The following is a 287372-nucleotide window of genomic DNA, read 5'->3' on the forward strand; positions in this document are numbered from 1 at the left end:
TGCTGGAAAGCAGCACTGTGAAGGATGTCACTGTGATTTTGAGAGGTACAGTGCATGCATAACATCAAGATTAATTAATGGTAACAAACAGCATTCGTGTGAGAATTTTATCAACCTAACTGCCTTTGTTTTCAAAACAGAAAATATGTAAACAATTACAGTATTCTGTCCTTCAACCCCCAAGTCCACTCTTCTTCCTTTCTCCCTCCCCTTGTTAGTCAAAATCAAGCAGATGGTGTGTGGTGAAAGGCTGTAAATCAGGAAGGATATAGTCTAAGGTCTGCGGCATATGTAGTATTTATAGGTATTTCCTGTACTCTATTAGTACTTCATACCTCTAAAGCATCCTGTATACAGAAGCATTAAAATGACCAAAATAGGAATAGTAGAGTAATAAGAACAATTTTAGAAAAAAAAACCCTCCAGGGTATTTTTCTGAGATTAATGAACTGGTCATAGATACTGACTGTAAACTACTTCCATCGTGTAAGTCTAGGCTGCAAGACTCTTCACCCACTTTTCTATACTGGTAAGGTTACGTATGTATGAATCTGTGCACGTGTACATACACAAAAATGCAGATGCACACAGGCACACAAGAGCTTTCACTGACCCAGCTCCCCAAATCTCTCAGCTAACTGGCAAATACATATCAAGGCTCCAGTAAAGTAGCTAAACCAATACAATATCTTATACTTATCCACAGTTTCTACTCTCCCGATTCTGCCTCACACAAGTCACAGTGTTTGGCAATGCTCTCGCATGGTTTGAACCTCTATAAATCCTGGAGGAGTTCTGTAGTGAAGCCACAGAGTGAGTGCTGTGTGTTACACACTGAATCACAGAGGTTTACCACAGATGCTGCAATAGCAGCTGCTTCCCTGAATTGCTTGTGTTTATGGGGAGTGTTCATCAGTGATAAATAAGATCAATTTGTGCTGCTGTCATCATCGCCCAGAGACCAAGAATGCAATGATTTTTCAGAAATTCATTCTATTTCTTTCCTGTCCCATGTCACCTGGAAAATGAACTCTGGTAAGAACAATCAGCAGAGCGGCACAGCCAGTGCAGACTCTGGGCACATTTGAGAGACACTTCTGATCTCAAAATTGCATGATTGTCTGGTTTACTCTATTACTCATCAATAAAACTGTTGTTGAGTTGCTGTTTGCCTGGGCACTCAGGTGCCGTAGCCATGACCACCATCCACACTTAGGTAGTTAAGATGAGCATGGTGAGTTAAGATTGTAGCATTAAACTCTGTGACTGAATCAGTATGAGTTTCTATAATGTAGATGTTCAGAAAAAGCTTGGAATGTAAAGTCCCCATGCAAAGGCAGAAGGAGGTATCAGTGTTCCAGCAATAGCACAGCTGGGTATCTGAGAAATGGCTTGAAGGCAACATCTTCCCCAAAGAGCTGGTATTTTCACAAGACTAAGGGATCTTTAAATAAGCAAGAAAAACTCTAAAAACCTTCCTGAGCTAGGAAGTGTGATGTCCATCTCCTGATCAGGTAGCTGGGTGGGGAGATTTGTCTTTACTTATATGGATGACAGGAGGTCTGTGAAACTAAAATGTTGTAAAAAAAATCATGAGTATAACCTTTGCTCCCAGTTTGCCCACATGCAGTCTTTAATTCCGAGGCTAAAACAAAATCCTGTGTATGAGAATAAAAACTGGTGGAGATGTGCAATAATGGAGGTCCATGAAACAGACAATCATTGCCCTGATTGTGTTTTCTTCTTTTTAATGTGTTTTTAAAGTCACCTCAGTATTCTAAGGATCTCTGTGTTGCATAATACGGGATTCCTGTCTCAAGGAACTTGAAATATCATTTCAAACACAGAATAATAGGTCAGGTCGCAAAAAAATAGGTCTCTGGCAAAGCACTTCAGTCAGTGCATGCAAATTTCTTGCACCTGTAAGGAGATGTGAGGTGAAAGTAAGAAAAGAAAGTGAGGTGGGAGTCAGTCTCTTTTCCCAAGTAACAAGTGATAGGAAGAGAGGAAATGGTCTCAAGTTGCGCCAGGGGAGGTTTAGATTAGACATTAGAGAAAATTCCTTCACCAAAAGGGTTGTCAAGCATTGGAACAAGCTGCTCAGGGAAGTGGTGGAGGCATTTAAAAGACACGTGGATGGGGCACTCAGGGACATGGGTTAGTGATGAGCACAGCAGTGCTGGGTTAATGGTTGGACTCGATGATTGTAGAGATCCCTTCCAACCCAAATGGTTCTATGAGTCTAAATGCAAATAAGTTTGGTTTTTTAAACCCAGAGAGCATATTATGGATTTAAAGGGACTTTTCCAAATGTCTATTATATAAAAATAGAAACCACAGAATAGTGGTGTCTCTGTAGAAGACAGATTTTGTTTTCATTGTAGTTTTATATTTAGAGAAAGCAGCTAGTATATTCTGTCCCAGGTGGCCTTTCCTCAAAATTTGCTGCAAGTATCCTACCACATAACAAATTTTACTTGGGATGTCAGGATTTTTTTTTTATTCATACCTTGAGGCAAAAGAGATTGTAACAGCTGTCTTTCATATTTCACCATGGTACATCTGTGTTTCAATTACGGTTTTGTCTCAATTTCCCTTTAGCAGGATTTAGATTACCAAACACGACTTAAGGCTTCACTATGCAAAAAAATCAACACACAGAAGTCACTGTATTTATACTGATGCTCAGCCTGATGTGTATCTACCAAACAGCACAACTAAATTCAGTCTGGGACATCAGACTTACAATTCAGGTGGGCAGGAAGGAACATCTATGTTAAGGGGGAAAACAGCTGAGAGAGAGAGAAGAAAGCAATACATGAAACAGAGTATCCTAAACTAATAAATCCTAAGCTCTGCACATTTTTGTCTCCTCCTTTCTGGTTCTTCCTATTGCTCTTTTGGGCAATCATTTCATGGCATGTCTTTGGTCCAAGTGTCCCTTTGGCCCTGGTATATGTCAGGAACGTGGCTATCCCCACAATATAGCCAGCAAGGATCAATACAGTGACAAACTGTTTTACTGTGAAGGGAGTTGATAAAACATAACCAATAAACTTCACTGAAAGGCTGACAGGGCTGACAATCACTAAATTCAGAGGGGCCTTGGACTTTGTGAGAATCTTTTTGCTTGACAAGTGCTCTAATTAATGATTAAAGGAAATGAGGAGGCTCAGCACATGAAGCAGAGTGGGAGGAAACTGCTGGCATGATTAACAGCTGGTAAAAATATGGATTTGAAATAGTTGCACTGTTCCCCATGTTCATGGCCTTTTTTTTTAATCATTCTGTACAGTTCTTTTGATGACAGAAAGGGAACAGGCTAACTAACTCGCTGGCTGGCCTGAGATCTGTAGGAATCCATTTTGTGGCATCTGATCAAGAGAAAGCTCAATTCTCTAATGATTGTAGCAGGGAAGGAGCAAACAAGAATCACTCACTACCATGTCAGGCCAGGTATTTATAATCCATGGTTATAGGACAGTTTAAATTCTCTGTAGGATACAAGCTCAAAAATGGTAAATCTGGGCCTCATCTTAGTAAGTTCAAGAGTGAAACACAAAATAAACTTGCATTTCTGACTACCAAACCAGTCCCTGCAGGCATGTAGAGGATTTTGTATGACTTATATTTGACTGCAGATGGAAAGTTACAGGCTTTCATTTTTCTGATGTAAATTTTTTTGTCCAAAACATAGTTTCCTTTTTATACACTCCTCCTGAAATGCCCTTTTTGGTGAATCTTGGTACATACCTCTGTGTTCAAATGGGTTTCTCAGCCTGCTGGATGCTACTGGCAGGGCAGTGATTTGTCTATGGACTTTATTCATTCTCCTGTGATTATTAATCAGCTAATACCTCAAAACTTCCTATAAGCCTCGGCAAACCATGACATTTACTTCACCTCTGAAGTGAAACTTGTGAATAAACATGTGTCCTCACAGCTTGTCCAGGAATTTAGGACAGTATTGGAGAATGACATGCAGGAAGAGGAGACAGTGCAGAGAATAGTCAAACTGAAACAAAACCCTCAAAATCTCATCCTATGTTCAGATATTAAGGCTAACACTAAAGATTATCCACTCTATAGGTGGAAGCCATTTTAAAGGTGGAAGGCTTTTCATACAAAGCATGGCAAGAGAAAAATCCTGCAGGACGGAGGCATTTGTGCTCCACAAAGAGAGAAGGTGGAGAGAAAATTAAAGGTTAGAGGAGCAGAAAGTAATGAAAAGTAGGAGGAGAAACAGAGGTGTGGAGAACTAGAACAAATAAAAAGGGCAGTACGTATCCTTAAGAAAAAGATGGAAGGGGTATTAAAAAGGAAAACAGCCAATAGAACTTTCCATTAAGAAAACTGAGTTATTTCCTGGTTCTTTCAAAAAATGGAACCTCAATAAGCAAAGTTACTCAGAATCTCAATTTTTTTGTATCTCAGCCAAAACAAAGAGAAATATTAGAAGCTGTGACAAAAATCAGGTACAGGAAGCCAAAAATCTGAAAGAAGCTTAGTTTTGGAGAAACTGAAGTAAACTGAAATGTGCAAATATGCTTTCTATTAAATCAGCTTGAAGGAAATCACACACACCAATAGTGCAAAAATGACAGCCAGGGACTTGGGAACAGGGCTAAAAGTAGAGAAATGGTGGTCATAATCAGCTAGTGCAAACAATTATTTACTGTTATTTCCCTTCAAAGTGTTGTTTTTCTTGAACATTAAATGTCCAAAGCATATCACATTTATTTGAAACTACAGTTAATTAATTTAGCACCCCTGCCAGAGAAACCAGTCCATTTTCCTCTGTGTCAGGTGGCCTCTCCAGTAGCATACTCAACCTTGGCATGCTGCCTGGCCATTCCCTAGCCTCTTGGAAATGTAAGACAGGTGCTGCTTTAGGTTGAATTTGTTGATCTTATCTGTGTGTAAATAAGTAAAACATCAGAGGCAACAAATGAGCCAAGAATGAAGCTGTGCTTGATAAAGTCCTACCTGGGCATCTTTAGAATCTCTTGCAAAATGTATTCAACTAAGAATGGAAATGTGGATACTGAGCTGCTGCAGTTGCAGTGTTTGGCAATTTGCAGATCTCAGCTTTGTTCTTCCCATACACATAAATACTATTGGATAAGAGATGGGAGAGAGATTCTATAGTAGAATCTCCCTTATTAAAGGTGATGTGTAAACCTGTGAGATGAGAAGGCTACACATGTGCTACTGGGTGCAGCTGAGACCACAATAAAATGAACACGATGTCCAGTGCGGGGCTGAATTCAGCTGAGCCTGGTGCCTGGCTGTATCAGAGCTCCTGCTGTCACACCAGCATTCCCCAGTCTTCCAGAGAGGCTTCACTAAGGCAGCACAGCCCTAGTCCAAATCTGGGTCTGCAGCTGCACCGTGGCTTGAACAAAGGAGCCCTGGAACCAGGAGCACAGAGCTGCAGTGCACAGGCAGTGGTTCTGCGCAGCATTAACTCAGATACAGCTTGCACAGGGCTGCCATGCACAGCTTACTCAGTCTCACTGCTTGTGGCTCTGGAACTTGTTCCTGCACTCTGTTCCTGGCAGCCCACCTGGTCCTGCCAGCGTGGCACAGGCACTGAGTGACTTTGAACCTAAGGTTGACAGTGGGGGCTTCATGCAACCCAGATCAGCTCTGTGATTTCCAAGCCTCTCAGTTGTGTGTCATTGTTCTCCCTCTAAGCAATAATACAAACTGTATCAGGGCCAATTCTCCCTGCAGCCATACCAGAGATAAACCACCATCTGAATATTCCAGTCCCAGAAAACAGAGAGGTGACTGCACAGCCATGTGCATGATATTAGTTTCTCCAAATCACAGCTCTGCAAGGCTAGGATAGTGTGGAGGTGTAGGAGAAGACTGCAAATGTGTCTTGAACTGAACATGGAAAAGTGCTTGTCTTCTACACTGTCATGATAAATCAGATACTTGACTATGAATATTCTCAGGGGAAAAGTAGGATGAGCTTCTTAAATCAGCTGAAATGTATATGCAGGAGAGGCAGCTAAATGAAAAACGCCTTGAAGGGAATCCTGGGTACTCAAATATTTAGAGAGAACCAAAGCAGGTTTCATTTGCCTCCTGGATATAGTCACCTCCCTGGGAGAACATGGAAAACTACGGGGGATAGCAGTAATCTGAAACATTCCCCTTCTTGGCTAACAAGGGAAAAAGGAAAATTCCATTAAAATGAATACGTAACCAACCATTAAAATCAGCTCTCTGTGTGATTCTAAAGCATTTGAAGGAGAGCTGTATTTTCATTGTGACAGCATTAATAGATAATCCTGATTCTCTAATAGATCCTTGGGTAAAGGATACCCAAACACCAGCGTCCCTACCCCCAGAATTACTTATCTCTTTTTTTATCCCTTTGATATCCTGAAGAAAGGACACAAAGGTTTTAGTGCAATTAAGCAAGAGGGAGACAGTGTTTTTAATAGAAGTGACTAATGCATGCCCTGGGAACGATGTGAATTTTGTGCCAGAGGAATTTTATACCTTCCTCTGACTTATCTGGTGGTGGAACTGCCCACGTGTGACCAAGACCATTATGCTCAGTAGGCACACTGTTCTGGAGCTCTGTGAGAATGGGTCACAAGCCTTCATTAACCAGTCTGCCTTAAGGCAGCAGTGCCACATTTCTAAGATGTCTTCCTGAAGCAATACTCCATGAGCCATAACCTCTCACTCTCTGTTTACTCATATTTGAAAATGAAAATACTGGCTCCAGCCCATCTCACCGGGGTTTCTGAGCCTGAATTAGCAATTATGAACTGTGATAAGATCTCTGGAGAGCTGACAGAGCATAGTATTATTATCAGTTTTCTGCTGTCTGAAATACTGGGTTTGTGTAAGTTGGTTGTATGCATATTCTGTTTTGGGGAGACAAAAGGGAGAAGAACAAGTCAGACACAGATTCAGAAATTCTTCTTCATTACTATATAATGAAGGGTAAAGGCACGTTGATTCTTTTGACACATTCTTCTGGTTCCCATGTGCTAACTGCTGAGGCTCAGAGACTAGAATTTTGATTGATACCTCTGTGCCAGTACTTCCTTTCCATGGAGAATCAATTGTTCTACTTAACATGAAGCAATAACCAATATAAGCCAAACATTTCATGTTTGTGGATAAGGATTCAGAATGAATGTTAATAGAAAATTTCTGGTTAAAAGTCCCCGGCTTCAGTGAATTTCCTTTGTTATGTTCATGGCAACAAAAAAGATGGCTCAGGAACTGATAGGAAAGTATGACTATTCCTTGAAGGGTACAAAAGTCAAGTATGTTCTGAGGGCTGGCAGGATTGGACCAGAGATACTATTTGCAAGATTCCTACCAATCAGTATCTATTTCATCTTGCTGCCAAGACTTTTTAGAAGCTTCAGATTTTCTGGGGAGGTCAGATAAATGTTATTTTCCTAGTCTGTGTGATGGTGGTGAGGGGAGTCACTAATCATCCCTCCTGGGTAGCCAAGTGCCTTCACAGCAAGCTTCTGTCCACTGGGATCGCAGCCAGCCATAGTCAGCATGAAACAGGTTTCAAATCACCAAGGTTAAGAGGTGCAGTAAGCAATAGGCTAATCACATTTCTTTAACAGGAAAAGCATAATGTTGTACCCAGCCCCATAGCAGTTCTCTCTCCAGCCTGCCTGGGACCTTCAGCTCCTTATAAAAGCTCTGGAAAAATAAATCTTGGCTGCCATCTAATGTGATAGTGACACTGATTTAAATGTAGACTAGGTTGTCCATCTGCAGCTTCCCTGATTTATACATATTGCCCTTTTCCCCATATCCCACTCAAGCCCCTTTCTCAGAGTGAAACCAGATCATATTCCAGACTCCCCCACGGACAGCCCTCACTGTTGACCCCCTTAGGCCACCAGCAAGGAGGGCATTCTTACATGTCAGTCCCTGATACCGACATGACTCAGTCGCATAGAAAATACTTCACCTTCAGAAGTTGCTCTGGGGTTTAATGAGCCACATTTACGCAATTCATCAGCATCAAAATCCCTGTTATTATTTCGGCTGTGACTCTGAGATAAGGCAGGTGGTAAACAGATCCAGTTGGACAGCGGATTTGACTGCAAAAAGTGTACTTGTTCTTTGGAAATTTTATAGAGCACTTGCTTGACTTGCCCTTTAGAAAAGCTTTGTTCTATTAGAGCTTCCTCTTTCCTGCCCACAGCTTCATGTTGTCTACTGGAAGCAGCTGACAAAAGCATCATGTTCAGTTTTTCCATAAAGAAAATGCTTGATGTTCTGCTTGTGCTTTATGTTGATCTGCAGGATGCACCCTTACAAATGTTTTTTTTTGTGGGTACAGAGGACAGTGACAGAGCACCCAGACTGCCACTGTGGATCTACCTGAGTAATCTGCAACAAATTATTTGCCCACTGAGTCTGAATTTTGTTTCTGAACAGAGAACAGTTTCTCACTTGGAGCTACTCACTGAGTATTTTGTGTAAAGAAATTTTAACAGAGGGACTGTACTGATAGCCATCACTGTTTGGCATTGTAGTGTTTGCAATCTAAAATGAGATTGATATGGGCTTGTTCCATGAGGTCATATAGCTGTTGGAAAATATCTCACATCTAATACATTCATCTCTCACCAACTAATCATTAGCCAATAATATGAGGGTGATTTAACTATTCATTCTAAATGCAGAATACTCTTTGCTCCTCAGAGGTGTAAGTTACGTCAAAACAGCCACATTCACTGTGAGCTGCCATCTGTCAGGTGGTTTGCTAATGTGGAGTTTTGAAAACAATTATTTTTCTGCACTTAAAAGGCTGTTCTGTAGTGAGAGATGAGAGACATTAATCTAAACCCTGATCAGTAGATCTTGCATGGTAGAAAGACCTTTGGGAGTGGCTACACCCCAATACCGCTCAGCAGAGATTGAGACACTCTTTCTCTGCCAGCTTCTTCAGTAATGCTGTTCCCAACATGGTAGGAGGCTCAAGGTGGTGACATTTCCAAAGCTGTTTTCCTAGCATGACAGCAGTGCCTTAAAAAAATACACTTTATTGTTATGCATTTAATGCTCTTTCTTGTGGGGAAAGATACTGAAAGCAGCTAGAGGTTTTGTTATCTGATCTCTAATTAGAGTGAATTCTTGGAAAAGAAAGGCTTCCAACATTGATACTCAGATGGAGATTTCTGAAAGATGGGACTGCTTGTCAGTAGACACTCCCATTTTTCTGCTGTTGCAAAGTATTTTGAATGTTTTTGGTGCATTTGAAACATTTTGCATTCTTATTCTCTGTTTAGCACAGTTGCATTCATAACCCTCTGCATAGTATTAATTATAATTATCAAATTAAACAATACTGCACTATGTAGCCAGAAAAGGTTTGGGAGATGTTCCTCTCCCTTACACACAGATTAATCCCAACAAGAAGCAGGATGACTAAAGCAGAACAAAGCTTGCTCTTCACCTATAATAACTACAGCGGGAAAGTGCTCCCAGAAATTCTTACAGATGGGAGTCCAGGAATAATATCAATTTGAGATGCTTTGAGACTAGATTCATAAAGACATCACAGTAAAGATTTAGCTGCTTTAAAGGGAAATTTTATTGAGTTTCACTTGTGCATTTACCTACAGAAGTCTTGACAAATGGGACCTTTCTTTTTCCTCACCCTGCTGTTCACTTGCTCCTGCTGTGGTGGGATGAGTTGGCATTAGGGGCTGGCTTGTCACCTGGAGTTTCCACCGAGCCAGTAAAACCACACCCACTATGAACTTGTTCAGGAGCCAGCAGTAGTCTGCTCTTCAGAAATATCTGTATTTGAAAAATGAATGAGTTAGAGATAAAAGAGAGTGTGTTAACTCTTCTAAGTAAATTATTTAAACTTGCAACCTGTTTCTATCTTTTCCATATGAAAAATTAATGTACCACGGGCCGTTTTGCATCTTCATGGTAAAAAAAAAATCATCTTTTTATAGGTTTATTCCTCTTATGGGCTTCCCACAGCCAGTATCAGTATTTCAGCTATCAATCCCCAGGCCTCTCTTCCCCATCCTTCTCCCCAGAGGGGACAATTCCCTTAATGAGCATCTAAGTATGAACAGAACAGAGCAGACCCAGTAATCTCCAGAACACTGTGTGCTACTGAGAAAGAAAAGCTGAGTCAAAAATGCTGTTCTTCACATTTGCAAAGAATGAAATGTGGATTTTTTTCCCATGTGCCACATGGATCTTGCATTGATGCTTGCTAAAAATCATGGCCAAAATCTTCACCCTGGGTGCACAAAATGGGCTTTAATTTTCAAATTGATGCAATACCTGAATAAAACCACCCTAATTTTCAGCAGTGCTTAGCAAATGTCCCTCCAATTCATTTCACTGGTAGTTAAGAAATATCAGCACCTCTGAAAATCAAACAGTGCTTAAATTTACTGTTCCTCTATTTGAAAATATCTCCCTGAGTCTCCATCTATTTAAATGGAAAACTGTGAAGCCAAGGGCACACGGTGATCTGGGCAGTTAATAATGTTCCTTGCTATATAACAAATCAATGAAACTCTTGGGAATAATGGCATCAACTTGGCTTTAACAGTTTCATGACAGCATCACTTTTCCAACAAATGTTGGACACATGGCATTAGGGAAAGGTGAGTATTGCCCCTCTCATCTTGGAGGAATAGAAAGAAAGAAGAGGAGACAATTCCTGATTTCCCTGAATTGACTTCAGTCATTCCTGCACAGATTTTTAGTGACCTGAAATGGCAGACTTCCTGATCTTTCTAGGACAGTTGCACAGAGCTCATCACTGCAGGTAGGAGCTGATTCTCCTTTCCCTTGTGGCCTGCAATTAGCATCTGGCTCCTGTGTGAAGCATTAACTTTTCTAGCCCTGGAAGTGCCTGTGCCTGCACTTGGAGTCTTACTGCATCTGCCCTCGTCAGTGGTAGCTTTCTCTTCCACATGCCCTGTGCTGGGTGGCTGGAAGCAAAGCTGTACTGTTTGCTCTCTTACAAGACTGCTCTCCTGGGCATTCCCACAGCTTTATGGCTCCATGTTTCAGGGCCTTCTGCTTCCCCTCATTACTTATTTATTGCATTTAGCTGCTTATTTGGCTGACAGTGCACTTTCTGTCCTTGTATACCTTGTCCCTTCCAATGTTCCACATACATTTTAAAGACAATTTTATTAAAAAATAAAAGCAGGTGAGTTAAGTAACATGGAGACAAGACCTCAAAGGTAGATTTATCTGAGCTGCAATATGAGCTTCACACTGTAATAAAAGCTGAAGCAATATTTAGTTTTGTTTCTTTTACATCATTTCTTGCAGAGCATCCCAAGCAAATGCTGCCTAACTGCTGGGCAAGGAAAGATTGAAGGGAAAGCGACCTACACACTACTTAATGCTTTTTGATATCCACATAATGCTGGCTGATATCCACCAGCCAGAGGGGCAACAGTGACATATTAAGGTTGACATTGTGAGATTAATGCAATCATGTAATTTAGGGTTTACTGTTTTGTTCTAGGACCTTGGCGAAATACAGCTGAAAGAACCGATTTGGGCGTTTTGGGTGCCAGGTGTAATTTTGCATTAAAAACTGCTGGGGAAAGTTATTTTCTCTATTGAGATGGATAATCTACAATGGCCATCTATTTCTTTCCTTAGTATCAATAATGTGAAGCATGTATTGAGCATTGCTTTGTGAGAAACCCTTTGATATCTTTGTTAAACCTTGTCCTTCACTATAGCTTGATCTCTTACAACAGATCTGGTGTGTTTTGTACAGACAGAACAAACGCTAAAAACAACTCATTTTATTGAAAGGGACCACTCAAATTGGAAAGGAGAATGCTTGTTACAGGAGAGGTGGTTTGTCTGTGGCGGGGAGAGGCACCTAGCTCCGGTCGGATACCCGGGGAAAGGCCCAGGGCTGCGGCTCGGCCCGGGCTGCTCGGGCACACGGGCGGCACCGCCCGCCCCTCACGGCGGAGGCGCCGGGAGAGCAGCGGCGGAGAGCAGCGCTCCCGCCCTGGGCTCCACACCGGGGCTCCGAGCCGCCCTCGCTGCCATTCCAGCATCGCGTCCCGCTTTTCTCGTCTCCTCCAGGGCCCGCTCCTCTTCCAGCGGCCGCACCCGAGCATTTCCCGAGCCCGGCCGCGGCCTCTCAGAGGGGCTCCCCGCGGCCGTGCCCGGCCCTTCCCTCAGGCAGCCGGGGCACTGCGGGCTCCGCCGGGACACTGAGGGCTCTCCCGGGGCACTGCGGGCTCCGCCGGGACACTGAGGGCTCTCCCGGGGCACTGCGGGCTCCGCCGGGACACTGAGGGCTCCGCCGGGACACTGAGGGCTCTCCCGGGACACTGAGGGCTCTGCGGGGACACTGAGGGCTCTCCCGGGACACTGCGGGCTCCGCCGGGACACTGCGGGCTCCGCCGGGACACTGAGGGCTCTCCCGGGACACTGAGGGCTCTCCCGGGACACTGAGGGCTCCGCCGGGGCTGCCCCCGCCCAGGGGCCGCGCTGGCAGCGCCGGTGCGGCCCCGGCAGAGGGAGCCGGAGACCTTCGAGCCGAGGAGGCGGCGCCCGGGCCCCTCGGGCCGGGTGTTCTCTCCCTGGGCAGGACGGGCGGCTCGGCTCTCCCTCGTCCCGCCAGGGCCCTCAGGCCCCGGGGGTGTTAAAGGTGTCAGTGCGGCTGCCTCGGGGCCCGGGGAGGGTAAGGGGCTGCTCGGAATGCCGGCGGTGCCCGCCCGCTGCGCTTGCAGCCATCAGCCGGGCTCCTCTGCAGCTGCACCTTGCCATCTGCCATTCGTGTAACTTGATTTGACAGTGATTCCATCGCGGTTGTGTTTATTTACAAGAGGTGCCCTGTTCGGTTTCTGCCTGTTGTTTTCCTGCCCTTTCCAACCGTGGTTCCATGATTTCCCGTGCAGATCTCGGGGCCCGCCGTGCGTCGCGGCCCCCGGGGTGTCAGTCGCTCCTCCGTGCCGTGCCCCTGCAGGGGTTGGGTCTGTACAGGACCTGCTCGGCCTTGTCTAGGTGAGACCACCATAGTCTTACCTGAAATCTCTTGTTTCATTGTAATATTACAATGAAATGTGCTTTCGCCTTGCCATCAATTTACTTTTGTACCTTTTCCCCCACAAGTTTTTCCTTTTAAAAACAACTTGCTGTGTTTACCTTCAGATACTCGCTCAGTTCAAGAAAAGCAGGGAACTACAGCTTCATTATATCAGTTTCTAGGAGCTAGTTACCAGGGGCAATTCAGCACAATGAAGTACAGCACTTTAAATGCCAACATGTTTTATTTTTTAATCACTTCTCCTTGGAGCTGAATCTGAAACCTGTATCAAATCCCACTTGTGCTTCTTGAATTGGCTGTAGGAGAAGCTGGGTGTATCAACATGACTTGCAGAACAGTATTTCAAAGATGCTTTGAAATTACTTCCAGAACAATGTTTCCAGAACAGTGATCCACCAGATAGATCTAACCAGTAGTAAACTGTGAGTGGAAGGGTTCACCATCCATCATGTCTCTTTTTAGAGCTCAAGTGTTTAATTAGGAAACATTTGGGACACTGTCTGGAGTCCTTTACTGAGCAGAGATACCTACAAAGAGAAGAGAGCTTTTATTTCTTCTTTAATGCATTCTCATTGTAGGAGATGAAGGTATCATCTTGGTATACAACACCTTGTAGAGAAACTGCAGCAAGTGAGAGATTGTTCTCTCTGGAACCTCACAACTTTCAAAGTCACATCTCTCTCTACTCCCAGGAATACTCTAAGCCTGCAGTTTGCTGGGAGAGAGGCACAGTACTTGTTACCTGTGTCATCATCTAGAAAATAATACATGAGAAAAGAAAATATGGCTCGCACATGAAATACCTCAGTTACCTGGGTGTCCAGAGTTCTGATCCTTGTCTCAGAGCACACATAGTTATTTTACCAGTTAATAGTGGTCCCTGGAGTAATGCTCAAAGCTGAATGCTGCCTTCTCTCAGGTGCATATTTTACCTCCTCAGGTGCTCTGTAAAAGCAGACCATTGCCAGCAATAGGCAACAGCTGAGTGAAAGCTGTGGGTTAGTGATTTGGGATCACGATACTGGATGCCTAGAACGCAGCTTGGTGGGTTTGTTCTACTCTTGAAAAAGTAATCAAAGAAATAATGATCTGATCCTCTTTTTCAAGATTTCCTGTAAATATGGATATTTCTGCACACATCTGAATGGTAAGATTTTTTTTTTCTTTTTAGTGATAAAAATGGCTGCTTTGGAAATAATAAGATCATTTTAAGAACTGTGTTTTAATGTCTGAATCGTGCCAGTGTGTGTGCACAGTGAAAATTTCAGGATGGAGATTTTAAAACTAATGAAAAAATTATGTAAGTATACACATGTGCCAGATATGGAGATAAAAGTTACAGAAAGAACTTCTAAAGTTGGATTTGCATATATTAACTTTGTAATTGTATGCACAACAGGCAATTACACAAGAGTTAATAAAATAATAGTAATAATGATTTGTACTAGGTAATTGAAATTTATGAGGCAGTTTTGGTGTCTCTAATAAAGCTGTGATGTCTTCAAGTAGAGCTAATGAGTATGATGGAAGTGACTAGCATGAATAAACTTAATTAATGTTGCATTTGTCAAGCAAAGATAGTAAAATATTTTTAAAGGTGTCTGAATATTAGTATCCTGATTATATAAATGGAAATCTGAGGTAGGAATGCCAGTCATACTTGGATTTGCTTTGCAGCTTAAGTCAGAAAAGGGATACTACAGTCTTTCAGCCAAACACCCTTTTCTCCTACTCAATAAAATCTTGGCTGCTCTTTACAAAAGCCATGTAAGGTGCTGGTGTGCTTCAGCATTACCCTCATGGCTGGGGTATGTTCCCAAACCCAGTGTTGTGTTTAGCTACTTGGTTTCTTTCCTCATGTCTGCACCATTTTAACTGTACCTGTTTGTTACTCTTGAGTTCAAGTGCATATCTATTATTCTGAAGGAGAAGCCTGATTGCTTTGGGATCAGGGTGTCTCTGTCTATGCCTTTGAAGAACAAAAGAAAGAAAATCTCTGAATGTGAAAATGTTTTTGTTTGGGCACGGCTCACTTTTAAAAATACTGGCTTTGTGCTTCAGGTTTGCATTAAGGCTACTTTCTTCATCTTCCATACCCTAGGATGTATTTAGCACTTGATAGCTATTGCTTTTTCACACCAAAGAATTCTGTGTGATTTGCAAGTCAGGTAAATACCATCCAAATAGAATGGTCCTTACTTTATGTGTTTTGTGGGGGTTTCACCTGGGCAGAAGATCTTTATGTTGGGAAGGGTTTGCTTTTCTTTATGTTCTTGCTTCGTTGCAAATGTCCACCTCCTAAGAAAGTACGTTTACTGCAGGATAGGACGAGACAGTAGAGAAGGGATTCCTTCAGCTCTCTCACTGGTTGCATTACATTTCTTGCTGCATCAAGTTACTGGATTGCAATGGCATGGATTATGGGTGGTTTGGGGGGGATGCAATGAGGAGGAAGAGGGGCAAACTCCAGAAATAAGGCAGTGGAAGAAGTGCCAAGTGAGTCAAATTGTTGTTGAGATGTGGCGTTAGTAGTTGGGAGCTCTGCTGTCAGCAGTGAGTAAGGACTGCTGGGGGCACAAAGGTCGTGAGTCAAGGCAACGTGTATGGGGAGAATTATGTATCTGTATTTTGAGAACGAGATAGATGGAATTAGGTTCTCTATTTCCCTCCTCTCCCATTCCTTCCTTGCCTCCAGCTGAGCTCCTAATGGAAATACTGGGGGGAGGGGAAATGGGAAGCAGCAGAAGGATGTTTATTGCTACTTGGTAGGAATGTAAATTAAGTAACTAATGATGTGCATTGAATAAATGCATTTTGGGTTTTTTTGTCTTACTTCTTAGCACAGATTGCTACTCACAGCCTGTCTCTGCCCTTCATTCACACAAGCATGTGTAAATTTGACCTTTTCCTAGGAAAATATCACCAAACTGAGTTTTGTTTTTGAGCATCTTCCCCTTCTAAACCAGAAGTTTCTCCAGTCAGGAACAGTATGGCAGATCTCCACCAACACTTGTCATGTGTATGACTACAATGAAATGTGGGAATGATGGGTCTGGTTGCCAAAGCTCTAGGAACCATTTTTCTTTTTGAAAGTAAGAAGGTGGGATTTTGGAAAACCTGTGAGAGCAAATGGAATGGTGGTGCTCCTCCACACCCTTTCTGAGGGGAGGACTGTGCAATTCTGAACTGTCTCTGGGTGTGGGGCTGACTGATGTTCATCACTTCCAAATGGGCTCCTCACACCGGGAGAAGCAGTCTGCAGTAAAGGTGCCAGAAAGCTTCACAGATGCAGCTTTTTCTTAAACTGCATTTCTGGACGGAGTTTGAGCTGATATGCAGTGGGAATGTGCCACATTCTACTCTAGCAAGAGGAAGTAAGAGGAGGGGTTCAATGTTATTTATTACTGAGCGTGCTGCATTTGGCAAATGACAGAAAAAGGAAGCAAAGGGGCGATGGCCTTAGGTGAGATCAGCTCAGGTCCCTGGTGCTGATGAGCTAAGAGAATAATTGGACTGACACAGTCAGTCCAGGCAGTAAAAATGAGTGATGCTACATGTCATGCCAATTGACCTTGGAATTTAACCTAGGACATTGCCAATTTAACCTAAGAATGAGGAAGAGTGGGTCAGCTCTTTCTGAAAACCAAGGGAACCATCAAAGAACTTTCCATAAATACAGATCAGCAGCCTGCATTGTACATGGACGTAATGCCTGCTTCAGCTGCTTGAGGTACAGAAGGTGTTGTGACCCAGTCCCAGAGTGCAGTCTCGTGTCTGAGTTCTGTCACAGCCCTTTACAGCTCAGCTTTCTGATGGTTGCAGGTTCATTCTTATGGTGTAGGATTCTGTTCTTCTCTTGCTAAATAATCCAGTTTGTTTCCACCCTAACTTCACTGGCTATGCTTGAGCCGTCGTTGCTGATGTGTACAGGAAACTGGGGCAGGATCTTAAGACTGGGAGCTGTCTGCTGAAAGCTGCTTTGCTCCATTTGGTACAAAAACTGCAAAATACAGTACAAAGCCTTGTCTGTAGCCTGCAACGTCTATCTTCAAGAAATAATAAAGAAGATGGATGACTGCTTTAAGGCAAAGCTGCAAAAACATTTGGCTTGATTTTTGGTTGGTTGGAGTTGGTGGTTGTTGTTTTTAAATTCTTTCCCTCCACCTCCTTGTTTTATCTTTCCACTCTTGTTTTGCCCTTATGCACAGGCTGACCCTGAGAACTAGGGCTTATCTGCTAGGGTGGTAAATCCAGCTCCTTCCCCAGCCACTCATAATTCTCACTGTCTCTCTGAGGATCACTCAAGCAGGAAGGTGTGAAGAGAAGTACTGGTGAGAAGGTGTGAACAGAGGAAAGACTTGGAGAAGCAAAGATGCTTTGGCACAAATAGTTATGGTCTTTTCCTGCTTGGTTCATTTCTTCCTAAACACCCGGATCCCTGAACTGTGTATTCTCTGGACAGCATGTCACTTAATTATTTTTCACTGGATGGAAAAATCTGTAATTCCAGTAAATTAAAAATAGAGCTGCAAATGGGCTTGGTTTGATCTCTGTGGTGTCTGAGGCAGAGGAACAAGATTAATTCCCGCAATTAGATGTTAATTGATGTCTGAGCATGTCTATTCCTAGAAACAGCAAGACCACATATAGCATAACCAGCGCCATTAAAACAGCATCGCCTTCCCTCTGTGCTCAGCAAGTGCAGCACGGGAGGAGGGCGGAACTCACATCTAAATAGAGCAGTGGGGGATGCTGCGAAATGAGCAGAAACTTGTGATGAGGGAGAGGCAGTGCAGCCACCTCAGATGGCTGTGAACTGGTGGTTAAATGCACAGGGTATTGCAGGAGAACTGTGGCTTTGTTTGCTAAACCTACATGTGCTTTATTTTCATTTCTTTGCTGGTCAAGTCTGCTTGAGATTCACATCATAAGCAACTACAAAGGTTTATTACAAAGTGATGAAATATGTAACAAAGAAAAGAAGGAAAAAAAAACCCCAGAAATTTTCTTTGGCCTTTGGAAAACCATATACTAACAATTTTGATTAAATTGAATAAGAGGTCATTGAATCTGGTCTTTTACCTACTGTGTGTAACAGCTTCAGCTACATCCATTTCAATAATGAAATTCTGTTCCTGTGCTGCCTGTGCCTTATATATAAAGCATCATGCACTGTATATATTTCATTTCGTTTCCATTTTACAATACAGTAAAAATCTTTTTCAACTAGAATAGATGCTAGCCTTGGATACTGAAGTGCTGAATAGAATAATAAATCCTGTGCATCACTAGCTTGACTTTCATCTAAGAGTCTGAAAAAGCTTTATAAACATCAAGTAATCTTTCCAGCATGCCCATTACAACTGGAGAATATTACCACTGCTCTGCAGCTATTATTATTATTTTGTATCATTGCACCTAAGGGCCCCAATCAGACTCAAGACTGTACTCTGTATGTAATGAAAAGTTAAACCCTGTCCCAAAGACCTTTGAACAATTATTAAAAAGTAGAGGGATGGAGGCCAGAGTAATGCAGGATAGCAGTAGAAGGGGGTGAAAAAAATTGCAACTTGGGGAGTGACCAGTGTTGGAACAGCATGATCCATCCAACCATTGTCATGTATCTTGTAGACAATGCACTGAAGATGAGAGCTGAAGAATTTTCTCAGTGACATTGTAGATTTTACTGTGTGACTACTTTTGTGTTTAAAGGACAGGACAGGAAGAGCCTGAGGCACACTTGACTTGATGAGCAATTAAGTTTGCCTCAACATTAGGACAGAAATCTGCACAGTGGAGCTAACTGAACTGTGAAGGAGTAAAGGCTCTTGCATGATGTGAGGCAGTAATGTAAATGGAACCAGCAGGCAGAGTGGTTCCCTCTGGCCAGCCCCTTGCCCTAGCAGAGGTGACAAATGGAACGTGGATAGACCTCACTGTCCCAACACCTTGTCATAATCTCAGCCTTTGTATTTCTGTTTCCAGGCATGCTTAATGAGGAGTTTGCAGCAGCAAAAGGAAAGCACAAAGAGTGTACCAGCACATGTAGAATATTGTATTGTACAGCCTGGTCACCTGTGGCCAAACCAATCACACCACAGCAGGTGTGGAGCGAGTAAATTCTGTTAATTTTAGAGCTACAAAAGCAGTTTTAGGAAGCAGTGTCTGGCATGTTGAGGCTGTGATTCTGTGTCACTCAGGATTACCCTTGCATTCTTTGTGTAGTTTATCAAGTGGGGCTTTCACCAGCGTTTTGGGGGAAGGAAGAGCTTCCTTCTGGGATTTCCTCCTAGCCCAGTGCAGTTAACACCTGGGCTGCAGGGACAGCGTTTAGCTCAGAGCACCCCCTACATGGGCAGTTAAGGGGTGGTGAAGTGCATCTAAACCATCCATGGCATGATTTCTTTATTGCCAAGCTGATAAAAATATGCTGAATGTCTCTCAATTTACAGCTCCTCTACTGCAGCAAAATTGCAGAGCTAACCGGGGTTTTATGCTTTCGATGTTGGGTCTCTCAAGATGCAGATTCTGACGAGCATCTACAGAAGAGTTATTCATTTTACCCTGAGATGTGTTCTCCCACTTCAGAGGTGCTCATGCCCAGTTCTTACCAAAGGCAGAGATCCTACCTCTGGCTGCTCCCAGCTGTTGAGTACAGAAAACACCTGGGAGAGGAGAATGTTTTTGATTGCTGTGTGCAGCTGCTGTTGGATTGGACCTCTCCTTGTTCAGTTTCACCCTGTGACCCCATCTCTGTTTTTCTCATTTGTTTTCTGATCACCTGGCTGTTCATGGGAAAGCTGAAGCAGAATTTGCTTCACAGTCCAAATCTGGACAGCAGTCTGCTTTTTTTTGAGGAGATTGTCTTTACTGCCTGTCTCCTTTCAGCAGTTCAGACAGGTCCGGGTCATCCCTGATGTAAGAGTACAGACATGCAGAAAGCTGTAGCACTGAAAGGACAGCTGTCTGTAGAATATAAGAACCTGTGTCAACAACAAAGAGAACCCTCAGAGCCCTCACACTGCTTCTACCAACCAGACTGTGGGACCCCAGGTGCTTCTTAGGTACACACTGCTGCTCCCAGGACTCCCACAGGCTTCCTTCATGCCACAACTGCAGCTCCCACTTCCAAAGTGCTGGGCACAGATCATTAGCCCAGGTTTGTTAGCCTGGGCCCCTTTGCTGTTCCACCCCATTCCTGCTGCCAAACCTTGCTGCTGAGATCTGCCTCAGTGCCTGCAGCCAGTGAGGTGGGCACAACATGAACCTGCTGACATCTTTTTACAGGTGTTTGTACTGTTCCTCTGCATCATCCGTGGGCTAGGGTGGCTGCTGTGTCAGAGGGTTGGGTTCCTCAATCCTGGGCAGTGAATCTCTGCCCCTATTGTATAAAATGTGTGTGCTTGAGAAACTCCTCTTGTGAAGTCTGTGCTCCTTCCATTCTGCCATGTTCTCCCTGGCTTTAATCTAGAATCCCAAAGACTTTGTGGTCTAGGGAGATGTCTTCTAACCCAAGGATAATGGACCATGATATAAACATGAGGCTGTGCCTTGAATGTTTCGGGTCAGGTTGACTTTGAAATAGGGGCTGTTGAATCCTTCTCTTCCTTACTAGTGACCTTCCAGAAAGCTATTTGATCTGTCTGGGGCTTGCACAGGTGAAGGAAAAGAGGGATGATAATTTGGGCGACTGCTCTTTTACATGAGTAAATGTCGTATTCCCTTTGTGTGTCTTGTTTTCCCATTCTAGTACACATCTCCTTGTTGGGCTACAGTATCTGTATCCCATGCTGGTGCAGTGGGGTTTCACAGCCATTTTAGGGCCAGACTGTTGTCACGAGCAGTGCGATATCTTGCAGGTGGTCTCTTTGAAGATGTCACTGGAGTTGAGGATCCAGCTCAAAGGCAATCAGTCAAGCTAGAAAAAAGACACTGACTGCACAGATCAGAGTAGCATTTTGATTGGCATGCTGGCCATCTGCCACAGGCTGTGATTCTGCTAACTTTTGTGAGATAATGCAGGTTCAGATCTGGTCAGTTCTTAGGTGGGAGAATGCTGAGGGAATAGCTTGTGCTGCAAAGAGTGAAGTTCTTTGATGGAGGAGCTGGCATTTCTCTCTCTTCAAGGGCAGACAGCACTTTGCTGTGATAAGAGGGGATGTTGTCCTTCTGGAAGTGCCATCATTCACCCACTACATGAAAATTGCATCTGGTTTATGCTGCACTTAAAAACTTCTCAAGGCAGTGAGAATCTTATTCTGCATGGCCTGTTCAAATTTCCATGTAAACAACTTCAGTGCTGCCTCCGTAAATCTACATTCCTATGATAACAAATGTTTGAGGTACTGTGTGTGAAGGCCTGTGTTTGCAGGAGGAGAATGCATGTGAAGAATCACTGAAGTGTTGGTGATAGATGGTGACTTAGTACAAGATTTTAAGCTAGGCCACGTGGAAGTGGTTTTACTTTGCATTTGCAATGGATTAAGGGTACACCATGGCCTTGGCTGCTGCTGCTCAATGGACAAGCTCTGATCCAGTAATTCAATCACTTGCAGCTCCATTCAGGATAGAGACAGCAATCTCATTTGAAAATGATTGGGTTTTTTCATGCCAAAGAAATGTGCAGTGTTGCCAGCATGCTCAGAGGGATAGTGATGAATCTCTCATTAATCCACACATTTGATGATTTTCCTGTGTGAAAAGGATTGGGATTTGTTTACCTCTGTGTAGGCAACTCAGCAGGAGAGGAGTGCTCTTCATATTAGAGATTTTCTTTTTTGAAAGAACAAATTGTTTGTGATTTGGGCTCTTTGCAATTGAGGCCACATCTAGCAGTAAAATTTCAGTAGTAGAGTGAATGTTTGGATTTTTCTAGTGTACAGGATAATGAGGTGTTCCAATGCCTTACATCATCTCCAAAGGGCAGATCTCTGATGCTTGTGGCATTCTAAATGCCACGTGAAGCATTTCACTGCTCTGATCAGGAATTGTTTGGCACCAAGGCTTTGCGTGGGATTTCTAATACTTCTTTGTTGCATTTAGACTTTGGCTTGACTGCAGAAACTCCTAGTAAATACTTCTGATGATATATTAGCATTTTTGCTGCCTTTTAAAATCTAAGATGAAAAAGAATGTAATGAGCCACCTAATCTGTGCAGTACTTGCTCTCCCTTTCTTACATATAAGAGGAACTGCTCTTTTTTTCCTTTTGCCACTAATTGACTTCATCTTCCCTTTATGCTGCTGAAGTTAAGATGCTGCTGTGCTCTTGCATCAAGGAGGAAAAATGGCATGTACAAGGTAGGTCAGCTCGGCTACTGCTGAGAAATAGGTACTAATTACACTGATTTTTCACCTGCATTTTAAATGACAGAATTGCTTGAGAGACAGAGGACGGGGCCCAAGATTAACCATTGTAACCAAACTTGTGATTGAATGGAAAACCTTCTGGCTAATTTTTTTGCCTGCTGGGTGCCTGTTTTACAAAGCCATTAAATGATTTCAAATGAGAGAAAAGAGCCTAGCCAACATATGCCTTCTCAGCTGTCTTTGGATGGTGAGGAGATCAGAAAGATTAAGGGGTGCTGCATTCCTGTAATTAATGAAAGAAGATAAATTTCTTTTTCTATTCAAAAAGCACTTCAGTTCAGCATCTGACATTGACTGACTTGCACAGTTTGACTCTAGACTTCTGGAATTCTGATGTCAGTGGAAAGGTGTTGGAGAAGACAGAAATGGAACAAATTAGGAACCAAAGACTTCTCCGTGTTAACTAATTGAACACATCTATAAACACTGAACAACCCCACAATTGCTGCTGAAGCTATTGCATGTAACAGCTATGGAAATTCTTAAAGCATGTAGATATAAAACATGTCAGCAGCTGAGAAAGAAAACTGTAAAAAGGGAGAGCATTTAAAAAACTTTTGGATTACAGGTTCCCACACCTCATTTAAAAACAAACAAGCATAACAATAAAGCTGTTATGCAAACCACGTCCCTCTGATTGTTGTCAACACGTGCTCTTTCTATTCCACAGTAAAGAGCAGCCATTCAGAACGATCTGAGCCACTGCACAGGTTTTCAGGCCATCTGTCAAACGGTGCTCACCCACCCATCACTGGAGACCTGGAGTCACCTCTGTGCTATGCAGACCTGCTGTTATCTCAGTTTCTCTATTACTGTCATTTGTTGACATCAAGGCATGCAGGTTATGGGAGATATTATTTACATGACTAAAACAAACGCTGCTTTATTGGCAGTTGCCTTCTGTCTAGATTTTTATTTGTAAAAGGAAGAATATCATCTTCATAGCTCTTCATGGTGTATTTTTAAGTTGCCCACAAAATCCAGGTTTAATACTCTGAATTAAATTTAGCAAGCTCATTTTTTCCCAGCTTTCCTGTTTATTCTAAGTGATTTTTTAGTTATTCTTGGCTGCAGGAAATTCATTATCTAGGGTGTACAGTAATGCAGGTCAGGCACATCAGCTGAGCTGTCCTAGTTCTTGTACACAGTTCTTGTTTTTTGATTTGTTCAGCAGATGCAGGCCTGTGCAGCAAAGGGTGCAGCTGCTTAATTTGTTCCCTTTATTTCTTGTGGTGTCTTGCAGTGGAGTAGCAGTGAGGAAGAGCTGCCTGTATGTCCTGCAGCTGCTACACGAGGGTGAAATACTGTTGGAATTACTTGTACTTTCTCTTGGGGGTGGCGGGGGGGAAAAGCCGTTCTTCTCAGTTAGAAAATCCTCAGCAGTAAAGATCAGCTACTTGGGTAGGGAAACTCTATCAGAGAGACAGAGTCTCTCTCTTTTTCCATAAGAATAGGGTGATGGGAAAGGGAGAATTGACTGCCTTACCAAGCAAATCTCAGTTTTTTATCTATTTGAAGAAAGGACTTATTTTAGAGCCTAATAAACTAGAACATCTCCTGGTTTAGAGATGAGAGCTTTTGATGTGCTTATCTGAAAGAAAAGGTAGGGAGTTGTTCCACATGAATACTCAAGCTGTTTCAGGGTTCTGCCACAGCCTATTTTTCTTCTCTCCTTTTACTTTAATTGGACAAATGGAAAATAATGAAGAAGGTACATAGAACAGGCTACCTAGATCAATAAAAATGTCAGTTTGGCTGCATCAATGTAATAGGCAGGGCTAATGTCATTTGGCTAAATAAATGGGTATGTTTTGTGCAGCATTGTGGTTGTCTAGAGTGCTTTAAAAGCAAAGATAACAACAGAGCTCAGCAGCTGGCAATCAGTGTGGCCTGGTGATCTTAGAGCAGAAGAGACTTTGTCTAGTTTTCAGCAGGAAAGGGTCTTTATGCCAAAGCACTGGCTCTGCTGGGGCCAGAGGAGGACTATGAGGCTCAGCAGGGCAAAGCTGGGCATGGTTTACCTGATAAATGGCAATTATAAGAAACAACCCAAGGTTTTGCTGAAACAAAACAGCAGCTCCGTGTTGCTGCTGTCTTTGTGGCGGTAGTGTTGATACTGAGGTGCTGAGCACTGTATGGATATTAAATCTGCAGTCAAAATCAAATTGGTGGCAAGAATTCAACCAGACTCGATGTACAAGTACAGCCTAACTCTGGTGGCCAGGTTTGCAAGCCAGCTTGAGCAATGCCTTTGCAAGGCAGGCACTGCACACTGAGCAATGCCCCAGTGGAGTTCAGATCTGCTTTTGCATCTGTGTGGAGTGGAGGGATGGTCAGTGCCGCCGCAGCTACCCAGCTGTTTGCTGTGCCCTCAGGGTGGCCGCCTCTCTCCTGGCATGAGACCCCCTTGTTGCTATAAAGAAGTGTTTCTTCTTTTGCTCACTTTATTTCCCACAGCACTTGAGCAGAATTCCATCTACTGTGGCATTGGAACACAGCTGCATAATGCTGTGCATTTGATTTCAGTCCACAGGACTGCTATTAGCACTGCCAAACTAAAACTCCTTATGAAAGGTCACAATGTGTCACTTAGTCTTTGCTGCCTAAAGAGATGGCAGCAAATGCATTTTCATGGCATTAATACTTGTTGTTGTTTTAAAAGTTTTGTTAGCCCAGAAATTTACAGAAGTCTTGTGCAATTTCTGTGATGCTGCAGTATTCCCAGAGAGGTTTTCTTTAAATACCAGTGGAATTAAGAGGAATCTTAATGGTCAGGATAATAATCAGGAACTTCTGGTTTATCTAGGATCTAGTTTCATCCCAGCCAGATACCAGAAGTTTTCATAGTTGTTTGGTCTCTTAATTCTCAGCTTTAGTTCTCAGCAAAATGTGGCAGTTCAATAAATTTTGTCCACTTTATTAATAAATACAGATGTGAAATTGGAGTGTTACCAAAGACCTGATCTGTGGAAGAGGTAGCCAGGTGAAATGGGGAGATTTTCTACTTTCAAGGCTGCTAAAACAAAAATGAAAGGAAAGTCCTTTAAACCCTACCCTTCAGGTTCTGGGTCAACAATGTTCATGTCCTTCTTCAGAAACCACATACTGACTTTATTTATATTTAGGGTCACAGACTTATTTTACTTTCTGCTACACACAGGTTATTCTGAAATGAATACTGACAGACAGCCTCTTAATAGCCTGTATGCAGCACTTTTTTTGCAACTATTTCTGTGCTTTACAAATTGGATTGCACACTGTGATCCCTTTCCCAAAGGGCAAATACCTCTGGGAGGAATCCGACACATTTACAACATCGCAAGCTATATCAAACACCCTCTTAGTGTGGGAAAGAGGAGAATAGTACTCCAGCTAACCTCAGGAAACTTGAATGGCTTGTAAGAAGTCAGTGTAATGTGGAGCCCAGTCACCCTGGCTAGTGACCTGTCCTTTCAGTAATCTTCCATGTCTATTTGTTTTTCATTTCTTGTGAAAATGAAATACAGAGTCAAAGCATTAGTTCAGCATGGAGCCAGATATTTTATGTTGCACCTTGACATTGTGCAGTCACTGATGCAGGGCTCAGCTTGAGCAGAGAATGAAACTGTGGCAGAGAGATTTACTATTCCTGTTCCCGAGGAGCAGTCTTGTACCCAGAGGTCGGGTCACTGACTAAAATTTGCTTCTGCAAGAAGCTCTGTGTCCAAAATGATAAAATGGGCACTGCCAGCTGACTAAACAGAGGCTGGTTCTTGCCAATTTTTAAAAAGAGCAAAGCAACTTCCCTTGTTGTGTGTCAAGAGGACATTCCACCCAAATTTTGCATCCCATGCCATCTGCACCAAACTTTCCAGTACTGTCAGATACTGAGCCACCACTGCAGCTTTGGACAGGAGTTAGTGGGATGTCGGAAGGAGCCTTGTGTGGAGCGTGTGTCCCTTCACCGACCTTTGCTTGACAGATGTTCAGTACCTGAAACAAGATTTGGAGAATGGGGAGAGGGAAGGTTTCAAAATGGCCTTCAGCAGTCCAAAGCAGCACAGGGAGTTCTACTCTTTTCCCTTCCTCTTTGAGGGCTTTTGGTCAAGCATTTGCCAGTGTTGATCTGTCACTTTTCTGAGGAGAGAACGTGGGTGGATGTTATTGCAGAGGAGCTCTAAAGCCCTTTCTACTGCAGGAGGAGAGGATCTGCAGATACAGGCAAGTCACAGCCAAGGGATGTAGGGGCCGAGCATGGAGCTCACACAGGAGGTGCCTCAGGAGCACCAGCACTGCACAATTGCTGTGCTGACAGTGTCTTACACATAGCTGCCCTTCTGTCTTGCCTACCAAAGTCAGTGTAGGAGTGTCACAGTGACTTCCCTCCACAGTAGCAGAGGGTTGTACCCTTTCCTTTGGACAGAGGCTGGTGCACAGGTCTCAGCCGGAACTCCTTGATGCTGCCTGTAACTTAGGAGTGACAAGGGACTTGTACAACAATCACACCACGGATGGCATTTCTTTTACTGGTTTGACATAGTCAGTATGGGCAAGCACAGAAACGGAACTTGATTCTTTTACGTGGGTTAGTGTGGACTGGAACTCAGAGCTGGCTACCACATTCACTTAAATTTGGGGTACGTGGATACTTTAGAGCCAGTATTACTTCTCTCTCCTTGCCGAATTACATGAACTGGTTGCTGAACTGCCTGCAGGAGAAGGTTGCAGAGTCTGTCATCTCTGAAGAAATGCTGTGTGAGACTCCCCTGTGAGTGTTGTAGGTCCATTGCAACTTGAGGAATGTGACTGGGTTTCATAATCTCAAGAAGGAAAGATCCTTATATTTTGGGGATGGTTATGTGCAGTGTTTAAGTCTTACTTGGCTTGGCACCTCACAAAACAAAGCCATTTATTACGCTTCTCCTTAAGACCTATGTGCCAGCAGAGAAGTAAAACAAAAGATGGTTAGAGCAGCATTGTGTAAACCCATCATCTGTTGCAAACCTTTGAAGGTCTGACGCCTTCACAGACTGTGAGAGTTGGCATGCAAAGCCTGTACTTGTATTTGTGTGGCTGTGCTGGCACAGGCAGGGCCCTGGCAGTCACGGATAACTCATATGGAACATAAGCATGGCATGAAGGATGTGCCTCTGGCTGGAGTGAGAGAGTCACTTTATCACTGAGGCTTTTTTAAACTGAAGACTGTTTACCTGGCAGCTCTCAATTAACATGCAAATAAAATCTGTGCAGGAAGTTTACACAGGCTCCTTGAGAAAATGTGCTACTTCAAATGCCTGTTTTTTCTATATTTAGGGGATGAACCCCTTAGCCATGTGCCCGAAAATAAAGGATAAAAACTAAGAGTTAATGCTTTCATTCTTCTCACACACTCTGGAGTAGCAGTTATCTAGCAATGGAATGACACAGTATCCACAAACTGTGGTTCACTGTTAAGCTCTCTCAAACAGAAAATTACACCAAGAAATCCATAAACAGTAAGAACAGCAAGGGTCAGACTGTTTTACCGTGAAGAATTATATGGTGTGGGAAGCCTATTGCCTTTTGGTTTTTTTCCGCTGTTAATGCACCAAGCTCGGCTCCCATGGAGCTTTCTGAGAAATCAGGAATGTAGTGTTGTATTTGAAATGCATTGCAGTATTAGAATTCTATTTTGGTAGGCTTTACACAAAACTGTGTAATCCTTATAGCAGATATTTAACTCTGATATGTTTTATCTGCAGACTGTTCTCAAAATGATTGATGCTCCTTGCCTTTACTCTAGAAAGATGCTGAATGTTGGCTGAGGAAAACTGGTCTGTGTTGATGTTAAATGACTGAATCAGGGCTGGTGTGAAATAAAAGCATGAATCTTTCTGCCTTGCTGGACGTATGCAGACTGCATAAGGCCTAACATTTGTTTCAGTTCCTGTGGAGTGACTTAAGTTCCACATGCTTGTTGAAGTTCTTACCCACCTTACTGCTACCAGCCAAAGGCTGCTAAGAGAAAGCCACCCCAGAATGCACAATTCAATCACAGGTCAGCACTGTCTTGTTTAATGCATCACATCTCTTCATGAACAATTTTACTGTTTTGCAGAACGAACAAGTTTAGAAAGAGGAGGTACAATGCACAGCTCGATTGCCTTCAGGGACTCCTGGCTGAGGGTTCTGTGACTCCTGAGATCTTTCAGGGCCTGGGGCACAGCACAGAGCTCCCCTCCAGCTGCTGAGCCAGGGCATGACTGGCACAGGCAATGCAGCTGAGGCAGCAGAGTTGGCTTTATCTTTATTCTCCACACAGAGAACAGCAAAGGCAAGGAACTGCTTCTGATTCGTGTTAAGAAGTCTTGACTTGGGTCTGCCTGACCCATGGTTTCTGTGTCAGTCAGATCTGCCTGTTTCAGTGGTTAACACTTGAGCACTGTCTTCAGGAAGCTTGGTGTAAAGAAACCAAACAAACCTACAGTATCAACCACATGCTAAAAATCTTAAATCAATCACTCTGATAAACATATCTGGCAAATGAGTGATAGCTTTGTATTTTATCCACAGAATAACAATATTAACAAGAGAAAGAACTAAAGCAGAACAGAGACAATTTTTTATTGTTGGTCTGGATGGGTATTTGGTACTTGCAGAGGTGCTATTAAACACTGCGTGCGCATCTCCAGTGGCTGCAGTATCAGGCTAGCCTAAGGTTCCTCAGATGGAGAAAGTCCAGAGTTAAGAGCAAGGACGAAGGGCGGGTTGAGCTGGAAGTAGAACACAGCCTTAATGTTACTCGCTACAGTGTATTAAAACAGCTCTAGGAGTTTCATATACTAAACAGCGGCAGTCATTTAACATTTAAAAATTAATGTTTTCATTACAGATGGCAATACAAGCCCCAGCACCTTTAGATATTTGATCAGCTCTCCTGTTGTCTTCACTGACTCTATCTCTGAACATGACAATTTGATGTAGGAGTGGGCATTGTAGTTGATGAGGGAGAATTTGCAAAAGGGATGGAGAAAAGCTTATAGAAATCACAGCAAATACAGGGGTGCTGAAACAGGCTGACAAATAGGTATTTATTGGTTAGTAAGTTTCAAACCTGCTCCCACTAATTCAGCAGGTGTTGCTGCTTCAGAGGCAAAGTATTTCTGTGAAGATGGCAGCTGGAATACAATCAGCATCACCTTGCTGATCCTGCACATGTACACACTGCTGTCATCCCTCAGAGCTCTGTGCCCGGGACAGCAGGACACACACTATGGAGAAAGAGCAGCACTGCTGGCACTCTCTCAAAACCTCTCACCTGTTTCTAGCGTTTCTAGTGGAATTGCAAATGAACATGATGGTGGTTCCAGGACCAAGTCTATAGCAGTTGACAATAATTTAACTACAGCCACTATTAAACAGGCAAACTGAGGTAATCTCACCAGAAGACAAGCCAGACAAGGATTGGTAATACACCTGTGGGTGTGCTGGAAGTGAAAGCTGGCTTATTCCAGCAGCATCATTCTGCTACAGCCATTTGATGTCCCAGATTTGAGTGTATATAGGTCCATGCACAGGAAATACATGTTGAACTATTATTTTTGACAAGACCTGAGATCAAACAGACAAAAGGAGAAAATAAGGACTATACAGAGCGACTGAAAAATAGATGTGTAGCTGCAGAATTTGTAACTAACTGCTGCTTACCTGGTGAGCATTTCTATCTATAGAAACAGTGGGGTGGGTGGGTGTAATGAAGGGCAAAGTCTACTTGCAGACAGGACAAAGGTCACAGCTCTGGCTGCTAAGCACATGACAGACTACCCAAATGAGGAGGATTCATGCAAAGCTATTACAGGAGAATGAGCTAAAACATTTCCAGGTTGCCATATTCTAATACTGTAGTGTGGACAAGAGTTGTGCTGGCCAACAGTGATTAATTTTCATTTTAACCTACTGGAGCTCATCATCTTCCTCATCCGCTGCTGCTAAACGCAGTGTGTTGAAAGACTTCTGCAGAAACTGGTGTAGCTGAAACTTTCAGGAGTCTAAAGCAAATCTAGTATAAACACTGCAGAAGGAGGAGGTGGGGGGAAAAAGACAAAATATTGCTAGGATGAAGAATGAATTCAGCTTAGCTTTAGCTCACACTCTTTCCTCCCTCCTCCAAGAGTCTTGCAATTTATGTGCTCCCCTGAAAAGAGGAGGGATGAGACTGAGCATTTCAGGAGTCAACAATTAACCTTTCACTGAGCTGGCTTAAAGCAGCAGTGCTGATCATGCAAGCCTCTTTCAAAGGAAGATACAATGCTGTGCTTTTCTTTATTTTTTTTATTTTTTAAGGATTAGCTCTTTGCTTCAAAGAGATTGAAAACAATCTACAAAAATAAAGACACCCCAAAATTTTCAAGTGTTCCTTCCAAGAACCCAGAGGAGAGCTCCTTCTGGAGTTGCATCTCTGATATGGAGGATGACTTCAATACTTTGACTTAAAGATGTCAATTTTTTATTTTTTTAAAAAACCTTTAGTTAGAATTTGGTTTTCTACCCACCTCAAGCAGAAGTAGAAGTAAGGACAGTGTCTTCTGCAACTCAGAAAAAAATAAGGGGACTAAGCGACAAGGGAACAGTGTTACCTGTCCTTTCCTGTGAAGGGAGAGCCACAGACAGGAGTAGGTCTCTATAATTTTATTCTCATTACTTACATAGTCACTGCACCGTGCTACAAGTTATTAACTCATAGCATGCTACTGCATGTTATTAGCTTTGCACAAGCCTAGCAGAAAGGAACATTCTGCTTATGGTTAAACCATTGCCATCAATACTTGCTACTATGTGAAGAACAAATCCCTTTTGTTAGAGGATCCTGTCATCATCATAATCTTTAAAAATGATATATAATTTCAGTAATCTCTTCCTAATGCTTCAGATGCATGTATTGAATTTGAAATAGTTTACAGTTAGTCTTATAAAGTTCTGCTTGTTTTTCTTCCAAAGAAAATAGCTTATTGCAAAATAGGAAGGTCCAGTAGCAAAATATGTAGTTATTACTAAATAATCCATCAAAAATGTTTTCTTATTATGACGGTCCCATTTCATTTCTTTGCATATAAGATCTATTGCAGAACTATCTCAGACAAACACTACACAGGTATAGTCACAAAGATAAAGCAAAATGATTTTCTGTACTACTAAGTCAAAAAAGTTGGTGCTGTTTGGCAAGTAATTACCTGCCTCTTTCCTATTCTCTGATCCAATCTGACTTGAAGAGAAAGGTGGATGTGATCACTAAGCATTTGTCACTTTGCCTCCTCTGCCTTCTGTTTTCATGCTTTCTTCTGTCCCTACTGAACTTCAGAGTGGAAGATGAAGCGTGCAGAGTTTATGGGAAGGTGTGTGTGAACAGAATCACTGAACTGAAGTTCAAAAACGCCACAGCCCAACATCCGGAACAGGTAAATTGTGTCTGCATTATGTTTCAGTTAACTGAAGAAATAGCCTGTCACTGCAGTAAAACACAAGGAGGTCCTCACTTCTGTAGACCAACACCTGTATTTGAATCTGCTTGAACTAACATGCAGGGACTTGCAAGAATAAAAAAGTTTCTGCTTTTTTTTTCAGTGGGAAATACAAAAAAGCCAAAAAGAGGAACATTCAAGCAGAACTACTTATAAATGCCCAGCTGCACATGCTGATTGCCTCAAGAAAAAGAAAAGAATGAAATGAGGAAGAGTCCTTCCCACTGATATATTTCAGGACCATTATTTAAGAGTGGCACCTTCCAGCAGCAGTGAAGTTTGTTCTCCAAATACAGCTGCTGATAGTGAGAAATAAAGCCCATTATTGCACCAGTTCACCATGTAAAATGTGCAAATACTTCTGAGCAGTTTAATCTTATGCACTCTCCTTTCACCCTGGTCCTCTGTGTAGTAAAGTATGTACAGACGCAGCCTTAACTAAGCATAATCTTATGAACCGATTATACTTAAACTATATATCCTTACACAGCAGCTCCTGCCACCACAGCCTTTGTGTTGAACCACACGTATTATTTTTGTTCTTTATGCAGAATTCTAATCAGGTATTTAAATAACAAGATAAACATCTGGTGCCAATAAATATTTTCATTTTAAGCAGTGCAGTCTTGAATGTTTCCACTGGTTTTCTAGGCATAAAAGTTTCGAGGAGATTATGAATTTATTTCCAGTATGAACTGGCTACAAGCTCATTGTTACATTAAGAGATTACTTTGCTTAGATCTTCTCTTGGCTGTTCCTCTGATGACTGACAATATCAGTAACTACAATACAAGAAAGAGAATGTTACTACAATTTGTCAGGGCACTTAATTGTCTACACATCAACTGTAAGGACAGCTGCTGTCAGATATTACACTGGCATACTTTTTGGAGTCTATTATAAAATCTGTATTTTTATGACACAGTTAATATCAGTTTTCCTCCCTGGTGAGCCTTTGTACTGAAATAATCATTGTAAGATAAAAAAAAGCGCTTTTATCCCCTAGAGATTTATACCTAAGATGTAGCATAATCACAGAAGGAACTGCTGATTACAGAAAGAACTGAACACCACAGTGAGTACAAAGCCAAATATAAAGAGGACATTGTATTCACTAGGCCAGGGGATTACAATTTGTCCAAATGAAAAGTCATGCAGAATTCAAGTTTTGAATGTATTTATCACCTGCCATTGAGTTGATAAAAGCAGCTTTGGATTGCTGGAATTGCACCAGGACTCTTCAGGGTGTTGCCTGTGCACTACTGAAGAGCACTTCATGTTCTCAGGTACTCCATGTTACAGATCTGCTGCCACTCAGCCAAGACATGGAGCTACTTTGAAACAGAACAGGTACACAGCAACATTTCCAGGTAATTCTTGTTTTCCCTAGAAGCCCTGGCTCACACCTAGTCACAGGTTTAAAACCAGATGAGAAGGCAGAGCTGTTTTATGTAACTTACCTTGACTACAACACAGCCATCTTGTTAGAGAATCATGCAGCTTTATAATTGAAAGTACCGTAAGAATTTGAGAAAAAAAAATGGGTGTATGTGTCCCGTGAACCAGGCACAATTTCAATTCCAAACAATTTTCAAAAATTATTTAAAATCATTAGTTTTACATTCTCTCTCCCTCTAATACAGTAAATTGTAGGATTTTTAATTAGTCTTGTGTTTTTAGCATCTAAACAATTAAGAAACAATAGTTATGCCTCTGTTTATCCATTATGATATAGCCCATTCTCATTTTGAATGCAGCTACTCGAGGCAAAGCTGTCAAAGTGCATGAAAGAACATTTAAGACATTTTAATGCCAGTGATACAGTGTACAGGATGCATTTGACTTGAAGAGTATGTACAACTTATTCATTTGATTACTGTATCTAACCTCAAAGTTAAATGGACCAAACTGGCCACAGCAGATTTGCTTACAAAACAAATCCCTCAATTCAAACCCAGCAGAAATACTATCCTTCTCTTCCAAACATGCAGAAAACCAAGTCCACCCTTCACCAACTGTAAACTCAGCTCGAAGTTACTGACCTAACCTTGGTCTTTTTCCTGTTCATATTTCTTACAGGAATTTACAGTAGAAATGGTGCAAAATAGCAAGATCTGTTGGAATAGGCAGAAAGGAATTCAAACTTTAATCTGATTGGTTTAATTTTTTTTTTAGCATGAGGAAAAAGAATAAAGTTACAAGATTCTTTTAATATTTTCACAATGTTAAACTAAAACTGAGCTCTAGGCTACATGTGTAAGTAAATCTAGAACACAAAAGGGTTAAATAAGATCTTCTTTTAAGATACAAGAACTTAAGCTTTCTTTACGTTTAACAAACTTCACAGAACAGATACTGCAAAGGAACAACCCCCTCCCCAACTTTTTATTTAAAGTGAACATTGTCCATAATTCACATGAACTTGAAGTAGTGTCCTCTCAAGAGCCACCTTGAAACCGTCTGTGCACTTGTAATGAGATTAAAGAGAATATTAAGGAGGAACAAAATAGCATCTTCAGTATTAATGCAGAAAAGTCTTGTTTATCAATCAGAATGCCCATCAAATGCTAGGATAGGATTTTGTAGGAAAAGAAAGTGCGTATCACAGCAGCCGCCAAAATCCATGTTTTTTTAAAACTCCTCATAGCAAATGTAAATAATATCCTTGGACAGTCCTTCTCACCAGGACCACTTCCTGAAAATGCAGCCCCCTACAGAAGCCTTTGCTGCTGGTTCATATTCTTGAATAAGAACAAGGAAAAAAAACAAACCAGCTTGCCTTCCAGCCAGCCTGCATTTACAATGATGGGACACTTCTGATTTGCTTCATGGTTAATGCTAATACAGTCAGATGCTGAGTGTGTGTGTGGAGAGACATATATATATATATATATATATATGTATTCTTTTTTAAATTAGTTGTCTCATGTTAAATGATCATAACTGGCTACCAAAGTAACAGTATAATTTGGCCTATAAGGAGTTAATTACCTGTAACAAGTAGAACTGAGGATGACTCTTACAAGCTGGGGTTTTCCAAGTGACAGGTTACTTCACCCCCCATGTTTCAGATCTGCCCAGTATTTGAAGATGAGACAAAGTCAATCCCTCCCTCAGGTTTTCTTACAGATTCACCCACTTGTTAACACCTTACTAATCGACTGGGAAGTTAAACTCATTCAGGATTAAGCTGGGCGACATCGGCACGAATCATTTTTACCTGCACAAGCCCCGTGTGCAGCAGCAGACAGCGCGGTCGCGGTGTTTACTTTTGTGTTTCCAAAGTGCCAAAGCTGGTGCGGTTCGGCTCAGCTCAGCGTGACCCGCCGTGACAGAACCACAGCTCTGACCAGGTCCAGCACGTTCTATCCAGGTAATGCTTTTCACATCCACTTGCTATACTCACTTTGCGGGCAGGGATTTTCGTGGGCGCGTTCAGCTGCATAGAAGGAGGGCTGATGGGGCCCCTTTGATTATCTCATTGACACTCTGAACGTGAGGAACACAAACTCACTCTGACAAAGGGTGTTTGTTTTATAGGTTGTTCCCCAATACTGTTACTGAATTCCGTTTGCTACAAAATGTCCTTTTTTCCCCAATATGTAAGTCTAGCTACAGAAAGTCAGTCTGTAGAATCCAGCCATGGCTACTGTGCTGTGAATTAGCCTTATTTGATCAATCATCAGATACCTGCACTTAGCAAAAGGCAAACAAGAGCCAATCAGGTTTCAGCCAGTGGGAACGGCTGCACTGTTCAAGGTATGTGGAATCTGTTCACACAACGCGTAGAATCTCTGTGGATGCCATGTAAGAAATTATGCACCATTTACTGCTCCAGGATGGAGTTGGCTTTAAAGAGAGATCATAATTTAACAGAGAAGAAAGAAAGAAAAAAAAAAAAAAGAAGAAAAAAAACCAACCCTGATAGGTTCTTTATAGTAAGATACATATAAAAATTTTTCATAAGAATCTCTGTCCCCCTTTCTTTTTGGCTTCCTGGGAAGAACCAGAAAGGTGTTCCTGCCCCAACAGAATCCCTGATGCTGGTGACACTGCCTAACTCAAAAGCCACACGCGATGAAGGCACGAGTGACCAGTCAGGTCTTCTGGGCTTATGCAGCTGCAGTTGCTGCTCCAAGTAGTATTTCACCTCCTCAGGATTCAGTAGCAGTGAAGAGGTGAAAGGCTGCACATTAAACAGTTTGTCCGAAAGCCATGTGCATAGCAAACTTTTACACCAGCTTCTATACAACTATTTGTTTTAACTCTGCAGCTGGAATGTTTCCAGCATAAGGCTTTTAGAGTGACTCCAGCAATAACAGAAGCCTTTGGATTTTTCTTGCTTTGTTTAAATCCACTAGCCATACTCAAAAATAATATTTCTTCATGTTTTATTTTTATACGGTGGCTAGCAGGCACCTTAGTAACCAGCCAGAGATCAATTTCAACCACCATCAATCCCTAAACTACAGTACCAGGACGGTTGGCTAAAGAAAGGAAACTGATTGGCTGTAGTCTGAAACTTGCCTAGTACAAGGTGTCTGGCTGACTTTGTCCTAAATAAGGCTAACATTAGTGAACTAAGAGAACAGCATTTGGTTGCAGTCTTGCACTCAGGAACATCCTTCGCCAATGCGTTGGCAAGATCTCCCGACTTTCCGATCCAGTTTCACCATTTTCATGATGGCCTCCTCGCGCCCGCGGCCCATGTGGTCGAACGTGCAGTCGTGCTGTTCCGGCAGGCGGTGCAACATGCAGAACACATAACCTGCCACGGGGAGACAAGAGACACGGTTAGGGGCTGCCTTCACCTGAACCACAAGCCAAGGAACCCTGTCTACTAGGGGATTACTCAGTGCTCAAAAATTAGTGCCAGTTTAAAGCTTTTATTTGTTTTCTTACAGGGTAACAAATATTTGATCATTTACTGCATTTTGTTGAGAATTTATCACCACAAAACCAAAGCTCAAGTCATACGTGATTTGTGGGTTTTTTTGCCATCCTCTTATCTTACACAGGAAACCTCCAAAATCATCTAGGCTATGTATGTCCACATAGTAACAAAGCTAATGCTTTTGGGTTTTAATGATCTTTGCTGAAACCTTTCCTACTTTTAAGCGGACTTTGTTGTTATTTCTGAAATTCATGCCTATGGTACTCTAGGCTGAGCTCCCAGGCAGATTTTCAAGTCAGAACTGTTTAATTTAAGCACCTTTCTTCCTCCTCACTGACAGCATTGGCAGTGATGGTTGGAGAGTTCACTGCTCCTTTGCTATCTCGTCTTCAGAAGCTTCTCCCCATGAGCCATTCTGACACTGACCACAAGGGGGAACAGGAATTTGACACAGGGACGTGTCATGCCACATCACTTTGCTCTGTAGCTGAGAAGATGAGCTTATTGTCTCATCTAAAGCTCCTCGACGTTACTCAGCTTTCCAGGGAGCATGTGACTTAGAAACATGCCAATACTTTTCCCTGCAGGTGAGAAGGGCATCTGCCACAGCCACCACTTTCTAGTCTTCAAAAGAAATCAATTTTTTTCTTCTTTGTCCCTAACATTTTGTAACATAGAAAAACTGCCTCAAATTTCCCACCTCGGAAATGAATGTTAAATAGCAGTAAGTAGCATTACGATGCCATAGGAGAGGGAAGTCACAGTTAGAGCACTCACCAGCCCACTGTATATGAAACCAAGTATGGTTCGTACAGTATTGCCTGTGCTGGGATATTTTTGATGCCTGATGGTGCAAAGAGTAACTCTCTGCCTCTTACTTGAATGCTTTACATTACTGCTGTTCCTCAAAAGATATTAAACTCACAAAATTAGGATATTTGAGATGGAAAAGGATAAAAATGAGTGAGTGAATGATTGAGAGAGTTTTTTGTGCATATATACACATATATATGAGAATATGTGTGTGTGAAGCTATTTAAATTCCTGGACTGTAAAACATCAATTGCAGGAGAGAACAACATGCTACCTTTATATTAGAGTGATTGTTAAGAAAATAAAGAGGGGAGAAGTGTCATACATAGAATTATTTTTAAAAAGTGAAGACAAATTGATTTATCTTTGCTCTTTGTTTCAGTACCACCAGGCTATGAAAAGACATGCCTATTATCTGTGGCTGGCTTTGAAACCCAGTTCTAGGAACAAAGCCAAGAAAAACAAGATTTCTGTATTGGTATGTACAATTCCGAAATATGGATGGAAACTCCCAGATTGAATTGCTGTGTATCTCACCCCTTGTGATCACTGCCTCCACTTCAATCTCAATCTGGGTCATACCACACTCAAATGTGACAAATATCCTTCCCGAGGTGCCAAAAATTCAAGGTCTGATTGTTAAAATGAAAATATCCCTGGACTATAATGCCAATACTGAACAGGCATTTCACTCTGTTCTCACAGAAAGCAGGATCTGAACGTTTCCCTTATTTCTTGAAATAAGATTTCAAATTGCTGAACCACTGTCCACTGCAGGTACCAGACTCATAAATACTTGACTGGATGAGAATCAAAATTCAAGTACATCATCTTATCTGTACTGAATGTCTAAGAAGCAGATGCAAGACACCACGAAGATACAGACTGGGCAGGAGGTGTCTCAGTCCCTTCTAAATAGAAACTGGTTTTAAATCCTGGCAGTTTTACAGATCCTTTCCAAATGTTTAACAAGTATATGTAAAAATGCCATCTAATCTTACTGAAAAGAGATCTTGAAAATTTATACAATCTTCTGCACTGCTTCACCAAGACTCTTTGGCAATTCTGTAAATCTAGGAAGGAAGTACATATGCCACATGATTTATCACTTTTGAACGTGACCTTTCAACTGCCCCATCTCTTCCCCTTCTACAAAGCCTTGTACAGACCAGCACAGCTTCATGATGCTCCTTTCTACCCTGCCACCCGCAACATAATCTATCCTGTGCATTACCAGTCTTGATTTCATTTTTGAACACTTTTATTTCTTTATAGAACACCTGTTTTCATGCACGAAAACCTGTACTGTATGCTATATTTATTTCACACGACACATTGTTTCTTTTTTGCGTTAGTGGAGAGTTTTTTATGTGTTCTTGAACAAAGTTTCAGTAACTGTACACAAAAAAATGGCAGGTGATTTTCATTTTTCCCAGAGTATTGGAATAGTATGTCTAATTTCAGTAACTAAATGATCTAAACCTGTTATTTATATATATATATATATATATATATATATATAAAAATATGTACTGCTAATTAGAACAGATAGTATCTAATGAAAGAATACCCAAGCTCATTTTAAATATAATGAAAGTAGTTCTGCATATATTGACTGATTTATGGAAGGGGGCTTATTCTGGTTGAATTAGCAATGCAGATCTCCTGGAAACTCCATTTCCAAAAAGAGAATTCAGATCTTTAATTTCGTTGCTACAAATGCTTAAATCACTTTAAAGATTGGAACTTGTATTTTTGTAGGTTTTATTTAAAATTTAAAGGCCTTTAAAACACTGTTATTCAACAATTAATTGAGTGACAGTAGTTCTGAACATTTTTGCATTAGTTCAGAGTGGGTATATTCAATTAAGTTATTACTGCTGTATTCACTCCTCGCTTCTTCAGTGGTTTGAAAAATCACAATGGACATTCTGTGGTCTGCATGTGCACAAGTGCCCGATGTCGTATCAAGGCCATCAGATTTTACAGCAGTTCCATTATTAACTTTGTGTGTGCTGGGGCAGAAGGCCAATAGATGTATCTGTATTTTGATCCTTAATGCCAATCCATGTTTAGTAGAGGTGAAACCTTTTCTCTTGAGAATTCTGCTTTTATGGTTATAAAGTAAGTTAGATAAATGAACTCCTGCAGTGTTAAGTTTGCAGTTAAGTTCATTATGGGATGGTATTAAATACAGGTTGTCTACCCCAAGGAATTTCCTGCAGAAATGCTTCTTTTAGGGCACAATAACTAAAAGACAAATAAATAACTTTCTACAAGCGGAAAGAACATTGCAAAAGGGAATCCATTTGCCAACTACAGGTAGTTTACCCAAGTCATCAACCTAAAACATGCCAGACTTCCACTGCTAGCACAGAAGATTTCAATCTAGTAAATGTAATAATACATCTCACAGCACTGCAATTGTTGTTTTCTGACGTTAGAAGTAAACTATGCATCGCCCACTCCTCAGGTCTCTAATGCAAGCATCTTGGAAAAACATTATGTAGTGCCTCAAAACATTTGAGCTCCTCTGAGCATCACACAGAAACTTCTTCTCAATACATCATAAAAAAATTCACTTCCACTACATTGCCAGAGCAAAAATGGCTAAAGACAAAGCTGAGCACCATCCCTGCCTTACAGAGGAGTCACTCAAAGGAAGCCCAAGACTGCACATCACCAACTATGAAGCTGCTTTCATCATCCCTGAGGAACCTGATGGGAAAGAGATATTGGAGAGAACAGAAAACAAAACAGGCTTCCATAATCCAGACCAGAGAGTATCACAGACCTACAGCTGTGTGTGGCTAATGAGAAACAATTGCCTTTTCTTCACTGCTACAGTCAAGAACCCACTGAAAGCTGAGCCATTCGAGTATCACTGCTGACATGGAAAGGCAAAGCCCTTCATTACCAAGTACCATCAATCATCTTAACTGTTCACTCTAAATATTTATGCTTTTATTGCAAGCACCAACTGTTTTGAAGGTTTAGCCTTCTATACTACAGTGACCCCTTTTGATACATCCAAAGAAACTCCCAGTGGTAGGTAAAAGAAAGTGAAGTCAACATTACCATAAAACCCTGAGCTTCTGATACTTAAAAATCATCTCACCTGCCCACTAGGATCGGTATTTATCATTTTCATTCCCAAGCCAACAGGCAGAAGTTCAGAACTGTCAGAACTTGCAGCTTACACCATTTCCAAATTTTATTTAATAAACAACCTGTTTGTATAGAGCCCTAGACAAAGCCTATTCAGAAGTAGTCCTAGTAAAGACACAGACATAATCCTGTGCTGTGCTTTGACTTCTTCACATTCTGCACAAGATATTTTAATTCTCTTGCAGATTTGAAATTCTAATCAACATATGATCAAACAGAATTTAAAAATACCTTGTGACTTAAGAGTTGAAGATGCTGCAAAAATTCTCAACCAAAGGTAAGAAGTAAACTGTGTAAGGTTAGAGGTAAACTAACTACATCAAAGCTGTATTATCTAACAAGACATTGTGTGAGTCTACAGGCAGATTTCTGTGAAAGAACAGATTTTAACATCTCTTTAAACAATGAACAGATCTGCAGGCTATCACACATCACAGCCAAACCAGGCAGATGAGCAAGCAGAGATCAGCTCATGCTGCTGCAGCACTGTTCAGAACTGCAAGTATCTAATAATCCCCAAAACAACATTTATCCATCTCCTCCAGCCCTTCCACCTGGAAAGATAATATAATGTGTTGCAAATTATACTAACAATAAAACTGTAAGTTAGTGTGAAAAAGAAACTTTTTTTAAAGACATGAAATAGGTAAGAAATGAATGCAAGAGTAGGACAAATAGCTATGAAGAAGCAAAGCAGGATCCTAAAGGCTTGAGTATCTGAGAACAGCAATATGAGCCAGCTTCCTTCCCTATGCTTTGGAGGTTGTTTAGCAAGAACACATGATAATGGAAGAACGGGAATGTGCACTACAGGACAGCCAGGAAAAGCTTCCAGTGCAGCCTGTATGCACTGTTTGGCAATATAAATATCTTCTTCTCTGCTGGTATCTTCTATTATTCTCTTTTGCACAGCTCCATACTTGCATATACTGTAATTACCTCTCCTCTCTCTTCTGTGGGAATGATCTGCACTAGCATTGTCAGCTTTCATTACACAGCTCAAGGAAATTTCAATTTTACTGACATTTTCTATAAAACCAAACCAAGCTAAACAATGAGGTTTTGGAAATAAGTGAACTAGACTCTTCTGTTTCTCTTTCCCAGCTTTGCAAGTTGTCATGGGCTTTGATTAAGTGATAAGCACCTCAGAATAACTTGGTTGGGAACCTTGTCATTCATTTCCAAGGAGAATGGGGAGCAAGCCACAGTATGATGAAGCTTTTTAACCAGATAGATGTATTTATTAAAACTCCTCAAAATCGAGGCAGTCCTTTCTGTCACTTACATTCCAAATTGAGTGGATGGGGAATGTTAACCTCTAGGTGCTCAGAGTCAGAAGTCTCTAAATATCAATTCACATTGTCTAATGCATTGTCCTCTTGAAGCATTTCAGTTCCATGAATCTTCACAAACAGCACAAAGCTGCAACATATTCACAAAGCTTATTTTTCTAACCGTTTGCTATGATCACTGCAACTTAGTTTTCCGTATTTTCTTCTTCATATAGATCTTTGATACTTACAACTTCCATCCTGCTCTCAGTCAGCCATAATCCCAGGTTTCATGCTGGAAGCATATAGCTCTGTGATATCCCTGGTGCAATGTAAGAGTGCTCATGAGATCCTACAGATTCATTTTGTATTTCTACTACTGGTTTTATGCTTAGGAGGAAAGAAAGGAACAAATTTTTTTTCTTTTTCTATTTTGCTCTCTGCCATAAAGAAGGTAAAGCAATGTGTACGTATGTATCTGCATTAGAGACAAAAAAACATTTGTGGAAAGGACAAAAAGTGAATGGAAGAAGTTGTATACAAAAGAGAGAGGACATAATCTTAATACTGTAAAAGCCACTGGACAGGTATGGTTAAAGATTCTACAAGAATTCTTTTGACTGCAAGGAAAATACTGTATTTCCAAGTTTGGTCACGTATAACCTGTGTTTCAAAGTTATTTTCTGTCTATTTTCTTTAAGATCATAAGCCTGGGAAGCTGCCTTAGGGAGCACACAGGAGATGCAGTTTGGCACTGCAGAGACCCTGCAAACAAACTACATTTTATCCCAATTCATGCTAATTTCAAATACACTTTCCTATTTATCTGACTACTTGCACAGAAGGATGTCAAACTGTTTTTTCCTACATTAAATGTGCCACAAATTTTGAATAGAGAATTTATTTCACTTGAGGACAGCGCACATGCTGATTTTTAGGGGAATTTTTTGGATTAACAATTCTTAAGGAGGTTCTACACAAGAATTCTATTCCTTGTCTTTGGAACTAAGAAGAACAACTCAAAGTTTCCTCCTTTTTCTTTGAAGACATTCTATGTGGAGTGAGAAAAATTAAGATATGGCACTCCTCTAGACTCAATTCTTATTTTTGCTGTAGTGAACACTAAACCCAGAGAAGTAGGGAAAATGTTTAGGAACAGAACTGAGGTTTTCAGGAATTATTTCTGAATTTCAAAGAATCCCTAATGAATCAAAGTCACAAATACAGCACATCTACTTTGTAATAGTAAGCTGCCAGTAAAAAATGTTTGCTATGGGTCAGGTCAGGCTGAGTACTGCAGGTCTCAGTCAGGATTGTGTCCCAGTTCCATCACGTACCAGAAGATGATGATTTGATTTGGACCAGAGATTTTTCTTGCTGTACAGAACTCAGGCATTTGAGAATAAACACTTTCACCTCACAACTTCACCCACTATAGATTTGTAAATTAAGGCCATTATCGACTGGGGACAGACTATCAGAGCAATTCAGGTCCAGGATTACTCCCCCAGACACACCAGGCAATCAATAGTTCTAAACTGCTTCATACCTCCGAGGTCACTGACTTACACAGTGGTGACAATGACATCTGTAGGCTCCCCTTCTGACCTGATGCACCGTCTCTGGATTTCAGGCTCACCTTTCACCCACGGCACTCGGGCACAAGCAGCAGCTGTGACACCACAAGCTCACTCTCCAACCACCACGGCTGCTGGGTTACTGCTCGTGTGAAATCTCTGCAGAACTGAGTTCTGGTCCCAGTTCATGTGTGATAAAGGATGTAACTTCCCAGAAATTAGCATTTTCATTTGTCATGTCATCTGTTGATATAACTGGAAGAAACAATTTTCACCAAAGGCCTGTGTGATTGTTGAATCACAAAGGCAGGGGAAAAACCCCAAGCATCCAAAACTGGTTAATCTTTAATTTAACAAGAGAATTTTTGGAGAAACCATTTTGCTCCCAACAACTTACAGCATCAAGTGTGGTATCAGATAGTGAACATCAACGATCAACTTATTTTAAGGAGAAGAAAACCAAGGTTCAAAATTAAAAGTTTAGACTGTAGGTAGGTGAAGTGTTTCGGTATTTGAATAATTGTGTGATTTTGCAATGATGTATTCAAGAGGAATTAGTATCACTGCTACTCTTGTAAAAGGAATATTCATTGCCACGTTTGCACCACCAAGAACACACTGAAATAATACTGCACCTCCCAAATCATTCCTAGTTTCACAAGGTTATATCCTGTAATATGTGGGAAAATGAATCCAAAGAACAGAATGTACAGTAAAAAAGCAGAATTATGCCCAAAAGGCCTCCTAGTGTCCAAGGCAGCTAAAGAAGTTGAGGTAACTCATACAAACAGGTTACACTATTGCAAATGTTAGTACTGCTATAAAATTAGATCTTCCATGGGTCATACCACCTTATCAAGAGGCATTTGTTTCCTACTCAACATATTTAGATTTGAGCAGTGTAGACTCTCTAGATTTGAGTGGTGTGAAACCTTAATTAAAGTGTCCTGAGAAATGGCAGGTGGATGACAGAGCTCTCCTAAGGTCAGAGCAGGGACTTGTGCAGTATTTAACACTTTAAAAGAGCTGCACGAGCATTAATACTTCTAGAATTCTCTTCACTAAGCCCACCTGAGCTAATACACTTCTCCCAGAAGCTGAGAATTTAATTAAAAGCTGAAGTGTACCCAGAAAGTTAATTAAAATAGCAAGCAATGCCTAGTGATTCAATAATGTATGTGTGTAATTTTGTTTAGCCCAATGAAAATGCAGGAAAGATAAGGCTACTAATAAAGAACTGGAATGAATAATGAAAGGGTCTGTACTAACAACAGTATGTGTTGCATTTACTCTAACAGTTCTCCTGGATCCTGCATGTATTTTGACTTCATCACTTGCTGAATACAATTCCAGGTTTGACTTTCAGTGTATTTCCTGAGCTGTATGATTTATGTCTTGGGTTTCAGTAGCTTCCTAGAGGCTGCACCACAGTGATCTACAGTCTGATAGCAGCTAGGCTTGCTGGCCAAACAAGAAAGAAGCAGCTCTACTTCTTTTAAACCTAAATAAAATGTGTTTTATGTCTTCATTCCTGCTTTACACCTAATGTCCAGGGTTTATTAGATTACACCTTCTGCTCCATGAAACTCTTCTGTTACTGTAGGCTCTTGCAATCTATGTCAAGAGTAATTCTTCTTCTAATCACAGGAAAACAGAGCTCCATTCAGAAGCCCCATTTATACCACAAAGGAAAACAAATGCTTAGAGCAATATATACTTCCACTTTTTTTTTTGCTTTTAGTGTAGACTTACAAAACGTTCCTGGCTCCTGCTTGTTCAGAATATGGCAAGTTAACTTACAACTTGTGCCTGTAACTTGCAAAACTTTCAGCAACTCAGGAATTTTTAAGAGCTCTGAACATCTCTGTAAGCGTTGGCATTTCAACACATATAAAGATACAGTAAATAAATATATTACTTAAAAAAATACTGAATACTTGTAAGTGATTATAATATCCATTGAGACAGTTTTTCAGCTCTTGAAACTTTCCTCCAAGGCCAGTAACACTCAATACTAAAAGGCCCTGACACAGACTAATAATATTCTTTTTACTTTGGTGAACACTGATGCACACTGATCTTAATGCCATTTCCTTAGGACATCAATTTCCTTAGAACATCCACATCAAGTAGTCTCAAGTCTCAGTACCTACCTTTAACACCTTCTTATAACTGAATTATGTAATTTAGGGCCACAGGTGGTATTTTCCTCTAAGACAAGGGTTTTTTTAATTTAGTTTGGAGGGGAAAAATACTCTAGCTCCTGGAAAGAATCCTGATTTTTCAAGCAAATTTAGACAATTCCTTTCAATATCCTTTTTCTCCTCCCAGTTCTGATGCAGCAGTTGTGGCTGTGTTCTTTCCCCACTTCTTCCTGTGAGTAATTTAGACTTTCATCAACAGAATTCACGCTCCTCCCTACCTAAGCCTTACCTTGTGGTCAGGTAACTAGCTGGTAATGTTCCTTCAGGATTCATCAGATTTTTGTGTCATATTTTTGGGCCTTCTGTGTCTACTTCAAATATTAAACACTAGTAGAATCAGTACTTCTATGTACAGCTGTTTGTTAACATATGGACAAACATGTTTGAATCACTTTAGGGGGAGTTATCCGTCTTTTGTCATAAGAAAAAAATGACTCAGAGCCTGAGCAAATACTTCCCTCAAGGTGCTGGAAGAAATGTATGGTAGTCTCAGATAGATTTCTATGTTCAAGTTCACTAAGCCATGTGTCTCTTGTGCGCACAAGACAATTAAAAAGTGCATCATCTTCCACTTTATGGATGCACTTCACTCCTCTGTAACCACAAGACAGGCATGTAGGGAAGAGAGACAATGTGGCACACCTACGAAATGCTGATTTTTCAGGCAGTACTGCAGTTTCCATTTGAGAACTCCCAGAAGGTTATACAGTGAAGGACTTACCACATCAGTAATGTCAAAATAAACCACTTTTTGTTTTTAGAAGGAACACCCTAACTTGTTTTACTTAAGGAGAACTTGGGGGCTTAAGAGATGAGCAGCCCATTTAAGTTACATTGGGACTACAGCAAGGTAAGGAACAGGCTCAGCACACATTACAAAATCAATATTGCCAAACTTTGGTAGCACAATGGAAGAAATCAAAATCAGCACGTCTTGTAAGAAACCCATGTTAATTGAACAAGCTGGAGAAATATACTGGAGCCTCTTCAAACAATATTTCATAATTTCTAATTATAAGGAGCATGAACTCCATTAACACTTTTAAAGCTGCGGACAGCTTTTCTGAAACCTAGACACAAAAGCATTTTTCTGGGTCCTACACTTGGAATCTATGATCCACCAATTAATCAACTACTTCTTCATTTCCAGTACTTTCAGAATACATATCAGTCAGAAAGACCAACATCAGATAACAGCTCCTATTCCCTATCAATTAAATTGGAGTCTTGGAATAACACCTTCATAAAATACAACAACACAAACCCCCTCCCTCTGAGTTCAAACTTCAATAGACTGTGGGGTTTGGGGTATTTTTGTAATACTAGCAGCAATACAAGGTAAGATGCTGGACATTCCTGAAATGGCTGAAGCAAAAGAACTATTCTGGGAGTAACTCCCTTAGGAGAACAGCCAGCACAAGACAGCTGAATGTGGTACATCTTACAGGCTGACAGGAAGACTTGCCAGAACTGTAGTACAGAACCAGTCACTAATAAGATTTATTTTAATACTTCTTACTGAACTGGCTGACTCATACTCTCCAGAAGCACTGTGCATATTTCATCTTAATCAATGGAAGTACATCTGTTACACCAAGACATAATCATGCCCTGAAGCCACTTTGGTTTGTACCAGATAAACCTTATCCATCTAGAAAGTGAATTTACCAGCACCATTCCCAATTCTCCTCCACAGATAAAGGTTCCATGGAAATGGAACTATGATTTACTATTTTACCAAGTTTTAAGAGAAACATTAGTTTCAATACATGTTTGACAACTTTTTATAAAGATGGAGCAGCTTATCTATTCAAATTTGTTTCTTTCCTTCTGAAGATTATTTCTAAATTAACCGAGTAAATCAAATCACTCCAAATTTTTTCTGGCACAATCCAAACAAGTGCTTCATCTCCTGTGTTTATGGACCAGCAGCTCTGTTATCAAAGTTAAGAATCTGCAGCTGCTTTTCTTCCACTTTTTTGATTACTCAATGACACTGAGACTTGCTGCCATTTTATCTGTAAAAGAGGTACAGTCTCTGCCGTGTGGATGTATTTTGTTTCTGCTGGTGCTTGATAGGAGTCTGTTTTTCTCTCCCTCTTATCCCTGTGCTTAGAGCAAAACAAACCAACAGTAACACCCAAGAAAAGAATTTCAGCAGATCTATACAGAACTAAACTAAAAACAGGGATGTGGAAAAATAAGCACTAGGAATGAAATTTATGCCCTTCTAAAGGAGCAGTCTGTGGTGGGCCACATGCTCCACCCTCAATCCCAGGTGCTCAGCACCCCGCGGTGGCTCTCTGGCTGAGTGGCCGAGTTTGATTCTTGTTTCCTGGCTCAGTCTCACTGCAGTAGAGGCCACTTGTGAACTGAACTCCTTCCAACCAAAAAACAGACAAACATCAGTGCTTGCCAGCGTCTCACAAATTAAAATTGCAAACCACCACATTCTGCCTTCACCTCAGCTTGAGGTTAGTGCTCACAGCAGACTCCCCCAAGAGCAGCAGCGAGTGCACAGCTGTTAGGCCAGATGCATTCCAGGAAATTGGAGCTTCTTACAACATAACCTAGGCCAGTAAAATTCCAAGAAAAGCTTTCTTGTCCGCACAGGCAAGAAATATGGCTAGCAAGTGCTTGATCAGAATGCAACATGACTGCGCAATTATTTTTAAAGTGTGATCAAGCTGGAAGGTTTCAACATCTTAAGTATCTCCTCTGGCCCACGAACATGAAAAACATTACTCTTCCTGTCTGAGAAGCACACAAACAAATGGCACTGCTACTGGAAGCTAAAGCCTGGCTTGCTTTGCAGGGCCCATGATCTCAGCCACCCCAGTGACTGCTGAGACAGGAGGAGTCTGAGGTACACACGCCCCTAAGGATGGGGCCTACAAGCACCAAACCTTCTACACAAAAGCTGCTGCAGAGCTGGCACACTACACTCAGTTGTCTTCAACTGCTGACCAGAAGTGGATCTAACATGACAAACATAAAATTCCTCTACTGATTATCTAGAATATCCTCATATTTCTCATGCAATTCCAGCAACAAGGTCACTGCAGACCTTTTGTGTGTTTGCTTTACAGAAATAGCGTACCAGAACTACTTTCTACTGTAAAACTGTAAGCCTCTTCTATAAAATTAAGTTTTGCTTTCTGTGCAAATAATTTCTATAGATTAAAAGTTTACAGCTCAGTGTCTTTTAAAACTATACACAACTTTATTTAGTAGCAATATCCATCTAGTCAAGCAATTAAAAGCAGGTTTAGAAATTTATAGTGTAATTTGCAACTAATCAACCTGCCTTTTTTACAATACATTTCCAGAACTCAGTGTTTTACAGCTGCTTCCACTCACACCTTCACTGCCCCTAGTTTTCAAGCAACTCTGGTAACCCCCAGTTATCACACCACTGAAACAACAACTTCTTTTCAGATCAAGGATCACAGGCAGTTGATTTCAGACTGCCTGCAGAAATGCTGTAACAGAGTGTACCTTGAAGAACGTGATTCCTGAAATTCTTTGATGATAAAACTGACTCCTAAATTTAATATTAAGTAAAAATTATTTCAATACAATCATTACCCATTGTAAGACACTGAACTATTGGAAGGTCCATCCAGCTGATGGATGAGAACACTGCTTGCCTGCAGGACTTGCCTACTCTTACTGTCACCCACAAACTGTGCACAGGAAGCTGATTTTGTTTTTAGTGGTGTTGATATAAAGGTTATCCTGTCAGAAGCTCAAAATGAGAATTCATTTTAAATTTTCTCTTTCTCACTAGAGCTTGCAAAGTGCATCAGCAATTAACAATTCCTATCACTTCTCCCAGTTTGCTGTGTGAAAAGGCTCAGAACTCGTCTTACAAATTGCTCTTTTGAAGATCAAAGGGAAGCTGAATTTGTCTTGTGTGTGCTCTGGATGAGTTTGTAATTTACTGGAACTTTCAGAGGAGGCTTGGCAGCACACTCGTTTGACAGCCCCAGGGCACAGGATTCAGGGGAGCTCTGTGACTCTTCCCTTCTGAGTTCCTTCCTTAGCTTTAATTGGCACCTCATTAGAAATTAATGAAAATGACATCCTCTGTTCTTCCTGCTCTGGGCGTAGAACGCTACAAAAAGGCCCATCACAATTCATAACACATTCAATTTATATAGCAATGGCTCTTAAGCATTATTTATGAGATGTGAATTTCTTGTCAGCAGTTAATAACTTGAACAGAGCGGAAAAAAAATGAAAAAAGATCTTGAGAGTATGTGTGTATGAAAACAAACAAATCTTTCTACATCTGAAAAATGTTGTGTTTGAATTGCTAGAACTCCCTTCTCAGTAGTGAATTGTTGTTCTTCACAGCAAAGCCCTGCAGCACTGTCAAATCTGTCTAAAACTCCATGTAGTGTCAAGGGAACGAGCTGAGCAGCGTCACCTCTCTCTGGACAGGGCTGACAGGAGAGGAGAGCCAATACAGCAGCCTCCCAAAGATCTCCAAGCTGGTGTAAAGCACCAGTCACTCTCTCTGTCTCCTTGCCATTAAAGATGTGCCTTGTTGGACAAATCCAGTTAACTGGATCAGTATTTGCAGATATGTTTACATTAAAAAAAATCGTTCAGTATGTACATATTTTCCTTTCTACTATGTCTCACTAAAAATCTCACTGGAAGACTCACCAGGACAAATCATCAGAAAGTAAGAGGATTTCCAGAACTTTTAACATTGGGACAAGAAGATATGCAACAGCAAACAATTAAATTGTTGGTCTGTGCAGTTAATTTGGATTTTAGCAAGACTGCTTCAGACACAGCTTTGGATCAACATTTTTACGCTTTAAATCCTCTTCCCTACATCCAAGCAAACCCACACATTTGTCACTCTGACGATGGTGTCTGCCTTCTTATTGATCCTGATATCAAATTTTCTATTAATGTTTAGAACTGGGAGGAGTTTCCCCCTTTTTCTCACTGCTTCAGCTCAGGATTAAGACACCAAGAATTTAACAGCAGAGGTTCAAAGCTCAGTTCAAGCAATGTTCTATGTTGACCATGACTTTTGAAGAGTGGATGTGCTTATTTTACACCAGTTGATTCTATCCCATCTCCTCCACCTGACCACACATCATTACCTGTGCTTCACATTAGGACAGAAAAGGAGAACTCAGTCATGTGTGGATTTAGGAAATACTTTAAACAAATGAGAATTTGACAGATTTGTTCCACTCCATTTCCATCACCTCTGGCCGGGGTTTTTGAATAGGCTTGACATTCATGACCTAAGGCAACCTGATTTTACAGACAGCAGGACAAGCTAGCAAGAACAGTTTCTCAGGCAGCATCTTTAAAACTCACCAGAGCCACACGCTACTGACTGGTAAAGCAGTTTGGGTGATGTGAAGTTGAGGTGCCCTGTGTTGCTCAGTGGAAGCATTTTGCCTTCTTCTTACTAATCTGACTATTAAATGTAAGTGGCACAGGGTATGCCCACATTCACATCACATCAGAGCACAGGTAACACACCCTTACTGCACAAAGTATTAATGGAACATTGTAACTGCACAGAAACCAAAGATCTCCAGTTTTTTCAGCCCTGCCGTACACATAGAAATAGACTCCTGCCTTCTATTTTCTCATTAAAAGTTTGGAATAGAAATGTTTATAATAGAAACTATAAACTGTATAGGATGTAATACAGGAATGCAAATTTTCACCTCCTCACTTATTGCTGAGGAATTCAGAGGTTTTTTCACATTCATGTTTTATTAACACATTTTATGAACTTTAACAGAAATACTTCCATAAAGCTATATATATCCAGTAGAAGAAAATTAAAGAATGATTCCTACAACATTTATATTGCAACAGTATTAAATTATGGAACCACTTCATGAAAACTTGAGAGGAACTAACCAAATATATCTTTAATCCAGTTTATAGAAAAAAAAAAGGTAGGTCTTATTTTATAATTTTAAAAGCGTTACTGATCAATAAAAGGGCTTTTTAAAAGTTGCTTTCAACTTAATTGCTCTTACATAGCTCCAATATTGCAGAATGTAGGAAGGGAACATTATTGATGTTACATAATGGTTAAGCAATCATTTATCCAATCCACCCCAAAATTCAAACTCTCTTGCTCTCAATATTAAGGACATTCTGCTATTTCAGTCAGGTTGTATACATTTCAGTTGTTGTATACATGACAACAGCAGACCAAGAGCAGAAATTCCTGCCTCTGCCATGCTGAGCAGAAAGAGCCATACCAAAATGTGTCATCAACAGCCCTGAATTTCTTCAGTTTGATAAAAATGTTACCAGACACTTCAAAGTGCCCTGACACACGATTTCCATAACAAGAATTTCAACATTACAGCTTTTGATTTCGTGTTTGGTGGCTTCACAGATAATCTATGTTAGTTCTGTGCCAGTGCTCCAATAGTGAAACAAAGCCTATCTCATGTCCAAAAGAGCCCAACCCAACAGTAATCTCTACAGCCTGAAGACAGACAGATGCTGAAGAACAAAGCATAACACAGAATCTTTGCAGCTTCCTATTGCTTCTCTTCACTTGGCATTTGGTATTCAGTAGAGGATTAACTGTCTTTGTAACTACCTTAGCTACCCTTCCTCTCCACACTGCTGCTCAGGCGGCCACGCCTTCTCTCCAGAGAATGGTTTTAACACAGGATTTTGTATTTCACAGGTGCAAGGTGAATTGCACCCATCATCTGTGCAGATCCTTTGGAAATCATCCCCTGCCTGAGACACAATGGAGTGACTGAAACAAACTTCTCCAAATGCACCAATACAAGCATTGTCAGAGGGTTCAATGCAACCTTCAATACACGATTATGTGAAAAAATAATTAGCAGGTAAAACTACCACAAGCATTATCACTGGGTCTAACAAGCACATTTACTCCAATTAAGAATGCAATTGTTCCATGAAGGAGAGAGCATCTCCTCTGGAATCTCATCACATTAATTATTGTTTCAGAAAGATTATTTGCATTTAATATGAAACCTGAAATTAATGTCTGCTTGGGATTATCATCCTCAATTCAACCATCTGAACAGTGTCATCAACTCAGGAAAAGCCAAGTTAGATGATTTTAAGTGTATGATGAACAGTAAATCTTCCCCCCACAAACCAAGTGTGAGAATGAAAATATTTTCAGTTAGAGGGGGCTTCTGGATTTAAGTTTCTAATATTAATGTAATTATAACATGCAGAAGCAGATACTGACCTATGTTCCTTTACACCCTATAGAAACCTTCTTATCTTTGCATATTTATTGATGTGCTTTGTGCTTCTTCTCCTGTCAAGTAGGTACGATGCCCTTCCTGCCTTACAGGGACTTCTGAAGTTAAATTCATTAATATTTGGCATCTCTTGAGACAAAGCAGTACATCAAGGCCAAAGTTTTAAAGGGGAAATTAGACAGGAACTAATTAGAACTTTGTGCTACCAGTGGAAGCTATAGCTTCTGTTTAGAGCATGTTTCCAAGGTGAGAAAGGCGAGTGTTGTCAGTATTTCCAGAGTGACACAGAGCTGAGCACGGCTGCGTTCGGAAGGCGGATGCCACTGGCAAACAGTACTCACCACAGCGACACGATCCCAGCTCCTGCTGTACTAGCTCCAGTTTTGTTTGGCACTGGAAGCACCGGCGTCTGCTCTTCTGTTTGGATCGACTGGTTTCCTCAGGCCTGTCATTACTGTCATCCAGTAGCCGTGGCCGTTTCACAGGAGAAGCCTCACTCTCCGACTGTGAATCTGTTGTATTCACAACAAATATTTTAGGAGAAATATTAGAATTACCTTGCTGAGGCATTCCTTTAGGCAGACTGAAGGTATATTGCTTTCAGCTGGGGTCACCACCAAGCAGTGTGAGACCTCCCATTCTATTGCATATGCATATTTTCTTACCAACCAAAATGAGCATCAAGTAAAGGACAAATTATCTTTGTTCCCTACAAGAACCCCTCCTGCTGTCAATACTGAAAGTAAAATGAACTGATTAGCTTCCTTCCAGCCTTGGCTGGGTCATACAGAGATACATGGAGAGCATGCACCATCCTAAACAATTGCAGGCTTCATCTGTCATCTCATTTATTTTCTCCTGTGCGCCGCCTTTGGTGTCTCCACACAAACTGACTGAAGTGATGAAAAACAACTGAGCACAGATTTGACCTATTTCCTCCCTGGGGCAGGAGAGGGATTTTTCAAGCACAGCATGTAAATTGTATCTCTTATGACTGAAGGCAGTACATGAAAGCACCATACCATGCTTACCTCTCTTTCCACATGGATAACAATTTAAATGTAAATTAGTATACGCCAACAATACAACCCCAAACAAAATAAGCATGATCTGTACATACATCCTATAAATTCCAAATGCTCAGCCATTTCTAAAGTATTAGTCAGAATACTATTTGCATTAATAACTTCATAAATTTCAGCTTGCAAGAAAATGGTGTATGGAAAGCCTTTTGAATTTAAAGTTTACAACAGTCTTGCTTCAGGTAGCATAGTGCCTTTTTTTCAGACTTTCTGGGGTTTTTTTTACAATGGAGAGGATACTGCCAAGGGTTCTAGAGTAGCACATGCAATGCACATTACTGACTGAACTGTGAGATGCCCAAGCCTTGTGTCTGTGGCATGTCAGAGACATGACATTTCAGTGGATCTGCGGCTCTGCAATCCAAGTCAGGTCAGAAAAGACATTTTCCCTTCTCAGATCTGTGCACAGCAGAATCAGTGCTGTATTTCCCTGTAATAAGAACTGCAAATAAATCTAATCCCAACTGTACTAAAAATTAAATTATTTGTTGTAATGCTACAAGGAGCTGCTGAAAGACATTACTGTAATCAGTCAGTATTTTACTGCATGATGGTGAACAAGGAAAAAAAAGTCCATTAGATGGGTTAAATCCCTTTTGAACCAACATAAATCCAACAAATAACAGGCTAAATCTATTTTTTTGGCAGCATGGTAACCTATTGAACATGTCTGTCCCATTATTCTAAGATTCCATTGCTTATGTCTGCTTTGTGCTGTCCTGGATTAGGCAGGAAAAGGTTAAGTGCCATGGATAAAATGTTGGTTTATCCAGTTTACATAACTGGTTATGTAGCTATCTTACCTGAGCCACTGCTTATCAACATCATGACTTTCCTTGAGTGAACACCTAAAGGAGTCAGAGTTGGAATACTTGGCAGCTTCTCCCTTTGGGGATGCTCTGTTAACTTCTCCTGGCTCCTCACATGCAGTACAGACTAATTCACATTTCTTAGCTGTGTTTCAGCCCCTGTGTCACAGCGTTCTTCCAGTTGCTGTACCCTGCTGTTACAGCCATCACAAATACACACCTTGCCTCACTGGGCCCGCTTCATTTCTGTCATATCGCTATCAAGATACGCTGAAAATGTGCCTGGCTTTACAACAAGTATAAAGCCTCTGTATCTCACGTTCCATAGAAGAGCGAATTGCTTTCTGCACTGCATACAGGTGATAAGTTTTTATTAAGCTGCAATGATTTTATCTGATGTGTGCCTCAAGACAGCCACCTTTTTGATCAGTGTCACAGATTACAATTGACACCTTACAAAATACATATATTAGGCCTAAACTAATATTCAGTACATAACGTACTTCACCTCTGCATGCTTGGCTGTGCAGGAGCCTTTGGCACGGAAAAGAAAGTAGTGCATAATGCATTACTACAGCTGTGGAACAACTAGTCCTGTCTTAAATCTCTGGAGAAAACAGTTCAAGGGAAAGATCCTCTGAACAGACTGCCTGGCTCCCTGAACAGAGATCCCAACTCACACTCCAAGGCAAACAATCCCGTCCCATGGACACTTGTTTTCAGAGTGCCTGGAACACCAGGCTCACCTCGAGGGTATAAGGACACCCCCTCCAACAGGCAGATTCTGTCCTGTGACCCGGCTGACTCAGCATTCAGTAAAACCTGCTCCAGCCCACCTTGCTGCCCCAGATGGAGATCTGCATCCTTTGCAGTTTATTCACTACTCAAAGAAACAAGTGCACTGCCATTATGGAACAGCTGCCTCCCCCACATCTTTGCTTCTGGAAATGTAAACTGTTCTGGTAGTTCTCAGAAGCCAATTTGGTATTCTGAATTACGCTGATGGAAACCATAGTCTGCTGATCCTGAAACCCAAATAAGGGATTCATGGTGTGAGTCAACCAGTGTCTAATAAGTTAATGAAACCATATGCCTTAATGAGAAAAATAGCTACTTCAAGTCAGTCCTACAAATGAAAATACTTAATAACACACTTTCTGTTAATTGGTAATGACTAACTGAATATTAACATGAGTTGGTCATTATCACAGAAATTATCGAAATCTCATTTTTTACAATGTGTATCTTTCTGCCATAAGCTAAAACACTTAGCACTGAGGTAAACTCAACCTTGCTCTCAGGGACAGCACCATTTCTCTGATCACTGCCCAGGGCCTTGAACAGGAGTCCAAGCTAATGCTCACCACAAACCAGACCCACACACACTTCCAGATTCCCAAAGGGAAGCACAATGAGCAAGGAGAAAGCACAGAGTAGACATTAGACCTTTTAGAGTCAGTCCTATGTGCATTTCTTCCAGATCTCGTTACTTTTCATGATACTGATACATGTAACACAGGACACAAAACACATCTTCCAGCACCTGGAATCTTGCAACCATAAAGTTCAAAGATATGATAGCAAAATGAAATTGTCATACATAGCTTTACTACCTGGAGTGCAACTGAAACAAAACCCCCTAGGAATACAGGCTGAAGTGCTGCAACTGGAACCAAGAGGAAATTCACAGTATGAACCTTTAAACAATCAAAAAAAGCTAAGAGGATTCTCTCAGCCAGTGACTGACAGTGGCTTTTCTCATAAGGTTGGTTCATTCAACAACAGTTACTTCTCATTTGCTTCTAAAACATTTTCCATGCTCAACTTGCATTTTAGTGTTGCACCTAAACCAACAAATACTCAGTCTGAGAGAAAACCAAAAATGCTCTTTTTTTACCCACAAATGTCAAAAATCAAAAAACTTCTCTGTAAAAATGAATAATAAGGATGAGAAATCCCCAAAATTTCAGGAAGAAACCGCTCAGCAGAGTAACTTGTGCACTGACCTTGACACACTCCCACTGCAGGTTTAATTCTGAGTTAAGAAACAAGCATTCTTCAAACTGGTATCTGATGGTGGAGATTCTTCTAATTGTGCACCAAACTCCCATTTGAAATGAGAGAACAAAGAAGTTCAGTTAGGCAAGGCTGAAACTGGAGGCTTGTCTGGAACCAACAAGCAGACCAGTGTTCTTAAAACTATTATATCATGGACAGAGACTCACATTTGTTTCTCACTGTCACTGTTCTCATCTTCATTACTCATGTTCTACCCTCAAAATTTTTCAAAAAAATAAAAAAGGCACCTGAGCTGAATTCCTCTCCCTTGCTCTCCAGCCTTGGAGGAGTTTGCAGGCTGCATGCAGATGGCTGCAGTTACAATTATGATGGCTCCTCCATGGCATTTGGGGGAGGGTGGGATGCTCTAGGCCAACAGAGACGTGGGCTAACAAAACTTAACGGGAGGAGGAGGGATGGAAGAGATGTGAAAATAGTAAGAAAAAGAGGATCCCTCCTCTGCTGCTGCTTTCTTCAAGAAGATGAACCTGTTTTATCTCCAGTTTCATGACAGCTTTTGAGGCACTCAGGTTTTTTTCTTATCATAAAGAAGCCATCACACAGACTGGCATTTATGATCTCAGCTGTCTGTGCAAACACCAGAACCAGCAGCCTTTAATGAACCCTCAAAAATTAATGCCATGTCCCCTGAAACTGTCTTAGAAGCAGCTTAAGCTCTTAAAACCTCTGTCCATAAAGAAACTTGCATGGTCACAGACAATAACTATGTAAGATGGATTAACTAAAACTTGAGCAACAGCTTGTTGCCAATTTCTAGTTGTTGTGGGTTTTTTATTCATTATTCTGTTATTAGATGAGGGATTACTTAACTGCCTGGCATGTTGATCATGCATTAAAAAATTCATCTAGAGAAAACTGCCTCTATACAAATCTTCCCTATCACATCTACCAGAATCATCATTTAAAATAATCTCTCTAGTTCAAATGAATCTAAAATTAACACAGTTGTTCCAAAACCCTTTTGTTTGTTGCCTGTCAATGAAAAAAACCAGAAATTCAAGATTAACACCTCATAAGCCAAGTCTGACAACTGTGACCACCTCAGTCCCACCCTGTTGCTGTACAGTGATGTGGAAAACGTTATCCTGAAACTAGTATTTCATTGAAATGAACATCCTATTTTGTCTTCTCACACAATTGTGACTGCATCTCAAGGCTGTGCACCTCTCTGGAAGCACTTACACTCATAAGAAATGTATTTATTTTGTGAATTCAACTCAGTGTTTTTTTAAAACACTACAGACAGATGTCTCAAAAATATATTACATAAGCCCCTTGGTAATATTTAACCACACAATCTCTTTTCTAGTATCATTGCAGGGCCCTTAGCATCATTACTTCAGCGATTTATTTTTTTCCCCTCCATAGAGTTTAAAAGCAACTGCACTAAAACCCAATGTCCCTAAACCGTGTGGAATCGAGAGACCACATGGGAACAGTCTCCACAGAACTCACATCCCGTCCGTCGCTTCTCTGCCTCACGAGGCTCTCCATGAGATCACACTGGAGACTATAAATAACACCCATAAGTTGCATTACATAAGTTATTATTTCTCATCCATCACCACAACCATGCAATAGTAGTTGTTTCCAGCTCTAATGAGTAAAAACAACCAATAAAAAAACCCCACAACTTTCAGCCTAGCTGTTTGAGACACGTAAGTGGAAGACTTGCTTTAAGATGTTCCAAATGTGAAATATTACTCATGTGCTTCAAACTCTTGACAGAAAAATTCTCTTTTCCCTTTGCAACAGAGCTAAGGATGCCATTACAGACTTGAAGTGTTTGAGTAGCTTAAAAAACCCCAAAAAACGAACAAAAAATCCCCTCAAAATTCAAAAATGGGAAAACAAAAAAGGAACTTAGCATGTACACTGCTTTAGGTTTAAGTGCTATTTTTGTGTTCAACAACAGCATGGTTTCATTTCTCCAAAATGAGAGCTGGCACACTTGACATGTGTTGCTAGAAAAGAGGATATACAAATACATGTATGTATATATGTGACTGAATGAGTATTAATTATTATGATTTCAGGAAATCAGACAAGTGTGGAGGTAGAACCATACACACAGTTTGGGTACCACTCCACTTGCACATAAGAAAATGCTTTCTTACTGTAGGGGAGACCTGACAAGTTGTCCAGGTGTGTTTGTGGAAGCTCCATCCTTGAAGGTACTCAAAACCTGACTGGCCACAGGCCTTAGCCTGCTCTGGGTGACTGCTCTGAGTAGGGAGATTGGATCAGTCTCCTGAGCTTTCTCCCACCCTCAGCATTTCTTACTTCTAAGATTCATGGATAGGAAAATAAAATTTAAAATTATATACGAATTCCTTCCTCCATTCACATTTTTTTCTCCTCTAAACCCGTATTGTCGGTATTATCACCTGGAAAAACTGTCCGTACTATACTGCAGTGTAACTTAATGAAGGTGTTTAACAACCATCTCTAATGAAACAGAAGAGACTAATCTAATGCATGTTGAAAATGCATGACAAATAGTGAACTACATAGGCTCCTGCATGCATTTTAGCTGAGCTAAACTGGAAAAAGTGTGAAAATGGCTATTATCCTTTCCTGTCAATGAAATTCAAAATTGTTAAATTATGTGAAAAGCTAATTAGTTTTCATCTCGTATTTAGGCTCCTATACTACATCTGTTCTATATTTAAGCTTTTGCATTACTTCCCTCATACTCTCTGATGTCAGCATGTCTTTAGTTAATAGAAACGTTAATTTATTTCTCAAACATTTTTACTTAAATGCACCAGATTTCTTCAAACAAGCACATATTGAAATGTATTCAGGCACCTGTACCGTACAGTTCCTTTGATGGATTAACTTTGGGCATTTCAATTAGTTAGAACATTTCCTAAGGCAATGGCCACCTCTACTGCTGCTGGCTGACAGAAGGATTTTGTTTGTTTAGAAAACTACGTGAGCGGGGTTCCCCTCCTGAATTACATCCATGGGAGAAGTCTGCAAACCTCCAGAGCCACAACAGGTGAGCTTGTGAAGGGAGAACACATTGGACAGTCCTGGCCTGCTGCTCATCTCATGCTCCAAGGGTAAACACCTGAAGGAAGTGTTTAAAACCAGCTGCAGACAGCAACATCACACACACAGTGAGTGCTGGTGTGCACTGGCATGAGGCTGAATTGCCACTGCCTTCATTACTGGGGGCAATTGATGCAGGGTAGAACCCTGACACTATTCCATGGATGCTAAGGGAAGCTGGTTTGGTTTGTTGGTGGCTTTTTTGTAATGGCTCACAAGCAGAATCTCATCTTCATATATTCAGACTATTATAAAGAATGAACCTTGAAAGGCCAGAAGGGAAAAAGGGCCACAATGCTAAACTCAAAAATTACAAAAATAATATTTTATGGAGTCAATTTTAACTTCTTTTCTCATTAGTAAATTATGTACTTTAATAGTACAGGGTTAGGGCTGGGAGAGGGACAAAGGCCAATTCTGGTGACACTTGAAGCTGGAGAACAAATGACATCCTAAGTGGCCTGAATAATCAGAACAGGATTAAGTGAAGGGATAATGCACATGTACAAATAGCTAAATGAAGAACAAGACACAAGTAGCAAGGAAAAAGTTGTAACAGTAATACACATGATGAAGAACCTATGAAGACAAATCATGAACATCCTGGCCATTCCACAGCCCCTGAAGACTGCTTAGTAGTACTCAAATATGCAGATTTGCATATCTGAATATGTATGTAGAAATACACACAAATAAGCTCACATTGGTTCTTACAAAATAGGAAATTTAAAAGCATTCAGCAATATCATAGTTTTGGTTTTGCTGACTTTAACGAGAACCTTCTTACACTTTGTGAAATTCTCTAAAATATGATTAGCAAGAATAGATAATGCTATAAATATTTCATATTTGCTAGTCAGCTCCAGCGTGCATAAATAAGCGGTGCTGCTCTGCTTCCAAATCCTAGTGGTATACTCCAGCTATGTCCTCATCAATCAGATGGTATACACTATTCAGAAAGGTAATTCTTCAAACTAATAGCCTAAAACCAGTTCTATATAGAAAATATTTGCTCTGTTATTTTTCACTCATACACAGAGTTTTCCTTAGTAGACCCTTCCCCCACTGGTATAATGAGGGTTTTCCAAGGCTAAGAGAGAGATTCAGAAGAGGAATTGCAAAGAACTCTTGCCTGCTAGCAGTGGAAAAAATACTTACCAATATTTATCTTTCAAAAAACTGATTTGTCTTTTAACTGCAGAACTTCAGTGATGTCATTAGTAACAGAAATCTTGCCATGAGAGATTATAATTCCAAGGATAGTACCTGATTAATGTCAAGGGAAAAAACCCCAGGAGCTCTTGTATTTTGATAAAATTTTTCCAGAATGGATTGTGAAAAGGGACTGAAACGCACAGCAAATCCATCTTCAAAGTACACTTAGTTTTAATTCTGTTACTTTAAAGCTCAACAATCAGTTTATATTTTGACTGTGTTACTTTTTCTAGCAATTTTTTTGGTGGGCAGAAACAAGCAGCCCTGGCATAGGACACAACTCCTGCATACCCGATTGGTGTCTATAGTCCACCAGAAGTCAGGCTGGTTTAGCAGGCAGCTCTTACTGTTTGGAAAGGAGGTATTTGGGAAGCTTCTACACTAACCTGAACCAAAGACCAGGGAGAGGAAGAACATATCAGTGAAACTCGGAGGATACAACAGTACATGCACTGTCTTGTATCTTACATCCAGCTTTTTCAATCCTCTTCTCCTCCAAGATGTTGCTCTCATTAGTCATTAGTTATTCCTCAAAGTTCATGTTCCAGAAATAATTTGGAACAGAAGCAGGGAAAAGACATCACTTGTATGTTCATGAACTGTCACACAAACAACTTTCTCACTTTCTAGGAAGATACACTTCCCCTGTGTATGTTCAGCAGACTAAAGAACACTTCCCAAAGGCTTTAAAATTACCTTCATGTATTTCTGAAGTCCTTATGAAATCTATCATCTAAATGAAAATACTGAAAACTTGTTCTTATAAGTTGTCTGATGCTCACTGAAATAATTAAGTCAGAATAGAGAACTTCACCAACAGTCAGATGAAACCTTTGGGGCACTCACATCAAAAAATCCAGCAGGAATTTGATCATGGATTTGCTCCCTGCAGGTTACATGTGTTTTAAAATAGTAAAAAAAAAATTGAATTAAAAAGTAAATGTAAGTAGCTATTTGTTTCAAATCTATTTCAGGCCACTTATTTAGTGCTTAATTTCATTTAAAACATCTCCAGTGTGTAAAGTAGCCATTTTAAAACTATAAAGTACAAGTTTATAATTAGAAATTTAAAATTATGTGTCTCATTTTCTAAAGCATACCTGTAAGGAAGTTGTCTGATCTGAAGAGATCAGGGTGCTGACTGCTGAGGTAAAATCAATTCAATTCTTCAGCCTGACAGGAGCCAGGTCTTTAAAGTTAATGATCTCAGCTATTCTTTGTGATATTCCCCATATTGTCAAAATTAAACAAACCCTAGGCTTACCAAATCCTCTTCCAGTAGAGTGTAGGTGAGAAATGCAAGATGTACAACCCTGATTTCTTTACCCTTGAAATTAATGGAGATGTGCTTTGTTTAAAGTTATGAGATGTGATTTTTTCAGCAGTCTCTGGTTATAAAACAAGGAGTTCAGAGCTGTTGGGAAAACAATGTTAAGGGAAATAGATGTACGCCTTTTCCTAGTATATACCGACTGCCAGAGATCACTTAATTGACCACAGAGATCTTGAGAGTTCTGAAAACTAAACAGTGGCACTAAACCACTAAAAATAATCAAGGTAAAGCTGTTTCATTTGAACCAAAATATACATAAAGGCCAAAATATTTGCTCTTCAGTTTCAACAAAAGAAGAGAAATCCTTCGTCATAATTCCCTAAGACTTTGGTAAAAAGAGGTGGCAATATCTGAGTTTTAAAAGACAATGACCTTTTAATTGTATAGTTTTGTATTTGGCAACAATTTCACTAACCAGACTGAAAAACATCAGCCCATAAAGAAAATGTGAGAAAATGTTGAGGGCAGCAGCACATGTTTTTTCAGGACAGGAGAGTCTGATTTATGAAAGCACAGGTCATTTATCCTGCTCATGGCCCAAGAGAACACTGCTGCATGGATGCTTTTCCCAGCTCTTTGCTTTGCATTGACCATTCCAGCTGTCTCACCTTTCCAAGAGTCTCTCTCCTGGCTTTTCTCCACAGTTTAAGGCACTAAATGCTTGCCTGTACTCCCAGACCTCAGTTCTCGTTAAGTGCTATGAATGCAACTGAGGTTAGACTAAGTATCTCTTCTCTATAAACACTCATATTGTATTTGTTTTCCATTAGTGTCACAGGAAATATTAGGTTGGAAGGGATTTCTGGAGGTCCTGCAGTTCAGCCTCCTGCTTGATGCAGAGTAAAACATCAAAGAAATTGGATCAGGTAGCTCAGGGTCTGGTCCATTTTCAAAAATTTTCAAAGACTAAGACTTCACAGCCTCTGAAGGTACCTATTCCAGTGCCAGCTAGAGGGAAAAAATCTCTGCCCTTAATCAGCCAGCTGTACTGTTCCTAACACAGTTAATCCAGACACTGTTTATTCCTATCATCTGGTACCTTTAGTTTGACATTCAAAATAATTTTCTTACTGGCTGACAATTCAATGTGAACTCCTCTCAAGAGATCATCCTGTCCTATTGACCCAAGTACATTTTCTTCCAAGTTGTTCTTTTTTATGGGATTCAGAATATGGAAATGAAAACAGATGAAAAAATTGAAACAAAAGGAGAAAAAGAGATAAAGACAAGTGAAAGATGAGGAATGGACTTACACAAACCCAGAAAGTCTTAAAGGGGTTATTTGGTGAAGAATGAAAAAGTTTCAAGGGCTTATCTGAACTGCACAAAGGATAAAAGAAGACGAATTTAGGTGATTTGAGAGGATAAATAAAGATAGTGGGAATAACAGTTTAAAGTACTTGGAGGACATTTTCTGTTAGGATGCTGAACTTGAACTGACCTCAGACAGCTGGGAGTACCACGAGGTACACAGAGGTGTGTGTGTGTCAGCCCCTGCTGGGATCTCATACAGGCCAAGAGCCCCTTATTCCCCACCCACAGACAGATTTTGATTATTGCTTTTCATTTCTATTTTACTGGGTTGGTTTTTTTTCCTCCTCACAACAGAAAAAACGGTTGATTCTTATAACCTGTGAACCTCTGAATAACCAAAATCTCCCTGAATTATTGCACATTTCTGCCACTCACACCAGCATACACCAAATCCCACTTTCTGCATGAGGTAGTGTCCTTGTTTCCACTAGAATTTTCCTCCTAGTAGCTGGTACCGTGCTGTGCTTTGATTTGGGATGAAAATAATGTTGATAACACACTGATGTTTTAGATGTTGCTACGCAGTGTTTACACAGGGTAAAGGGCTTTTCAGCCTCTCACCCCACCAGTGAGAGGGGCTGGAGAGCACAATAAGGTAGGAGGGGACACAGCCAGGACAGCTGACCCCACTGTCCAAAGGATGCTCCACACTTTATGGTGTCATGATCAGCATATAAACTGGGGGGAAAGCTGGCCAGGGGCTGCTACTCAGGAACTGGCTGGCAAAACTTGGTTATTTCTCTCTCCTTTTCGTTATTTTCCTTTTTTTACAATTTATTATGATTTTAAATTGTTCTTATACTCAGGAGTTTCTTTTCTTGCAGATCATGTTCAACTGCTTTACATGCTCTTAAGAGCATTGATCTGAGCTAGTGTGGTTTTGGGGAATATAATGTTATAAAATGGGAAATAATAATAAGCATGTAAGTTACCACATTCATCCATTTATCTTATTCCACCACAGTAATTTTATTTCTTAAGGCCAACAGTCCTTTCAAGAATGACTTCAACAGAGTGGTAAGAAAAGGAGTTAATCCTAAATAAAAATTACTGGCGTGGCTCTTAAGTATTTGTGATTTATCTATACAGCATGTAAAAGAGAGCTTTCACAACCACAATACAGTTTTCATTGCTTTGGCCACCTCAACTATCTAGCCAGAACTTGATGATCAATGCAAAGAAAAGATACACCTAGAAGCCACTAAGTCTGAAAATTTATGTCAAAGTAATGCTGCAAGAAGTTTCCATTCATCTTATTTTAATGTACTTTAACACAGGCAGATAAAACTGTTCCTGTCCTAATATCATAAGATGATAGAAAAATAATCTATTTATTTTATCCTGCCTGTTCTGAACAGACAGGGACAGGAGTCACTGTTTTCATATGCTGTCATGCTGCTGCACGCCTCTTCATTTCTGAATGCTGTGTTTTTTCCACTACTTGGAAGAAAATTCTCTTCAAAAGTAAACAGCATGAGTGATTAATGGATGAACTACGAAGATGCTTGCAAAACTTCTCCTTAGATCAAAGCAAATATGGACTAAAATTGAAGGCATTTTTTTCACTGCGGTTTAGTAAAGCGATGATTTAGATGTCTAGCACAGAAATGTGCTAGACTGTGATAGATAAAAATCAAGCACGACTTTTTTACAAAAAAAATATTACCAATTATTGTGTGCTAACAAGCTCCTAGAAATCTTCCCGGGAACAGCTGAAGTTTTTAAACTCAGAGGCAAGGATCATCAGAGCTATATCTGACTTTTATCGAACTTTTTGATGTATTGACCCCAAACGTATCACTTTGGATTCTCCAGCTAACTCAAATTAGTCTAAAATCATGGGATGCCTTCAGTGTAAAAGAAAGTTCAGGTGAACCATATCCACTGTTTTTAATGAACAAGGGTGGCTTTGTAAAGCTGAGAAAGATGAGTGGATATAAATCATACAATTAGAGCAAGTCCTTAATTTTGTTTACTGCTATGATTATTATGATCCTTACCACTAGGAGAATTTTAATCTACAATAATCATAACACTTTGAGAAGGCTCTCAGATAACCAGGAGGAGAGGAAACCAATCTGTCCATCCAGACAGATATGGGAGCATGGAACAGATAATCCAGCATGTCACAGAAATAGGCAATAAGCTGAGGCAGTAAAAAGCCATCAACATCCATCATCTGATCACAGTACGGCACCATCTCGCAGCCTCTCTCAGCTCCTGCTGCATCAGTGCCAGTCCCAGGCACTTCATCCTGTTTGTAATTGCTGATGAGCAGCAATAAGGCCTCCATGCCTCAGCTCTCGTCCGTTCCACTTCAGCACCCACCTATTAGGTTGTAACTTTTATTTACAGCCTTGCTTGAGGTGCTGCTCTATTAGTACAGCTGGAAAGTGAGCAGAGGGAGGGGGAAGAGCGTCCCTAATGGGCACTATTATTGCTAGGGCTGGGTGATTTACTATGCTGCTCAGAGGCTGTTCTATCATCACTTTCCTGTTGGTGAGAGAGCTCCAAGAAGGCTGGATTTCAACCCAATGCCCTCCAGAAGTCAAACACTAAAGAACATCTTAACAGTCCCTTGAAACCCCAATGAAAAACAGACCTCAAAGTTGGTTTAGTGCTATAAAGCCCCCTTCAGTAATATTTTGTGTGTTTTTTGCTCAGGAGCTTAACACTTCAGAGAAATTAAAAAAGAAAATCTAATTAGTGGTGTATGAGGTCCTTTTGTCCTTACTCAAAACATAACAATTGATTAACAAATGATCATATCAATGTCATGATTTCACGGTTTTGGCTCAGGTTCAAAATCTGTGTACTTCTACTTCCACAGCTTGACCTTCCTATATCTCCTCCAAGGCTGTCCTCTCAATTGTGCAGGGTCAACCTCAAAGTATTTGGATTCCTGGCACTGTTACAAGCAAGCACATATCTTAGTACAAGAACATCAATACATTTGCAACTTCAAAAGGACCACAGCCCTGTTTAACGACTTTACTCAAGCACTGAAATAATTATTTCCATCTCAAATTTTAAACTAGAAAACACACAGAGAAAAGAGACAGATTCTTGTCTTGTAAAATATAAATACCACCACACTAATCTACCACAGATATTCTCATAAAATGTGAGCTATCTACACATATAACTATACAAAATATTACAGATGCACATTTCTCAGGAACTGCTACTGAAAAATAAAGTACTTAAACCTCACCAACTTTATGGATATAATGTATGAATTGATTGTATCATTACCACATTTTATCTGCCTGCTTCTACCACCTTCTCTACTGCACAATTAAAAATTAACTGAGCACACTCACACAGCTCCATCAATTTTTTTCCAAGTTTCTTTAAGCTGCATGAAGATGTTATAAAATCTGGTTAGAGTTGTGTAGTAAATCATCATTGAAGTTGTACAGCAGAAAAACAAGACTAATATGCTACTTGGTGCTGCGCTTTCCCAGCACGGGCACCTGATACAAATGGGATGTGGATGCCCTGCAGACTGGAGCAAGCCTCCCAGTACCTGCCATCAATCATCACATTACCCAAGCATTAAGAAACAAATCAAAATACATAAGAAGCTATACACTGGGCCACACAGTCCCATCTTTCTTCCTACAAAATCCTCAGACTGCTGGTGCTCACAAGCCTTTGAGGCATCCTCCAAACTAATGATTGCAAGGCTTTATTCATTCTTTCCATTATAATCCTTGTCCTGTGGGTACACTGGAATAGAAATACTTTTGCCACCAGTGATGGTTTTGGCAAACAGGAGGAAAAACCCCACTCTTTAGTGTCATAATACTATTTTTTATCAGAACAGCTCCTACAGCATGCAGGTTGACAAATGTATTAGGTAAAACCTCTTTTCTCTTTAAAAGAACTTTTCCTGTACCTTGGCAAATTTATTGTTTTGATCTTTCTTTGATTGTTACACTCATGCTGATAAAATACGAAAGGTTTGTCTCCTTCCTTAATATTCTGATGGAAACTTAAATATAAGATAAGTAAGTCAAATTTCTAATTTTCTGACTCAAATGCTGATTTAGGGAACTTTGGGGCAAAACTATGCTTGAAGGGTGAACAGAATTACACAGATAAAATCCAACATAATTTTTTTTCTTCAAAGCTGTTCCAAGCAGAAGAGAAGCAGAATACTTACAGAAAATAGGTTTATAAATGATGTATAATGTTGACAAATACTGCTTGCATCATATAAGTAGCTTCATAGGAAGCTGAAGTGATTCTAGTCTGAAAGAATGTGCTGATTTTGGCTGGGATAGAGTTAATTTTCTTCACAGTAGATAATGGGGTTATGTTTTGGCCTTGTGGTTAAACCCTAGGAAATGTTCACCTACAAGGTACACTGTTCAGGCCTGAAGATGACACAGCACTTCTGGGTAATATTTTGTAGCCAATGTTTTCTTGTCAATTCCCATGACAACATGGTAATTTATTTTAAAAATGAAAGTTTGCTGAAAATTTAAGATCTGGAGAAGAAAACCAACTCCTTGTATCAGGAGTAAGGGATTATATGTAAGGGACTATAAAGATAATATGTAGATTACTGAACAAATAATGTAAGAACCTCAAGTGAAATTAGACTAATACAAAATCAGTAGATTTAGTTGACAGAAGATTAAAGTTATGGTATCAAATTAAGGTCATCTCCTCATTTTCTTAAAAAACACACTAAATGAAAAACATACAAGCATGTACAGACCAAACGAGCACAAACTGAAAGTAAGAGAACTACTGAGGAAAGTTAGCTAAGACATTTCTCAATATGTCTCATGGTTTCATCTGCTTTACTCCAAGGAGCTTTTACTGGTGTCATTTAACTCCAAATAATGAACTTAAATTTATTTTTGCTAAGCACACACACAAAAATTTTCCAACAGTACTCTCAGTTTACTGTATCTGTAGCACCATAACAAGCTTTTAAATTACTCTGCCATGAAAACCAGCTAAACATTACAACAGCTAACATACAAAGAAAATACAATTCAGTAATACCATGAGCAAAGCAGATTAGTTTGCAAGTGATACAGTGACAAATACTCCATCTCGTTTAGATACACCTCCACGGCTGCACAGAAAAGAAAATCCAATCTTCCTGTCCTGAAGAACAATCTTCCAGTTCCAAATTCAGCTCTTTGGCAAACAACACTCACTGTCACAGATTATCATGAGTTACTTGAGAAGGCTGCGCCAAGAGCAAGGTAATGCAGCTTCTCTGTAACCTTCCTTCACTGCAGAACAAACCAACTTGTATCATCACACATCTGCTGCAAGCTAACAGCATTCACCTATGGAATAACTGCAGTTCAGCTCAACAAACAGGAACTTGGAAAGAATGACTTCAGAGGAAATTTCCCTTGAATTCCTTCAAGAGCAAGGGTCCTTACTCAAACTGGAATACCCTTCCTTTCTGCACATAAATGTAAATATAGGCAAAAATTATTTTGGCAACACAAACTTCAAGAACGTTACACTACCTACACACCCACCACTCCCCAGGACATCAACAGTGGTCCTGGTGGAAAGGATCGTGTGAGTTCTCCTTAATCCGCACAAAACCAAAGCCTGGAGCAGACCTGAGCCAAGGCAGGTAACTTGGCTGCCTGACCTAGTGAGTGTACACATGGTTCCTCAGGACAGATCTGATGCAGAAGCAGTGACTTCAGCCTGGCAATGACCTAACATGTCACTACTAATACCAGCCCTGTGAGACATTATTCACCTACATCCTGCACAGAGAAACAAAGGCATCGAAAGGACCAAAGGAGACAAAATTTAGTCTCAATGCAAAGATCAGCTGTCTATACTGCATCTTCAATTAGGGATAGTCAATGTACTTACAACAGTTTTCTACTTAACACTTTGGATTTCAAGGCAGGATTTCCATAACATTGTCACAATCATTAGACTTTAACTGATTACTCCTGTATGTCTTGTTTTTACAAAGATTAACTGAAAACAGAGTGTATAGAATTCTGTTTAACAGGATTCTAGATGAACTATCTGCCATACTAATCCTTTTATATGCACATTTCTGTCAGCAAAACAACAATATTTGTTCTCATCTGGCATTTGCCAGATATGGTTATTACCCTTTACTATTAAACTATAACTGCTAAATATAATGCAAAACCTAATCCCTGGATCCCACAAAACACATACCTGAGTCGCAAGATCTTTTGGTTGGTGTGGTTAACGAGGCATGAGCTGTACCTGTGCATGGCCCACCTGGAAACAGAGAAGATTTTATGTCTCAAAACACCACCTATATTTAACATTTACAACCACATCAAGATTATACTTCAGAACATAAAACATGGAGGAGCACTTGTCTTTGGAGAGCACATATGGAAGTGGTTCTACTCTCAGTTCTTCTTTCCCAGATGAATCTGAATATCTTGTGGTAAAAAAAAATAGATGAAAAGTTGGGACAAAGTTACACTTTTTAAATATACTTCATAAATATTTCAAAAGGCATTTTTTGGAAAATATACACCATAATTGCAATGCTAGAAATGTATTTAAGTGACCAACAAGTAATACAAGGGACAAAGTGATCACTTCTCTGACATCAAACCTTGTTACTGACTCCAGTGAGATAATGACTTTGCCTCTTATCTTGTTCTCATTATGTGTTCTAAGTGTGGCACAAGCATATGCTAACAAGCTCTTTCCATGTTTAAGGTTTTTTGGCTCTGGACTCTTGCCCACTCATCTGGCATCTGCTTGGTAGTAAATTGCTTTCTGCCTTTTTTCTTAACATGCATCATCGTTGAGGACTTCTCCAGAGATCTTGTTAAAATAGCAACCAGTTGAGTGTACACAGTGACTTGAAGTAAAAATAAATAAATAAAAATAAACTCCATGCAGGGAAACCAAGACACATTGACAGCAGCATTACCAATGGTAATAACACATCATACCTTTGAAAATTGGATATTATAAATGGGAAGATGCTAGAGAGCCTGAAATTGAGTTACATCTACTAGAGTTTGGCTATCAAAATACCAATAATCAAGTTTGCACTAAACTGCTGGTGATACAGTAATACTTGCTGGCAACATAACAGAGCTTAGTACAACAGGATAACCTTTAACATAATGTCGTCATGCACTGAAAAATACTAAAAGTACTTTTTCCCTGTTTTTTTCCCCCCAGTCTTTGCGTATCTGGAAAGCAGCACTGTGACTGTGACAATGTTTTTACCTTTTTAGTATTTTCAGGCTGGCCTGTTAGTAAACTATTTTTGCTTCTCTCTGGGATGCTCCCTCTTGAAGCTTTCCTTCATTTCTCTTTTTCACTAAGTTTCAGGTCTCAGGCAACTTTATCTACTCTGAAATACTCATAGCATTGCAACACTGAAAAAAAATTAAATTCTGCAGTTGATGGAGAAAGATGTGAGTGACTTATTTCAGTGCATTTGATTTCAATGAAGTCCACCTAGGAACAGAGTTTTACACTCTCAGTTTCCCAGAGAAGGACCAATAAACTTGCTGAGTTTTTGTTCTCCCAAGAAGTCCCTCTAGCCACACACACCATTTCATACCTGTGCCATGGGTAATCTGTTAACAGGTGGCTACAGTGGCCAAGAAGCCAGTTCTTGGCCTGCAGGCCAACACTGAGGGCACTCATCAGCTCCTGGCCTGAGGTCAAGCAAAGCATCAGGACATAGGAAACTACTGAACCAGACATAAGAAATTGCTATTTATGAGCCAGGCAACAGTATGAGCAGCTGGCAGATGTTACAGACAGCATTTGCAAGGCACTGTTGGATTCTCCAGGCTGGTAAGGGAGCTGGTGAGAAATGGCTGAACTGCACAGGCAAGGGGAAGGGAGTGGTGGGCATCCCTGCAGGGTCAAGACTGAATATGAGAAGAGACAAGCTTGCTTTTGCAGTGAGGAGGACTGGGAGTCGCGTGGTGGGTCCTTTCCTAGCCAAAAATACAGCATCCTGGATGGATGGATCAAGCATCCTGGTGTCACCCAAGTGGTGCTGACTTCAGGCTTGACAGTACTAGCAAGCAACAATCTCTTCTCAACAACCAGAAATGGTCAAGTAAGCAGAAATAGGTTTTTACAACATAATACTTTCAATTTTTTTTTAATATTCTGGTCTAGAAAAAGTCATCTTGATCTATGTTAGTACTACTATTGCAAAAGACTCGAAAAATGCTTAGTGTAGGGGTTGGTGCATTTGGGGAAGAAATCAATACTGAAACAGAATCCTTACCAAGTTTTCTAGTGAAACCTTCTGCATATTCGAAAACCTACAGAGCAGGTCTGTTAAGTCAGTCTCTGCTTTCAGACACCAAGTATTTGGTTTCAATATAGAATGCGTGTAAGTAATAAAATCAACAGGGTACGGAATTTCAATGAACTGACTTCAGACACAGCTGCCTCTTAAAATGCAGCAGCTCTTCTGTAAATAATTTTAGTTACATTCTCCCAGTTTTCACTGAATAGACAGTGAGAGGCATCATCACTGTGGACTAACAAATAAGACTAATCCTTTCAATTATTGTAAAGTAAATATTTACACTAGCTGATACTTTCAGCATCCAGCCAAATGTAAGAACTTTATTTCTCACTCTCTAAAGTACAATAAGTTGGTATGCATTCTGCACTTCCCTTTGTCAGAGTTTTCCCGTTATTTATTCTTCCCTCATTAGGTATGGCTTTCATACAGCTTTGATTTGTATAGCACAGCACTAGAGTTTTAATAAGGAGTATCTTGGGATTTGCATGCATGTACACTAGCGCCTAATAACCAGTGAAGGCAGCACGTACTTTGCAGCATTTCCTTCTGCTACTCCTTTTGTTCCACCATTAAAAATGTCATGCATAATTCAGTACTGTGGGTTTGACTGTGCAGTTCTATGTAGAACTCTCAACGTGGAATCTTCTGGTATGCATAACTGCTAATTCAGGCATATTTGTGTTGTTTGAAACAGGACAGTATATTTCTCACAGCTTTGATCAAAATTCTGTGTGTGAGAAAGAAAAGGGAAATCATAACAATAGAACACCAGTCCATCTTGGCTATTCACAAAGGTAGGCTTATAACTTTGCTTTATACCTATGATTCAGGATATATCTGCATCTTCATTACCGAAAAAATAAATTTTTCAAGGTTATTTAACTGTGCTACATAAAACACTTCAGTGCACAGTGAAAGGCCACATGTCTAGCTTCCAACATAACCCACAAGGCTGTAAAGCTCTTCTTGCTCAGCACAAACAAGACATTAAAATGGAGGAACAGAAATATCTTTCTACTCTACTCCAATTAACAGATAACACAACAGCTTCTGCTCCTATTTCTTCCAGTGTATGGTTTCTGACATTTGCAACTCCTCTTTCAAAGAAAAGCAGTCACAGCCCAAGGATAATGTAATCTCAAGAGAAGGTGATTATAAATGCAAAAATACTAAAAGTTACTGAAGAAATTAGAAGAATTGTGAGAATTTTGACAATTTTCAACTTTGCAAATTCACACATAGAATTAATAAAGGGCAAAACAAGGTAACTCGAACCTTATCATATATTAATACAACATGTCTTGTTAATTTAGTTGCTATGTTTTTTGCTTTTGATATGCACAGCTTTCCATAACTTACTGTTGGCTGGACTCAATAAATATTGACTGGAAAAGCAGATTCAAACCAAATTTCTCTAATTATCCAAAGTAGTAAAATTTTATATATTGCTTCCATTTCTATGGATACATTAATGTTGCTGTTATTTACTATTGCAGTAAGTTCTATATGTTTAAACTGTCCTTCAGAATGCCCTTCTGCATTGCCCACCTCCCTTCCTGACCTATGTTAACTGCTGCCAAGCAGTATCTGTCCTGAGGACATCCCTGAGTCAGGGCAACTTGTTGCTTCCCCTTCCTCAAGTCTGTAAAGTGAAGTGACTCCACTCAGTCAGAGCCTCTTATGCAGGAAAGAAGTTAAACACGAGGGTGTTTAATCCCCTCTTCCTGCTGTTTGGAGAAGCACTGAGTTTGAGCCCAGGGCACACACATCAGGCGGACTGAACAGCACGGAAGTACTTACTGTGCAGAGAAAGAGATGCAGAAGGGAGCAAAACTAACTTAGCATGCGAGTAAAAAGTCTAAATTACAGTAATACATTGAAACAATTTCACATGCCACAAAAACTTCAAGGCACATAATGAACAAAGATGAAAAATAAGTGGAGGAGCCTGAAGCTCAATAATATTAGATCACAGTAACACAAGGACAAAGGAACTCCACTTTGAGCTTTTGGTACTGTGATGCCTCCTTCCCAGATAAGCCACACTGACCCCTTGAATGCAACAGGCTGGAAGAAGGTAGTAAGCGCTGAATTTCCTTGGACAGCAGTGCTCCAGCCAGGACAGGAACCATTTCATGGCTATTTGCAATGCAGGAAAGAACCCACCTTGAGAAACCTGTCCAAACCAGTTAACCTAGTTGTACATTTGCTGAATTGGGAGAGACATAATCTAATGAATCCACACAATTGAGTCGGAAGGCAGTCATTGATTACAAACACCAATACATAAACAAACGAGAATATAAATCTCTTAAGTTCAGTCTGCACAGACAGACCATGCTATCTTTAAGGAAAAAGGCAAAACAACTTCCCAACACTTAAGAACTGCTTATTTGCTGCAGAATGGGCAAGATGCATGATTGTCTAAGTGATGTCATTACTACATAGATAAGAGGATTATATAATGTAAAAATACCCACTTTTTAAAATCTAGTTTTACGAATTGGCCTTTAGGTATTTCTGTGGATTTTTGTCTGCATGAAGCTTTTGGAGAAGGAAATGAAACCTAGACTGCTTTGTTGCTGAATGGATGCTGAATTTAACAACTATAAGGAAGGGAGACAGGATTCAGATTCTAGCGTCTTCCCTGCTATTGTCTCACTTTGTTACCCCTTTTTCCTCAGTAACAGATTTTATATTTTCCTTCTTTGTAGGCGTAAGTTGAACTCTAAAATGGGCTTTTGAAACCAGCAGTTTAGTAACATTTTTATAAACAGTTTTATTTAACCTCAATAGCTATGCAGCTCTAACCCACATTTTTCTAATGTGACTGTGTTTCTGTTTTATGTTCCATGGGCTCCTGCAACTCTAATAAATGGGACCATAAGACACACTGTCTACCCTGCAATGTAAAGTGACTATAAATCAGAAGGAACAATTAAAAGTGGTATAACATCCCTGGTCTTCATTATGTTTCAAAATTATCATGGGAAGTGCTCATTTCATAAATCTTTGTGCCAGATCTTTGCTTGTTAGAAAACACAGATATGTTCTTTCTATGAAACTGAGACTGTATGGAATAGTTGGAAACTTACAAAAAGATCCTCACCAAAGAAAAGATGATAATGATATTTCTTATTCAAATTTATAACTGCCTTTATGTGCTGTAGTAATACTAATACTATTAGTATGCACCTAATACTGGTTGGCATTTCTCAAAAGACAACTCAAAAAGCCCACAACTCAATACGGTTTTACATTTGAAATCATTCTTACAAATTCCCAGAGAAGAACTACTTGCACTGATATTAAAATAAATGTGGTTTTTTTGATAAATATTTTAAAAAATCAGATTCAATGATAATCAAACTAAAAAACTGATTTAGTTAATATTAACATTAAAAACAGTACCAAGACTATTTGTAAATAGCTTCTAATGAAAATAAGGCTAAAAATTAAAAAATCCCAGACAATGTAAAACAACTTTTACTATTACCTAATTTAATAAAAGCAAAAGCCTGAGAAAATAGCTCATTCTTATTCTGTGGCATAGAAACCCAAAGATGCCTGTAACATCAAAAACCAGGCAGGTGCACATCCTGTATTGGAGGTGTGTCCCCTCTTACTTCAATACAAGACAAAAAATTGACTACAATGAAAAGGAATACATGACAATCTTGTGGGTTGATGAAAAAATTAAAATTATTCACCATGACCCACCTGCAGGTTTCTCAGTTATGTTTGGGTACAAGTTTAATACTGAGTCACGTGCGCTTCACTGTAGCCTGGCACAATTTTACTGGTTACTGCATTCTTTTGAATAAGAGGAAAATATAGAAATTGGCATGAGAATAAATCAGGGTGGCAACAAAGCAAATTACTTGCTACAACCATTTGTGACAAGCGAGACTAAAACAGGCAGCTGGCTTGGTCTGTTCCTACATCTACTACTGACAGAAGTGGGTATGCACAGAACCTTCAGCCAGATGAGCCAGAAAACAAAGTTCCCCTTTGACTGAATTAGGAAAACACCAAACTAAACCCCCAAAAAACCCCAAAAACACAGCTCCCAACACCCAGAAAAAAACCTAAAAAAAACCCCCAAACAAATAAAGGCAGGATGTACAAAACTGACTCCTACTGCAATAAGCAGCTGAATTCTCAAAGTCAGGGCATTTACAAAAGTATACAATGAATAGCATCCAAGAACAACTGCCAGTTTAAAAATCACTCTCCTTAAAAAGCACAAATTGAAGTTAAGGATGTCATCATAATAACTCAAAATGTGAAGTATTTTCAGAGCATACATAAAAAACCTGTCATCTAGGATTCTATTCACAAACTCAGGCAAAATACAAAAACTGTGAAGTTGTTATAAATTAGTAGAAACCTTTTGCATAGTGTCAGAGAAACGGCCATTCAGCAAGAAAGAAACAAAGAAAGAATGCACTTGTTTATCCATTTTTCACAAATTTATGTTGAAAAACATGACATATATTTTTATTTTATTCCAAAGAGAAAAAATACCATTACTTTTCGAGTGCTGTAGCCAATGTGGCTTTTTACACAGTCGTGCTTCAACAAGCAATACAATTCAGAGTATAAACATCCAATAGGTGCAGCAGGAAAAACAATCTCTCACCTTTCTGCCAGGTATCTCCTATAGAAGCCTACTGCATCTTTGTCTCAGGACCAGTACACTGCACATCACTAAAATTACTCCATAATTGGGGGTATTTCAGTGCTTCCACTGCACACAAATGCTTAATAAAATAAATGATTTTATAAAGCATTTTTCTAACCGTATCTTGCAAATTGAAATGTTTGAGACAAAAGTGTTTTAGTTTTGATGTGCAACGGCTCAAATTCTGAGGGGTATATGGAAACTAGCCAAAATTTACAGATATCCAGTTGTGCAATCCCTTTGTGTTTGGGCATCTAAAATACAGCACACAGGGAGGTAAGGTGTGGTCAGTGATCATCACCATCTTTCTGGGTTGAAATCTCCAGTGTATTTTCTGTCATTCATACCAGTAGCTCAGATCTTTGTTTATCTTCTTATGAATTCTTCAACACAGGAATGAAGAGTGTTTAACTCTTTTAGAAACAGCAGATAATATTGCAGAGATATATTTTGTCCTTTTTCAATTGTGGTTCTTGCTATTCAAGAAGGCCAAGAAAAGTTAAGCACACAATTAAAATAAAATCCTGTCAGCCGAAGCTAAAAACTACTGAAATACCAAATCTGATCAAGCTGCCAGAGCCAGTGTTCTTCACACTGACATTTCTCCTGTCACATAACAACACAGTTAATTTCAAACCTGCACAGAATCAGCTTTAGCTCTGCTCATACAGTGACAGAAAAATGATGTGACAGCCCCAAAGAAAGCATTGAAGGCCTGAAACTAAGCAAAATTATTCCATGTGCAGTGTGACCTTTTCTCTACCAAAATACATAGAACCTTGCTTAATAAGCTGCTTTTTTTTTTTTAAAGAATGTTGGTGGCTGAAGGTAAGGACATAGAGAAGTGAGGGCCATTGTCAAATCCATTTTTTCCTGAATGCTAAAAATAATCAAAAACCTTGCCCATCCAATATTACAAGGAAATCTTTGACAGAGCAACTGGCTGATATAGTGACTGATGCTGAAATAACTACCATTAGGAGCTCCTAAATGAAAGGAGGAGACAGAAGGAAAAATGAGAACAGATGAAACTTATCTGCACATAAAGCAGCAGCAGAACAAAAGTTAGACTGACTTAACTACCTGTTAAGAAATGGATCAGTAAAATCCATGAAGCTCTAGACTAACTAGAGCTGTACCAATATCAATATTCTTTGCAAGTTTATTTCAGAAAATTTGCTGCAATTGGTGAGACCTGAAGGTTTTGGATAGAACCAGGCAACACAAGAAGTATCTGTGGAGGGGAAAAAAAAAAAGAATTCCATAGAATTCCTCCCTCACCAATTTCAACAGCATTAAAAAAATCAATAATTAATAATATTCCATAAAAGATCAAGCCCACGTGAAGGAGGAGAAAAAAAAATACTGAAGTTGTGTCACTGTCTCCGGATATAAATTTTTAACACCTTTTTGTTGACTGTAAATATAATATTGAGAACTATCTTTCACCTATAAGGAGGAGAGGTTTTAGAAGGCACAGCAGACATTGTGGTAGGTAACTTCAGAACTGAGGCTGGTGGGAGGTGGGAAGTCACTACAACCTGGTTGTATATCTAAGACACTCAGGAATGCAAACGCAACTCTCACATAAAATCAAAACAATAACAAAAAACTACACAAATACTTGCACACTGTCAAACTGAGCTCCTGCAAAATATAGTTCCAGGCCTACATAATTAATTCCGTGATGAAGAAGGAAATAACTACTTAAAAACAAGTACAAAAACCCTCTTACTTTCTCTGATATAGAGTATGAATCCTACCATATGCGATTTCTATGGTTTTCTCCAGTTGTTGTAACATGAATGACTTTAACTGCCTAAATTACTTGCTGCAATTTTGTCCCCTCTGTTCACCCTGTGGACTCAAGTACTGTGGCAAATGCCTTGATGCAAGATTCTCCTCAAAATCTTGAAATGAAAGAGAGGTGAGTGGAATGAAACATGAGGATCCTTCCTGATTAGATCAATTCTCCCACACTTGGATAGGGATTACCACAATGATCCCATACAAATGATGTCTGATGAATTACCACAATTCTGTTCAGAACAGAACACAGCTATATGTCACCACATGACAGTGAACAGCATCAGGCTTTGAAGAACTCAGCTGTACTAAATGCAGTGCATACTTTACAAAATATGCTGCAAAATAAATAAATATTGCACAGAAAAAGACACCCTCAAACTGCAATCAGAAAGACATTTAAGTCTGGGCATTCTTCATTAAAGGAAACAACCTTGCAAAATAAGGTCATTATCCATCAGAAAGTCTCTATCTGTATATAATTATTTCTGATAAATGATATTAAGCTTCATTAAAGAGGTAGTGGGGATGTGAGAGAAGGCAGAACTGTAAATAAATCTCTCCACTGTATTTCACTTAAAAACATCCCAGCAGGAAATCATAAAGAGAGTTTTTTTAATAGGCAATATTTTCAAATGCTCTGCAGGCTGTGCTGCCTAATATCCATCATGTTCAGTGTATGCTCACAAGCTTGCAGTAGTTCAGGATGAAGGACACCATTTCATTTCTTTCCCATTCCTGTAATCACCTTCCCACTTACCAAATCTTTCTCAGCCACAACAGAATCACTGTTGTAACACATTTTCATTTCTACCTGAACAGATTTTCAGAAAAGCTGACCCAGTAAGCACTACAGAAGCACCCTGTGACACTGGCTAACAAGAGAGCAGAGTGCTGAAGTCCCCTGCACTGTGCAGGCCCAAATGTGTTGCTGAAGCACAATGTTTTTTCCTGAATTCTCCAGGAAGCTAGTTTTAAGGCCTTGTTTTTACAGCAGGTTACAGGTTTCCCCTGAAGAAGCACTGAACAGAAAGAAGAGATGGAAGGGTGGTCAGCAGCAGCTGTGTACACAAAGCAGAGACAAGAGTTACATGGCAAGTTTAGTCTCATGACAAGAGAATTTTCACATTTGAACACTTGTATTTCTTACAATACTCTCAAATGCAGCTAGATAACAACATCACAATTTAAAAGTTGACTTTAGTTGGTATAATAAACCACTATAATCCCAAAATGACATTTTATGCTTTGTCCACAGCCAACCTGCATAATTAAAAACTCTTAATACCTGTAAACAGAATAAATACTTGGACAACTCAGCAAAACCATCCTATGCAAATAGTTAAGACAATTGAAAGCAAGACATTTTAGTCCTAATGTTTTGTCAACACTGTTACTTCCAGCAGTTGCCTAAATGTTCAAGAACCAGAGTAGCTCTTGCAAATTTCCTACTGAAAAACAAGCATCTTCTTGTAAGGTGTAGATCTATTCACTAGCCACAACCTAAAGTAATCTCAGCTCAAGGGGGTTTCTCTCTATAGAGCATCTTCTAAAATAAATCTAGAACTGGAGAAAAATGAAGCTACAAATTACATATAGGAGCTTAGGCTGTAGAATGTAGATTTCAAAACTAAACATATTAGATGCAAGATGAACTTTATACAGAGGTTTAGAATAATTTAAGAGCCAATTTTATCTCACTGTATTTGCTAAGCATTCTAACTTACCTTCAGGGAGAATTTTTGCCTGACAGTTCAATAAAGACAAAAGATAGGTCACGAAAGAATAAACTACCAGATGAAACAAGTTATATGCAAGTAGCAGTTTAGACAAAGACACATTACAGTCATCTAATGTGTTATGTGCAACTACAGTAATTAAAAACCAACATGTTTTAAAGTTAAATTTCACAAGATATTGGTGTTAATGCTAGAATATACATATGAATTTACTACTAATGTGAGAAGAGCATCTCACAATTAAATTCTTTCCCACAAATCAAATGGCTTACATATACATGAAATATAATACATCAAATGTAAAGTTAGGTAAAAACTTCTGTTCTATTCTTCAGTTAAAGCTATCAATGTTTATTTTGTGAATAGCTTCTAACCTTTCCCTTCACTCCAAATGCCGGGCCATTAACTTCTAGAAGGGGTTAGTGAAACATAAACCTGAAAACAAAGCAAAACGTTTATGCCTCCTTTGCTTTCACTTAGGACTCGTGCACTTACATTCCTCTTTGCTCGGTGAAGTTACATTCAGTTCTGTCAAGAGTTGCTGGTTGGAGTTAGCGGCCTGCGTGGTTAGAGAGGTATTGCTGTTGTCACTGTTCGTTTCCCCAGAGAACAAATCTGACTGGCTGTTGCTTGTGCTGGGAGTAGAGTCATCGTCTGCCTGTTTCTTCTGGAAATCTGTCAAAACCGAGATTTTAGATGTCATCATACTTGCTCAGTCTAATCATCAAATTTTATGCAAAAACCCCATGTAATAAAAATAAGCCAAAACACTGCCAGAGGTATCATCACTTTGATTAACACAAACAGTGGCCTTCGAATTTTTACTTCAGACTTAAAATCTCTTAAAAATTATTTGCTGGAGAAAAAAGATTTTCAGTATTACACAAAGGTCTTGTTTCCCCAGTCATCCAAGAGTATTCAAAGCTTACCACAGCACATGGTATCATTTTTAAAAGGGTTTACACAAAGCATGTACAGAAACATAAAGGGAGCAGACATCCAGTGAGGGATGAACCAAGGCATGTCATATAGCACTATGGGAATGTGACACTTTTCACTGCCATTATATAAAACAGCATCAGTAACAGTGCTGGCAAAGGCAGTGCAGACAGCTACAGTTCCAGGTTAGCGTGGGGAGCTGGTGAGGGATTGCCTCTGCATCATTGGTTTGATGGTATTTGGGGGGGAATGTGTGGGAAGAGGTGGGGGGAAGGTTGAGGTGTTTCCTCCTTCCTTCACTTACTCCAACACTGGTACTAAGAGCTGCCCACTGATTCAAGAGCAGAGAGTTAGGTATGGAAGGTGAATCACCAAAATACATTAAAGATGTGTACAAACAATTTGGCTTCAAAATTTTCATTTTTTATCAGCAAATGCCAAGTCACACTTGTCTCCAAACTGCCCCCATACTCCAAATCCCATGTGTCTGACAAATGTCACCCTCTGGCTTACCTTGCCTCCAAATTAGATTCAGGTTTGAGGGGAAATATTTTCAAATGCAAATCCCCCACTGAAAGCTGCTTCTTAAATCTGCAGTCTTGATATATGATTGATTATAGCATTAGTCTACCAGCTACACTACTGGATTTCAGTCTGGCACACTCTGCCTCTGGGAAGCACACCTGCCAACCAAGTGAATTTTGGTTTGCTTAGCATTTAGTTCTCTCATCTCTACTTTGTAAAGAAACAGCTGAAGTGCACCACCACTTGGTATCTAAGTACATTTTTTCTAGATTACATACAAGGGTAGAATTTATTCAATACACAAATACACAGATAAATCAATATTTGGTTGCTCATTATAATGAGAATGACAGAGAAAAAAACAGCAGTCTATAAATATTTGCAGATGATGATATGTTAGAAACACAGGTTGCCAACTTGACTCACTGGGATTGGGAAGCACTACAGTCAAACAGCCCCTAACTGCTGATTTAGGATTTAAATGATTTGCCAGAAAAATTAAGCCTTAACTTCTGCTGTGGAAGAGTCAGCCAGAAGTCCAGATAGGAGAGGAGCAAGCTCAAAGCCAGGAAGGAGGAAGGGGAGGAGGTGGCAGACAGGAAAATATCCACCTCTACAAGACAGCTATGAAAAACCAGTGGGAAGGAATGAGTTTTGTCAGGGATGAGTTACAGGACTCAGGAAGATGCTCTACTCAGGCCTCACAAGTTACCAACAAAGTTTAACCCAAATCGGACTTCTGAATTTTATTTGTGTGTTTGTGCAACCAAGGCGGCTTCAGACACTTTTCTACACCAGCCACAATCAGGCAGCTGCGGCAATTGTAAAAGTTCAGAGCTGCTGCAGCAGCAAAATCCACCATGGCAGTGAAATGCTCTTTGCCTCCGTGAACTCCTGACCTCCTGCTCAGAACTAACTTTTACTCAGCCTGCAAATCAATTAACTTTCAAAAATGTTTTGGCTTGCTCAGTTGAGCGGAACCCAAGAACACGCCCTGCCCCTGTTTTAACCCCTTCTTCATTACAAACAAGAGTACTTGAGAAAAGCCTTAAGACTGATGATCCCAAGCACCTGAAACACAAGAACTGTAACTGAGGCTGCCTTGTATTCTGTCCATGTATGGGGGGGGGCATTTGGCTCCTGTCAACTAGCGGGGCTCATTAACACAAATAACTTGCAGATCACCTTGCTCTCCCTGCAAGCGCCAGAAAGTTGGCAATACTTCCAGGAGAGCTGAACCTAAATAAATCCAGTTAAGCCTTAACTGCTTAACAAATAAAACAAAAATACACACATGATACAGGCAAGACCCTGGCAAGTTTTGAAAGGTAAGCTTTATTCTGATTAAAATCAGAATGCAATTCTGTTGACAGAACAATGACCTCACCTAATAATCTCAACAAGGAAAAACCAGAACAAGAGTTGGCAAGACATTAATCATCATTTGCAGAAGTTCCTATTTAATTGGAAAGGCATGAGAAATGCTTTAATTTTTTTTTTTATTGAGACTTTCACTGTACTAGCAAAATCCATGCCAAAATGCACAAGGGTGACCAAAAGTCCATGAAACCTGCACTGCCCTTTCCTAGTTAATGAAACGTATCTTTGCAGTTTTTAACACAAACTATCTTCATTTGTCAGAAAAGATGTTTTATTTTTCCTTTCCTTTGCACATTGTCTTCCTTTCTCCACTGCCTTCAGGTCTGATGGTTTTGGTTTTGGGGGCTTTTTGGGGTAGCTGTGGTGGGGTTTTTTTGTTAAATTGCGAAGTATCCCACTCTTAACTATATGGTGGAGTCAGCATCAAAATAAGACATTTGCTCTTTCCTGCAAATACAGGGAAATAGTAGGTGGAAAGATCTATCAATAAAATGCAAGAAATGCATTCAATAAACTCTCACTGCATGGCGGAGGAGTTGCTAGGAATAAGCAGCTGTCAGCCCTCAAGCTCCAAAATCCTTTTGCTTTGTTGAGTTCAAGGGTTCCACACCCAGTATCTCAAACAGTTGAGCAAGAACAGAATATCTCAGAGCTCTCATGCACTGGGTATTAATACTAAGAGTGTTATTTTTGTTTTGTTGCTTAGTATTTCTTTGTAAACAAAACAACCACTATGTGAATAGACAGACAATGATAAAAACATTCCATATTCTATCTATACAATGAATTCTAATTGCTTAAACTAAAGGAAGGTAAGAAGATGCATTTGTTTCCAGACTTCAAGTAAGAAGTTCCTTCGCAGGACAATTTTTTGGCCATTTTTATTCATAAGATAATAGTAATAATGAAAGCCATTGCCTTTACAGCTTCTGATTCTAGCCCATGAAACTGGAGTTGCCACACAAAATCACACCCTCTGCACACCCCTAGAACTCTGAAGCTCAGTTGTCCAGTGACTGTTACCAGGTTACCCTGAGGAACCCGCAAGAGCCCATCTTCCCAGCACGTTCATTTCATCCATTGCCTCAAGAACAAATATTTAGGACATCCAACCCCTACCACCTAAAATACTTGATTCTGTGACACAAGAAATCAGACAGTCCCAATTCCAGTACCTAGCTTTCTTTAGCCATCAATATCCAACAAAATACCTAAGAAAATCTTGAGTTCTCAACTTTTGCTTAACTAAGGGCTCTGTGACTAAGCAGGAAATGACCTTCACAGCTTCTGGTAACTTCTGTGATAACAATCAGTTAAAACTTAAGGTAAGTATGACCATTATCAGTATATCACAAATAATTTCTTCTGAAAAAGACAGACATGTCAAAGTATTACATGAAATGACAGTACTAAGCCAGACCGTTTCCTCATTTGCACTCCTGCTATGGTGTAAGAAATCACGTCATCTCAAAAATCTCCTTTGGGGTTATTTTAAGAGTATAAGTTACAAACAACTCCTATTGTGTGACCTATAACAGATGTTTCATTAAAAAGAAATAAGTTCATTCAAATATGTTATGGAAGAGATAAAGTCAGAGTAAACACCATGCTAAGGGAAGAAAATCAGAGTCTTTAAAGAAATTATTTTAACTGATAGGAAATAGTACACTTCCTTACTCTTCAGTCCTACAGTTCCCATAACACAGCTATGTGAATCAGCAAAAAGGTTATTTGGAGAGTGCTAGCTTCTTCCACTGCATTAAATGCACAACCTGCATTATTCCCAGAGCAACTTGTTCTTTTACTGAGCATAAATTAATGTGTGTAAATTAATAACATCCGATGTCTCCAGTCCATAGCACCCCAATGTACACAACAGACTTGCTGCAGTCTACTCAGAAACCAGTTCCACAATTAAAAGAAATTGCTTTCTGAGAGTACTCTATGGGAAGTAACACGAATGTTATGACATTGAAACTGCTACTGTGAAATCATTAAATTATGGCCTTATTTTCTTCTTTTCTTCATGTGTCTGTTCACAGAACGGAGAACAGAGAAACTGTTCACACATGGCCAGGGAATAGTACTGAAAGTCCTAAAGATTTTATTTACTTACTAAGAACTCTTCACTGACTTCACTGGTTCACATCTTACTGAAGGCATTTCAAGTGTCATTCATACATAACTACTTTTTGCATAATAAATTAAGGTGAGATGGATAAAACCTTCACTTTCAGTACATACTTGAATTCAATCTAGAGCTCCAATAATGGCCTGGCAATAAAACTCCACTTGGAAAGAGAAATTTTAGCTATTTTCTTTTTAAATAATACGCAGACAGAAAGATGCATTAGCCCACTTGGAGAATAAACACAGATACCTGGCTATTAGGGGAATGCACCATAGAATGCACAAGCATTTGCATTAAGACGTGACAAACAAAGTCATAAAAAGGCATCAGAGGTATGTATTAATTATAGTAAATTATATTTAGAACTATATAAATAAAATATATTAGACTGGAAAGTACAAAATTACAACTGCAGTATAATCTTATATGAGCTATCAGCAGATCTATTCACCTTCACAGTACAAAGTATTGAAAGAATTAAACAGTTAAAATACTAGAAAGGTAATTTTCTATAAAACAACTTTATTTAAAGTTATGAGCATGTATGATACAGGAAAGCTATTCTGCTCTTAGGGGTATTATTCATAAATATAATATTTCTTTTCAGCTTTTCTTCTTCATGAAGAAAAACTGAATTGACTTTTTTATGCTGTTATCCTTTATGATTGCTACACTTTTAAAAATCGCAACACATTATTAGTAAGTTTAAAATAACACTGAGTTTTGCATGTTGCATGTATTGAGTTTTTCATAAGCATTACATTGTCTTTTCAAATAAGCAGAGAAGTATTACAAAGGCAAAATAAAAAAGATGCATCTGCAAAGGTGTCAAATACAGACAACACAGCTGCAATTACATGTATTTATCACTCAGGAATAAGGATCAAGTTATATAACAGCCTTATTTGTAAAGCTTATGCAATGTATTAATATTTTGGGGATTTTGCTTGGTGGGGGTTTTGTTGTAGGGTTTTTTGTTTGTTTTGGTTGGTTGGGTTTTTGAGAGGTGGGAGGTCAGGGGGCTCTCCTCAGGAAGTCTGATGATGCTGTGTTATGAGCTGGTTTTCTCTCCAAAAAGACACTCTTTTCTTAAAAATGACATTCCATAATAAGCCTTATTTCCCTTGGCTCAATCAAATGATTCTTCCCCAAAGCTACACAGGAAGGTTTAGATTTGACTACCAGATTTTGCCTATTATTTAGCAAGAAAATTCATGAATAGCTAATAAGCAAAGACTATCAAGGCAAAAAGCATAACATTCTTACAGATGACCTTCAACTCAAGATCCAGGTCATTATTACAAATGCAGACATGTTTTTAAGGAAGGAAAATGCAGTTTTGTACAAAAGAGTCTACAGCAACTATTATAAGCCTGTATTAACCAGGCTTATAACACATTGCATGGTAGAGATGAAAAAACCTGCCATTTTTACAGCATATGATCCCACCATTTCCAAAGCAGTTGTGAAATCCTAAATTGATGAAATAGGAATTTCATTATCATCTAGAAAATATTGCCTGAGAGCAGCTTCCCCAAAGAACAAACCCTCCTTGCTCTGCCTGATAATGACAATTTACCTACTGTAGCTATTTCAGTACAGACTGGGAACAAGGTTACTGAACACTTCTGTACCCTGGTGTCACATTTCCCATTCTTACATAAAGTAGCAGGCTTTCATTATTTCAACTAAAATTTCATTATTTTGAAAACTCATCAATATAAAGAATAAATATTATTGACAGTTACAGCATCTGGTAAAACTAGGACATGAAGACAATTTAATACCCAACTAATTGACATTCTGTGGATTCTTGAATCTGTATCAAAGGATATTGGTAACAGACCAATGCTAGGGTAAAGCATGAAATTTAAGTAACTGAGGAACCACTCCACAAAACAACATAAAGCAACCACTCCATAATGACTGCAACAAATATTTTTCAATGATATGTGGAGTGGGTATTCATTAGGAAGGGCACATACCAGAATGAACTAGCAGTAAGACACCAACAGAGTGGGCAAGCTTGCCAAGGACTCTTACATGCTCCTCTGCTAAAGATGGCAACCACAACAATTTTACCAATTCCAAGAAACAAGACAAGGAACTCCACTACTTAACAGCCAGGAAAAGTAAAATCCTGTAGCCATCTGAAGATCCATCTGGCACTTAAGAAGAAGAAACATTTAACATGATCTGAGGGTAATACAGTGGAAAAATAATATGAGAAAATTTTTCAAAAGTACCTGGGGAAAACATCTAAGCAGCTGTGATCTGCAGAATTTGCTCTCAAAGACAGCTTGGAGAATGTGTGATGGGGCATTTTACAACAGATGAGACAATTCTAGAAAATGCTCAGAAATATAAGCATAAAACTGACCAAGAGCAGCATACTACCCATAAAAATGCACCTCCTCTATTATTCCCCTGAATTTTGGTATGATTTTCACTAGAATTCTTACAGTATTAGTATCCCTTTACAAAACCGAACAGATTAGTAAATGTGCAAGTTTGAACTAAATTCAGAATGATGAGACATCAAAATTTACACTCCTAAAGGGCGAGAAACATTTGTTCTGATGAGGAAACTGACCCATGAACCCATAAACCCATAAACACTTCAACAGCAGCGAGTCCTATGAAACAAACTAATGGAGTGAACTTCTCCAGGTGCATTTATAACAAATGAGGGATCTTGAAAATGGGATTGTTAACTGACAGAATTTAACTCATATTTATTCTGGACACATAGGAGCTATTATTTTAATAAAAGAAATATTTCAATTAACTTTTCTTGTACTGGAGCTATCTTTCAAGTCACCTTACCATGCCCTTTCCAGTATCTAGAGAGAACCTTCCAATTTCAAGACACATGTCTATTATTTTTTAATTAATTCCTCCAATCTAATTTATGTGATTCCAATTAACATGTACATTTGCCTCATTTTCTGTCAATAATAGTCAAATTTATGGTTCAAGCATTCCCAAATGTTTGACTATGCCATAAATTGAGAGGATTTTCACAAGGGACAAAAGGCCTATGCAGCAGTTTAAACCTTGCTTAGTAGTAAGCCACTCATTAATTCCCTCTCCCTTATATTTGGTTAGGGGATCTTAACAGCTACCAATACTGAAACTCTCAAACCATTTCCTAGAATCACTGATTTAACAGATTCTTTTCTTTTGAACAGCCCAGAGGCTTCTCTGGAAGAAAAGGGAGAGCAGGCACTCTCATCTCTTGGCCTCACTTCCCCAGACCCAGCCAAACACTTTGAAATGTGTGTTTGTAAGGAAGATTTAGCACTTTCTTACTATTTAGGGTTTTTTCCACCAAAGCAATGAATGGTGAAGGGGTAAGATTCCCACTCCTCTCAAGCTTACTGCAACATGATGCTTCTTCTTGTAATACACATCTGCCTTTCATATGTGCTACCTACAGGAAAGCATGCAGAGGAATCTCCAGTCTGACAGTCCTCAGTTGTTGAGGAACAACATTGCAACAGTTATGTTTATATGACAATCTGTGACTTCAATAATCTACAATAATGTGAAGAAAACTGAAGTAATGTTATAATGATACAAGTGAGAACACTCACTGAAATCTCATCTGACACCTTTCTGCAACAGCTTTTTAACTATGCAGGGAGTCCAGAAGCTTAAGGGAGTAGCTGTAGTCTCCCACTTACCATCCCCTCCATCACATTCTATAACCATACAGAAATGCTGCACAGGAGTGTTCAACCCGCCAGCAACAACAACAAAAAACAACCAACCAACCAAGAAAAGCAGGAGCCCAATGGCAAAGAAAAGAAAAGCTGGTTTAGATTTATAAATCCCAAAACTCAAACACTGAGAACTCTCCCTAGTTGTGGTTGCCACACAATAATTTTGACTATGGAACATCATGGCTTAGAAACCAAGCCCATACTTAAGCATACCATGCTTATTTTCAGTAAAGTTTAAATATACATATTTCTTTTCCAGTCCTTTAGGAACAAAAATATCAGACACAGACACTGAATGCCTACATAAAATAAACATTGCTTAGGCCCCTCTTTGAGCATCAAAACATGATGAAGTTTTGAATTAATAAGTTTATTTCTTATTAAAATTGTTTTTTAGAAGAAGGCATTAGAAGTATTGAATATAAGTCAAAGACAACATTCATTTTACTTATTAGCCAAATGGTCCCAAAGAAAAAAGCTGGAACACATCTCAACACTTGAAATCGGTATAAAATGGTTGCAAAAAAAAAGTCATCTATCTGAAGTTCATGGATTTTTAAGTATTTTTTTCCTTACAAATGCTGACTATTTGATATTGATTCTTTTAATGTAAAGAAACCAGAGAAGTGTAGAAAAGGAAAAGAAATGGGAAAACTGCTCTCCTCAGAATGCTGCATTCCTGTCCCTGGAGTGGAAAACAGATAAATACACCTCTCCTCAATTCACCTTATTTTTATATAATAAAGACATGAGAACTTAAAGCACCTCCTATGAAGTGATCCTTCTGCCTGTCAGTGCTGGAAGATCACTGCTGAAATTGCCTAAAACACCCACTCTTGTCATTGTCTGTATATCCATATTAAGACAAAATGCAATAAAAGAAGAGGTGTAAGAAGAAAACAATCCTTTTGCTTCTCCTATCCATGATTTGTCATTTGATGTGATCTGACTCCCTGGGCTATCAATTCCAAGTTAATGCAGGTATGGAAAAGTAGCCTTTCACCCGTGGTGTTTCCAGAGCTCTGTTGTAACTTGGCACAACAGGTGTGGAATCCCTTACAGAATCTTCAGTAGCAAAGCATAAACCTGCAAATCAGAGCAGTGATGTGTTGACCTTAAACAATGCATTAATTAAATGCTGGTAATGTCGGGATCCTGCACATACAAACAGGCTTTTGTAGCCAGTCCTCCATGTCTAAAGTTTTGTTCCTCTGAGTTTAACAATATCACAGTCATGGAATTAGGACTCCTACTCATGGAAATGTCCCAGATTTTTTGCTTTTCAACTGGAGCCTTGCAGAAGATTTACAAGGTTTCACAAGTTCTTCTATTAATGACATACAAAACAAAACTAAAAGTGTTCTGAGTGTTCAGCCTGGATGGGAGGGGGGATAAGAGCAATTTTCACTATGCTGTGAAAGAACAGCAGAAAAAAATCATCATAAAGTACTTACTAAACAGAAAGGAAAACAAGGATCAAAAATGTTATTCTCACACATTCTGCCAGTTTGCTACACTTTCTGAAGTGTAATGGGCATGAAAAGCAAGGAACTAAAATATGCCTTCAAGAAGCATTTTAAAGCATTTTTGTTATGTCTAAACAGAGCTAGAAATAACAATTCTACAGATGAGCTCACATCTTGCATGATTGATAGATTGAACCCATCCCTGAACAGCTTATAAAAAATATTTTAAACAATCTGTTTCTTGGCATTAATACCCTACAAGATAAACAGTTAACAGCAAGCCTTCTCCTCCAGTTAGGGTGGCTAATTGTGTTTCAAGTACAAGTAATTACAGACATTACACTGGAAACTGAGGACTGGCACATGAAATTCAGACCAAGCAGCTAAATATGAATAAACTAAGAGATTAATTAAATTTTCAGAACGAGCCAAATGATTGCCAGAAGCTATGAGCTGTTTCGTGCATGCTGTTCTGATTACCTGCTTAAAGCACCCACATCCACAGAGCCTATTCCTAGAGCCCAGCAAAAACAGCAAAATGCAACCGACCCCAGCAGCGAGAGGGGAGGAGCAGAAAGCACGGACTGCCTGACAAACTCAGAGAGAAGGGGGCCAAGCAGCCTAAGCCTCCCCCAGCATACAAAAGAGCTACAAGGGCAGGGAACTATATATGCCATTCAATAATCTTTTTAATAAGTTCTCCTAGCTCTTCCCCGCCATGAAGGTTCCAATTCAGTGTGAGAGCAGACTAAACTCTAACATCTACCACCAGAGGGAGGTGTTCTATTAGGCTGCATTTTCCAAAACCTTCTTTCCCTGCACATTGATTTCTATTTTAATTATCTTCAGCAGAGAAAAAGCTTCCTTATTTCTGTAAAGAGACTTTGAAGAGTCTCTTTTTATGTACATCAATTTTAGAATAAGTACTGCTATGGCAAATTTGATTATTTAACAGAAGCAACTTGGTAACTAAATCCATCCTTTCCATCTCAAACAATCAACAAAAACCTTGCCCTTGATCCTCTTTCTGACACATAAAACAAAGACAGCAGAAATGCTCATCTTCCATTATGACTGGGGACCATTACAGAATTTTTTTCCAAAACAGAAACAATTTCTACTTTCTTCAGTGAGGAGGGAGGAAAATAAAAAAGAAAATAAAAATAAAATGGAAAAAAAAGAGAAAAATGTGAAGTGGCATCACCTTGCTGTGCAGCACATTATCAAACTTGAAAAATAAATTTTAAATTAAATATGAGAAAAAGTGATATAGTTACAGAAGCAAGACTCTTTGGTAAATTCTGCTGTATACATCTGTAGGAACAGGAATGTCGTTTTCTAAGAGACAAAGGAGTGGTACCAACAATGTCTGACTGCAAGAATTTAATTCTGGTAGAAATTTGAGAGGACTGAGGCAGAGACCTCTGGAAAAACAAAAAACATTGAGTGCCTACACTAGCAAAAAAACTACCCCAATATACAGTGCCTAAATGGCTCTCTTGAAATAGCCACTTCTACTGACTACAGTGAGCAACTCAGCCATGCATGAAAAAAGAAAGGGAGATCTCACACCCCTGCCATCTTGCATTACAATGATTTCTCCTGTTCTGCCTAAGTAATAAAAACAAACCCCTCGTCTGGGTAAAAAAAAAAAAAAACCAAAAAAAAGAAACAAAACCAAACAACAAGAGTTGTATGTTTCCTACAGAGCTGAACAGGTAATATCTGCAACAATCAAACCAAAATAGAAAAATAGAAATCAGATGAAAAATAGAGAACAAGGATTTCCTCTATCACTCCAAATACAGGGTACACCAAACGACAGCCATCAGGAGAAGAAATCTATCATCCATTGCATTGACTGTTTCTAATTAAAGTCTGCAAGTTCCACAATACATGAATACTAGATGGTAACATTTATCAGGACAATCTCCAAGGTTAAATCTGATCTTGCCAGAGAAACAGAAATATATCTAAAAAAAAAAAAGGGAGCAAAGTTTTACCCATTAAATGGATTTTTCTTGGAAACAGTGACAGTAAATCTAAATTGTAATGCTCTGTGACTGATGTTCCAGTGTTTGTCCTCATCTAAAATGCCATAAGGTAACATTTCAATCCTGCCTAATTGTCTGTATTAAAATATCTGAGGCAAACAACTTGAAAAGTTACTGTTCTGAAACACAGATTTTATTCTCATAATCATATACTAGGAGACCACAGTGACATATATAACACCAGATATATTTTAATGCCTATATAAAAAACAAACTTCAACAACAATGAAATATATTCAGCACAGGTAAAAATGAAAGAAGTTTTTCGTTTTTCTACATGGGATAGGAGCAATGGAACCATTAATTTTATTCATACTATGGGCTTGGCTTCTCTCTAGAAACACTGGTTACACACACAAAAAGATGTTTTATGTGCTTATTCAAATAAAAAATAGGCTGCACTAGATATTCTGTAAGACAACATCAGGAAACATCTGTCTTTCTATTAGTTGTCCAAGATTTCTGTAAACATTAGTATATTAAGATTCACAGCAAATAATAGTGGCAGCTCAACTGAAAGCAGAAGTAAAATGGAAGGATTTTAGGTAATTAAATCAATCCACAGCCCAACACCTGAATTTTTCTTTTCCTAGAACTAAATTCCAAGTTGATGCACGTCTTCTCCAACACTTTTAATTAAGAAATTAATTTGTAGATCTGCATGCTAACTATACTGATATTCCATAGGAACTCAAAGTCTGAATTTTAAATCTTGTTTCATAAAGGCAAATCATCTGCAAATCTCCTACACACAATTTCACAGGCTCAAGAGAGTTGCTGGTTATGCCCTATCTTCTTCCTGCCAAATTCAGCAATGACTAAGAACACATTAGCTCTACAAACCCTATGATATGAAACCCATATATTCAGTTCCATCAACATACTCCCTTGCTAATTAATTTGTGACCTCTACAACGCACTCTGGGACTTCAATCTATAATCTCCTCCAGTTTCCAGTTCAGAACATAACTCAGTCTTGACTGCAACACTGGTCTGGCTTCCTGCTTCCTTCATTTCCAAGTTCCCCAGGCTATACTAGAATGTGTCAGCTGCATCTGAGATAAACAGTATGATTACAGAAGCTGAACTTTCAATTACAAGATTTCAAGACCTCATATTTAATTTAAGCAAGAACACTCATTTTTATGTTTTGCAGACATTTACAGTAGCAGCTGTGCTACTTCTGCTTTGCCTGGTCTGTCCCAAGTTGAATTCTGCTCTATCAAATTACCAACAAACTGAGTTCTAGTTGTGATGCTACTTAAATTAGCAGACTCAAATTTGCACATTTAAAAGATTTTTTTTAAAAACAGAGACAAATAATTTGGTAGGCCAGAAGTGACCATGGTGGCAGAGGTGACAGATGAAATCCAAGCTTCTGTAGCATGTTCAGCTGGATTATTTCAAGCTGCTTCACACTGAACTGCACACCATTTAGAGTGAAAAATGTCACATGCTCCATGACTGAAGGTTAAATTTGTGTTTACTGTTGAGTAATCTTTTCAGCATTATCAAACACACTTTCAATACTGTTAGCCATATTTTCATAACCATTTTCTAAGGGTATCCAACTGTCTTTAGAGATAGGGAAAAGCTACATACAAGGAAAATTAAGCTACTAGCCCAATTTCATGCTGGAGACGCATGACAAAGTCAGGAAGCCAAGATTCATTTCAAATTTAGGAAGGGTTTCTTTGTTGAGTATTTTTAGAAATTTTGAGAACAGTTTGCCCTATCTGCTTAGTCTGGCACCTTGCTCACAACTGGAGAGGGTGCTGACTAGTCACAGCTTTGGCTGGTCCTGTACAAACATTATTTTATTCAAATTAATGAACTATTTTGGAATTGCTCACTTGTGCACAGGAAACAGTTTGCAGAGAGCAAGCAATGTTGCAGTGAAAAATGGAGCTGAGGAAAGAACAACAGAAAAGAAATAATACAGTTCTTAACTATACTGTGTGAAGAGCTCAATGTCACAGATCAATATGAAAATTCTGGAAATAACCATTTTGCTTGTGAATTGTAATGCTTGCCATTTTTATCTTAATTATCTTAATCCTTCTACACAAACAGACCTGTTTTTAAAAATTATTTTTGAAAAGAGATCACCCAGTCCTTCTGAAAAGAAACAGCACTTGTAACATCTTTATAAACACTACACAATACTTCAGTAGCTTGATATTTTGCTAACAGCAATTTGACTGGCATAATTTTAAATGAAGCAATGCCACAGCTGACATGAAGAGCTTTTCAGTACCTGACTTTTACTCTCCTGTTCCAGAGAACCCAGAAGTAGCTCATTATAATGTATGGAAAAATTAACACCGTCTGATTCTCGAACTACTTTCTCTTACTCTCGCTTTATCAAACCTGAAGTCTCTTTCCTTCTCCACACTCCCTCAAAAAAGTAGTGTCAGAAATGTAGATCTTTTGCTCCCTGGTCAATTTAAAGATGATTTACACAGTCAGTATTTCCCATCAAACTTGCTTTACAAGAAAACTACACAGTTGCATTGATTTGCAATGGCAGGAGAAAAACTGCATCAATCTGAAAATCTGCAGCAGTCCTTCATGTTGAAGACATGGCAATCACCTTAAGTATTTTCAGACTAGTTTTCACATCAAAATTAGGTAGCAGAAAAGTAATGACTTTCTAAAAAGCATTCCAGTCACAAAGACAGCTAGGACCAGGCTTGTCTGTCAAATCATTGCAATGCTGGGTTCTCAAGCTTTCTGTTTTATTCACAGTAAACACTGAGGCAGACACTGGCCAGTGGGGAATGGTAATGCTACATGCCCAGAAATGATGTTGCCATCAGCTTCTAAATTAGAGACTTGTGTGATTTTCTGCACAAGCTGCCTTCTAGGCTTCTTTCAATGCTGTAAAAAGTATTTTATCTTAGTGATATACATCTTCTTTTCAACACTTATTTTTAGGGAGCAGTACCAGATGTTACAGTGATTTGACACTTCATGCATTTTCTTTCTCCTCCTTTTTGATAATATCCCCAATCAAATGATATCTCAAAGACACTATACAAAAGGGAAGTTAAGAGAATTGTAGGTCGTATTTGCATTGTCTTCTCACATGAGCATAATTCTACTTTCTTTTTCTTTAAGTCATTCTCTTTACTTCTGTTATCAAGCAAGGGTAAAAAAAAACCCCATGGCTAGAAGCAAGTTAGAGCAACTTTATTCTTAACCTGCTGAGAGAGCAAAACACACTAACACCGGGCAAATGCAAAGCAGTCCCAATGCAGCTGAATCCTGTCAAAGCAGAGCATGCCAGAAGTATCACGTTTAAGATCTTAAAGTTCAGTAAAGGTACAGAGCTATCCCTGCTATTCTCAACTCATTTTCATAGCTTCTTTAGGGAAACAAAACCCAGCCTGCTGTTCCAGTGCTGAGAAAGGAGAGTTTGTATTCTCTTCTTTACCCGTTCAATGACAGCAGAACGAAAGGCTTTCATCAAATCTCATGTGGTGAAGAACATAAAGCTGTAGCTTTCCACCTGGATGCCTGATTAGTACTAAAATACCTTCAAAGACATCTGCTTTTAAATACAGAGGTTGGTAGCACAGCATCCCTATGTTAATACAAAATGGCTGTCTAATTGAAGTTCAAATGAAAGTGATCCAGAAGTGCCAAGCTAAAACTACTCTGCAGATTTCTGTCTTGCTTACAAAGTTTTACCATTTTTCACAAGAGGAGACAAACTCTCTATAGTGTGTTATGTCATGGATCTATCATTGATGCCTAGAAGTTCCTTGGTACCTATGCTTGCTCAGTTTTTCAGAAGGAGTCAGATGTGAAAAGTCCAAAACTATGAATTTCTGAAAGTTTTAAGCAAGAGGTTACATGATTGGTTTAGGCAAAACCCAACATCTAGTCTGTATTCAGCTGCCAACAATGCATTTCTGGAAATATTCTCTAGGCTGAAGGACTAGAACTTGCATCAGAAAAGTAAAGAACACTAGAATATATATGTATCCAATTAAGAACAGTTGCTACTTCTTGTTTGTTTAAAAACACATCAGACTGATGAATAATTGAATTAAGAAGTGATTAGAAATGCATAGATGCAAATGAAAAAGCAGCTAAGATGATAACAACTTCACGTATTTTATTCAACTAAACCATAAGTGCAACCAAAATATATTTAAGGTTTACTCAGCAACTAAATAGAATGAGAGAAAAGGGAATAAACAGGGAGGGATTAGCTATACCATGAGAGAAAAGATGCTCTTAGGTAACATGAACCTGAAAGGAATTTTATCAGAAAATAAAAATCAAAAAGAGATATTGCAATAACAGCATGCAATTTGCATACTGCTTTTTAAAAAACAATTCTCATCTTTAAGAAAGTACTCACCAGTCCTAGGTTAATCAAGATGCAAAATTATTAGAGGAATATACGCATGTATATACACCAAGCACTCACTAAATTATTTTAAAAGTAATTCAATAATAAAAATTTGTAACAAAAATACATCTACATACAAAATATACCTAAAGTAAATCTATCTTAAATCTAATTATATTTATGCATTTTTGCTGCACTCCTAAAAATGATTTGGTAAGAAAAAGGTCTGTGAGGAAACCCAGTAGGTCCATTATCATTTCTGTTGTCCCTGTAGAGATTTGAGCAGGCTGGGACCTATTTCCTTCTCTAAACTCTACCACATAGTCCCTCTTTTCAAATGCAAATGGTGTGTGAGAGCACAACTATTTAATTCACCCATTTAATCCTCTTAATGCTTTAAATATGCCAGAATTTGGTCACAATGAAGAAAGCTTTTCTCTTGTGGCACAGTATTACCTTTATCTACTGTATTTTAGTATCTATTTTTCATGCCCATTCACACTAATTAGGGCTTTACTGAGCAAGAAGGTAACAATTACTGCGTTCTCTAGGCAGCATAACATTGCTTCTTCTAATCAACATGTTGCAAAAAGACAAGACAAAGGAAATGACAAAAAAAAAATCCTGAAAACCAAAAAACATCAAGTTATTTTAATCGAGTACCATGACAGGCAGTTATTATCAGAAACTCTGATATACAGTATACTGTCAAACCACATTTTTAGTAAATACATGAGCTAGAATTACAAGAGATGCTACTCTGCCCTTTTTAAAATACAAATCCATACTCAGAAGCAAATACTGATTTTTCTCAGAAGTGAAAAGAAGAGCAAAGAATAAGTGCAAGACAGGCAACTTGCATTACGCTTCAGAAAGTTCTACTACTTTAATTATTTTTGCTGACTTCATGACATTGTACTTCTTACTGATTAAGAAACCTTTCCCTTCAGTATCTATTATTGGTTGCATAGTCTCTGCTAACAGCAGTCTTTTATATAAATATTTCAAAGGCAGACAGCTGTGAAAAATCTTCCAGACTTCATACCAATTTTCTGTGGTTTCACCTGTTATTATATAAATTGAGATAGATATAAATTTCACCAGGATTCTAATTCTTTGTATGTTCACTGATATTTTGTATATTTGATTAAAAGGATTTTAAAAATACATACTTTCAAAGTGTTTTATATACAAAAAGTATGCTTTAGGAGATTGTGTGGCAAAGAATTCTGCCATGGAACTTTAAGAAGTTTGAACTTCAAGTTTGTTGAAGAAAACAAAATCTCCAAAGTGATTTTATTTCTGTTCTCTTTATTGCACCAGACTCAAAAGAATGAAGTAACTTCCTTGTTACCATTCACTGTTTCATGACTTACACAATTCACCTGCAGATTTCTGGAATTTGAGAGCAATGTAACTCTTCAGAACATCTTCTGACATTTACATTTAACACAGCCATAACACGTTCCCAGCACTTGCTGAGTTATTTTCTGACGAAAAAGGAAGAAAGGGAAAGGAAAGCAGTTTGGAAAACACAAAAGGATTTTGATTCTACTGATAAAATTCTTTGTGCAAACAAGTTACTGAACGTGTCTGACATTTGATGTCAATATTTTAAGATTTGACCACCACTTTTCAAGTTATATGCAGACATTTGTGTCAGATCTGTGTCAGACATCAGTTAAACTCTCATCAGATATCAGTTACATGTACCTTAACCTGAATTAGTATCTTTTCAATGGGCAACAAATCCCTGTACTTGTGAAGTAGTTTGCTTCCCAGAGCTACCGTGTCAAAGATCTTTGATTAAAAACTTGTGATTTTATGGTTTGCTATTTCTGTGTTAAGTGTTAAATTTCTCTTGCTCAAATCTTGTAGAGTTCAAAATTTCCTTCAAGCCCCCGTGAAATTCTGAACTTATAATGTAATCACCACAGAGCCGCAAATATTTATTAGGCCTCAGTTTACAGGGTCAGGGGTAAAAGTCTGGAATAAAGGAAAACATTAAAACTAATTTTTCTACTGCTTGTTGAGACGATTTATTATTTATTGCAAGGATTACTATTTTTGTTTACACAACACTCTGACCTGAATTTTCATCTCAGATATTTAAATGCTATTGATTCCTCCCAAATACACATATTATAAATGAGACATCATAGAAAAATTAATTTTATTTACGGTAGTAAAGCCATTTGTCGGAAATTCCAAACTTATCCCATATCTTCAGATCCTTTTCTTTTCCTACTTTATTCTCTTACTTTTTAACATCATTTTACAGACTTAGTTCTTGGATGATTAGTGGGTGCCCAGATCTATATCATCTATATCTGTATCTATGTATCACCACATTGTAAGCAAATAAAAAATTAGACTCTAAAAGACTACAAAAGCCTAAAAGCCCTCACAAAGCTGTGTTCTACCATCTTCCATGTAAAGATACCCAAAAGTCACTTTTGAAAATATGATTTTTTGATTCCTAATGGATGATTTGACTGCACTTAAAAGAGCTCTGCTATCACCTCAAATGGACTCCATCGATGGAAACAATAGTTACTGCTGTTATTTTCTCCTGGCTAAAGTAATTTTTCCCATCTCAGTGGCAGATAATCCTGGGTTTGATTTTGAGTATGTTTTCTAAGTGTACACTGAAACACAGCTGTGGATACACACAGGCACATCTGCTCAAAACCCAGAGGGTGTTGTGGGATTAAACAGATCCTTACTTTTGATATGGCTACCAAAACTGTTGGAATCATTAAAAAGGGCCAGGTTTAAAGGTGTTCTGCTAGAGATGGCACTGACATAGTGGCTGACAGATCTCTGCAGTAACAGAATATTTTTTGAACCATAAAAGTCAGCTAGGTAAAATGGAGGAGGCAAACTATTCACCAAAATCTGCAACAAGCTCCCTCAGGACAATGAGCCACAAACAGCTCAATTCATTTCTCTACATACACGAAGTATTTTTTATATATATATTCCTCCTAACATGTAACATACTTACACACATATCTATCTGCCCAGTCCCATCCCTTCCCCAAAACCTTTCAAACAAAAAAACACTTACATAGCCTGCACAGGATTTTACCCCTGGCAAAAGAACAAGGGAACTGTCAGCATGAAAATATCATACTTTTTCAGCACTGTCAGAAAATGATCAAAACATACAGTGACACATGGTAAAGAAACCTGCATAAAATGTTATACAGACATGCCTTAGAGCAGATGTAATTTTAACTAATGCTTGGCAAGATGGAGCAGTAGGTACTCCAAAGATTCTGAGAGGCAATAAAAAAAACATAAAAATGTTTATGATTTACAAGAAAATCTGATGCACAAAACAGGAAAGTTGAACATAAGCATTTCTAGAAGGGTTTTTTGTTTTGGATGTTGGTTTGTTTTTCACATTTTCATAACCATCAACATTTTATCAGCAACAATGCAATGATTACTAAAGAGCAGAAAGGAACTCAAAAGTGTTTAAGTCAGATATTGACCATTATTTTATAGTGCTACCTTCAAGTGGCCTAGAAACTACTGGAATAGAACATACCTGGTGATAAAGCTGATTTTAGTCCTGCATTAGGAATAGGTTTATCTAACTCTATTTGTACAGAGCATAGAGATGTTGGGTAAAAAGAAACACTGCATAGGGATAAAACAGAGAAGACAAATTTCTATGAAAGAAGGTAGTGAAGATCCTGATCATTGTTAAAAAATGTTTATTTCACCAATATGCTGTGGCCAGTGGAAGCGGGCAGCTTACCACCAGCAGGTTTGGTAAGAAACCAAAGTGTGATCGACCACTGGCTGCCTGAAGAGCAGCACTGAACAACCCTCAAAAGACCAATCAACATGTTCAGCCAAATGTATAAAATAAAGATTCTGAACAGAACATCTCTGGGTGAAAAACTCACAGTCCTGTATGGTCTAAGAAGATACAGAAAGCTGAATGAAAAGAACTTTTAGTAATTTTTAGAAGACTGGGCTCGCCAGCACAGAGGATACTTATTTGTATCAAAGCACTTGGGAGCTATTCAGCTCCCCAACACTGGTGTTCTGGGTGATGTTGTACAAGTCACTACGTATGCTGGTAATGTCAAATTAGCTTGTAAACTCAGCAACACAATGATTTGTTCTTAAAATTCATCTACAAACGACACTCCAGAATGTTAAGTTAAAAATGAATTCAAGTCTGAAGTCTCTGAGCATAGGGCCAAGCATAGTAAAGACTCACATAAATTTCTCTGAGATAAGCTTGAGATTCAACTTCACACCTCTAGTCAATACACTAAAGTTTTACCACGTCTTGCACTGGCCTCCATAAATATTCAGCAGTAGATTTCCAAAGTAATATTTAAATAAGACCTTGGACATACAAAGTTACTGCTTCAACTCCTTAATTATTTACTATTGCTTGAACTGCTTCAAGCAGTACAAAGGAATTTTCACCCCAAAAAAAGATTCTAAAAAGATTTTTTGTCTTAAGAACTAGAATCAGAATTTCCTAGTCTTAAAAAAATACACCACATTAATATGCAGCAAACTAGCTGCAGCCCATCAAATTAAGCTAGCACACCTTCTGCATTTTAGTAAATTTCTTGAAAAGCCTTATACTAATAACGCATCTATATACTGACTTTCATGGACAAATCATTAAACTTCCCCACATTGCTTATCTCAGGTAGGATAATGTTTGATCTAATCCTAACAGATTTTCATTTCGGAACCAACTGTAAATCTCAGCATGGGATTATACACAACTTCAACAGGACAATCTCATGCAAGAATCTGCTGACATACTCTTGGTTTTTTATACATTTTTGTTTTTTAATACATTTGTGGTATTTTCCTTTTGGAGGTCGGAGCTCAAGGAGAAAGGTTAGTTGAAAAAATAAAATTTAAAAAGATGTGACACTTCTTTCCTGCTAATCATATTGATATGACTATATATGAAATATGACTTAACCGCTCATGGCATTTCTATTTACCTTTAGAAATTTCAAGACAAACTGTGCTCTCTGTTTATAGGTGCTTTTCACTGCATCTACTGAGCTGCAGAAATTAATGCCAAGCAAGAAAGCAGCTCTGTAAACCTGCTGACAGCCATTTAATGGGAGAGGTGGCAAGTGGTGGACATGTCCTGGCAGTGTGCTTAATGGATACACAAACACCCACAGTCGTCAGCCTAAAGTGATACTGGCACAAAATTAACGGAGAGATGCAAAGCGCACTTAACAAAGAGACCCAAAGCAATCTGGACAATATAAGGCTCTATAAAGGTTGGAAGAACGAAAACAAGATGCATTTCTTCAAGGACATGGCAGTCTTTAATTTCACTTAAAATTACTTAATTTCACTTAAAATGGCCTAAAAAAGTCATTTTATTTAGCCTTGTTGCTTCAGTGCAGAAACCATTGCCTCTGCTTTACTAAGCAAATGCTTTTGTACAAATCTTTAAGTTCCCTGGACAGAGCATGTCACAGAACTGCTTGAGTTAAAAGGGGATTTTCATGTTAATAACACTGCCACCATATCATATTTTCTTCAGACACTTCAGAATGTGGCTGTAATAGAAATCAGTCTCTCTCTCTCACATTGTGACCATTTCAAAAAGCAAACCTCAGCCTCTGTCAGACCTTTTGCAATTACTGACAGAAAGCAAACCAGTATATTGAATTATACCAACTACTGGCATTGGGAAATAAAGAGAGAAACATACAAACAATGATTAAAAAAAATCACAAAAACATAATTAAAAAAAACCCCAAACACCACAAAACCTTTCTACATGGTTAAATAAGAAAAAAAACCCAATTCTTTATCTATCCATACTGCAATAGTAACCAGCCGCCCAAACAAGTCAGGGCTGCTGTTCTACCGTACAATGTGAGCTGTAAACAAAAGAGAATACTCAAAGGCAAGACTGCAGAGAAGTGTATCTGTGATATTACAGAGGACTTCAAATAACAATGAAATCACAAATTCAGTCTTCTGCAACATTTCCGTGGGATTCTGTCTTTGTGGTGGCTAAAAGATGAAACTAAACTATTTTATGATCTGGTATAAAGGGTAATTATCCTCTTCATTAATATTTTTCAGCACCTTTCTGTGGCCTGTCTTATTGCAGAGCAGTGAAAATTCAAGTGCATGAATCCCTTGCAGTAACAAAAATAAGGAAAATACCAGGCTGTCTGTTTTCTAAGATTTGACATTTCCCAACACAAACCTGAAGTGACCTATAAATCCACTATTTGCTTCCTCCAGACCTTCTCTTTGAGCCATCTGTATAGCAAAAGCTAAAACCAAATCCGCAAGTCCCCAAATATTATAACAGGATAATTAGGCAGCATTTCCTTATGTTTTACAATTATGTAGCTAATGGTAAGCCTTGCCATCCTCCCTTTTTATGTAAAATTTAAAAAAAAAAAGACACAGTACGTAATGCTGCAATAACTAAAAAAGTTCTCCTTAGCTAAAGTAGAACTTCATTCACTTTTAAAAAGTAATTTTTCAGATATAGTTCATCCAGTCTCTAGTTGAAGATGATTTTATTCCTCAAACAGGAAAAAAAATTCCTAAAACTATCCCATCCTATTATCTGCATGAACCAGAAGATTGAAATTCTGTCCAGTGCAAAAATAACCGAAGTACTTTCCACCCAAATTGTATCCAAAACAAGATGACTGCATCATTAAAAAATTTCATCTTGAAGAGATAAACATGCCCAAGTTCAGAAATCATTTCTTCCAACAGCTGTGCCAGTTTAAGGAGCTTTCCCTGTGCGTTCCTCAGGCAACTGTGCTACACCAAGGGTGATGCACCACACCAGGAAGTTTAATGTGGAAGAAATACACCCTCCCTCTCATCCTAAAGACTTGTACATTTTTGCTGTAGTTTTTTTTTTTTTTACTCTGCTCAACATCATTTACTTCCCAGCCCAGGTTACACAAAAGAACTGAGGGTGGGTGAGGAGGAAGCAGACAACAGGAGTCCTTGAAAATGTATCAATCACAAAAGAAATGTACTTGAAACTCTGACTTCAGTTTCATGTATCTGGAGAAAGCAGTGATAAATTTTCAGAGCAGTTGTGCTCTCAGTATCTGAAAACTGGCTGCAAAATCAGCTCATGTAGTTACCTTTACTTCAGCAGCTTTGTGGGAAATTTCTTAAATTATACCCTCTACCAATAGAGGCATATACATTTTAGTAACAATGAATGGTTCCACACTTGGAGATAGTATGTCAACATCCTTCCCCCTCCCCTCCATACAGCTCCATCCACTACCTAACAATAAAACTTTAAAATACCTTTTATCATTTGGTATGACAATCTCAAATAAGAATTTAAATATATTTTCCTTTCAAATTAACTCTCTAAACAGTAAGTAAGCACTACTGTCTGTCTGATACAGTCAAGTATTTGTAACAAACATAGTAAATGCAACCACACATCTTCCACAACTTTCCCTTCTTCCATTTTTTTTACCTAAAGAACAGAATTCTTTTCTTTGTAGCCACCCATATTTTTACTAGATGTATCACGGGAGTCAACGTTTTAGACAGATTTATAAGAGGGAACATAGACAATGCTTTTATCTGAAATAATAAATAAATTATAAATAAAATCCTCCTGCTTGAGGCAAATCAGTTGCCAACAAGGGTCAAAACTAAGTCTCCCTTTGTTATCAGCTACTAGAGAGTTGAGCTTTTTGTGTTCTAGATAACTTTTTTCTACTTTTTTTAGTAAAGGTCCTGGATACCTCCCACTCCAGACAAGATTTTAAATGCAATGCAACTCAAGTCTCATTCCCATGATATTCTGAACTTCTCTTGGCAATAATGAAGGGAATTCATAAATTTATTTTTATCTTTCAGCTTTCACTACCATATTACTCTGGTTGGAAGGCACCTCTAGGCATTGTCCTGTCAAAAATATGTAAGAACATGCCATTAGTACTGATTTCTTTATTCTAATATGCAGATGACAAAATCAAGATATCTATAGTTATTCCTAAACTGATTGAGAGACAGTTTAATACTATATCTTTAGTTTAAATTAGTTTATTAATTTCCAGTACCCATCTATGCTAACCCACATATAATTGCTCCTTCCCTTGTGGTCTCGAAGTTATTTGTGAGGTGGTAAAATACACTGAAACACACTACTCATCCTGTTTGCATTTTGATGGGATATCCTGCCCCTAGTTCAGTCTGCTGTGTAGCACAACCACAACACCCACAGAGGGGAACATAAAATGAGGCTTTCTAATTCAGTTTACCTAAGCCAGTCCATTCTAAAGTGAGTTACATTTGAGCTAACTTGACTTCAATCATTTAAACCTAGAAAGCTTCATCACCTGTAGCTTCAGATGAACCTTCCAAACAGTGAGCCAGGAACCAGCCACTGAGAGAGTGTAACACTGGTCCAAATATAGACAAACTTAACAAAATAAAAACAAGGCTGTGAAACCTACAGAGCAAACTGGACAACCCAGTAACTGAAGCACTCTGAGGCACCATTAGGGTTACTGTTTGACAAGCAAAAATGGGGAAAGCAATACAGAAAGTCTAATAAAGCAATCTATACCACCATGTGTCTAATTCTATCTGACCTATAAGATGATGTCTAAAACAAAATCTGAAAAAAGTCAGTTTAAAGCACAAGAGATACTAGATAAAAGCAGCTATTAAATCAGTAGACAGTACAAGTCTTCTAAGAGGGATTTACAGAAAAAGTGGTAACCGGAAACATGACATGATGTCTCTAGAGGATGGTTTAATCTTTGGTATAAAAAAATTGAACACATCATAGTGTCACTTCACTGTCTACTGAGAAACCTGTATCCTGTCGTCAGTTCAACCCCAAGCACAACACCAGGAGAAATTTCAGCAGTGCGCTCCACAGCTTCTGAAAGGTTGTGTGATTTTCTGCTCCTGCTTTGAGGTTAAGCAATTCTTACAAAGCTGCAGAATTTTGTTTTCCTCCTATTGCTTCTGCATTGTCAGGAGACAGTAGAAAAAGATTTAAGAAGAAATATACATTTTAGAAATTATCTTGAATTCCTGTATGCATGAAGGGAAGAGAGGCAGTAAAGTGTTTTCAAAAACAGGAACATTGATATAGTGGAACTAAGCAGATCAAGCTCTCAGACTGTATTTTTAAAGCACTGAATACATGGCTGGCTGGGCACACTAATAAACAACTTCAAACACCAGCTGAAGGAGCTCTATAATAGAAAGACAGCCTAACTAAATAAAAGCCAAACAGGAAAAACAGCTTATTTTTCCATTACTCCTACTTGTTTGTCCACAAAACCCACAAGAGAAGTCTTCATTATTAGCTCTCTATTTATTTTACATATTGGAAACGAATATACACAAATTTAGGTAAGTGGAACTTCAAAACTATTTTGTGTACAAGACATGTGGCTTGGGTTTTATTTCTCAGAACCACTCTGTTGTTTTGATTGATCTAGGAAGTGTTATTCACTGTTGTGAAAATGAAGTCACAATTATTTAACTATTCTGAATCTGGATAAGGCGTTTTTTAGGTTTAGGAGCACTGTAGCAAACACTTGCTTTTTACCCTCTGTATTTCCAGAACAGTGAGAGTGACTTTGCTATTATTCTTTTCCATATCTACAGGAGTTGTACATACATCCCCACTGAACTGTCAGCCTGGGATACCCAATCATGCTCTCACTGGGTATGGTCCAGTTCTTCACTTTCTACAACTATTTTACTTATGTGAGATCAACACACATTGAGAATTAAAAGCTCCTGTGTTCGCTGATGGAAGTCAGAATGTCAAGATCCAAAATGTGTGTCCCAGCTATCAATGCAAAGTCTAACAGATACAGTCAATAAAGAATTTTTAAACCATCAAGAGACAGAAATTTTTAGAGATGCAACACTGTGAAGTTTACAGCAGAACCCAAAATAAACATCTCAGGTCCTTAACAGTGAAGTCATTCCTGCTCTCAAAAATATCCTGTACCATCCAAACCATGGGAGACACATGGAAACCAAGGGAATTAGCACCCACTAGTGAAAACAGAATAATCTCTTGAACATATGCATATTTATTACCATACTAACACTAAGTCCAGTGCTGGCTGCCACTCAAGTTAGGAATTCTGTCTCCTGGAAAAAACTTTGGGACAGAAGTTCTCTTTAACAGTGACAGAAATTTTAGAAGTTGTTATTTTTCATAGTTGGTGAAATGCATTGGCAACCACCATAATGCAAAATTAAAAATTCAAGTAAGCAAAGCCATACAAACTTTTGTTAATCATCCAAAAATTTATCACATTAGTATTAGGAAGTCTAGGGACAGATGAGGAAGCTGACATTTCCAACATGGAATAAAGAACTTAGAGGACCACAACACAGGTCTCAAAGCACAGAAATTTGCTTTGGCAGGCTGCTGCAAAACCAACAGAGGGAAAAGAGAAGTTTAAAAACATTAAACTGTTTCACTTATTATCACCAACTACATCTGGTAAACCGGGAGACAAGTCCTGTTCTCAGCAGCCCTAAGGCTGTGTTTTGGAAGAGACACCATGCCACAAATTGTGAAATATCATCTATAACTAACACAAATAGTAGTGTGTGCAAGAGTGATTAGATAGGACACTGCTTCTGTCATTTGCACACTGGACATCAGCAAATACTTTCCCCACTGCATGACAAAACAAGACATTAAATAAACACAACTGTTTTACCAACGATGGTTGCTCACTGTGTTGGAAGACACATGGTGCAGCTGCTTTCCCACTCATTTCTATTACTATGACAGTAATGTACAGTAAAGGAAACTTTCAATAACAAGTGAGAAACAATCAACAGCAATTTACCTTAATGGGTTGACAAGAAGCATAAGCAATACTTTATTCTTACAGAAACACCTAAAAAGCAGACCTTGAAGCACTTAAATGTCTTCTATTAAGGAACAAAAAATGCAGACACAACTGAGAATTTGTTCCTATCATTTTCTACAAAAACAGAATTCAAAACAAAGAACTGGTAGACATTATCTGAGGTTCTTGATAAGTAGTTTTATTCTTTAAATATTTTATGCCAAATAAATCCAAGGTATTTTTGCACTAAAATTCTATTCAGTGAGAAAACAGATAACTGAACAATTACTCCATCAAGGTCCAGCTTGAGAAATGTAGTACGGTCTTCCCCAGCTGCAGAACTTGCACATACTTTGAACCCACAGAAACACTTCCTATTCCTCCTCCAGGAAGGAGATACTTTTATTATGCCTAACACAATCATCAGCTCATCTGGAAAAGGGCCAAGGCCATGTCAGGTCTCCTTTAGAATCAGACAAGGGGTAACACTTCACACCACACCCACGATCAGTGGTTACCCAGTGGCACAGCTGCCCTGCACAGCCTAGAGTACACTCCCATACAGAAGGCACAGTGGCCAGAATTTAGTATTTTTAATTCTCCTATCAAGTCACTCGTGGATCACGTGGATATGTTATTGTGGGAGTCAGGGAGGGGACTACAGCAATAAAAACACGTTTAGGTAAACACATGTAGTAATCAACATCCTTAAATGAAAGGTAATGTTATTTTTTTCACCCACAACCAGGAACATGATTTTCCATGTAGCAACTTCAGTGTTTCTGAACCAAATGCAGACAATACTTAATTCATTTAGGATTAGTTTACTGTCTCATACAGCCAATCATCTAACCAAAATCACTAGTTTAAAACAGTTCCCAAGTCTTATTTAATACTTTATTAAGAATATTAGCTTTGTTTTTATTGCTGCTTTACCTGATCTTAATTACTTCATACAGAAAAACAGAAAATAAATGCTTAGTTCCTAATAAAACATTATTTTATCAATTACAAAGCACTTAAAACTATATAGACAATTAAAAAAAAACCTACTGAAAACTAATTCAAATTTATCTAGCTAAGGCTAGATTTTATATATATCAGTCCCTTATATAGTTCACTCGCATGCATTTGCATGATTAATAGCTCAGGTTCAATATGGGACAAGATAAAGTATGCTCACAGCATCTCTCTCTCTCCGTGTATATATATACACACACACCCCCGCCCCCTATTCCTATATGGATAGGTTTCCATTTAATTCGAGGTACAGGGAAGATGTGAACACTATTTTCATTGTAACACTTCCAAAGAGACTTTGTAGCTAAAACATTGATTTTTCCCTCCAATATATGTCAGCTTGAGGGCACTAAGCAAGTTTGATTTTAGAAAGTGTTTTTGTATAACAGCAATCAGCTTCTCAAGAGGGCTCTCATTTATGGTGCATGACTTCATTCTGGACATTTTTCAAATTAGCTGACACTGAGATGCTGCAGCTTCTCATAATGAGGAAGTGCTATTTATTCTGCTAGCATATGGTGCAGCCTTTCTGCTGTCCATCGACGAATATAAGAGTTGCCAAGGGATGGTACCACTTCATAATTACTTAGAGCCTCTCAAATTAACACCTTCATCCCCATATCTTGTATATGGACAATTTTTTTCTGAATACCATTGGCTGTTAATTTCTCCCTGAGAATCTCTAGCTAACCCTGTGACTTCAAACACCACCAGAAAACACATGTAAAGGCAAATTACCAGGATTTTGAAGAACTATGCAGCTTATTATTCAACTACCCCAAGACAAGGCAACCCAGGACAAACTGCAATCTTCTAACAAATGCAAATCAGTCAAGGAATGAGACAAGGCAACTCAGCAGGCACCTCAGGCATCATTTGCAATGAAGTCTTGTTTCAACTCAGTTACGAAGTAATATGCTAACCCTTCAAGGCATCACAATAAAAAGAAATGAATGTATTTTGGGATTTAGTTTGATTAAATCTCTAGGTTTGCATTTAATTTGATTAAATCCTAAGTTTGCATTTAATTTAGAGAGGGCATTCTCTTAATTGTGCAAGCCTTCTCATGCTTAGCATGAAAAAGAAACAATTAGAACAATCTGAAACAAAATGAGTGTGAAATTTGCAGCAAATGCAAAGATGTGCAACAGCTGGTCAATTTAACTTACATTCTCAGTTATTAAACACTACCCGAAGTTCATTAAACTCTTTTCTACTGGAAGCATAGTATAAAGTACTTTGTATCCACAATGCTAAGGATTAACCTGACCTTTCTCTAGGGCGTGATACATTCCTACTCGAAGTCACCCAAATACAAGCCTAAAATGATTTTAGCTGTTCTTCTAGTGTCACATTTTAGAGTTACATCTTTTGTAGGTGACTTGGAGAGTGTCAGTCATCTACCTTATTGTTCCTTTATGAGAAACACCATGCAGTTAATGGATGCTAGGGGAAGAAAAAAAAAAAAGAAAGAGAAAAGAAAGAAAAGAAAGAAAAGAAAGAAAAGAGAAGAAAAAAAAAGGCACGTTGACAGATTAAGGTTCTATTACACAGTCATAAAAATCCAGGATTGAGAATCCTCATCAGCCCTTGAGGGAGACAAATAAACTTAAGTACTCTGTCACATGGCTGGTATCTGTGACTGTTGTATGCAAATTATATAACAACTTCTGCCTATTCTTATAAAATTACTTCAATAGCTCCTGGAAATGACAAGACATAAAAACTGAGATAGTGAGAACTTGGCCAAATACTGATTTTAACTGAAGTAACTGCTTGCCGTATGACAAGCTATAAATTCTTCCCTTTGTGTAGCACAATAATTGTATGTAAATTAAGATGATTTCTGAAATCCATCATTACAGCTAACCTAATTATTTAATATATTACAATCCTTGAAAACAGCACAGAGGAAGAATAGTTGTTTGTTATCAATAAAACCTCAAGTAAATCTACTCCTGCTTCAAATTTTGGGAGACAGGAAGCAAAAATTCTCCTGTTGTTTCCTGTCATGTGACCTCTAACACCTGGACTGTGAAGAAACAAGAAACTTTTCATCGTTTTCAGGAAGTACACTTCTGCTTGATTCAGCTCTAAGACACAAAAGTTAAGTGAAATGGAATACTGCTATGCAGCACAGAATGGAAATTCAAAGATATGTTTGGCTAGTAATATCATTATGCATTTAGACACATGACCACATCAAAGCAAACAACTTTGAAAGAATATCCTTTCCATGTAATGACTTCAACACACAACAGCCTAAGGAAGCAATGAATATTCCTTGAAGCAATCTGAACTATTAAAAATCTAATTATATTTTCTTTCCTTCTTCACAAATGTTTACTTTGGAATGGCAAGAGTATGTACTTAGATTACTTGCTCATCCTGCTCCTTCCCTGACAACCACATTCCTTCAAATACAGGCAATGGGCACAAAATGAAACATGTGAGTCTCCATCCAAATATGAAGAAACACAAGACCCAAGGGAACAGCCTGAAGTTGTGTCAGGGGAGGGTCAGGTCAGATATTAGGAAAAGGTTCTTCTCCCAGAGAGTGGCAGGGCACTGGAACAGGTTCCCCAGGGAAATGGTTACAGCAGCAGCTCGACAGAGTTCAAAGAAGCATCTAGACAGTACTCCTGGGCAGTGGTGATCGTCAGGGATGGACTTGTATAGGGCCAGGAGGATGATCCTTGGAGGTCTCTTCCAAATCCTTATATTCTGTGATCCTGTGAACACTTTTCACTATGACAGCAACTGAGCACTGGCACAGGTTGCCCAGGCAGGTTGCGGTCCCCATCCTTGGATCTATTCAAAACCATCTGAGCATGGTCCTGAGCAATCAGCTGTTGGTGGCCCTGCCTAAGCAGGGGCCTTGGCCAGATGACCTCCAAAGGTCCCTTTGGACCTCAAGCAGTCCGTGATTCTGTGAAATATGCAGCAGGCTGACCAATGACAAGACTCCCTCTCAACATAAAGCAGTTCCCACTAATTGCAGACAGAGTTACCTGCAGTACTAAGACTCTATTCCTGATGCTACTGTTTGAGAACAGGAACAAACAAAAGATTTGGACAGTATATGGAACATTAAATCAATGTGAAAATCACAGGAGACAACAACCCATAAATACCACAACCTATGGGTAAATATGATCTCTAAGAAATGGCTGCTGTAAGAGAAGCTGCAGCCCAGCTGACGGTGATGATCCAGCCTGAGCTACATTCAACTTCGTCACTCTCAGGATGCTCTACAGCAGTGCTGATAGTCCAAACCCTCAGGGAACTACAACCAGTGCTGAATATAGCAGTCATCATCATACTGCCAGCAGCACATGGAACCTGTCCAAACCTTTATCTTGGCTTCTCAGAGAGGAATTTCAGGTGAGATGTCAGATCTTATCTGTGTGATAAGTGTTATCTGCCAACATGGTACTAGAAGGCATCTGAAGAGAACCATGCAGAACACATCACAAATTGCCTTAAGCAAGGGTGAAGCTCACCTGCATAGCACAGATTTCCCTACAGTCAATTCAAGTCTCTGTGATGGATTCCTACAGAAACCAAATCCATTGCAAATATTATCAGTATCTTCTCTAAAGGCAAGGTATACTCTGGTGATGTAGCTTTCACTAACAAATATAGAACAGAGAACAAAGGAACGTATTTAGTAACAACCCTACAGGACCTACCTTAGGGAAAGAAAGAACAAAACACCCATAGCAGATGGTAATCAGATTGCTTGCTTAATTTCAGGCATTACAATAAGGAAAACTATATATGAAACATTAACTCACACTAAGAAGGTAAATTCATTAGAAAATGTCACAATTGAGCCAATACAATCAGCATTCAAGGACACCAAAAACGCTGTATTTAGGGTAGACGAGCAGCTAGGCTAGAACACAATCCCACTAGAGGAGCACATAATGCCACAGAGAATTGAGAGAATGCCTGTGCTCTTGCTGAGTAAAACATTACCATGAAGGGCTGGCAACTGCTAGAAAGCCTTCTTCTGTAGATCTTTAAATGCAAATAGACACACTTTGAACACACTGGGCATAAGTTTTTGCAGTCCTTACACCATTCCACAATAAAGATGACTTTAGTATTAACAGAGAGTATCTCTGGATTTTTCTTAAAGACACCATATAATATTATTTAATTTCCCTCATGAATTTTAACATGCTCCCTCTTCTGTTTGCGAACATTCACCTTTTAAAACTAATTTTACGGGGATTTTTGTTTTACATCCATTACACTGTAAACTAACTCTCATTTCTGTTCTGTAATAGTGACATGCACATGGAGTGTAAGTGTAAGATTAAAGCCTTTCACCAATGCAAATATTTGTGCATGTTTACACTTTGGGACAAAATGTAGCATTTGTTTTCTTGTCCCACAGAAAATACTGCATAGATATAATCAGTATTAACCACAAATTAACTTTGTTTAGTTCAGAAAATGTAAGGCATACCTCAATTATTATTCTCCAGAGCTACCCTCTTACTTTGAGATTTATTGCATCTGTGATGACAGTGACTGATGTCCTCTTTTCCATCTTTCTTATCTTACAGCTAATGAAAATTTTACTTTTGAAACAGCATTTTATAACCATACAGTTCTAGTAATTCTTAACTTCTTACAGCAATTCTTATCTGACAAAATTTTCGAATTGCGTGATCAACACAACAATTACCACATAGGAAATGAAGAAAAAAACACAGAGAATTTAAATATCAGAAATTCACAGCAGAATGCAAAAAACTACATGGAAACTATGTATGTGAAAATATTTAAATACTGTGAAACGGGTTTAAAAGCTATCAAAGTAATGAAGATGTATTGTAATCTGCTGCTCAAAACCAAATATTAAAATGTACAGTTTTACTTATATTATCGTTATCAATGGAAAAACTGCTTTTAACAATGCCTTTTTATGTCTTCAGATAGATGTTCTTAGAGAGAATGAAAGTCCAACTTAATACATGTTGATGCTATTATGCAAATGGGAATTGTTTTTTCTTCCCTTCACTGTTTAACCAGGCACATTTGTAATGTACATTTTCTATATTCCACATGTGAATTGCACCTTCCAGAAGAGAAAAACCTGTTGGCAGCTAAAATGCACCCGCAGCAGAATAACTGCATGCTAAAGACAGCACCAAACAGAACTCACTGAGGAAATGTCTAGTTTGATTTGCTTAAAACTATGGAAACTGTGATTTATTTCTAAGAACTTGAACTAAAACTCAGAATAAAGCATCTGATACAAATTAACTTTTCTACACCAATGCAACAGAGGCAAAGAAAAAGGTTTGTGTCATGTTAACAAATTAAATTTCTACTAAGAAGCCTCCTAAATTGAGAAAATTCCGTTCAAGGAATCTCTTCAACAGTCAATAGCTTCCACTATGGCCCTGACACAGGACAGTGCATCAACAGAACTAATATTAGTTTAGTAATGTCTCCAGCATTATGGTGTTCCCACCTTCCCTTTTCTGTTTTCACCTCTCAATCTTCCATTCATTCACTGTCAAACACAATGCACCTGATCAATTCTTATTTCACTATTAGCAATGGAGAAATTTTCTATTTAGAACTGCTGAGGTAGTAGAGGGTAGTAGAGGACACACTTTGGGCCATGCTGAACACATTTCCCCTCCCTTTTTAAACAGATGCATGATGTCCTTACAAGTTTAATGAGCCTTTTACCAGGGAAAGAAAATAAATTATGCACAGAATATGCATAAAGTAGAGAATGTCCTCTTGCAAAGGTCCATCCACAACTCCAGTAAGAGGTGAACACATTTTGTTGTTCTGTCAAGTGTTTCATGCATGTTGTTAGAAGTAAGTTGGAAAGTAGACGAAAAGGTGTTTTACTGATTAAACATTCTCATTACCTACAATGACAGGTAACAAGAATAAAATGCTCCAGTAGTTCCTCCGAAAAAGGAGTGTGTCTTTAATCAAGGAATAAAACTTGAAATGAGGAATACATCCTCTTTCTATTGGGATGGGGATAGTTGTCACTTTTTCCTATGGAAACAGCTAAAACAGGAGGCTCTCAGCATCTGAGAAATTTATATAAGGGAAACTAACATAAATAAATGGCTGTGCACACATGCAGTCTTCCTCTCTCCCCTAAGATGGCCACAACCATACGACATAATTCAGAAACCAGAAAAAAAATCTATTCCAACAAATTGTAACAAATGAAAGGTCTTTGGAAAGAAGTTGCTCTCAGAGTCAAAAACCAATATATTTTGCTCTAAGAAGAAAACCAAGCCACAGTTTCAATGGTTTGCCACCGTCAGCATTTCAAGAAGCTATTACATCCCACATGGTTTTACAGGACAAGCATGCCTTTTACAGCCTCAGGCAGAAAACCCTTTGCCACTGCCACCTAGACTTAGTTCTGCACTTCCACCTCTCTGGTAATTCCATGTTTTGCTTTGATGAATGCAAGAAAATCTGAACACTTACTAGAGAAGCTTTTGTTCTGCAAGAAAATACAGGACCAGTTCCTTTCAAAGCAGCTTACTCTCAACAAATCCAAAATATGCTTTATATGGGGCCATCTGATCAAGAAAAAGAAAAGACAAAACCCTGATGTGTACACACATACTTCAGGAGCATTAGCTTGACACATTTGCTCACAACATTTCAGGTTTTACCTTGTGAGTAAAAAGCCTGCATCCACACAGAAACTTCAATGAATTCTGTGCGCTCTGCTTTAGCCTGCACTCACATTTTTTCATGAATTCTTCCCCTCTATGACACCAGAAATTAAAAAGGAAGAGGGAAAAATTCTACATCAAGGTATAAAGAGGCAGTTCTCTGTAAGGCAGTATTTCAAACCTTGCATACATTGGTCACCAAAACGTGTCTCACTCTCCTGCACCATGCAAGAAACTCCCCTTAAAAGCCCACATGAGCTCCACACTGAAGAAGAGGAACTAGAACTCATCCTTTCAAAAAGGAATCTTTGCCTTTTTCCACACAATCTATTCAGCTATATTTTCCCTTTCCCACGCTACTTGCTCAGGATCATAACCTCAGAAAAGATCAATGTACATTTAACTATGGCAATAAAAGAATAGTGTGTAAGAGGGTGAGTCCTTAGACTGAGACGGATGAAGTACCTGCCCCCTCCCCCCTTTCAATCTTAAGGAAGTTTAATCTGTGCCTTGCTTTTATCCAGTATTATTTATTATACAGTACACAGCTCTACTTTTGACTGAAGCACACAGAAATTACAACACCTACTGCTAAATAGGAGAAAATCCACACAATGAAATTACATAAACACTGTTGCCATGGTAAAACAAAACTGAAATTAGCATCCAGGTTTTTTCAGTTTTAATGAAGATGACCTAGAAGATTCATTATTGTGACTAGAGCACTAGGGAGTTAAGAATTTTTTCAGGCTTCCTAATAACTTTTCATCACCAATGGTATCACATGGTACCACCAACTCATGCAGACTCAATTGTTTTTAAATTTACTAATTACTGAATAGCTTTGCTGTGCTCCAAGAAAGCAGTGTGATTTTCCAACCCAGATGTCAACCCTACATAAGTGAATACAGCACCAGTGTTTAATGCTTTCGAGAAATTTGACAGGAATGGCCTGAAATACTGGCCTGTTGAAAATAAACAGCAACTCAAATTTTTGTCAAAATGTTTAAATTGAATCCTAAGATTCAATATAAATTCTCAAACTTTTATTTTACACAATTCTCTCATTTCTTTAGCCCTGTGGATAGAGCTCTATATATTCACTTCACTGGCTACTGGTGGAAGACAAGCTACAGCTGCAATTCCCCCAGAATATCCAGGGGAGACAGATACAAGCTACTGAACTAAAATTAAAATTAAATATTAACAATTTTCAAAAGGGAGCAGTTTCTCTACAGATGCTCTTCCAACTAACTCCTATAACTTTCACAATTTATCTGTCAGTACCTAGTAAATTAACCTTACCCTAAATTTTTAATCATGGAGCAGTCCCATATCACAGACCAGGTTAGAGTTAAGATTAATTTCCAGTTTCTTTGGAAAAGTAATAAGCATCCATACAGAAAGAAAATACTTACTCTACTCACAGCCCAGTACATTTCAAGCATGAACATATCTGCAAGCTTCAGTCAGAAATGAAAACAGTTTTGAAATCTCATTATAAGAGTTAAAGAAAAGGTCCAATCAATTTAAACACCAAACAGCACAGATGCAGAAAAATCCTTCAAAAATGCAGTTCACATCTACCATTTATATCTACACAGAAAAAGATGACAGGAAATTACTTACCACATTATCAAAGTATAAAAATTGTTAAGGTTTCACTTATTTTCTCTAAGTGAAAAACAGCAGGAGTATGCTGCTTAACATGTTAATGCACACCTGCCTCTCAGAGGCAAAAACACCGTAATATTGGTTTTACAATTCTTGAACACTGTGGGTTCCATTTCAAGAATTCAAAAAAGTTACCAGAGAACACCTGATTTGAAAGGAACACTTTCCACTGATCATACAAGAAAGGCAATGTATTGTATTCTAGGGATTAAAACAGCTTCTCAGAAAGATACAGATGCTTTCCTTTAACCACTTTGTACTGCACTCTGTAAGGTACTTCCACACTGACAGATGTGTCATCTTCTGAATTAAATCAGGAAACAGAAAAGGTAGAGGACAGGGGCATTACAAAGAACTGTCTAGTATAAGGAAGCTGTTTCCAGCAGACACCCACAGACATGGCAGCATAAACTATTGCTGTCTGGAACACAGATCTCAAACTCAGTCCCTCATTTGATGAAGGTTTTTCTGTTCAAACAGATTCTCCATTTTCTTTTGTGCATTCTGTAAATCAAGTTGAATAATACAAACTTTCATACAAACCTTTAAAAAAAAAGTAATGATTCATTCTAAGTTGGGCTCAATCATGAGTACCTTCTAAGGCAGGAGCCATAGCCTTTGAGGTCAAGTTGAAAAGAGCTTAGTTAGACTGACAGCATTATAAGAATTCTTGAAAAAAGACAAGTCCAAGGAAAGGTACATGCCTCAGATTCTTCATGTCTATTGGGTGCCAAGCTACACCTGACATTCTGTGAAGGTATCATTTCTCAGAAGGAAGGAGAATGATTAAAAGGAAAAATATAGAAAATTAAAATCAGTGTTACCTATATCTTATTTTAATCCTAGAAAACTCACTTATGTTTTGTGCTTTATTGGTAAGATAACATATTCAAACTTTACATTATTATTTTAAAACCTCTATAAAATCCCCTAGGAGCAAATCTAGCTAAAGAGCAAAAACAGTGTTTGACTACATGATTTTTTTTTGTATTTGCAGTGCAATTGTCGGGTTTTAAGTGTATGTATTTCAACTCCTTTTGGTATGTCATTTCACACTCAGTGAAATTAGTTTTCTCTTTGTTTTTTGAAAAGATGAAGCGATTCCTTAAATTGTTTTGCCTTTAATCCTCTGAACAATTTCTGTAGCCCACACCAGATGCCAAGAAAATACTATCAGAAATCCCGTATCGTCTGCAGATGGACTAGGAGATCCAACTGGTTTTACTGCACTAGGTTACAGCTTCTGCAGGAGCTTTGTCGTGTCATTACAGCAAGAGTCAGTCTCACCTCATGTGCACACAACTTGGACTTTCGGTAGAAAAGTTTCCAGCCACTGCTTTTGTGATCTAAATTTGAGCAGTATCAGCTAGGTAAAGAAACTCTAATCCTAACTTTCCCATCTCAGCCTACCACTCCATCCAGCATGTGACTCCACTTTTAGTTTTCCTGGTTAAAACTAACAGTTTGCACCAGTTATAAAAGTCTCAGGCACAACATTTAAAATCAATGTGAAGCAGATTTCATTTTATAACACAGTCAGTTGAATATCATTTGAAGACATTAACCAAATGTATTAAAAGAACACACTTTGTATGATTCTGCTGTCACTCTACAAGAGAGCAAGCAGATGACAGGACACCAGAAAATCTCTTGGAAAACCACGATTGTCCCATAGAACAAACTGAAGATTATTTTCTTTTTCATCAGCTGCTGTGTGCTGGCCATTCCACTAGGACAAAGTAACTGCAACAAATACAAAACAGTAAAAGTAAATCCCCACCTGCCTAAGGAATGCAGCACATTCTGAAATGCCCAACTTAAAAACTATCAAAAAACGGAGTGCTTCTGTCTAGGGCTGTAAATTGGTGCATTATTTTCCACTCACCTTTTCTGCTGCTGTAAAACAGTTGAGTGGTTTTCTTGTACACATCATCCCCCTCGGCAGAAGTCTGTGTTCCACCCCTTGTCAAATACCAATTCACCTACTTTTATACCTAAGCTTTGTCTCAGGGTTGTAAGCCTTCAAGTAGGATGATTAAATTATCTTATAAGCAAAACAAGTAATTTCTTTCCACATCGTGAACCTCTTTGTTGGTTATGCTGAGCACTACAGCTCCATCCATATGGATCTATCTGTTTGCTGAAGTTAAAAGCAAATGCTTCATCTGAGTATTCTGAAATTTTTACCAAGTATTCAATAGAAACAGGATTATAAAGCCTGTTTATCTTCCATAGGCAGAAACCCCTTATCAATAAGTTCTAGTTAAGGCTGACCTGAGCTGAATCAGAGCAAAAATCTATAGTGACAACATTTGCAAAATGCCAGCTCCAAACCTGCAACTGGTTTTGTAAAAAGCCTCTGTTCAAAGCAAACAAAACCAAACCCAACCATCAGGACTGACATTTAATATCAAACAGCTTTCCCACCTCTCCATACAGGGCACAAAATTCGCATCACCAGTGTCACAAGGCAGTTATTGGAAAAGCATTATAATGCCTACTAAAGTCAGAACTCTGAAAAGCTGTTTTCCCTTGTACTGACACACATGGACAAGAGAATCTCCTCTTCCTCAGGAGTTTGCCCTTTTCTCGCTGTGATTTCCACTCATCCTCATCTTCTGCATTCTTCTGATGCTTTGAATGCTCCAAAAGCACTTTTACATACATGAAAGCAAAACTAAATCATACACTGATTTTACATTATAATCTTTTTAGCTGAATTCTACTTCAAGGAAGGTATTTAAACAATTACTTTTAATGTACCAGCAATAAGATTTTTTTCCATTATGTTCCAATTTGAAGACAAGAACAAATCTAGTAACAGAACATCAACATTAATTTAAGAGGAGAAGAAAAATGACTTAATAACACTGCAGAAGGATACCATTCTTCAACAGGTCATGGAGGCATAAAATTTTCAACAAATTCATCCTTGTACCACTGTATATTCCTGCTAATAGGCCAGGGCACAACTGAAAAATTGCCAATACCTTGCTGCACAAACTTACACAGTGGAAAGAGAAGCTAACTTTTATAGTCTCTGTTTCCCTTATCAGCAGTAGAACTGAAGAAAGAAGTGGGAAGCCTCCTACTTGCTTTCCCTTGAGCAAAGGGCAGAAAATGAGTCGCAGTTAACCATGAAATGCAACTCAATATTAAGCATCTATTTAATAAGTGATACTAAATACCACTATAGACATGTTCTAGTGAAGAAAGCTGTGCACCTAGAGAGCCAGAACAGCAGAGAAAAGCCACAATAATAATTTGCTACTAGTTTCATCCAACCAACTGGAATCTGCAAGTACACTCAAAACTCAGGAAACTTTCTCTTCAATAACCCAGCTATGCGTGAGTGTTTTGTAAAGGTGCTATGTCCTTACTAGAATACAGTACCTTGCTGAATGCAATATAAGGCACAATATAAAAGGAAAGAAGTTTCTAGAGTTTTTTAACACAAGGGAGGGGAGAAAAAAAGTAAACACAGTAAATGCTGCGTCACTTTAACTTCTCCACCCATCCAACCCTGAGTCTTTCAGAGAATGGGGAACCAAAGAGAGAAGGAGGTGGCCCAGACATGTCCCAAGCTAACAGGCTTCCACTGAGAGTCTAGAAGCCAAAGCTCCTTTTGGCTAAGCAGAAAGGAAGGCTGGGTAGAAACCAGCAAACAACCCTTGCAGTTAGTTGTTTATACAGGTTCTACAGCTCCTCAGCCTCAAACCTGATGGAGAATACACAACAGAACATGGGATTTCACCATGTGCTCAAGAATACAATCCCACAGTAATTCATGATTTTCCTCAATTTTCAGGGCCTGAACTCCTTTGAGTTTCACTAAGAAAAGAAAATGGAAGAAATAGGTTCTAACCTGGCAGCTCTACAAAGAGTTTTCAGATTTTAAACTTCGAAAATGTTATTCTAATCCTCGATCACAAGGACTCAATTTAATCAAAATGTTTTATTATTTGGTGAACATGTTTAAAGACTGATTTAAAGTCACTGTTCATATTTAATAATGAAATTTAGAACTTCTTTTTGTTAACTAAAAAAACTAAGGGCTGCCTACATGCATTTACAAAATAATTGAGCTTAGTATTTGTCCTGTTTGTTGGACACTTACTATTTTCTAGTTCATTTGTCTATTCATGGTTTAGGAGTACAGGAAACTGGAATTTCATAGAAGGTTCACAAATACAGGAACTTAAAGTTGATTACTTAGTTGAAGTATGAGAAGCCATCTTAAGTGTTTTGTATTTATTTAGAGACACCGCTACTGTTACTAAAAATGGCTGCTTTTATGATAATAAAATACTAGTAAAAATTTCACAGAAATCATCTTCAACTTGAATTTTTTAGGAGTTTTGTGTCATCACATCAACACAATTATCTGCTTAGCTTTTTTTTGGTTTTTTTTTTTTTTTTACTATAAAGTAGCTAGACTTTTATTTGAACACTTTGCTAAGTCTAACTAAAGAACAAACTGTCATAAGAGCATACACGATTTAGTACTTTAATTGCTTTCTGAGGTCTCCTAAATGAAGATACCCTCTCAAGTCCTACTGACAACATCATTCTCAGAAGACTTAAGTGAATGAGCCATGAGTTTCCCTTCATTGTAAGTTAAGGCACAACTAACTTCTCAGGCCCAGGGGCAAGGATGGAGTCACAACTGGTCATTCTATTTTCAGGGAGTTACTACAGCTTGCTGTATGAAAGAGCAAACAGTTTCAAGTTAAAATAATGACTCCTGCTCTCTTGAAAAAGGACATTCTCTACTTCGTTACAGTACATGCAAAAAAGACCACAATAAGTATCTTAAAATCCCTTTCACCAAGGCATGGTCAGCAGTACACAGTGCTGCTCACAATGTCAGATGTTTATGCAGTACTAACTCACAATAAATATCTTATAAATCAAGTGCAAAATAGCTTTCCTTCTGTCAAAAAAGAGCTCAAGTGGGAACAAATACATGAAATCTGACCTTTACTTGAAGAAAAGCTCATTTAGTTACTACCAAGGAAAACTGGTTCTGTTACAAAAGCTTTCAGCACTCTGCATTTCTAAACCTATTAGACGAATATTCCTATATAATTTTTCCTCAACTGAAGTATACCATGACCCTTTCAAAGAAAGGGACAAAAGAAAAAAAAAAAAAGAAGAGAGGAAAAAAAAGAAGATAGGGAAAAAAAACGCACTGGAGAGCTACTGCTACCCACAGCTACCAGATATACTGATTTAGAGAATACTGCCAACAATCTTGATTTTGAATTCAGACATACTCTTTTCTACAATTCATTTGTGCCCAGATTTAAGAGCTCATTTAGGGAAAAAAAAAATTCATATTGGAACACATCCAGTTACCTCCGACTAACTGCAGTCGCATATCAGCTATGGTTTTCATATGCCAAGTATCAAAACAAGTCACTGCTATGTCTATCTTAAATTAAACTTTTACAGTCAAAAGTTTCCAGTTATACAACATTTTTAACTCTGTTGAAATAATAATTATGGACACTAACAGAAGCAGTGCAGAATGAAGAATGTTTGAGCAATTTCTAAACATTAACTTATCTCTGTCAGTTGAGTAGATGTCAACGTTCATTTTATGTGTTTGCATTTTTGGGATTATTTACACCTATCACAATTTTCTCCAGATATTAGTGACTCTCAAGGGAAAAAAAGGAAGCCAGCATTGTCAAACTCTACTTTTCCAATTGCTGCTCAAAGTGTTTCATCAGCAGATGGCAGTTCTGCTGAGAACTTGAAGATAACCTCTGACTTTGCTGAGGCACAGAAAACGTCATGGTGAAAGACTGCATCCACCAACACTGGGATCAACTTTTTATTTCTTCACATGTTGCAGGGCAAGACATGTCAACAGAGAAGAACGAAAGCTTGTCTATGAAGAGCAGTAATGCTATACCAAACACTGCTAGAACACAAAGGTAAATAGCACAGTGTATTTCCTTCTCAGCCTGGAAATGTGCCAGACTGGTATTTACCTCCACAAACATCCTCTAAAGTGTTGAACATTTTGGGGTTTTTTTTCTATTCTGAAGCAAAATACAAGACAGAAGGCAAAACTCCAAAGCCTATAACTTACAGTATTACCCAAAAAAGAAATGAGTCTTTTATTGCTGATTGAGCTCACCACAAACAACTTCCACTGAACACATGTCCGCTTTGAGCAATCCTAAAGCATTTGAGATGTACAAATTTACTTTTGCTCATTTCTAATGCTTACCAACCCCCCCAAGACATCTATTTTCTGCTCATCATTTGTTCTCCACTTATATGGGACCTTTTCCACAGAGCTGGACAGAAATGCCCCCACCTCAAAATACAAAAGCTCCTTTTATAATGGAGCATCATTAAAGAGCTGAAACCTAACAAAAATGTTACCAGTGTTGCTAAACTATTAATGTAGATAAATGTACACAAATACAAAATAAAAGGCTCCAGGGCTCTTCCTTATACATTGGATCATTAACCTTGCACATTTTGAAATTCATCTGTTCACCTATTCAAGTAATAAACAGCTAGGATGTGGGTAACATTAGTAGTTAAGAATATACAAACCAGAGCCTGCTTCCACATTTGTCTGATCAGAACCCTTACTACATAGGAGAGAGAAAAAAATTCTTGCTTTATGTTCTGAAGACTATTACTAGAGCTGCTTTTGCTGCAGCAAGAAAAGAGCAATCTCAGAAGATGGACTCTATAGAAGACTCCAATCAGATTGCTTGTTCAGCTTCAGCACTTGTGATCAACAACAGAGTATTTGGGTCCAAAATGATTGTAATCCAGCAGCTCAGAATCAACATTCCTGATCCATGGTTTCCAAAGACTTTGGCCTAGTAATAGTTAACAGTTCCACATAACTGCATTTATTTATACTAGAAGATTGGGGGTGGCATTACAGGATGGTAAAATCCTACATGGAGCTTGAAAAGTCAAGCAGTCTAAAATAAAGAAGTGCCTGATCTAATCAATTTTTTACACTTGTGATCTGACCTCTTTATTTAATTTTAAATTACTTTCATAATGCATGCAAGTCACAGAACTTCTCTCTTAGAGAACCCTTAACTTCCTTACTGGATAGAATAAAAGACATTCAAAATGTGCAATTGGAATTTTACAGAATACAAAGCAAAGCTCAGCTCCTTTCTGCCCTTGACTTTGTTTTAACCCCAAGGAAGATTCCAAAGAAAAATCAAAGATAACTAAATCCTACCTATTTTCTCTGCTACAGAATTTTGACGTGACATTTGTAATGTATTTATTTTCAGGACTTTCCAAGTTATTCTTAGGTTCACCAAAAGAAGCATTCAATACCTTTGCAGTTCCACAGAGGTAGGGAGGTGTGATGCTTAAAGCATCAAAAATTTTATGTCTTGGGGGAGTGAGATAAAGAAAGGACCCCCATTCCAAGGCTTCTCAAAGTTGATACTCAGTATCTGTGGATGTTTGACATTTGTGCCTAAGATTTTTATCTATGTATAGTGAACGAGAATATCACCACCTCTGACTCACAAAAATGTCAAGATGGTAAATGACTTATTTTCTTGAAGCACTAGGGGGCTAACGAGTTCTTTAAAGAAATTCTCTAAAGAAAATAATTATTCTCTATTCAGTTCAATGTGCAAATGTCATCCCTATAATGTTGCAATTAAGAAGCATACTTTAATATTACTTAATAGTGAGGGGGCCTATTCATTAGAAATACTACCCACCATGGTGCATTCAGAACCCTCAGCATCCTCACAAGACAGAGTTTCTGTTTAAAGGAGAAATTTTCAGCAAACAGAGCTTACCTAGATGATATTTAATGACTTGTGATTTAAACCAGGAGATTAGGCCAATAATCATGTGCTTTCCTGTACTCTGATCCTTTTATCATAATTAAAAGACAGCTACAATGCAAACACACAGACTGGATTAATTATTACAGCACTATAACCTGTCTCATCATTTCCTAAATCTTCAGTGCCAGATTCAGTCAATAGCCTATGCTTGCTTTCTTTATTTCAGGTGACTTTTAAAGAAAGGCCTTATCTGTATCTCCAGCATAAGGTTACACACACACACCTGACCCTCAGAATAGAGAGTCATCTACTTAAAATTAAGGATAAAGACATTCCTGCTGAAAACTGTTTTAAGCTATTTTTAGTTCCTGACTAATAGTTAAGTGATATTTAATCACTTATTTAGTAAGGGATATTTAATGTGATAACAAGGAAGAAGATTCTCTAAAGGGCTACTTTTCTCTCAATGCTTGCAAAATAGTCCAACAGTTTAAATTTTACCTCTTAAAAATTCCATCTCATTCAGTATAAAATCATAAGTTCATTATCTCTGAAGACAACAGTCACTAAACTTCTCATTTAATTAATACGTCATGGAAACTCACTCATAGACTGTTGGGCTTTTTTTAAAAAAAAACAGGAAGTTAGAGTTGTATTGACTAAATCTATATGAGCAGTTTGCCCTCTGGTGACTAACTTTTTGAGAATATTTTGCAATACATATAAGAAGACTGGTATGAATAAAAAATAACTGGCATGTTTGCAGGCTCCATAAGAAAAATCTTTAAAAGTTTTAAAAGAAAGGGTATGTATTAATTGTAGCAGTGCAGTATGATTGCCTTTAAATTAAGAGGAGAAACAAACTGGACAGAAGGTAAAGCATCAAGAAGATGAAGAACAGAAACTCAAGTGCAGAAAAGACACATACAGAAAAGAACTGAAAATCCAAAATTTTGCCTAAGACTTCTGAAGGCTAAGACAAAATAATGGAATAAAAGGTCCTTAACTGCATACATTCCTCAAGAGTATGAAAGGCTAGTCCAAAATTAGGTTGTCCAAAATCAGCAGTACCATCTCTCAGTAACTGATGAGAAACAGAAGTGCAAGACAAAAACCCCATCTTGTCTAGTATGACAAAGAAATCCTCATTGACTGTGAAAAGGAAATCAAGTCAGGATCCTAGCTGCTAGACCACATTTCTTTCATATGAAATGGCTAAAGAACAGAAAAGTAATTAGTTACATTTTGTTCTATTATCCAGATCCCATTTATCCCATACACCTGCTTTCCCTAACAGCTTAAATCACCTTAGCAAACAGCTGTACTTCCCTTACAGCTAGCTGCTCAACAAAAGTTTTCACAAGGGAGGTGTTTCTTGGTCTTGCCTTGCTTGTGTATGCAAGAACTGCTGAAATGTTGTCCGAGGTAACTGCCATGACTGTTCATCTAAATTCTTTCTCACTGTCCTTAGCTAAGACTTGCTGTTGGACAGTAACTACTTCCATTTGGAGATGCTCAAGCATGTAGATGTACAAGTTAATAGCAATGACAGAGGAAAGGAAATGCTGGGAGCAGAACACAAAAAAGAATTGCAAAGTAGAGTTAACTTCCTAAATCATCGCTGTGTCTTGCTTGAACTCACCAGGAAATTTAGTTAGTTTGAAGATCAGTAGAATGCTGGATAATTTCTTCAGTGATCACAAATATTGATCATAAACACACATCTTCCCAGCTACCTCAAAATAGTAACTTCCTCTTGGTCATCTAGCAATAATCATAGTGCTCTAATTAAAGAAATGCTGTTTCTAGACTCCTTCCCTTGTAAAATACCTTCTGAAATCAGCTCTTTCACCATCTGGCACTCCTGTTCTCTCTCAGCCTCGTGTGTAGCAGTACAAGGGGAAAGAAAAAGGTTGCTGCTAGTCCTGTACAATTTTGATGTGGCATTAGCAATTAGAATCCTAGAAAACATGCAGTCAGCTCGACAGATATCCTTATGAATTCCTAAATAGTCTGCAGGCAGCAGTGCCTAATACATCTCTTTTATTTAAAAGACAAACCATGAATCTGCATAATATTTTTTAAAGGAATTAGTTGAATGTTCCTAAAATGCACACTCTGATCTTGCACACTCTTCCGAGCCAGAAAGAGTTAAATATTCTCTTTTTACTCCCCGAAGGCTGCTGGTCCCACGTAGAGGTGCCATGTTTTATTTAAAACATGCTCTCTCTCAGTAACCACTTGTTCTAATTGGCAAGGCAAGGCTGGGTCCCCAAAGCACACAGCTCGTTAGATTCAGTTTGGATTACAAAAACACGATGAAACAAACTGCATCGAAATGTACAAATTAACAGCTCAGGAGTGCACGACACGGACATGGAATTAGATTGTAATATGGAACAAACTCCACAGGGAGGCTAAGGAACAAATCACTAGTGTCTCTATAAACTATAGAATGGTTCCAAATGAGCAAATACACAAAACAGAGCACAGACTTTTCCATAAATCAAGCAAATTGCTAAATTAGAAAAAAAAGAATCACATTCCTTCTTCTATCTTATGCACACATTTAGAAGAGAATGGAGTCATAAAAAAGTTAAATAAATTAAACTCGTGGGTTGCACATCCTCAATAGGTAACTCCACTTTCATGCTGGCAAAGTGCAAACATCATGGCAGTTAAGTCATATTTCTAAACATTTTTTTTACATCAACATAGAACCTATACACAAGAGACTAAATTACAGCTCATGCTTCAACGAGTCATTTGGAAAGGTTACAAGTTAGAATGGGAACAAGATATTAAGAAAAGAGAAAGACAATGGCTTTACCATAAAGAAAAAAAAATACTAGAAAACAAAGCTATGAAAAATTAAAAATAATGTAAGTCTGAGGGAAAAAAGGGATTGAGTGGGGTTTTTTGCTGGTAGATCAATCTATATAATGGGACTGGCAATCCCCTGAGATAAGAAAAAGAAAACACATGGAAAACATCAATGACGTCTTGTCAAGACAGAGCAAAAAATGGAATGAAGACTCTTTAGTAATCTTTTTAAGTAGCCAGTGCTGAGAAATGATCATATTTTTGCTTGAGTGAAATTTAAATTTTTAAGAAATGAGCCCCAGTCTACTAGACTGAATTTTGCAATACACAATCCAACAGGCACTAATATCCTACGGGGTCGTTTGCTGATAGGACTGATTGACTGTAAAACGATAATAGTTATTAATTAAAAGACACTCAATTTTACTAGACTGTGTTGGTGAAAAGACACTTACATGACAAGATAATGCCCCCCAACCTAAAGCAGCCAGAAAGAAGAAAAGAGAAAAAGAAAAATCTGTCCTACTTTAATACACAACACTTGAGTGACAGTTGTGAGAGAAATTCTTTCTTCCACTAACAATTGCACAGAAAATTCATGTGTCTGTCCTCCATCAGTGCTTCCCCCTTCCCACTATTCCATCCAGGGGAAGTTAAAGGAGGATGAAAAAGGACAAAATCATTGAGCACACCAGACCAGCAGCTGAGCCATTGGCCCTGTTGACACCCTCCACTGCACTGCTGTGCACACAGTGCCTCTACACAGCCAGGTCCCAGGAAGGTGAGGGTCGTGCCTTTTCCACAGCGTCTTCCACACCTTCTTATACAATGCACAGCCAAACCATACCAGTATTGACACAAAGCAACACAGGAGCACTGTACTCTGCAGCTCCCATGCCATGACAGTGTCGATATGGACCCCTCAAGTCACGTTTTACTGATTTCACTCAACATGTGATCTGTAACTCCAGCAAGGCTAGAAAACTTCAGGTTATCCCTCTCTCCCAAATTCCCAATTCTTCTGTATATACTGACACCAAGGACGGTACTGTATAAATATGCTGGATTTATTTGGTTGATATTTACTTTTGACAAATGTAAAATGATTAGTTCTAAGCTTAGATCATACAACTGTATCTGAACAAATTAATTTTCTCCTGATTTGTATTTCCTCCAAACCTCTGAGTAAACTAAAAATCCCTTCCTAACCGTTCCACAAAATTTTGCCATGTTTTAATAATCCAAACAGAGCTAGTATTACATTTTTAACTTTTTTTTCATTTTTTAAAGCCAAAGAATGATGCGTACTAACAGAGTAAAAGGAATGATTTGGGTTAGCAGTGCAAATCAAACATATAAATAAGTGAAGCAGTTACTCAATTTTTTTTTAAATTCCATTTCATAGTGACTCTCTCTTTTTCAAGCTTAGCACACATCTCATATTTCAAACTTGCTAATTACACTAAGACATCTTTTTCCTACCAGGTTTACTTATTAGAAATTCTTTGGGTACAGAGTACAAAAAAGAAATTGACTGTATGCCAAACAATATCTATGGTTATATCTGAAATGTTATATTCTTTACTAGAAGGTGCACTAGAAATAAGAAACATTTTTGTTGCCACTGTAGCAGCTATACAATTTTCCAAAGAAATATTTAGCTGTAAGCTTGATTGTGTAACAGAAGTTAAAGATGAAGCTTGACTGCTTTCAAACTCTAACCAATGAGGGCCATTTTTTGTAGCAAGCAGTCCATGTACTTCAAAACACAAAGATGCAAATACAGCAGCAAATCATAACCTATGAAGCAACATATTGAGGCACTGGCTTCTCTATGAGTCAACAAAGAGAACAGCATACTGAAACGTCTTGTGTAGTGGTAAGAAAACTAGTTCCTAGTGATGTTTGCAAATTCCTGGAAACACTTCTTGCTGCTTTTCTATAAAAGTAATAAAACTTGTTGATTCTCATCAGAAATTACAAGTGTATGAAAAATACAAATGTAACAGATATGTATCATTCATTTAGGACTGAAAATTTTATGAACACAATGCTGAATGAAGCATAATTTAGTAATTATCATACAATAGGGTACAGCAAAAAACGCGTAATTTGAACTAGCAACATACAAGATGCACCTGCTGAAAAGGTTTCCAGTAAGCAAAGTGAAAGCCTGACTAAGAATCAAATCAGCAGTTAATTAACAGCAAAATCTGTTTAGGCAGGAATGCTGATTTTTGCCAGCTCATGCTTACAATAGGAGTCATTACTGCCAGACGTGGCAGCAATAACAGACAAGTTCTAAAGAGCTCCCAAGACTTACAAAAACTGAGAGAAAAAGAAATTGTACTATTCAATAAGTCTGAGACACAAAAAACTGCCAATTTTGTGTGCTCCAAAAACTGCATGTTATTTAAGCATGACAAAATAAAGGTCTGCTCAACAAAGGAAGAAGGTTAAGGTATGCAAAAATATGAAGTAACTCTACAGGCAGACATCTGAGTTCAGGCAATAGGTGAATAACCTGACACTTCTAGACTCAGATGATATATAGTATATATTCACATCCATTTTTCTTTTTCACTCCTTATTAGATCTTTTCTATTCAGGAACAGAAAAAATACTAACAAAATTTCAAAATTCTTAATAACCTAGCATACAGTAAAGCATATCTATTGAAAATACAGATGTAGATCTTGCAATACTGACTTTCTGCTAGTATAATGAAGATTAAAAAATTCTAAGTTTTCACTCATCAAGAATCCAGTAATTAAAAAAATGTGTTTTATTTCAACCTAAAAATAAGATCAAACTATGAGGGGAAGCCCCTAAAACTCAGACAATTCTTGGGTTTTACGGCTGAGTTGTTTTTTCAATTTCAGTGACACTGATCTAGTACTTAGCACAACATGAATATAAATATTGCATGGCTGGATTAAGGGATGGATAGCCACCTCTAGAAGTTTCAATTACATGTTCAGACAGAATGCCTATGATTTTGATTCACAAATCCATGAATATTCTAATCATATTTTATCTTCTTCCAGTTTTGCAACTGCATGTCTCCACCAAACCGTCCAGTGCTGCACTTACCTTTAGCTTCACACACTACTGAACAAGCTGAAATCCACTTCCTGTACCTCTCTTTCCATTGCTGATAGGAACATAACACAAATTAAGCCTTCCAGGCTCACAATGAAATGGATTAAGGATAGACTGCATTTTTGGGGGGTGATGTAAGTAGAAAGTGTATTCTTAACATTTTCTCTATTTAAATTTTTGTTCTGACTGTAATAGTTCATTCTGTGACTGTTCCCAGAGGTTCCAATTAAAACTGAATTCTTGAGGTAACAGGTGCTGTTCCCATGAATGCAGAATTCCTGCCTGAAAGATCCTACTTTATCAAGTGGCATTTCAAAAAGTACTCAAACAATGTCCCTACCTGAAGTTGATACTAGAACTTCCATAAACCTAATGGGAGCAAAGATAGGTTAATAAAGAGTACTTTTGAAAATTTTAACTCATCATTGTTCTGTAATTACTCAGAATTCGTAGTTTACTGTATTGAAAGGAGAAAGGCTGCAGCATTGTTGAAAGTTGCGGTGCCACTAAGGGAGATACTCTGGCCATAATTTACATTTTTTACTTACCAGCCTATATTCTAACAACAACAACAACAAAAAAACACACCAAAAAAACCTCCAAACCCCACACCACTTTACTGCATTTGTATTCTAGATGCATGGGAACTCTGAAGCAACTATGTCTTCACTATCCAAAGAGCGTATTTATTTGAAGCACTTCAGTGTGTAGGGTTACACTTGTTCTGTATCTGGAGACTCTGAGGCATTGATAACACATGGTCAGCACCGAATTGGAGTCAGAATGTCATGAAGTACTTTGCAGAAGTACAATTAACTTGAAATTATTTCAGAGAAGCTCTTGAACATTTCAGAGTCTGTTGATTCTACAGGGTTTAAGTAAAATAACTCAGGTATTCTTTACTGGAACAGGCAGATGGTGTGAAGAGGAGGCAAAGACAGCTGAAGAGGGTAGCTAACTTCAAGCTCTTCTACAATATTTATCAACCCTTACGTGCAAGCTAAGAAGTAGTTTGTGGCAAATGAGCAGCAATTTTGTGGTTGTACAGAAGAGCTTAGTAAACTCTCTGGACCTAAATCAAAACACTGGGCAGTTACAGGCAAAAGGCTGCATGTATCTGTGCAGTATGCAGCTCATTCTTGCCACAGAAAACTAAACAACTTCATCTCTGTAATAATTTGTGAGCAGTATTCCCACATGTAAGAAAAAGTACTAAAGATAGTACTTTTAGCCAAAACAAGGAGTGCCAGTCTCCCTGCTGTATTATCTAGCTGCTTTTGCAGTTTGTATCATCTTTGGACAAATGTGAATGAATATTCAGTGAATATATTTTAATAATAAATTTAGAAAACAGAAGCATTTGGTCAAAAAATAAGGCAAACTGATATTATCCTTTGCTCCAATTCTGGGCTAATTAATCTAATGGATGTCAACCCTGACCCCAAGGGATGGTTGTCATGTTTTAGGAATGGTATTCCAGAATTTAGTGTGCCACTGAAACTCCAAACCACAAGCTGCTCTATCACTCCCCCCTCCCCTTGTGGCAAGCTGGAGAGGAGAATTGGAGGCATAAAGGTAAAGATCTGAGATAACAACTATTTGCTGGAAACAGCAATGAAGAAAACGAACATTAACAGTGACAATATTAATAACAAAGACGCACCAGAGAGAGGAGAGTGGTTCACACGCAAAATGCTCAGAACTGGCACTACCCAACCACTCCCTCTGCCAGACTTCCTTGACTGGAAGGCAACTCCTTCTCCCTGGAAGAGTGTCCCTTTCCCCCAACCCTGGCAATGAGGTGAGGTGGTAAAGAATAACCCCGGTCCCAGCCATGCCCCCTGCTGGCTACTGCAGCAATTAACCCTGTCCTGGCAGAATCACAGCAATGGGGAAACCAGGAAATGCAGCAGCTAAGACTTCACGATCATGTATCTACAAACTTGTTGATAATTCATAAAGTCTGAAAAACCTGCTAAGACAGGGAGGATCCATGAATAAACCATACAGCACTGTAAACAGAACGTTTCATCCCTGAAGGACTTGTGGTCCTTCTCTCCTGACATACATAAAAAAGGAATGCTTACACAAATCTACGGGTCTCTCCTGCTGTGTGTCTCCCAAATTAATTTTTTTTTTAAAAAGGAAGACTGGATTCTTCCATCTAGACAAAAAAAGAACAAGAAAAGTAATTTAAAGGGCTACTAACCTTTTTCGTTGTGTGGATTTCTTTTTTCTGAAACAAAAGAAAAAGGAAATGATGGTCAAGAAAAATAATAGTTTGATATTTTACTTCTGCTTCAGCACATTTGAATAAATAATCTGCCATATTAAAAGAGAAAAAAGAGGAACTATTTCTCACATCCTTTCTCTGGAGTGCCTGAAACAGTGAAAAACATCTTTCAACACTTTACCTGCCTAAAAATCTTGCTACCTGTGGTGGTTAAATTTACAGAAACAGGAGTACACATCATTCTACATCAATATGTAGCTAGAAACTCAGTATAGAAAATACGTTAAAAATATTTCAGTAACATCAGGAGAAAAAAAGAAAAAATACAAAAACACTTTTATGTTGAAATGATGACACTGAGAGGTTTTGAGTTATGACCCCAACAGAACGGGTTGTATTGTATTTCAATACAACTAGTTGAAGGAACCATAGTTAAGATCTAAAGAAGATAGAGTAAATTTGTCTTTTTCCACAGTACCTTTATTCCAACCACTAGCAGCGCTTTAAGTTATTGAAACTCTTCCAAGGACTTGTATCATTAAAATAAACAGGCCCTAAGAAACACCTTGAAAATTTAAAAACATAAGCTCTCCCACCTCCATCCCGCCAATCACACAAGGTCTCATCTTATAATTTTAACAGCAGAGAAAAATTAACTTCATCAGAGGTAATGGCATTTCAGAAAAACTGCAGAATAGAAGCCAAGAACTTTTCTTCTTTTTATTATTAAAAATAAACAAAATTACAAATAAAGAAAAAAACCCCAAACCAGTAAAAACCACAAGAAAGATGCTCTGCCTAATGCCTGGTCTGCTGGCTGGGGAGTGTTGGGTACTCTGCTAAACTCAGCAAATGAGGGACGGGCTGTTTTGGTGTCTCAGAATCCTGCATTGCTGAGTACACAAACAAAAGTTATTTACGGTGCTAATATGAACAGAACAGTCCTACTGTGTCAAATCAAAGACTTGCTTGTGACTGTGGTCAGTAGGGAAAGAGTACAAGAAATGACTTATACTTTTCTTCAATATACACTTTCCAGAGACCTATGCCTTTGGAAAACAGCCAGAGAAATACATTTTGCTGAACAACCTGCTAACAATCTTTATTTTCCTTGTGTTTGTTTAATGAAATGATGCTGAATCCAAGATCTGAAATCAAATCAAAATTCATTTTTTGTTTCAAAAATTCTCAAAAAGCTTTAAAGTTAAAAAAAAAATGCTGAACCTTTTAAAATTTTATCTGTTGGCCCAAGGTAGTTAAAAATCATGAGCTATGACAGGACCTTAATTACAATTAAAAGTAAGGTTACAGTACTAAAGAGTATCAAAAAACTAATTCAGAAGGGCAAAGCTAGAAGCTGCTAACAGGAAAAGGTCAATAACAATTCCTAAGATTTTACACAATAGCAATGACCTTATAATAAGAAAATAATATGAAGTAATTACAAGAGCCTACCGATGACTTGCTGATGATTTAATCTTCAAGGGCTGCAAGTTAAAGGAAATGGAACAAAGTGTTCTATACCAACTTTTCCTTTTATTTTTTTTTATCCATTCTATATATCAGAGGTTATTACAAAATAAAACCTACAAAATTCCAAATTACAATTCAGACTTATGTGTTGTGGAAACCACATCATCACAGTATAGGAGCTGTGCTGGCAACTGAGCTCTGAAGTTCAAGGATGTACCTAAATTCCATAAACTCAAGAACAAGGTTTGATGGGTGCACTTACACAAGGGGTTCTTGATTAGCAAATAAAGAAAGCATCAAAGTGAGGAAAATCTGTTTATATGTACACACTGAAGGAAGAGAAACCCATGCACAAATCCTAAGGGAGATGCCAATAATGTGGTTTCAATAATCTAAGGGAAACACAAAACCTTTTACTGCACTTACCAGCAAAGCATTTGGAACAGAGATTCATAGTCTTGCTGGACCTGGGGCAAAAAATAAAAAAAAATAGAGCTAAAAAATTCATTATATTTCTAATCAATACAGGGGAGTTTTTGGGGGAATGAAGCAAGGGTACAGAGAAGGTAAGAACTTAAATGGCTAGGAATCAAAGCTAAAAGTGCCTGGAAGTGGCTGAACTAGAAACAAGAGTATGGAAGGAGACTTTGTACCACAATCTCTTTCCAAAAGTTTCCAAAATATGATTTCTACACATTTACTTCATTTAGAAAATAAACTTACTTTACCATTTAATATATATGTTACACATTCATCATTCAAATCTTTGTATTGCAATGTGATAATAATGATAGACAGGAAGCACCAATATATTCCACTTGAATATCAGACTCCCCTTGGCAACAGCTTTGCAGTCCTAACAAATCTTGAATATAATAAAGCTATGGAGAGATTAAAGTATTGTACTTATAAGGACACAGACAGATGTGCTCTTGGAAGTCTAGCTGGAATGGTTTAAGGATTTATTACATCAAGCTGTTCATTACTACTCTCAGCTGCATGCAGCAGTAATTTAAAATAATCTGGCTGACTTTGCACTGACATGGACTAGGACAGTTCACACGATCCACAAGGGTGGCCCAGCTTTGAGGGCAGCAACCTTAAGCTGAGAGAAAAGCAGCAGGAGAACACCACCAATATCTTAAGCCTCCCAGATGTCTACAAAGTGCATATACAATTATTCCATACGTGTTCAAACCTCAGAAAGTCAGTAGCCAATAAATAAATAAATAAATAAATTTTAAGGTTATAAGACTTCTCTAAGGCTCCCATGAAAATACCCAAAGCAATGTTTCCTCCAGTTTACAAAAAGTTCTTTTCTAGCATCACATCTCCTTTACAAAGTGACCTGGAGAATATTCTCAGAAGTTCTCCGTGTGTTGAAGTATCTTTAGGTAAGAACGAACAGGTTTCTGTGCACACTGCCCAATATTTGATTTGTTCAGCATTCCTGAATCAACTCTGCCTTTATTTACAGGCATTAATGCCATTCTGGGCAAGTCTGAAAGTACCTATTTAACAGGCAAGGTCGTACCAAAACTGTCCATGCCCATAAGACATTTTTAATTCCCCAGGGCATCCTCCAGCTGGAACACATAATTCAGCCAAATTACTTGCACCTTTCTCTCTAGAAAAATGCATATACAGAAACAACTGAGACTACCAAAACTATCTCCAACCAAACAGGAATGGAATTTTGAAAGGAGATCTGTGTCTAACAACATTTAAATTATAAAAAACTACTTGTTACCTTGAGACAAAAAAATTGACATTTTTTTCAAAGCAATTATATCACAAATGAACACATATCAGAATTACAGATTCCCCCTCCCTAAATTTGCACGTGGTTATTTTGAATGACTTTCCAATAATAAAGTAAATCCAGACCTGGTCAATCATATCTTTGTATCAGTCACATCAAAACATTACAGATGCTTTTCAATTCATGCACATATGAAAGCTGGTTTACATCAGGTTCAAAAATTCTATAAGAACACATATCACTGGAGATTTGTGACACAACCATTTGCCAGTTATAGCAAGAGTCAAAGACACATGAAAGCTAGTTTTAAATGCAAACAGTATGTGCACGGGAGAAAAGTTAATTCCCAAGAAAAGAAAAGCAGAACAGCATTTGTAGTCATACAAAAATATCATCAGATTGGTTGATACCCAGAGTTTCAATGTGTTTGTTGACGGTCTGCACAGATTATCTACCTTCAAGAGAACCGCAATTAAAAACAGCAAGGTGAGTCAACACCTACAGCATTAGTGAGCTGCAGTTCAGTACTCACTGCTCATGGGTTAGACCTTCTGGAGCAGCTCAGTATGCCAGCAGGACCTTCTCTGCAAAGCCATTAAACCCCAGGGGCAGCAAAGAAAAAGAAAGGCAAAGTTCAGCTGGTTCACACTGATGACATTGGAACAGGCAATGACAAATGTTTTCAGTGGTATAATCAACCACCTCAGCTGTTAAATACCAGTCCAAAGCCTCATATAATATTTACTTATCAGCACACCAACAATGGAAAACACCAATGCAAACACAACATGGAGCTCTGTGAAAAAGAGAAAAAAGGCTGCCACGTACTTCTAACACACAAAACCCCATGAAATTTTCTCCAAGGACAGCACTATTGGACAAGTGACCTTGTAAGTCAAGTAACACTGTTACAGTTTCAAGGATCACTTTGCCTTCGATCCTTGTATATGCCTTTTCAAGGCATCCAAGTCAGTCTGAAGCTGCTACTATGATAAGAACCTGAACCTTGAGTGGCTTTTTTAATAGTTTCTTTTACACAGTGATTTATGTGAGAGCAGATACACCAATATCACACTAGAACTGAGAAAACAGCAAAGACAGTAACAGCATTAATCAACAATCAGCTTCCTTGTGAAAATGCAGTATTTAATTAGAGGAGAAGTTTTATGAAGAAAATTCGTTATGCAGTTTATATACATCAAATTTACTTGTCTGTCAAATAAAATGTTTGATATCTTTTTGCTACACTACAAATCTCTCCTCTCATTGCTAGGATCTCCTCTTTTCAGCAGACTTAAAATTGAGCAAACCTGCATATTGCTGTTCTCTTATGAAGTACATGTTAACCACATCACCGGTTTAGTTACTTTTCAGTGACTGCAGAATTCACCAGAAGCTCACAGTGCCACGGAGGAACACGAAAATGTAAATTTTTTTTGTCCCCAACAACCTTCTCAAATACATCATACATCTGCAGTATCTGTTATTTCTAGAGACAATTTTATTTGAAACACTCCAAGTTCTGAAATATCAAACAGCCTTGATCACAACACAGCCCTCTGTTTCCACTTCATAGGAAAAGACGGTGTTGGATGACTTTTAGGGAAGGCAATACAATTCCTGTTTCTAGGAACACATACCAAAATCATGACTATAGTGGAGTATAAGGCAGAGCAAAGCTAGAATTGTAAGTTAGTCCTGGCAATGAGAATTGCATGTTTTAGACTGCAAGTCTTTAGGCTGACACCCAACACTTCTACATGCTTCTGATGCAGCTGGCTTGGGATACACTTCTGAATCAGATATCACAAGACCACGGTTTTTAACTGCACATATTATGGTAATTCCTAGATTTCCCTCATAAAATGTCAGCTTCATGCTGAACAGCACCTAATCCACAATTACTCACACCATACATTTTATATGTACAATATCCCTAAAAAGTCATTTTTATACAGATAATTTATAATCTCCACTTGTACATAATTTAAGCTGGTATTCAGAAAGACATTCATATTTATAGATAAATCAAGTCAAATAGAATGGCATTATTGCTGAGGCAGAATATATAGTTAAACCCTCTTCGAGGGTACTTTCATCTGTCAAAAAGAAACCATTTAACTACAGTGTGACACAAAATTATTATGTAGATTGGAAAGCACAAGGTGAAGCAAGCTCAGAAGGTCAAGCGGCAGACTAAGTTAAAGGCAGAGGATACTTCAAGCCCAGAGGCTACAGAATGATTGCAAGCAACAGTTCTCCAGGGCTTGGTCTGAAAGAAGTGAGGGTATTAAAATTGCCTCTGCTGCCAAAGGAAAAAAAAACACTCCCTTAACAACACTGCCATGAAAGCAGCAGCAGTGACACAGGGACTCTGAAAGAGGAAGAAACTTACAGAAATGGGAAATCCTGCAAGTTCTAACACATTTATACTTTAAGCAGGAAATAAATTGCACAGAAGGATAAAAATAAAATGCATATTTGAGGCTCTCCAAACCATCATCCCTTACTTGTGCTGTTATGCCTAGAACTCACCACAGCAAAGGGAACTACTTGAGCCTTCAGACAGACGTGCACACAGACACTACAAGGTCCTCAGAGAGATGCACACCTGCATCTCCAGTTAAAGGTGCATAATGCAAACTGAGAGCTAGCAGTAGGCATCAAACAGCAAGGATCACATACTTCAAATCCTATACGTGCTCATATTGCATGCTACAATTCATATGTAACTAATTATGAAAACTGAAGAGATTGCTTCCCGGATTCCAATTTCTTATGGTACTCCCATCACCTTCTTATGAAGTGTGAAGTGGCCTTATCTGCTCCAAGAAGAGCACTTGATCTTATAAACTTAATTTTATGCTCTATACTATCAATTATTCCTTTTATTCCCTGCCATTTTACAGTATATCATTGCAAGGTACCATCCAAATAAATGCACACTCTACTGTGTCTTCACTGGAAATTTGGTTTTCCTTCCCCCTCTTCCAGTGAATGACTACCAGTACAAAACCACATTCAGAAAATGCAATTGAATTCTATCCCTAAATCTCAGACACAACAGCTGATCAGAATAAACAGAATCAAAAGACAATCTTGCTCTGAAGATTCAAGAACAAGTTACGTGCACAAATTTTGTGCAAAGAGGGTTAAAAAGAAGTATACCAAAATTTGACTGATCTCAAGATACTCAGTATCCAAAAACAAACATCTTCCAAGAAACCTGGATAGGCACACCTAATAAATAATGAAGAATTTGGTAACAGAATACTCCATTTTCCCACAGATGTTCAGGCACTTCATGACTTCCCCATCCCATCTTTATGACAAAAAACAAAAGGAGACCAGAAACACTAAAAACTAATACTAGCTTTACTCTACACAAGTGCCAAATGGCAATACAAAATGCTCAGTTTCACCTGTATAAGCATGCCACCTAGACTTTTTAAGGTAATGGTGAACTAATATTATTAGTGGAGATGCTCACCAATGACAAGAATTGTGCAGCTACCTCAGAGTAAAAATTCTACTACCACATATAGGTATGTATTCTCAATGCTTGAAAAACAATACTAGAATAATCATGATTCTTGAAACTAATTTTTGTTCATCTGTCTTTTGATGATGGAAGATTAAGGATTTTGGAGAAAAAATGCTTTCATGTAGCATATGTGTGTAAGACATTTAATTTTAAAGATATTAAAACCACAAATGCTAATTAAGTATGACTATAAAATCCCAGGTTGTGCATTTTTATTGGAAACAAAGCCTTCCAGCACATCTAGTAATGGTTTGTTATGATTCAGAAGTTGCTATGACTTGGTAGCAGGAAAACCTATCTGCTTTGGTGTCCCTGTAATTGCAGTGGTGATTAAATGCAGCATGTTAAACGCTTCTTGGTCCCCTTCCAGCACAGCAATTACAGTGGGATCACAGTGTCACTACACTACAAATGGATCTCAGCCCCTGAATGATACCTGTCCAACACTGTCAGGAGCCCGATGTTTGAGAAAGATTAACATAGTATGAATCATTTCATTAGTTAAAAATACAAAGATAATCCCTGTATGCTCAGCACATACTATGTTCTGCATTTTGCAACTTGGGATGACTATACACATGTTAAATAAATGCATTTATACTACTGTAGTTAATGATCTGTCACCATTTCCATTAGAAAGCAATTTTCAAAGCCTTAGACCTCTGCTAAGAATTCACTCTGAGCTGAATCCTGGCACACGGCAAAAGCAAAACCATAGCAGACACATTTACTTTCATCCAAATAAATTAGAAGGATTATTTATTATTAAAAGAAAATCGATCCAACTATGTATTTCCCTGACACTTTTGATCATTCATTAGAGCATCTAACGCTTCACCTTGTACAGGAGGGAGGTTAATTAGGCTGTGTTAATAAAATCCTCAGTTGTCCTTTGAAAGTTCTATATATCCTTTACACTGGCTTTTGAAAAAAGCCATTTTACTTTTCTAAATCAGAAGTCACCTCATTGATTTCATATATGGTGCATATTTGACATTTATAGGTCCTCTGTAATTTACAATCTTGTTAAGGAAATATAGGCAAGTTTTGGGGGGAAGTTTAAACAATTATTTGTATTTTTAAACTGAGGTAGTTCAATTATTCTTCATAAATAATGCATGCCAAATTCCTTTCAAATAAAAGAGCAGAAGTGGACCACGGCAAACACATGTGGACCTACAGAGAACTTGGCAATGAGAAACAGACTCTTAAGTGAACTAAGATCAGAAATTAAATATCCCACAAATGCATTCAAAATCTTCTACCTCATCATCTGTTCTATACCTATATGCTCAGAGTTAAGAAATCTAGTTCAATTAGAAAAGTGTTATCAGTAACATTTTTTTTATTATTTCAGTTTCTATAGGGGTTGTGCTTTAAAAACACCAGTATTCTGGTGTTGGACTTCTCATCTAAAGATTTTTAGTAAGCTGCTAAAATGATGCATCAGTCAGTGAGCCACACGTTCTTACCTCAATTTGAAATGAAAGGGAGGGCAAACACTATGAACATTACAGTGTATTAGTGCAATGCCCATCTGGCAGCTTTCCACAAATCAAAAGATATGATGATTAGCTGGATCCTAATTTATTATTTTTTCCAACAGGTAAACTAAAGCATCCTTTTAAAATTGTATGACTGAAAGACTTTTTATGTTTTAAGTCCTTAAGTATTTAAAACATAAAAAGTCCTTCAGTCACCGAAAGACACTGCAGTGCTCAGCTGACAATTAGTCTAGAAACACACAAGTGGTAAGAAGGGAGAATGTGGAAAATACACAATAAAGTAGCTGAGACTTACAAAATACACAAAAACACTGACAGAGTTTTCACTAAAAGCCTTCCCCAACAATTCTTAAAACAAACTGCAAAAGAATCCGGTGCATTTCAACTAGCTAAGACAGGTTGTGAGAGCTTCAATCTGATTCATCTGGGCTTCCAGCTGAACTTAGTGTTGTTGCCCTCAAGTCAAAGCTAAATGGTTCATATTACAATCTCAGCAGCAAATTCATATACCAAACATTCCTCTGATAACTCTTCAAAATCTTTTTCAAGATGCGTAGTCTACTATTCAAAGGACAGTTAAAAGGTTGGAATTTTAAGAGTGGAAGAGGCCTTCAGTGAAGTAGGAATAAAATTTGAAAGTTGTGATCTACCCACCTTCCACCAATTTCTCAAGGACATTATTTGGCTGTATATTGCAGGCAGTAACTAACATTGCCCTATGACAACACAATCATCCTCCTGAGACTTACAATACGAGATTATCTTTTTCTTCAGATCAGACACTCCAATAAATGCTCTGCTGATAAGCACCACTCAAAAATCTATTCCAGTTCTGTTATTCCTTTGACCACAGGATCAGTAAATAGATACTAGATAGTAAAACATTCTTAGAAAAAAAAAGTAGCTGGAAGAAACCTCAAGAAAGACAGTGTTTTGTCCCCGGACTTAAAGGTATGGGTAATTACATATCCAACCTTGCCAGGAAACCCTCCTAAAATACTTCCTGACCTGAACTGCCAGATTTAGCACAGAAAGCAGGAAAATGTTTGCTTCTTGCTGATTTTAAGCCCAGTATGTCTCTTCTCAATGCAAATGCATAGAGAAGCATTACTTTTTTTTAATCGAAGTTCTTTTTCTATAGCATAAGTATACTTAAAAATGCCTGCCATTATGATAGCTTAGAGGGGTTAGAACTTTTGAATTCTTGGTGGAGGGAAAGGGGAACAGCTTTGCAAAGTATTTCCAAGACTGCAGGGTTTATGTCAAGTAACATTTAAAAGGACAAGGTATGTAAACTGGTTTAAAAATGCTGCTGTTGCATTAGTATTAACAAATCCTGCTAACGAAGTCTGGTATAAACACTGTGCCATGTGCGTTCTCTCAAAAGCTAGCAGAACACCACGATTATAAAACAAAGTACTTTGTTGCAGAGCTCTACATTTTGTGTCTAACAAGTCAAGCAAAAAGGAGTTTCAAGTAATGACCATGTCAAACATGGAGAGAGAAAGCACTTGAAGGTGCACTATATGCAAAAGATCTGACAGGATGAGTTAAAATCCCAATTATTATTTTGACTATTCATTTCTATGAGTTAAAAGCATAGGAAGCACAGGTTCAGAAATGAAGCAGCCAAAACCAAGAGAGGAAAGAGTATCCCTTGGAAAAGCAAGAAAGCATTATTATTCTGAGATGGGTAAGGAGCTATGTCTTATTTAATAGGACCTCTCACCTGCCTAGACAACCCCAAAAAGCAGCAATATTTTGTGAATGAGAGATGGACTCCCTTTTGTGGTTCCCTACACCACTTGGTTATCAAATCCTTCTGGAACTGCACACCGTGGTAGAATTGTGGAACTTCTTGAAAAGCAGGTGAAGAATTTTGACAAGGTGCCTGCAATCCTATCTTATTACATTATTCATAAACACATCTGAAAGAAGGTACCAGTATGGAAGTTAGCAGGCATTTTTCCTCCTCCCCATTTACAACAGGCTTCAGTAGTCCCCAAAAGTTTAGCTGGATGTTCACCATGGGAAATTCACTTTCTTCCATCCTAGCATGCCTTATACCCAATTGTACAGTCAAGAAGCAATGGGGCTCTTACTCTGGTCACTGCTGTCTCTTGTACCTGACTACACTCAGACATTTTCAGTTCCCAGGTGTGAAAATGCAGCTATGTCTCATGATCTAGAAAACTAGAGTACTTCAGCTCCTCCTCAGAAATTTGAATTGTATTAAGATTATGCCTACACTAGGAGCAATCTGCCAGGTAATTAAACAAAACATTCCTGGAAGCAGATCTACCTACACTGTCAGAAAACAATTCCACCCTGCTGTTACAATAGCAGAAAAATAAGACAAAGAAAGTAGGAAAAACCCACATAAAATATCACTTTTAAAATTGGAATAAACCACCCATGACTATCTTACTCGTAGCAAAAGCAGGTTTACATGTTAATCTTGGTCACCCCAAAATTTTGGTCCATCTCCTAATATCTCTCAGGTGGACACCTGTCCCTGATTTTGTATCTATCAGGTAATGAAGAGGCTCCCACCCTCAAAAGAACCATCCCAGAGTAAAGAAACAGAGTGTAACTCTCCTGCCATACTGCAGAAATGTTATGAACTAATGTTTCCACCAACACATCACACAAAGTCTTAGCTCAGAACAACTGTTTGGATGTTTAACCTTGAGAAGAGATATCCTCTCATAAGTAACTTTGGAGTTTTCTAACAGTTCAGCACAATTCCAACCAATACAGAATTTCTAACCAGCATAAAACTGCCAATAAATAATTCTTTCACAATGTTTGTGTTAAACATTCAGTTTCTAAAGTGTCTGAAAAAGACAAAACAGGTAAAATTTAGAACAAAGAGTTAAGGAACAAACCAACACAAATGTGTTCGGTAACCACTTCAAAAAGCAAAGCCCTCAAAAAACCCCAAAACACTATAAGCAAGAATTAGGCTGATAATAACAAAGACTTACACAAAGCAAGACATGAATCTGAACACACAAAAAGGTGCCATCTTTTCTTTCCCACATGTGCACGCAGGCACAAACACAGGTAAAGAAATACAACAGCAGCCATACACTAAGCACCATCAGTTCACTGTAACATGACATTTGCTAGGCTGGGACCTACAGCTCCACTGAGAGCTCATAGAAAGCAGCATCCTCTTTTCAGCAGTGTTCAGTACAAAGTTGCCTTTGCAGAAGCTTCTATGACAGAGTGAATGCTGGCCATGGGAACTGTCTTCAGCCCCAAGACCCTTCATGCTCTATGAAACATCCTAAATCAGTCCATTCAAAAACAAATCCCAAAGTGGGGGTGCAGGAAATCTGCACAACTAAGAAATCCAAAATGAAATGGAAGTGCTTGAAAGACAGAGTATTTTTTAGGGGGAAGGGAAACATTATTTTGGTGGGGTTTTTTTGGGGGGGGTTGGTTTTGAGGTTCTCTTAAGCTGTGATTAAAACATTAAACATAAAAGATATTTTAATATCTGAAAATCTCAGCTCCTCCCCTACACCTTCAACATAATTTTCAAGACCTGAGCTCGACCTAGGGAATGCTGCTCAATGCCGTTCTTTTTTTCAAGTAAGGGATTTTCGAAAGTTAATGAGCTAACGATGTGGTGGCGTTCAGCAACTAAACTGCATGTAAATGTTCTTTCACTCAAATCCTATGATTCATGTGCCCAGGAGGAACAGCTGCCTCAATTCTACTTTATCCAGCTATGTTATTTGAAAATCCTTCCCAATTTTCCTTTGGATAGAAAAATGTTTAAAATAAATTTAACTGAGCTAAAGAACTACATATTAAAAATAGATTGTAATAAACATCCTGAGCCCAAATGACTTGAGCCATAATGTCCAGAATCTGTGGTAGATAAACAGGAAACAACTTTAAAATAATGTAATGCACCAGAGTGTATTTGTCTTGCATTTTCCAGCATTCTGAATGCAAATGCATGATCTCCAAGAGCTACTATGATAGAAATTAGTATTCCAAGTTTTTCCAGAAAGAAAAAGCATCTTAAATACCCCACTAAAATTCTAGAGGGAGGAAAGAAGTTATTTGCTACATGCAAATTTTAAACCTGCCTATCACTGATATAATAGCAAATACTAAATTATTATTCTAGTAAATCTCCTCATTCCCTACAGTTAGCTATTAGGTCTGGCTGCTGGTCTTTCTGTAATTGCAGCAACACAATTTGGTTCTACTCTAGAAGAACTGAGTTTACTACATTACCATAGCAAAGCTTTTTCGAAACACGGATGAAGAGCACTCTATGCATTCTTTTACTAGACAGTATTCCAGTCTCTGCTATTTTCTTTTAGCACACGTTAATTCAAGTTAACAAGCACCTGACTCACTGAATAAAACTGACATACTACTAGTCTATGTTTATTAATTAATTCCACAGAGAAAATTGAAACTTTTCAAACAAACACCTGATAAAAGAAGCTGATAACCTCTGTTATGTGAAAGCTTACTGCATAAACATTTGCATGTTTAACTTTCTCTGTAAACAGTAAAACAAAAGGAAACAATAAAAGTATTTTGAGTCTTAATATGTAGATGTTAATAATTATACACATGCTCTCCCTTTTTTCTCTTAAATAGACCAGTATCTTTCCATTCTCTTTTGCAGCTATACTACTAGTGACTAGGTCACTACTACTGTCATGGCATTGATCAGGAAGTCAACAGCATGAAGTGTCTTCCATAAGAACTGAAACAGAACAAGCAGAGAGACAAAAAACAACCCAGACAGCATCCGTGCTGAATTGCATCTATCAGGCAAGTGTCACAATGTTCCAATGGAACACTGGCATTTTTATGCTAGATTATTCTGAGTTTCTTATTTTTGTATCGTTCAACTCTCTATACCTGATCAAAATATTACATAAAACTAGATTTCTCAAAATTCTACAAGGAAGCAACAGCAGTTTGTTTCCACATATTCAGATTTAGTAGTTAATACAGCTATCCCAATAAAACACTATTATTTAAAATGTCCAAGTGCTGGGGATCCTGTCAGAGTCCTCAATTGTTTTGTTTCTGACTTTGACCAAGAACTGTTCTCTCTGCATGTTTAACTGCAGCATGCCTGAAAAGCATTCCCTTATATTCCAGTACGACATCTGGTACCCACAGAAGTAGAGAAAGGATCAGGGAAAAGAACAGATTCACAGATACATTTAAAGTACCTTTCTCCATACAGCCTGTCATGTCAGGCTTCAAGGACTCACTGTTTGAAATTTTAACTAACACTCATCACTGTAAATGCTGCTGCTGTTATCCCTGACACAGAACAAATCATTCCTTATGCTGTCAATCAACACAGTCTACTCCATGCATATTCAAATCACTTACACATGGACTAACTTCCAGCTACCACCCACCAAACCTGGGGACTCCTAGGATTTGTCAGCTTGGAATCAGTGGCATGAACATCAAACTCTGTTATTTACTTGATAATTACCTGAGAAGACAGACAGATCTACCACAACAATACTCTCTAATCAGAAGTTTAATCTTTATTTTCTTAAAGGTATTAGGGTGAAGTAGCGCAAAAGAAATAATGCAGGTGTTGTGATAGGTATGCAACTACAGCCACCTTTGAAAATACCTTGTAAATATAATTCTTAAAATCCCTTATTTTCCTGAGAGACATTTATGGTATGAGCTTGGTATGCATTAAATCAAAAGCATTTCTAAGAAAGACCAGCTGTGTCCCACAGTGTTCACTAATACAGGAGGTTATTTAATAGTAAATATTCCATCTGTTTTTTCTTGAGCACATCCTATGAAGAACTGGCAAATTGTTCCAGTGTATCTAATTGACCTCCTACGGGAAAGTGGACCAGACTCCACATCACAGTTTAGTTCTTGGCTTAAAAGTCTGGTGAACTTAAAAAAACGTAAAAATATCAGATATGGCAAAGGAAGTTGGGGAGAGACTGCTCATCTTTTATTAGACAGTGCTCACTTCTCCTTGGTCTTCACATTTAACCAAGGTCAGAAAATTAAATTTACTGCTTATTCAATTAAAAAAAGTTAATGACTCAATATGCTTTCAAATATACCAGTGGTCAAACATCCATGGGTTGTACCTAGCACGCTTAAAATGATGTGGCATCACAGAGAAATACCCACACAGGCAGGGGTTAACACAGCGCCTGTCTGCTGTGCTAACAAAATCCATACTCTGGGTCTCTTATAGTTTGCACTGAACATTTATAATTCTCTAGGTACTCTAACATCTGTGAAACCTTTTACAACTCCAACTATCAGCACACATGGGTTTCTGCTGTTGTAAACACTGAATCAGCTGAACTACTAGAATCAGTAAAAATAACTTAATGTATAAAGGAAGTACATTACAGAAGCAGGCTACCAAACTCCAATACCAATGGGTGAGTCAAGAACAGGATTTATAGCAAGTTCGGAAGATCATCCCTCACCTCTACAAAATCCCAGTTAAATCATAACCTGCTTACACTTGCATTGCAAGGCTGCAGTGACTGCCGTCTGCAGTGGGCACTACTATATGATAATTTAGACTGCAAATAAATCTATAGGGAAGAAATACCATTCACCAAAACTAGCATTCAGTAATCAAATACATTTATTGACGTGGTAGTCTTTTGCATTATTACAAGGGGAAATGCTGAACACTTTATTAAATGAAATGGGATAAACATTACAAGTTAGCATATTATAGGATTCAGTATTATGTAAGCAAAACAACCCAGAAAACATAGGCAATATAGAAAAGAAAATACGAGCAATTACACAAGCTTGTATCTATCTGCCTCCTTTTTACACTGCATTACAAGAATCCTGGTCTATTTTTTCCTGCTTTTTTTCTGCACAATAAAACTAGCAAATCAGAAGGTGAGATAATGAACATATTGGATGGTATTGTTACCGAGGAAAGAATCTATAAAAACAAATATGAATATTTACTATATTTAAATAGAATAAGAGTCATTCACAAAATGCTTGAGCAATGCCGAAGTGAATAAAATCATGATTTCAACTCACTTCCTGCTCCCTCAGTAAAGGTTTGCGGGAACTCCCACTTCTGCTCTTGAGACTTTAGTAACTTCAGCAGAAGCAAAGAAGTAATTTGACAGGCCCACTAGTTCTACTGAAAAATTTCAGTCTTTAACTGCCTCTGTAAAGGTTAGAACAACAACAGAATAAAAGCGAGACTCTTTCAGTAGTCCCTTTTTAAAAAGATAAGTGGCTTAATATTTTCAAATGACTGGGGGTTCAAACTCCAGAATTTTATTCTCCTCCAAATTTCATTTGCAAGTCATCTGAGAACTGTAATTATTGGACTTTCTAAACATTGATAAAGCTTTTGCTTTTCTATGCATCACATAAGGAATTTTGTTTCCCTATATCTTAAAGTTTTACAAAGGGAAACAGCTTCTTTGCTGAAGTCAGTTACAACACATTAAATGTCCAATTTAGAAAGAAAGCACTAAGGCCTGTGGCTTCAGTGTAAGTGATATATATAGATACAGAGAAATATATATACACATGTCACAGAATAGTCTCAGTGGGAAGGGAACCACAAGGATTACCAAGTCCAATTAATGGCCCATAGGGGGATCGAACCCACAACCCCAGCATTATGACCACCAGGCTCCAACCGAGATAGATAGATAGACAGACAGATAGACAGATATGTATATTTGTATTAGTATATACTGTTAATGCTGTCAGTTTATGGCTTGTGGAATGTGCAGTCTGGAAACCCAAAACTGACTAGAAATCATAAGCTCAAGCAGTCAGCTCTTGGCTTTTGTAATGTAGGAGTACAAAGCAATATAAAGATTTATTGCTTAAAAGTCGTTTTCTCTAGACAATTTTCTAAACACACATTAAACCATTACACTTAAAATAAAATGCCTTAAAATTATGAAACGATGTTCTTCCCTGATACAATACTCATTCTAGGGGAAAAAAAAAAGGGAAAAAACCCAACAAAAAGCCCACCCAAAAAACTTTAACAAAAATCCGCAAATCCTCCATTTCCCCAGCTATCTTTCACTATTTTTGCCATTAAGCTAAATCTTCTTACTATTTGTGAATCAGTGACTTTCCTAAAGCTTCAAGACGCAAATACAATTCTAGCTTGCATTTAACTAAACCACCTTTCATAGTTTACCCATCAGCTAACAGGAACCATCACTGTAAGCAGTCTCAGAGGAATAAAAGTTATATTCAGTTTCTATTTTTGCTACTGTGCAAGAGAACCATAGCTACACTGCAGGTTTCATTTTTCCTTATAACACCTACACTAAAACTGGTCACACAATGTGGGCAAGGTTTGTTCCTGTAATACAGCGTGAACATTTCATCCCAGAGCACAAGGTCCAGAAGCCTCCTCAAAAATGGTGACAAAATGGTCCAAAGGAAAAAAAAGAAGTTTCTGAACTGCCTGCTTCTTTTCTCTCACCTGCCAATGGGACAGACCGTCATATCTGTCTCTCCTTGTTCTGCTTTTTGTTCCCTAAAGGTAAGTGCCTTATTTTGAATTATAACTTTCAGTTAAAACGAAGTATTATATCTATGGTTAAAAAAAAAAACCCAACCTGTGAATGGGAATACTAAGTTGAATACTCTGGTCTTCACTCTTCAGTTTCCCTGATGTACAAAGCAATGCACTTATATATCAGGCCCAAAGGTTTTGAAAATTTTTATCTTAACATTATACAGCTGAAGGTCAGTGATTGCAGTTGTACTTCTGGCATTTACAGCATAATAAGAAAAAAAAGGTTGTATGATTTTATAGAAGTGTCTCAAATAATTCAAAGGCTGCTTAGGGGAAGGCAGAACACCTCCAAAAACATTAGCCTGCTCCATAAAAGCTGTGTTGTATGAAAGTTTTGCATTCTGTTGATACCATATGTAATTACAAAAGCAGAATTTGTGTGGATGGAGTGATGCAGGTTTTTTTCACTACTAACTCATCTTCCAAGTTACTGAGGCTTTTGAAACTGTACTGAATCAAACATCACACCCTAGAACGTCAGAGCTTACAGCTTGTCTGGGCTCAAGGGCTATTTCTTATCCAGTGCAGGTATCTGTATCTCACTGAAACTAGAGGGGCTTTTTTGGGTGCATTTATTGTGGCAAACACTGTTGGTAGAGGCAAAAATATTCCAAATGTCTTTTAAGTCCACAGGATCGAACATTAAACATGCACACTAATGACACCTCTCCTCTGAATTTAACCAAGAAGTATGGGAATTTGAAAACCTGCTGATTCAGGATACCCACACAGGTATATTTTAAATATCTTTTTTTCCATTACCATCATCTAAATTATTCTCCTCACACCAGTCAATGCTTTTAGTAATCCTGTCTTGTCCCCCACTTCAAACAATTTATTTGATCGCTCTGTTCAGGAAAAATCCTACTGCTACCAGCACTGCCAGACTCCATGTGATACTTAAACTTATTGCACAATGAGGCTGCAGAAAAACTCGTATAGGAGTTACAATGCAACAGAATGAATCCACTACACTTAGGATTTCCAAATTTTTCCCTCTAACTTGTAGACCATTTTGCAGGCTGTAAACACACTCATGCAACAATGTTTTGCAAAGAAAATTTACTGTATCCGCATGCAGTGATTCATGATTTCTATCAATATAATGTAATATTTTTTCATTTTCATGCTCCAAGGTGTAGTGAGAAATTTTAGCTGTTTTTCTCACAAGTCTTTCAATCTTATACATTTCAGCATCATCCTTACTCCTCCTAATGGCATAAGAGAGGGAAAATAAGCTTGTGTTCTTTCTTACTGTTTGTCTCCCAAAGATGGGAGTTTGGTAACCATCCACAGCAACAAAAAGTTGTTCTGTGTTTCCTCTGAAATTGAGCTCAAATGACTCCTCACAGGTTGTACAATGTGCAAACAACCCTGCCCTCTGCTCTTACCCAATTACTGTGCAAATTTTGCCTCTGTAAGTAGCAAATTATATACCCAGTAGAGATTATTCAGCATTCCTTATAGACACCTTCCTTTCACAAATCTCCCTTTATGTTTGCAGTAGGATAATAAATAATTTGATTTTCAATCTCCTCTGCATTTTCCCCAACTTTATACTTTTGTAGCCGAACTCATTTGTATCTCTATTAGACGCAGGTACTTCCTGGTCTATGTTGTATCACACTTCTTTTACGTGCTTTGGAAAGCAATTCCATTTAAGGATTTTGAACCACTCCAGTGCAGAACACACTGATTTATTGACAGTTGACAATTCTGCATAATGTCAACTTGACAAATTATTTTTCCAGTTTAGGGAACTCTTTGTGTCCCTAAAGTACAAATAAATATTTTCACATGATTGGTGTTTCAAGTTTAGGTTTAGTAAACTCGAAATATTAATGAAAAATGTATTTATCTTACATTTCAGTCTCTCTGTGGCAGCTCTGAAAAGCAGGATGTACATGGCTATCACTTGCAAATTGTCACAAATCACATAAACCTCAAAGAAACCAGTAGAAGCTTTTCCTCTTTGAAAAACCCAGCGTTTCCTATTTAACATCTTAGCAATGCAGCAGTACAAGAAAGTGTTATACAAGAATCTGCCAAAACATAAACAAAACCTGCTATTCTCATTTCCTCTCAGCATCTAACTAATGAGAAATGCAAGTAAGTAAACACCATGCATGCTAAATCACAGGGGGGTTAGTTAAGTGTTTAGGTCAATCATCAAATGTGCTATCAACAGCAGTAAGTCTTGTTTGGAAACAACTTTGACATAACCAAATCTGTTGAGCAGATCAGTGACCCACAAATCTAAACTCCTGAATTTAAAGAGACTGATCTACATTAGGCCACTTTTGCGTTTTAAACATGTAAGTTCTCTTAATTCATACAATTAATTGAAGTACTTCAAAACTACATAAAATCCATCAGCAGCTTCTTTTAAGTAAATAATCAAGATCTCTCAAACATCTTAAACCTTATCCTCCAATGTCCTACTGACTCTGTCAAGACCTAAAGCAAAATTGTAAGAAAGCATTGGTGCTTACCAATCTGCAATGTGCTTCTTGCTGTCATAATTCAATTGCACATCAGCAGTGGGATTTTTTCTATAGAGTTTTAAGCGGTATGTGGAGAAGTTTGCAGTGTCTACATAATAAGATAGATCACACTTTGTGACTAGCCATTTGACATTTTCCTTATAAATTTATAACTAAAGCCTTTATGCAAGTGCAGCAGAACTAAAATTTAATGGCTGGAGGGCAGACAGAACAAGGTCACCCAAAACTATTATATTCTTTCATTGACAAAAATAAAAATACCTAAGTTTTTCTTTTGTATTGGAGAACTTAGAAAAGGCAACAAGGGAACTAAAGAAATAATCAAAATGTGAACATCTTTTTTTACCCTCCCTTCCTATCTCCTTTAAAGTTTTGCCAGCCTAAATTTACTCTCGAGTGCAGATGTTTGTGGACAGTCTTTCTCACATGGTGCCTTGGAAGCTGAGTCAGGAGCTCTTATTCCACTGCTGCTCAGGTGAAAGCCCCCTAAGGAAGACCACAGCTACTGCAGAAGGCAGTGTGGACCAGCTGTAGGAGCAGCTCACTCTTCTCCACCACGTTTGCACAGGTCATCTCTCCATGGGAAATGGAGGAAGTGAGGTGCTGCCCATGCCCTTCAGTGGCTGACAGGTCAGGGAACAGCACTTTCTAGGAAGGGAGTCAGTCAGATGTGAAGATGGGATGAGACCCCCTATGTAATGCACTGTGCCTTTCTCCTATTTCACACAGCACACTTTCCAGGTCTCAGGCAACTGCATTTCAATTACCAGGGTAAAAAGAATTCAGAATGCACATTTTGCTTTAAAGTTCAAGGGTTTTAAACATCTAGTGAAAAAAAAAATCCTTCATCCCATGACAGGAGAAGGAAACCTTTATACAGTGTGGTATTTTGGCTTATTTTGGCTTTTCCATCTTCAGATTAATGTACACTGCAATCTTTACAGCTGTCATTTTCACAAGGTAGTTTTTACTATTTCCTAGGTGCTTGAAGTAGACAGCCTAGAATCATTTACATGAACAAAAACAAGGGCATCACAGCACTCACAGAAACCATTATTAGTCTCACCATTTCCCTATTTTAGAATAACATGGAGAAAGTGTGGGAACAAACTTCTTCTTTTCCTCTAATAATGGAGACTGAGGGAATAAATCACAATCAGGACGTTTATTTCATCCAATTCCGACAGTGGGAAATCAGGGCCAAGTTAAATATTTTATTCTCATGCATGCAAACAGCAAAGGCTCTTTCGTTAGAGCAGCTTTTTATGCATCTCTGAAGGCAATCTCAGGCAAAGGTGCGGTAAGCAAGCAGAGCGATCATTAACAGCAAGTAACACAAATGAGCCCCGAAACCTTACCTCATCCTGAACTCTCGTCCAAGCCGTGTGTAACCTCCTCCGTACACAAGAAGAACGAGCAGCTTTTAACCACCTAACCACTGTGCCAGGCTGCAGCTGCAAACTGCAACTCTACTGTTTCATTAACTACATCAATTTAATGCTGAATCCTGAACAGAGGCAGGAGTTAAAATGAGTTTTAAAAATTAGGCAAGCAGCAGTATCAGCCCATAACTCTTCAATTATGCCTAGTCTTCAAGTAAAATAAAAAAGAAAACCCGGTATTTCCACGATTCTGCCTAACTTTAGGCTTACAATCATAAAACTGTGCACCTTCTTCAGCTGCATCCTTTACACATGGAAGGCCCATTTATGAAAGGAGCCCACAGAACGTTTGTCACTCTTCAGTTACACTAATGCAAGACAGAAGTCTGGGAAATTCAGTGACAGGTAAAAGAACTAAAAAAAAAGTGTCTTCAGCTATTAAACTAATGAACACCAAGTATGTAAACTACAATTTCATATACATTGTTTTCTTGCCCTCTTACTTCCCAAAACTTTTACCCAGCATCTGATCCTGTGCAAACAGTAGACTGGCAGATGACAATTTCGGATTTTCAGCTAAGCATGATTTTTCTCCAGTCAATTCATGTAGATGATTTTGTTCCATTTTGGGAAAGTAAAATACTACCAATACCCATTCAAAGAAAATGAGTTTACACTCGCCTATTTCAACTAGACTCAAAGCGATTTCAACTCATCTCTTACTTTTTCTAGATGGTACAAATTGAATAGTTGAATCTTTTGTAGTAAGGAGAATACTACCTTCAGTGTTTGCCACATATCATGCCAGGAACAGGAGTTTCTGCACAACATACACATGAAAACAGCTGACAAAAACATTGAAACATTTAATCAGGCCACCTGTCCTGGCTGGTAGAACACATTTGTCTTTTATGTCATTGTTGCAACCACGATGACCTAAGGGTATGAGCAAAACTGATTTTGGGGACAGAGGTAATATCTGGGTATATACTTAGAAAAAGTAGATTAACTTTCCCATACACTGAAGAAATGCCTGTGCCTCCAAAAGCTGGTCTATTTTTTCCAAATTAAGTAGTCAGCTGTGCAACTAAAAATGTAACACTTACCTTCAGAATTTGTCCTGCAGAATGAGGGACAAGAAAACTAAGCCAAAGAAAGTTAAGCACCACTGATTAACCAGCTAATAATCCCAAGATGAGAACCCTGCTCACCACTTCCTATGCCCTCTTCTGTAACTGCCTTCATGGACAGCCAAAGAACATAAGTCCTTGAAGCTTCCATTTGTTTCATAATTTTATTAGGTAACCTTAAAAAACATATATATCCATTTGGACCATAAACTGACTTAAATACTCATTGGTTGTTTAGTGGCCTTAAATAGTCCTGAGAAAATAATAATTAAAAAAAAGAACATATCTTCTTTATACAAGTTTGCAAAAAACACCTTGCTACCAGAAGTCAGAAAGCCACACTAAATCAGGAAACTAAAATAAGATGGACAAAAAGAATGTTAATAAGAAAGCAGCTAAATCACTGTCTATCTCAATGGCATCAGGGAGTGTAATGTAAATTTGATCAGAAAGGAGGAAAAAAAACACAGAAAGCAACAAAAAAAATTTGTAACAATCTCTGAAATCTGCAGACTTAAGTTTCTCAAAGCACTGGTCTAGTTCTGTTTACTTTAGGCTTCCAATTACAGCAGTTTCAACACCAACCAGTACTTTCTGTTATCAGAATTTCGGCTGTGCTTCAGCTCAGGCAACTGATTTTTAAACTGTAATGCTGGAGTTCTTGTTATACCACTGAGTGATGTCATTTTCAGTATAATATAATGCATCAATAGCATTAATTTGCTATATAATAATATACATCACTGTAATACACATTACTAGGTGGTTTTGTTTTTACCTTTTGAATCTCTCTTTCCAAGTCACTTGAGCAGAACAGGAAGCGTTAATTATTCACCAGAAAGATTTCTGGTCTTTCCTGAATTAGTCACACAAGAACTTTAATAGTCCAAGGAGAGACTGCATCACAGAATAATGGATAATAATGGGGTCCTATCTTCATCAAGAGAGTGCTGCAAAACCACCTGAGACTCGCGGATGTGTAATGCAGGCAGTTCTTGCTCTTCTAATTGTATAGCAACTCTTCTGATTGAAAGAGATTTCCTCCACCCACCACAAACACTTCCTTCCAGATGAACCACCCGGGAAACAACATGTCAATGGGGCAATACTGTCCTACAGCAAGTTCTGATTTCAAACAAACACCTGCTTCTAAATGAAAATACTCCTTGCTACAACATCTCTCATTCAAGGCTCCCGAAGCACTACGGGATCAAATGAAGAGGGATATATGAGTCACAAATGAAAACTGAGAGAGTCCATGCAGAAAAAAACATGGGCTGTCACACAGTGTACCAGCAGCAAAAAAGCAATAAATCCCTTCCAAACTTAAATGTCAAGAAGGAGACTTTTATTAAAAAAGGAACATCCTACTACCCATATCTTTATGGGTTTATAGTCTCTAAAGTCTTGTAATAAACAGATGTCTTTAAAAAAATCAGCATTAGAGCATAACATATAAAGCAGTACCCAAGAGAAAGTTAAACAGGAACACATCCAGTGTCCAAAATAAAACAACTGCTAATAAAACAGGACCTAAGAGAAGAATATATAGTGACATTCAACACTATATCCAGAGGCATTCTAACATCTGACTTGGATATTAAATTCTGGAAAAGAATTATATTCCAAAATAGATATGCTACGAATATCACAAATACGCCATGCGTTTGACAAAACCAGGAGCTAACAAGCAGCAGAGTTAGTCCACTTTCCTAAATAAAAGGAGTCAACCTGCTCGATCCTGATTGTTTCCAAGGCAAGTTTAATTTCAATTATTTTGCCAAGAAGTACTAATCACAAAGTGTCAATGACAAGAAAAATAGATCTGAAGTGTGCAAATGTTATTGTTTATTGCTTTCTTTGAAAAATTCAAAAATATGTCAGCACCTAGGGAAGGTACCAAATATATATGGACTAATCCTAAAAGCCCTTTATAGTTATAGCAAAAATGATGGCTCCACATATGTAAATGTAATGTAATGTAAAATGTAATGTAAAAAAAAAAATTAAAATCCCCATATTTCAGCTTCTTCAAGAATTTTAAATGTATTTTAAATTTTGTAAAATTCTGAGCATTTTAAAAATTTAAATTACAATGCTTTTTTTTCCTATTAAAAATGGAATAATTATGCTAGCAGGCTTGCAAATAAAAAGTGGAGAGAATCTTCATTATGGAAACATGCTACATGAGAATTGCTTCAATTCCCTCATAGAAGTACACTGTCAAAAGTTTATTATAAAAATAGAAATGAATAGATTTCATATTGATAAACTTGTTAACAATTGAGGGGAACATTTGAAATCTATCTGCATAATTAAGCAAGCATTTGTTAACACCTGGACAATTTTGGAAAGCATTACTGTCCATTAGTCCACTGAAGGCGATTACTAAGGAAAAGGTAACAGGAGGGCATTGAGCAATGAACAAGCATTACTAAGGCCTCGTCCTGCAAACTGGTGTCAGCAATACCCAACGCAGAACTCTTCTTGGTCAGGTAAAAATGCATTGCACTCAGTAATCGTGGATACTTATTACTGAAAAGTTTCAAAGACACTTAATTGATTTATCAAAAAGCCAGGCTCCTTAATATTGACATTATCTTGGACCAAAATAGCATCTAATCAATAGTTAGAGGACAATACAATCTCCAATACTGAGGGACTCTCGCTAAATGACAGCATTTTGCCTACTTTATATATGCAGGTTCCTCTGAGACACCTCTGAGTATAATAACTAGAGACAAAAATGCTGCAGTTGGAGTGACAGAGCTGATGTCAGTCACAGTCATATCGTGAAGGACGGCTGTGTTTTAGCAATTACACCAATGAGGACATGACTTTGGATTCTGCTTTTCTAAGGGCACAACGAGGTGGTTATCATGAAACCAGCCTGCTTTTCATTCTTTTAAACACTGCTTCAAATCTAGTATTGTGCTTCCCCTTCCTTAGATGCTTAGGATTTAAATAGGACTTTCAACTTAAATAGTACATTCAACCAAGCAGAAGTTAAATATATACATTACTAAGACAGGCCTTCAAATAAACAACTCACCCAACATTAGACACTATATAATCTGAAGAGCCAAAATCTAAAGACAGTAATCATCAACCAAACTCTTTTTCTCTGTTTGTCTGACTGCTTATTAAAATTATTTTAGGAAAACCAGGTTTTATCTTCATTCAAAATTTTTCATTACTTCCAGTTAGTCTCTAATTTACACAAACACTGGAAATCCAACACCAGCCAAAGTACATCTATTAAAGGACTTAACACTGATGAAAGTAGTATTAGAAACAAATTTCCTTAAAGCACTAATAAAATTACTACAATATTTAGAAACTGAAGTTTATCTTCCTTGTATTGACTTATCTAGTTCAGAGCATGCAAATGGCGGCCAGATTAAACAGATGAAATGGAACAGGATACCTAAAAGTCTTTCATACCTAATGTGGAGCAGCATTCTCTGCAGCATGGAAGATGCCAGATGACACATTAAGTGTAAAAATCCATCAACAATTTTCTCATACAACTTCTCTGTAGATGTAAGAACTACACTTACCACAATGCTACTAGTCACATGCTATAAACAGAAACGGAACCCACAGCTACAAACACCTTCCTTCTCCTCACAGAATACTGCAACTCTTCAACTACTATGTTTTCCTGAGTATTCCTAATGAATAACTTAATAGATAATGGAGCTATGCATTACAATACACTGTTTGATATTTAAGATTTAAAAAAAGTGTCAAAAAAATACAAGTTTAACCCCACACTCTGTAAGTATATAAACTTTCTACCATTTCAAACAAAAGACCAATCTCTATTACAAAAATAGCTTTACATCAAAATCTTAAATTAGAAGATGATGATTGGGCTTTTTTGCAGAACCTATAAATACCAACCCACTACTTCTGTACATTAATGTCATCTCCACAGCCTAAAACCACTGTGGTCATTCCACAAAGGTTTCATTTGTCAGAACCATTTATTTTTCAATGCATATGATGTCCTCAACAATATTGTGTTGTGGCCTTTCAGTGTCCCAAGGAGATGACATTTTAATATCTGCAGCTACTCTGACCTAAGTTTCCTCACAGATCTTTCACCAAGAGAAGTTTTGCAGCTACTGCCTGATTTTCAATTCTTCTTCCAAAAGCAAAGAAGGGACTCCGTCCTAGTGAGCCCTGCCTGTTCAAAATAGACAGGAAATATTTCTGACACTTCAGTTAAAAAAGGAGAAAATATCAATGGAATTTACCAGCCTGAAGTGAATACGAAGTTTATCTTAACCCAAAAAAGGGTTTCAACATAATCAAGATCAAATACTGTCCAACAAAACTCTCAAGACATTTGTCTTAACTTGTGAAGTAAGTTAATTACATCAGTCAAGGTTGCATATTTGAGGAGACACATGAACACAATCACATTTTTAACTTCAAAGAATATAAGCACTAATTGGCTGAGAAATCATATCACAATCATAATTTTTACCCATTGGCTCTAAAGAAAGCCTGTGTCTATCCATATGCACTAACTTCTAATTTAAAAATAAACTAAAACCCAGTAATGGCAAAGAATGTTAGTGAAAACATTCAAGTCAAACCAGACATCTCCAATAAATACATCACTCAAGGATCATTCTCTCTAGTTAATGTTTTGCATCACTGATTTCAACACCTTAAAAAATACCAAGTCATGAGGCTTCCACCAATTTGACACTTCACCAGCAGTCCAACATGCAGCAACAATATTAACATCAAATCTCAACAAAAGTGGTATATTGTTTGAAACTCATGGAATTAAAATCAGCAGCAGTATTTCTCCAAAAGTGATACCTAAATTATAACCCTGCAACTGACTGGGCTCATCATCAGAAACTTCTGAGAACCAAAAGCATCTTCACCATGAAGCTTTATACAAAACACACACAGCATATGTATGTGTTGTGTACCATACAGCATTTGAGCTTTTTACTAATTAGCATTAAGACAGACATTTCCAGCATCAACTGTGGAATAATTGTCAGCACTGCCCAAACAGCAATACCTTTGACGAATCACAGTTAACAGAAGACACGAAGAAGGTTCTGTCACACAGGAAGACACAAACCCAGAAGGTGACCTAGACACAGTAACTTTTAGCTCCTCCAAGCTTTAAAAAGGAAGACAATCTACTTCTTCCTTGTTTGTTCCACTTGTAAGAACAGCAGCTACGACAATGAATTTCATTCTGACTGATGAGGAAGTTACAATTAGATTAAAAGGTGCTGGATATGCCTGTCTATAATTAACACAGCACACATTCAAAATTAGAAAATATTTATAAAACATTTTATATACAGATTTTGAATAAATTCATGGATTAAGCAAGAGAGCTTTTTCTTCAAATTCTGGCTGCACTAACTTAACAGACATTTTTAATCAAGCAGGCCTATTTTTGGATCTTCTTAAATAAAACACCCTCATACACCAGCTGTTTGAATTTATTCACTCCTTAGAATTATCACACATCAAGTTTAAAGGAAACAAAAGCAGTTACTTTTTTTTCCCCACAGAGAGAATGGTTAAATTATGGAATGTCTTTCTGCAGGACATTGTAAGGGTCAAGAGTATATATGGCCTCACCAATTCATTATGCAAATTTACTGAAAAATAGGTAAGACCTACTAAGCTGTAAATCTATAGAACAGAGGACAACCTTATGTCAGACTGCCAGAAGCAAAGGAGGTATACCAAGATAAGCATCACTGCGTGCTTGCTCTGTCCTTATGCTCATTCCCTCAGCATCACTTATCACCCAAATCAGAAATAGGGCTGGATGTATCTTTAGTCTGATCCAGAACAGCTGGTTTTCATTAAGTAACAAAATCTCCTTTCTGTTTTGTCTATTCTATTAAGTACTGCAAAAGAAAGCATTGTTTTCACATTCCTAGAAAAGAGCTTAATACAGTTAAAGTATTAAATCCAGTTCATCTGCTTTTATTTCAAGTGCCAATATGCCCCATTTCACAAGGTAAGCTTCTACAGCAAATGGAAAACTTAGCAAAAATATGGTACCTTGCAACTGCAGCTGCAAGAGGCAAATGCTCATGGTACAAAAAAGTGGATAAAATTTGTATCTTTTGACTTCATTTAATATGTCCTTCCTGTTGTATTATGACTGAGGGAAATCACAATTTATCATTCCTTCTCCTGCGTATTTTTATTCAAACAGGGAACATGACAGAGCTCGTCACCACCACTCTCTCCTCCGACAGAAGCTCCTCTATCTCATAATTCTCAATTCTGTCTAAAATTAAGATCTAAGCAAATCATTTCAGTGTCTCTCCAATATCCCTTGTCATATACTGTAGCACTTTGTAGGAAAGTTATAAATAAATCAATTTCTCATCAGACTCTTTGTTTCTCAGTTAAATCATCTGTCACTTCTATTTGTGCAACACACCAGTAGATATATTATTACAGCAGTTAATGCTGGATTTAAATATAAACTGCTTCAAGTTTTTACCCAAGAATTTAACAAAGTATTATATAAGTTCACATGTAATATTAAAGAATTGCAAGATAAAGTACTTTTAGTCTTAACCTAAGAGCAAAATAGGGTACACTTTCTCACACAAACCAACAAATTCACTGCTTACTCCAGCAACTGATCCAAAATGCCAGCCAGTGAAAGCCTGGCTAAGGAATTACATGATCCAAGACCAGTGAAAACAGATTCTCAGAGGGAAAGGTGCATATTTCAACAGTTTACTCAAACCTCATATATGAACACCTATGTGAGGTTGCAAAAATTATTAACGCAAAATTAGGTTTAGGGAGGCATTATGCATTCACAATGACCTACACTGCCCATGAGATTAGACAGTGTGTATTGAAAAGGAATACTGAGAGTTCCTATGGAATGAGCAGCTGTAATCACCAAAAAGAGTAAAGAAAAGACTAGTCAGAAAAGAGGCTTCTAAATGGCACATATATATAACCATTGTTTGTTTAGAAGCTAAAAGCAAGCTTTGGTGATATACCCGCACAAACTCATCATGCTTATGTTAAATGATTCACCGTTTGATCAAATGCTTAATTTTAGCAAACAAAACTGAGGAAAGAGCCAGATTGGCATGGCAAGGATCTGATGATACATAAGCGACTGGAAAATCCAGACTCAGAAATAAACTCTGCATTGGGCCTGCACAGAATGCTTGGGGCACAGTGTCTCATCACATGTATGATGCATGCAGTGTCAGAGAAAGGCAGAGCAAATGGCAACATCCTGCAAAAGCCCTGCTGGCATGTTCTCAAATAATATTGCTATCAGTTTTAGCTGAGTACAGTACCTTATAGTTGCCAGAACTAAGATGAGATGAAACTAATCACATTGTGTTTTCAATCAACTTCCTGCTGACTGCCACCATTTCAAGAATGGAATTCATTTGTTTCACATCTGTTAACATATTCCTCCTTTTCTGGTTTTAAGGTACTAAATGCAGTGGTACGGTATCAGTCTGGACAATAAAAAAGATAAGGTGCAGTCACTACAGTACAAACAGAACTGTAAAAGTATTTATGAAGAGTATTACCCTCTCTTCACAGTATATGCTACCACCAGCTTACAAGTCTCTTCTATGCATATAACCATTTAACAGTCCCTCTCATGGTTTCACTCGCAAGTGAAACCTCCATGGAGATCTTTAAAAGCCAAAAGGAAATCGCCAACATGCAAAATTAAAGATAATATTAAAGAATCAGCCTCATCTCTAACAAACAAACTGGAATATAACACATGCAATACTATTTTTGTGTATTTATAAAATCTTCAACCTTGAGCTCATATACACCACAAGGGAAAGGCTTCTGAAATCCACCAGTCAAAGAAAAAAATAAATATTACATGATTCTATGATTCTCTGGTCTGTTAATCAGGGAAATAAGAAAGCATTTTTCCAGGTCATAAGAATCAGAAGTTAAGTACAGCATACTTTAGATGAAGTAATCTAAAATAAAAACTTGCACACTGAACCCTTTCCAATCTTTGTGCACTAAGACTATTCCAATAAATAGTGAGATAGTTGCTAATGACTGAAGTTGAAGATATAAAAATAGGGAGAAAAGGGAGCAAAATATTTCCAAACACTAAGTTGTATGAATTTTTCATAAATAACATGAATACTGATGAGGTTTCCCAATTGAGATTATCTGGGTAAGCGAAATGACTTTTTAAAATATAAATATCATCTCAGTGCTCCATTTAAACTTTACTTGAGCAGAAATGACAGACTGGAGATTCTAAAAAGAAGGGCAAGGCTGCAGATTTAAGGATGGATTCCGTGATCTTCAACAAAAGGCAAGCAAATGTTAGTTGTTGACCTTAAGCAGATGTTTCAGAAGTTCTTAACAGCCTCACTCAAAAGTATCTTCTTTCAGCTATTCATTTTTCAGTCTCTTAGATCTTGAAACATCAAGAGTTTAGTGGTTTTCCAGTCTCTAGAGATTCTTGAAACCTAGAGGATCTGAATTTCTAATGTAAACCCAAGTCTCTTAAAAGAAGAACCCCTCCAACTTCAATGCAACAGTACATACTAGTCTGCTCCTGTAATCTCTTTGCATGCCATCACTATCAACAAGTCTCTGGAGCTACTTCTGTCCCTGTTCAACCTATGGGCAAGCTTTAGCACAGGAACCCACAGCTTACTTCAATTTTAATACCTCTTTCAGTCTTTTCCTTAATGTTTCCTGTCATTGCAGCTTACTGCAGAAAGCATGCATCTCACTACAAAGAGTCCTGTAAGCATTACATAAAATAAATTTTTTAAAAAAGCATCATCTTTTATACTTGGTAAAATCTAGACTTTATTGTTTGACCTCCAGACACAGAATTGCTCTGCTGCTTACCTGGCTTGGGCTCACTCAAGAAGAATTGTGAAAGGTTCTTAACCATTGCACTGACAGGGACCAGAAAACATAAAGCAATTCTGTTCCTCTACGCTACCTTATTTACAAATTCAATCGAAACTACTAAATGAAATTACAAGTTTCAGAACTTTTCATAGCTTTAAATGTCCTGGTCCTGTTATTCCAAAAGGTGACTTAGCAGACATTCAGACGACATGAAAGTCACAGGTAAGACGCTGTCTTAAGACATGTTGCTCTTCCCAACCTCAGCTGAAATCTAGATCAGCAGAATTTCAACTTCAGATGAAGATAAGTCTTTTTGCTATCATGACTTACTTTCCTCAGAAAGCTGGCATAAAACTGCAACCCCTTAGGAACTCCTGACAATGCAACTTCAATAGAAAGGCACATCTGCACCGATTCACCAGACAATCCCTTCAAGCCCTAGCAAGGCCTAGGTAAATAAGGTCATGTAGCCACTTAAGCTTTTTCAGGACTGAAAAGTACAGCAATCTACTCTGGAAACTGACAGCAGCACAGTTTTTTAAAGTGGAAAAATAGATACTTAGTTTGCCACTGTATATTGAAATGCACCTGGCAGACAGCTTAAGAGATTGAAGAAAAAGGTAATTAATTCATTGTATTAATGGAAAAAGTGAGGGTTTTATTCCACATGCCTGTCTTTCAAAATTATCATACAAAAACACCCCTGCACGGATGGCACCTTGAAGGGAAAAAAAATGGGAGAGCAAAAAATACCACTTGATATCTGCTTGTCCAAGGGAAGCATGTTTAAAAAAATCAGCTTTAAAGGCAATGGGTTTTCTTGAGAGCTTACTGTAACCATTAAGCAGATCCTTGAATAGAAAGCACCAGATTTTCTTCTCATTATCAAAAGATGCTGAACTAGTCAAGAAGTTGAGCCCAAAGAAAAAGTTCACTTTCAACTTTCTACAATTCTCCCATAAGTATCACGTTACAGAAGTCAGTGCACTGCATTAGAGATAGCAAAAACTTGATCTCCACTATTTTACAAAAAATATCAGACCCAAATATGGGAGTTTAACAAAAAAAAAAATAAACCACAACAAAATAATTTACTATGTATTTATAATCTGTCTTGCAAGATCACTCCCACCAGGGCCATGGCATTTGTTGCAATTCAGGCTTCTGTCATAACTCAAAAACAGGATTTCATTTAAAATCCTGCCACTTCAATAAAGCAACCAAATGTACAGTGACATCACTAAATCACTCTTATTGCATCTCTTTTCTCTCAGCCTCCACTTCCCCAGAGTACCTTAAATTGCATGACATAAATCCCAAGAAGGTACAATCACAGACAAGTATAAATCTCAGGTGGGCCCTCAAAAGTCTATTTAGTCACATATTCTTTGAATTTTCCATAAATAAGAACATTAGGGACTAATGTTGCTGTGATAGACACTAAAGACATTTTATGACGATGTGTATCTGCCACAATACCATCCCCCATGGACATCTGATTTAAAAAAAAAAATCAGTAACAGAAATATCTTCAACAGACACGACCCTAGAGGTAGTTTAGGAAGGAACAGATTTACTCTTTTTTTTCACCTCTGGCAAACAGGAATGACCCCTACTTCCTTCTCCCTAGAAGGGTATCAGCAAGCAGCTAACAAGGGCCTTATCGATTATGAAGCACTTCGCTTTCATAAGGTGGAGAAAGAAGTGTTTTTGTCCTTAGCCTTTTTCCCTCATTAGTTATGCTGCCCTGCTCTCACCCTGAATTGTAGCGACAGCTCCCTGTTGGCGAGCACAGGGCAGGGATGTGTCAGGGACACCCGTCAGGGCACCCAGGGGCCCGCAATACTCATTTGTGCCTTTGAGGAGCCATAGGCAGGCCCCGGAGCGCAGCCCGCAGCCCCAGAGGAGGGGCGGCCTCCAGGAAACCTGCGTGCCCGGGGAGGCGGCCGGGCCTCCCCCGCCGGGCTGCCGGGAAGGCCGCGCTGTCCGGGCGGCGGGGGGGCCGCGGGCGGCCTGGGCACCCCCTCCCCCTCCGCGCCCGGGGGCAGCGCAGCCGCCTCCCCCCGGGAAACCCGCTGCCTTCAAGCCAGGAGCCGCCGCAGACACCGCGGTCCAGGCCCCCCGGGACCCGGCACCCACAGCAGGGAGACATCCCTCTTCCGAGGGGGGGGAACCCCCGCGGCCCGCCCGGCAGGGGCCCGGGGCCGCCCCCTCCCCGCGGCGAGCTGCGGACTCGGCCCCGCGACCGGCCGGCGCTCGGCGTTACGGCCCGGCCCGTGCCCCCCCACGCCCGGCCGCGGCCCCCCGCCGCCTCGCCCTTCGCCTGGCCGCCCGCCCCCCTCCGTCCCTCTCCGCCCCAGCCCAGCCCCGGGCCCGGCTCACCCCCAGAAGCCGCAGGGGCAGCGCGGGGGCAGGCTGGGCGCCTTGCTGCGCTCGCTGCCGGCGTCTCCCATGGTGGGGCCGGGGCACGGGGCGGCGGCGGGCGGGGGGCGCGCGGCTCCCGGCCGGGATTCCAGGCCGGTCAGCTGGAGCCGGGCGGCACCACTGGGGAGGCGGCGGAGGGGAGGGCGCGGGGGGGCCCGGCCGCACCCTGCCGATGGGGCGGGCAGGGGAGCGGAGAGGCAGCGGCAAGGGACGCGCAGCTCCGTGCGGCGGCGCCGCCCGCCCGCCGGTGCCGGTGACCGCCCCGGTTCCGCAGCGGCTCGCGCCCGCCCTCCCCGGAGCGCCGTTCGGCCCCTCGCGCAACAATGCGTGCCCCCCTCCGGCACCGTGGCTCCCCCCGTCCTGAGCGCGATGGTTTCGTCAAGCCACCGAATCAGCTGGGAGCGGCATGTACCACAGCACATCTCCGGGGGAAGTTGGGGTAGATCGCGTGCGGGAACTGGGTGAGAAGCGAGTTTGGAGGGCACCCATAGGCTCGAGAAGAGAACAGGATTCTCTAGTAAGGAGTCTCACGCGGGGCTCAGGCCCAGAGAGCCGCCGCTCCCGCTGCCCTCTTTGGCCTCTACCCGTACGTTGGGCACACAGTGGTACAGCCAGGGACGGCCGCCGGGGGGGTGGGGAGGGGAGGGTGCCGCTGCCGCTCGCACATGCGCAGCCGGGCCCCCGACGCGGAAGTCTCTTGGAGGGAGCGGGTCCCGGGGGGCCAGGCCGGGGCCGTCCCGGGCTGCGGCTGCCGCTGCACCCGGAGCTGCTTCGCCGAGGGGGGACACTGAATATCTTTCACTTGTCCTGGTCGCTGCCAGCGCACAGTGCCAGGGCTGTGCGCTCTCGGGAGCGCTCCCCGGGGCTGGGCGGCTCTGGGGTCTCCGGTGCGGTGCAGGGTGAGGGCAGGGACTTGTTCCCTTTGGGCTCCGCTTGAAGAGAGGTCTGCAGGGCCCCGAGGGAGACCTTTGGCGTTGTGTTTGCCTCCTGATCCTGCAGGTGTTCGTTCTCTGTTCCCTCGGCCCGAAATAAAGCCGTGTTTGACGTACTCGGGGGTCTCCTGGCCCGTGGTAAGCCCCGCGTGCTGCGGGAGGACGCGGAGCTCGGGCTGGCTGCAGCCGGAGAAGGCTGCGGCGGCCCCGTCCCCTGCGACCTGCGAGAGGTAAGGTGTGACAGGAGGGACGAGCACAGCGGGCACGCTCCTCACTGGCTGCCGCCCTTTGACGGGCAGGAAAGCAGAGGGGAATTTCCAGCACCTGGACTTGAGGGCTGAGTAATGGGGATTGTCCTTCTGGTACTGCTTCAGCCAATAGTATTGGGCAAGTTACAGCCTGGCACTCTCTGTACCTTGGTTTTGTCTGTGCCGTGGAAATAGTGCTGATCCCCCTCCCTGTGTGGAAAATGTTCTGTGGAAAAATACTGGTGTGGCATTAATGAAGGTGGAATTTTGATCTATTCCTGACTGCTGTTGCCTGTCTTATACTTTTGATTTTTGCTTTGCTCTTAAAACCAAGGTTATTAAACTTTGAAAATAATAAACATTCTTAAAAAAGTTCAGAGTTTGTGAACCTTTGTGAACAACTAATTAATTCTGACAAAGATATTTTGGCTTTAGTATTAAGCTTCCTAAAGCATCTTCTATCAAATTAATTCATGACAGAAAAAAAGCAATAACAAAGTACACATACATGCATGATGAATTTTTTTTAAGTTGGAATTTAATTGAAATAATAAACAGATTTCTTGTGAAAAGGCTGGTTCATGACAATTTACTAATGGTGGTGATTTTATCAAACTATTCTTGTCTGGGGGTGCGTGACTCCCAGCTGATGCATCTCTCTGCCCTCTCTAAAGTGTCTGTGGCTGCAGACCACCCTGTGCACTGAAGCACCAGGGCTGTCCCTTGCCAAAGCTCTCTGAGGAGAAAGCTGAGCTGCTGAGGGTACCAAGAGCAAAAAAACCAGCCTTGGCCTTGTTAACTCAGCCCTTTAAGCCCGTAAATGGGATGGAAACTGAAATGGTCTCTTTTGTGCTGATTACCTGCACCAGAGGCTGTAAACTCCCCTCAGATAAGGAGTGGCTTGTTAAAGAAGATCTAATAGGCTTTCTGTCTGTAATTGCTGTTAAGGTAAGCTCATACTGAGTTAGCTTTCAACTATTACAAATGTTGTGGAGAAGCATTCTCTCTGCTCAGTACTCTTGTGTTGTTTCAAATACACCTTGGCTTTCAGCACCTGAAGGGAGCCTAGAAGAAAGATGGTGAAAGTCTGTTTATGTGGGCATGTAGGGACAAGGACAGGGGGGAATGGCTTTAAACTGACAGAGTGTAGATTTATATTAGATAATAGGAAAAATATTAACTGGAACAAGTTGCCTGGAGAAACTGTGGATGCTCCATCCCTGAGAGTGTTTGAGGCCAGCTTGGATGGGGCTCTGAGCTACTTGGTCTTGGTCTTGCCTGTAGCAGGGGCGTTGGAATAAGATGATCTCTCTTTAAGTCCCTTCCAACCCAGGCCATTCTACAATTTTGTAAAGTTGTTGGGATAATTTTTCCAAGCAGTTCAGGTTTTTAGAAACGCCGTAAGGATGTGGTACTTCACTCCAAAATTAAACGCAAGAAAAGCAAAAATTTAGGGACAAAGCTGTTACACAAAGCACTTACTAAGCATGCTGCCAATGAAGGTACACAAACAACTTAACTCTGGCCGCTACTGATGCCTCAAGGAAGAATAATCTCAGGGACAGACACATGACAGACTTCAGGATTATAATGCAGTTGAATTCTATGGGACACAGAAGAGGGGAGCATGTGCTTTGATTTCATGCCGTGTTTGTAATAACATATTTGGCCTTTTTTTTTTTTTTTTTTTTTTTTTTTTTTAATATGACCTTTGCAACACTGGGTTTGTATATTTGTGGTATTCCCTACTTTGTTTAGACAACAGAAAATTACTGATGTATCAGTTCAGCTTTGTTTAATGAAAATTCAGTATGTTAATCTGTACCTGCTTTTCTAAACCCTCTAATGTTTTGATTTGTGTCGTGTGTCTGCTAATCACATCCATCCATTTGCAACCACCAGAAAGTCTGTTTTTGTGTTGAAATGTGGCAGCAAAGAGAAGTATGGCTGAGCGACGCTTCTTTAGAGGCTGGCGAGGAGAAAACTGGTTCAGCTGATCTAAAATTAATGTAGTCATGAGCAGTGCATTGCAACCTCCATTCAGTGTGCGGGCTCTCCCTCCAACAGATCTCCTCTTGAGCCAGGCCTCTGGCACCTGAGGAGTTTCTAACAGTGCTAACTAACATTTTCTCTGGCTTTTTTGATCCAGAGTCCAGGCCCGGGATGCTTTCTCAACAATGTACAAGCATCCACAGACAAATGGATAAACAGCACTTGGGAAACATATGGGGGGATAGGCAGCAGATTAGTTGGAGAGGGCTGTGAATATTCATATGCAGAAAGTTATCAAATGGTCCAGAAACAGCAAAGCATGTTTCAACCTTTGGAAGCAAATCTGCATTGTAAACATGCATTAGGTGAGAGGAAAAAACCTCCTGAGTGATGGGAAGGTAATTTGCAGAAGAATGATGCCTGGAGTAATGAGCAACAGTTTAAGTACAGAACAAGAGAAACAGCTCATGCAATGTTAGTTCTGCGTATCTGAATGCATGAAAGAGATCTGGAAGGTGCTAATTGTTTTTGAGTGACCCTGCAGCTATTCTCCAGGCATATTTTTGCAGATGATTCAGAGAATGTAGAGAAAAGCAGCCAAAATACAGGCTGCAGATGCTGAAGTACTTGAAAAATCTAATGTTTACTGTCTGGCCATTTGGGGAGAGATTATAACCATACATTCTTGCTTAAAATTGTCACCAAAAATAGAAGGTATTTGCTAGCAGGACACACAGAATTTAGCAAAAAATGCAAACAGATGTCTCTAAATAGGTAAATGCTTAGGTCATGTAGAAAGTGTTCTCATGGTAAAGTCTGATTTTAACCTATCCATGAGGTTCATTTCTAGTTCATTCTCAGCAGGACCCCATTGCAGGATTAGATGAAGTAACAGACCTCACCGAATCAGGAGGCAAAACTTCACCAAATTTAGCAGCTTCAGTTAAATACCATTGTTTCTCAAGGGCTCATTTTTTTTTCTCTGTATGCTAGAAAAGATTGTACCTGTATATAATCAGAACATTTGGGGGTGGTTTATTTTAGTATAAACATGATTGCCTTCACTGACAATGAAGTCCATGTGCACAACCATAAAGTGGAGCAGGTGGAGAATGTCACAAGTATTGTACATCTTCCTTCTCATCTTGAGATCTAAATTACCATGAAATGATAGAAGTGACTCGTGATGCTAGTCTGTTTGAGAGACTCTTGAACTGATTGAAATAATCAGCACATTTTAATTCCCCTTCAGCAGGCAGATATTCTTAGTGAAATAATTTCTTTTGGAGGATCATTCTTGTTAAAACCTGTACTGAGGCTGCGAAATAAAATGAGCATGTGGGAAAGGGCAGTGGAGAGGACATGTCGGAGCTCAAGCCATAGCAAACAATAAAAGTGAACGATTATGATGATTCACTGGGGCCCAGGGCATGGACTGCAGATCATGAAGGCATTAACCTGCAGCAAGTCAGCAACATAGATCTGACCCCGGAAAAGGTGACTGAACTGTGCCAAAGGCTGGCTGAATCGGGACTGAGTCTGCCAGGCTTGCAAGTGCCTGCTCTTTGCTGCATAGCTCACCTCATTTTCTCCATTTGAAACGCATACCTTGGGTTTTATATGAACCTGGCCTGGCAGGGTGTGATCCAGCTGAATGCCTCAGCATTTGCTTATTCATTTTATTTTAAGTTAGGTGTCAGTGCAAGGTGTCTGAAGAGAGAAGTGTCCGCACCTTAGCCTCTGGCTTGGCCTCAATAAATCCAACACACTTTTCTTTGCTGCTTGAAGGAAATCTCCAGATTAAAGAAAGCAAGCTGAGCTCATCTTGGCCCTCAATATTGCTTGTGTTGACAAAACAAACAAAAAAAATTTACCAGCTATGAATTATCAATTTATGAGTCACGCAGATTAGAAGGTTTTTGTAGCTGTGTCTTTTTAAAACATAAAACATAAGCTTGAAAACTAAAGTTTAAATAGCTACAACACAGAATTTGGAGTTCGGACTTCGACATTCTTCTGGGTATTTTAAGGCTCTCTGTGCCTCAGTTTCATTTTCTCAAATGGAAACAATAATCTCAAGGGCACTCTGGTAACGCAGTCTTTATTGGATGGTGTTTTTAGAAATGAAAAACTGCTGTTGTTGCTATTACTGTGACTAAGAGTGTGCCATTTCTTTGCAATTAATGGCTGGATGGAGGGTCCAAGGTCAAAGAGAAAATTCTTAACCAGTTGCAATTTGCATTATTATTACTAACCCAGAGGCAATTAATAATATTTCTATTTTTTTCACACATGTAGTTCTTCCTCTTCCTACCCCTTATGTAATCCAGGGCACTTTGAAAAAAGCACAGATGGGAAAATTGGAGTGCAATTAAACAAACATTCTAGGCTAGTCTAAAAATGCCAGATAATACATTTCAAATTAAAAAATCAGAATATTAGATGTGATTTAGTAAAAGGAGTGAGGATGCCTAGAAAGCAAAAGTGAGTAGCGAGCTCACACCGTGGGGTGACAGTGACTAATACTGAAATCACTCACACAAAAAAAACCCTGCAGATGTTAAAAGACATGTAGATGTGGCACTTTGGGACATGGCTTAGCAGCAGTGCTGGGTTAACAGTTGAACAAAATTATCTTAAAGGTCTTTTCAAACCTAAATGATGCAGTGGTTCTATGTTCTATATAAGTGAGACTTTCATTATTATTAGAAACCATGAAACTTATGAATCTGTAATGATGCTGAATTTGTGCTAGGCATTTCCTGGTGCTGAATGGCAAACTCAGCAAAGACCATTCTTAGCCTTTGAATGTTCTTTTTAGCAAATGATCTGCAGTACATCTTAAAAAAAAAAAAAAAAAAAAAAAAAAGGTAAGCATTGTGGCAGCAATTTTACCAGGAGGAAAGCAACTTTGGAAAGTGAAACAAGCTGCCTCGAGTCACACAAGAAGGCACCTGCAGATCTGGTGATAGCATTCACATTGCTCAACTCCCAATATAGCAACCGATGCAAAGTCTGTGCCGTCTCGCTGAACTCATGCCTTGGGTGCTCCTATAAGCACCTGCCAGGACCTGCTTCCTCTGCCACAGTGTCCAGGTCTGCTTAACAGTGGTATCCCAGATCATCTTTGCTGCAGCTACTTGGTTTATAAATTGCCTGGATAAAAATTTAAAAAGCACTATACAGCTCTATGTCCTTCCATTTGAAAAAGCAGCTTAGGCCAAAAGAATATGGTTAAATGGAAAGGTAGAATATTTGTAATATTTCTATATTTCTTCTGTTTTCTTTACCTGGCTTCCAGATTTTCATTATGCCTTGTGCAAAGGGATCTTGTCTGCACCTATGTGTTCTGGGTCCTACTGCAACACAGATAAAGAAGCTTTATAAAACTCTCATCTTGTGTAAATATGAAAAAGTTCACCCTTCATTAGACTGGAAGGTGCCTGCCCCTGGTAATCTGTTTGAATATTTCTGAAGCTATTTCTGCTCTGTCCTCCACTGCTCTGAAGATGTCAGCCCCAGGGGCTCAGCAACTGAACATATTTCTTGGCACCTCAATAGGTTTATTAATTCTCTGACTTCTGACCTGGTGTTTCTGAGCACGGCTGAGATGAGCACTAATTCCCTCATAAACACTCCAGTGTCAGGGAGGCTTAATTGCTCGGCGTCATGAGAAAGCGTTTGGTAGTTCAATGACAAAAGGTCTTAGAAAACGTGAAATGAGAGCCGACAGTTCTCCCTTGCTGCCCCTGCCTGCTCCCCTCCATCATGTATCCAGCATTTAGCTTGTTCAGGGCTGTGGCACCAAAGTTAGCAGAGCAAACCCTGATCCTGGCGCTCATGGTATCCATGTGATCACAGCAAGATCAGAAGGTAGAAGTCATAAGTGCAGCTCGGGTAATTTTGTAAACAGCAGCAGCACCGATTTCTTTTACAGCAAGTAAAAAAAAATTCATTGCAACTGGAAATGAAGAGCATACAGAGCAGCTGTTTCAAATTTGTCTGATGCTGTTATAAAACAAGTTTAAAGTGTTAACAGTTGTACCCATGGCACAGTTTCCCCTGCTGTGTGCACACTGACAGCTTTCCTTTATGCCATATAACTGAGCTACCACATTTGTGCTCATTTCCCTTGCGGTTCCTCTGAGATGCATTTCTCCAGCTGTGGGCTGGAAATGACTGGGCGGACTCCTGGACTTGCAGGAATGCTGTGCAGCCAACCACAACTATCATGCCATGCAGCAGCATCTGCTGGGCTGACCAGTGCTTGTGGTGGTCCTCAAACCTTTTGCCCATCCTGTTAAATGTGTGTCACCTTCTGACTCCAGGCGGGGGTCACACCTCTGGAGAGTCCCAAGTGTTTCACACTCTGCCTGTCACATCAAGGTGGTGGCAGGATACAAGCAGGAGAGGTTGGAGGAGGTGGCGGCCCTGACCAGCGTAGTGCTCCCCAGGCCAGAGCAGCAGCCACTGAGGATGCTGATCCAGATACTGAAGAGGAGGTGACCTGGTGAGGGGCTGCTGGAGAATCCTGTCCTGCCTCTTGCAGTACCTGGGGCAGTGTGCTCCACTCTCCTCTCCCTGGGCTGAAAACACGGAGATCTGAAGGAGTCTGTCACCTAAAGGGCAGTAGGGAGTATTTGCCGGAGAGTGAGGGAATGGTGCTTGTTGAAGGTAAGGAGAATGCTGAGGCTTTGAATTTTCCTTAGAAACTCAGCAGGGGATTTCTGTACCCCCTTGTGTCAAGCTGCAAAGTATTTCATTAACAGGCTGCTGCTAAAGCCAGGATACCCCATTTTGTTTCGGTCAGGTGAGAAATTTGAGGAGAACCTAGGCAGCAAAGCAACAGATGAGAAATCCAAGCAGCAAGCTATGAAAGAATGGTTTCCACAGAACTGGAGAAGTTAGGACTCAGAATCTGGAAGTGAGGCAGTAGTTAGGAAGATGCTTCTGACAAGATACCAGCCATGGTGAGAAACGCTGGCCCAGCTGCAAGAGAAAGAAATTGATCTGCGAAAGAACACTGTAGTTGGGACAGAAAGTGGAGAGCAGACTGGATAAGAGACAAGCTGCAGCAGCTGAACCTCATGACCACAAGCCCCAATGGGAGCAGCTGGGAAACTCCAGCTGCTGATCCTTACTTTGCTCCTGCACAGCTCTGTTGATGGTACCAGCAGTGCAGAAAGAGGAATGGGCTGCATGGTGTGGGGCCATTGCTGGGTGGAGGTGGGGAGATGCTATCTCCCCATAGCACAAGGAACAGCCATCCTTTTCCTACCCACAGCAGAAGGCATGGCAAGCCTTGTCCCAAAGTCTTTGGAACTCTCCATCCCAGATTTCATAGCCTGTAACACACCAAGTACATGGGTGGCCCCAGAGTCACACAGCTGCTGTGAGAGGGAGGATTTCTTATGAGCAGGTGAGAGGGAAAGTGGCTGTCAGTGTTTGTGTATGGGTGAGGGAGGTAGAGGTCTTGGTGTGGGCAGAGGAGATGGAAATGGGCTCACTGCAGCTTCTTCACTTTCTGAAGATCAGCTTACTGTTCCAGCTTCCCAAACGCATCTTCAGCTTCAGCAGAGACTCTGGCCTGGATGGGCTCCAAATGTGTGGATTTGTAGGATAAACTGAGGCTGTGAGTGGAGTAAGAGTCTGGCTAGAAGACCAGTGCAAATGCCTACACTCGGGTGTGGAGCTGAGTGCTGGCACAGGAATGAAACACTGGGTGATCCTGTATGTCTAAACTATGTGAGCAGGAGAGAGAATAAATCACTGTTGGGGTTTGCATATCGGTTTCAGGGAGATTATTGCGTTTTACATTTTACAGACAACTTCAACAGAAGGACAGCTTACAGGGTACATCTTGAAGGCTGGATGGGAAGAGGTGGAACATGGGGCAGGTCAATGGTCAACAAGCTGAAAATAGTTCAGTGAAATACCACAGGCAGAAACCATAGCAGCGGAGAAAGGAGTAACAAGAGGATAGGAAAGAGGAAGTTATCAGCGAGCTCTTAGGGAGCAATACAAAAACTGAGAGACTTCTGAGCAGGGATCCTCAAGCCCTTACTGTCATAATTAGCCTTGTGAAGCTTGTCTGTGTTGCTGGGACTGTCACTTGTGTTACCTGCTGAGTTTATTAATTTCTTTATTAACTCCCCCAGCAGTGGTTAACAGGAGAGGTTTAGGAAGACCAAGGGAAAAGCTGGCAGAGTGGCTTTGTCTGTAATGACTTCTATTTCTGAAAAAATGTGACAGTTCAACACCTCAAAATGGGATCTGAGACAAACTGCTTTGTTTTCCAATTCTGTTATCCATAGTCAAGGCTGGATTAATGCTGTCTCAGTGCAGGCCTAATAATTTCACTCAGGAAGAAAGCTTTTTGCTGTCCTGGTCAAAGAAAATCTTGAAAAACTCTGTACAGAAATTTCTACCACCTTTTGAAGGCAATTTATATACAACAGCTCTGAGGTGTGAGCTGCCTGTGTTTACTGGTGAAGTATTGTTGTTGCTGACTTTGGTTACCGAGTTTGCTCATTCACTTCTGGGATCAGAAGGTGTCACAAGTCCTTCAGGAGCATGATTGGGAGTAGGTGTTGGTAGACATTACTCACTCTCAGAGGTGCCTCCCTGCATTTCTGGGATGGGCCCATCACCTCCCTACTTCCAGAAGGCCACACACCGTGACTCTCTCACTTCTACTCCAGCACTTTCTGGCAATGCTGATTTACTGCAGAGGGGGCAAGAGCTGCTCTCACACTCAGAATGGTTCACCTGGCCCTTGGCTGCCCTGGGTAAAAGGGCTCCAGCAACCAGGCAAGGAAGGCTGGACTGCTGAAACTGAAAGCTGGGTATCTCTTTTTGAAGAAAAACAGACTGCATTGCTCTGGCCCCAGAAGTTAAGCTGATATCCAAGTACCTGGGAGCCAGTGGTTTATATATTTTGAGCTGTTGCTAGTGAACACATCTGGTGCACTGAAGGCATGGCCATGCTGCTAGCGAACCCCACTGGAAGCAGCTCATCTTTACTGCAACACAGTGCATCTGCATAACATTTGTGAGAAGTTCAGGAGACTCCTCCAGCAAGGGGTTCAAAGCTTTGCTAGTTTGCACACATGCATGGGCAGCAGATTTCAGCACCTGTTGACTGATCATCATATGAATGAATAGGGAGAGCTGGCTGGCAGCTGTTGGACATTCATCCTGCTTGTGAATATCAGAGCTTGTAGCAAGTCTTTTCTCTGAAAAAAGGAAAAAGGGCGGGGAGGGGAAGCACCCAGTCAGGAATAAGGAATAAAGGGGGTGAACATCCAAGTAGTGCTGAAACCAAGAACCAGAAGATGATTAAAAATTATTCCTTCTCCAACTTCCTGCATTATTCCCAAATAGCAGGCTGTAAACAATAACCTTTGGAGACTAGTATTCCTGACAACGTTTTCATCCAGTATAGCCCTGGGACTGGTAAGAGCCTGTCTGGGACAATGTTGCATCACTGGTATCAGCACATCTGGTTAACAACATACTGACCTGCTCAAGAGAAATGTACTCATGTAGACCATGGTTCTCCATTTCCTGTCATGCTGAAAAATACATCAGTTGCTTTATACATAGCTACAGATACAACTCTGCTGCTGCATTTATTCTGAGCCCATTCCCCAGGAGATCTTTAAAACACAATTATCTCCAGCTCTGCTTAATCACATTATCTGTCCCAAGGTCTATTCTTGGTTTTTTGGGCCTCCTGTTGCCAAGGGCTCTCACAAGGACTCTGCTCTCTCTGCTCTGATCCTGTATCAACGCTTGTCCGTGTGCCTTGTCAGTCACCTTGCTCTGGACCAGGCTCATGGCAGCTCTTGCCATTGAGGTACATTGCCTTGTAAAGCAGATAGTGAGGTGGTCTAATTGTGCTTAACCTGCCCCAAGGCAGGACATCCATCTGCCCAAGCCTTTCCTTTGCCATCTTCTCATGTCTGTTTTCATCTGTGGCATAACACCCATGCAGGTGTCAGTGTGCATACCCAAACCACATTGTTTCCCCTTCTCTCACAAGGGGGCAGCCAGGACTGCGTGAGCCCTCAGCCCAGCAAGTACTCCATCCAGGTAGTGTCTTTTCAGGCTGTTGAAGAGATCTGAGCAGTGAAGCAATGGAGAATGTTATGATATTTTGCATTTCAGCTTTGGTAGAAACAAGCAGGTGGCTTCTAGTAAGCTGGAGGAAAAGGAGGGGCAATAGAGAATCTGGAGAATACAGGCTTAGGAGATTTGATGGCATTGAAGAACTACTAAAATTAAACTCTGCCGTCTAGGTTTCAGCTGTGTCCAGCTTGGGTTCAGCTTACACTGAAACCTAGGCTCTAATTTACATCCCTGCAAAAAGGTCTATGTCTAGCTTTCTCTTTTTCTGGAGGTTGAAGTAAAATGCATGAGGACAGCAGCCATAAGTAAGGCAGTACAAAAATGGATGAGAGACAAACTACCAGTAGCTAGCTGTAGCTTAATCCATAATTATTTACTGCAGAATCTCTTACACCCATGCTCGTCTCCTGTATTCTATTTCTGGCGACAGGCTGTTAGACGTTGGTTAAGCAGGTGGTTTGCCGATGACTCCCACATTATATATTGATCTGTTCTGGGCTCCCTGCTCCTGGCTGGTAACTTTATCAAGGCAGAACTGCCTGTGTAGTTTATGTTGTGACAGTGCCCAGAAGTACTGGGCTCCTGAATGAAACACATAAAAGCCTCTACAGGTACAAAACTAAAAGCCCCCGGCTAAAGTACCCACTTAACTAAACTTCCTCTCCCCTCTCTTGTTGGCCCATGCCATGCCAACCCTGGACAAAACCTAGCAAAAAGCTGTGATCATTCATTCTCCTCCCTGCAAGATGCTACAGCTGTTTCTCAGTCCCCCACCAAAATTACTGCCGGGGGGGCAGTGTCTCTCAGGAAGGCCCACCCAATTAGACATGTCACCCCTATATAATACCATTCAATACTCCTTGTCCCCTTTGCTCTCTGATCCTTTGCTCCATGGTCCAGCCTCCTTTATTGATTGATCTCCTCCTTTATCAGTACCAGCATCAACAGCTTCTTGATGACTATTGGCCCCAGCTTTGGATTGGAAAGGTAGCTTACACCTTCTTTTCTTATACTGCCTCTTTCCCAGCTCATGCAGGCTAACACATGAACCAAGGGGAGCTTGACTGTGCACTGTGCCACACATTTTATGCTGTATCTATGTGGGGCTTAGGCATTTGGGATAACATATCTCTTCATCATTTTCTCATCCAAATCCACTAACACTTCATATTTTGGATCTGTTTAATCCAAAGATGTACCTTCTTCATTGAATAGCACTGACAGTAGTGCCATATTTTCATAAAGTGACAGAATTGGGCCTTTGATATTTGTTACCTGACCTACCCTGCTGTATTTACCCTACACCAAAAAAAGAAAAAGTAGGGCAGCCCAAGGGCACCAAGTTAGCATTTTGGTTTCCACAGTCAAATGCTCTGCCCATAGATGTAAAGAAGTGATGCTGCAGATTTGTGGATTAGGTGAAAGGTGCGAATTGTTCCTAGCTAGACTAGCTCAGTCAGAGATATTTCCTTCTTCACACCTTCAATAAACATTCACAAAGATTGTAAATGGACTTCATAAGAGGCAGAAAGTGAGAATGACCTTGGGGAAGGATGGAGTCCCCCTATGGGATGAAAAGAATAGTTTGAATACCCAGACTATTTTTTTCCCATTGAGTTTGATTATAAACCTTCTCTTTCAGAGAAGAGCTCTTTTTGCCTTTTTTTTGTGCATACTTTTTGCCCAGTCATACCATTTCCTTCCAGTAGCTGATTTTACATGTCACCTTTTGCCTGGCAGCAAAATGTCTGAGAATGGTTTGAAAATCATGGAGGACAATCTTACAGCAGAGAAATAAAAATGTCTTATTCCATGCTCATTTCTGCATAGTATCAGTAAGATGCAGTTACTTATGCTGTCTGAATCAAAAACATTTATTGCTATAATAAAAAAAATATTTCAGAAGTTTCAAAGTTGTAGCTTGATGCACTGATTGGTGCTCACAGATTTATTAGACATGTGATAAGTAACTTGAGAATAAGAAAATAGTTGTAGTCAATTGAAGATGCATTTAACTTTGAAAGATATGGAACCAAAAATAAATATATATTAGTTGCAACACTAAGTAAGCGTGTGCCCTGTTTCCTACTGGGAAGTGTGACCTGTCTTGAATTTTGCAGTCACAGCTCAGAAGCAGTTTCCATCAGCTCATGCAGACAGCTAGGAAATAGGTTTCCTATTCTGTTGAAATGAGGTAAAATCTCTTACCAGGATCTGTTCAAATGTGTTTATAAATGTTCTAAACATTCCAGTATCTCCTTGTATTCTTTCTTCAGGTGGTCTGCAAATTGTTTCTGAGACATTTAATTTATTCCTGAAAGACTGGTCTGCTCAGAAAACACAAGATCTGGTTCTTCTCCTGCTTTCTTGGCTTTCAAAGCATGAGATCCTATTGATGGAAGGAAATGACACCTGCTTTATACCAGTTAAAAGCTACAATTATTAATGCTATCTTAGCCTTAGTAACACCTATACATCCATTCTTAGGATTAGGACCAAAGTGAAAGAGAAGTCATTCATGGAACATATTGGTCTCTTGGAGTTTCAGGAAGCTTTGTTGACTAAGTGATAGATAGGCAATCTGAGAACCTCAGTTCCTGAGTTTCTGCTATTGGTACTATGAATTAATTTCCACAGATCACTTGATCTTTATGTGTCTTGGTTTGCAATACCTTTAATGCTTTTGCTCTCAGGGAGATGTAACCTCTTAAAAGTTGTAGAATGCTTTGAGACTATTGCATAGAAGGTACTGCATGAAAGCTGAAGATGACATCCAGCAAGTTCTGACTCCCGACTTGTTGTTGCTTTTCTGGATGACTGATTTTAATTGCAGTGGGTTAAACAGCTGTAAACATGCAATTGCTGCACAATGAACAAAGGTTTTCATTCCTGGGTTCCCACGCAGGTGTATGGCAGTGACCTGACCAATACTGTCTCTGCTGATCCTCCCCTGGTTTCTCCCTTGCAATCGATTCCAGCAGTGATGAATTCACCCCTTGAAATTAATAATGTCAAGTTTGTCAATATTTTAAAAGCCAAACTTAATTTTGTTCTCTTGAGCCTTGCCTTTGGCTTGTGAAAGCAGAAGCTTTAAACTCTATTATTTGGGAAGTCTACTGGGATGCCTTGGTGTGGCAGGTGCTATATAAGTTTAGCACTGCATCACTATTGAAGTCCATTAAGAAAGATCTTTCTGGAGCTGTCAGCACTCTGCAGATTAAAACCAGAAAAATAAAGGCACTCAATAAATGCTGCTATAATGGTTCAGATAGCTGCAGAGAGAGGACTTATCTTTGGCTTGTGATCAGTTTACTTCTGGGTTCAATGTACAGGTTTTTTGGCTTCCTGTATAAGCTCTGAGAAAAAAAAATCAATGTGGAGAAGCTTGGATGAGTGCCAGAAGAAATATTGTACTGAATTCAGAATATAGAAATCCTTCACAATTTTGATATTTTGCTCTCTGCAGGCTCTTTATAGTCTAGCAAGAACTAAGCTTTACTATCATGACTCCAGTACCACTGCAGGGTTGTACAGGATGTGAACAAATTGTCAGATTTTATTTGGTAATTTAAAAACATGTATCACCCCCCACCCACTCCCACAAAGATGCTGTTAAAAAGGCAAGGTGGGTAAAAGGTGAGACGAATAAGCTTCTAACACCTGCAAAAGGGCTGGAAACAAAGTATAGGAATAAGCATTCAGCTTTAAAGTTGGTGAAGCACGACAGCAAGACACTTCCTTATCCCTGCCATGGCTACTACTTAACAGTTTGGAAAAGGGAGGGTGAAGCGAGCTCTTAGAGGGGGATTGGACACTGCCACAGAGCCTCCTCAAATGTAGAGGAGATGGAGCAATGGCAGAGGCATCCTGCATGGGCAAGTGTAGGACAGTGCCTCTGGAAGCAGTGGTGGAGATCACCCAGGCACTGGCAGGGTTTTCCTGGGACTATAACGCCTCAGGAAAGGAACTGTGAGAGTGCAGTGGATTCTCCCGCTCAGGGCATAATGGGGTGCTCAAATTTGCAGATAATGCCAGTCGGAGTATTGGTCAAACCAGCTTGCAGTCATGGTAATGCCTTTGGTTGGGTCAATGGCACAATACTTTCACTCTGCTCTGGTATCTATTAGTAAAGATACTGAATAAGGCTCTCAGATACAAGTGGCAGAAACTGCAAAGTGATCTGAATGTGATGTTTGACTGGGGAACATTTGGAAACACTGGAAGTTGTACATCAGAGAGGAGGTCCCTGACTGGGATGTGAAAAATGTGGGTAATAGAAAGAAGGAGAAATAGGGAGAAATAGATGCTCCTATTCATCTCCCAGAATACAAGGACAAGGGAACATTCAATGGAAATACAAGGCAGCAAATATAAAAGTGTTAAAAGGAAATACATTTTATACAATGCCTAATTAGCTCATTCCCATAAGATAACATTAAGCCTAAGATTAGTAGGATTTAAATAAAGGGATTAGACATTTATATGGATAATGTAATTGAGGATGTTCTTATTAAATAGAATACATATTTTCTTTTGTTATGGAAAGATATAAGCCCTTTTGCTTCAGGGCCTAGGCTAGTTGCTAACTGATAAGAATTTAAAAGAAATTTCTCCTTTTAGCAAGCCATTCCCTACTTGTTTTCTGCTAGGTTCCTTGTACTTAATCTGAATTGTTTCTACAGGCCCTATCACAGCAGGATTATTAAACTATATGGTCCATTTGTTTGGTATAGCAAGGGAATTCTGTTCCTTCATAATCAAATGTCTCACTGATGGATCACAAAAGTCTCAGTGGTCTGAAACAAAACTCCTTTTTTCTCCTGCTAGTTCCATAAGAGAATTGACCTATTGCCCACCTATTAGACACCACCAAATCAGCACCAACAAATCTCACTTACCTGTCCTAACAGCAGTATCTTCCAACTCTCACTCAGGATTTACACAAGCTCAGTTAGAGACCAAAGATCCCTCAGCCTTCACCGAGTGAGTTGTCAAGCATTGGAACAGGCTGCCCAAGGAAGTGGTGGAGTCATCATCCCTAAACTTATTTGGAAGATGTGTAGATGTGGCACCTAAGGACATGCTTTGGTGTTGGACTTCCCAATGTTGGGTTAATGGTTGGACTTGATGGATGATCTTGAAGGTATTTTCCAACCTGAACAATTCTATGATTCTATGTCCTCCCACAGATGTGAATGGGAGTGTCTCATGGATGTTGCAGGCTGCCAGAATTTGGAACAAAATACAATGACAATCAGAAGGAAAAACTGATTCAGAACTCTTCCTTTCATTTCCAGGCACGGTAAGAAAGTTGCTGCTAGTAGTCTGATCTTCCCATTAAAAAGCATTAGATGGCCTCATCTAACCTAGCTAAAATTCAATTGTCTTGTGTTTTGGTTACTGAAACACCCTTCTCTTTGGTTTTGCCAAGTGTATTTTCAGTCTGTGCACATCCCTGCAAAACACTGCTTTGAAGATCATCCTTCTAATCCATCAGTTTGAGGATTTTACACATTCTTTTCTCCTCCCTGCTACATTCCTCTTCTTTACTCCATCAAACACAAGCTATTTGTCTTTTCTGTCAAGCCCCTTCCCACCCTGCCCAAGAGCTCTCCTTTGCTGTGACAATGTCATCTCCTTCTCATCATTCTGTCAGTCTCTATTTCTCACTTGTTAACATTTTTATAGAAACAACTTCTGGGCTTTTTTCCTTGCTGCTATTGGGAAGAATCTTGGTAAGGAGCAGCAAAATACGCTCATTATCTTCCCAAATCTCTGTTGAAAACACTCCTTTATTGTGTTGCCTATGAAAAGCCAGTGATGTGGCCACTTTCCATCACATTGACAAACAGTACAACAACCAACCAAACAACCGAACAACCCATCGCCCTGTGTGCCCAGAGGTACCTGCTGCCCTTTACATACACCTGGAAGGTAGGGATGGTCTATTTGGTTCTGCAAAGCGTCTTCACAACAGCTTCCCCGTCATTGACTGGGACTTCTGAGGGCCACTACAAAACAAACATTGATCTTTCTCATTCTTTTGTGCCAGTGAAACACCCAAGTTTGGAACTGCTTTCTGTCGGAGCTATATGTGTGTGGTCATCATGCTCTCCAGCCAAGGTCTCTTCTGAAGGCGCTTGCAGTGAAAACTGGGCCCCAGACAAGAAGTGTTCATCTTAGCCCTATGCTCGGCAATGTTGCTTTTCCTTCAGCAGATAATGACTCCTGCAAATCCTCCAGTTCAAGAGGGTTTCTTTTGTGTACTAAACGCTGCCATTATTTATAAAGCACTCTTGCTGAATGTGCCTAAAGTCAGTCCTGCAGGACAGTTTCAATCAAATTGTGTTCAATTTATTCCAGCTGAATAACTCTGAAATGTAAATAAAATTAAATTAATGGTGTTGTATTTGTATTGTGTTACAAATGTAATAAGCTTGGAGTAATGCTGACTGTAAAATCAGATGAAGACTACAGAGTAAAATCAACCCCTAGAAAACAGTGCAAAATTTGATATCTGGCTTGCAAGAGCAATCAGGGTACATGTAATCCAGAAGGTATTTTTAATTATACCTGTTCATACTGTTTCTCTACTTCATTCTAATAAAAGACAAGAAATACTCTCCTATAGTGGTTATGTTTGGTTTGACAAACATGCAGAACACCCTGTATCTGTTCCTAGCTGACTGTTTTGGGACTTGCAGAGATACTGTTACTAATAATTATCTTACATTTATAGGGCACCTTTAATCCCAAAGCAATTATAAATTAGAAATGAGGCCCAAAGTGCTTACACAGTACTGTCAAAATATGTGTTTTCTTCCATTTATTTGGTGACACTCCAGATTTGGTCCTAGAAATTGTAAATATTGATATATACGTAGCTGAATATCTTAGCTATTGAATACCTCCCCAGAAAATTTACTCCCCAGAAGGTCTAGGATTCCTGTCAGTTAGATATTTGGATAATTCCTGGTGCAAACATTGCCCAGAATCACCGGGGAAAACCCAGCTTTATCCAAGAGTGCTACAAAATATGTTGCAGGCATACAAAGCAGGCGCAGGATGTGATGTCTTATCTAAAGCATTAGAGACAGGAAAATATGTGGAGTGCAGCTGGGTAACTGGGAATAGCTGGCTGAATTTGCCCTGTTGGAACTCAAGCCCCTGGACTGGCGGAGCCCAGGTATTTTGAACGCTGCTATCTCTTCAGCCACATGCTGCTCTGCTTTGAGCTGCCCAGGGAGGAGTCTGGAACCCATCCAGTCTCTCTGGATACCCTTCTGCTTATCTTACAGGAGCATCAAGGCTTCGTGGTGTGCAGACAGAGGATTCCACAGACTTAGGGAAAGGATGCAAACCTACCTGGGGCAGCACAGGTGGAAGGAAGGGGAAAGTGGGACTCAGCTGACAGATACCCGCTGCCAACCCATCACGAGGTATGCAAACTGCATTGGAGAGGGGTGACTGAGCCCCTCAGAGCCATGCTTTTTTTTCCCACTTGTCGGTTCTTTTCCAAAGTCCCTAAAGCGCAGTGCAGTAAAGTTGTTCCCACAGTAAACAATGCTCCAAACCTCAGAAGATCTCAGGCCTTCACCAGGACTGGCAATAGCTACCTCTATGTATGATGCAAATTCTCTTTGGTCAAGTAATCCATACCAGGTTACCAGAGGCAAAGCAAGGTTCTCAGTGGACAAGAAACTCTTCTGACCTGCTAACAACATACAGAGATTAAGGACATCTGGTTTCCAAGACATTTGTGACCTCAGTGTGCTTTGACAGGCTCCTCTGAAAGTCTGACAGATTGTCTATGAATCCTGGTGTTTAAAGTGATACAGAAAATACTAAATCAGTGTCAGTGTTGGTAGACTTAAAAAACCTGATGCCTTAATATTCCCTGACTTTAAAAGCTTGCCTAGAAATCTTTCCAAGTTCATTTGGACTGGAGTAAAATTCATGAAGCTGCAGTCATACTGTTCTTTCTATTTCATTTCTGCTTCATACATTCCTTTCATAACAACTGAGCATAGTTATGTGGCCCCAGGAAGAGAGGGCAAAGTCAGCTCTATTGTAATGGGGAGCATCTTGGTAGAAGGCACTGGGATTTTGCCAAGGCAATGTTCAGTCCAAAGGGTACCAGCTCAAAGTGCTGAATTAAAGTATCCTTAATGTATCATCCAAGAACCACGGAGGTCTTTCAGTAATCTTTTATTTTTAATTAAACAAATGAGCAGTCAGTGGGTTAAATAAATTCTAAAGAGGAAGAAGTTCTAACATCCCTCTGATCCTCCTTTCTTTTGTGGCTCTCGTATGTGCAGCTCACGTGCTTTCCTCAGTTATTCACAGCCACATGACAAACGCTACCTAATGGTCGGCTTATTCTATTTGTGCTTTTGTACTACCCTCTCCTTACAAACCTGAAACACTTTGAACTCACACAGTGAACTACAGCAAGTCAATGTTCACTTTTGATACACTGGATTTATTTAAAAAGTGGCTTGTGCAAAAATCTTTGGATGAGCTACGGTGTATTAAGTTTTGTGTGGAAGCATCTATACTTTGAAATTTTCTACCTGGCCTCTTGCTGATATCCCATATGATATTTCTTCATGCCGGGGTTGTTTCATCTGCTTACATGTAGGCTCTCACTGGATCAAGGGCCAAGCTAATGGGATTCAGCTAATGGTGTATGTACCCCAAAAGTAGCCTGTGAATACATATTTGAAACCTCATGCACTCTTTCACACCTCACAGTCTCCTTGCCCAGAAAAAGAGGAATCATCCAGGATTCATAGGTCATCATACATCCTGGAAAAGCAGGCTGATCAGACATGCTGCGAGTGACCTGGAGATATAGGAGTATATATTAAAATGATGGAGAAGGATGTGCTTAGGATATAGCTCATTGCAACAAGGATGGAATAAAACTGGCAAAAATAGGAGAGAAAACTCTGAGTCTGTAAACAAGGTCTCTGTCAGTGTGTCATATACCAACTTCTTCCCCAAGGTTTTGTGTCTGATATTTGGTGCAGAAGCTTGAGTGCTGTGACCTGTGCTGGTGGAAGAGAGGATTCTTGTCCCCACTTAGTCAGGGCTACAAGAATGTAAAATTCCTGTAAACCTAGGACCTTTTCCCTATGGAAAAACAAACAAACAAAAACCCTGGACAGACCCAGGCAAGGATGCTCCTTAAATACAGCATAAACTTGCTGTACAGCTACAGTAAAAAAATGCTCAAGATGATGGTGGTAGACTTACATGTTCAGGTGTATATTGGGGTCATAGAGGGAGGGATGAGGGAAGGCACATAAATATGTTCTGTGAGCCCTGCAACTGATGTCATTTTAGGCCAAAAGCATTTGGCAGTTTCTTCAATCTGTTTGGGTTGTGGATTCTAAGTCTGCTGAAAGCAGCATCCATGCCAAGGAAGTTTTGTTTGGTGATGATCATTCTTCTAAAATTTGCATAGTAATTGCACACTGTCACTTACTTAACATCCCCATTCTCCCAGCCTTTTGCATTTTCATACTTTCCAGGCCAATCATTGTGGTACATGCCTTAATCAAACTAATGACAGTGCAGCACTTTCAGATGGATAAATACTTAATAGGGGCATCCAAGTCTGCTGCAGCTAGGGAGAGCTTGGGCAATAAACTATTTGATGGACACTGTCAGCTTTCAGCTCCCATGGCATTTTATGAGGTATATTTCCCAAAACAGGATGTGTGGAAATGGAAGGAGATTAAATACCCCTGGGCTGGTCACTATCACAGTCACACTCTTGGCATCATCAGAGTTTAGGTCTGGTAAGGTTATTGCAGGACTCGACGTGGCAGTGTGCTTTGAATGTGTCCCCTAGTGGAACAAGGGAGAGGAGCGAGCAAGGCAGTGCTGCACCTCCCCACCGAGAGTGCAAGACATAGCAGGTCCAGAAGGGTTGGTGGTGAAGTGATGACCTGTGAGACAACTCTTTGGTTACACAAAGTGATCACATCTCCCTTGTCTGTGCTCTGCTTTCAAATAGCTCCCTTCTCTGCCCTTCTGGGCCTTATTTAATAAAAAACTTTTGAAATTGAAATGCTGTGGCTGCAACACTCTTTTTGTTTTTCCAATACCAAAATATCATGTATGTAAGCAGTTGTTTAAAAGACAAGTTACTCTAGCAGAGGTACATTTACACCATTTTCACTGTGTGCCTTAGAATACATAAAAACAGTGCAAAAAGTACCAGTTGGAAATTGGTATTTCCAACCAAAGCTTTCATGCATGTAGTTTTTTATTTCTTCCAGTACTCTAGCAGTGGTTATTGGTGTTAAGTCTGTATGAGTATAAACTCTATTTCATTTTGATACATCATGGACCAAGCTGTAAATGTAAGTGCAAGGGATGTGGTTTAGCGGTGGATTTGGCAGTGTTAGGTTAACAGTTGGCGTCTTGAAGGTCTTTTCCAAGCTCAGAAATACTGTGATTCTATGATTCATGGCAGGATGAACTTCTCCAGCATAAGAACAGAGTGCCTTGACACACAGGCAGGGCTGACTTCATTCTCTCCCCACCCCTACTCTTTCAGCTCCTTAGTGCATGGATTTCTCCCGCCTAACCTCCCAATGCCTCTCATTCCCACTACCTTTCCAACTTTTTAGGGTTCCTCAGCAAAATGGAAGCAGTGTGGGAAACATTTCATTGTTGCTACATCTTCCCCTGCCTGGGAAGAGAGACTTGGGAATGGCATTCCAGAATCCTTATTTTGGAAATGTTGTCATGGCTGTGATCAAGATCCCAGCTGCCACAGTAATGGCTTAATCTGTTTGTCAGCCGGTCCTGCTGCCACATCTCCAAGAAAGGAGAGAGCATCAATTGCAGAGTGCCAAATTGACCTCCTAAGTAAGAAAGAAAAGGGAAGAGATCAAGTGTTTCACATCATCTTGATGGTATTGCGGAGGATGAACAAAAGAAAAAAATGAGGAGAAGAAGGCAGATCTCTGAGCAGAAATACAAGACAGCTTTTTACTTGAAGGCGGTGTAGGAGGGAGAGAGAAATGAACAGCAGTAAATGAAAAGCAACATCAGCAGCAAAGAAAAGGACAACCCTGCAGAAAAGGCTTCTGGATTGGAGACAGAGCAGAGAGGTGGTGGAGGATTTGTGGCTCATTCCTGTGCACTCTGCCAACCCCAGCCAGCCGTGTTCTGGAAAGCAGAGGGACAAGTGATTGTTATGGGCAGCAGTACACAACACAAAGCAAAACAAACCAGAAGCTCATTCCTTCCTTCTTCAAAAGCTGGGGCAACAAAACCAGCAGGGGCCTGACTTGTAGTCAGGCAAGGATATCAGACAGAATGGCCACATCTGCACCCAGGTGGGAGCATTGCAGCCTTCCTGCATGCACCCAGCATCTTTTCACTGCTTTACAGCACGGATTTTATTGACGGTATTTCACAGATTGTTCTGTGGATGAGTCTGTACCTTGCCTGATGGAAAATTCTGCCTGGATTTTTCTGATGGGAGGTTTTACTACTTGCATTATTTGATTTCCAGCAAAGGCTATTTTTGACAAAAATATTACAGTTCCGTAAATTTATATGCTATCTCATAAACATCATAAAATGCCTTTTTGACAAATCTAATAAACATAACAAAATGCCCTTTCAATAAAATTGCTGAAATCTTGCCAGGCTGCATAATAAACTTGCATTTTAGCATGGTTAGCATCTGGGCTTTTCTTTAAGCCCAGAGTGTAAGTGTAAAACCACCCACACCTTTGAGCTATGACTTTCGGAAATTTGCTGATCTTGTCATGTCCAAAGACCCAGCACTTCACCTTTCTGCCAGCCAGTGAGGCTTAGAACTAGGTTAAGCTATGGGGCAAAAAAATACAGTGGGTTTACACTTCCCAGGAACAGATACGGCTCAGCAGCTTCCAGCTTTGTCATGGCTTTGTCAGCCTTTCAAATATATATTTCATTTGCATTCCATGTTAACTCTTTGTAGAATGGAGTGGTTCTTGTAAAAGTGTCCCAGAAAAAATGTTCCATGAGCTGAGGGAAGATGATGGATAGAATTCCTTAGAACAGGAAAAAGTCACAATATCCTTGTTGTCAAAGTGTTGTTGGGAGCAAGAAGAGCTACACACTCTCAGAGAGTGTGTGTGTGACTCTGTGTGTGTGTGTTTGTGTCCCCAAACTCAGTAGTCACCAGCTGGTGGTAGCTGGAGGTGGTGAACTTGCAGTGTAATGATGTAGTGATATCCATAGGAACAAATAGAAAAGGAAAAATCCTCTGGGATACATGTCCAGAATTGCAGAGCTCCTGTTTCTCAAAACCTACTACAACCTTGTGGTGCTGGTAAGCACTCTCAGCCGTGCCTTTCCTCAGATGCACTGCTCTGTGCACAGCTTTCCTGACAGTCTGTGGATGCATGCTTTTCTTGGTACCCTTGCCTCTCCATTGGGGAGGGAATGTGTGCTGGTTTTACATCAATTGATTTGTGGTGAAAAGGGAAGAAGGAAGTGCTCAACCCCCCACAGAAGGCAAGACTCCCATAGTTACTTCAGTTTCTGCTGCCTGCTTGTGAGTCAGGCATCCTGTTTTCTCTGTTTGCTATCATCCCATTCTCCGTCTTACCCCAGAATTGGAGGGAGGTGATAAAGAGATGGGAAACTGAGGAGACAGGAACACTGTCAGATAAAAAAGACAGTGGAGGTACAGTCCAGAGGGACATGGGCAGTGCTCACATGGGTGCTACCACTTTCACCCACTTAATTAATGTATGAACTTTATGGCCTTCTTCTTAAGCTGGAGGAAGTTTGGCAACTTCCAGAATTTCTTAGGAAAGCAGAAGACTATAACTCTGACACTGCTAAAGCGGCAGATTCCTACGGAGGCTGAAGGTGCTCTCTGAACTCTTCTGTGTGATGCGAGCACTTGTCTGGGCCCTATCTCTCCCTGAGCTGTCCACCATGGCATAGTTGAGAGAGGTTTGGCAGTGGCACCCCAAAGCTATGGAATGCTGTTAATACCTCTGAGCTCTTCAATGCAAGGAAATTTCCATTTTCTTCCACTGGCCTGATGAACTTGGTGTAGAGTATCAACAGTAAGACAAATGTCACCACTGAGATTGCTCAGCTGTGCTCTCTCCTAAAGAAACCAGTGAGTCCTCCCTAACTTGTATTTTCTAAGTATTATCTTCTGGGCATTAGTTGTCTTCCACAAACACTTGCAGAATGGGCATGGAAATAATTTGAAGTTATGTCTTGCTCTGACAGATGAACTGCCAAGTGTGAAATTCCTCTCCACTGGTGGTGTTTATTAAGATCCTTCTGGAAATGACATGCATCTTCCAATGGGGTCTAGGTTGGCAGCTGATAACTGAACATAAATGTGAACTCCTGCTCGCAGAGCTAAAGATAAACAGCAGGAAACAACAAAATACATCTCAGTCCCACAAATAAAGCGACATTCTTCAGCATTCTTCTTTTCTGCTGTCTCCAATTTCATGGAATGTATTTAATTACTTTCAATTATAAGTGAGAGTTAAATTAGACAAATGTGCTTAGAAATCTTTTCTTCATTGCATAGCCATATTAGCTTTGTCATGTCACAAGTATCAGAATAAAACATTTACATTCTTCTCTTTATTGGTTAAAGTTCATCTGTGGTTGTAAATCCATGGAATTCAATTAGATCACACCAGATAGCAATTTGATCCTGTTTGTTTAGTTTCTGAGGTGAAAAGATTTACTGATGGCTCTAATTCCCTGATTTCTAGACTTAGTTATTAAATTCACTCAAATGATATTCTGCCTTCAGTGTCATGAGAGCTGTTACCAAAAGTGGAGGTAAAGGAGAGATTTTCCTCTCTGTGTTAGATATTCATGCCATAACCTGAGAATGCAACATGATGAAAGTCCTCAGAATTTGCTTGGCTCCCATCTGACCCAGATTCCCTCTTTAGATGATAAGTCTCTGCACTTGCTCCATCCAATTTTGTATTTGATAGTTCAGGCCATTTATCCATTGTTTTAAGATTTTAAACCCACCTAATGCCTCACTGTATAGGGCAGTGAGATTTCACTGATTTTCACCTGCAAGGTGCAGCTCTTTTCTGGCAGCATTTCATATTCATTCACAGCTTCAGTTGCACATGGGGATTTGCTGGGTGGTCAGTGGGTGATGTGGCCTTCCAGAGCTCTGTAGGCTTCAGGAAAGGACTTTGCAGCAGTAGGAAGCAGAATGGGCTGCAAGTGCTGGTTATGAAAATACCTTCAATTAATAAGCTCATGTGCAACAAAGGAGAGCCAAAGCATTCCACCAAAGCCTGCAAGCAGGTTCCCTCACTGGTTCCTCGGGGATGAAAGGTACAGAAATGTAAGATGTTATTGCAGTGGTACCATCAGTATGGCTTGGTGTGGGAAGGCATTGTTCAGTATGACAACACAGGTTTACTGAACCTGGTCAAGTCATGCCTGTTCTGGAGTTTTTATGGGGAGTCTGGGGAGGGGGTGAGAAGTGCTGGCTCTAGTCATCTGTAGTTTCCTTTCTCCAAATGAAATGGACACGATATATGATTTTATCAATATAAGTCTGCAGTATCACAACTAAATAAGCTAAAATAGTCTACACTACTATAAAACTGCTGAAATTTCAATGAATTCTATGGATTCATTCCAGATTTAATGTTACAAGGAAAAGAATCTGTCCTAATTGTTATTCACTGACTCATCAGGTCAAAGGTCCACTTTGTCCATGGGAATCTGCATTTCCAGGTACACTTGTGCTACTAAGCCAGCTGTACAGACATTAACACTGCAGTGGTATAACTGTAAAAGATGAGCATTATTAAGCCAGAGCACTCCAGAACACTGCTTCTGGAAGATGTCATTATAACATATTGCATCCCTTGGACAATTACGTCTCTTTTGACCTAGATCTTAGGCATCAAGGAAAACACTTCTGCAGAGTTCAGCTTGGATCTGCTTTCCCCTGCAGCCAGTCTTTAATTGAGAAAAGTTTCCTGAGCTCATTGCAATTAATATTGAGTGGATATGTCAGGGAGTTTGTTTCTGAGCCCTCAGAGATCTCATTTGCTCTGACATCTCTAGTGTCCATCAATTTTATTTTGTCTAGGCTAGAACATATTTGTACCCATCCTTTCACCTGTTTGTACATAAATAGAGGGTAATGGCTGAAGAATGAACAAAAATCCAGGAGAAACTTTTCATATTCTTTTTATCCATTTCCTTTTTACATGCCCATTATTTAATCATCGTTCAGCTCTTTCTCCAGAAGGAGCTTGAGTAAAGACTGATTTAAAACTGAGCTAGAACCTTAGAAAATTGGGCAGCACTAAGTGCTTTGTTTTTTTCTTTGACATATAACATTGCTGTATACATCTAGTTCTGGCATCAAGGAAAACTAAAGTGAGAAAGTGAATAGAGAGCTTGGAGCAATGTGGCAGTCAGGTTCTTCAGTATCTTCCAACACTATTATGGACCCCAGCCCAATCCCAGAAAAGCATCTCCTTTATTAGTTTCTAGGTACCTGCCATTTTCTGCTATTTGTGTTACTGGTGATTATTATCTTCAAGTTCTTTTCAGGCAAAAATGAAGGGGAAAAAGGAGAATAATAGAACAGGAAGGCAGAAGTGGCCTCAGTGTCTCTTTCAGCATCTTCAAACCTATGCCTAGAATAGCCGGCCTTTCCAGACTTTTCTCACAGGCTGCACATTTTCTACACTTCCTCATGCCCATGTGTCCAAGAGAAGTGTTTCACATAAGAAAGCAGTTTCTCAAAATGAACAAGGAAGCCCCAGGAGGTTTTTTAATTCAAACACCCAAAAGTGTAACTGTGCCCTGAAAGAATAAAATGAACTTAGGAAGTTTCTGAACACTCTCGCTTTCTCACCGGGTGCCCTGGACTGGAAGAGACTCTTTCTTCCATGTATCCTTTTTCCTTCCATGTGAAGAAGAAATCTACATCACCAGCCTGCAAACTCTCAGATCACTAACTAGGTGGATCTGTGCATTTTCTTCCTGCAATAGCTTGCTGCTTTGTTGTTTCTTTACTCCTTACTCATAGGGTGATGTCAAAAATGTCATTCCTTATGAAGGAGGAAAGGACAATGTCAGTGTGTGATGTGTAGGGACTGTGACAGGGAGAGAGGCCACAGATATAGGTCTAATGTCACTAATAATACATGAGGCAGCATAATGGGAGGTCTCTGGAGAGGAAGGTAGCACTTAAGAGATTCTGGACATGTGGAATTCAGTCCTCCTTTGGGGGTTAATTATACCATTTGGCCCAATATATCCTAGTGTTTCACCTTCTTTTGTATATTAGATTTCAAACATTTAACCTTGCAATGACAGAGCTGCTGTGTGTGTTCTTACATGGTCCTGCTTAATAAATTTAGACTTGGGTGCATCAGCTTGAAATCTCTGCCTCTGAGTCTTGCAGAGATGCTACGTTTATTTCTAGAGAAACCTTTCCAGCTAAGGCACAGGCTGAAGAATATCTGTAGGGACTCTGATAGTATAAATTTTCAACTATTCTGGTTCTTGATTCAATATTACTTAAAGTTCTCCTTCTCTCAGCTCTCAATGACTTCACTGGGAGTTCAGACTGAGCACTGCAGCTAGACACACAGCACCTTACATGTCAGGTCACAATTAGACATTTGGGGGTACAGCCATTGTAAAAGAGAAGAAAATCCAGTAGGCCCCATGCCAGCCAGACCCCCCTTCCTACCCATCACACAGGGAAAGCTGCTGGAGGGAACACAAAGATGGTAGAACAGTGTCTTTTGTGTCCTTTTCTTGAGAGGAGACTCCAAGAGCCCAAGCACTCATTGTCTAAATGCTGTACAAATATTGGTAACTAATTTGTATTCTATTCTATTCTGATAAAGCAAACAAGTAATTTTGTCTATATACTGAAGGCTCTTTTCCTACCTGTTATATTAAATTAAAGTTTGGGTCAAGATCACTTAACGTTCTTTAAATTAGGGTGAAAATATGGATGTCACTTTTGTGATTGAATTGGCATGTGAAATTCATGTTTGTGTTTATGTCAGTAGGATTATATTAAAGTACAGGGTTTATTTTTACTACTACGGGTCTCTCACAGGATGGGCCTTTGGCAGAGAGTTGTCAAGACAGTCAGAAAGATGGTGGGATCTTTTGCTGCAATGACAGTGAGGCAACCAACATGATCCATGGTCTCCTGGCACCTCCTTGAGCCTGCTGATACTGAACAGCCGCACTCCACTGCAGCGTTGGTGCTTTCCTGGTTACCGCTTTTTCCCTCTTCAGTACTCTTGCCTCCCAGCACTATTTCTAGTTCACTATGCACACCCCCAGCAGGGCTCAGCCCTGACCCTAACCTCCTCTGAGGGCTTCCTGGCATTTTTCCTGGAATACTATGGGAGTCTGGACGTGGAAAATGCCTACTCCAAAGAGTTGAAAAGCCAGAGGGCAGTGTTCCTCCTTTCTCTTGCTACACCAAACTCGGCTCCACCAGGCACAACTTTGCTTCAGGTCTTTCATTTTGTTCAGTGAGAATCAAGCTTCAGCAATTGTATTCCATTGAAATCAGTGTCAGGCACTTAAAGGCAGCTCTAACATTTGGCATCTGAGCAGGAACTCCCCGATTTACATGGGGGAAGCACTGGGCAGCATCCAGTTTAGAGCTCTGCTTGCTGTACAACAACAAACATAGGCTTATTTAGCTTTCACTAGCCTTGGAGGCACTTATCACCAGATGCAGCTCCTGTTGCGAAGCACTAGCCTTGGAGAAGGCTCTCAACAAATCATGAGGTTCTTGTTTGCAAGACTTCTGCTGCCTTTATATCTCTGTGCTGTGTTCAGAGATATTGCATGGGAGGAAAAACAACTGCTCTAGTGGCATTTGCTGAGTCTCCTTGATGAGCAGGGAAGCTGGTGCTTCCAGTGGGCTGACCTGTATTTCTCTGGGTAAATCTCTGGGAAGGTAAGGACCCAGGGTAGTAAAAGAGGAAGGTAAAGGATTTGATTTTGTACCTAGGATGGGCCACAGGTATGAACAACAGGTGTTGCTGTTTATTTAGCAGCCCTCACCTCTGGGGTCACAGTGTCATTCCCTCTTTCTTCACATGGCTCCCACATTGGTTAGGAGTTCACTCCCTCAATCCGTACTAGTAGGTGAAAATGGCAAAGACTAAATTTCATATGCCCTGTGTTCAGCACTATGGCTGTGTCCTCTGAAGCAGAGCAAATGTCACATGCTGATACTGCTCACTGAAAGCCCTTTACAGAGCTGATCCTTGCAATAACCCGGGCTTGCTTCCTTCAAGCTTAATTTGACCATGTGTCATCACCAGACACAGCTCAGTTTTTACAGTAAGTCTTTGTCAGAGAGGGCTCTGGCACGAGAACTCACCCCACCGTCACTCCTCTGCTAAATCCATCTAAACCACATTTTCTCACACTGTGCTTTGAAACAAAACCATTGTAACCACATATTTATTCCCTTCTGACATCTGCATGGCTTTGCCTCTCTGGAACTCAGCATGCTTTATTTGAATTATAAGATGTTTTTAATACTGTGTTTGTATTGTGTTCTGAAGCATTTCTATTGTTGTTCTGCAGTGCCCCAAGTGTTCTGGCTGCAAAGTGCTGTAAGTACAACTGGATTACTATTTGCTTAAGTAAGCATCAGAAGATAGGTTTAGAACCATAGAGTCATAGAATCATTTAGATGGGAAAAGAGCTTTGAGATCACTGAGTCTAGCCATTAACCCAGCACTGCCAATGCACTGCTGAGCCGTGTCTCTAAGTACCACATCTACATGACTTTTAAATACTTCCAAGGATGGTGACTCCAACATATCCCTGGAGAGCCTGTTCCAAAGTTTAACCTGTTCAGTGAAGAAATTTTTTCATATTCAATCTAAACCCTCCCTAGTGCAACTTTAGGCCATTTTCTCTCATCCTGTCACTTGTTACCTGGGAGAAGAGGCTGACCCCCCTCCTCTCTACAACCTCCTGTCAGGTAGCTGGAAAAGCAATAAGGTCACCCCTGAGCCTCCTTCTCTCCAGACTAAACACCCCCAGCTCAAAGAGTAAGCCCTGAATGTATGTACACACACCCACACCAGAGTTCACATAAGCAATCAGCATGTAAATACACACTCATACCACAGATACGTACTCACATATAGCACAAAATTGTATCCATGCACTTGAACATCCAGAAGATGCCAAGGAATCACACTGCAAAAGACCACCTCAAATTTCTCTGGCTTTGAGATCTGAGGTAATGTTTGAGTGCAAATCTGAGCTCATTCATTGCATTTCCTGATTTCTATAACAGCTTTTTTTTATTATTATTACTTTTATGCAGCTGCTTCAAACAGTGAAAATATTTCTCATTTCTGGCTTGCATAGCCTGTACCCACAACAACAGGCATGTGGAAAATCCTGTTAAAACAAGAGAGCTTTCTGTCCTTGTGAGAGAAAGCTGGGGGAGAAATGTTCATTAGGTTGTGGCAGCAATAATTCAGAAGGCAAACCTAATCATGCTGGGAGCCACCCTGGGCACTCACTAATGTACTTTCTTCCTCCTGGATAACTATCCCTATGAGGCAGGAAAAGCTACTAGCAGCCAAGTTGCAGTGAGCTGTGCATGAGGATGCACAAGCACAGACACCAAAAGTACATTCCTTCCAGGCTGGACAAACAGGCAGACTCAATGAAGAAAAAGGCTCCTTTACTATACTGGTGGTTGCTCATGTAATTACAATGATGCTGGCACAGAAAAAGACGGGTGCCTGAAGCCTTTGCCTTTCCACAAGCAGATGATAGCAGAAGCTTTTCAGTTCAGTGAGGGGAGTTGAAGAGGGGAGAAGAAAGCCAGATTTTAATTCAACTTCATTTCTCTGCTCCTGACCCATGGCTTTTGGGATAGGTATTTTTTCAGGGATACCATATTTAGCTTATTTTCTCTGAAATCCTTAAGTTATTTCTCTCTCCAATTTGACTAGGAATGAAAGGGTTTGGGTGATCAGTAGCAAAAGGAGCACATTTTATCTTAGATTGCCTTGTCCTTTGCCTTTATTTTGCCTTGTTTATTTTTATATATGACTGTGCCTGCAGAAATTCAGTAGGAAATAAAGATACCTTCCAGAGAGCTCAGCGTTGTCCTTTACTGAATTTTCTAGGACCCTGGGCAGCAAGATAAAAGAAAATCCTGTTTTATCTCTGTGTTCCAAAGCCTGAGTGATGGACAACAAATACAAAGATTTCATTATTGTGCATTGACTAAGGGTCTCTTTTTTACCGAATTGTTAAAGTTGAACTGAAAGAACTGTTGTGTTTCTTAATTTCTATAAGCAGAAAATAAAGTTCTATTGTTACCATCTCCTCGTGAGAAGCAGATCATCCCCATCTTTTGGGGCTCTTTGCTAGGCACCTTCAGCATCCTCCTCATTCCTTCATACCTGCTATACTCTGTGTCCTACCTTAGTTGGCTCTATTGTTCTTCATTTGCAGGACCCAGCTCTGCTCGGGCTTGCTTGGAAGTGCAAGTCCAGTTACCTTCCTTTGTTTTTGTAGACCCAGCTCCACAGCTGGATTTCCACCTGGCAGACCTCTGATCTTGTCTGGAGCACTTCATCTCACATCAGAGAATTTTCCTCAGTTTCTATTAAAGAGTGAGTCCAGCCTGGCTGGTTAATCATGGAGCTTGTGCCTCAAGGCTTTTTTTTGTGGCCTTGTTTTAGTCACAGTTGGCCATACAGTGAGATCTCCCAGTGTTCTATTACTCTGTGACAGTCCACATAGGTACATAAAAAAGGATGAGGACTGGCTTTCAGGAAGAGTTTTTAGTTGCTGAAATGGCTTCAACTTTGGATGCCAGCAGTGGTAGACATTAAGTGAATCCACAACCCAAATTCTTCACCATAAGTGGCATATAGCACCAGCATTCTCAATCCAATCCAAATGATTTTTTTTTTCATAATGTATTTCCTTTGCACATTTTTAGCTCTTGTTATCCTCACTAGAAGTCTTAGTGGAGCCACATCTCTTTTTGCCTCTTAACAATGCCTAAGTCCATGGCTACAAGCACCTGTCTCCAAACATCCTTCTGTAGCTCAGCACCTGTAGGCTGGAGCTGAGGACTCAACAGCAAACAGGAGCTAAAAATGACCCCAAGGAAGACCTGAACTAAATCTTTCAAAGCTCGCAGATCACAGTGCTTTAATTAGCTAACAGACAGCTAAGCACTCTGGAACCTGCAGCTTGCTGCCCTTGTGGGCTGAGAGCTTTACACTAGCAGAAATTTGGGAGATTTTCATCTCTTATCTCTCTTGAAGACTGTGCCATTGGATTTTGAATGTGATGCTTGGTAATGCAACAGTACAGCATTTAAAAGAAAAAAAAAAAAAAAAAAAGGAAAAGAAACCCTCTCAGACTCCAGAGAAGCATAGCTCCTACCATTTCCCTTTTGTATCCACTGCCGAGGTATTTGAAAGGCGCAGGAGATAAGTAACCTCATGACTACCACAGATTAGCAGGCTCTGAGGCACGGAACACGATTGCTGCTGCTGGGAGTATAATGGCTATTGAAATTCACATTTATACAGACATTTTCATGGTGGCACTGCAAAGAGCAGGGTGTATAGGAGGCTACAGACTATAAATGCTGAGGCCATGCAAAGTAGGACAAGGAGCAAAATCCCTGTCATTGGGAAGCAGCAGGGCACTGACCAGTTCCTGCCGTGCAGAAGACCCTCTCCAACTTCAGAATATGGATCTTCCTCAGAGACAAATAATACACTAAAGCTTGGAAAATTACTGTCTGAGGCTTTCTATAGGGAAGGGAACACAAGTCTCTGACCTGCAACGCTGAATGACAAACTGCCATGAAGCATCTGCAGTCCTGCCAGGCTCACCAAGGCAGATCAAGGCACTGAGGAACTTCTGCCAGGTGAGCCAGGGAAGGTTTGGAGGACAAAGGTACAACAGAGGTTTTGTCTTTTGTCAGCTCTGTTTCTGTTTGTGGTTTGTTTTGTAGAGCTCACTGAACAGTGATGGGGCTTCATGCAAGAGGTGGTAAGGCTTGTCACCATTGCAGAGGCAACCTCGTGTTGTGTGGTTGTCCTTGACACAAGGGCTCCAGTGTGCCATGTCATCCTTTTCCAAGGTGTGTACATCAGAAAGGGCAGGCAGTTTGCTCAAGGCTGGTTAAGGCAGGACTGACTTTTGCTTTCCTTGCTTTAACATTGAAATATGAGAGACTCCGAATCAGCTGCACTGGGGTTGCACGAGGACAATGACACTGTTAATTCTAACCCATGATCTGTGATGCAAATCGTGAAGCATTCTGCACGTGAGTGAATTCAGCTTTCCCAATCTCCTCAGCTCCTCAGTAAGGTCAGCAGTATTGTTCCCAAACAATGGCTGGAGAGATGGAGGTACTGAGAAGGAAAGTGTTTTTTCCACCATCACCTTCTCCAAGTCTCCTGGTCTGATGCATATATATGCTATTTCTCAATAAAGACAAAATAAGTCAGTTCTTTTTGTATTTCCTCATACTCTACAATATCTATACCCTCAACCTCTGAACACCTTTCAAGCATTTGGAGTGTTATCCTTCCAGCATCCCTGTGAAGGAAATGCTAGAGTGTCACCTTTTACATCTAGCAAGTAGCAATTCAGAATTTTAAGGCACGTCTCATGTCCTTGGTTTGAAGAAATCCAAAATTACATGGAAAGCTGAACTGGTAATAAGCAATGTTTTCATAAGTTCCAGAAGAAAGCACTTTAATAACCTGTTTTCTGATATTTAGTTGCAAAAACCTTAATTCCTTGTCTATGAGGGAAAGGGGGGTGACAGGGTGGGGAAAAGCTCTTAACCAAATTTTCATATGCATCTCTCTGGGGAGTAGAATTGGCACATAGTCGTTAGATCTAAGTTATATCCACACATTTCTCTCCAGCTGCTCCTGTTACTGAGGAGAAAGCTGATGTGTTGATTTTCATCTCTTATGTACTTTTGATTAACTGATCCCTGAGGAAAAGCGGGATTAAAAACCACATCTGCAGGTTCCAAAGGATATGTCCTGGACAGATCGGTTCCTCCCGCTCCCTCCCATCCTGCGGCTTTCCATCTTCTAAGTACAGGGAGGTTTCCAAACAAGTGCAAGCCATTCCAACAGGTGTGATGGTTTTGTGTTACACCTATCCCGCCAGAAAAATGAGTTGTCTGCACAGTGTGGGGTGCTCAACGCTACAACAGTAGGGCTAGCAGAGATGTGTGGAGGTAGCACTGGAATATCAATGTGACCTGGAGGTCAGAAGAGAAGAGGCTGGTAGATTTTGTTCTGTGACAGGTTTTGATACCAAACACCTTTGTGAAAAGTGGAGCCACCAACATTCAAATTCAAATTCATTGTGTCACTGTTATAGCATTGTTAAGATTCAATACCAAACTAATAAGGGTTAAAGATATCTCCACAGCTGTGTCTATTTCACTAAGTAAATGTTTACTTTCTCTGTAGCTATGTTAGTGGCACTGGCCAAGCCATCACTAAGACACAACAGAACTGAATGAGTTACTGCTTTAGCCCCTGGGTCACACAGAGCACATGGATGCAAAAAGCACACAACTTATTTTCACTGCAGGGAGAACATAGAAATGATCCCCAGGTCTGCAAATGGAAGGAGCCGGTCCCATAACATCTAAGGACACCAGGCTGTCTTACTAAGGTCAGATTTAGTGTGCCATGTTGAACATAATTATTCTACTGCTTATAATTTCAGTACATTTGAATCTGAATATAAAATGAGGCAATTTTCTTCCTGGGGATAAGAGAAATGTATGCCTTTGCAGAACATGAGACACAATCACTCCCAGACTGGCCAGCTTTATTTCTTCCTGATGAGCCTCTGACTCCCCAGGGAATAAGCTGAAAACAGTATTTTCAACAGAGAGGGCAAAATAAAAAGAAGAAAGTTTTTCTTCTGCTCTCAGGGGTGTTGTGCTTGGATGGTGGCCTGTTGCTAAGTGGCCCTACGGGAATGATTCCCAAAAGGATCACAGTTCTGTGTCTGGGGATTTCATTCCCTTTAGACTTCTTTCATCTCCTCATTCAAATCCCACTGCTGAGATTAACCCTGTAAGCTATTAGTTGCCTTCAGCTACAATTCTTTCCATTTTAAAAGCAAGGCTGATAGGAACATTAAAAAAAAAAAAAGGATCTTCAGCCCTGGCAAATTTGATCATTAGGTAAGTGCAAAATACTCTTCTCTTTTTTTCCTCTTTTCTTTGTGGAGCGAATGAGATTGGATTCTTTGTTGCCTTGCACTTTACACTGAAATTTATGCTTGTGCCAAATGCCTATAACATGCTGCCAAATCCAAAGAGTAGCATTTTGTATGTTCTTTGTTCAACCATGAATGCCTTGTGCAAGGTGCAAAGCAAGACTAGCTCAGATGCTATAATAGTCCCAATCACAGACTGTTACTAGCAAATGCTTAAACATGATAGCACATTTCCTTAGTTCTTCTGCCTCTTGTCTGAAGACAGGATTACTGAGACTGAGCACAATACTCATGCAACAAAACTGGCATAAAGTTAGAAAGCTACTAGGTATAAAATAGCAGGTATAGCTACTAGGTATAAAATTTCCCATGACCTTGTTGACTTGCAACCTGCAAACAAAATTTAATTTTTCACAATCTGAGCTCAAGTAGGAATTATAACAGTGCCAGTTTGCACCCTCAATAATTTTGGGGTGTCCTGTGATCACCTATAACATAATGGATGAAAAAGGATTCTGCAGGCACTCACAAAAAAATTAAAGCACTTGTGTGGCCTCTGATCCATTTCACACCTCAGCAAGGATGAAACGTCTTTTATTATACAGTGATCCTGCATATTTGGGTGGGGTTGTTTTAGTTTTTGTTTGGGGATTTTTGTTGTTGTTGTTTTTTAATTTTTTTCCTGGAATGGTTTCTAGTCCTGTAAAAAACTCTGTGTGACCCTCCCTTAAGGATTACTCTCACAGCAAATGCTCTCTGTTATGGAAGTGTAGGGGCTCAGGCTCAGGTTATTAAGAAGACAGATATTCTTGGGGGATAAAAAGAGGTAGTAACTGAAGAACCCCTGATGTGAGAGTATTTCCTGCTTCTGCAAGTGAGGTTGTTTTCCTCTGGTGTCCTCAGAAGAACATGTATATACTTTTGGTCAGTTCAAATCCATAGGTCCTGATGGCACAGGTTCCTGAATAGTTTGGTGTTGTGGGCTATTATCCTCAGGAAATGAGCATGGTATATGTGATCACAGCACTTAGGAGTAAGGACCTTACCCGTAAAAAGACACAGCTGGTGCTAAGAGTCCCCAGTGTTTATTTTGGATGAACTCTGGCCAGATCTGGTTAAGCCAGGCACTGCTGGACATGACTTAGGGAGGTTACACTCTGGTCTTTCTAGTTCTGCTTTCAGCTCCTTACAGCAGAGACAGGGAGAGACCTGTTCTGTGGGGAGGAGAAAAAAAGGCAGTTATACTCTGATCTTTCTTGAAAAATAAAAGCTTTATCATTGAGTTTGTCCAAACAAGAGCAAAAGCTGAATTTGACATCTGCTTCTTAGGTTCTTGACAGCAAAGACCTCCCATCTTTACCTCTAAGCTTCTGTGTTAACTTCAGGGCCACTTCTTCACCTGATCTGCTGTGGAGGCAAGTTCTAACTTGGCACTTTGCAAGGTGGTTTGAAGTCTGGTCTCAGGGTATAAAGAAACTCCCTCAGGAAAAATTGCTGGACTAGGATTCTGTGATTTCTGCAAGAACATGGTGTTGAATTACTGCTAAACACATGAATACGTAGGGATGGGATTCACTGAGAGCATCAGTACCTACCACAGCATCTTGCTGTGCTGGGCTCAGTCTGCAGCCTCCCAGGAGATCAGCTGGCATTTAATTTTGATCACTGCAGAAAAGGGAGGCTGAGCTTGCAACAGTAACTGACTTAGCTGATGTGTGTGAAAATGTTATTAAAATGGGAAAATGTCTCTCCAAATGGATTTTGCTTTGCCATTTAAAAATCCCATGTAAATGATGCACATAGGATTTGGAATGGGAGAAATATCAGAGATAATAATAAACCCTTAATACAAACAGGACAAGTTTCACTCAGTGCGATTAAGACGCAGTCATGTCTCATTCAGGAGTGTAGTATTAAGCCATCTTTCAAACATGACAAGGTTTATGTTTTCCCTGAGTTGTTTCCAAATGAGGAGGGAAATCTCAATTAATTTAAATTATTGCCTGTTGTCAGTCCTGCCTCCATGAATTTCAGAGTCTAGCCTGATGCCACAACCTACAGCAGCAGTGATGGATGTAGGTTTGCCATTGACAAGGAAGCAGTAAGTACCAGAAAGAGGTGCCAAGCAGGGGAAGAGTTGTCTGAAGACAGGGCACAAAGTGGCGTGGAGAACATGCTGTCCCATTCTCTGGGAGTCATTGATGTTGCCATAGAAATGAATTTGAAAGACTAGATTATTTTATCCTCAGGAAAACAGAAGTTTCTTTTTTTCCCCCCTAACACTGGCTGCTAGAAAAACATAGCTATACATGGAAAATACCAAATCACCTTCCCTCTAGATGCCTCTGGACAGAGCAGCTACCAAACTGAATGTCTGTATCTCAAAATTGTGGGTTCTACCCCTTTTCTGGCAATTCTGTCCCTTGGCTTGGTAGATTGCACTATTAGAAACTTTTTTTTTAAATTATACTTCACATTTTATGAGCATCTGAATCAAGGAATTCACCTGTAATATATTTAAGATGTATGGCACGTGTGAGTCCTCTCTGTGTTGCAGTCAGATCCTCTGACTTGCTTAGCACCATACAGACAAGTTGTTATATTTAGGTACCATTTACACTGCTCTTTTTCAACTCTGATCTCAAATATGTGCAGAAAGTTACTCTGTCCTCCTTAGATGTCACTTAATAAAATTAAACTTCAGCAGCTGCAGTCACATGCTGTAGTATCTGTGTTGTTGTCCTTAATACAAATATTGGGGGATTTAGAGATGTACTGCTTTAGCAGGATGGGAAGTGACTATCCTTCATTTGTGCAAAGAAATGTACCACCTAAACTCCGGATACCTTCACTCATTAATGCTACAGAAATACCAAAAATTTCAGGGATTTCTTTAACTAACTTGCCATCAACATTTGTGATTTCAAATGGTTGCTGGGATTGTCCTGGCTTGGGATACCTCTTCAATTTATGCAAAACATCTGTCTTAAATATGTCTCATGTCAAGAGATGTAGGCTCAAACTGCTGCTTTTCCCAGAAGTCGATTTCTCTAGTCCTTTGCTGTGATATTTGCAAGCCCTCTGTTGTTTTGGGACATTGTTATCATTGTCCCTGCCATGTTCTCCTGAGGGAAGGTGGAAGCCAGAGTTCCCAGGAGTGTATGGGCCCACAGAAATTTTAGAAAACGGAAAAATTTCATCCTTTACATTTTACCATGAATTTTAGCTGGCGTGTGGTTTTTTTCCAGACAGTGAATTTTAAATTTGCAATAGATCCTGCCTTTGAAAACCAGTGCAATTAATGAGGCACAGCAGCTAGGGATAGAGAAGGATATTAATCTATCTAGAAATCTATACAAAACCGCACAATTTTAGGTACTGAATTTTTCCAAAACTGCCTTGTGAATGAATTGTAGATCACTTAATTAACAGGTTTTCAGATACAATTTCAAATGGTGAATTAATTTCAGAAAAAAATCTCAAACCTGTAAACAGACATCTAAATAGACTATAAGATGAATTCCATTTAAGAAGTTATTTATGTTAAAAAAACTTGCTCAGCTCCACTGAGATTTGGGAGTTCACCCTTGTAATTCTAGTCCCATGCTCTCACATACACACACACACATAAACTCTGTCTCTCTCTGGACAATTTAGCTCTTGCAACATCTTGTTATTAGCCATAATCATTAGTGCCTTGGTCGTTTTGCTGTTTCATTTCCTCCTCTCTCATCTTTCCTAGTTCTGCTTATGCACTACAACGATTCCTCTCTGTCTTGTAGAATTAATTTTAAACATGGAGACTTACATGCTTCAGTCTTTAGATGGCACCAAAACTGAATGCACTAATTAGGGAAGCTTTATGATTTCTATTATTTTCCACTCACAGAGAGGCCTGGTTTTTTAGAGCCTGTGAAGGTTCTGGCTTGGCAAGGCTGTCTAGGAGTTCCACCTATGCTGCCTGTAGTGCAAGGATCTTGTGTTGATTAAAGGGCACCATCTAAACAGAAGCAATTATACCAGCAGCTTTGAAGTGCACTGTATATTGGTAAAAACAGTACTGAATTGAGCTGCAAGAGTTCGACAACAAAACATAATCAAATTCTTGAAATATAAAACTAAATGGTGAGGTTGTCTGATGTTGGTAGTGGTCCTTTCAATTCCTTCCTGTTCAAGCATACGAAGCAGTCAAATATTTTCTTTTCATTGCAGGGCATTATTACCTTTAAGGAGCTTGTGTATGTAGTGACTTCAATTTGTCTAGATGATACTGACTGAAACAAAGCAATGCATGAAATTGCATTTCTAAAGAACTGGTGCAAAATGATATGAAATTAAAACAGATAGAGACATTAAGTGCTCCCCAAGGGCAATAACACTGGTACTTAACGGTCAGAGACAAAACTAGGAGTTATTTACTGTGTAAATCCTTATAGACAGACAGACTTCTGATAACTGGGCTGTGGTCAAGGTCTGAAATGGTTGCTTTCTTTCAGCCCTAATGCTGGGGTGGTCACAGTCCACTCAAAGTGATCCCTTCTGGTCCTAAGTCCCTCCCATCTCCCAATGCCTTTTGTTTAACTGGTTGCTGCTTTCAGAGCACCTGTCAAAGCACAGTCAGAAGGCAAAAGCCCTGGAAAGCTGAATGGGTAAGAAAAATTAGCCAGGGTCATTTTTCTTGAATTTAAATTGAATTATGTACACTATCTCTGATTTCTTTACTTATATTGCACTCCCAAGAAGAGCACTTCTGTGGTTTATGAGCAAGTGGCCCAGCAGATTTGAATTTTAACAAGTGTGAACTTTACTGCTAAATACTGAAATCTCAGACTTGAGAGGTTGGTTCAAGAATTACTCAAAGAAAAACCGCAGTGTGTGCAAGCATGTTGTACTGTCTATTCACTCTGTTTGGATCAACTTATGGTTTTAACTAGCTCAAAAAACACTCTTCTTTCTTTTTAATATTCTAAATACCCAAGTACTAACAACCAAAAAGTAGAAGACAGGCAACCCAACCAGTCTGCTTAGTATTGGCCTGAGCCAACAGCAAGCTTTTCATCTCAGGCGTTAGTAAATATGATAAATAAAGTATATGTGTATTGAAACTTCTTAGAAACATCGCAGTTTTCCCTGACTATTCAAAGGTCTGCTGCAATCTCCCTCCCTTTGATGACAAAGGTCTGAGCGACTGCCATCATCACAAGAGCAAATGGTGACAAGGTTTATGAAAAGAGGGGCTCACCCAGGAGCTACAAGGAACCTTTGACGTCTGTTAACTACACTCAAACTAGCAAGCAGTAACCTGAGTTTTAGAAAGAGGCATTTCTCAAAGGGTTCTGTTGGTTTCATTTGCCTGACTGCTCACACAAGCATTAACACCCATTCCAGTGAGATGTCTTTCAGCAGTGGCTCAGCACTCAGAGCACAATTTTAATGCATCCACCTTGGCACTGAAGCTGACATGACCTGGTTTGTTGTTCCTCTGACCTGGATTGCTCATTGCTGCTCATTTCTGCCTGTGTACCCTCCGTGACTGCCCCCTTGAGTGTACTGCAGACCTGGATCTCTCAGTAAAGTCCTGGAAAAGTTTATGGGACAGATGGAAGGAAATTTGATGCAGCCACATTATCTAGCAAAATAGGTGTGTGTAACACTGGAAGACAAATGAAGATATTGGTAGCATGATAAGTGACAAGTAAATCCCTGAACCCTCTTGGTTTTGAAGAGCAGTGTGGCCAGTCCTCTGATGAGGGATGCTCTGGGAAGTGCTGGGCTCACAAGAGCAGCTCTCCAAGGCGAATTGTTACAGACCTTTTTCCCTCCTCTCTGCTCACCAAACGGCTGTACAGGCTGAGTTACACTTCCCAAAGAGTCAGCATCCTTGATGTGCTTTGTAGTTGAACAAAAGCTTGAAACACCAATTTACCAGCTTCTCTTTTGGGCCTTAAATTTTTCTTGGGTAGATGTTGAGCTCCAAGCAAGTACCAGCCACACCCAGCCTGCTCTCCATGTTTTGCCTTGAAAGGATAGCTGGAGACAGATACCAGCCACAACCCCCTTTATATGGTTGTTGTATTAGCTTGTAAGCTGTGCATTCCAGCACTGGAAGTCTCCAGTGAGGCTTCTTGAAAATTTTCAAAACTTTTGAACAGGGATCTCAGCAGCCTGACTGCTTTTGAAGATGATTTTGAGCTTGTGCTTGGTTTAGATGGATTCCTAAAATCCCTTCAATCCTGAATTATTCTAGATCTTAAAACTCCCTTGTGTTGGTTGTTTAGACTCATTATCTCCTTTCACTTCTTTGCAATCTGGTCTCCCTTAAAAATGTACTCCCTTAAATATAATCTCCTTTGTCTTGAAAAAAAAAAATAGGATCCACAGAAAAACGCAGATGACCCAAGTGGAAATTTTAGTGATACCATTACATCAGAGCAGGGCTTTAATTAGTAGGCCTGAAGTAAAGATAATCAATTCTGCCTGTATCTGTTACAGACACATGAGAGGGATGCTAACCAGATGGAGACTGTCATTTGTTAAAGTGAAAGGTGTCTTCTCTAACCTTGGAAAGATCTCTCTTCCAACACTGTGCTTCCCTTCTTGAGCAGCTTAGCAGTCAGATAATTGTGAGGGGAAGAAAGAAAGAAAAGAAGATTCAGAGATGGGGAGCTTGAGGAAGTCAAAAGCTATCATACCTGAAATACGGTTTTTAACTTTTACCTTACTGGTGGGTTCTTTCTCGGGAACTGCACAAATTTACCTTGGCCTGTAAGGAACAATTTCTTTCCTTGTCAATTTAGCCAGGAAGAAAAGCACTGTGTCAAGCTCTCTTAAGGAAAGTTTGGGCACAGAAGGAAGGAGGCAGGGCTACAGGTATGCTTGCAATTGGAAAGATGATTCCTTTACAGTGATGCAATATGGTCACAGGGGCTGCACGTGACTCTGGATCTGTGTTGTGTCAGAGAGAGCTCCCATCAGAGAGAGGAGAGGAAAGCACTCTGGAGCAAGGCTTCACCTGTCCTCAGGGTCACCAATCCCCCTGGAATATCCTGTCCTCTCTTCAACAGACATGACAAGGAGACTGGCTAGGCCAAGCACTCCCATGTTCACAGATGCCCATTGCAGGGAGCACAGCCTGAAGGATGAGCAGCAATTCCTACGTCTGTTCTAGGAAAGCAAAACTAGGACCATTAGGGAAAAAGTAACTAAGGACAACATGGTAGGATTCCAGCCTTATACTATCTTTTATTATGAGGTATTTATGATCCAGTGTTTTCTAAATATGCCTTGCTGTTGGATCTCTTGGAGAGTGGGAGAAGTCTTAAAGATACCCAAAAATGGCAATATGGTAAGAAAAAAATAAAAGAGAAAATAAGTGACTGCAAGAGAGAACAGATCCAATTTTCTTAAGTGTCTAAGGAACTTAAGAGATCAAATATTTGGTACATTTAGGTCACTTGAGGCACTTCTGATAATTTACCCAATTTACCAGGAAAAAAACCTCCCAAATTATAAAAGCTTGGCACTAGTTATGCTGGAGGCAAAACAAACTTTATTTATTATGTCTCTCACTTCTATATCCTAAGCTTGGTGGTGGAACCCCAGGGAACTGCCCCTTGAACACATCCTGTCATAGCACAGAGCAACTAATGTGTGAGAGTGCCTAGAAGGAGTCACTGTTTTTGAGTGACAGCATGTAAACAGTACAGTCTCCTGTAGAAAGGCTGTCTGCTGGTATTTCAGTTCTCTGGTACAGGGATTCTGTTTCCCCTGTAGTCTGGCCTCTCCTTGTCTGTTTGTTTTGTTATCATTTGTATGGAGATCATCAGATCCAAGTACATTTGACATATGGAGATAACAGTCAGGAAAGGAAACAACATATGGCAGACAATTCATATCCATCAAGATCTGTCATAAAACCATTTTTAGCAATAGAAAAAGAGGAGCAGAAAAAGACAGCAGGTTTGAATTTAAAATAAGCATGCTGCTCTAAAAAACAGGAGGGCCCAGAGCTTGCTTTTCTCAATGAGACCATTGGTTCACCAAAGCCAGCACTTGCTGGTGCTTGAACACTGGGTTAAAATCCCCTGTAGTGCACTGGCCAGTTCTTTGTTGAGTGTCATGACCAACTAATGACTAATCTCAATGCCCTGACAGCCAACTGCACTGGCTGTCTAGCCTGTTGAATCACTGCCTTGGGCTACTTCTGGGCTGATTCAGCTGTTCAGCCCAGGTTATAGGGAGGAGGGAGAAAAGGAACACGTGCAGGTGCTAAAGGCTGGGTGGGTGCAGAGACCCCAGAGCATGATGCTTGGCTCTGCTGTCCTCACTTGTGCCCTGGAGCAACACAACATATTTGACTGGACAGATGAGATGGTCCTTTCTCACAAGGCACTAGAATTGCCTCTTGGAAAGGTGGACAGGATGAATTCAGGATGAATTCAGATCATCTATATGAGTGCTTTGGATGTGGAGTCCTGGGTCTCAGATATGTCCTAGGCTTCAAGCTGCTCCTGGGACTGACCACCTCAGGTAAGGTGTGGATGTATATCAGAAGAATGGTATTTGAATTCTTTAATACAAAATAAAAGCTGGTCCTTCAGTTTGGCTGAATTGAGCTTTTGGCTAGATAGAAGCATTTTGAAGGACTGCATCTAGTCCAGACATAGCTGTGTACGTATTATTTGGATATACTGGAAAGTTTTACAGGAAAGAGGATGCTTTCCAAAAATACTGTGCATGTCACTAATCTATGTAATTTAGTTAGCAATAAATGGAATTTCTTCTGTAAAACGTAACAGCCATTTTTCCCTAAGGGAAACCTGGCCTTTTACCAAAGAAAGTGGCCTTTTACTTGGTTTCCTATTTATAGCCCTGTGGAAGTCCTGCAGGACAGAAATGCTGCTTTAAGGATGAGAAAACATCTGCAAGGGAGTGTTTACATTGCCCAACCTAACTGAGGTCTCACAGGCTCAGCCACAGTATCCCTCCCGTGCTAAGAGGAAGGAGCAGCCTCAAGCTCCTTCTTATGAAACCAAAAGCTGAAAAGCAGAGGAGAAATAGCCACAGATATTTTTTTTTTCAGGGAGTATCTTCTCCCAGTCTATTTTCCTGATGTTCTTTTATATAACTTCTGGTGTGGCCAACTCTTTTTCTCTTCTGGCAATCAACTTCTCATCTGTTATTTTCTCTGCTCCAGGAGCAGAACAGTTGAGCTGTAATGTTGGGGTTTGCTGGTACTGCATCTCTGTAAATAAAAGGATAGCAAATCTTGTGGGAAGAAACAAACACTCTCTAAGATGGACAAAACTTATTTGGTGATTCAGGGTACCTTGCTAGGAATGGAATCAGTCAACCTCATCTGAGGGCTAAACAATGACCTGAGTAGGGTTATATGAGAGAGGCACTTGGCCAAGTGTTTTTCCCACTCCTGTCTGGGTGAGCAGGAAGGATAAAACCCTTGCCTGGTTTAAGAGGGCATCAAGGGCTGGCCCTGTCCAGACCTCGCCACAATGGCAGAAGAAGGAGGTATTGCTGTTGAGCACAGCAATCCTTTACACATGCCAGCTAGGAGGGTTTAAAATGCAAAATGGCATTTCAATGTTTAAGAATAGCAAGTAATTTGATGGCTGTAACAGAAAAGCTTCCAATAGAAAAGCAATGTGTTCCAGGGCTGCATAACACTGCTGATAAAATTGCCTTTGGATTCCTTGTCTAATATTCCAGCCTTTCTCTTGCTCAGCAAAACACAATAGCTTGCACTAAGCCTCCCTGGGAGGGCAGCTAACAGCACATTTACTAGACACTTCAAACATTTGATCATATTTCTCCTGAGTATATTTAATATCTGTTAATGTCAGCAGCCCCAGCCTGATCAAAATGCCTGCATTGCTGGGAAAAGAGTGTTTAATAGAAAAGATGAAATGGGTAAGCAATTACTTACTGATGTCTTCTGGAAATGGATAGGTGACTACCTAGGCTCACCCTACCCCATTTCTTCTGCCCCCCTGTCCCCAGCCCTGCTCTGTTACCACCCTGTTGCTATGTGCTGCTCTGAATGCATTAGAGTGGTTATTCTGAGTATGCAGGAGATGCCAGGAATAGTTTCAGGTTTCCTGCCTCATCAAACCAAATTCAATCTGTAAAAAATTAATACACCCAGAAGGAACAGTTAAAAGCATCTCCAATCAATTAATGTTAAAATGGGGGCTAGAAGGCTGATTTGTTAAAGGAAACCCAATCCAGCTCAGAGCTCAAGAGGCTACTGAGATGAGCTACAGTGATGAGTCAAGCTGCTGTGCTTCAGAGGAGGGGAGCAAATAAGGTATAGGTTGAAGCAGTCTATGCATCACTCTCAGCTGCTCATTGCTTCAATCTGGGGGACCCCAAAGGCACACTCTCTTTGAGGCAGACCAAGAAATCTCAGCAGAACAAGTCTTCCTCGCAGATTTCCCACAAGGCAGGAGGTGGCACAAGTTTAGGTGTCTGCACTGGCCATTCAAATCTTCTGTCTCCTCTTCCAGTGCAGCTGGAGTGAGAGTAAAGGATGCAGCCAACACCCTTGAGAGATCTGCACATTTACAGCAGCCCCATGTGTACTGCACTGCTCACTCCAGAGATTCAAAAGACAAGCTGGTACACCATGCCCATAACTTTGCCTTCAGAAATCACAAGTCAAAAAGAGATAGATGAAAGTTGGGAGGTTTTTTATTGATATCTGAACCTTGTTGACATTTAGTGTTATTTTGTGATGGAAGCTGAGACTTTTATGATCCCTTAACTCCAGAGTCTGGACCTTCAAGATGCAATTTTAAAGGCGTGTGGATAAGTTTCAAGAATTGCCAACAAAGATCCTTGTGGTGTATTTAAATCTATGTAATTTCCACACAGTAGGTTCAATCTGCAATTGTCGACTGCCTCCTGTCTGGTGAGCTAGTCTTCATAAAGCTGATTTTTTTTTCCTTGAATGATGCCTTGATTATTTCCAAAGTATAGAAAATTTCCAAATCATGTCCGAATCCACATTTGAAGGAAACCTTTTCAAGCATATTTTCTTGATACCTGCTGCCTCAAAAATAAATAAATATACAGCTAACCAAACAAATAAATAATTTGGTACAAAGACAGCTGCAGCCTATTGTCACCACTTTGTTTCTGATTAAGGTAGGTCACACTTTTCTTCCTTCCAGCTATTAAGTATTTAGATCCATTTATACCTTAATCCCTTGTCTTTTTTCCTGGTCCTTTGTTGCTGTGTTACATCCTCACAGTCAGAGAGCATTGAACTAAGTGGTAGAAAAATGGGAAGAGGGAGTTAAGGCAGTAATCCAGCTTTGAAATAAAAAATTGGCCTGAGGTTAGTGCTTGAATCTAAAGAGCTTACCAAAGGCAGATGGGGAAAAATAAAAGACTGACAAGAGAAACTGAGGCAATACAACTGAGGCAACATTAGTGCTTATCTGGATGGGGTACTTGAGCGGAATCCTTGTGACAAAGGGTAACTAAATTGCATTTCCCTGAGTGTTGACTGGGCCAAGGCTAAGAGTGAGAGATTTTCAGAAAGTTATGATAGGATTGTTAGGGTTGTTAGGTGAAAATGTAGTTCAGCTGGTGCTGGGCTATGCTGCTTGGTGGGCTGCTCTGTTCAGGGAGGGCTTCACACCACCATGAGGAGGAATCAGAGAGACTCCACAGGTTCTGAGATGGGAGGTGTTCATATTGTACTCCTCACCTTCCCTGCTATCCCTTTGTTCAGGTAGAGGAGCACTGCACTACAGAAATATGGTCACTTGGTTTACAAATCATTGCCTGTGAGATTTAGAGTGTGTTCTGGGCTTGATCTTTTCTGAAAACTGTATTTCTGTTGGAGGTAGGAAGGAAATTTTGTGGACACCAGCAAGAACTATGCTCATCGCGAGGAAACATGTCTGCCTGTTAACTATCACTTTTTAAAATATTCTTCTTTATCTTTGACAGTAGCAGCAATCTCTCCTCTGGTTAAATTAGAGGAAACTGGCTACAGAGAGCTCAGGTAAAGCCAGTTGAGATATTCTTATGTTCATTAAAAGAAGTTTACACAAATATACAATTATTGGTCTCCTCTGTCAATAACTGGGCATGCTGATTCCATAATGCCCTAGGTTACACCTCTAGTTCTTTGCTGCTTGAAAGCCAAAATCAATTTCCCCATGAAATTCTGAAAATAAAATACCTATTTAAGGAGACATTTTGGGGTCTGTGTGTGCTGCATCACAACAAGATATAAACAGGGTTTTGCTGAAAATGAGCATCGCTATTTTATTTATCCAGGTCTAGGCAAAAGGAATGATGTTTCTGCAGTCAGATATAGGAGGCTGCATGGCTCAGTTGTGCCCTATACTAAGAAACAATAAACACAGTATGGTGCAGCTTTAATTTTAATTCAAAATAATTATTTCCATAACCTACAAAATTCCTCTAATACACTTATCTGGGAGAGCACAAAGATTAAAGAAATCCTGTAATTCCTTTATCTTTCAGATACAGGGCTGAAAACAAAGACATACAAACCTTGAGCCATTTAGAAGAGGAAGAAGCCAAAATCTGTGCCAGAGGTTTGACTGCTGGGTTTACTGATGGCTTCAGGTAAGCTTCTTTCCCTGGGTTGTTTAGCATTTCAGAGGCCCTCTGTGGTCCTCAAGGAGAGCTGTGGATTACAGACATAAAACCTTGCATAGCTTGCAGCCAAGGCAGAGCAGGGGGAGTACAAACATGCTAATCCAGGGTGTCTTCCTATCCAGCTGCCTGCCTCTGACCCTGGCCAGCACTACATGCTTCAGAGGAAGATGTAAGAACCTCACAGCAGGCAGATGTAGGATAATCAATCCTTTCAACCTTGTTCTCAAGCCCCATTAGATCTCATCCTGATCCCAAAATAGTTAGAGGTTGGATTAAGTCTTGAAGGATGGCATTTAATATACTCTGAAAATTGTTGTTATCATTAACTCCCATGACTCTGGAAACTAATGTTATCCGTAGACAAATACATTTTCATTTTGAATCACCTTATGTCCTTGGTCTACTATAGCAATGAGTACATAGGCTTAAACACCTGTTTGCAAAAGGTATTTAATATTTCTTTCTATCTCTGATTATTTTGCTGTGATTTTTTTCAATGCATGTCTCTCTTCCTGACATTATGAGCTAAGGAAGAGGGATAAAGTGAGTATACTCTAAAGATTACACCTTCTTTCATCACATTATTGTACAAAAGGTCTCAGGAGATGAATTATTTCAGCAGTTTAAGCATTGGTTTGGCAGCCTGCTTCCAGCTCCACTCAAAAATACAGACAGATTTGCACCTCTCCCAACACAAACTCTGATCCACACCTCAGTCCAAATTGCTGACCTTGGCTGACTTTTGTCCCAGCTTTCCCAGTCATGGTCAGGATAAGCAAGATCTTATAGGAAAGCTATTTTTGCAGACAATCCATCCCTTGGCAGCCCTTTCCTGCCGTACTCCAACTGGAGCAGTAGCTTGTGTCTCTAACCCTTTCATTCACCCTTTTTGTCAGCACAGCCTTACCCAGGACTCTCAGGCATCTCAGAAGGTGGAAGAGTTGCCAGTCCAGAATGCTCTCCCAGCTTCCCTTTTCCTTGGCCTCCTTTTCACCCTGCACCATTTGTAGCACTCTTATTGTAGTGATTTTTAAATCTAACCATTGCTGATAGCTTTGTCTTCTGCTCTTTCCCTAGGATGTCTTCTTAATATTTTGCTTTAACAGGAACCATATCCCCATTTAACTTTTGCAGTATCCCTGAGGAAATTTTAGAGCCTATGAAGAGATATTATGTGTAGGATTTCAGCTGCATTTGTAGTGCTTACATAGAACTCCTCCAATATTTTTGAGTTTTTAATTTTTAATTAATTTTAGCTATATGCTATTGTTTATGCACAGGTTGAATCTACATGGATATATCTACAATGATGACTTGGTCTGTCCCTTTGTGTCACCTTTGTATCTTTGATCCACCTGCAGTGCAGCGTCCTCTCCCAAACCCCAGCTCTTGACCATTCTTCCTCCCTGCTCTTTCTCCATCCTTTATTTTCCCTCTCCTTATAACATCACAACCTCTTTCTCTTTCATGTTTCATACTCTGTTCTTCTCTCCTGCTTGGTGCCCCTCACTGAGACAGAGCCCAAGGGGTGCCTCAGGGCCCCATGTGTGTCTTTATGTGTGGTGGGCAAGAGACTGCAGAGCAGGACCTGTCTGGGTGAACTGGCAGAGCCCCAGGCTGTGAGCTGGGGGAGGGAGGCAGGAGGGGAGGTGATGTCCTGCTGTGGGGCACAGCCTCTCCCATGGTGTGACAGGGACAATTGCTGCTCAGAGCCACCAGGGCACTCTGGGCTCACGTCTGCTAAAGGGGAGGCACTCTGCAGCCATGAGGGCCCTCCACAGTTTGCAGGTACAGATCATGGGATGGGTGTAAAGAAAATTTTGCTTTTTCAGTAAAGATTTCCCACTTTCATTTAGATTCCTGTGCAAGCAGTATTTTTCCCTTTTCCAATGTTCCGTATCTTTGGTGTTTTGGCACTGGAATTTGGTTACCTGAACCAGTCATCTGGTTGCTTAGGGTCTTCCTGAGTGTCATCACCATCATAATTCTTATTACTCACCCACCTAAAAATTTGTGTCTGGTGCATTTTTGCTATTTCAGTTCCAGTCCTTTCTAGATTGTTCATAAATACAAGCAAATTAAACTGTGGAATCCAGAGTGGAACCCTGAGGCATATAATGTTTTCCAGGGTGAAAATAGGCCATCTGATTCTTTACTTCTTTTCCCTTTATTAAAGTTTCATCAAAATAATAGTTTACCTCCTTCTCTGAATTCCTACAGTTTCTCTTTTTTGTGATTTTTGCTCAAAAGCATTTTGACAGTCTCAGTAGGTCATGGCTTCCCTCTGACATGGCCAGAGAATTATGAGAGATTAGTGAAACACTTGTGCCTTCTCTGGCTGTCATTTTCAACACTATGTTACTATTTTCTTCTCATTCTTAATGTTACTTTCAAGAAAGGATGGCTAAAAACGTTTCAACCAAATGTAGCCCATCAGACTCCAAAAATCTATTTCTATTACCATCCTGATCACACCACCTCTCAGCACAACCAGGTTTTTAAATATGGAGATCAGTAGTAATTGGAAGAGCAGGAAAAAGGGCAGATTTCAAGAGAATCAGGATTCAGGCTTGATTTTCCAAACAGTTTGGTACTGAGACTGGAGTTTCACAGACTTAACTCAGTGGGAACAGAACTGTGTTGGAAACCTGACCCAGAGCTGTGCTCTGGCCCCTCTTAACGAGCTGATGAGTCTTCATGGCACAGTGCAGCTCTGTGCAGGTAACAAACTCAGCTTCCAGAGTAGACCTTTCAGTGCCCAGAAAATTAGTCTTTCAGTACAGCAAAGCAGCTTCACAGCTATTCTCCTTCCACTTTGAATGATAATTAGAACAGAATTAGCTTGGTGGCCTTTGCCCTGTGTGTGGTTGTACCAAGAAGAGAAGTTCATGCTTTGGAAGTCCTTAGAAAGTGCTTTGGAGAGTGTATATGCTCATCCCCCATCTCAGACAATGAGGAACCCTCTTTCTGCAACCACTTCTGCATGGGGTGAACCCAAAACCTATGGAGGTTGCTTCCCTCATACAGAGATACTGAGGAGGTGAACATGCCTTTGCCTCAGACATTCATCAAAATTCCCCTCTGACCCTCACAGGTTCTTCAGGACTAGGAAACCTCTGAGATCAGGCTGCTCATGTTCCTTCTCTCAGTGAAGGGTAGCTTGTCCAGAGGGACAAGTGCTTCACTGCAGCTATTCCTTCAGGCTGTCATGACTAACAAAGTAGCCCCTGACTGGCTGCACGTGTGCATCCCTGGTGTTCTGCTATTACCTCACTCTACTGAGAAGAAATGGCTGCTGTATTCCATGACTTAGCCTACTCAATGGACACAGTTCTGGAAGAAAAACCCAAGCTAAACAAAACAAACACCACAGAAATCAAAACAGCTGGGAAATGTTCCTCCATATAATCCCAGCTGTCCTGTCCTGCTGCCAAGAGGAGCCATGTGGCAGCTACAGACACATGCAGGAAAACAATGTTATTAGAGGCATCAGGTATTTGTTCAGGAGGCTGTGGGATGCAGCCATTCCTTGGGCACTCCAGATGTACTTACAGTATTAAAAGGTCAAACAATCTTTCTATTTCCCTGTTTGCTTCAGAGAGTTTTGTTGAACATTCTCATTATTTGTTGTGGTATTTCTTTGATTTAAGAGGATTTCTCTATATAGCTGTAGTTATTAGAACGCTCTGTGTGTGTGTGTGTGTGGTGAATGTGCTATTGCAATAACAAACTTGCCCTTGTAGTAGATATTTATTCTGAGAGCAAAGCTTTTAGTTCAGTTGTGCATGTGGCAATAAAGACAAGATGTGCCAGGTAATTTGGAAAAAGAAAAATGAATGAAATGGAAAAAGACACAAAATTAATAGTTTAGAGTGATGACTTCTGTCCCTGTCTTTGTTATGGCCTCTGTGCCAACTATTAACTTAGTTTTCATTACCTTTTTTTTGACAGACAGAAACCCTGTACAACAGCATAGATACCCTGAGAATGGGAATTTCCAAATTTTTCTCTTCACATAATTTCCCTCTAATTGCAGGAAGGGTTTTTGGCCCCATGAGCTGTAGATGAATTGCAGAAAGCCTCTGAATCCCAAAGCAATTGTTAGGCATCCTTTGTGATCCCCCTCCAGAACCTTTGTGCTGTTCCTTCAACACAACACCCTTCCATTGTCAGAGAGGGGAAAGAGGCAGCAGGAAAGGGGTTGCTGGAGCAGGAAGCAGCTAAACAGAGCACACAAACCCTCTGATTTAGTGAGAGAAGGTAGAGGCACTGAAGACTTTCCGTAGGTGTAGGAACAGTAGGAATGCTGGCACTATCAGCCAGAGATAATTAAAGATATTATAATGAAGGCAGGGAGTCAAAGACATTATGTCATGATTTCCACTCTATATTTGAAAATCCACAGCATATGGACTTGGACAAGGCTGATTACTTCCCAGAAGAAGTAACCAAAGAGTCTGCTAAACATTATCTATTAGGACAAAATATATCTAGGAGTCTTGAGAGGGTTGGCTCAGAAAACATCTGTTTTTAATGAACCTGGGAGTGCTGGCAATATTGCAGATGACTGCAAAGGTCATAGGTTTTGCCAGTACTTTGCCAGTACTTTGCCTCTTTACTTCAGAGGGATGTAACAGGAGCAGTTAAGATAGTTATAAGCTGAACAACTTGAAATAAATATCTGGCAAAATAGTGCACAGGGAAATGTGAGGTTCTAACTGGAAATATAATTAATATCAGGCAACTTGGCTTTCAAGGAGGTAGAGCCTACTAAACAACTTTCATTTTGTATGTGATTACAAATTCAGTTGTCAACAGAGACTGCAGAGAGATAATGTACTTTTGCACTGTGTTCAGCATGTCCCAGCACAATATTTTCATTTGAGTCAAAAGAGGTAGGGAATGGTGACTGATGGGAGTGAGGTTTTTAGGAAATAATCTGTGTCCAGTGTTATTTCCATTTCTCTGTTGGTGATCCTGAAATAAGTATAAAATTGCTGCTGATAAAATCTGAGGATGACACACAAACTGAAGGAGTAGCCAATAATGATGGGACAGAGTGGTTAAACAGAGAGATAGGATGGTGCAGTCTGCAGTGCCCATTTCAATAAAACGCTTCTTAATGTTGCCAAATGCCAAGTCATTCACCTGGATTGCAGGGAAACCAGTTTTTATACAGTCAACTCTTATTCATGGCAGCCCTTCCACATGATTTGTTTTCTCTTCTTTCCTCTTTTTTTTTTTTTTTTCCCATCTTGAAATATCTGTTAGGGTAATACATTTGGATCCCATCACTGACTGTTTTGCAAATGTCTTTTTCCCTGCACAGACTGTTTTGAGGTGGTTGCATATGCTTGTGTTAGTTGCTTACAGGTAAGGGTGACAGTGTTGTACCAGCAGTGAGTGAATCAGAGTTGGTGGAGGTGACTGTACAGTCACTCTGCTGCTGACAGCACCCTTCTCCTTCTGTGCTTCTCCTACCCGGGGGCAAGCTGATTAGAGCAGCTCACATCATCCCTGAGCCTGGTGCTCTGCTTGGGACTAAAGATTCATACCTTGGCTGATAAATTACACCAAGTCAAATGTGCTTGCTTTAAAGTTACTTGAAGCACTTTCTTGGACAACTGCCCTTCCCAGTTCATTATGTGGGCAGCCTCGTACCATCTGTCCAAGCCACGAGCCCAGCTTACTACAGCTGGGTCTTCATTTATAGACTCTCAAGGTTCAGTCTTCATGCTGCGAGGTTTGAAGGGTGATTAGCATCTCACACTGTCCTGGGCACGGTAGGGAAAGTCACAGTAGCAGAATTTCTTTGGCTTGTACTTGCTTTACAGCATCAAAACCTCATATTTCTATAGAAAAATGTAAAGATTATAAAGGGGAGGGGTGTCTATTTCTAGTTAATTATTAGCAATATCCTGATTTCATGCAGGATCTTGAGTGAAAGTCAAAAATCTTAACAGAGAAGTTGCATGTATGAAGCTGGATCCATTGATAGATGTTCTACTTTAGTAGGTTTTTTTTTCCTCCTTGAAATCACTTACTCTAATGTGAGCCCACAAAGTCTTGTGGAATATTTTATGGTTACAGATTTAGAGTACATTGTCTCCACATCTCTTTTCATGGATCACTACACCAGGCAGATGTCAACCAGGGTGCTGGGCTCAAATCCTGTCTTGCAGGACCAGTCAGCACAGGGAGCAAGTCTCATGGGGAGACCCCATCATTTCAAGATGCTCCTCTACATGCTCATGGCACCCCACTGAACACATTCAAAAAGCTCCTGCCACTAAGCTTGTGAGAGCTGACGAGATCACAACCTGGGAAAAACAGCTTTATTAAAATAGGGTCTTGAATATTGAACCAATTTCTCAGACGTGCTTCTCTTGTTGTTAACCCTGACAGATCAATGGGTTTAAATTTCTTTTTCTAACAGGCTAAGCAGGCTTTGATAAAAACAAATGTATCTGTGAACTATTCTCTCTTTCTTTCCAGGAGACTGCTTCTTGATACATACCCATCTATAAATATCATAGTGATTGTTAAAAAAGTCTTTTCCTGCATGATGGTTTCATATTGAAAGGAATGAGACACTGTTAATTGTACTAATCATGCATCTTTCAAAACTTATTTAGTGGATTATATACTGCCTCCCCCTCCCCCTGCTGAGTAATTAATGATATGGGTATACCTGCATTTGGACTCTTTTAACCATCTGAATCTGCAGGTGGTTCTCTTCTTGCTGCACTAGAAGGGTGATGTAAAATTAACTTTTGTGGCACTAGCAACCAAGGAGTTAGGCCCCTTTCCCTAAAAGTCCCCAGCCTATGGATGTTGTTTCAGGTCTATTTACAGGAGTACTGATGAGTATGACAAGAACTATAAAGGAAACATGAACCTGCTTCATGTGGTGATGTAGCGAAAAATTAGATGCCTCTGGAGTGCTAGACCTGAACTGCTGTTCCAAGGTTATGGGGGCTCCATTTTGCCACTGCCTTCACCAGCCTGTGAGAAAGAAACAGGTAAAATCTCCTTAGCAAGAATGACCCAGCAGGGGAGATGTCTTCCCAGGCTCTTACTTCTTCCTGCTCTTTTTAGCAGATGTCAAGGAAATTGCATCTGACCATCAGCACAGAGTATGGGGGACTTCTCACACTCTACTCCTTCTTTCTGAAGCTGATGATTGCGTGGATGACTACCTCTGCCCTCTCCTCCCTTGGGATAAAACTGCCTGAGCTCCTACTTAGGGCTCCTCTGAGGGACCTCCTAGGCTTTGTTCAGTCTCATGACCCCCTGCAAACAGTGGAACAGGAGTCTCTAGGTAATTTCATTTTGTTGGGGGTCTTGTGTGAGCTGGGTTAGTGCCAGAATATGGGCTTGGACACGGGTAGGGGACAGGAAAGTGCACGGCAGAGGGACATGAGGTTCAGGTGACAGGCACATGAGAAGTGATTTTCAAATTTACTGTGTTCCCTTCTCTGAATCTTTTTGGGGCTCTGATTTCCTGTGACCATGCTGTACCACTTCAGCAGCTGACACCCAGGTTGGGCATGTGGTGCTTCTGCAGCACAGGGCACTTTGTGCGCAGACTTGGGGCAATGAGAAATAAAGGATTACTTTGGCTTGTCCTCACAGTGTTGGCTTTTAGGTTGCTTCTCTGTGACAGAGAAATTTCAACATCTGTAAATAATTCTGTCCTCCAGAGAAGTGACTGCCTGTATTGCATTACCTGTGAAAAATTCTTGCCCCAAAACCTTATTTGTGGCTCCATTAACCTAAAGAACTCGTCTGAATGCTCCATTTGCCTTTTAAATAAAGAACAAGTGATTGCTGAGGACTCAAATCCCTATCATTTTGTGTTGCTTTCCTCATTATGAGAGGAACATAAGGGTCCCCGATCATTATTTCTGACTCTGTCATTAGCAAAGGTCTGGAAAGCATGTTTTCACTCCATTAGCCTTCAGAAATAAAAAGAATGATTGCATAAGTCGAGAATAATTATTTCAACCAGTTCTTCTCAATGTATTGCTGTGGAACAGGCTGGGATCTAAACAAGAGCTGACAAATCAATTTATATTATTTCTATTTTCCAGAAAAACCACCACATTCAGGACTGATTTAGAAATACAAATGGCTCTATTTGTGGTTTAATGTGCCTCTCTGATCACTTTTGACAAACATCAGGAAGCTAATCTTTTCCCTTGTGACGTCTGCCAGGATTCCTGAGATTTACTCTCAGAAGAGTGGTAGCACAGAGATACCCAGATCTGTCATGGTCCTTTTGTTTCTCAGAAATGTGTAGATCAGGACTGACCTCCTTCTGTAATGACACCCTTCTGCGATGACGTTGGAGTTCACAGTTACATGATGGCATGTGAGTCCAGGCATGGTCCAGATCTGAACAGGGCACTTTCCATGTTCAGAGCAATTTCTTCTTCACTTTAAAGAAATGATGGAATGCCCCCAAATCCCTTTCTTCAGAAGACCAAAATGCAGCCATTTTTCTTCTAGATAGAGTATTAAAACTTGCTGGACCTCCGATGAGATCAGTAATTCCTTAGCTAGGCATGCTTGCCACCAAGAAGGGCTTGTGCAGGACGGCCTCCTTCATGGTGTCTTCAAATGAGACAGCGCGAGTGCGTAGGAGCGGGCAGTGAGTCAGGGCCAGGGATACAGAGTCTTTCTGTCCCACCACTGCTTGCTGTCAGCAGAGACAAGCTCCTTCACAGCAAAGGAAAGAAACAGGCAGGAGGATCATATGATAATTCAGTCTTGGATATAAAGTACTATAGAAGAAGCATTATTTTCTTATTTTGACTGAAAACGTTCTTATACTGTTGCAGATAGTAAAGTTAATTACAATGCAGCTGAGAGCTTGGAGTGAAACTGGGTTGAGGGAGATTATTTAGTCCCCACTTCCAACTGAAATAGACTTTTAAACCTTTTCTTTAAAATTACCAATGAGCCCATTGGCATCAAGGAAAGCATCTCCTATAGATCTGTGCAGCTCTTTTCACCACAAGTTTCTCAACTGGGTTCTTTGGTAGAGGTAGGAAAGATCATATCCTCCTTGTCAGTGAAAAGTTGTGAGCTGTTGTATTAGCATTTTTTTTCAAAAGGTGTATGGTTGTCAAATGAGATGTGGATTGAAAACACAAGTATTCTGTGCACAGATGCCATTCAATAAGAGACAAAGGTGATGAGCACAGAAACAAAAAACCCAGGTGATACTGTGAATCATGATACCATGCCAGAATTTTATGTTAATTCCACACCTTGTTTTTCTCACCTCTGAGTGTGCTAGTTCCTGGGAGAGGGAAGAGTTCAAAAGCTTGACTCCAGCAAACCCACAGAAAGCCTGCAGTCATTCACATTCACTATCAATGCAAATCATACCCTGAAAGACAAAGAGAGATGTCCTCTATCTAACAGTGTTGTAAAACAATGATCATGGTCCCTTTCTCCTTTGAACAATCTTCATGGAAACCTAGCCAGAGCATCTAAGATAGAAGAGTCCTCTGACCACTAGTGTAAAAAAGACAGCATAAGTCCTGAGACAAGGAATTCATCTTAGCCTTGAGATTGACCTGAACTTTAAAGGATCTGAGCCCAGGCATGCAAAGAATAACAATTGGTATGTGCCATAGTACCTTGTAAAAGCAGGCACTGAGGGAGCTGACATGACCATCACTTTTGCTGGAAGATTCATGGTACAGGTAAAGCCTCATCAAAACAGCCCAGAGAAACAACGGAGTATAACTGGGGAGCTGTGAGATATGGCCCAAATCTACACGAGATGACCCTTCATCCCACTCCAGAACTGTGACAGTGACACATAGGCTGAGGAGGTGTTTTGAAGCATTTGGGTGATAAGCACTCAGGGCTCCTCATAGACATAAAGGCTAGAATTACTGCCAGATAAAGTAGAGTGAAAGTAAAAGTGCAAGACGAGATAAGGAATACCATGTTAAGGGTTTCTAGAAGGGCTGTGACACAGGCTGCAGGTTCTCATCTTCAGGTTCCAGGACACGATCCTGTGAGCTTTCTCTACTGGGAAAGTCACATACTGGGGCGCTGAAACAGCCTTGCTGAAACATGGCTGTGTTGTAATTAATAAATACACTAATAGAGATTTCATTGCATTATTAGGACATTTAGAATTTACTCTGGGAAACCTTTCAACTCCATTAAATCCACCTTTGTCACAAGATAAAGTGCTGCTCATAATAGGCTCATTAACATGCAGACTGCAGTTCAGCCCCATCCATTAACAGCTGGCAGGCAAGAGTTTCCAAAAAGACCCCAAGAAACATTTTCTCTGACCAGGGGCTGGCTTCCTCAGCATGTCTGTTAGTCCTGTGTGCGATGTTTCATGACAGGGAGCTTTTCTACTATCTCCCTGTGCCATTTAAATGTACAGCCAAGACTAGCTGCAATCAGTTAGGGATCTGGAAGCATCTGCCAGGAGTTCCCACCCTGCTACTGGGGTCTTTCTTTGACTCAAAAGCTGCCATGAGCAGAAAATGCCAGCCCCATGCAAGAGCCATAGGCATTTTCCACCTCTCTCCCTCTTGGCCGACTGATTTAGAGCCCAAGCGTCAACCACTCTGATTAAGAGCATTAGAGCCAGGCGTGATGATTAGCAGTGAATGATAACAATGGCATTTCAGTGGTTGCTAATAGGCTTCCAAACTTAATCTCTCACGCTCTCACAGAGGTAAAGAATAGATAATTCTTTCAGCAACAGTGATTACACAATAAAGTTTGCATTTGTTCTGTGCTGATGAGCCATGGCGCCTGGTTTCACTCAGTGGAGACTGAGACTCCAGGGCTGGGGGTGGTGCCAGCTCAGGATTTTACGGATTTCCGATGTCTTGCAGGTCTGTATCCTGGAGCAGGGAATTAATGTCTTTGTTCTTTCCTTCTTTCTAAAGCGTAGATCTCCAGCCAGCAACTGATAGGGAAATATGGACTAAGGGAAATTGAAGTTGTCCCTAAGTAATCTATCTGAGCTTACAACTTTTGGACAAAACTCACAACTTTGGGGCACAATTTATTGATTTGAGTACTGAGGATTGCCCTTCTGGGCCTGGCACATCCACAGTAGGGGCGAAAGCTATAAAACTGTCACTGGGCTAGGAGGCTCAGCAGAGAAGCTAGACTGGGCTGTAAGGATGACTTTCTAAACACTGAGAACAGCTTATCTGAATGAGATGAAAGCCTGTCAGTGACTGAGGTAAATTAGAAGCTTGACATGAAGATTTGAGCCTTCAAGAAGTTGCATTTCAGCAGCCTGAATGCCAGGACACTTAACAGTCCACTCAAGCACAGATTCAGTGAGTAGCTGAGCTTCGATGAAACTTTCTACTGGAGAGGATCCATGCACCAAAGCACACTGGGTTCAAGAGTGCAAAATTCACCCTGAAATTGTAAATGAAACCTGGGCAGCCTGCTTTGTTTTAGGACAGTGCCTGCCAGGAGAAAACCCTCATTCCCTCTGACCTGTCCATCATCCCATGGTGCAGACAGCAGCAAGCTGTTGGCAAGGTGGTGTGTCACTGGAATTGAATGAGCGTCCCATAGCCCTGTGTTCCAGGAGTTACTGTTTGCTGCTTAAATTCTTACAAAAGAAAAACTGATCCTTTTTTTATTTCAGTCTAAGTCTTGCCTGTGTTGCTCCTGAGCTGCATGGCAGGAGGTCAGCTCTTTCAAAGATGTTTCGCACATCTCTCTTGACCAGCCCTAAATTCAAGGTCTAGAACAAGAACGGTACAACCAAGTGGCACATTCAGTGACAAAACTCTGGTTTCAGGGCAGGCAGGACAGCTAAACACAGTATACATCCCACTGCTAGAGAACAATGTGACTTAGTGGACAAACAGCAAGACATTATGGTTAGGTGTTACAGCAGCTAAATGTGTTAGTCCTTAAACAAACATCTAATGGGACTTTAGCCTTCATTCTTTTGAAACAGCAGGCTTCAGAGGACAGTAATTATCTCATAACATCTAGCATTGGGTCTTCAGGATAAGGGATATTATTTTAAAAAGTCAAAGCAGTGTTCATCCCTGAACTATTAAGCCTCATTCAGTTTGCATTTTTGCATTTTCCCCTGCACTGAATTCTTCCTCCTTTTCACTCTGCCTCTGGTATCCCAGCTGTTCACATTTCCTTCGGTCAGGCTTCCTGAAATGAACCCATGATGCAGATTTTGGTGAGAACAAGAGAAATTTGCAATTAACTCCACCTTTTTCAGAGAAAATACTATGTCTGGGTCTTGAACTATGCTTTGCGTAGCAGCATGGCACAGTTCCTGTAATCATGTCCTACCAGTTTGTTAAGCCCCTATTTTTATAGCAACTGTATCCCTACAGAACTCCCACAGAGGAAACAAAAGATGCTCATTATAATCACAATTGGGCTGTCTTGAACCCCTCTTTGAAAATCAAAGCAATTCAATTATTCTTTTTACTCTTCATTTTTACCCATTTCTGTATTGCTGGTTTTATCTGGGGTACAATATGGTCATCCAAATACAGGTCAGGGTTGGGATTTACTCCAGGTTTATTTCTTGCAAAATACTCAAACACTTCACTAGGTTTTGGCACTGTGTTATTCCCTTTTGAAGAAAGTTTTGGGGTTTTTTTCTTCTTTTTAGCTGTATCTAACATCTTCTTACATTGCACATGCCATACCCTGAGTGGCTTTAACTCAGTAAGATAGCAGAAACCACCCCAGAAATTAGGATCACTTCGTGCCAGGTTCATTGGAGGGTTTGGTGGGCAACAAGAATGGGCTCAAAGGGCAAGAGAAGGAAAGGTTAGCTCTCAGGATGAGGGGAAGTGGAGAGGTAAACAAAGACAAGGGGGTGAGGAAGACAATCCCTTCCTTTAAGCACAAAAGGCTGTGTGGGCTCAGTTGACCATGTAACAAGACCTGGTTTCAACCATGGTAGAGCAAATTCAGTATCTCCTTCTGGATGCATGGTTCACTTGGAAAAGCTATTCATTTTTCAAGGGGAAAAGTTTTTTTTTAATTTCTGGGATGCTATTAGAGACAAACAGCAGTCTTACCTGCACACCCCTTTTCCCACTTCCTTTCTGCAGAGTTAGAGGCAGTTCCTGTTCACAGGCGGCATCTGAGAGAGGCTCTGAGGTCTGTGTGTAAAATCAGTTTAGCACATGCAACTGGTCAGACTTCTTTACATTCTAATTGATCTGCAATTTTTTTTTTTGTATAACTGGGGAAGCAAAATGCCTCTACTTCAATAAAACTCGGTCCTCCAAGGTTTAAATTTATTGTGTGTACTTTGTTCCTGCCCAGGCTTCTCCTCAACACCCCATGTTGTCTATTACTGTGTATAAAGATGATCTGTGTTGACACAGGACTGAGTGAGCACTTTGCATTATCAGCTCCAGCATTTGCCTTTGTGCTTTATTTCATGCAACAAAAGCGTAATTCACAGCAAGGTGATTTCTTGAAAGGTTTTTCACTGACAATTTGTCTAAAAAGAGAAGCTGCTCAAGAAGACAGAGAAGTGTGTTTCTTCAAACCCATTCAGCAAAGTTACTGAGCCAATCACTCAAGGCTTTCATGGTACTGCTATGACCTGAGGTGCATGTTGCAGTTCCTGAGCTCATGGTCCCACTGGTATTTCATGAAAGAAAATGAAATCTTGCTAATTCAATGAGCAATTTTTTTTGCCAGGTTTGGTCCACTTCACTGCACTTCATGTCATTCTGTTCCATTTAACTGTTTTCACTTAATTTCAGATTTTTTTTTTTAAATTTTGATTGCCATTTATTTCATCATTATTCTTCTCCTGTGTGTTCTGTTCACTTCATTCCCTGATTTCAAGATTTTATTTCCTTTCATGAAATGAAGAGTTTTCATTTCATGAAAGGAAATGAAATCTCCCTATTTCTATATTATTTCGGCAAGCTTCAGTACATTTCACTGCACTTCATGTCCTCCCATTCAATTTAATTCTTTTAATTACATTTCATATTTTTCTTTTCTTTTTTGAAATTGCATTTCATTTCATCATAACTTCTCTTCTGTCTGTTCGTTTTGCTTTGTTGCCTAATTTTGAGATTTCAATGAATGTCATTTCAGCAATATTTGGAACTTTTAACTGCACTTCACATCATCTCGTTCTATTTAAGTTTTTTCACTTCATTTCAGAATTTTCTTTTTTTCTTTTTGATTGCATTCTTCATAATTTTTTTTCTATGTGTTTGGTTCAGTTCATTCCCTGATTTTCAGATTTCATTTCCTGTCATGAAATGAAGATTGAAATGGAAAGTAAATGAAATCTCAAAATCAGAGAACAAACTGGAATCAACAGACTGGACAGGACCCATGATGGAAGCAAATGCAATTAAAAAAGGAAATGAAATCTTACAAATTCAATAAGTATTTGCGGCCATTTGGTCCATTTCACCGCACTTCGTGTCATCCCATTCCATTTAACTATTTTCATTTCAGAATTTTTGAGTGTTTTTCAATTGCAATTTATTTCATCATAATACATCTCCTGTGTGTTCGTTTTACTTTGTTCCCTGATTTCAAGATTTCATTAAGTATCATTTGGGCAATTTATGGTCCTTTCATTTCAGCTCATGTCATCCCATTCCATTTAAATATTTTACCTAAATTCAGATTTTTTTTTTTGTTTAAATTGGAATTAATTTCATCATAATTCCTCCTTTATCTGTTCATTTCACTTCATTCCCTGATTCTAAGATTTCATTTTTTTTTTCATGAATCATAATTGGGGTGGAGAACTCCCCCTCTTTTCATGGTTCTGGGGGCCGTGGCAGCAAGCTGCAGTGTTTCATCTGAGCTCTCTGAGATCACCACCAGCCTCTGACCTGCCCTGCCTTTCCAGGCATGATTTCCCTGCCCTGCAGCCTACCTACCTGTGCTCACCAGGCTTGTGCCCCCCAAAGCTGGGATGTGTTTGGTGTGCACTGCTCTCTCTTCTGCAGCAGCAGAGCCTTTCCACCGCTGCTGGCTGAGCGGTTTTTAATTATCCTCCTTGGACTTTTGTGCACCATAATCAACAGCTAATTGCAAACAATCAGACAAATTGGTGATCTAGGGAAATAGAGAAGAATGGCAGAGGGGAGCAGGGACTAAAGCAGGAGCCGGCTCCAGTGATGGGCATGGCTGATGGCAAACAGCTGCTTGGAGGAGAGGGGCCTCAGTGGAAGAGGAGCTTCAGTGAAAGCCAAAGCATCTCTTCTTCCCTCCGTCCCTGAAGAATATTCACTTTGCAACTCACTTCTGGCACACCACCTCGCTTGTAAGACAATACAGCTTGGTTTTGCTGGCAGCATTGTTAGGTTCCACTAGTCTGTGCAAAAAACCACGCACTGGAGGATGGCAAACAAGGAGACTTAAAAGTCACAGCCCCAGCCTTACAGAGTTCAAGAAGTGTTTGGACAATGCTCTCGGGCACACGGTGTGATTCCTGGAGCTGTCCTGTGCAGGGCCAGGAGCTGGACTTCAGTGACCCTTGTGGGTCCCTTCCAGCTGAGGATAGTCTCATTGTGTAAGGTAGCAGCAACACTGCTATTTCCCTGTAGTCATCCAGATGTTCCCTAGCGTCTCAAAAGAGTCCTGATGGCCTCGAGGTAAGCTCCAGGAAGGCTTGAAGAGGTGGCCCCAGCATGTGGCGCAATTCCAGCCACAGAACAATCCTTCCAGAGGACAAGACAAGCGCAGGGAAGAGCTCCAGTGCCTAACGCTGGTATTTTACCCCCAGTGCATAAGGGCCGCCATGTTTTAGGTTATTTACAGCTCGGCGCTGCCATTAGCAGCGAAAGGCGACCAAGGGGTTTGCGTTCGTTCCATCTGCATCACTTTCCGGTCGCCGTATTCCCGGGCGGCGTGGGTTATTGCTTTTTCAACTAGTGAGGGAGCGCTCTCCTCCTCTGAAATCACCAGGGCTTTCCCAAAGGCCGCCGGTTCCGGCCGCTGAGGGAAGGGCGGGAAGGGCGGCGGGAGCGGCGCCGCGCCGGCAGGGGGCAGCACCGCCCGGCCCGGGCCGCGCTCCCGGCGCTCCCGGAGCGCAGGCCCCACTCCCGCCGCCGCCCTTGTGCCGCTTTCCCGGCGTCTGAAATATTAATTAAAGGACGGGGGAAGGGGAGGGGGAAAAAAAGAAAGAAAGGGAAAAAAAGCTCTTTTACAATGCGCCACTATATTAAACTTACAGCGCTATAAATCGGCACCGTAAAACTGTAACTCAGCGGCTGGGTGTTAGACAAAGCTGACACACTGCCGGGGGAACGGCAGAGATCTTAACAAACTGCATCATATACAAGTTTCTGCAACGTACATAAAACTTACTATTTTGTACCCCTATTAGCTGGTTTTTACAACGTTTTCAGGGACCAAAAAATAAAAATGGCAAGCAATAGAAACAAGCAAATCAATTCCGAAAAATAAAAGTTGACGTGAGCTTGCATCCAAGCAGTGAGTGACGGTTCAGCCTGGTTTGTTTGTTTGCCCGTCTGAGGTGGTTTGAGAAATCTGGGTTAATTTAAAAATATTTTCCTTCCAGTTTCTTTCATTGCTTTGCTTCCCGCAGGTCAGGATAGACACTGGTAGATAATGAAGGCATGGTGAAATTGGTTATTCTTGAACATATTTACAGTCTGATCTCCAGATTTCTACACCTCAAATGAAAATCAGCTGATTTGATCCCTATTTCTTTTTTATGATCACAGATGATCTCAAGGGGTGTGTTCTCCCCATCTTTCACCCCCTCCTCCAGTGGAAAAAAAAATTCTTATGGTTTGTCTGTTTGTTTTGACCTTCAAAGCCTTATCTTCTGTATTTCTCCTCTTCACTAGAGGAACCGTGACAAGAACTTTTGAAACCATAAATAGTCATGTCATTATAAAGCAATAACATGGGCTGCAACTCTCCTTCCTTGGGAAAGGTGAGCAAAGGTGTGCAGCTTGTTCGCCTCCTTTTCTGAGAGAGGGAAGGGAGAGCTGCACTTCATTTTGAAGTTTCATGCGACATCACAAATCAGGGTTCTTGGCAAAGGGGGGAACCAAATATGCTGAAGTGAGTAACTACTTTGACTGAAGAGAATCCTTTAATGTGAGCACGGTGTAGGTAATGCAGTATTTATTTACCGCAGAAAAACTGTAAAGAGCACAGCATTGATTTCTTGGTTTTTCTTGTGCAGGTTGGTTTCACAGGGCTTGGTCTGTTGGGAGAATTTTCTGAGAAGCATCTGAATAGCTCATAGCTGGATGGCTTCAGTTCTGACCCCCCGACCTGAGTGAGGTTTGCCACTCTCAGTATTCCTGGAATGACGCAGGGGCTCTGGCTGGAGTCGGGCCAGGACATTAAATGAAACTGCTTTTGTGGCACTTCTGCATTGGATACATAGAAGACAGATTTCCTGCTGTATCTCTCTGCAGCATTGACTCTGTTGACCGTGAAACCCTTCATGTCCCTGCTGAGGAGGGGATTTGCAGTCTGGTGGTAATGGTTCAGTGGAACATACCCAGTTACTAGAGATGAAAATATACACCACTACTACTAATGCCTGGATGTGGTGCTGTCCCACTAAGACCTGTGCTTGTCCCTTTTTTTTCTGATCTAATGGAACACCAAGTCATTGGGGTCTGGGAGACATTGCTGCAGCCCAAAACACTTCAATAGCTCATGCTGGTTGTGCTATTCCTTTCTGTCATGTTTTAAGAGAATATATAGTCAAGTTCAAAGTCTCAGTCCTTGAGAGCCTTAGTAGTTTGGATCAAAGTATCTAAAAAAGTAACCTTATTAGCACCATCTGATTTATATGAGAGTCTTGCCATTTTCCATTGCAGCAAAAGGAAAGAAGCGTCCCTCTGATACCCTCCTCCAGTAGTCCCAAGCATTGCCCGGTGTATCTCTGAAATGTGGGAAAAAATTATCTTACCTGAGACGACTAGCACTTCTCATACTGAGATTAACAGCATTTACAGATTCCCTTGCACTGCACATGAACAGAGAATGTTCACTGCCTCTGGAACATGTGTCCCTCCAGACCAGCACAGTGTTTCACCAACAGAATGGTGACTAGCTCCTTGGAACAATGCCGGGACTGCCTGGTTATCTGTGCAGTCTATAATGTCTCCCCCTCAGTCTTTTCATGCACACACCTTCCCCACAATACATAACGCTTATCTTTAATTTTCTGTGCACCCAAACCGTACAGTTTCCAGAGAGGGTTAAAAATATCAAATTAATTCGGAAGACAGAGGTGAAAAGAGTCATTCTGAGATATTCACAGGGTTGGTAGTAGTAACAAGAGAGACAGTTTCTGTCTTTTTTTGATACCGAAGTTAATTGCAGGCATCTAGGGTTTGAAGACCTTGTGTTGTTGATGGGGGTATGTTAGCAAAAGGAGGGACTCTCACATGAAACTGAAATTTAGCATGTACAGTAGGTTGTCAAGAGAAAAAAAAATAAGAACAAAGGAGGCTGCTATTATCTTTTATTATTATCTTTTAATTCCCCCCCATTTCCCTTCTGCATGCTCTCTCTCTGTCAGCCTTCTCTCTTTCAATAATTACAACAATCAACTTACAATGATAACAGAAATAATCTCCTGCGAGATAACTAAATAAACCACGTGTTATCTGTACTGAACTGTGCTTACTTACAGTAGGTACAACACTTATGGAAAAGCCAATAAAATTTTAATTAAAAAAGCATGTATGTTGTCAGTTAGGATGCAAAGAGGGTGTGCAAACACATTCAAAGTGGTCCATAAATTGCATGGTATTTGATAGAACAGGGAGGAGGGCAAACCCACCCCAAAAAGAACAAAACAAAACTAAAGCCCACCATGTCTGAGGAGCTCTATTTATGTTGTTCTATGCAGAGCACTGATTGCTTGGGAATTCAAAAGCAGGGGGAGGGGAGAATCCTCCCTTGAGCAACGATCACATCCACCCACCTCCACCAGTGCTGGGAGCAAGTGAGCAGAAGTTAATTAAAGATTTTGCATCTCCCCACTGCTGTACTGATAGCTCTGGATCCTGAGATAAACTACAGCTCTCCCACACTCTGTCGCTAATACGCCTTCAACCTTGCCCTGGAGGCACCACCTCGGGGGATCAGATGTTTGGTTTCCCTGGTGTACTTGAGGCTTGGCCTTTCTGCTAGGACTGAAACGAGGAGGACTGAAGAATGCCAGCCCATAGGTAGGTGCATGTGTCAGAGGAGCAGGACTGTAGGTAATTAACCAGTCGTGAGTCACCGTGGCTCCAGAGGATTCCAGTCCTCTGTTAGTTGTTTGCTCTAAGCATAGGAAGACTTTTACATAAAGGCTACTTGGCATAGACAAAATTTCTGCACAGGTACTGTGAATGTGGAACAGTTCTCAGCTGACTAAAGCAGAAGGTTTGCTGAAGCCAATTCTGACATGAAGCAGGTCCTCGACATCACTCAATGCCCTGAGTTTGTCCTGCTCCTCCGAGTTGTTCTTTTTGTGGATCTGGTGTGAATGCTGGCATGGTCTTTGCATGACCTTTGTGCTCCTATGGCAGGCTGGGAACAGTGGCTTCAGGAGTCCCTTTGAAGATAGAAGTGCATATCCTTCACCCAGATTTTTCCTCTGAGCTCTTGCTGCAGGGCATCACTGAGAGGAAATCTCGGCATGGATCAACAGTTGTGCTTTGCACTGTTCTCAGTGAGTGAGCAAGCAACCACTCCTGGGATTACATTTAGTGCAGAGAAGGCCTATTTGATATACCATGATATGTGAGGACGTCCCAAGACAGTGTCTTAAATTCCTTCCTCTTGGTTCAACCTTCAGCTTCAGCTGTAATGGGCAGATATTGTCTGTGCAGGCTGCCTGGGAGAGCCCTTGCATGTGGAGAAGAACAAGGCTGTGAGGTGGAAGGACCTCTTTCCTCAGGGAGCACATTGCTGTGGTACACCTGCCATTGCAGGACAATGAGTTGAGGCTATTACAGAGAGATAATGCTCACGTTTAAAGAGATCTTTGGGTTGTACCTAATTACAGAACCACAGCAGCCTGGCAAGGCAGGACAGTAAGAACCCACCTCTTAAGGGCTGGAAATTAAGACAAGGATATTAAAATGTATGACCAGGGTTAGAGAGATAAGGTTAGTAAGAAGGCCAAGGTTAAAACATCAGACTTACGTATTCCCAGAGCTGTGCTTAACATGTGTCTCAGCCAAAGAAATTGATACTAATGATGTACTAACCCCTTTCATCTGAAGATCTCAAAACGTTTTATGTCCTGATTTGCTTTCTCTATGCAGCTCTGTTGAAGGCTGTTGGTCTTTCAGGGGGGGAAAAGTGCAGGCTGCCCCATGCTGTACTGTGTCTGTATTACCTTCAGGCCCCTCAGAGTGGAGATGGCTGGGGACAAGCTGGGTGATTGTGCTACAGGAAAGCAGATGCCATTGAGGGAAGGTGTAGGAAGATGGCTGGGTATGGATTGAGATGATTTAGTATACGTGGTGGTTCATGTGACAGGATGACCTTGTTGCACACCGTTTAAGGGGTATCAGGATGCAATGGGATCCATACAGGGAAGGGACAGCAGGAAACGAGGCCGATGGATTGGCCCTCTTTGGGGAGAGCTGGACAGACAAGCTGGTCAAGAAGAAAACCAAAGCTCTTCCTTGTTGACTTCCTTCAGAGAGAACATTTTTGAAATCACAGCTCTGTGCCAGGTGATGAAGGAGAGGCAGCTGCTGGCTGGGCAGGATGAGGCCAACCCAAGGTCCCACAGAACAACCCAGGAGAGGTCTGTGGGCATGTGTGCCACACTGCATGTGGCCACGTGCTGAGCAGGCTGAGAGGGCTGAGCAGAGCACCTTGGCACCAGCATGGGTAAGGGTCCTGTGAGAGCTGACAAAAGCAAAGTGGGTTTGACTTTCTTACATCTCACATTTAGGGACTTGAACACTGTGGAGGAGCTAGACCCTGGCAGAGACTGAGGGAGAGGACTAAAAATGACACATGAACTATAACATCTGTGGCTCCACAGAGCCTGGAGGGGAAACTGAGGCATCGTGACTGGTACCCTAATGAGCGACAACCATGGGCCAGAGGATCTTTGTCTCATTAGTGCTTTCTCTGACGAGGAAGCAAAGCACCCTCTGGCATCCAGAAAGTCATGGCCACTAGCCACAAGCAGACAATTGTAAACTGCTCAGAACAATCTCCCAAAATGAAAATGGAGAGACGTGTACAAGACTAAAGCAACTGCTGACTGGCAAAGCAGGGAGGAGCATGGTACTGGCAGCTGCCAGTGGGAATTGCCATGGGCTCATTGAGTCCCATGCAGGGGGTTTGCTTTGGGCATTGTCAGAGAAGCCCCTGCATCCTGCTGTGACCTTCATGCAAGCTCTTTCATGAGGACACTGTATGAAGTGGGGGCAGTTTCCCCTGCAGCAGCCAGTGACTGGCAGCTCTGACTTCTTTTTTTTCTCTCCATTTTTGATTACAGAACTGCTCTGTTATTCTAGCAGGTCTGAAATTAGATACAGGTGCAAATTAACTAAGTCACAAGTGCATTACATTTGGTAATTTTTCTGTCAAGAGTCATGTTGAAGGGTTGCAGAGAATAATAAGAGCAGCCGAGAGCCAAGTGGCTGGTCCAGGTGTGCCCGGCTGCTGAGTGTGCCTCCCTGGCAGTGCTTTGAGGCATGAGGTCTATTTTCACCACACAGACTGCAAAATCACCTGCTTCCTGATAGTTTTCTACCTGATTTTTGTCTGCCATTCCTCTCCTCTGGCTGCAACTGCCTTTGAGTACTCAGCCCCCTGATTGCAGAGCTGCAGTTGTCATGGTTATGTCGTGGTCCTGGGATTTCAGAAAGACAGTAGAGTAAAAGCCTGGATCCTCCTCCTCTTCTTTCTCCTGTGTGGTGCTGCAGGCCCTGTGTATTTTCCAGATGAAGGGAGAAAGCCTGTCAGTCTGCCCAGCTGTGACAGGTAGGTGAAGGAATCCAGCTCCATCTGCCACCTAAGAGGTGCACAAGCATCTGCTGCCTCTCCACAACACCATGGCCACCTCTCTGCAACTTGCAAGAGAGCAGTGGTTGCGGGGGCAGCTTCCAAGCAGCAGAGCTAATCCAACCAGTTGTCATGAAGCAACCATCAGACGCTGTCTAAGGAGGTGTGAGTATCTTGAGTAGCACACAGCATAACTAACTAAAGTGAGGTGGTTGGCAGAGGACAATAAGACAGTGTGAGAACGTGTGAAAGCGTTATTCTACTGTGGCTGCTCACAGATGCAGAGTGCTCATTTTGTGGAGGGGCCTTTTCTGGCTCCCTGTGACAACTTGCTAGTCATTTCAGTTCCAAAGATGCCAAAATTTGAGCACAGGAACTGAGGTGAATCTCAGTGCCATCTCTGTGAAAACTTTCTGCCCTGATGTGCAATAAAGGTCCAAGAGAGATTATGAGGTGCCTGAGCCAGAAAGCTGAGCTCCTTTCTACAACTCCTCAGATGAAGCTGTGCACTTATCTGTCAAATCGAGGTTGCAGTGTGCTGGCAGGTCAGCATGTGGATAAAGCTAGTCCTGCTGCTGTCTCACAGATAAGTGGAAGGCTTCATTCACCAAGCAGTTAATCTGGAGGGCTTTCACTGGTGCTAAATCCATACTATTTATTTAAAGATTAAATGAATGGTTCTATGCAAATTTGCAAATTAGTTAATGACATAATTGCATCAATTGATAATATACTGCTGCACAAAGCTGGCGTGAAACCATTTCAGGCCTGGTTTTCCATTTGTTGTGGCAGACAACTCCTCACCCAAATGGAGATCAGCTCTTTGCCTGTGCTGGGACATGCATGTGGCTGAGACAGGGCTTCACCTCCCACTCCCTTCCCTGAGAGCTGCTGGATTACAAGGAATATTGCTCATAGCCGTGCAGAGCATACTGGAAACGCCTTCCCCATTTGGCTCCTTATTTTGAGATATGGGGGAAATTGACTACAATTTTGGTCACTTTTTCTTCAAAAATTGTATGTTTTGTAATTGGAAAAACAGGTCAGCAGTTGCAGACCTAATTTCAGAAACATTTTCTTGGAAGTGTCAAAAGTAAACATGTGCTTTTGGAGCACAGTGACTGTGAACTCCTTACACGTTTCCTTCTGTACTAAGATCCTCCCTTTCCAGCTTGTGTAGTCAAAGCTGCCTTCCAGGAATAGATCAGATCACAACCATCCAACCAGCTGCTCTGGGTGAGACCCAAGAGCTGTTTCACTCTGAATCCAGTATCTGGCAGCAGCAATGGCCTAGAGAAGAGCACCAGAAATAAGCCTCTAGACAATGAAGCTTCCCTGGTGTGCTCTCCTTGGCTGCCTGTGGACTCCTGAGCCAGAGGTGGCACTGAGGGGCAGTGACAAACTGGTTCTCATGCACATCCTATGTTATGCCCCATTTGTCTTTTGAAATAACTTTATTTTCTCCCTTTGCCCTTCCTAAAGCCTTCCTTATCCTAGTAGATTTTAGTGGATTTATGAAATATTCCTGCTTCTTCTTGGTGTTAAATTGTTCTCTAAAACATTTTAATTGTAGCATATGTGGGATATGGAAACTTTTAAGGATTAGAGACATTATAGGCAGTAGCTAGGCACCATTAACGCTGGGATCAACCCGTAAGTCCATGATGCAAAAAGAAATCACAATTCTCCTGTGTCTTTTAGAAATTAGAGCAGTAGAGTCATTTTTCATGGGCTGAGGGGGTGTGCTTCATAGACACAGGAAAACACAGGGAGTTTGGCAAACAGTCACTGAACTTGGTTAGTCCATTACAAGTCCATGTGGACATCCCAGTTAGTGCTCAGCTCTCCTGGGCAGCAAAACTGCAAAGGTTTCTGACCTCACCCTACTTTTGTTTGGAAAAGTGGCTGTGTATGTCAGGATGAAAGGGAGAAGGGGCAAGTGATAGAGAGAGTGGTAAATGTGTGGAGTAAGGAAATAATAGCTACAAGCTTTTGCATGGGTATACCCTAGGCTGGCTAATACCTCCAGCTGGTGCTTTTTCCACCCTAGTTCTGCTTTCTGAATCAGCTTTACAGGGCCCCTCCCACCCCCCACAGTCCCCTGGCCCCAGTTTACTATCACAGAAATGCCTCTGAGCAAACTAAACTCATTCTCTAGCCAATGTCCTGGTTCCTGTCTTCAAAGCTGCAGTATTTCTAATCTGTTTTCACTTCTGTCACTGATTCCACGGGGGCTCTTGGCTAATCACCCAAACTGTTTTGTAACCTTGCCAGCTCTGTCCATGCTGATAGCCTCACAGCCCTCGCTGATTCGTACCTGCTTCTCACAGCCCTGCTTCAGACTGGAAAGGTTAATCCTCCAAACCCTTCAGTAGTCACACCTCCTCCTGAGAAACACCTTTTCAGACCATTCTCCTCTGTACTATCACAGTGCTAGGAAGAATGTAGAGAGATGCCCTTTTAAGATAATGGCATTAAACCTTAGGTCTAAATTCATTTTACATGACACGGATTTTGTTACCACTCCAGCAAAATTTTCCTATTGATTTCTCTGGAGCATCTCAAAGCATTCTTACAAAAATGTTTCCAAAGGTGGAAGAATGGAGAGCTTTCTTGACCTTTTTGACCATTGCTCTGCTCTGAGCGTGCTCTCTCTAGGTAACTAGTCACTAGGACACACTCACCTGGCCAAAAGGTCACTTAAATTGTGTATAGTTCTTATACCATTCTAAATGATTGTGTTTTACTTGGGGACATGATCTGCTGGAGCAGGAGTTTGGGTCACTGGCCTTTGTTGCAAACAGTCTCAATGGCCTTGTTCCCAGTAAAGAGTGTCTTGGTGCTAAAGTGAATGGATTATAATCCCGTGACACTGCAATTACACAAATATTTAAACTACCTCTTATTCTAGAAAGAGAAACATTTACTACCTATCCATTCCCTTTTTATGACAATGGTTTCACAATTTTAATATAGCACCAATTAAATAAAACTGTTCCTTGGCTGTAGGCCAGTAATGAACTGGGTGTGTGTACAGAAGAGTATTATAATACCTAAACCATGTGTGTCAAAAATCCCCACAGCACAGCATCTTTCATCTGTCAGGAGTAAAAAATTGGACCTTTCAGAAAATATGTAACACCAGTGTAAGTAGACACTGGTAGTTCCCTATGGCTTCTCCAGCCTACAACCTCCTGTGGCTCAGCCTTTCTAGTGCCAGATGTGTTTTTATATATTTGTTAGTTTTGTTACACTGAAATTAATAGTACTGTCATTACAAAAAGAGCCCCAAGACATTTCATAAAGGACTTTGTTACTGTTTTGAGGACTCTTCCTTAACTGTCCACAGTATCCGATTGACCTCAGTTGCAGAGAACTGAGTTTTTCTATACAGGGCAGAGAAGATAGTGCTGGGATTTGAACCTGCTGCTGTGGGTAGTGTTGATGCTCAGCTGAGCAGGTCACCTCCTTAACAGTGAATTAAAAAAGCCAACCTGGAAATTAGCTATTCATCTTTGCTGTTAGGAGAATCATGTTCATCTATGCAATGCAAGGAGATCTGGCAGGCTCTTTACAGGTCACGTACAAAGTAAAGCTAGGATTGACTTTTTCTGTTTCTGAAGGTTTTTCAACACAGAAATCAGAGGTCTGGAGGGGATAAAAGCACTGAATGTATTTAACCTGTCCTCTGAAAAGACAAACCCAGCAAGTGCTCTTCTTAGACATACCCTCCCTTTCTGTTCACTTGCTTTTGGGAATATAATGTGAGCATTAAATGGACTAAGGGAATGACCCACTATCCTGAAAAGCTGAATCTCAATGCATGTGTGACCTAAGCATCTTGAGAATAGGCCTTTTCCTTTGAAATGTGCATTTGCCCCAGAGTACTGAGCCACAGGTCTGCACTGATACAGCAATTTCCATGTTTTCCTTCCTGCTGTTTGCCCATGGTCATGTTCTTCTAGATTTTCACAAGGACCAAAGCAAGCTGTCTTTAAAGTCTCTGTAGTTTGTAGTTCTCCCCAGCATCACAAATTTAACTTTGTATATAAGGAATGCAGGTTACCTCTTCAAACAGGCTAAAGCTGCTGCATCTTTAATCTCGAGTTACAGGAATGCCCACATCAAAATAAATATGTGTTTTCCTGTGTTACTTCTCTTTCAAATTAGAGCACTAGGGCACAGCAACAAGGTTAGATCTCGGGGAACTTTAAAAGCCACCATTTCCTTGGAGAGGGCCCTTGATTTTACAAACCACAGGATTCACACAGCAGCTGTTTAATTTCTAAAGTGTTAACTGAAATTTACTACAAATGCAATTTTATGCCAACACATTTTTTGTTGTTGTTGTTACTAAGGCAGCTATTCCATAGTTACTATTTTGGTTCCCATGACGACTGCACTGCTATCCGAGTTGGAGATGATAAAATTGGTATGTTGACAGATTCTGATTGACTGTTGATACCAGTTGGCAGAAGAAACGAAGGCTTTCCGATAGATTATTATGTATATTTTCAGGAAGAAAGAAAAAAGACATAAATGATTTTTTGGTACAGTTATATTTTACTAGGAGAAGAAATTAAAGTTCATATTAAAAAAAGTCCTGGCAGCCCAGAGATGCCTGGGGGGAGGAGGGATGAAGAAAAGGAAGGAGGAAGGGGAGGGGGAGATGATAGCTGAATTTCCAGAGACCTCTGTACCTTGTTGCCCACCAGAAAGGTGGAAGAATGAATTGAGCTGAATAGTGCAGAAAACCCCAGAGCACTGGAGGATGATCTGCTTCCAACTTACTGGGAAAGTGCTGAATGCCAGGCTTTTATACACTACCAAGCCACAACCAGATATCACAGGCATCTGAATATCGGCTGGTAGGCACTGCCACAGTGGCTGGTGTAAGGGCCTGTGGAAATAGTATGAGAAAGGAAATAATTCTTGGGTGGGAGGTTGAAGAGAAGCCACTGTGGGATGGTGGCACTTGCTATGTGACCTCTTCTTATCTGCACTGTCACTATGGGCCAAGCTGGTCCTCACTACACTGGTCTCTTGAAGGGATGCAGACATTAGGCAGATGTTTTGAGGGAGTCTTTTGTGTCTGGAAGCTGTGGTGAAGAAATCCTGGCAGTTTCCCGATGTACACAATTGGTTTGGGAGCCCTGAGGAGGTTTGCAATGGGCAGCTGCAGTCTCCAGGTAGATAGGAACAGTCCTACAGTGGAGACCACTCTGGCATTCTCAAAGAACTCTCCAGGCACAATTTTGTTGCACTTAGACATTGCTGTGATTTAAATTACTGTTCAGTAATTTGGGGATTGCCTGGATTGTGGCAATTTCCCCTTTTTTTCCTCTGTGTGTGTGATTATGGAAATGTACTTATTCCCAGCATCAGGGTGGCCAAGCACATTGAGAGAGACCTGGGCTCTAAACTGAGCCAGAAGAAAGGAGGCAGAGCGTGCTCTGTGAGATGTGACCTGCACAGGGAACTTGTCCCCCACTTTATGCTTACAACGAGCTGGTCTTCATCAGGACCAGGGTGGTGCACCCAGAGAGCCTGCCTCTGAGCAGTGGCACACACAGTGCACTAGCAAATATTTGGGTTATGAAAGAACCCAGGTCCTCACAGCAACACCAGTGGTGGGGCTGATGACAAGGTCAGTGTCACCATATTAACAGTCAAATGGGGAAGGATGGTGAGGGGAAGAGGAAGGTGGAAAAGGTTGTTGTCTCCCTAAAGAACATCTTTCCATGTGTACAGTGCCTGGTACAGTCAAGTTTTTGGCTCTTGCCCAGCATTCCTGTCTTCTACCACATTAAAAAACAGTTGGGAAAAGAGCAGTCTCTTTATGCCTGTTCTTCATGCTTCCTGTGTATGGTAACACAGGCTACTGCTGATCTGTCACTCAGAAAACTTGCTCAGTGTTGATTCCAGTGTTCACCAGCATTTGTCAGAGTTTGGAAATGACTATTCCAACATGTATTCACCTCCCGGACTTCTTGTTCCTTACAATCCTTGATTATTGTTCTATTTTCTGGTTTTGGTAAATGCTACAGTGCTTTGCTGCCTGCCGCTTCCAATCTCTTCCTAACCTTCTGCAATCTCCGTGGCAGTGACTGTAATTTACTGTGAATTAACCTAGTCACCAGGGAGCTCCTAATGGCTGTTCTGCAGGTTCACAGATTATCTTAAGCAACTGGTATTTAGTGCAGAAAGAAGGAAAACTTCTAAAAGATTTAGTAAATGAAAAGTCTATTACAGAGCTTGGGGCTTTTTTGTTTTTCCTTTCCCCCCTTTGTGCTTCTTGGCTTTTCCTGCTTCAGGTAGAGGCCAGCTTAGGCACGTAATGAATCCTTGTGGAGAAAGGAGCATGAAGAAAAAAATGAAAGGAAGCAAGTGTGTCAGAGCAGAGAAAAGATGCCAATTCCTCTCTTGAACAGAGGCAGCACAAAGGGGAGGTATCTGTTGCCTGCTGAGGCTCCCCCTGCACAAAGATGCGTTGTTGTTCTTTATCTTCCTCATGTTACTTAACAGCAGGGCTGGTTTGTACAAACCCAGATTAGAGCAGATAAGAAAATGAAGCTCTGAATTATTCAGCAGAGGAGGGAGGAGAGGATGTGGCTGGGGTTACTGGATAAAGCTGTGGCCTCCAACAGAGCTCCCTGTCCCTTGGGTTTTATATCTAAATCTATTTGCTCTGCTTAAGCCCAGTTGTGGAAGAATTAAGAAGATGATTTCTTTTATTTACAAAGAGGCACCTTTCACAGGAACTGCAGAAAATAGAAGTAAAAAGAAAGTCATGGGATTTGCTGGTCCATTCTCCTACCCCAGCAGGGTTGGTTAGAGCTGGATCTCTCCCAGCAGACATGTGCCCGTTCCAGAAACTCCCTGGGCAAAGTTTGCTGTGCCATCATATCCCTCTGATGTTTCCACTTCAGAAGCTTGTGGCCCTGAACCCACTGTCAAAGCCTCCTTAAATTCTTTTCTCTCTGACCTCCCAGGCCTACCAGTGCCTGTTTTGGGAGCTCCTCTAGTTCAGGGAAAGCACTTGGTGCTCATTCCTTGGTTTAGTTATATTGGAGAGTATTTTGTTCAATATCTCTTGGAGCTGAGTTAGTCAGGCAGTAGAAAAGGTGATGTTTGGACACTGCGTGCTCAAGAAGGGACGCTTTCATCTCTTGTATGTCTCTGCTGGTGCTTTGCAAAGAGAGGTGGCAATGCAGAATAGACTGGGGGTTTCTCCTCTTTGCTTTGCTCTCTTTGCTCCCCTCCCAGCCACTGTGGGATAATCGCTGCTGTGGTGCTGAACCAGAGTGCTCTCTGCGATAGCTCCACACAATAGCTGCACCAGTGCTGATGCTTTCTCTGAAGGCTGCTGCCCTGCAAGTCTTCCCAAAGAGTAAGCACAACTTCTTCCATCTCCACAACTGTTAGACAGCACACTGATTTCAGGTGTCCTGGTCCCCTAGAGAAGCCTTTCTTTAGAAGTGGGAACATCATTTACAAGTCCCATATGGCCATGGCAGGCAAAGCTTTAAATTATTTTCTTCACTGCTGCTATTTGATGTGGGATAGCTTGGACTGGCTGGATTGCTTCTACTATAATTACACCCATATAGGGTGGAACAGAGACATCCAGAGACAACAGAGACCTGCTGCTGTGCTTGCTGTGCTTGCTGTGCTTGGTGGGGTGTAATTACATCATAAGTTTCCTTTACTCGGAAAGCTGACTTAAGAAATTTCTGCTCTTGTAACACATTTTGCAGCCCCCTCAGTTGTCTTGACACTGATGATTATAGGGCTGTGTTCTGTGTTTTGATAAGAAGATCCAAGTTAGCTTCTCCAGTCCTTTTCTGGAAGTCTTATTTTTAATCTCTGTCTTTTTGTTTGTTGCTGAACATGCCACATTGTGCAACTCCCACTTGAATGGTAAGGGAGTCTATTCTGCTCCCATTCAGAAGAAGTGACATCCTGTGCTTTGATGCTTCATCAGATGCTAGATGCCGGGCTGGCACCCCTGTTCAGAAATGCTGCACCAGGGAAAGAAAGGGAGAATCCTGATAGACCATTCCTCAGCTTTGCTTTTCTCTGCTTGTGCACACACAAAGCTTATCAGTCATGTCAGCCTACCACCTTATCCGCCCTCCCGGGCTGCTGCACACTGACTGACATGCCAGACACCTGACCAAGAAACCCAGCTATGGAAATCTGAGGCTTTTTGCCAGGCAACCATAATGCTTATGCAACTTAGGATGTCCTCTTAGGGACATGGTTAAGCATTACTTTTACACTCATTCATTGCTTTTCCCAATGAGCCCTTTAAGTTGGAGGATTAGTCCCACCTTCCTGGCATGCAGTGCTCTCTTATTCCACTGTGCTTGTTTCCCTCCAGGACCAGCCGCCCTTCCCTTCTCAGCGCAGTGAGGCATTCCTGAACCCAGTTTTGTTGAAGTCCCTTTAGGATCAGAGACAGTTAAAAGGTCTCAAACTCTTGTTATTACAGAGGCAGCCCCCAGCAAAGGCTGATATTCCTCACACTTCTTCCAGTTCAAAGTTTACTGTACAGCTTCCAAACTCCTGTGCAAGGAAACTGCTCTCAGCACCATCATCCATCTCCTTTTTGACATTGAAAGTCAGGCCAGGGCTTAATGGGTTGAAACACAACTCCTGCTCTCCAGCATCAGCTCTTCAGGGCCTGTTAGAGCCCTCAATCCACACATTGGAAAAGCATTGGCTTTCACTGCTTTTTTTTCTCCCTCGTCAGACACAAATTAATGACCTTCAAGCAGAGCAATGATACTCCTTGAGCCCTCTACTCAGCTGATCCACTTTGCTCTCAGCTGCAGAGAGCATTGGATGCAAACATTTTCAAATTTCCTAGGGGGTATCATGTTTGCCGGGAGCAGGGCTCTGAGCTCTCTCTCCACACCCCTGCTGAATTATCCTGTTGATTAATAGTACAACTTGCAGTCCTCTTGCTCCTTGTAAACAGGAGCTCGAGCCCCTGCCATTTAACAGGGGCGTGGGATATGCGAAAAGCTGAAATGTCACCACATCACAGCACCCATTAATCATGAAGCTGCTCTGAAAAAAAAAACCTATATGAAAAGGAAAGAAGAAAAAGAAATTATCAGAAATATCAAGGAGCCAATTTAATTGAGGCAGAGACATGCATGGCAGTTGCTTTTTAACTTTACCTACATCTCAATTAGACAGGGTTGGAGTTCTCTTTGTTTCTGCTTTTGAAAATCTAAAACTCTGCAGGTTTGATCAATGGCAAGGGACAGAGAGGAAATGAGCAGGAGACGAAAGGACTGAGTTTCCCTAGAAGCTGTCATGATAATTTATGGCCCTGGCTGATAAAACTTTTAACTAGTCAAATATGAGCTAGGAAATGGCAAAAGCAAAACGAGCCTTGGAGGAACAATACCAACCAGGTAAGTCCTCTGGGAAGCATCACCTGGCATGAACAGTTTCTTGCCTGGGAGCTTGGGAAAACTGCTATTGACTCATGCTCATCTCGTGGCTTGCTGTGAGCAGGCCTTGCTCTGGAAGAGCCAGCGGCTGTGATTAGGTTTTGGTCAGGTCTGGCTCAACTGGTGACAACAATCTCTCTGCCTGAGCTATGTTGGCCAAGGTGGCTGGAGGGTGGTATGACCAGTGTCAGCAAGAGAAGGTTACAGGAAGAAGACAAGCACATGATGTCCCTTGGGGCTCTGCTTCTGACCTGTCCTACAAAGTAGGCAGCACCAATATGTGTCAGACAGCACTATGGGAAACTTAACTGCTGTGGGAAATGGCACTGGTGTTTTGCTGTGTCTGTGCTTACAGGAAACAGCTACTCTCTGCTATTTGAATCCATGCTCAATAAAAGAGTTAGCAAGACCTGGATGAACTGTACAGCAAGTGATATCTTTAATCCCTGGCAAATGCCACAGCATTTCTCCCTAGGACAGAGTACCAGAACCCTGGACGCGTTCTAACCCACTCAATTAATTTAGCTGTTTTCAGACTTTCTGGCTGGGAAATGTACAGTGTTTTCATAGCTGCTGTACTGTGCCTGACCTCTGTTTTTGATGGTGAGGAGCAATGGATGTTTGCAGAAGGAGAAAACCACCAATCAGACCCCTGCTTTCTCTGTGGGGAGCCTCATGCCAATCTGTCATTTTATTTTGAAGCAGAAATGAGAGAGGTGAGTTAATGGGTTGTCCTGGACTGTTACCCACACCACTGACATTCATGTAGCCCCAAAAGTTGTGTCACATAATGACAGCCTTAACTCCATGGCACAAAGCATTGGCCAGTGTGTTTGCACTTTACACATTTTTTTAATTTATCTGAGACTTCAGACAAAGCCTCTTTTTTGGCTGAAGGCTGCCTTTTACAAACTTAATGACCTTTCACCTTTGCTAGGTTGGGAAAATCCCTTCTTCCTTCCTTTCTCTTTCAAAATCCCAGAATCCTGTACCTGACTTTTTCATGATACTCCAAGGAGAGAGGCAGTCAGGTTTCAGAGTCCCACAGGGAACTAGAAGGGCAGAAAGTACTGCAAGCAGAGCAAGGCAGAAGGGCCAGAGCGGTTGTCTCTCTTCCAGTCCTTAAAGCCTTGGGACTTGAGGGGCCTTGGGAATGCCATCATTCAGCCGGGTACAGGTCCCAGGGTTCTGCTCAGCACAATTTATTCAAGGTAGAAAATTTCTCTGGAGTTCAGTGAGGGTCCAAGTGATGGGACACTGTTACTCTCCTCTCTCCATACCAATTTTTTTAGAAGATGAGTGCACAGAGTGACTTGGGAACCTTTGTGGATCTTGGTCACAAAACCAAAATGTGTCCTAGCTGTGCTGGCTACTCATCAGCACGGAGGGGAGAGGCTGCATAGACACCCTGACAGAAAAAGGTGGGCTTTGTGGAGGCTGAGAGCTGTTAGAGAAACCTCTTGCTGAGCAGCTGTTGTTCTCTGACTCTTGACCTCTGCACTGCCTTCTCCTCCTCCTCCAAGGCCAGGAGTCACAAGTTTGCACCCACAGGCATAGCGGAGGTGCTCAGAGGGGAGGGCTGCCCGTGGCAGTGGCTACCTGCACAGAAGCTGTGCATACACCAAACCCACAGTCCTCCAGTTTTAATAGTGGAGGTGATTAGCCTTGCTGCCTGTAGCATTTGCCAGGGATTAAAAAAGTAAAACTATTCCATTGCTCACAGTCCTGTCCATCTTCCAGCATGTTCTCTTTTCAGTTGGAGAAACACTGGCCTCTCTCACCAAATTATCCAACATTTGAGCCAACATTTGATCCAGCGCAGTTAATACATAAATCCCAGTGTGACTGGCAGCTACAGATGGGTGAACCAAGAAATTGCTTGACATATTTGCTTACACTGCATATGAAACTGCTTATCTTGTACAGGAAGGATAACTCTAAATTATCAGTAATCCACTGGATCTTGGTGCTAGTTGAAACAAATTTGAAAAGATTTGCCAAAACTCCGAGATATCCATGTGTATAAATATATAGATTTATACATGCACGTACACACTGTGTCACTGAAGGTGTCACCTGCATGGTGCCTATTTCTCTCACAAGCCTGGACTCACATTAATTCACCCATGTGTGAACAGCTTGAGCACTCTCATCCCTGAGGGCAGCCATAAGCTGGCAGAGGGTTATTCCTCAAATGTGCCTATCAAGGTCACATTTGCCATCCTGCCCTCTTACTTCCCTCTCCTTTTGACCATGGAATTTCTCCTTCTCTCCCCCTTTCCAGGGGCCTTGCTCAAAGACTTGGACCAGTGCTGTTCTGTGCTGTAGGTGAACACTTTGGACCTGATTCTTATTTACACTACAACAGGTTTTACAGCACTATGGCAGTGGAAAGAAACCATGAGATGAATATAGATCACTCCAATTTAAAGCTCCTTTATGTTATAAGGGAACACCATGAAAATGGAAATTGGGTCCCCTATTTTTAAAGCTTGTTGGCAGGTGCCTATAAAGCAAGGAAAGATACTTTCATTGCCTGGGCAATGAGAAATTACATCCTTCTCTGCATTCCTCTTAGTTGTGCTGTGGGCCAAGAAAGGAGCAGAGTGCCCCAGCAGAGACCTCTGAGTGACAAATTGCAGGGCAAGCTGGGATGCCACCTACCTGTCAGAGGATGGGATCCATGTGAAGGAGGATGTTAGTGGGCTCACTCCCAATGGGAAAGGCAGGTGCAATAGCCATGATTTGCACCGTGTCCACTCTCTGTTCCATGTGGGCAAGGCCAAGCCAGGGAAAATGACAATTCACTGCTACAGCTGACCACATCTTGGCTTTCTGATCGTCCCCATCACCACTTCCCATCCCTGCTGACTAACACATGGTGCCAGTGGCCACAGCTGCCCAGAAGTGAGGCATCTCCACCAGGCAATTCCCTTACTGGCAGCAGTCCCCAGGGACCAGTGCACTAATGCTCTGCGGTGTGGTGGTGAGGATACTGGAGTTGGCTTTGCTCTGCAGGACATACCCCCTCCACTTTGCTTTGCTGTCCTTATTCTCCCTCTGAAACAGGACTTCTGCTGTCCCTGCTTGCTCAGTAACCTTTCCTGTCCTCTGGATTTAGTCAACCCAAGCACTGGAATGAACTTGGGAAATCTGTGTGGCAGATGGGGCTTCCTGACTGCCTTGTTGTTCCCTGCAGTAACTTGAATGTTACCCACGAGTACTGCTTCCCTCTTGGGCAAATGAAGATTTATTTTGTTCTTCATGTCTCTGGTAGTGGAAAGTCTAGGCTTGGAGGCTGATCTCCTGTAGATCCTCAGTGGAAGGTTTAGGGCAAACTGCAGGAGGAAGGGCTGCATTCATCTTCATCTAGCACTGCTCCCAGCAGCTGGTGTGGGTCTGCATACATGGGGCTGACTGAGGGACTGGGGGGCAATTCATACAGTCCATAAACAGAGGGAGCTGGCAGAAAATGTGACAGCTGGACAGAAGTGCAGGGGATGGAAAACTGCTAACCCAAACAAAGCCAATAATCTGTTCCCTAAAGATGGGGGTGCCATCATGGGCGAGGAGCAAGGAGAGGTAATTTAAACTGTTCAGTGACATTGCTGTGTCTTCACTTAAGGGAAGGAAAAATGAGCTTTTCAGTGCAGAGAACTCCATGAAACCCCTCCAGTATGCAGGAAGGTGGTGAAGCAAGGCAAGAACAGCTTGAAATGTGAGAGGAGATCAACTATGTGGTAATGCCATGATATTGTTAGATGGCTTGCTTTTACCTGCAATATTATACTCTGCCCTGGAGATCTGTCCACAAAATGTGTAGGAGAAGTAAAAGGAACTGGTAGTCAGGCAGAAAAAGGGTGTAAAATACTGGAATTTTTAATCAAACACAGGGGATAAATAACAAAGACATGGTAGACCAGAATAAAACAATAGATGGGGTAGACAAGGTGTACTGGAGGCTCCTAATTACTTTCTTTCTCAGAGATGATTCATTATATTGAAAAGCTGCTCATAAAAAGCTAGGAAATTATTTTTGTGTGATACATAGCTCCAGGTCTGTAGGAACTCCTTGCTGTCAAAAATTAATATGTCCAAAAACCAGAATGGTAGAAAAATAAGAAAAATATGCATGAATATGGATTATGGAAATACCTTTAATTCTCTGGATTTGCTCCTTCCCAGTGGGATGCGGGACTCTGTACACCCTGGCTGTGCAAGCAGAAGGTGTCTCCCAGTCATGCTGATCTGTAGCCATAGGTCCAATCACTTTGGCAACTCCAAGCTCATCCCTCTGCCATTAACGAGGTAGTTGCTCATCACCTAGGACATAACTGGCGGGCAGCACAAAGCAGGATTTGGTCTGGGTAATGTGACATTTATTCTGCAGGCTTTCAGCTAATGCAGCCCTTGTGAGGGCTGCTGTGGGGGAATGTGGTGCCCTTTCTGTTATGCTGAGGCTGTCAAGAATCCACTCAAGCGATGTAGCCAAGTTTATTGGAAAATCATTGGAGGAAATCAGCTTGCAGGTCATCTTTAAAAGCAGATGAGTCTCATTCCTCTTCTCCCGCTTCTGCTGTTGGAAATGGGAGCTGGCAATGCCGGAGGCTGGGGCAAGGGTCCATTTCCCAGTCCAGCTGCTTACTCACAGGCAAGTCTGTCCTCCTGCCTCCCCCCAGGCTCTTTGTGGAGCAGAGATATTTACTTAGCAGCGAGCACAGTTCCCCAGGCAAAAAAAAAAAAAAAAAGCCATTGAGCTGTGGGACTCATGCCCCTGGTTCTGGGAGAGCAGGCAGGTGGCAGCTGGCCACTGAACTTGCAGAGACCCTTCAAAGTGGCCCAGCCCAGCAGCCTCAGTGGCTGCAGGCTGAAGCCTTCACAGCCCTTGGCTGAAGATCAGGGGAGCCAAATCACTGTAACAGCTAGGACCAGTGTCAAGTGCAGCGCCTCAAAAACCTCTGCAGCTTGTTCTGGGAATAGCTGCATGGGCAGAGCTGCCAGGCCCCTGCAAACCCCTGGGTGCTGCAGCAGTTTGAGCTGGGCTGCTCATCCATGGCCAGGGTCTGACTTTCCAGCCCTGAGCTAGGGAGGGACCTCCCTGGCCAAAGGCAGTGGCTGTGGCTCTCCCCTGCTCCTGCAGCAGCCTGGCAACATTGTCCAGAGTGGCTCCTGATGTCCCCCCATCAGCACAGAGGGGGTGAGTGGGGCTGCTGTCATCTGAGGGATCAAGGTAAGCAGCCAGGAGGCTGCAGTGTGCTGTGCCTGGCCTGACCAGGGTTACTGTGGAGCGTGGGCAGCTGCTATTCCATCACCTGGGCAGCTCCAGCTTGGTGGCTCATTAGCAGCTAGGATATATTAGTAACTGTCAAAGAACTGGAGAGCTACCTTGTTGGGTGAATGGATGAAAACATTTTAACTCCCACAAAAGAGGGAGAGGTGGTGATTAGCTGTGAGATGACAATATGAAATGTCAGAGGCACAGACAGTAAGCACAACTGTTCATTATTATATTAACAGCCTTAATTTTCTGCCTTTAAACACCAGTTTGCTGTCAGTGCAATTAGATTGTGTCTGTGTGTTTAATTTAAATCAATATACTCCTGCGTTTGGAGTTTTCCTCACACATCCTCTGCGAGGCAAGAAGCAGACTAGCCAGCAGGAGCATCTTTTCTTATGTCCTTGAGGTGAAAGCCAGTTTGTGAAGAGGATATTTAGGTGATGCATGTCTCCATGGCAGGTGAGTGTAGCCTGCAGTGATTTATGAAATTTCCACAGATTGGAGTGGGGAAGAGATGACGGCATAGGAACACCTTGAAGAGGCAGGAGGTACAAACAGCACACAGTAATATTTTTAGTGAATTATCTTACAGACCACAGAAAATAATGGGAGGAACAGGGGGAGGGGAACAGACTGTCATGCCAGAAATTGTTGAAGGCCTGATTCTGATTGTGGTTATACCACTCTAAGTCTGAAGCTCCTCAGATGATGTTAATGCTGCCTTGATGCCTGTGAAAGCGAGATCAGTATTGGGCTAGATGCTAAGTCCCAGAAAACAGTGCATTTAGGAATGGGATTTCCCTGATTTCTCTTGCTTGAACAAGTACCAATATTTTTACCTGCTAGGCAAGAGGAAGGGAAGCCCAGGAGAGCACAGAGCTTCCTGCTGATTTCAACCTAGATTTTCTCAATGTCAAGGAATTGCCAGTGTCAGTTGGATCTGGTGCCACATCCCTGTCTCTTTCTGCAGACACAAGGGTGCCTTTGTGCTCACCAGGGCAGGATGATATGCAGCTTTCATTGACATTTGTGCCGTGGTGAGTGCTTACGACAGAGTGACACTGAAACAGAGACTCCTGAGCACTTTCCCCCTCTCTCACCTTTGGCCCAGGATTTCTGTATGTAATTGCTCTGTACTCTACATAGGGTATTTTTCTCCTGTAAGGGCTAATGCAGTATGACTCAAGGAGCTTTATTTTGAGTAGCTAGTCACGTTCTTTTGCTTTATTGCTCGTATAGCTCTGATCTCTGCAACATCCTCTCTCATTCCACTGATACTCCGGGATCATCAAGTTTTCTTGTCAGCTCAAATGTTTTACTTTGGATTCTCATCTACTTTAGTCTGGCCTCCAGAAGCTCTATTGCTGCATCCTCCTCTCCTGGACAGGGAGGAAGCTTACTGCTGTGGGGAGACTGACCTCCATGCTCTCTGTGTCCAACCCAGCCTGCTGTCCCCATCCTGGAGGGAGAGATAAACCCCAGAGGATGGGTTGCTTACCCCTCCTTCCTGGAAGAAGCTTCCAGGCATAAGAGGAGGTGGTGTCCTTTCAGTCATGCATCTCCAAGAAGTCCATTGTGGGAATAACTGAACGAGGGATCCCAGACCTGAAGGGGTGAGAGCATGTGATCCACTAACCTTGACAGGGAACTTGAGCAACCCTGCTGCAGCACCGTACCCAGCACACAGCACCTACCGAGGGGGTGCCAGAAAGACTTTGCCTGCCATGGAGACGTGGAAAAATGGCAATGCTGGGTCCGGCACCCACCCAGCAACTCCAGGCAAATGTGGCAAGGAGACAAGCAGGAGCCCCGGCGCTTTAGCCTGGGCACCAAAACCTGGCTGTTGGGATTAAGATGAAGGCCTGGGGTGCCTGGAAATGCATCATGCGTTACAGAACACAGGACCTGTCATGTTAGATTAAACAAATGGTTCATCTATCTCAGAGCTAGATGGACTGGCAGTGGTCAGTAGCACAAATTCAGCCAGCAGAAATGGCCACAACAAAGCTCTGGGCCAGGATCTAGAGCTGGGCAGGGATCTGATTTTCAGTTTCTGAGTATTTGGTTGATATTCTGATGTCATATATATCATCTAAAAAGCTCTTTCTTTTTCCCATCTCTAGGTTCTACCATTCCTCCTCCTCCATTTTGCTGAGACATCAGCAATTAAAAAAAATGATGACACCTGATGACTGTATCAGGAGAAAGAGCCAAGTGGCTGATAACCCTTTCTGCCTAGGGAGTGGTGTTTGGTCCCAGCTTTTACCTGATACGTGGCAGAACTGACTTTCCTTGCTATGCAGTTCAGGGAAATTTAGAGACTGGGTTTAATCTCTGATCTCTTCTTCCTATAACACACAAGATTGTAGGTAAAACATTTCCCTGGATGTCTAGGCATCCTTCCTGCCCTGCCCTGAACCTCTGGCTGGACAGTAATTCTTACAAGGAGCTGCTCTCAGCATTTCTTCAATGGTGGGCTGTTCCCTTCCCTTTCAAAGTTAACAAAGTACTTGAGCCTGCACCTGATAACTTCCCATCCAGAGCATAACCCTTTCCACTTTCCAGGATGGAGCATAAACATTACAAATGGAATCTCCAGTGGGTAAAGAAAGAACAATCACTTTCTTAATTTTTTTTTAAAGGCACTTTAGGGCTTTTATCAGCAAAGCATTGTGTCCATTAAGAAATAAATTAAGTAATTCTGCAGGCAAGCTAAGTACTGATCCCATGCCAGAATTAATACTGCCCCTTTCCACCAGGAATCTTTAAGGGTCCCTCCCCCATGCCCTGGGATTACAGCTGCTTTTAGCTCATAGATGGAGGATTAATCAGTGGAACTCCTTTGCAGAGCTCCTGAAATAGATATCACAAATCAGGGAGACTTGGAAGGAGTCTGGGAAGTGACAAACGTGAAATTATGTTGCACTTTGTTTGGCATCATGCAGGGAAGATGACTGTGGTGACTTAGAGGTGCTTACCTGATATGGGATGACCTCTGGTTGCTTTGGAAGGAGACCTGGAGTTTGGGAGATAGAAAAGCAGGGTGGGGAGGGTGGAGGGGTGGCTGCAAACTTCAGTATCCAAACAAGGAATTGTGAGACTTGACAGAACCATGTGTAGGAAAAGATAGTGAGAGGCAGTAATTGAAGCCAGCACGTTGTTCTCTGACATGAGGAGTGGAAATCCGGATTCATGCTGGTTTGACACCAGAAGCTGTAAGTTCCCCATTCTTTTGGGACTTTCTTGACAGAGTATCCCAAATCAGATTCTTCTAGATTCCTTTTCCTCAAACCTACAGATGCTGACTCTCGTTCTGTCCCACTAAGTGCAAGACCAAAGTGTGAGGTGTTCTGCCTTGTTAGTATCACCTGCCTATGCCTGAGCACATTTTAATTTGTCAGAAGGGTTTCAGTATTTCATCCCCGGTTCATCCCCTTGTGATGCTGCAGCTGTTTGCATGTGATACAGGTGTGCAGAGAAGGAAAAATTAATGCAGTTAATTTTCATGTAAACAGTACCATTATAAGTCCCTTTATACCAGTTAAAGTGTGACTGTGGAGGAGGAGGGAATACTACTTTAATTACATTGGCTTTGAAGCTATTATCACTAAGTCAGGATGAAAAATTATGCACAGACTATTCCTAAGGGTCTAAATTGAAACAATTCCTATTGAAGAGAAATTCTAATTGAGAAAATCATTGACAGAATGGTGCAAAAGGATAAACCTTCTCTTAGCTTCACACTCAGTACATTTTGCCCAGCTAAAACTGCTGTATGTGGCTCTGTTGTGGGGCTGAACTCTGATAGCTTAAACGAAGGGAACACAACTTGACAGAGCCTATCCTGGACCTTTTTGATTCCCCTGGGGTATTAGAGAAAGATGAGGTGAAAGCGTGACCCCTACTAGAAAAGATACACTACTACAAAGATGTCTGAAGCTGCTAATTGGGACTCATGATACTGTCAAGAAAGTCAAACAACTGCTGCTCTTGATCTTTACCTGACCCAGTGTGGAGCCCCAGCATTTGTCCTATTAGAGCATCAGAGGAATTTTGCATTACCTGTTGGGTTTCCTCACAAACTTCATAGAATCATAGTATGATTCTGGTTGGAAGGGACCTTAAAGATGCTCTAGTTCCAACACCCCCTGCCATGGGCAGGGACACCTCCCATGAGACCAGGTTGCTCAAAGCCCCATTCAACCTGGCCTTGAACACTGCCAGGGATGAAACATCCACAACTTGTTCCAGTGCCTCACCAACTTAGGAAATTCTCTCAAAAAATCCAATAATGAAAATCTTCCAAAATTATTTTCAGTCCTTAGGGTTTTTTCGGTGTGAAGAAGGAAAAAATTGCTGGGAATTGCCCTCAGTTTCTAACAGTCTAAAATGCTTACATCAATAGATGCATTAATATAACCCCTTGTCTGGGGCAAGGAGGTATGTTTGAAACATCTCCCTTCCTCCAGAGATGGTTTAGGCACAGAGCCAAAACACCTCAATGTGTGTTTTGGCTGATGGCCAGGCACAATTTCATCCTGGGTCTAAGTGCAGATGCCCTACCTAGCCTTGACTGCCAGGGAACTGGAGGTATCGTGATGTGCTCTGTCAGCTGCATGACACACACGTGTCCATGCTGGGTCAAGATGGGAGGCTGCAGCAATCCCTATCATCCCCTTTTCTCTGAAAATGACAGTGGAATCTGGGAAAATATCCAGTTTTGAATGCGGGAAGATGGCCTGCCTCTTTCTTCTCCCCAGAACTTCACCTTTTAAGAGCAGGTACGAGACAGGGGCACATGTGACCCCTAATACAGACTCTCTAGCACAAAACTCATGGCACAAGTGTGAAAGTTTTATTATTTTCCATGGGCTGGCCCTCTTTAAGGCAGTTGAGAGGTTTTTTTAAACTGTGCACATTCAGGCCAGTATCTTCAGCACATCACTTCAGGGAGATCTGAGTGCACCATACCCCAGAGCTGCCCTGCTTTTGACCATGTTTTCCTTGCTGTGAGAGATGCTCTTCTGCAAGAGGAGCTTCAAAAAACACTTTCCCCTGTCTCTGAAGCAGTCAGATATAGGGACAGGAGCGGAGAGCTTTCTTGCTAGCCTATGTGTGAAGATCTTAAGCAGAGGGCTGGTCCCCTGCTGCTAGACCCACATGACAGTTCTCTTAGACTTTTCAATCTGTTAGACAGCTGCCATCCCATTCAGACCCCAAATATTTATCTTACTTCTGAGGCGTCATCCTCAAAACAATCTGTCGTACTGACGTGGGCACTAGGGAAAACAGCCCCACACTGACATCAGACACCAAACTCTCCCACCCCAGTGAGCCAGCACCAGCGTTTGACCTTTGAAGATTTCTTACTTTTCTTCTTTACAGCTGGGGGCTTGGATAAAGGTGTGAGAAGTGAAAGGGGGGCAGGGGAGTGGTGCTAGAGCTCAGCTCAGCTGGTTGCTCTGTGGAGCTGCTTTTATTTAGGAGCCCTGAAGTACAGTTATCTGCCTACTTTTCTACTACTTCCTGCCCTCTCTGGTGTGGGAATGTCCACCTGCCTTTTTAAATAGCTGAAGGAACAGTAAATATTTTTATTTGGTTTTTATGCTGTCTAAGAATAGGAAAAAATCTAGATTGCTGTTCACTTCTTAAGTGAAGGCCTTGGGGAAGGGCCCCTGTGGAAGTCAAACATAGAAAACATGAATTTCCATGTGGGAAACTGAGCTCAAATATCAGACTGTACGGACAACAGTTGGCTTGTATGATGGTATGGAAGAGAGGTAGAGGGGCAGAGGAGGTGAAGGCTGTCTCACACAGATCACTAAGATCCCAATTATCTCCAGCTGAGCACCTGACCCTGTGTGCAGAGAAGGAAATGACCACACAGGGAGGAGAAAGGAGCACCTCTGAAACACACAGCTGATTCAAGAGCATGGGCAGTGTCCACCCCAGCAGCTGGCACTGCCCAGAGGTGAATAGCCACAGAGCATATTGTCTTCATGCAGCAGAGACACCAAGCTAGGCACTACCCAGCTCTTTCCAGAACACTTCCCAAACTTTATCACAGAACTACAGCCTCCAAACCAGCCTGATCATTTTGAGTATTGAATTTCAGGTGAAGACTTAGTAACACTTCCCATTTCTGACTCTGCTTCCTGGTAAGTTTATGCTTCCTCTTCTTCCTCTGTTCCTTCCCCATGTTCCCCTTCGCAGTGTTGAGGGGGAGCTACTGTGGGTGGAGAAATTTTGAAATCTCCTTGGTGTTGCTCTTCCTACTGCCTACTGGAGGAGAAAGGAAAATCCCAAGAGAGAATTATTTCTGAGGCCACAAGAAACAGCAAGTCCTCACTGGCTCCCCACACGCAGCAATGAAGCATACCTGAGAGCACAAGACATGTTTATTGCCCTCTATATGCACTGTCTGGGAGATTTGTTCATGCCAAAACAAAAAGTGGGGTCAGGCCCAAGAGAATGGGAGTTGTGATCCGTGGATGCATGCCCAGATTCTGGGATTAAAGGTGCCTTGTCCTCAGCAACTCTCTGAGCAAAGACTTCAAGGGCAGAGACAGGTGGGGCACTAAAGCACCCACCCTCCACAGCAACTGGCTCCAGTTTGGCTGACCCTGCAGGGAATTTAAGGAGTCTCCTATCCAAACGTGCCAGGACAAAGGACCTGGGTTCACCTGTGATTGGAGTGGACTGGTTGTCGTAAAAAGACGGTTTTAATTTTTTATAATGCTATAAATGTACATGATGCAATGCTATTTAAACAATGTGGTTGAAATTTCACAGAGTTTGATGCAAAGGTTTCCAGGGACAGACCCCTGTTGTACAAATGCTGATCCTCAGGGCCCAAAGCAAATATGGCATGGGCTATGCCTGACAGCTTCCCAGGAGGGAAGGTGATACCTGTGATTTTTAAAGGAGCATTTGTTTGAAGGCCAGCTGTCCTGTGAATTAAAGTTGGAAAGAGGCAACATAGCAGCTGCAGTCTTGTGAAAGCAGTGCAGGCAATTACAGAGTTAAGCAAGGTTTTTAGACCCAAGTTCTGGCTTGGTGGTTCAGTGGGGACCCCCTGGAGGTTTGAGAAGCCCAGGCACACAGCAACCCCCACAGTCCTACAAAGTCTTAGCTACATAAAGGGACCTCATCAGCTCATTTTGTTGCTGCTTTTTTCACATTCCAAGAGCACCAAAGACTGTGTTAAATAGTACAATCCCTGGTACTAAAACCTACTGTATCTCACTAATGGTGTTTTACCGTAATGAAAATTGGTCATTTGTTCCTCTTGATTTTCTTTTGCTTTGCTGTCTTGCTCTAGTTTATGATGTTTCTTTGCCTCTGGCTACTTAATTTATGCAATTCTGTCTTAAGAAAGACTTTGTCAAAAGTTCTGTAGGAATCCAGTAGCCTGTAGCAATCAATTCTCCATTGCCTTTTTATCCCAAGTACAACTGAACAATGAAACATGATTTTCCTGTGTAGAAAATCTGCTTGTTAGACCTTAACGTATCTCAATCAGTGGCACTGTAATTATGTTTTAAATTTTCATTACAAAACTTGTTTATCAGAGTAAGATGTATTGATTTGCATGAGATGAATAACCCTAGTGTTTCTGAAAATAGTAGACTTGGTGTTTGCTGTCTTTCAGCCAACTAATCTTATTGAGAGATTATGTATTTTCCTCCAAAATTTCTTTCTTAGGTGCCTTCAGAATTTTTTAACCTGAGCCATCAGAGAGTGGTGATTTACAGCTCTTTAATGCAGTGCATTTATTCTAACATTTTTTCTTTTGACATATCAGTTCCTGACAGTGCCTCATCTTTACGTGCAGGTTGTTAGACTCACATATAATTAAGCTTGTCCAGCACTTCCCATCATAAGATCTTACTTTTTGATATGTAAGATCGTTTCTGGGCAGAGATTTTTTCATGGTTACTCACTCTTCCTTTTTGGGATACATATGTTTGTTACATCCAAAATGATGTAACCGTTTTCAAGACTGAAGCCAGAAAAAAATTATGCCTTTGTGGGCATTAAAGAATAAAGGTGACCTTTTCCTTTAAATGTTCTGTATACAGCGTGCTGTGGAAATAAGACTTGAAATTGAGCACTTGGGTAGCCTCTGAGTCAGGAATGCACCCTTTATCTCTCTGTAAACCTGCCCCAAATGTGGTCCCCAAAAACTGTGATTTGCACATGCCTACTAGGAATTACTTGGATTGTAGAAGTATCTTTCCCCCAAGAGCCCATCTGTCCTGGGCATGTTTGATGCCTCAGGCGATGCAGAATTTGCTGTTCAAGGTCTTTAGCCATGTGGAGCCAGCTTTCAGCAGCTGCTGGGACAGCGGATTTGCACAGGAGCCTGGTAAGGTTTGGAACTTCACCTGGGAGCTGGTAAGAGCAAGAGGGAGAGACAGAAACCAGACTGGGATTTGGAAAAGGGTGAAAGACTGAGACACAATGAGCAAAGGGACTGGGCCTGGAAAATGATCTAGGTGAGGGAAGCAGGATCAGGGAGTCAGGCTGGGACTGAGATTACAGAGGCTGAGACCGTGTCTAGGTGACTGTGTGATGTCCCCCTCCTGGCCACCAGTGTGGCATTCGACTTGCACAGCTTTGCAGGCTCTAATTCTGTTTACAGCCAGTGGCACTCCTAGGGAACATTTCAACTGACCTATATTAAGTGCCTGCTTAGGATGAATCATGCCCCAGGACCGCTGTGTTTTCTCTGCCTTGACGACAAAAGGCTCATCAGCTGATGAGCTCAGAGGGACACCTCTGCAGTGCCTGATCAGATGGGGCCCAGCTCACAGCCTGCAGGAGGGGCATCAGCTGCTGGGCCCTCCGGGTGATCTAAACCTTCCGAGCTGATGGGAACGGGGGATCTGCCTGTATGGCAGAGCCCTGGTCTCAGGCTGGCACGAAAACCCTCTGCAGGGCTCCTCTCCATGTCACAGTCCAAGCCCTGCAGCCCCTGGGTGCAGTGCTGACTCCTTGGTCCTTCCCCTGGGTTGATGGGATGGGATGGGATGGGATGGGATGGGATGGGATGGGATGGGATGGGATGGGATGGGATGGGATGGGTAAGGGTCATATGGGTGGGGGCCAGTCCTCAGTGACCACAACCCTGTGGGTGGGGAGATAATGGTGAGATCCTACAGAGACAGCAGCAACTCTTGGGAAGGAGTTGAAGAGGATGGAGGGAAGCAGAGACAAATGTGACAGGATGTCTTGGAGGCACTGATGGGAAAGGGCAGCAAGACTTGGTGTTGCACCTGGGGAGGGGCTCTGGACTGGAACACCAGCAAGGAAGGGGAATATGGCTGGGAGCACAGGAGATGAGGAAGCAGAGAGGGGCACAGGAGATGAGGAACCCAACCGTGAAGGCAGCAGAGCAAACAGCAAGGAGAAAGGAAATACTGAAATGCTATTTATTAAGTTTGTGCTGCCTACCTTGTGCAGTGAATGAAACAGGGCCCTGCGGGGAAAACACTGTGTAGCCACATAGTTAATGCATAAGGGAGCAAACTAATGGTTGCCTGAAGATCCCTGCCTTTTCCTAATTTTTCAGTGTTTGACTTTGTACTGTCATTTTAATAAGTTTTGTTATGTGTCAGATGTACATACTCTGCTACAATGTTTCTGGAATGAGTGATGTGCATCCTCATTTTCACCCTGTTGCATCCCACACTGTTTCTCTGTTTAATGCTTGGTCCAAAAAGCAGCTTACCCCTCCAGCCTTTTCCTGCTTTCCTACTAGCAGGTGAGAGCTTGAAGGAAAATACAGACCTTCAATGCTGCTGCCTAAAGGCAGGAACATTGCCCACTGAATTTCACTATCATTTAATGCCTTATCCTGGATGCAAATGCTCACGTGGTTTACAGAGCACACACTAGAGCAATAAAAAACAGGCAAGGAAATCAAAGATGTATTTCTGTTCTGTTTTTGTTTTACCAGTTGTGTTTAATGCAGTGCACTTAAAGTGCCTCTAGAATACATCAGAGTGGTTTTGATGGTAAGTTTAACTGCCAAACTATTGCCTGCCTCACTGGGATTCCTTCCCATCTTCAGATCCGTATACTCCATGTCTCACATCACCACTAATGGGAGAAGGGTGACATGTGCTGCCAGCCTAGCAAGAGCAAAGCCTGAGGAGTTTGGAATTGTTCCTGGTTGTTCAATATCACCCAGGAGACAAGGCTCATGCCTGTGCAACGAGCATCGCCAGGTTAATGCACAAGGACTGACACTGACCTATTATTTTCTTCCTTGGCAGATCACTGTGAATCACACGGCACAGAAGTTCATCTGGTGATTTGAGAATTAGCTGCCGTGATACCAAGCATGGCTGACCAGAAATGGAGATAAGAGGCTGTCGATTCTATTCCTCCCTTCAGGCACACAGAAAGCCTGTGATGAATGTTTTAGGTTCAGTAACTGTGGCCCAGGGGCCACCATTTTGAGGGAAGCTCCAAGGCTAGGGCTTAACCCTCAGTCCGGCTGTTGCTTGCCCCATAAATACCACAGACCAATAAAAATATCACACAGCAATTCATTAAAAACTTCCCATGAAAGAAATGTTCTTAACAACAACGAGAAATCCCCTTTTGGAACTTGCAACACAAATGTTACTCTGTTAGCACACAAAATTCAGAGTAAACCTGACTAGAAACTGAAGTTAAAGCCAGACGTCTGCTTCCATTGTCCATCAGAGAAAAATGCCAAGGAACAAGGAAACAGCAGAATGTGAAAAGCAAATTGGATTTTAAAAAGCCTTGCAAGGATAAGCTTCAGAGGGATCCTCTATAAATCTGACTGCACAATGTTTAGCATGCCAGCATCCATTCAGGTTAATTAGACTGGAGTACTGTGCCACAAGCTGTGTGCATAACCTAAAATAACAACAAATATGTGAGTGGTACCCACATGTCATAGGAGAAAAAATACAAGTGTGGGTGTGATAGGGCTAGTAGGGTTTGCACCTTCACAGAAAATAAGGATGAGCACTTGCATGCAGTGGTCACTTGATGGTGGAGGAAATGTTTCTCACATACACAGCACTTCTAGGAGTCCCAGAGACCAACCTTTCAGGCTGTACTGGTCACTTTTTGTCTGTGTTATTAACAGATGCATTAGGAATTGCAAAGAAGAACTGTTCTGCCTGGGTAAAACACTCCCTGTGAGTGGCAGGGAGGGCTTGCCCATGGCAATGCAGAAAGGAGGGTGTAATGCAATGCCTTTCTGAGTGCCAGAGAGAGCTGAGCAGTGGCAGGACTGGACACCAGGTCTTGAGAACTCTGCTGGGCTGCCCAGAGATCTGAGGTGGCAGACTGGGTCTACCACAGGAGAGGGGGAAGTCACATAACCCAAGGATCTTCAGAAGCAATTGTGTTTTGGCTAGCAGTGAGGAAAGAAATAACATTTGAAGAAGACACTGCCTTCTTACAGCAAATAGAGTTTTAATCATCGTGGAAGTAAGGTGGACAAAAAAGACCAGATAGCTCAAGGAAATGGTCTGAACTGAATCAAGCTCAGCAATGATTAAAGGCTGCTACCACTTACAGGAGTTCAGGGGATATTTGCAATGAGCCGATAGATATCACACCACAGGCATTCCCAACTTTGCAGCACCACCTAATTGGCTCCCATGTTGGCAGTCTCAGCAGTGATGCTGTAGTTTAAAGGGGTTGTGGGGAGTAAATCCTCTGCTCTGGGTGGGGAACAACCAGGGGAGCTCCAGCAAAGAAGGGGATGGAGGCATAGGTAAGCTTGTCATGCCAGTGGCTTTATTTTTATTGCTTTGAGGAGAAATAAAAGCTCCCAGCAATTCCTGCCATCAGCCCAGTACTGCTCCGAGAACTGAGACCTTTCCAATAAAGCAAGCCAACAGCAAGGCAAGAATTTGTAGCCCTGCTCCTCTAATTGCAAGGCTCTTCCCCAGCCCCATTAATTTCCTGTGAAACTGAGAAGTTTAGTCAGCATTAAATCTGGGAATGTTGCCTTCCACTGGGGCTCTCTGTTACACAGCAGACAGGCTTACATTTTTGCTGTGACAAATATTTTATTGACATTGATACAATATATACATTGCAAAAGAACATCCAGGATAAAGTATTTCTCTGTTTCAGTGGGGAGACACGTTTTGTATACAGATGGCTGGAGTAAATCTGGCCTCACAATTAAAATCTGTTTAGAGTTTGTAGTGAAGTGACTGATGGATTGGTCTCAGTACTCCATCAACGCCCCCCCTCCCATGCCTCTCTGTAGAACAACATTGATGGCAGGTCATAAATAGCCATTTGTACAAAGTGCAGGAACTCTTTAAGTATCATTTTATAGCTAGTATATATATTCCAAGTGGCTGGCAAAATGCAAAGTGCTTGGGGTCTTTAAGTAGCAAAGGCAACAGACCGTGGGTGGACAACAATACCTTTAGAGTTGTACCAAGGGTGCCTATTTGAACCTTGTATTTGTACCAAATATAGGAATAGGGATGCTGTTAATATTCTGGTAAATTGTTTATTTGCTGCATGCACAAAATTCAGGTCCTTTTCTAAAGAGAGAGAGGCATTAAACAGGGTTTTCCTGGGCCACATTGATGCCTGTTGAATTATATGATTTTTGAATCTCCCCAACACTTCAGATTAGTGCAGATTTTCACTTTGCTTTTTGTCCTATATTCTAGCATAATTTTAGTGGGCACCACTAAACAGACACTTTTTTCTTCTCCACAAGTTTTTCCTCTCAAGGCTGGAGGAAAATCAGGCTCTGTTGGAATGTTCTACCAATTATTAATTATTTCAGTGGTGCTTAACACTGTGATGGAAGGGGCCAGTTGTTCATCAAACAATGTTAAAACTAAAAGCTGTATAAAAATGTAAAATACTTAGGTAAAAGCTCCCTGTAGTAACAGCAGCCACATGTCATGGACAGGGGTTTAGCAGAGGCATGGAGCAGAATTTTGGTGCATCCCCTTGTATCAGCAAGCAGAGGAGCATTGTGAGCAGCCCTGAGCAGGGAGAGATGGTCTGGGCACCTCCCTTGCTGCAGCAGGACTGCACAGGAGGGGCACCTGTGTCCTCACCTGTGTCCTCACAGGTGCCCCTCCATTTAACCTGTTCCTAAAGGCAATCTTAGCCAAGAAGGCATCTTGGCAGTGCCCTCATAGTGTAGCAACTTCAAGCACATGACCATGGGCCACTGCTGAGCAACAGGTGGGTGTTAGCAGAGGCTGTGTCTCCCCTGGTGAGACACAAGCCAGCTTCCTGAGCTGCACCTCTTCTGTCCTGCTGTACAGAGACCATGGAGAGTGTCCTCAGCTGCCAGAGAGAAGCCTGCAACAGAGGAGGTCGAGCGCTGCGGAAACCTCTCAGGGTTCCCTGTGCAGAAGCAATGCTCACATTGCTAGGAAATGCTCTTGCACTCACCCGAGATGTAAAGACAAGAGTAAACTTCTGGTGATCAGAGCCTGAACAACAAGGTAAGGAGTTTTCAAAAGCACCCATGAAGGAAGAGGGCTGTGGGTAACAGCAGGATAGAGGAAAGGAGAGCTTCAGAAGGAGGCTGTGGTTTGGATCTCGTGGCTTTGGTGAGGCAAGGATGTTCTGCAGAACACCCCCTAACTCACAAACTCCTCCATGCCTCTGCATGGAAAGGGATGGGTTCAGCTCCCAAGCTCAGTGCTTCCAGGCACATTGTTCATGCATTTGCCCCAAAAGCCAACAGTGACCTTAACAGGCTCCCCACTGCGTAACTACTGCGGGGTCTGAAGTGAGAGAAAACTCCAGGGAAGTTGTGAAGATTTTCATGTTTTATGAAGTATTAATGGTAGTCCAACCACTTGTAGCTAAGAGACAGAAATTAAAAAATACTAAATTAGAAAGAGGGGGGCACATACTTTTCCTGGAAGAAAAGGAGTCCTGCCATTTATTAATTTTGTGTAACAATAAGTAGTATTTTCTTTGAGGCAGAGAAAGCAATTTTCCTTCCTGACCTGTTATGGCCTGAAAACAGCAGCAAATCTTAGCTGAGGAATAAACAAGGAATTATTTATTTGTTCTTGGCTCAATTAATTCCTGGCTTGGAATCTCAGTGCAGAAATCAGGCTATTTTCACATGTCCATTGTAGTAAAATGGTGTCAGGCTGAGCCATTCCTGGCAGTACCTCATGCCTGAGAATTAGGAGGGAACCACTATATTTGGAAATAGACAGAATCCTGTTATGGCACTGCAAAATACATTCCCCTTACAGCAGGATGCAGTAGACTCCATAAGTCAAAAGCATAGGAAACCTGATGCCAGGAAAACCCATCTGCTTTCCTAGAATGCCAGTCCAAGGCATAATCATGGTTGATGTCAAAAACATATCTGCAGAAAAACATGGAAACTGAGTTTTAGGTCCTGTCACTTAATAATTTTAGCCAAGCTCAACTGCTCAGAAACACCCTGAAATCTGTCTCCAACAAATGCATCTCTTTTAAATTTGAATATTTTCATTTTAAAAGGATCACTCTTATTGTTGTTAGATGAACCATTCAAACACAGGTGTGGCTGAGCCCCTCCTTACACACTCCATTGCAGAGAAGGCTGTAGAGATGACACCCGTGTGTGCAAATGTCTGCTGGCAAATACCTTTCCTGCATGGAGGAGGAGGATGGGGAGCAGAGGGCTCCAGTGCTCCAGTGGTGGCTTTCAGCTTCAGGTGCTCTTGCACCAAGAACTTGGATTTACATCTTTTCCTTGATGTGAGAATGAAAAATGGATTGCTGTGCTGGTTTTTCATCCTACCAGAGTCAGCTACATTCTAGTAAAAGGAAGAAGTAGGTAAAAGAAGGCAGGTCATTGGAGGGACCAAATATGAGGAAGGACTTGTACAAGGACAGATTGGGAAGCCTTCCAAGCAAAAGTACAGCTGTATGGGATGCACATTCACCTGCTGCTTTGGTTGACAGGCAGAAAGCACTTAGTCAGATGCTGGTCACCTTTAATGCTGCTCCCAAACCATGCAGCAAAGAAACTGTCCTGAGGACTCCCAGCTGTTGTAGAGAGCTGTCTGAATGCGACCTGCTAGCCAAATGGTCTCAAGTACAACTAGAGGTTTTGGACGTTCACATAAAACACAAGCATCCTAAGCAGCCTCTTGGGTTAATCTTTGCTAAAAAAATACTCATTAAAAATGCTAGCAACTCTCTGGATCTGTGCATTCTGGATGGGTCACCTGTCCATTGCTATCACTGAGCTAACCAAACCAGTCTTAGAAACAGTGGCAAATTTGGGCCAAAAAGGCTTTTGAGAGTTTTTCTAGCAGGTATGTTGGTTCATTTTTTTTCAGCTGACAGACACTGAGGGGGCCAGGGCAAGGCTCACACTGGTGTTTTGCTGTTGCTGCTGCTGTTCATTTCAGGCTATTAGCATGAACAGAAACAGCCATTTCATGCTGATGCCACAAGATTTTCAGCCATCTGTAACATTTAAGCCCTTCTCAATCCACTATGAAAAATAGCTCAGGAAAGACAGGTAGGGGAACAAATCCTTCGGCTCATCATAGCAGCCAGGAAAAGATGATAAGGCTTGGAAAGAAGGATTGCAAATGCTCTTCTCTCCTGTAATGCTTCGCTTCTACCAACTCAGTGGGGCAGAAATCCAACTGAAACCCCCTCTAACATCCATAGTTGTTAGTAAAAAGCTAATCTTTCCAGCTTGCCAATTCCCAAGAGCCAGAGCTCCAAAGGAAGAAGGACTCTTTATTCCATCTACTCAGGTAGAGGAGGAAATGACTGACTATTTTCATTTTTATGGATTCTCTACCCATAGTACTCTTTGTGACAGGGAAATAAACTACTATTACCTGGGATTTCAGATTTGTAAGATAAAAAAATATTGATTTTCAGTTGCAGAAAACGTTTGTGTTTGGGGGCAACAATTAACTGCCCGCTCACCATCCCTCCCTGGATGCAGGTAACAGGATAGAACTGCTTCTAACTTGGAGCATATTGTGTTTACTCATGTCTTGCTCCTCACCTGGGAGTACCAAACCTTTGATTTCATCGATTTCAGTCCTTGCTTGGCTAAGCACTTTTAGCTTTCATCCTCTAAGTTTTTGCTGCAGAAGATATAAATCAAGGAATTCAGAGAGCCAACAGAGATGGAAAGCTTGACGATGACAGCTGTTACAGACTATAAGGTGAAAGTTGATGGTCAGGGCATTGTTAAAACAGAAATTACTCTGACAAATCCTCTCTGTATGAATGCTAATTGAGGTGAATAATTAGCTAGATTAGTTTTCAAACAGCAAAGGCAGGTCATTCAGTGGGAACCTGAGCTGGTATGCCTAGTCATGAGTGGAATTTGGGAAATGGGTGTCCAAAAGCCCTGAGGACATCCTCATCAGTGTACAAGAAAGTAATTTGATGAGTTGGCTCTGTCATTAGGGATCCCAGAACACTGGGGGTTTAAGTCTCTGCTGGCTGAGTACTAGTACTCTGGATTTTCCTCACATTGTGCATGTGTTCTTTCTCTAAGTAAGATTTTTGCCTTTGATGAGCTGATGTCAAGGGCCAACACCTTTAGCTTTATGATCATCAGGACTGCAGTGAAAAACTGGCTTGTTTTGGAGGTGCAGATTCACCACCAGAAGGGGGAGGAGGGCCTGGTGCCAGGCAAGCGCTGGCCGGCAGCAATGGTTTCCTCCTTTCAGCAAAATATCCCAGAAGGTGTGACGTGAGGAGATTTTGTCTGGCCTCCAGGGCTGAAATTCTGGCCAGTCTCTCAACACTTGATATTACACATGGTCAGAAAACATCATTGAAAATGTAAGAAATCTTGCTTTTTATTATCCTGCTGATTTCAGTAACAACTGCACAGGAGCCCTGAACAGAGACATATGGTTTATAGTAGAATATCCATCTACATAGATATTTTTTTCCATGGTTATTTATCATATTTGTCCTTTTTTAGCAGCACAACCATCAGTTATAAGCAATGTAAAGGAGCAAGTAGTAAAGTGCCAAGCGCTATGCTCTTGTCTTGCCAGCATCAGGACTGCTAATGGGGCCATCTGGCTCCAGGGCCCTGTTTATTGCACTAGACACAAAGGGACACCTCAGGATGAAGGTTAAAATCCCCAGTAATGAACAACTGTGAAATAGCAGGACCAAGGCAGCATTCCTGCCCCAAGCCCCCAGGCTCAGGGGTGTGATATTACAGAAGATGTGTTCTCCCCTTGCGTCCTTCAAAGACTTCAACACAGCATCTCTAAAGGTTGATATCAACCACAATTCTGGTAGTTTATCATTCAGACACTGCACATTCACCTAAGAAATAGCTAGGTGAGGCATCTCGAAACAAGCCCGGTTTTTCCATTTTCTACTGCTCACCTAGTAGTTCCTCTGTCCCAGTTTTAAAAGGTCACATGGCCTTTCTGCTTCTTCTCCACCATTGTCCAGAGCTTCACTGAGGAGCTCTCTTCCATTCATCCCACACTCTACTGGGCAGCAGACAAGCTTCATGGCTCCCAAGTCTTAGCTCCAAGGCTCATCAGGTTACAGGCAAACATCTCTGCTGCTCTCACAACTGCTTCCTCCAGGAAGCCAACAGCATTTCTAGGAATCTGCTTGTTATGTGTGAAGATAAGGAGAAAAGAGGGAAAGAAAGAGCACCTCAGTCTGCGTGTGACAGAGAAGGGCTAGTGGTACTTTTCAGGGCTATATACCAAAAACAAAACAAAGATGTCATATCCATATTTAGTTTGTTCTTTATTTTTTTCCAGAGTTTTTTCCAAGTTTCTTGGGAGACTGCCTGTAGATATGCCATTATCCTGGTGGCCTCTGGATTTTGGTGCCTTTAACATCTGTTGTTCTTAGAGCTCTTCTGCTCTCCTTTCTTGTGTGTCCACACCTAGACTTTCCTACTCATCCTCCAGTCACACCAGCCTTACTGCCACAGTTCTCTACACTGCAACCACTACACAGTTTTCCCTCCAGCACCAGCAGGGGCATGTCCTGTTATTCCTGTCCTGGGACAACCTCAGTCAGTGGTACAGCACTTTCTGCTGCTTCAGTCTGTGACTTCCAGGCTTTCCTGCAGATGCATCCCTGCTACTGCCTGTCCTGATTCTCTGCTGTTCAGCCCTGAATCTTTCTGCAGCAGAGATTGCCACCGTGATGGTTTATCTGGTGTCCATCAGCAGTGGTCAAGATGAGGCCTGGCTCTGGCCAGGACCCACGTATGCAGAGGCAAAAGGCATTAGCCTCTCCTGGCCACCAGTTGACTCTCATTTCAGGCTTGGTTAACGCTGCTACAATGACAGTAGGTGAACTGTCAGTTTGCTTCCCAGCTTCCTCTTGATCCCCAGCTGCAATTTGCTGTTTATTTGGAAGGCCAGAAGGAACCAATAAACAGACTGATATGAGAAGAGGCAAAACCCCAAACAGCCTGCCTGAAAATAAAATTGTGGGTAATTAAATTGGACTCTGGGAGAAACATGGGGACACAAGATGAAAAAAGCAAAAACAGCTGAAAAGGAAGGCAGAAGACTGCAGGAAACATTTAGATAATAAGGGGAAGAAACCCTCACACAAGCCAAAACGAACCCTGGAAGCTGGAAAGGAAGGGAGAGTGCAAGCTCTTTGATTCTGAAGATGCTGCTGAAGATAAGGCTTGTATTTGTTATGCTTGTAAGGTCACTTCCCAGCTTTCTTTGTAAGCACTTGGTTTTGTCCTTTGATGTTTCTCTGTGGAACACCAGTTGCGAGACCAAGAGGAACATTTGATCATAGTTGTGGTGTTAGCAGTGCAAGCATAAGAGACAGAGTATCTCCAGGAAATTTGGGAGAATTGCTCTGGCTTTACAACCTTACAAGTAAGAGTAAAATCTTGCAGATGGAGACTTGGTACAACAAATGGTTCCATCTGTGAGTCAGATGCTAGGCAGGAGGCAGGTGTGACATACATCTGAGCAGCGGCAGACAGCCAGTCTTTAGGGGGAGAGGGTTCATCTGCCAACAAGGGAAGAGAGAAGACCAGAGTTCATTTTAGAGAGCTAAGAAATTTTTGAGAATGGGGATGAGCTGAGGTAAGCTCCAAAACAGAGTCTGAGAAAGAGGAAGAAGAGAGAAAGATCAGTCCAGGAAATCTGGGTTGGAGAGTACTGAGAGAAACTGAGTCTGTAAAGACAACATTTTTATGATATTTTATTTACCCTTAATCTGCATCCCAAAAATCTATTGGAAAGGACCTTGTTGTGACAGCTCTCATGCACTATCACAAGAACACACTTTTGTTTCCAAACTGGGCTGAGTCATACAAAGGTCAAGACTTGCACCAAGCTGAAGGATATTTAGCTGACAGTGTCTGCTTTGGCTTCAGATGGAGGTTAGGGAGGAAGACATTCACCATGGTACCTCTTGCTCCTTAAAGAAGTGAATGAAGTCCTGGAGGCTTGGCTGCTAAAAGACCTGTGTCCTTTTTTTTATGTAGAGAAAACCTTGTTGGTGGGAGGAAACCACTCTTGTCTAGAAACAAGCTTTCCTTCAGGGTAGTAAAGTGAGCTGTTTGTTAGCTGGAACTTCTGTTTTCCTCCTCCTGAGAGTCTCCTCTCCTCCATGCAATGCTGGTATGGGAGGGAGCTGTTTTGTCATTTAAAAGAAAGAAACAGATGGAATATGTGGCGGTGTTAAAAAGCTCCAGCTTGTTGCCACGGTAACTGAGGGGGATATATTTTATAATTATTATTTAAAATTCTTCATTGTCTTCATTAAAGGTAACAACGATAGCAGAGAATAAACAAAGTGATGCCCTGCTGTGCAAATCAGTCCCTCAATAAATAAAATTAAAGGAGTGCTTTGCATTGCAAATGCTGATACAGTCACCAGAAGGGTGGAAGGACTGCAGGTTATCTGAGGATGATGAATTATGCATGCCAGCACATTAAGGACACAGCAGGGTCATTTGGTACCTCTACCCTTTAACTTCTGCTATGTGGGTTTGGACAAGTCTTGAGCACTGGACAAAGGCTCAGCCAGCTTGCATCATGGAACTGTCTGATCAGCTTCAGGAACCCCCCAGACATTGATCATATTACCCCAGCAAGCAGATGCAGCAGCTGTAAGGTCCTTGTGAGCCCTTAAGCACTGGCACTGTGGGATGGAGGATGTCTGACATCCTGAATTGATTGTCTAAGGAGTTGTGTCTCAATGAATGATGAGTGAGTATCTTCCACCCAAGATATATAACAAACTTCACTAACTTATTACCTACATTCAGGTTAGCACTCTGCCCCGCACTGTGGTCTAATCACAGCCCTGCTGTGAACTACAGCAGTTGCCTTTCGGTTCTTAGCCACACATCACTTAAGAGTATGAAGGAAAGAGTTACTCTTGGCTGTCTAAGACAATAGGATAAATCCAGGATGGGCTGCAACTCTTCCAGCTTGGTATTTGGTTCAGGCACAGAAGTAACAAGATAGTAATCAGACTCAACTGTGGTTTTTATGGGACATCTCATGTTAAAAGACAACATCTCATGTTGCTTTGACCTTACTTGTTGACTCAGAGAGAGTAAGGCATCAACAGATTAAAGAGGTAGTTACAAGGGCAAAGTGTTTAGGCTGATTAAAGGACACAGCTGTGACAGGCCAACTTTGAAAGAAAATGTTTTTCTCTTGATGAGCCCAAGGTCAGTAAAGAGAATGTGTGAACACAGCTCTAATTTGATCGAGAGATTACATTTCATGATAACAAGTTCATACACAGCAAAATCCCTGTTATTACTTCTTCTGAATGTGTTTGTTATTGCTGATGGAACAGATTAAAAATACATCCAAGCCTGCGGAGATTCTCCCTGGGGATGAGATTGCACAGAGGTCCTCCAGCTTTCCTGCCTTTGCCCCCAGTTCTTTCCCAGACTTTCTGTGTGCCCAAGCATCCAAGCGTGAGAGAGACAGCTCAGATGTGGAATCCGGGGCACAGGCAGCTGCTCACTCTTCCTTCAGACAGCAGAAATGAACGTTGTCTAAATTTAACACTGCTTCTGCTCCCTGTGTTTGCAGTGAAGTCTGAGTCTCCTGGGGCTGTGGAGTTGCCACCAGCAGGGACAGGACAGCAGCCCTAGCTCTCCCCAGTCTGGGTTTGCCAGGCAGCTGGAGGCAGAAATTCCCTTAGTTAAATAAATGGACAAGGGAGGCCATGACCTTCTCTATTTGCATCCCCACTGGGATGAGAGTGAGTAAACATCAGTGAATTATCATCTTTTCCCCTCTGCAGATATCTGTGTGCTGGCAGGACCAGGTCAATTGCTAAGACAGAAACAGTCTTTGGAAGATGATAGATATTTCTGAAACCGTAAAACCAAGAATGAATCTCATAGGTTTTACTGGCTTTACCAGTAAGGGACCTGGCTCTTCCGAGTACAGGAATGAGACGGGGATGTCCAAGGGTCCTCTCCAGTCACTCTCTGGGTCCTGCTGTAGTCACCCCTATAAGAACCCACTACCCATTAAGCAGACAGAAAGCAGCTCTAAGCTTCTCTCCTTCCTGCAGAGACAGAAATGAGGAGAGATCTGTCTGCTCGGTTTCTCATGGCTACAAATGCATCAGCCAGCCAGACCATATCACTCTGGGAGTCTTCCTGTCGCAAGGGGAATAGTATTATCCATTTTGATAGCTGTTCACATGTCATTTAATCCTGACTCTTTTAGTAAGTCTAAGTATAGTATTAAGCATAAGAGAAAGTAGGAAATATTATACAATAATCATTAGGAATGGAATATGATAGGAGTATAGGTAGTAGTTTTGCACATATGAGTACCCATTACCAAGATAGCTTTTGTCAGCTCAGCATTAGGCAAGCTAAGTGGAAGTTAAATGTCCAGGAAATATTGGAGGTGCAAGACAAATGATTTGAGGCTTTCCACAAGCAAAAGGTCAGAAGGAATGGCCTCATTGCCAAGAAGCAATTTTTCACTAAAGTTATAACGTAACTGAGGACATAGTTTAGATAAAGATAAGGTGGTCTGATTATAATTCTATTGCATTGTTCCTGATTTACTTGTGGTATCACATTGTAAGATTGATAAATATATTTCTTTACACAAATTACAGGAAATCTTGGTTTCATAGAGGAGTTTCTTTCACCCCTTTACTGCTGATATCTGTGGGGTCACACAATGTAGCTCTTCTGAATGATGCAGTGTCTGTCCTCACACACAATCTGTTTCCCTTCCCTTCCCTTCCCTTCCCTTCCCTTCCCTTCCCTTCCCTTCCCTTCCCTTCCCTTCCCTTCCCTTCCCTTCCCTTCCCTTCCCTTCCCTTCCCTTCCCTTCCCTTCCCTTCCCTTCCCTTCCCTTCCCTTCCCTTCCCTTCCCTTCCCTTCCCTTCCCTTCCCTTCCCTTCCCTTCCCTTCCCTTCCCTTCCCTTCCCTTCCCTTCCCTTCCCTTCCCTTCCCTTCCCTTCCCTTCCCTTCCCTTCCCTTCCCTTCCCTTCCCTTCCCTTCCCTTCCCTTCCCTTCCCTTCCCTTCCCTTCCCTTCCCTTCTCCATTTCTCCTTTCCCCTCCTCAAATCTCCTCTCCTCCATTGATTTTCACCTCATACCTTGTGTTTTTTGAGAACTGGCTCAAGGGCTCTTCCCACAGCTACTGATGTGCCCATTGCAGATGTTACAACTTCTGGGGGCAGGTGGTCAGGAAATGGTATCTCATCCTCCCAGCACCTTCAGGATTTTGGAAATACCCCTGCTTCACAGGAGAAAAATAACAACAAGGAAAACTTCCATTCTATAAGGTTTTTTTGGTGAGAGATGACAGGCTGGGAGTGGACACTCAAAATAGCTCATGTACAAGAGACTACAGCACTAACCAGGGACAAGTAAAACTCAGGTCCAGGTTTTCAAAGTCAATTGGGAAAGCCGTGGCTTTGACAGCTGGGCTCTTCCCATTGAGAACTATTCTTGTGCTGAGCTTCTGAGCCTTACAAATATTCACTTGTAGTGCTCCTCTCACAGAAGCCTTCCTCTTGGAAATGTTCAATTAGAAATCTCACCAAGGAGCCAAGAGACTGCTTCTGAGCCTGAGATGTTCTACTGGAGAGATTCAATTTTTCAGAATTAATAATTTGTTACAAAACATTTTTGGAGTTGCACTATTCCTCCCTCCAAAGGCTGATTTGAACTTCAATACTGCTTTAGGAACTGGTCTAACTCCTGCAGGGTGGAAAAGATCACATCTTTTTTTTCTCTGAAGTTAGCATTATTTCTCTTATGCACGCTTGTTTTATATATCTACGCCATATGAAACACACATTATACAAAAAATATATATCTAAAAAAACCCCCTATTTATGTACATGTACTGTAAATATGTATAAACACACAGAGTCCACACTGAGATTGCCCTTCCCTGAGATCAGCATATGGTCCTCTGTTTCAGCATTCCCCTGGAGCAGTAAAATAAGCTCTAGGGACAGAGATGGATTAGTCTTGGTATAAATGCTTTTCCTGGTCTTCATTTCCTGGAAGGCCCATCCTGTGCCTCCATCTGCCCTGTGAGCTTAAAATTTTCCATGTGGATTCATTCTCCAGGTTGTTCCAGAATGGTGCTTACTGGGAAGTACAAATGAGTGAGCTGAGAGAAGAGAATGCATTTTTGATCTCTTTTTTCCCCTGGCCAATTTCAATGAAAGAGCAGTTTTTGGAGGATGGAGCATCTGACCGGTCTAATTTTATCTGTAGGGATGCAGATCTATCTTTTCAAAGCTGTTTTCAAAGTGACTCTGATAACAGGACTGCCTACAGATAGGTCTGCAATGATTATTCAGAACATTAATCAGGGGAAAAAAATTATGCCAGTTACTGATTAACTAATTACTGCAATCAAATATTCTCTTCTCTCTTTGGAACGTTGGGCACGGCATTGGGAAAAGGCGACAACAACAACAAAACTCCTCAACACAGGAAATAGTTTCTGTATTCTTTTGTGAGCTGAGGGACAGTTCCAGCTGCAGGAGACAGAGGGGTCCCAGAAGACCCAAGAGGGGCCCAGGTGAGGCCCCTCTTTCCCTGTTTTCATTCCAGTGCATCTTTGCCTGCTCCAGCTTGTGATTTAATGAAACGCCAGGAAGGAACAGCCAGTGTTTCTTTACGGGAGAGGCATTTGAAAGTGACCTCTGATAATGGCCATCAATTAAGATGCAGCAACACCGCTCAGCTCCCTGCTTCTGCCCCCTGGAAACCACAGCAGAGGCTGCGTCCTCCCCCTGCACTGTGAGGGAGGAAAACTTCCAGGAATCTTCTTTTGTCCAGATTTCCCACTGTTCCCTCTGGAGGGTAATGTGGAATAAAGCAGGAACAGAGGGTAAAGAACAACTGGCTGGAGTCTGTGCCACACTCTGAAGGCATTGCCAACACCCCAGCTTGCTTCAGAGGAGGTTTGGAAGGTGCACTTGGAGGCAGTAGGTGAAAGAGGGGCAGACTGTGGTTTCCTTTGAACAGGCAGTACCTGGTCTTGGTCTATCTGCATCACCTGCTTGGTAAGGTTAATGCATTTTAGGATCAAGTGGGCTGCACTTCCTCTTCAGGAGGGAAACTTCCATCAGTCCCCCAGCAGCAGCACTTTCTGTTAAGCAGAGGTTAATAGTGAAGTGTTTTGTCTGTTCAAAAGCTTTCATGTCTTGCTGAATACCAGTCCAACAGCAGCTCTGCAGGCAGTGCATCCATTCCCCATACATCACTGCAATAGTTTTCAGTCTGAGCCCTGCAGATTCCTGGAAGTCCACAGGCTGCTCCCACAGGACATTCAGACGATAACAAAGAAACATGAATGCAGCCTTACATATGTTCTATAGGAAATAAATAATGCTTACACTGGGATTTTTTTTAAGGAGCTCATAAACTGAAAAGAATGGTTTATTTCATTGATGTGGATGTTTTATTCCATGTTCAAGGCTTTTTTTCTAGTTGTATATGTTAGACATACTGACTGGAGACATTAGGGGAAGAAGATGGGTCAGAAAGGATTTTCTAGTGAAAGAAAAATATACCACCTGAGAATTAGAGGGTTTTTTTTTTGATGATTACATTTTCATTGGTTTTCCATGTCTTGTCTCCTACATCACTATCACAGACCTGGAAGGGTGACCTGAAGCTCCAGCTCTCCATACTTCATCTCCACACTGCATTTTCACACTTTCCAGTGTTGGAGGGGGCATCCCATATCTGCTGCTTCAGGTACAATTTGGAGACTTAGCATATGCACTCGTATCACTGCCAGTGAGCCACAGAAAGCAGAGTTGTTCAGATATCACTGACAGTAGAACATGGTCTGCAAAACTTTGCTGTGGGTCTTACTGTACAAACAAGGAGAAAAAAAAAAAGTGTAAACTTGACAGTGAGGCACTAGAATGAAAAGCTGAAATACAAATCAGATGCAAAATCAGAATGAGATTTGCAGGCATTTGACGCTACAATAAATGACAACCCACAAGTGGTCAGCGCTTGTCAGTCCAGGAAGATAAAGCAAAATCTCAAAGTTGGATAATGTGCTTTGGATTTTTTTTTCATTAGTGGTGATGTAGAGATCTTGACATTCTCTTCAGAGGTATTTGAACTTCAGAATGGCTGAAGTTTGTCTGTTATCCAGAAGTTGGCGGGCAAAAAAAGAAATTAAAAGAAATAGAAAAGCCTTAGATGTTAATTGCTATTTATTCAAAATGTAATAGCTGCAGAGCCTGAAATTCATACCAGATTCAGAAATGAGAACATGCTTCTTAATAATTGCTATTTCATACTGCTTGATCCTAAAGTTTTTTTTTTATTTTAAAAAGCAGTAAGAATTCCTTTCTAGTGTTACTGACACCCACTCAGCCACCTACCCACTTACATCCCACAAGCATGCACACACAATTGGCCCTTAAATTTTACTGGACATTTAAAAGCTCTTCCCTTTTTGTAGCTTTCAAACATTAATTTATTGAAGTTTTGTGGTGGTTTTGGTGGTTTTGTTTGTTTGTTTGTTTGTTTGTTTGTTTTTATGGAGGGAAATTTTGTCTGACACTCAGCAGTAAGTTTTTCCTTTTCTGACATGTATGCAGTGCATAGAGCAGAACTGCAGAGAACACATCCATGGTGTGCATTTGTTAGGAGCAGATCTGGGAAGCTGAGCTGGCTATCAAACTGGGGGAAGGGATTAGTCCCTCTGTTTGGCACTCATGAGGACATACCTGGGGTCCAGTGTCCAGTATGAGATTGCTCTATAAAAGAAGGAGCTTGGCAAACTGAAGGGAGTCCAGTGCAAGGTTACCAGGATGGTTGGAAGCTGCAGCACACAGTGCAGAGAGAGAGGCTGAGGGAAACTCAATTTAGTCCTAAGCAGGGAAGACAAACAGGAGATCTCACTGCTGTTTTCTACTGCCTAAAAGCGTTGACAGTGAAAATGCTTTTCTCAGAGGTCAAAAGGCACAAGGCAGTCATCACACATGAACTGCAGCACGCAGAATTCCAGCTGAACATGGGAAGAAATTTTTCACCAGGAGAGTGATCATGAGAGAGGTGCCCAGAGAGGCTCTGGGAGCCCCATCCTCGAAGATGTTCAAAATTCACCTGCACAAGGCCTTGTATAACCCAACTCAGCTTTGAAGTTAGCAGGAGTTAGAAGGATACTTCCAACCTGGATTATTCAGCAATTCTTTATTTTGCTTCTTTCTCCACCCAAAGCTGCCACTACACAGTGCTGCACTCATGGTTACATGGAAACTACTAAAAAAATGCCTTTCTGAAACGTCATCCTGTCTTCATCTTGGGAGGCAAGACCTGAAACTGAGCAGTATAAAACCACCTTAAGAACACCTTACAAAGCAGGTGCTTTCTCCATACACATGGTTGATTTTGCAGAAAATTGAAAAGGGTTATATAATCCAGAGAACTTGTGAAGGGAACGTGGCTTCTTTGTCCAAGTCTCTGGAAGCTAACACAATCCCCAATAAGCCTGTCAGAGCCCAGAGTGAGATTTATCTGGATCCATCCTTTGCAATTGGTATTTCTTGTTTTCCCAGATACACTCAAGTACTCTCAGAAGCAAAGATGCGGCATGTTGGTAACTTCTTCCCTCTCCCTCCAGTTGCTTGCAGCTAGCCTTAGACTACTAGGAAGGAAACTAGACCAAGTTTGTTTTAGAGAGGGAAGAAGGCTGCAGATGCTCTGCAGGTGGCCCATTCCCTGATAGATACATATATATGTGTGTGTGTATAAATATATAAAAATATATACATGTGTGTGTGAGCTTTTTTTCACAGATATTACCTGCCCAGTTAGGAGCATGGCTTGTTAATTCTGATTATAATCACAATGGTTCACTAGACAAGTGAAAAAGATTTGAAAATCAGACTGTTGAAATCCTCCCCTTTCTCCACACACAAAGGGAAAATTTTGCCACTCCAAAACAACCAGAACGTATCCGAGGTGCCAGCTCCAGCATCCTCCAACAGGAACACACAGCTCCTCTGCCTGTCCTTCCCTCTCTCTGGGAAACCCAGTCCACCAGCAATCTGTCTGTCCTTTCCCACTGTCCTCAATACTCCTTGACCCAGCCTGGACACTAGTATTTGCCACACCAGCACTGGTATGTCCTGGGAATTCCTGAGTGGAGCCTGACACCTGGAAATGCCTGGGCAAGAGGAGGACAGAGAAATTGTCTGTGTAATGCAGAAGTTTTTTGAAGGGAAGCTGTGATCAGTGCACCCTCTCCCCTCAAGAAGAGTAACTTGCTGAGCCCCTAGCCAGACGGGAACGCGGACCGTGTTGCAAGAAGTGTGAACTGGTTTTATTCAATTTTAAACAGAGCATTACTGTATTGTAAATCCATAATCTCTGTATGATCCTGTCTGTGCAGTCAAAGGGAATAAGAATAGGAAATACAGCTATGGCTTAAGCAGAATCTATCCTTCCAACAGAGCTCCGTGGGGTTACAGCAGTGGCTGCCACTGACAGGGCTCCCTCATGTTCTGGGTCTAGCAGCACACTCACCACCCCACTGGGGAAGAGGGAGGGTCTTGGCCTGTCAGAGCCACATTTTGCATCTGCCCTTTATGCTCTGCTCCCTTTTGAAAGGCGCTGTAGAAATATTAGGGATTATTAGAGAGGATGAAACTGCATGAGGGTGTATTAAATATTTATTCCTTCGTATTCTTCATTTGGATTATTTGAAAATTCTTTTCTTAATTGGCTTATTCTGCTCCCAAAAGCAGGGCCATGCTGCTGGCTGTAGCTCCCACCTTTTACTGTTTTTCTTCCTGGTGTCTTCTTAGAGCAAGGCCTTGGTCAGAGCTGGGGCAGATTGCACAGGAGACCCTGTAGATACAAATAAGAAGACACAGTCCTTTTGCTGCTGCTACAAATTCAGACTATAAAAAACAAACAGATGGAGCATGGCAAAAGGGGTCACAATGTACAATCAAAGTGATCAGAGCTGTTGCTGGCAGCCACAGGGGCAGCATAATCACAGGCTCTTTTTCCTTTTCTCTTTTTTTCCCCCTAAAGATACATTTTGATTGCCCAACACCATTTGGAGTGTTTGCCTGTATTGGTCAGAGATGGAGAAGGATGTGCAGGGACACTAGGAAGGACAACAGCAGCGAGAGGAGATGGCAGGAGCAGGGAGCATTGGTCAGGATCAGGTAACCAGCAAACTAGACAGAGACAAGAAGAAATAAGGCCATGTTTCAGCTGCTAAGATGAGGGAAGCAGCTGAGGGAGTGACGTTGCTGGGCCTGCAAAAGGCTGAGAGAATTGCCAGGCTCAGTATCCTAAATTCATTCTAATGGTCTTCAAAGTCCTGAAGCCTCCATTTCATAATCCAAAGCTGCATTTGGCCAGAAACAAGCACAAATGTGTAAGTGTTCTATAGGACAACTACCTGCATACAGTTTCCTCCCTGACTCCTGACCCAGGATCACCAAGGATGGTGATAAAAGCCCATGAGACTGCCTCCAGTTGTGTTGGAATGTGCAAGAGCACCAGAGTCTCCAGGCTCAGTGTATGGGACCAGCTTGGACCCAGGGGGATGAAATAGAAGGGACTGAGGAAGGAATAAACTGGGGATTAACTCAGGTGAAAGGGAACATCTGAAGGAAAGAGGTAAGAGGACATGGAGAAATATCACACTGAAGTGAATGGGAAGGCTCTGCACTCTCACCCCAGCTAGGAAAGACTGGCAAAGTCCAGTGGCCAGGAGCTGAAGGGGGCAGTGAGTGGAAAGCATGGAAAGAGCTGGAGAGGCAGAAGCTTCCAGTAGTGATAAAGAGGAAAATGACAGATGAAAAATAAAGCCCTAGAGAGGGATGAAACAAGTTCTTTAACTAATCAGCTTGTCCAGATGAGCAGGAGGGTTAATCCAGCTATGACAGAGTGAAAAGGCTAAATACATGGGGCTGGGCCAGTCTGGCTGGGGAGGCACTGTCTAATTCCCTTCCTAGGGAGAAGATAGTGAGGAAGGCAGAGCCAGGGTAGGGCTGGGAACAGCTCAAAGACACAGAAGCTGGGGGTCTTCTCCTGCTCTCTGAGGAGCATGTGGCTGCACAGTCACTATGTGGCTGTGGCCCTCCCTGCTTGAGCAGCAGGCAAGGCAGAACTTTTTGTCACAGCTGGGAGATGTTCCTCTTCAGGGCTCTCTTGTAGCTGTCTTTCTGGGTTTGTTCCTGGGCAAAACAGAAGTTACACCTTGCAAAATCCACCTCATGTATTGTAGGGTAAATGATGTATTTGCCCAGGGTATCTGGGCAGTGCAGCTGACAGAGTCCTTATTTCTCTGTGGTAGCTGGAGGTGGCTGCCCGTGGGCTGGGCTACTGCCCCAGCTGCTCCTACAGACATGGCATGTGCTCCAGAACACCTCAGCCTGGGGGAGCTTCTCACTTCAAGCTATGTTTGTGCCCCTAGGACATGTAACCTGGAAGATGGGGGAAGGGAAGGATAGGTTAGAGTAGTTCACAGTGGATATAATAATAATAATAATTATTCTCACAAATGATAACGGGTTTGGTTATTCTCTTATCTTATCTTTGGATATTCTCTTTTACAGAGCTCCCCTTCATTTCCCCAGAGAAAAATTCAAGGACTTGGCCACAAGCTGCACCAGGGGAGGTTCAGACTGCACATCAGAAGGAATTTCTTCACAGAAAAGGTTGCTAAGCATTGGAATGGACTGCCCAGGGACCTGTGGAATCACCATCTCTGGGGTGTTTAAGGAAAGTCTGGACATGGAATGCAGTGGCAAGGAATGGAAAGTCTGGACATGGAATACAGTGCCATGGTCTAGTTGGCAAGGTGGTATTTGATCACAGGTTGGAGTCAATGATCTCTGAGGTATTTTCTAACCTAAATGATTCAGTGATTCTGTGAAGCTAAAGGGCTCCTATATCAATCACCCTGATATCACTTCAGATGGACTTCAGATTGGCGTGAGATCTTGGCTGCTTCTGCCAAGCAGGACAAAAACCAAAGGTGAGGGCACAGGAAGGAGCAGTCTTCCTAGACAGAAAGGAGAAGGTAAAAGGCACTGCCTTTGGAAGACCAGTTGCCAAAGAGGAAATCTGTCAGCCAGTCAGTCTGCTATTTCTCTGGCTCTGCAACAATCAAAGGGAAGAAAACCTCCAGCAGGGAATAGGCGAAGGAATGGTTATAATTTTGTTGCTCTTTTGTTTTTTTCTTTTTTCTCTGATACCTATTATCAGCTGTGTTGAAAAGGCAAAATTTACAATCCTGACTCAGGATATGGGCTGCATCCAGGTCCATAGCTATTCCTAATGCTGAAAGGTAAGAAGTAGGAGATACGATTATTTTGTATTATGGTATTTTTTTGCATTTGCTGCAGGAGATGTGTCAGAGAACTGGAAGGCTGAATTCTGCTTTCTGCCCCCCTGGAATATATCCATCAATTGCCAGCAAGACTGCTGCCCGTTTGCACCATGGCTAGCAGGAGCAGCTCTTTGGTACACAGCATTATGGCTGGAATGAAACGGGCAGAATGACTCAGTGAAGGAGAGGAAACGTGGGCTGCAGTGGCTTGAGACAAAGAGCTGGATCTTAGTGACCAGAGGCTGCACCCCCTGTGTGCACAGGGGATGGGGCCCTGTGGGTGACTTTTAACACACAAGTCACTCACCAGTAGATAATGCACAATTTTCCAATAATGGAGCCAGAAGCCATACACTGGAAATGTTTCTGAGCACAATGGCATGCTTCTGTAGCTGCAGCCCAGGAGGCATGAAGCAGTGAATTAGGATGAGAATCTCAGCAAGAAATGCTCTCTCTGGGGGGCAGGCTGCAAGAGAGACAGCTCCTCTTATTGCTGTTATTACGGCCTCTGAAAGGTTATCAGACCTTCCCCATCCTGTTGTCCTGCCAGAGGGGATGGGTACCTGATTGCTGAGGAGTTCCTCACACTCAGCTGGCACAGGTCTCGTGTATTAAGTCATCATCCCCAGACCATCCCTGGCACTGGGCATGTGAGGGATATGGAAAAAGTGGGGAATTATTGTGCTTTCACTATCCTCTGCAGGTGGATAATCCCTAAGGGATTACACAAATTTACCATTGTGGGTGATCCCTAGGATTTCTTTTCTGTGCTCCAGGACTTACACCAAATAAAAAATTGTGTAGAGAACTACTATGGTTCAGCCTCCTCCTTCACTGTCTGAGTTCTCAGAGCTCATCTGCAAACCTGGGTCAGTGCATTATCTGTCCTTCCTTCAAAGTCTCTGCAGAGATAATACAAGCAATGTCATCCCTTTCTTACAAAGGGAGAAACAAAGGGCACACACTGTGTTTTTGGCTGATGTCAGCTGGGAAGTTGGTGACAGGGCTGGGAAACAAATTTTGCAGTCTGGGTACAACTTCACCATCCTCATGACATGGTCCTTGCACTTCAATTAGAGGTGGCAGACAGCAGGTAAGAGGAATGAAAGCCGCAGGGATGTCAGAGGAAAAGCTCCCTGTCTTTATGTTTGGTCTTCAAGATTTTTGCAACAGTAAAGAACAACACTGAGGCAAAAATGCCTGGACCAGCAGGGCTGTGCTGCCCGTGGATCTCTGTCAGTTTTGTAGGCATGAAGAGGTTTAGGAGAATACAAGTATGGGATGGCAGGAAATGGGTCACAGGTTGGCACTGGAAGCTGCATGGCCATAAACCACTCAGCAACAGCCAGTTAAGAAATGCAGCTGGAGAGGTGTTCTGGAGCTGCTCAAAACCAGAAATTTGGGCAACAAAGAAAAACGAGCAAGCATCTTACATAGATAATACATTTAGATGTAATGTTGGGTGGCAGACCAATTAAAAAAGAGCAAGGTATAGAAACAGATACACAAAATAGACCCCAACAGGACCCTAGAGTGAGGAAGAAGGAACCATCAACATTAACATCACTTTTTTTCACCTTCTGGTGAAGGACTCCAAATGTTGAAGACACACCAAGACAAACCCCGTCACCTCCCACCAGAGAGAAGCCACCACCATCAAGATCCCGAAGAACAGTGGAAAGGGGAGCACAGGAGCAGGAAAAGGAGGGCCAACTGACAAGTTTTAAAATGCATTATTACTATTATTGAGGGCTTTTTTCTTTACAGAAGTATGCTTCCTTTTCGTGTTACAGACAGATCTGGAGTGTTATTCTTGGATTACACTGTTAAGACTTCGATTATACTAGCAACGGATTCTTGGGTTTAAACGCATATATAAAAAGATATGTACATGTGCTCTCATTTCCGTTGTGCCTATAAACAAGAACTTGCATGTAATATTTCATTTAAACTTCCTGCAGATGGAAGATTTTTCTGGAATTTAAATTTAGTCTGTTTGCTACAGTCAACTAATGCATTCAGCCCACAGGAAAATCCAAAGAGGTATTACATCACTAAAAGAAGAAAACTGGAAATTGGAAAGAATTTAAAGGGTAAACTTTAACTGCTCCTTTTTGTTAAGAGGATTGAATAGAAAGTGTGTTTCAGAGTGACCCCTGCACTTTCTCTGAAAAAAAAGATTAGATCTAGGTGAACAAGAGCAAAAATCATCTGCATAAGAGCTTAAATGGAATAGTCCTCAGCCTTGTGCAAATTGAAACATATGTCATTTAGCCAAAATAAATTCCCTAATACTCCTTAGTTATTTTGACATTTAAATCCTCTATCACATGCTTCTGAGAGTTCTTCTGTCTGGTACTGTGAGGAGCAGCCCAAGTACATTTGAGCAAGATATGCCAGGGTCTGCAGTGGGTTTTCCAGGACAAAAGTGACTTTTATAAAGATTTTGCTCTGTTGCATTTCAGTGACTGAGTAGGGGTCTATTTTTGAATAAAGGAGGCATAACTACAAACACATCCAAACACCAGTGCTTCATCTCAGATTGCTCTTCAGCATCACCTCATGAGCAGGACATCCTTATTGCCTTGCAGAAGGCTCCTCCCTTACTCTAGCAGGTCCCATCACAAATCTCCATGGTTCATGAAGTCCGCTTGGGTTTCAGTGCTGTGTGAACTGACTGCAGCGAAGGCAGGGACTCGGGGCCGGTGCATTTTTACTTCTCCAAACACCCTCTCTCCTCCTTGAACCGACTGCCGAGCAGGCAATGGGCTGCGGGGGCGATGATCGGATCTGTTTGCCCTCCCTGCTCTCCTGCGGGGCTGCCCGCGGTTCCCGGCCGTGCCGCGGTGCGGGTGCCGGCGGGGCCGCTCCGCTGCCGCAGCCAGCCGGGAGGGCGAGCCCGCCCGCCCCGGGAGCGGCCCGGCATTCCCGCTGTGCCGCTGAGCTGCGTGTGGGAGAGCGAGAGGCAGCAAACGCAGTGTTCGGGCTTATCGGAGAGACTCGGTGTGATAGCAGTGGAAATGGACAACGTTTGTACACAGAGCGAGCACGCACGTGCGACACCGCATGCATGAACCATGAGATGGGAGCAGGGGGATCCCTGCGGCCGCTGGGTGTTGGCTCGCTCAGCTGGAGGGCTGCCGTGGCTCTTCCTTTTGAAGGATATGATGGGAGGCTGTGCTGCTTGGAGGCCAACAGAGCCAGACAGCCGTTCAGAGAGTCAGACTCCGCCCTTAGCCCCACTGCTGACCTCACACACACCTGGTCAAGACCATCCATTGGTCATCCAACTGCATCATTTTGGGGGGCTGTCTACCTGAAACCCTGATGCTTGCTCTAGGGTGTCCTACTTTTCACACTGGACAGCCACTGCAGCAGAACCTGCTTTTAAAACAAGCCTTTCTCTGTGTGCCACAATGTGCCACTTGCCAGCCAACTTCAGAGAGAATGAGCACTTGTCAGCACTCAGTGCCTTCCTGGCAGCTTGAGTGCATGTGTACATGTGCCTGGGAAGAGCTGCTAGGCAGTATCTCACACTTCTCAAAAGAGAAACCATGAGCTATCTCAGAAGGGTCTTCTTAAATCTCTAGGTAAATAAAGACTCTAATGTCTGTTATCTGACTTCACAGCCTTTCAGTTTCATTAAGTTAATAGCCTCTATCAAGGGGCCAGCCCGGATGCTTGCAGTTGATTTAAAATGTGCGAATTCATCAATCTTAAATTGCACTTCAAGCAAAGTCAGTGTACTACACCCTGGGGAGACATGGAAACCCTAATGCTCAGTGCAGGACTTTGATACCAGCATAACCAGGGACCAGATAATCAGGGTCCTTTGTGCAATCCTTATCTGGGTTTTTTCAACTGAGAACTTCCCTTGCTGTGCTGGTTGGCCACATTTCCCTGGTAGACAGTGGGACATTTTGTCTTTGCAGTCAACATGCTAAGCAGGCAGTCATGGGCGTAGCCGTGCTTGGAGATAGCTACTTAGGGAAGCATGAGCAGAGGTGGACAGGTCTGGAAGATGGGTCAGCTAGGTATTGTCTGAGACACCTTTTTATTTAGGCCTGTCCAAATTAGCTTTGTCTCTGACAAAGATAGTGTTTTCTTCTCTCATCACATAAAGAAGTCTAAGGCATCTTTGTATTCTGTACAGGCTTTGAGAAATTATTCTTTTACAGATAGCAGTGTGACTCCTCGTCATAGGATTTCTATGGAGATACAATTGCTGAGATGTTGGACAAGGGACAACAAGGATCCTAGAGAAACCTTGGAAAGACTGTTATTCCTAGTTTAGCTAGACATACCAACAACACAAACTATATGCCCTTTGGATAGGCTTAAGCTAAAGTACTTTTAGATCTGAACCAGCAGGTGAGGCCTCAGCTGGCTTGTGGTGACCCACAGACACTGACATCTTGTCAGTCAGGACATCACAAAAATAACTGGCATTTCAAATCCCTTTCTTAGCTCATGGCGAGGACTTTTAGAAGAGGAGCCAAGCTTATGTATGGATACATAAGGTAAGACATAAATTACAACTCACCCTACTTATTTCAGTTCAGTGAAGAGGATAGGTTTCTGCTGACAAACCTTGTCCTAACTTGACTGAGACTTCACATTTTTCACCCCTTCACTTGTGTGTGTGTCCATGTCCTTCTGATCAACTGGATGATTGAGACCTAGAAGAGAGATCACTGCAATCTAGCAGAGGCCCCCTGTTGACACTGAGTCATTTTGGTACTTGTACATGAAACTAATACTGCCACTTTGAATACTAGGGCTATACAAGTAATCACTGCCTTGCCTAGACCCTGAAAGGATCCATCTGTTTTGTAGAAATTTTCTGCCTTCAGTCCCACTTCACTACATGGATTCAGAGGCTTAGTCTGGGTTTCTGAGTGCACTCCAGAAAAAGAATCAAACTGCAGACAGAGCAGAAGCTCTGGAGTGACTTCAGTCCTGCGTCCCTTGGGCTATTGGTATTGTGTCTTTTAACAGGAACAGTGAAACAAAATCTGAATTGGAAGAAGAAAGAGAGAGAGA

General features: G+C 40.9%; 1 protein-coding gene and 1 long non-coding RNA gene across 2 annotated transcripts; one reads left to right on the forward strand and one right to left on the reverse strand.

Moving 5' to 3' along the window:
- Positions 1-34054: 34054 nt before the first annotated feature.
- Positions 34055-166945, reverse strand: ZFAND3 (zinc finger AN1-type containing 3). The gene is made up of 7 exons (XM_063390869.1): positions 166446-166945; positions 135184-135224; positions 133261-133287; positions 80998-81177; positions 70179-70244; positions 53442-53612; positions 34055-36685 (listed from the first exon to the last, which is right to left on the reverse strand). The coding sequence occupies exons 1-7, from the start codon at positions 166907-166909 to the stop codon at positions 36531-36533; spliced, it is 1104 nt and encodes a 367-aa protein (XP_063246939.1). The 5' UTR covers positions 166910-166945; the 3' UTR covers positions 34055-36530.
- A 34444-nt stretch (positions 166946-201389) lies between these two features.
- On the forward strand, positions 201390-262497 carry LOC134547783 (uncharacterized). The gene is made up of 3 exons (XR_010079603.1): positions 201390-201531; positions 214603-214707; positions 261771-262497. It is a non-coding gene; the product is annotated as an uncharacterized LOC134547783 (long non-coding RNA).
- The last annotated feature ends 24875 nt before the right edge of the window (positions 262498-287372 follow it).

The sequence above is a fragment of the Prinia subflava genome, chromosome 2, assembly GCF_021018805.1.
Source record: "Prinia subflava isolate CZ2003 ecotype Zambia chromosome 2, Cam_Psub_1.2, whole genome shotgun sequence".
Taxonomy (NCBI): Eukaryota; Metazoa; Chordata; class Aves; order Passeriformes; family Cisticolidae; genus Prinia; species Prinia subflava.

Excerpts from the sequence above, each read along its gene's own strand:
- ZFAND3 (XM_063390869.1), bottom strand. The coding sequence starts at position 166,909 with ATGTGCTGTGGTACATGCCGCTCCCAGCTGATTCGGTGGCTTGACGAA. Across the intron at positions 133,288-135,183 it reads CTGTTCCAAATGCTTTGCTG|AAAAAAGAAATCCACACAAC; the intron begins GTAAGTGCAGTA and ends CTTTTGTTTCAG. Across the intron at positions 53,613-70,178 it reads CAAAAGATCTTGCGACTCAG|ATTCACAGTCGGAGAGTGAG; the intron begins GTATGTGTTTTG and ends TGAATACAACAG.